General features: G+C 35.1%; 23 protein-coding genes and 2 pseudogenes across 35 annotated transcripts; 13 read left to right on the forward strand and 12 right to left on the reverse strand.

Moving 5' to 3' along the window:
- Positions 1–6,937: 6,937 nt before the first annotated feature.
- On the reverse strand, positions 6,938–16,476 carry LOC125214421 (glycerol-3-phosphate acyltransferase ATS11, chloroplastic-like). Its single transcript, XM_048115444.2, has 13 exons — positions 16,103–16,476; positions 14,174–14,271; positions 12,543–12,629; positions 12,353–12,450; positions 10,784–10,841; positions 10,117–10,218; positions 9,956–10,017; positions 9,758–9,868; positions 8,742–8,820; positions 7,714–7,833; positions 7,536–7,649; positions 7,228–7,395; positions 6,938–7,141 (listed from the first exon to the last, which is right to left on the reverse strand). The coding sequence occupies exons 1-12, from the start codon at positions 16,395–16,397 to the stop codon at positions 7,261–7,263; spliced, it is 1,359 nt and encodes a 452-aa protein (XP_047971401.1). The 5' UTR covers positions 16,398–16,476; the 3' UTR covers positions 6,938–7,141; positions 7,228–7,260.
- A 1,698-nt stretch (positions 16,477–18,174) lies between these two features.
- LOC125209069 (dolichyl-diphosphooligosaccharide--protein glycosyltransferase subunit DAD1) lies at positions 18,175–20,958 on the reverse strand. The gene is made up of 5 exons (XM_048108668.2): positions 20,800–20,958; positions 20,657–20,704; positions 19,021–19,108; positions 18,880–18,923; positions 18,175–18,427 (listed from the first exon to the last, which is right to left on the reverse strand). The coding sequence occupies exons 1-5, from the start codon at positions 20,884–20,886 to the stop codon at positions 18,344–18,346; spliced, it is 351 nt and encodes a 116-aa protein (XP_047964625.1). The 5' UTR covers positions 20,887–20,958; the 3' UTR covers positions 18,175–18,343.
- A 9,118-nt stretch (positions 20,959–30,076) lies between these two features.
- Positions 30,077–34,011, forward strand: KAN2 (Homeodomain-like superfamily protein). Of its 4 annotated transcripts, none has more exons than XM_048118278.2 (6): positions 30,077–30,823; positions 30,918–30,994; positions 31,753–31,807; positions 31,893–32,067; positions 33,062–33,119; positions 33,595–34,011. In XM_048118278.2, exons 1-6 carry the CDS (start codon positions 30,250–30,252, stop codon positions 33,688–33,690), a joined length of 1,035 nt encoding a protein of 344 aa, XP_047974235.1. In that variant the 5' UTR covers positions 30,077–30,249; the 3' UTR covers positions 33,691–34,011. The 4 variants fall into 4 exon arrangements, with proteins under 4 accessions (XP_047974235.1, XP_047974237.1, XP_047974236.1 ...); XM_048118280.2 differs by having other exon boundaries at positions 31,902–32,067; XM_048118279.2 differs by having other exon boundaries at positions 30,081–30,823; positions 31,762–31,807.
- Positions 34,012–46,145: 12,134 nt separating this feature from the next.
- LOC125211525 (lysine-specific demethylase JMJ13-like) lies at positions 46,146–52,206 on the forward strand. Its single transcript, XM_048111355.2, has 11 exons — positions 46,146–46,586; positions 47,676–48,054; positions 48,336–48,492; positions 48,576–48,795; positions 49,155–49,208; positions 49,283–49,362; positions 49,439–49,716; positions 49,809–50,207; positions 50,290–50,648; positions 50,725–50,967; positions 51,454–52,206. Exons 1-11 carry the CDS (start codon positions 46,584–46,586, stop codon positions 51,751–51,753), a joined length of 2,472 nt encoding a protein of 823 aa, XP_047967312.1. The 5' UTR covers positions 46,146–46,583; the 3' UTR covers positions 51,754–52,206.
- A 370-nt stretch (positions 52,207–52,576) lies between these two features.
- Positions 52,577–58,311, reverse strand: LOC125211526 (uncharacterized). 3 transcript variants are annotated; one of them, XM_089067956.1, is made up of 14 exons: positions 58,170–58,311; positions 58,031–58,092; positions 57,528–57,602; positions 57,028–57,106; positions 56,879–56,949; positions 56,612–56,713; positions 55,013–55,102; positions 54,845–54,919; positions 54,168–54,200; positions 53,921–53,998; positions 53,580–53,621; positions 53,175–53,272; positions 52,935–52,996; positions 52,577–52,833 (listed from the first exon to the last, which is right to left on the reverse strand). In XM_089067956.1, the coding sequence occupies exons 1-13, from the start codon at positions 58,222–58,224 to the stop codon at positions 52,975–52,977; spliced, it is 882 nt and encodes a 293-aa protein (XP_088924082.1). In that variant the 5' UTR covers positions 58,225–58,311; the 3' UTR covers positions 52,577–52,833; positions 52,935–52,974. The 3 variants fall into 3 exon arrangements, with proteins under 3 accessions (XP_088924082.1, XP_088924081.1, XP_088924083.1); XM_089067955.1 differs by having other exon boundaries at positions 52,577–52,996; XM_089067957.1 differs by lacking the exon at positions 53,580–53,621 and having other exon boundaries at positions 52,577–52,996.
- Positions 58,312–69,950: 11,639 nt separating this feature from the next.
- Positions 69,951–74,212, forward strand: LOC125210375 (homeobox-leucine zipper protein HDG5-like). The gene is made up of 12 exons (XM_089067038.1): positions 69,951–70,066; positions 70,335–70,496; positions 70,558–70,736; positions 70,808–70,925; positions 71,280–71,468; positions 71,775–72,266; positions 72,351–72,452; positions 72,541–72,753; positions 72,842–73,010; positions 73,078–73,346; positions 73,430–73,525; positions 73,605–74,212. The coding sequence occupies exons 2-12, from the start codon at positions 70,347–70,349 to the stop codon at positions 73,962–73,964; spliced, it is 2,337 nt and encodes a 778-aa protein (XP_088923164.1). The 5' UTR covers positions 69,951–70,066; positions 70,335–70,346; the 3' UTR covers positions 73,965–74,212.
- A 3,822-nt stretch (positions 74,213–78,034) lies between these two features.
- Positions 78,035–80,328, forward strand: LOC125211254 (putative calcium-binding protein CML18). The gene is made up of 2 exons (XM_048110981.2): positions 78,035–78,876; positions 79,995–80,328. Exon 1 carries the CDS (start codon positions 78,362–78,364, stop codon positions 78,854–78,856), a length of 495 nt encoding a protein of 164 aa, XP_047966938.1. The 5' UTR covers positions 78,035–78,361; the 3' UTR covers positions 78,857–78,876; positions 79,995–80,328.
- A 449-nt stretch (positions 80,329–80,777) lies between these two features.
- Positions 80,778–83,950, reverse strand: LOC125215207 (putative methyltransferase PMT18). 2 transcript variants are annotated; one of them, XM_089068977.1, is made up of 7 exons: positions 83,714–83,950; positions 83,431–83,481; positions 82,595–83,309; positions 82,310–82,520; positions 81,956–82,232; positions 81,376–81,846; positions 80,778–81,295 (listed from the first exon to the last, which is right to left on the reverse strand). In XM_089068977.1, exons 3-7 carry the CDS (start codon positions 83,291–83,293, stop codon positions 81,067–81,069), a joined length of 1,887 nt encoding a protein of 628 aa, XP_088925103.1. In that variant the 5' UTR covers positions 83,294–83,309; positions 83,431–83,481; positions 83,714–83,950; the 3' UTR covers positions 80,778–81,066. The 2 variants fall into 2 exon arrangements, with proteins under 2 accessions (XP_088925103.1, XP_047972516.1); XM_048116559.2 differs by having other exon boundaries at positions 83,675–83,950.
- Positions 83,951–85,136: 1,186 nt separating this feature from the next.
- LOC125212000 (envelope glycoprotein) lies at positions 85,137–86,848 on the reverse strand. Its single transcript, XM_048112000.2, has 2 exons — positions 86,531–86,848; positions 85,137–85,816 (listed from the first exon to the last, which is right to left on the reverse strand). The coding sequence occupies exons 1-2, from the start codon at positions 86,659–86,661 to the stop codon at positions 85,378–85,380; spliced, it is 570 nt and encodes a 189-aa protein (XP_047967957.1). The 5' UTR covers positions 86,662–86,848; the 3' UTR covers positions 85,137–85,377.
- Positions 86,849–92,911: 6,063 nt separating this feature from the next.
- LOC125216007 (ribosome maturation factor) lies at positions 92,912–93,756 on the forward strand. The gene is made up of 3 exons (XM_048117604.2): positions 92,912–93,211; positions 93,289–93,333; positions 93,416–93,756. The coding sequence occupies exons 1-3, from the start codon at positions 92,980–92,982 to the stop codon at positions 93,544–93,546; spliced, it is 408 nt and encodes a 135-aa protein (XP_047973561.1). The 5' UTR covers positions 92,912–92,979; the 3' UTR covers positions 93,547–93,756.
- A 15,594-nt stretch (positions 93,757–109,350) lies between these two features.
- On the reverse strand, positions 109,351–112,475 carry LOC125216772 (binding partner of ACD11 1-like). 2 transcript variants are annotated; one of them, XM_048118536.2, is made up of 5 exons: positions 112,316–112,475; positions 110,676–110,779; positions 110,497–110,572; positions 110,236–110,316; positions 109,351–110,165 (listed from the first exon to the last, which is right to left on the reverse strand). In XM_048118536.2, the coding sequence occupies exons 1-5, from the start codon at positions 112,319–112,321 to the stop codon at positions 109,590–109,592; spliced, it is 843 nt and encodes a 280-aa protein (XP_047974493.1). In that variant the 5' UTR covers positions 112,322–112,475; the 3' UTR covers positions 109,351–109,589. The 2 variants fall into 2 exon arrangements, with proteins under 2 accessions (XP_047974493.1, XP_088922911.1); XM_089066785.1 differs by lacking the exon at positions 112,316–112,475 and having other exon boundaries at positions 110,676–110,788.
- A 2,560-nt stretch (positions 112,476–115,035) lies between these two features.
- Positions 115,036–119,898, forward strand: LOC125214185 (syntaxin-22-like). Its single transcript, XM_048115092.2, has 7 exons — positions 115,036–115,586; positions 116,318–116,411; positions 116,527–116,666; positions 117,976–118,050; positions 118,751–118,908; positions 118,984–119,084; positions 119,564–119,898. The coding sequence occupies exons 1-7, from the start codon at positions 115,399–115,401 to the stop codon at positions 119,627–119,629; spliced, it is 822 nt and encodes a 273-aa protein (XP_047971049.1). The 5' UTR covers positions 115,036–115,398; the 3' UTR covers positions 119,630–119,898.
- A 1,648-nt stretch (positions 119,899–121,546) lies between these two features.
- LOC125214117 (transcription factor BHLH062-like) lies at positions 121,547–123,077 on the reverse strand. The gene is made up of 4 exons (XM_048115007.2): positions 122,922–123,077; positions 122,775–122,832; positions 122,195–122,322; positions 121,547–121,994 (listed from the first exon to the last, which is right to left on the reverse strand). Exons 3-4 carry the CDS (start codon positions 122,288–122,290, stop codon positions 121,632–121,634), a joined length of 459 nt encoding a protein of 152 aa, XP_047970964.1. The 5' UTR covers positions 122,291–122,322; positions 122,775–122,832; positions 122,922–123,077; the 3' UTR covers positions 121,547–121,631.
- Positions 123,078–123,861: 784 nt separating this feature from the next.
- On the forward strand, positions 123,862–126,086 carry SAMBA (valine-tRNA ligase). The gene is made up of 3 exons (XM_048115008.2): positions 123,862–124,055; positions 125,036–125,146; positions 125,713–126,086. The coding sequence occupies exons 1-3, from the start codon at positions 123,914–123,916 to the stop codon at positions 125,772–125,774; spliced, it is 315 nt and encodes a 104-aa protein (XP_047970965.1). The 5' UTR covers positions 123,862–123,913; the 3' UTR covers positions 125,775–126,086.
- A 797-nt stretch (positions 126,087–126,883) lies between these two features.
- On the reverse strand, positions 126,884–131,363 carry HSFA1D (heat shock transcription factor A1D). Of its 2 annotated transcripts, XM_048115002.2 has the most exons (3): positions 131,252–131,363; positions 130,730–131,016; positions 126,884–128,302 (listed from the first exon to the last, which is right to left on the reverse strand). In XM_048115002.2, coding segments are annotated over exons 1-3 (1,533 nt in total). In that variant the 5' UTR covers positions 131,253–131,363; the 3' UTR covers positions 126,884–127,057. The 2 variants fall into 2 exon arrangements, with proteins under 2 accessions (XP_047970959.1, XP_047970961.1); XM_048115004.2 differs by having other exon boundaries at positions 130,730–131,344.
- A 3,888-nt stretch (positions 131,364–135,251) lies between these two features.
- Positions 135,252–140,000, forward strand: TPS5 (trehalose phosphatase/synthase 5). Of its 3 annotated transcripts, none has more exons than XM_048115000.2 (4): positions 135,252–135,576; positions 136,093–138,151; positions 138,879–139,152; positions 139,448–140,000. In XM_048115000.2, exons 2-4 carry the CDS (start codon positions 136,155–136,157, stop codon positions 139,772–139,774), a joined length of 2,598 nt encoding a protein of 865 aa, XP_047970957.1. In that variant the 5' UTR covers positions 135,252–135,576; positions 136,093–136,154; the 3' UTR covers positions 139,775–140,000. The 3 variants fall into 3 exon arrangements, with proteins under 3 accessions (XP_047970957.1, XP_047970958.1, XP_088924524.1); XM_048115001.2 differs by lacking the exon at positions 135,252–135,576 and adding an exon at positions 135,698–135,718; XM_089068398.1 differs by lacking the exon at positions 135,252–135,576 and adding an exon at positions 135,802–135,939.
- A 621-nt stretch (positions 140,001–140,621) lies between these two features.
- Positions 140,622–143,804, forward strand: LOC125213212 (uncharacterized). Its single transcript, XM_089068399.1, has 6 exons — positions 140,622–141,460; positions 141,552–141,610; positions 142,004–142,073; positions 142,185–142,310; positions 142,395–142,523; positions 143,126–143,804. Exons 1-6 carry the CDS (start codon positions 140,711–140,713, stop codon positions 143,570–143,572), a joined length of 1,581 nt encoding a protein of 526 aa, XP_088924525.1. The 5' UTR covers positions 140,622–140,710; the 3' UTR covers positions 143,573–143,804.
- Positions 143,805–144,101: 297 nt separating this feature from the next.
- LOC125213213 (SNARE associated Golgi protein family) lies at positions 144,102–147,568 on the reverse strand. The gene is made up of 5 exons (XM_048113627.2): positions 147,412–147,568; positions 147,055–147,290; positions 145,170–145,440; positions 144,925–145,095; positions 144,102–144,525 (listed from the first exon to the last, which is right to left on the reverse strand). The coding sequence occupies exons 2-5, from the start codon at positions 147,264–147,266 to the stop codon at positions 144,400–144,402; spliced, it is 780 nt and encodes a 259-aa protein (XP_047969584.1). The 5' UTR covers positions 147,267–147,290; positions 147,412–147,568; the 3' UTR covers positions 144,102–144,399.
- A 14,228-nt stretch (positions 147,569–161,796) lies between these two features.
- On the forward strand, positions 161,797–164,064 carry LOC125211130 (transcription factor bHLH71-like). Its single transcript, XM_048110833.2, has 3 exons — positions 161,797–162,344; positions 162,962–163,360; positions 163,859–164,064. Exons 1-3 carry the CDS (start codon positions 162,039–162,041, stop codon positions 163,961–163,963), a joined length of 810 nt encoding a protein of 269 aa, XP_047966790.1. The 5' UTR covers positions 161,797–162,038; the 3' UTR covers positions 163,964–164,064.
- A 12,606-nt stretch (positions 164,065–176,670) lies between these two features.
- LOC125208863 (protein RGF1 INDUCIBLE TRANSCRIPTION FACTOR 1-like) lies at positions 176,671–178,156 on the forward strand. Of its 2 annotated transcripts, none has more exons than XM_048108357.2 (4): positions 176,671–176,942; positions 177,012–177,206; positions 177,386–177,601; positions 177,742–178,156. In XM_048108357.2, exons 1-4 carry the CDS (start codon positions 176,940–176,942, stop codon positions 177,958–177,960), a joined length of 633 nt encoding a protein of 210 aa, XP_047964314.1. In that variant the 5' UTR covers positions 176,671–176,939; the 3' UTR covers positions 177,961–178,156. The 2 variants fall into 2 exon arrangements, with proteins under 2 accessions (XP_047964314.1, XP_047964315.1); XM_048108358.2 differs by having other exon boundaries at positions 176,672–176,942; positions 177,030–177,206.
- Positions 178,157–187,498: 9,342 nt separating this feature from the next.
- Positions 187,499–189,292, reverse strand: TRN2 (Tetraspanin family protein). The gene is made up of 2 exons (XM_048113123.2): positions 188,654–189,292; positions 187,499–187,949 (listed from the first exon to the last, which is right to left on the reverse strand). Exons 1-2 carry the CDS (start codon positions 189,149–189,151, stop codon positions 187,632–187,634), a joined length of 816 nt encoding a protein of 271 aa, XP_047969080.1. The 5' UTR covers positions 189,152–189,292; the 3' UTR covers positions 187,499–187,631.
- Positions 189,293–195,908: 6,616 nt separating this feature from the next.
- LOC125210376 (acetylajmalan esterase 2-like) lies at positions 195,909–198,720 on the forward strand (annotated as a pseudogene).
- An 8,023-nt stretch (positions 198,721–206,743) lies between these two features.
- On the forward strand, positions 206,744–207,643 carry LOC125212430 (uncharacterized). The gene has a single exon (XM_048112603.2). The coding sequence runs from the start codon at positions 206,818–206,820 to the stop codon at positions 207,406–207,408; it is 591 nt and encodes a 196-aa protein (XP_047968560.1). The 5' UTR covers positions 206,744–206,817; the 3' UTR covers positions 207,409–207,643.
- A 7,191-nt stretch (positions 207,644–214,834) lies between these two features.
- Positions 214,835–218,170, reverse strand: LOC125216549 (cysteine-rich receptor-like protein kinase 8). Its single transcript, XM_048118291.2, has 7 exons — positions 217,348–218,170; positions 216,778–216,915; positions 216,534–216,664; positions 215,857–216,067; positions 215,521–215,758; positions 215,293–215,452; positions 214,835–215,215 (listed from the first exon to the last, which is right to left on the reverse strand). The coding sequence occupies exons 1-7, from the start codon at positions 218,150–218,152 to the stop codon at positions 214,919–214,921; spliced, it is 1,980 nt and encodes a 659-aa protein (XP_047974248.1). The 5' UTR covers positions 218,153–218,170; the 3' UTR covers positions 214,835–214,918.
- A 1,892-nt stretch (positions 218,171–220,062) lies between these two features.
- LOC125216545 (cysteine-rich receptor-like protein kinase 8) lies at positions 220,063–223,323 on the reverse strand (annotated as a pseudogene). Its single transcript, XR_016136689.1, has 7 exons — positions 222,502–223,323; positions 221,945–222,082; positions 221,697–221,818; positions 221,100–221,310; positions 220,768–221,005; positions 220,540–220,699; positions 220,063–220,462 (listed from the first exon to the last, which is right to left on the reverse strand). The product of XR_016136689.1 is annotated as a cysteine-rich receptor-like protein kinase 8 (transcript).
- Between the last annotated feature and the right edge of the window lie 4,871 nt (positions 223,324–228,194).

The raw sequence follows: 228,194 nt of genomic DNA on the forward strand, positions 1-228,194 counted from the left end.
TTCCGTTGCCATAAATTGCAAGGAGAAAATGTAAACTTTCTTACATGACCGAAGAAGATGTTTTAAAATGTTTTAAAATTAGTCAATGTTTAAAAATTAGTCTGGTTAGACAATGTTTTAAAATTAGTCAATGCAATGATCAAATTGAATTGGATAATACATACTACTAGGTTAATTGGCTATTCTAATTTTAAAACACTGAATTCAACTCTTGCTATTTCAATGGAATCAAAACCAATTACTTCCTCTGCCCCGTACTAATAGTCACGTTTACCATTTTTCCCCATTTTCTAAAAATATACTACCTGCATCCCATAAAAATATACATTATTTCCTTTTTAGTCGTCCTACAAAAATATATGCATTTTTCAATTTTAGAAATTCTTTTCTGTCTAAGAGGAGGGACCCATTCTCTACAAACAACATTTTAATTATTTTTTCTCTCTACATCTCTCTTACTTTATCAATTTTGCATTAAAACCTGTGCCGAGTTCAAAGTATTTGGGTGACGGAGGGAGTAATAAATAGTTAAAGTTAAGAAATAGTAAAATAAAATAGAGAATATGATAGGGAAAAATAAATGTGACGGTTAATGCAAGACAGATTAATAGTATTAATCAACTAAAACAACGGAATGAAATTACCATGCTAATTGTTGATTACTAAGTACAATTTACAAGTAAAGTTGAGATAAAATAAAAAGAGAAGAGGGGGTGAATTAAAATATTTTGTACCCCGTATGCAGAAACTGTAATAAATAGAAAATTATGTATTTAAATAAAAAAATGAATATTGTATTTAAAAAATTGAATTATGTTAACTTACTCCGTAATAAGGATCATTGTAAGCTAGCATCTCATTTGAATGACAACTTAATGTAGTTCTTTTTTCTATTTTTGTGAGTATGTAGAATTTTATTATTCCCTTCATCCCAGATAGTTTGTCTCACTTCCTTTTTCACACTCGTTTTGCAAAAATAGAGAAGGATATGGGTGTATGAAATGAAGGTGAGGAGATTAAGGTATTTATAATAGGAGAAGAAAATAAAAAAATAATAATTAATAAAACAAAAAAAAGGAAAATCGACTCCGCCATCGGCCCGTGCCTCTGCAATGGAGGCCCATGCAGGGCCGATGGGGCCATCGGCCCAGGCCATTGATCGGCGGCTCGGCGCGGGGGCGGAGGTGATGGGGATGGAGAATCGACCCTGGTGATCGCCCCCCATTGTGAATGCTCTAAGAATATAAACTAGTCAGACATATATTATGTTTATTTTTATTGGAGAAAATATGAAAAGCAAGAGCACGGATGCACTAATATTGAATCCATAAGTTTTAGCCTTATGAATGAGAAAATCATCAAATAGGATATCTGTTGAATATTGGACTCATTGCTTTGGACTTCTAATATTAATTGGTTGGGCTGATAACTTATTGAGCCCATGTAAGTAATTATATCATGGCCCAAACATAGGTCGGCCCGGTTTACTTACCATACTCGCTGGATGGCTGCCACCTGGCTCCTCCACGCGGATCAAGCGCTTGAGCCATTGGATTGGTGAGTGTGTTTGTTATGAGTCTAATAGACTCTTCCCTTCCCATTCATTCTAGGAAAACCTCTCTCTCTCACTCAGAAACCGCTTCACCTTCTCTCTTGTTTTCTGGCGATTCTAGCCGGAAATTTCCTTCAAGCTTTTGGTTCTACCAATGATTCTCAGTTCCTAAGAGAACTATCAGTGTTGTTTGAGTGTTAGACAACTTCTTCGATTTCCTTCTCAAACCCTAGGGTTCGGTCTTCATCTGCGACCTACCCTATTGTGCTTGGAGTGGTTGTTTGAAGGTTTCTTGTGTTCTGAGAGGCGCTTGTAAGTCCGTGTGTAGAGATGGCCGTGGTGTGCGATGACAGATCTCTGGTTGTGTGGTTCGTTCAACGATGCTCTCCTTTGTGACTTGCAGTAAGGATTGGGGAGGTCTGAGGTCTAGTGCAATCACTGCTGTGACCTGAGCCATCCATGACCCGATTCTCTGACTTAGTCTATCTTACTTGCTTTGATCCCTCGGGATCAATCTCTTTATGTGACTAACTCTTCATTTTAAGTGTGCAGGAACTCAGTGAAACTGGAATCTCAAGATCAAAGACTTTCTTGAGATAGCTTAGGGTTGCATCTGGGTAACACTTAGTGTGTAATCTTGATTCCACGGTTGTACTTGGCTTGTACCTCTGAGATTAGCCATCTCAGATCAATATCAATAAAAGATGGTGAATTCCGAATGGTTTGATTCCTACAATATCCACAAAGAAACTTAATTTTGAAATGGTTACTAGCCTATAAAAATATTAATTTTCAGTATCTACTTTTTTTTCTACTTTATTTTTAAATACAAATGCACGAAACTTTGTATTTTTCTAGTTTTTCCCCGAAACCAAAAATCAATATTGATATGGCACACTAGAATCTAGAATTTGCGTGACAAATGAAAACGACATTGTTTTGATTTGGTTATTTTAAAAGAATAAAAATAAAATGTTCGTAATTTTCTTCCTCACATACCTAGTGTATTTCTCTTTCTTTATCAATGCTCTAGTGTATTTTCTGTTCCACATTTTAGCAACGGGCTAAGATTTGATAAAATCAATTTAGCAAAACCTCCACTTTCTGCATTGACTTCTCTTCCTAGACAGTGTCGTGATTCCAATTTTGCATTGGCTCCAATGAAATACTAATATGAAGAGTATTAACTCTGCAATTTTTTTTGCTATTTATTTTAGTTTATGCCGTTTCACTGCAGAATGCGGAAGTTTGCTGTGAATATTTGCTTGCCTTCTTAGAATAGTCCAATTATCCAATGAAATCCCAAAACCAAGAACAATGAATAGAGTGAAAGAGAAAGAGAAATGAGAAAACGGGAGGGAGGAAGGAAGATGATTACGTGAAATTTTATTTCAAATTTCTAAAAATAATTTCATCATTATTGATTTTGGATTTTGGGGAATAAGTTTGGGGGAAAAATCAGAAAATATTGTAAATGTTTGTATTTAAATATATATAATCCATTTTAATATGACATGGTAAACTGTAATGCAATTTTCTCAAAATTCATATAAAAATTTTCCATTCTCATTTGATTTGAAAATATAATTAAATTCATTTTACAGATAAAGAGAAAAATTGTTAAAACAATATTTAAATGTGATTACTCATTCACACCAATTCAGTATTTAAGCATATCCTTGACCCTCCATTTTAATTATATATATATGGATTGCTCCGGTGTGTCGCCTAGAATATAATAGTGAAATTTAAAGGAAAGATATGAAGATTAAGTGCTTGTATACAGTATTGGTGATGGTCGTCTTGGTTTTTGCTATGTCCTCTAGTAATTATCTTATACCATATATAATTGTAATTTTTTCATTCTTATTTAAGTTTTTGGAGTTAATTATTGGTTGTGATTTTTCAGGGGAAGCCATGGGCAGGACTTGTGAATCACCAAGTCAAACGTTCAAAGGTCAATGCTGGAGAGACCACAATTGTAAGGTAATTTGCTCAGCTGAGGGTTTTGAAGATGGCGAGTGCGAAGGTCTTCGACGTAAATGTATATGTCGGAAAACTTGCTGATGGATTTATCAAAGCTGTAATAAAAGATGTGTTTTTGCATCATTTATAAATAAATAAAGCTTGCTTCTTGATGGAAGTGTATAAACTATTTATTTTATTGGAGAAAATATGAAAATCAAGTAATGCACTAAAATTAAACTAATAATTCTAGTCTTATGAATTGAGAAAATTCACAAAATGGATATCAACAGAGACTTAATTATAAAATGATAAGGTATAGTATTCGTATTGAATCTCACGTTAAAATACATAACTCTCTTTTTTTTCTCTATTTAATGGAGTACTACTTATATATACTCATTTTCTCTTTTCAATTAAACAAACTAAAATAACTATAAAAATTATGTGACGATCAAGAAATATGTTATCCTAGTCGGGATATATGCAAATCGATAGATTCATGTAAACAAAACTAATTCTAATTGTTTAAACTTAGAGTGCCGATTTTTTGCCTTGATTGGGCATGAATTGGCTGTAAATTGTATCTTGAAATTAGATAAAATTACTAGAGAAAACAAGAACGAGTGTAAGTATATATGAAGACATTTGCCCAAAAGTTCATCATACAATCAAATAAGCTTAGGAGATCAATTTTTAATATCATTTCCTAAATTTCTTTTCCCCTCATTTTTCTTTTCCAAATTGGCAGTTTCACCTACCGAATCCCCATAACCAATTTTCATTCTTTTTTTTTTTTACATTTGTCGGATTTAATTTCTACCCACTCTTTATATTTTTGATTCTTTTATCTTTCAAAACTTTCTATACTCCATAAATATCCTATTAAAACCATAATCATTTTACACAAATATCTCTCTTGCCCTTTTATTAGGATTATACTTTTTAATTAATGTGTATTTTAGTTAGATTTCATAATGAAATAATAAACTAAAAGAAAATAAAAGGTGAATGAACTCAAAGAAAATTGTTGATTTATTCATGGAGAAGTGTTGGTATGGCAACCGACATTCATAAATCAAATGGATTATAGATTGGATTAGCAATGAGAAAAGAAGAAGATAAATTACCATAATTAGCTAGGTAGCACAAAGTCAAAAGTGGTGGGATATTTCAAATAAATATAGAAGCTAGCAAAGTTTGAGTTGGACTTCTCTTCCTATATATATAAATGTCATGATTAATTATTTTCGGATGCATACGCCACGCTATTTCCAAAAGAGAGGGCTTATTTAATTACAATAAATTAATATCCCAAACGACTATAAATAAGTGCCCTCTAGCTACAAATATCACGAGAAACAAAATGAAAACTAATTACGCCCTTTGGTTTATGGTGGTGCTTCTAGTATTGGGTTTGGGCTCCGGTAATGATATAGTAACAATTTAATTTATATACTAGTACTACTAATATATAAACTTGGCTTTTTTTGTAAAATAAATATTTTTTTTTTGGTATTGAAATGATAGAAAAGGCAGAGGGAAGTCCATGCGTATCGGCGAGTTCAACATATGGGGGTCCATGTGTGAACCACACTGCTCAATGCCAGCAAGCTTGCCTCAATGAGGGTTACACCTCCAGTTTCTGCGGCGGCTCCGACGGAAACCGTTGTTTCTGCACTAAACCCTCCTGCCGATAGTTATACAGCGTAGTGTACGTTTACTATACTCATCTCTAGCGTGCTACTAATATTTATTTATTTATTTGAGAAAGGAGCATGATAATATAGTAGTATATACTTTGTTTTGATTTTGGAGTTTCCTTTAATTTTAAATCACAAAGGCTATTTTCATTTCGGTACATTTGATTTATTAGGATAATAACTAGTCAGTCATTAGTTATTCTCATTTGCCATGTTTGTCGAGAGTCATGTTTTTAAAATAATCAATAATAAAAGTAGGAAAAAATGGATGAAAATCAAGAAAAGAGGGTGATTTGGGTGGCCGTCAACTCATAAGATGTCTTTGTAAGTATAAATTATACTAATAGGTTGACAATTATGTATTTAAATGGAGAGAAATTGAAAATTTATTTAAAAATTGATTTATGTTATCACTGCTAACATTATCATCTAATATGAGTGACGACTTATTGTGATCATTTTTTATTTTTCTGGGAGAATTGCAATAATGCAATTTTCTCAAAATTCATCTTATAAACATTTTCTTTTCCATTTGATTTGAAAGACTAATTAAATTCTTTTTGCAAGAGTGAGTTTTGGATAAGACAATTTTTTTTAAAAATTATCACATGACATTTGGATGTGATTACTCATTCATTCCAGTTCAAAATTTAAGCATATCCGTGATCCTCCATTTTAATCATATATATATGGATCACAGTGTGTCACATAAAATATCGAAACAAAAGGAGAAATATATAGTGGTAATATATAAAGTTTGTGAACTATGAATATCAAGTGCTTGTATACAATATTGCTCGTTGTCTTCTTGGTTTTTGCTATGAACTCTGGTAATTATCATTTATTGTATATACAAATACTATTTGAGTGTTTGTGTTATTCAATCAAAAAATTTAATGGTTGTGATTTTTCAGGGGAAGCCATGGGTAGAACTTGTTTATCACCAAGTCATAAATTCAAAGGTCAATGTTGGAGAGACCACAATTGTAAGGTAATTTGCATGGGTGAAGGTTTTGAAGAAGGCAAATGTGAAGGTTTACTACGTAAATGTGTATGTCTGAAAACTTGTTGATATTTTCCTATGGATTTATCAAGCTATAATAAACGATTTGTATGTTGTTATTTATAAATGAAATAAAGTTGGCTTCTTCATTCTATGGTATAAAGTAGTCGGCTATATATTACGTTTATTTTCATTGGAGAAAATATGAAAAGCAAAAGAATATTGAACCAATATTTAGTCTTATGAATGAGAAAATCCACGAACTGAATATCCACAATAGAGACTTAATTTAAAAATGATAAGTTAGAGTATACTAGTGGGATTGAACCCCACATATGTCAACCAGAGAAAATTAAACCCACTCATCACATTTCTTCCAAGATAGTCTCCTAAGATTTGAAACTAGAACTTTGAAAATATATTTATTTTACAGATATGATGATGGTGATGGATAAACATTTTTGTCTAATACAAATATTAACTGAACTAGATATCACATTCAAGAACATGTCAGAGAAGTACCAAACTGTCATATCCTAATAATAATAAGGCAATGAGCTCATTTAAATTTGATGCTAAAATAAAATGCTAGATAGAAGACATGATAAATGGCTACTCTCCGTTAGTTATTTAGTCTAACAAATTTATCGCTCTATATGAAGTGCACGAAAAAAATGGATTATATGAAAAACAGATTTATCGATCTATATCAAGTGCACATAAAAAAGAATTACTATATGAAAAATATGCAGGGATATTGTTTGCTTGTAATCGACAAACTGTACAAAACTCAAGATCGTGTGACACTTTTTAGAATATCTAATCTCAATCTTCAACGAGAAGGGAGATAAGATTGTTCCTTTCCAGCTCAACTCATCGGCCTATGGTGTCAGTGGTCCAGTCAAAAACATCTCTAACCTGCGACATCATCGTGGAACTTTACTACCAATGGGCAATGAGTGCATCATAGAATATATTTCATTATTTCTAAAAAATAATACTACCTTTAGAAAAAGCAAAAATGGCTCAAAAGTGCACTATAGCCATGGTTGTGTTAGAAGGACCGCCGGGCTTGATGCGTTGAGACCTTGTTTTCCATATATTGCAGATTTGAGGACATCGTACTGTTGGCAGATAGATGAATATAGCAACTCCGAGTATGTAGACTTTGCCTGCAAAAATAGCTCGAGGTCAAAAAGATAACACTTCTGGGTAGGTATGTGATTAAAAAAGTGGATGCTAAAAACTAACACATGTAGAGACTAACACCACAAGAGGGGAAACGTCCATAAACTAGATTTAAAGAAGTTACCTCATCAGGATCTTCCAAAGCTGAATAGATTTTGTGATAATCGATTGACGGTGCAACTGATACCCCAACTCCATGAAAGGATATCAATCGTCGCTCACCAATCTCTTTCTCCACCTAAAAGGAGTTTGATGAGTATATCATTATGGATAGGTAAAAAGAACTTCTAGTAAAAATGTACCTCCAATGGAGGGGGCATAAGTTCATGGCACATTAGAGCCATGGGGTATATATGACAAGGAATTCCAGCATGTTCGACAAGCCTTCTCATGTTGTCCACTGAAGATGAATCAAAAGGTGCCTGCACCGTCTTATATCAGCATGGGTAGTCAAACTAGCACTACTAAGAAAAGTGGGCAGGAAAAGACAAGGATTATGAACATCTTTTACAACCATCAAGAAAAAGTTACTTCCCAGTGGTAAAGATTGTCAAGCGACAGCACATGATAGTGCTCCAGAATCACATACTTCTCATGACTGGTTAGTAATCAACGATCAAAGATGCATTAAAAATCTAAGGAAGTCTTCAAAGAGAGGACAGGGTCCGATCCTCTTAATCAAATCATAAAACTGCCATTGGTTGAACCCTATCCACCCACCAACGCAACACCATAACAATATTAACTACCGTCAAAGCCTCTACCTCACCATCACATCCAGAGCACATCATTGCCCCACTTGATTACTCAATGACAGATATGGGCATCAAGAGAGAGTGCAAGGTCAGCTCAATGTGTAATTTCCTAGATGTGGACAAGAGGCAAACATCAAAAAAGAGTGATAATATCCTTAAACGTCACCCAGAAGAAGTCTTCTAACATGCTCCCCTGGGGCCCTACCTAACTACCTCATCTCGAAAGACTTCGAATTTTCCTCACCATAATCTGCAAACAAATTATTGTGCAAAATTTTCCACACAAAATCACTTACTGCATATATATTTAATATAAATACATAAATAAAAGTTGGGCTTCAACTCATACTACTATATAACAGCATAGAAAGGACAAAAATTGAGTTCATAATGCTCATAAAGAGCATTATTATGAGAAACAGCAAAATAATAGTTGCAAAAATACAAGCATGAGATCGAATTTTTGACAAGGTAAAACCAATGCAACACATTTTTGATCCACCATTATCATATTTTGTTACTAAACTAATTTTAACAAATGAGGCAAACTATGTGAATATGGCAAGAATACGTACTGGATGCCATTCTTTCGTAACAGGATCTGGGCGGTCCCTTCCACCACTTGGAGCTATCCATATTATTTTTGCTCCCGACCTAGAACATAGACAGTAAGAGAATGACTCCCTTAAATCAATTGGTAGATTGAAGTTAAAGATGAATAACTTTCCACAATATCGATATCAAAACTAAGAATCCATATTATTTTCATTCTACCGTTGGGAAAATGGATTTTATGAGTGTTATTCAGCTCAGCTGTCAAATAGATGAGTTGGAAAAAGTCATCCAATTTTCTTCTTCGAAAGTAATGATGCTCATTATAGTGACATTCTCAAGGTGATAATTTTTTTTGAATCTGTGATGTTCAGCAGCAGCGGATCAGCACTATTTTGCTACTACTGTATCAACCCATACTCGTAAGTAATATGCCATAAATATGACCAAGTGGGTGTGGGATGGTCCTATTAGCTTCTCACAGGACTCGTTATTCATCCAATAAAAAAGTGATGTTAGTTAAAACACAGACCTATCATTTGTAAATTTTAACTGTCCCAAACAGCTTTACTCATCAATAATCACATACTCAGATATTAACATATTATGCAAATAGACTCATCATAGACTCACAATGTGCCAGCAACAAACTTCGTACTTCATGAGTGGACGTTTCATTGAAAAAACTCTCCTTATTGTTGGGTTAAGATAGCATGCATAAGTAGATGTTCACAAAGAAGGTAGTCTTGTTAAGGAAGTCATGACAAGGACTCTTTTGATCATACGCTTGATGAGCTGAGCTGAAGTTCTTATTTTCTTGTATTGCCACCAGGAAATAATTCCCTTCAGTACATGTTTCCTACATCTCTTTAAATGATACCAATAAGTACAATAGCACCAAAAAAAAAACCCAGAGCAGATAGTAAGATGCACTAATGGATGTGTTTTTAAAAAGGGTAAAACGATGTTTAAAACTAGGCAACTTGTTGTTCTGCATATATGAGTACAATGAACTACATGAACGACAACTCAAATGTACCTCAAAAGCAGCGCCATTTCTTTTAAGCTTTTTGTGTTTGCTCTTCTCTTCATGTCAATGAGCTTAGGATCATCACCCATGTGTTTTTTGGAATACACACATAAAAGATTCCTGACAAATTAGAAGTTCAGAAAATGAATAACTTTGTAATGAAAAGTTTGCATCAAACAAAATAGTTGAGAGCAGTAAACCTATAACCTGCCCATACTAAAGGGTTTGCATAAGGGATCTGTAATAACCCTATCTCCAGCAACATATATCTGCATTACAGTTAAAATGTGTAGGCAAAATTACTGTCCCTAAATATTTATCATTAATGGCATTAAAGTAATATTTATAGTGATATTAGTATTAGTTACCAGATTCTCAGCAATGAATGAGTTAGTGGATTCCAGCAACAAAGCTATAACAGCTGGATCTGCTTCAGTCTGATGGTTAGACATTAAAATAACATTCTCACCCTGAAATTTAGCAAAATGAAGTGCTTATCAGAAATAGAAGCCAAATTCTAAAATAGAGCAATCAACTGAATAAAACTGCCAAATTTTTAGCTGGGTGCATTTTGAGAAATATGGAAATTTGAACATGCTTAAGAACTATTTTATGAACATTCATACAGTGGAAACAGAATGTGACAAGAAAATGTAACCAAAAAGAGGTTCCTCAGGTTGAGTAGAGTCACAAACAAGTAGAATTCAAACCATACCTCCCTAGTGCTACCAGTATAAGCTTTACATGCATAACATTAATGACACAGAGCTCTATAATTACATTGACTGGGCCATCCACTCAGTAAAAGGAAGGAAAGTTTTCTAAATATTAGTAGCAAGAAGACAGCTAGATGCTGATACTTTGAAGTTTTACTATTTACTACGCAACACAGAGGCAAGATAGCTTAGGCTAAGAGTACTTGGATTTCTTTTGATGTTCATTTTCTGCCAAATAAGACTAACAGCAATTCTGAGAACACTGGAGCCAAATATAAAGATATTTAAAATGATCAAGTAAAGTACGAAAAACGTGCACCTGTTCAAGCTTCTTTTCAATTTCATTGACTATGGAGTTGTTCCCAAGAAATGAATTTCTGAAATTTATAGTTAACTAATGTTAAATGCAGCCAGAAAATCTCCAAAGCACAACTAGACAATGAACTATATAACAGAAGGGCAAAAAGATTATAGGGGGGTACACCCAAATCAATGTCCGAAATCCACAATTTGTGAAGGTTCCTGATATGATATCGATATTTATTTTATTTTAACGGTAATCTTTTACTCCCTCCGTCTTAAGTTAGTTGAGTCATATAGCATGGGATGGATGGACCAAGCTTTTATTTCTGGAGCCCTAGTTACTTTTATTATTGAAGTAGTAGAGTTTAGACATTCAGGGAGCGGGAAAATTTGTGTTGAAGTTTAATCAATGACTGGCTGAGGCAGGCATCGCCTGTATTTTTTAGGTGTTATCTTTTTAATTCTAATTCACTCTTTCAGTGTCATCTTATCTATCACAATTCTATAGAAGTTCTACAATACTACTGAAAGCATGTAATTGTTCTTCTCGTTGTAGAAATGGCACAGTAATAATTCCTTCGTGGAACAGTCTAGAAGCAACAATTTATTTTCTATAGTTACATCCACCCAATACAGATTGTCATCTGGCAAACATTAACAACTTCTTATACCATGCCACCCTGAATCTATTAGAAAATGGGATAGCAAGATGGTTTAACTGCCAAAACTTCATTCTTAAATACATCTTATTTATAATTACACAACTAAGCAGCCTGGCGGCATAAAGTTTCCCGACAGTGTAGTGTAGCGACCTCAACAGAGATATTTAACAAGAAAGATGATGCATAGAGCTGTTTCTATCCAACTGAGAATGTTTCACAAAAAAAATAAATGGTAACTGCACTTCCTCTACTATGATATAATGACAATATATGAATATATCCTTGGATGGGCTCAACGCTAACAGACATACATAGTTAATAGCTAAGTAACATTGAGATAAGACAGGAGGCAGATGAAAATATGAGCTTTTAGAAGCATATAAGATTATTACTTCATGATTATTTTTGAACAAACCTCAGCAGAAAAATTGGCAAAAGCTAAGAACATAGAAAACAAGTCCTAAAAATATATAACAGCAGAATGACACAGTTATTACTGCACAAACAAGTACATGGAGTCTTATCAATAAGTAAATTAGCATAAAAAACTTGCAGTTTTAACCAAAGCTGTAGCTCTTAGGGAATCAAACAATAAAACTTGGACAATTTTTTTCATTACAGATCTCTATCTACCACACTTTCCTGGCCATCTTTCACTTGCAATAGTAAACTCTAACTATGTTAAAAGTTGACCACATCGATATTGTTCAGTATGCAGCAGAAAGATTAAAACTACTAGACTAGCTTTATATAACTATACTATATAAATTAATTCTTCAGAAGGCAAGGGAGGAGGAACTGAAAATCTATCATACACTGATTTTAGATTGGCATTTGCCGAGTCTAGCAAGCTCACTATTTATGGAAATTGTAACCATACTATTGAGTGTATAGGATAAAAATCAAATGGTAAGTCAACCTACCTGAAATCCACTAAAGGTCGGATATATTTCTGACCAAACGTGTAATAATCAAATGGCTCCCGAATGGCATTGTGATGTGGTGAGAACTGAAATGGGTCCTATGAAATTGATTTCCAATTCAATAAGAAAGCTGATGTTGAGAAGTCACATATGTAAAAATCTAGATGACAAAAGGTAGCAGATTAACTACCTGCACGTCTGAGAAAATACGATCTAAGGCCATAGCCATATTAGACATTACAAGCTCAACAGCTTTAGGATGGCCACTTCCCAAAACCTGAATTTGGAGAACCCAAGAAAAAACAGATATACACAGCTCAGGGTTCATGATCTTAGAAGACATAAAAAATAACAAGATAATAACATATGTTGTCACTCAAGGGGACTTCTGTAAGCATGTTATGTATTGCATCTTAAAACAAACAATAACAAAAGTGGAAATAGCTAGAGCATGTATGAAGTTGCAGAGGAAGAGAGCATTTGAAAAAAAGCTATGTTTCCCCGCTATCACCTAGAGCAAGCCATCTGAAAATATAGAGCAGAAGGTACCTAGTTTTTTATGTAAATAACATGCTTAGCTTCTTCAAACACATAATTGATAACTCAAAGAAACTTTCCAAACAAACATGTTTAAACATAAAAGGCAGAGAGTAATCAAATTTCAGGGACCTCTTGAATTTGTAGATGCCCAAAAGAAATGCAACCAGAGACACTTTATAACAAGATGGTATTCACAGACTCTGGAGAACTAAAGTAATTGAATCAAGTCACACATTTTTGACAATTATAGCTAACAAAAGAACACAGTCCATGGAAAAATCATTAAATTGTTTAATAAATGGTACATGAAAACATTTTAAAAACTAATCCCATCTTGGTTCACTCTGATTTATGACCATGTTTCAGAAGCCTAAAATTTCTTTCTTAGGAGTCTACTCTTCTGAAATAAAAGGACACAGTATATTTTTTCTAGCCAAAATAAATGCATACTAAAATTAAAGAAATGCAAATCGGCAAATCAGCTTAATAGATCCAACTTGACATCTCATTCATCTAAATAAATATTCATGTATTCCCCAGAGTCTTGCTTTCAAAGCAGCAAATCTAAAAAAATAAAAATGTTAACCAACAGAAGTCTAAAATTGTAAACCAACCAACCGATCAGCTTAATTGGTAATTCAAAACTTGACGCCTTACTCATGCAAATACACTCTCACATGTCCCTGCGGGATCTTTTCAAATACTTAATTATGAATACATATATGATATTTTTTCAAAACTTGACGCCTTACTCATGCAAATACACTCTCACATGTCCCTGCGGGATCTTTTCAAATACTTAATTATGAATACATATATAATATTGGAAATGAATTTAATCACGAAATGTCACGTCATTTTGACATATTGTGAAAGTGATGGAAAAAGAATGAATCTCTATTTCCCTAATAAAGTGATGAAAAACTTCAATGTGCACAGCAACCGTTTAGTTTCATCCTTTTCTATATTTTGTTCATATCAATTACTCTCTTCAAGAGCAAACAGTTCCATGACTCCAGTTTACATCAAAAGTTGCAGCATTAAATATCACAGAAGGTGAAAAGGAAAATAAACAAATTTGTCAATACTGAAGTGAGGTTTTCACCATTTTTAAAATAAACAAAACTTGCACACCATATTTTGCTACTGTAGCTTTCAACCACATGTCATTACAAAATCACGAGGATGACAAAAATATCTTAAACAACAGATTCTCATCATAAATGGCCCAGTAATTGACAACTACATATTTTCACTATTAGCAGGATAAGATTATTTTACTGCATCTCGGTAATTGTGATACAATTCTGTCATCCCCTGAGCTATATTAATTGGCAATCTTCCAGCTTCTGCTTCTTTTTGTATCACCAAAAGTAGGTCTGAAATATAAATTCATATCAGAACGCTGGAGCAATTTGTGCATATGCTGAAATCTTAAGAATCATGCTTATTAAACTGCAAATGTTGTAAGACAGGGGAGTTTTCCACTGAGGCAAATAGGAATATTGAAATGCTACAGAACCCTAATGTGAGGAAGCTGTAACAAGTTGATAGTTACAAATAGATGAAGCGTATCAATCACAACACCCAAATATCATCCTAAACAAGGAAGATGTGACTTGTAGTAACATACAGTTGGCCACAAACTTGCTTAATATGGATTTTCACTTAACAACCTACTCCATGTTAAATTCCTAGTCATGCAATCAATTGTATGTAGACAGAAGTAGCCAGAAGAAGACAAAGATCTTTTTACTTTTATGAAAACACAACCAATTATGCATATTTTATTGAATTGTTATACCAAAGCTTTCTACATACTTTTTCTCATAATATATTAAAATGTTCTGAATTTAACTGAGGTCCTTTCCAGATGATTATAGATGTAACTTACTAGAGCAGGTTCAACCAGGAAGAGGGGAGGTTGAAGTGAACACAAAAATAAATAGACCAACGATTTCTCATATTATGCATATTTCATTGAGTTGTTATACCCAAAGCTATCGCATACTTTTCTCATAATATAGAAACACTTCTGATAAATTGTGGTTTTCCAGATGTCCATAGATGGAGCGGAATGTAACTAATTTGAGCAGGTAAGTTCAACCCAGAAGAGAGGAGGTTGAAGTGATCACATAACTAAATGGGTCAGCATTTTCCATGATAAATACTTTCACATTTTACCTCTCCTATGTTTCTATGTTTCCTTGTTCTCTCAATCCTCTAGTTTCGCAACTAATCTTTCCGAGTAACTTGTACTAAGACTAAATTCTGACACTTCAAAAATGCTTAGTGGTGGGTCCTCCATGCTAACTGCAAGATAAGCTTCAGCAGGCCAATGGGAGGTTCAGAAGTGACTAACTTTTCTGTTTCTCCCATCTCATAAATCTCTCTATTTTAGTCTTGCAATTTTTTAAACCTGAACAGATCATCTTGGAAACAAACTTACTCTAGATGTCCATTTGGTGTAGAGAGAACATATGGTTTCAGTAAAAAATTGGTGCAGGAAGCTGTTCATATTATGCTCACTAAACTTATTGTCTTTGACACTAAATCAGCTAAGCATATGTAAATGGTTAATAACAAGCTCAAGAAAAAAGCCAGAATGTGTTGAATGGAATAAATCAACCACTAACTGTACATATTAAGGTATAGATTTCGCAGTTATACAACATGCCATGTCCATATTTTATCCAGGAAGGTTAGTTCAATCGCCCCTGTCATTGACAATTTCAACAAAGGCTTTTTATCTACATATTGTTAAAAATTAAACAAGAAATTAAAGAAACAAGTATATTATGAAAAGCATCACTGCATCAGGAATACGGAAGTACAAGCCCCAAAACACACAACACATGCTATAGGAGTAGAGAAACTTATGCACGCGTGGCCATAAAAGTATTAGTATGTGTTTCTTTATACGCTTAAGCACGATACCAAAAATTAACTCATGGCTGCTGATAAAGAAAATTAATGTAATCAATTGACATTTTGACAGATATTGGAGCCACAAACACGCAAGAAACTATTAAATACTCCTGCATACGTAATGCCACAATATATCCAATCGCTCAATAGGACTATGGTCAATTTTTTACGCACTAAAAGAGTTTGAACATCCAGACCAAGATTTCAACAATTAAAACAATAAATCAGCAAAAGAAATGAAAACACAGAATGAATGCTACTTCAAATTATATAGCGAAGGACCTTGTTCGGTGCGCGCGTCAAGAAATGACGGAGGAGGCGGAGATACGTCGTGGTGATCGGAGGCGGAGCTGGAGGCGACTTCCGGCGTGGAAGCCGCAGCATTCAAGGAGCTCTTCCTGTGGTGGAGAATCTCGGCAGTTCCCCAGGGGTTGGAGGCACAGAAAAGAAGACATGAAGAGCGAGTCCGGGTCCGAGCTCCGAGAGATTTAACGAAGTAAGAGTATTTTGAAGAGGAAACCCTAGGTGCAGTTGAGCAGGAGTAGAGCTTCGCTGTAGAAGGAATAGAGAGCATCATTGAAATCGTTGGTTGGGGTGTGTGAGACTGAATGTGTGAAAAATGTGTGAAATTTGTGAAATCGGAACAGGATAAAGGAAAGCATGCGAATGAGAGAGATAAATTCGATTGGAAAATCTATATATACTTATTAAATTTTGTCGATTAATCGATTAATTAAAGAGCATAAATAGTTACAATCGTTAATTAGTTACGTTTTGCAAATGAGAAATTTCCTAATTATCATTGTGCATAGCAGTGGTCGGTGCACACATATTCCTAAATTAGCCCATACTTTATCACCCAATATATGGCAATGGCCGGTACATAGATGTTCATATATTAGTTCATAATTAATTAAATATAAATTGATTAATAATTATTATAATTTTAATTATGTTAAGGACAGTATTTTTATACATAAATAAATAAATTATTATAACAAGTTATTCAGTAAACACAATTACTCTTTGCGATTATTCGTATTAAACATATTATTGCAACTTGACTTTGTTCAAATTAATATTTACGGAGTACTAAATTACCTGGTATAGAAAATTTTGAAAATCAAGACTTTGAGGAGATTGGATGAGAGGAGAATTTCATCGTGCATAACAGAGTTGCCACTTTCAATTTGAAACTTTTGTGTTGTTCACTAAATCGTTGTCTTAAACGATTTTAAATATGATTTAATTGTGAATTGACTTGAGCTTTAAGTGAATGTGATGTTTGAAATTTAGATAAATATATTATTTATCTTGCCGTTTTCCCCCTTTTTTTCCAAAAAACATCTCAATCAAAATATAATTATACAAATTATTTATCGTTTTTAAACAATCTTAGTTTTATGTAAAAGTACGCGTTTGAAGTTTGTCATTGTATTACCAAAGCTTCAACATAGCATGTCAGCTTGGATATACACAATTACGTGAATTTCAAATATAACTATACATAAAAGAAAACAAACAACTAAAGTTTCCATTCCACTCTTAAGTGTAGCATTTATAACTCGCATAATTGATCAAAGTCATAACTGAAATACAACACGGCCATAGATCACATAGCTTAGGTTTATGGTTACGCAGTATAAACCACATAACTATGTTTCACAAATAGACAATGATACTGTTGGTAAGACATTTCCCACTTTAGCTAATAGGCTAAAAGGTTCAACTCAATACTGCATCGCTACACGTCAACCTCCTTCAATTAATTTTTTTGAACAAAAACAAGATTTTTGGAAAATGATGGATAGTTTGTTGTGATACATTATTTGGAGAACTCGAAGGCAACGAAAAAAGAAGTCATATTTACCTTGAAAGTTCTAACAAATGTTATGTTGTTTCCAACGCCGTTGTGATTAGTGATGGCGCCAACGGAGACGAGGTCAAGAAAAATGGGTTGATGTGATTTTTTTTATTCTTTCCCCATCAAAGCCATGCTGTTGTTGCACTTGCTTACAATATCTGTTGTTCAAAATTCAATAAGCTACAAGCGTGTCACATAATTGCTAAAAAAATTAATAGTAAGCTGTTAATTGGTAATCTGAATACTAAAATTGCAAATTTTCCTCTAAAGTATTAAAGCACTCTAAAATATTCAATTTTTAGCCGAGTTATTAGATAAACCATAAATCTTCCTCGACAAAGTGATGAATCCTCATCCCCAATCGTCAAAAACAAAGCATCCAATCTCTTGCCTAAAATCTTCTTTATCTTTTCATCTAATTTCTTCAGAACCACAATAAATGCCTCAGAAGCAGGCCACAACAACATTGCAATCGCACCAATCAAAAGGATAGTTCAGAAACATATTTCCTCAAAATATTTCAGTATCTCAGTTACAGGCCAACTGCTGGTGAATATCTAGGTAAAAGTTCGAATAAAGTCCATGACAATGATTCCTTGATTCCCTCCGAGTATAACTCAAATCTTGACAAGCTTGTCTCTTTTCTGCGACACTGATTTTTATCCTAGGAAGTTGACAATGACCAAATGAAGCACTAGATTGCAGAGTACAAAATCAGCAAAAGCACGTTCAGGAGGCAAATCCTGCAAAATGTGAACACAAGAAGACTAAGTGACGGGAACAAATAAAGTTATCAACTCAAGAAAAGTTGAGAAGACTGAGAATATAATATTGATCCAAGCTTTATTTCTTAGTATTATCCGCTATTAGTCTACAATTGGTGCTATTAATCTGATCTGTTACTAAGATTACAAGACATTCCATTTCAATTTTGTCTGGTAAGAAAAAGACACAAGAGAAAAGCGTGTTCTGAGAAAATCCATAAGTTCCGGGAGTTCAGTTAGATGACAATTGATATTCCTTTGCTCAAGGTTTTACAAATTAATTACTAAAAACTTGATAACAAAGAACTAAACGTTAATAGTAGAACTAATAGCTCGAACTTTCAACCTATGAATTTTCATAAATCTTATCAAGAAAAGATTGATTCCTAACTCCAGAACTTGGAGAACAAAGCTTTGACAAGATGCATTACCTTGAATTCCTTGTTGTCTTTGTTTACTTGAATTCGGAGGCTAACTGTAACACAAAAATAGAAATCCAGTAAACACTTTGTATTCCAAAATTTGATCAACATCTTATTGCATATAAAATAAGACGGTGCAATCCTACATACCAGCAAGGACAGCAGTCCCCACACAAGAAAGTACACCAGAAAGAAAGGAGTTAAATGGGAATGACCCGACAATAGCCATGTAAGCAACCTGGTCAGAAACAGAACATTGGATTTCCATGTTAAAAAGAAACAAATAATTTAAAGACAAGTATGAGGGTCAGAAGCGAGTTGTTTTTAATACTTTTATATGATTTACAAGATCAAAGTACACTAGTTAGCTAGTCAATGTACACCTGATTTGATTGACAGGAGTTATATTAGGATTTAGGACAAAGGGCAGAAGAGGTTGAGCCATCTACGTTCTATCATTTCTTCATATATGTTTAACTCATTATCGAATATCGATACCCATAAACAAAAACCATACGGTATCACCACATCATACAGCTCTTTCAATTGCTAAAACGAATTCAAACATAATACCCATCATAGTGCTGATATCCTCTATAATCTTCAGTTTCTTGATCAATGTAAAAGATGGTACTATATGTGTCTCCAGAAATACAACCTCATCATGTGGAAATGGAATTACTGATAAAGTGCATAAAAATATAGAAAACAAATAGAGAAAAAATCATCTTCTTTTCTGTGTCCGCATAGCTGTGCGGTCATGGAAGCTCAAGAGCCAATATTATGGTAACTTGCGCATTTTCAAACATAGCTTCACAAAGGAAAATCCACTTATGACTATGAGTTTAGACATTATTCTTAGATAGATCGATAGCTTCATAAAGGAAAATCCACTTATGAGTTTAGACATTATCCTTAGATAGATCAATTCAATCCCAACATGTCAGACACAGTAATCTAAATAAAGAGTAGGATATAGACCAACTTGTCTGCACAGTTTATAAATCACATTGTCGAGGACCGGAGAAATCAAATAGCTACTTCCAAGCTGAGGATCTAGCCACAACCAAGCACAAAGTTTTATGATAGTTGGTCAATCGTGTGAGAAACTATCCTAAACTATCAGTTGTATGGGCACTTCAAGTTATAGCTTAGAGCTGTCAATCATTAGAAGGATTATGTGAATCAGTTTAATAAAAAGGATCAAAAGAAGTGCATGAAAATTAAATCAGATGCATTAGGAAGTGATTCTGAACATCAACTATTTATATCACCAAATATTGCAGTGACTATTCTCAGTATGCATATCTCCAGATGAAGACCAACTACATTGAATTTGACAAACACATTATCTTTATAAACTCTGATTCCCCTAACATATCCATGTTAGCTCCACTTCAGAACTCGAACAGATCATATACTTAATTTTTTACAGAAAATTCATAAATGAAACGCTTAACATATCTACTTCATAAGCCAACATCTGCTACATAACCCCAAATCGCCTCCCATATCATAAGCTAGACAAGCATCCCAAAGTATTCTAATTCCATACACAATAACCCAACCTCACATCAAAATAACCATTATTATCATTATCATTATCATTTTCAGCTTAAAAAGTTTCAGTTTCACTTCACCTCAAAAATCCGAATTCCACTCATCCCCCTATAAACACTTTCAGATCTAAACCTCCATAGTTCAAAGAATGAAAAAATAGAGGAAATTAGTTAAAATGGGCAAACAAAGCACCGTAAATACTATGTCAAATAAATTCTAGTCATACCTGGATTACAGCGGTAGCAACAGCGAACAGAATATAGAGATCAATTATCTGAAAAACAGTTCCAACAATTTAACCCTAAATTGTTCGGAAAAAAATAAACGAAGCATCTGCAAATACAATAGAATGGGGAGAGAGAGCGAGACCTTGAGATTATTAGGGGTTGCCGCGTAGGCAGAGCGGAGAGAGTGAAACAGAGCGTGGGCATCTTTCGTGGTGGCCGATCTCCCCATCTCTCTATTTTGTTTTGAAAACAGTGGCTCTGCAGACTGAATCCAAGTCTTTGTTAAAGTAAATTAGCTATGATGATAATTCATACCAATTATCGCAACGCAGAATACGAAATTACTATCAAATCTATTATGAAAATAAATTGTCAAAATATCTATTTTCACGTTTGACATTCTTTCCTTAAGGGTTATAAGACCAACTTTTTTACGTTGCTAACTTGCTAACTCATCAACGTAGTGTATTAAAAATGTCAACACGATCACATAAAAATATCAATACATATTTGTGTTGACATTTTAATAAACTTGTTGACATTTAAATATTAATGTCAACACAATATATTAAAATATCAACGTAAGTTTATATTGACATTTCAGTATCATCATGTTATTGACATTTTGAATACACTACATTGATGAGTTAGCAAGTTAGCAATTTAAGAAAAGTTAGCAACAGATTACAACCACTTTCCTTAATACTCTATGTTTTATAAAAATTGTTTGGTCTATTTTTTTTTTAAAATATCATAAATTCTGAAAGCTTATAACAACTGTTTAAAAACTGATGTTTAGTACTCCCTCCATTTTATAGTAATGGAGCGTTTTTTTTCGGCACGGAGATTAAGAAAAATATGTTAGGTGAGTTAAAGACTTAAAGTAAATGGAGAATAAAGCGGAAAATGAAAAAAAGTAAGTGATGAAGAGAGAAAAAAGTAGGGATGTCAATCGGGCCAGCCCACCGGGTTTTGGGCCAACCCTATTCGGGTTGCGGGTCAATCGGGTGCGGGCTAATCAGGTTGTGATTTTTTCGGGTTATAAAAGTTTAGTCCTAACCCTAAATCTCAGGTTTCGGGCTAGCCAAGCGGGCTAATCGGGTTGCTACCGATAAAATTAATATGCGTTCAATCCAATAAATGTGGTGAAAATTAGTTATATTTATAAAATGTAAAATATTTAATTATGATAAATTTGAGATATATGCTTAAACTCAAACATAAACATGATCAAGTACTAATATTTGAGATTGATGCAAAATAAAACATAAACATCAAGAAATTTTAAAACATGTTTTAGAGATTTAAATATATTTTTTAGTGAATTTGAAGTTTCTAATTTATATATCTATTATTATGTTAATAAAAATTTAATATATAATTTATATATTTAATATATAAAATTGAAAGTTATTTTTTTAGTAATCTATAAAATAACCAATGAAGTGTCAAATTAGAGTTAAATAAATAGAACGATAGAAAATTTTATCGGGTTTTTGGGCTAGCTCATCGGGTTTTCGGGTCTGGCCCTAACGGGTTGCGGGCTAATCGGGCTGTAATTTTACCGGACTATAAATTTCAACCCTAATCCTGTAAATTTAGCGGGCTATTTGGGCCGACCCACGGGTTGTGGGCTACATTGACATCCCTAGAAAAAAATAAGAAAGAGTAAAGTAGGTGTGGAAAAATGTGTTGACTTTTACTAAAAAGAGAAACGACTCTATTAATATGAAACGTATCAAAATGACAAAATGACTCTATTATTATGGAACGAAGGGAGCAGTAAGTAACAAAGTATTGATCCTACATTGATTTGTGTTTCGGTCTAGGTCAAGTTGATTATATCTCATTCAGATGTTTAAAACTATGATTTTACTGTGTATGATCTCTGATTAGTTGAAAATGATTTAAATATAATAAATAATGTCTTAGAACTAGAAAATACATAATAAAATAAGTTAGTTAATTTACATCAATAGCACATTTAATTAATTGATGGATATTAAGTTAAACAGAAGGAATTAAATAATAAAAAGATAGCGTGAATTATTTATAAATTTAATTGATGGATATTAGGTTAAAAAGGAGTTAAATAATAAAAAGATAGCGTGAAGTATTTACAAATTTAATTGATGGATATTAGGTTAAACAGAAGGAAATAAATAATAAAAAAGATAGCATTATTTATTTATAATTTGACATTGAGTCGGAAGATCAATATTAATTTCGATAGTAATATAAGTTAATATTCACTTGAGATATGATTATTAAATTGGGAGTCAATTTAATCAATATTTAGCTAGACAGGTAAGCCCAATTATTTCATTGCTAAACGCAATAGTAATAGTGTCCTTCCTATCGTCCTATTCTTTGACAAATCTTAAGAGAAGGTGTGAGCTATCATCATGTTTACAAAGGTAAGATCTTAATCACTTAGTAAGCCTTAATAGGATACTCTTTAACCTTTTTGATTGCTATGTGCACATCTAGATCCAAAGAATTTATTTTATAATAATCTAAATTTGATGGTCTCTACAGCATCCTAGAGTAATATTTCATGTTGGATGTTTTTTCACTGAATATTTCTTTTAGTATCATGTTACCTTGGGTAACAGTTCAACATATTAAAAGAGATTATATGTATAATGGGTCCTCTTCTAATGCTTTCAGCATAATAATTTCAAAATAAGACTGAATCTAAACCCTTAGATGTTGAGATGAAAGGCTGAGATTCAATAAAAAAAAATTATCAACAAATAGAAACAAAGATTTCAACAAAAGGGTACAATGGTCTATTCAGACTAAACTGAGCGTGAGATTTAATATTGGTTCTCACCGCATGTCACACTTCTTCACCCATCACAACAAATTATCTCTTGCCGATCAAAAGAAACGATTCATTTCTCTCCATCTTCTCTAACGAAAAAGCTCCAAATCACTCCATCTTCTCCGACGAAAAGTTCGACGTAGGACAGATTTAGAGATTTGAAAAAATAGACGGTATTGACTGTATGTTTTAAATTTAATGTTCCAAATTTGTTATGAACTTGATAAAATCTCAACAAAAACAATAGTAATACATTAATTATGCAGCAAACGACTTCAATTTGAGTTTAAGGAATTCATTCGGAAGTGAGTGATTCTGCAGAAGATGTATCGAAAGGTATTTTTAAGTTTTAGTTTATGATTTCTAATCTCAACAAAGAATTAGGGTTTAGTTTTTGATAATATATGCTTAAAAGGCTTCAATTCTTGTTTTGTTGTTAAGTTTGTTAAACTAGGTAAATGAAATCTTCAATTATTATGTTAACTTTTGTTGGATTGATTTCTAATTTCAACTATTACGAGGATGATAGAATCTTCAATTTCTGAAAGCTTGAACTTCTGTTGATATTAGTTTGTCAAATTATAAGTCGATAACTAATCACACACTGCACCTTTATCAGATTATTATAAGTTTGCTATAACTAGACAAAATGTTGTGTTAGCCATATATTGATAATGTCTTACATATATATTGATAATGTGTTAGCTATATGTTGATAACTAATTACACACTGCAGTTTTTGTTTGCTACACTTTATCATATCTAAAACAAATGTTGATATTGTGTTGCATAAATGTTGATAATATGTTAGCTATAGGTTGATATTTGTGAATTCAAACAGTTGGTTAGAATCATTGTGGTACCTGACATAAGTTTCTTGAGAAACTAATTATCATGGTTTACGTTTACCGCGCTATAACTTTTGTTTCCTATATATAATACAAATATTAATATTGAGTTAGCTAAATGTTGATAATGAGTTAACTATATGTTGATATCAAGTTAGTTATGTGTTGATAATCTGTTAGTTATATGTTAATGATATCTTAGATATATGTTGAAATTTGTGAATTCAAGAGCCTGATAGAATGATTGTAGTACTTTACATAAGTTTGTTTCTAAATTAATTATCATGGTTTATGTTTACCAAAAATACAGCTACAAGGAAAAGATCTAGACCACGGGAAGATGAAGATAACTTTACAGCAATGAGAACTTAAGGTCTTCTGTTGAAAAAATTAAAAAGGCAAAAGCCGCAAAATAGAAACAGGAAGATAGAAGGAAGGAAAAGGAAGCCGAAGGAGATTCTTTGGAAAAGAGAACATAAACAGAAAATGAAGAAACACACAAGGAAAAGGAAGTTGCTGACGATTCTTCACAAGAAACCGAAAAGGAAGGCGGAGAGAGACAGGAAAACAGAGGAGAAGGCAGGAAAACAAAAGTTGAAGAAAGAAAAGCCGGAGACGGATAAAGACGAGGAGGAGACAAAAACATTGAATATAAATAGGGCAACCAAATACTTTGTCAATATGTTGGAACGTTTAATTGATAAGCAAAAGGCTGCTGCAAAATTGATGTGAAAGCAGTTACCGCAAATTGGAAAAACAGTAGGAGATTTGTAGGATAATATGTTAACTTAACTTCTTTTGTGACTATGCCGCCATTGAATATTTTGTAAGTAGAAATACTAAAGGCATTACCTATATCATTTTGGACATGTTACGTGTGTGTACCTTTTGGCAGTATTGAGAAGTATCGGAACTCATCTATAAAATATTAAGAAGTACATGATTTGGTATTGTTTCAATGTTGTGTTGATATTATTTTGTTATTCACAGCTATAATGAAAATGTGTATAAGCCAATTATTGAGAAATTATACATGATTTATTGAGAATTCCAAATAGTTATGTTAAGAATTTATACACAATTTATTGAGAATTCCAAATAGTTATGTTGAGAAATTGTACACGATATATTGAGAATTCCAAATAGTTATGTTGAGAATTTATACACGATTTATTGAGAATTCCAAATAGTTATGTTAAGAAATTATACATGATTTATTGAGAATTCTAAATAGTTATGTTGAGAATTTATACACCATTTATTGAGAATTCCAAATAGTTATGTTGAGAATTTGTACACCATTTATTGAGAATTCAAGATAGTTCAGTTGAGAATATATAAAGTTGTATCGATGTTCATTCGTTTACAGATAATTGAAAATGTAAACAACACGAAATGTTTTGAACAAACTTAATAGTTAATAGTATATGGAAAATAAAATGAGATAACATTCAGAACATAACTTTGAGATTATTATTCTTCCATACCAACATGGAACCACGAATGCTAAGGAATATCCAAACAAGGAATTATGTATGCAAATAAATAGTGATAGGAACAACTGATTTATTTATGTTTTCTGTTTTCTCTTTGCCGCAATTCCTTGAATCATGATTAACCATTTTATGGCATTTTCCACATCGTCTAGGAGGTTTAGCTGCCGCCTTCTTCGCCGCCTCCATCTTAGAAGGCCATGGATCCAGATCCTTTACACTTCACCACATTTGGTGGATGAGCATGTATAACATCAGGCCTCACAACACCATACAATTCCTCAAACCTCTTCTTTTTCTCCAACATCATGTATAACATCAGGCCTCACATCACAGAAGAACCATCACCAAAAAGCTGATTTCCAACATCCTCAACGTCGTCCTCAGCTCTTTGTACTAATTTGTATATTGTGTGCAGTTTGTTGATGACATTACACTCGTCATCGAAAAAGAAATCTATAGATAATAAACAAAATAATATCAACATAGTACACCAATAATATCAACAGTCCTATTAAGAAAAGAAAAATATCAACTCAATAAGCAAAAACTATAAATTATAATAAATCAATGTATAATACTTGTCTGACCCTGAAAAGTTGAGGTCGAAGAACCAACTAAATCGGGTCACAAAAATCAGGTTACAAAAATCAATAAAAAAACACTTCTGTCAACAAAAATTAAGCAACACAATTATTGATACATACCTACCATTATTGAATAAAGACAGCAACAAAATAGCTCGGAAAAGATGAAAAACGCGATAAGCTGATGAGATCGGCAAAAATCGAACAACATGAATCATTCCTCAATATTAATGCTGTGTGATTTGGAGAATATGATTTTGGAAACAAAATATTCATGATTTAAAGAGTGAATTTTGAAGATACGATTGAGTCTGGCATAGAGAATATAGGAGAAGAGAGATTTTAGGAAAGAAAATAAGAGTGAGATTGGGAGTATAGTCATGTGCGGTAACTTTGATAGACTAAAATACTCTTTTTAGATTAATTTAAATAATTAAAGGAGAAAAAAAAAGATAAAATCTAAGCTAATCTAGTCCTTAGATTAGAGGGACGGAGGGATATGATTATGTCTTATTTTGGGATTAGTAATTAGTTAGCATTTGATCATGATCCCATGTATAATTACTTTAAAGAATCAGCTATGCAAAAGTGGAGATTTTCCCCGTATATTCTAATCAAGTATATATTGTGTATACATTAATCTAGCTCATTAGAATTAAACAGACATTGAATATCTCAAACACATGAATTAAATTACATTAACAAGGAGCTCGAATTATAATCTGGATATTTAAATGATAAATCAATATTAATCACAATAGCGACACAGCTGATTAATATTCCTTAAACACTTTAATCAAATTAAGACTAATTTAATTAAGTGGAAGTTTATTGGGATAAAGCCTATCCAAATTTTTGTAGATCTTTAGCCATGCCCAACAAGTGTTCTATAAATATGAGAAGAGAATCAGATCACAAGACATTAGTCTTACAACTTTTGATCTTTGAAAATTTCGAATATCTCAAGAAAGAGAGTTTTGAATCCCCAATTTTCTCTTCCCCAACTTTAGAAGTTTGATAATTTAGTACTACAACAAGTATTTGGCTAGAAGATTTAAGGTCGAATCCAACTGCTGGAGTGACGAGAATAGCAGGTTCTCATCTACACAATAACATCAACATAGAAAAGGTAACCCTTGATACTTAAAATTTAAGAGTACGCCTAGGATCAATTTATATGATTTAATGTGTATGTTAAATTGCATTTTATATTAGATTTTAATTTCTTGCAATTAACTCATGAATTTTCAGGAATCATGCTATGAAATCGGAAAGGGGATCTTCGAAACATCCTAACAATCAGGTAGTGTTGTTCAATTTGCCGAGTCTTTTTGAGTTTTTAAGTTAACTTTTAGCAGACTTGGTCTCTGAATAAGAATAATTGAATAACCTGCATGTTTAGTATCTATGAAAATATATAATGACTCAACTCACACAACTCGTGTACATTACATTGGTTGAAATGTCCGCCAATTAATCTCCAGGTCGAACACATGACAACTCGATTACTCTAACTTTTATCTTCTCCTTAGTAAAGTGGTTGTCCATTCCAAACGTGCTTGATTATATCATGTTGAACCAGGTTTACAATTATACTGATGCGGTTGTGTTATCACATAATATCTGATACGTCTTGATCTGGTTGCTGACCATACACTTCGTTGTTACGGCATTGATTGCGAATATATCTCCAACTCATCTATTTGCGCACTGTGTTCAATGCACCCTTCATGCTCATAATCGCACAAAATTAGAAACATTTTAACATGCTAATCACATCCTAAATTATAAAATTAATCATGTATAATTATCTCTAGCAATGGTCTGACATCCAAGTGGTGATAATTCGTCGGACAAATATTTACCTGCGGAGAAAGAATAATCGTGGGGTTTGAATTTTTGGTACAGTTAGGTATAGTCATAGTATTTTTTAGAATGATGTGTGACCACAAGCTTTTGACTTATACTTTAGAGAATTTTGATTGAATTGCCATTGAATAATTGTTTCGGTTAATGTTATATTACTATAATAGTATGTGTTGGTTGTGGAATAGGAAAAAAGTTACAAGGGAATTAAATAGTTAGGTTTTTGTTAAATTGGTTATAAAGTGCACTAAAACGTGACAATTTTGGTATCACAAAGAATTACGGCGGTTGCCTCCGCTGGTGATTTGCCAAAGTATATAACCGGCAGATGAAATTTGCTTCAAATTTTTCACTTTAGATGCCTCTTACCCGTCGTATGCATATTTATTTACCGGTGAATATAATCAAATGCAAACTCTAAATATTGTACAAACTCCAAATTATGATATGAACCGTTAGAAAATGTCAACAGATGACTAAATAATAGCAACAAAAAATTTCAATACAATGTCAACGGTTGATACTGTGTTGACATTGTGTTTACATTGTATTGAAATTATGTTGACATCAAAATCTTGAAATTTTATACTGTGTTGACATTGTGTTGACGTTATGTTGACAATGTGTTGAAAAGTTTGGAGTTTGTACGAGTTTGCATTTTATTACTACTCCTGGTGTATTTACCAACTAATTTCTCTCCACCGATTAAAACATGTGTTTTTTGTAGTGAAAAATTATTGGTGGTTTGTTAAGCTATTAACGAGATCGCACACACAAGTTAGTTCTTATATTTCAGTTTTTGAACTAGATGATGCTTAAAACTTCCTAGTTAGTATTAAATTCCAAATATGAAGATGCTTATAACAAGATAATGCTTACAAGTTCAACAATTAATAGCGAATGAGGCATATCAATTATCAAACCTACATCGATCCTTTCATGTTTTAAATTGACTTTTTTTTTTTTTTCATTTTCTAAATATTCCAATCATACCCCAATCATTTAATGAAAATTATGCAATGTAAATTTATATGAAAGGATAATTAGCGAAATATTTATATGATAACATCGATTTAATTTGTTAAAATTCAGTTAATATAGACCTAGTGTATATAATGATTATTTCATATTCTATGATCATTAGTCACAATGTTGGTAAAATAGATTCCCGTCAAAAATCAACGTGTTACACGTCAATTATTAATTTTAAGAGTTTGAAAGAATCTTAGCTAATAAAAAGCTTTAATACTGTACTTTAGATAAAATTAGGTTTTAAGGGAAAATTTGGGTTGTATGTGAAAATTGAATGAAGAAATTATAGATTGTAAAAGTCATTCATAGTGGCCTAATTGCAGGCGAATATATATACAAGCTAGTTAAGTTGACCTGTTTGGTGATATCAAGGTTGTTAATGTTTTGTTGTGCCCACATGTACAGTGGGTATGGGACTATGCATGTAGTAATTGAATTCAAAATTAATTGTAGAAAATCCCCCTTAGGAAATGGGATAAATGGAGATGTTAAGATAGTAAGTATGGTTTGTTAAGGGACAAATGCGCACGTTAAAAGCTTACACCAAAATTTCCTTTTCTCCCAAAGGATACAGGAAAAAGGAAAGAGTGGAAAAGGATCACTTCTCTCTCTTTCCATCTCTCTTCATTAGCTAATCTTTTTTGGCTCTTTTCATCCTACCCCCACGTCCACAAACCCCTCTCTTTTCCTCTCTCTCTTCTACCCCTACCCTACCTCTCCCAATAGCTCTTTCAAGTGTCATTTTCTCATATATACTTCACACAAAAGAAACAACCATTCACTTCTTCAACCTTACCTTCTCTCTCTCTCTCTCTCTCTCTCTCTCTCAATCTCAAATTAATCTCTAGCTGCAACTAATCTTCCCAATTCCTCAACAAACAAACAATCCTCCATATCCACACAAAAGTGAATTATTTAGAGGGGAAAGTGAAGAAGAGAATGGAGCTGTTTCCGGCACAGCCAGACCTGTCTCTGCGGATCAGCCCTTTAAACAGCACCACCTCATCGAGCTGGAGAAGAGGAGGGGAAGAAGAAATGGATTTGGGGTTTTGGAAGCGGGCTCTCGAGTCAAGAGCCTCCCTCTCTTCAATGCCCAAGCCCGACCTCAACCTCTCTAATCCACCCAGGGTTTCCGACACCACCAACGCCCACCAGCACCACCACCTCCTCCACGGCGGCTTCGCCCGGCCGCAGCTGGGGGAGGAAGTGAATTTGAGGCCGATTAGGGGAATTCCGGTGTACCAAAACCCTCCTTCTTTCCCCTTCACACCTCATTATCACCACCACCATCAACAGCAGCACCACCAGCAGCAGCAGCATCATTTGGAATCATCTTATAATCACATCGCAACCGCAGCGTCGGTGGCGCCCTACACCTCCCAAGGCCTCATGCGATCGCGCTTCCTCTCCAGATTTCCGGCTAAGCGGAGCATGAGGGCCCCACGGATGCGCTGGACCACAACCCTCCACGCCCGTTTCGTTCACGCCGTTGAGCTCCTCGGCGGCCATGAAAGTAGCCCTCTTTTTCTCCTCTCTCTCTATCAATTTTTAGGGCTTTTCTTGCTCGTTTAAAATAGGGTATTATTTAACATGTTGAATTTGTGCAGGAGCTACGCCCAAATCAGTTCTCGAGCTCATGGATGTCAAAGATCTCACCTTGGCTCACGTTAAATCCCATTTACAGGTGATAAAATACTCTTCCTTTTTCAATTTTCACACAATTAGTGTGTGAAATTCAACAATTTTAACGATTCTTTCATTAAAGTAGTGAATATGTGAAAGCACACAAGTTCCAAATTCCGATGATTTTACTTCTTTCCTGCATAAGGCCTCTCTCAACATCCTTCCTTTTTAGCAGATCTACCAGCTTTTTTCACTTGGAAGAACTAACCATCCGTGTAAAGGACGAGTCTATGTGTTTGTGTGTGTGTGTGAGAGAGAGAGAGGGCAGTAACAATTGAAAATAGTAGGTAGTCTCCAAGATAAGTTATGCAGACAGAATCATATCACAATAATACTCCTATGTGATTTAGTTTTTATATGAGAATTCTTTTGAAAAACTAACTAGTAGTTGCATATGTTTTGTAAAGGATTGGGAGAGAGAGAGAGAAGAGAAAGGACAAAACACTATCATTACACAATGATATATATACATACACGTTTGAGTAGAAATCATCTCTGGCAAAAAACAATGCTTAACCTCGAAAAGTGTAGACATTGAATCACATGCATGCAAGTATACACACACATATATATGTATATACACACATCATGAGATGACATGTACTAAAAGTTGTTTGTCATTCATTCAGTTGTAGTTCACAACATTACAATTTATATTTATAACCTTCTATTTTTGCTCCTTTTTATTTTCCATGGAAAGCTTCATACCATAGAAAGAATAGGCTTGCTTATATATGCAACTTTTCTGATGGGCCTTAGTTTTTGCAGATGTACCGCACAGTGAAGTCTACTGATAGAGCCTCAGCTAATTCAGGTTAATAAGTACTAGTATTTGATGAATTTCTTTAATTAATATTAGTACTATATTTTAAGTTTTATAAAATTAAAAACTATTTTAGAATGTGTAGGAAATTTGGAAGCACTCGAAAATGGGTCGTCCGGGGATACATCAGACGACTTTCTCTTTGATAATATTCAGAATTCACACAAGTCTGAAGTATCTGTGGAGAAGGGAAGGCAATTTAATGTTGATCAAGAAAGGGAATATAGTGTTTTGTGGAGCAATTCCTCAAGGTATATAAATCCTTCAACTCAATGTCACTTTATGGAGTAATTAATTTTTCAATCTGCATCTTTTTAGTTAAAGGTTTATGTATATCGTCTTTGTGGTAAAATCATATAGTCATATAGCATTAGTCATTGTATTAATGTGTAATTTGCTCAAAATATTGAAAAGATGTATACTTACTTAACTTAGGAGTAGGGGGCCAAAACAGAAGTATAATGAATGTGAAATGACTGAAATAGATGTTTCGACTTTTCAATCAAACATGTGCAAGTTGTTGTACATCAGCTAAGTCTATTCTTTGGCAACTAAGTCTAGAATCTTTGAAGGAACATAATCAGAAGTTACAGTTGTGTAGGAGGAAGAATTATACTGAAATAAATATGAATGAATTTGCTAGCTGCAAATGTAGTTCCAAAAAGGAAATCTTGGATATTTTAACCGCAGAATTAGTTAAAAAGGGTTTAGGGCATATCTTGTAGGAATAAACACAAAAAGAAAAGGAATCTTTCACCATTTAGTACAGGAACTCCATAATGGGGCAAAATTAAAGTAAATCAAATTATTGGAAAAAAGTCATTAAAAAATTAGTAATTTAATTAAATTAAGCACGGCTTCCAAGATTTTGAAATTCATATGAAGAAATTAGCCTAAAAAGGACACATCTCATTCTTTGGATTTTGTGGGTACAGACCTGAGATGGGACCAATTAAGAAAACTTACTCCCAAAGATTTAATATTGTATAATTTAAATGGACCCGTCCATTTAGAAATCTTGGAACTAAAAGCTTCTGCCATTTGAGACTTTACTTTATTCTAAAGAAAAATTAAAGTTAATTACAATTACAATAGGGTGTCACATGGGTTTCACTTTATTTTTTGTAAAGTCTATAAATCATTAAAATTAGGCATTAGAAAGACTGCTTTCTTTTTGAAGTGTGGATTATTTTCTTTATAAATATATGTCATCCACTAATTGAAGTTATTGTATATAAATTGTAGCGGGCAAGAAGCTTGGTTGCATGGAAGAGAAGTGAACGTACAACCTCACCTTCACGAGGTACAACTCTCGAGCCGACTTGTAATTACACAAATGCCCTTTCCCTTTTGAAAAATCTCTGTGTTTGTGCGTGCCTGAGAATATGTTGATGTCCATCATAGTGAATAAAGTAGAAATAAGAAGCTTTTGTGACTAAAGCTCTTGTCTCTTTGAGAGAGTTCATAACAGTTGATTTGTGTGTGTGTGTGTGTGTGTGTGTAAGAGAGAGAGGACCCTAAAAAGAAAAGTGATGTAAAAGTTGCTAAAAAAATCTTCCTTGAAAAAGAAAATTTTCTCTTTAAGTTACTTTCAATAAAGAATGGAACATGAGCTAGTGCAAATCCCATAATGCATTATAATTATAATATTATAATTTATACCTAGTACTCCAAAAACTTGATCATCAATGATGCAAACATAATTATATATTTAATTAAGATGATTTCATTTATATTTGTGAAATAAAATGAAGGGGTGTGTGTGAATTACATTGCAGAAGGAGATATGTGATGTGAGCTCATCATCAGAGACAAGCAGAAGCCCTAAGAAGAAGATGAAGCCTAATTTGGAGTTCACGTTGGGGAGAGAATGATGCATCTTGCTACTCATTTTCAAATCATTATAAATCTTCTGACTCAAGAGAATCAGGTGCCCACTGAGATAAATCTGAAAAGAAAAAGCAGATAAAGAAAGACAGGGAGACAAGAAAGACAGAAAGCATACAAAAGGGAGATAGGTAGGAAAAAAAAAAAGAAAAGAAAAAGGCTAATATATGCTTGCTGTCAAGGTTATCATCTGATTCTCATCATTACATTACATTTTCATATATTACTAATATGTATTCTGAGCTGAGGTAAATATTAAGATAATGTAATTCCCATCGGTTTTCTCTTATTTAAGTAACTTATGTTGATATTGTTGGGAGCCACCTATTTTGACGAGAAAGATATACCATGATCATTTCATTCTTAATCATCATCATAAAGAATCATATATAAGTCTTAAGGCTTTACATACACTCCAATCAATAATCCAATAGTACTAATTTATGAGGTTAATTATACCTTTATCATCTGACTTTTAATGAAGTTGCAAAAATAGTGTGACCTTCAAAATAAACCACAACTTTTTGAGAAAAAAAAATGTAAATAATAGTCATGGCCTATAATTCCGGGCTCAAAATTCTGACATGGAATACCAATTCGACGCCGTTTTGATGTTTGGATGGAAAACGAACTCACAAAAAATCAACTTGGGGTCGGACCTTCTACTTCATAATTTTCAATGCAAAAGTATAAGTTTCATCTATTTTTGCATCTTTTTCAAAAGGTAATAATATATTTTTTAGATATTTGGAGAAGGTCATACTATTTCCATTCAAAGATTGAGACATAAAGTATAATTAATCCACAATTAATAACTATACTTATTAAGTCATGAGATGTCACTACTAAATGAAATAAATGATGGATTACCATGCTCAAAACAATCAACCCATCTGAATAAGGCAAAGTTAAGTATCCAATCTTTTTTTTTTGAAAAGGGATTAATAATGATTTCTCATTTATCCTTGTAATGACTCAAACTCTTAATTTATTAGACGGGGGAGAAACGTCTTACCAACTGAACTACACTTATCGTCAAATCAAGTGTCAAGTTTCTACGTGGTGGAATTCCCTTTTTTTTCTTTAGAAATGACAAGTGTTTTCATCTTTTACTAGTCAAGATCACCTACATGTATTGCGTGTTTAGGCCAATTTGAATAAAAGGACATCCTTTTATGAATAATTACATAATTGAGTAATACTCCTACATAAGATGGGTCATTTCAAGACATATAGAAGTAAAAAGTAAGAATTAAAATAGAATTAATTAAAAGAGGTATTAAATCTTTATCCTTAAGTGGTGGCAGTGTCACGTGCTGGAGAGTCCTTTACACTTTTTTTTAGCCTAAAAATGAAATGATTTACGCTTTACTGAATACCAACAAAGGCAGTGAAAGAAACGTACTATTATTATGGACTGCTAAAGGAACTGGAAAGAGTGTACGAGGCAGCACCTTTGCCTATTACAACCATGCATAATTAATTAACAACTGATTTTAGTTTAAATAAAAAAATAAAAAAACAATTCCCACCTATCAGGATTCTATACAATTAATTGTGTATTAGTTGAAGTCTTTACTCATATTCAATATGCCCTAGGCACACCTAAACTCTATGGGGGTGGTCAAGTGGTATAGCATTGGGAACCCTTTGAATTGATTTTTTTATATATACTTAATAAATTTAGTGCACTTTGTCAAACTAAGGATTATTGATTTACTTAAATTTGCTTCTATAACCTGGCTACTGAAATTCGACTATATTATTAAATACACCAGTTCACTCAATTTATTCCAATATAGGACAAATTTCATATGGAGTACATACATTTGCCAAAATCCAATTATTAATTAATATGGTCAAAGTTCAAATTTTCAAGTAGGCACATCCAAATGTTTATTACTATTAGCTACTACTAATAGCCCATTACCAATTCTCTTTATTTTTTCTATTCTTAACTCAAATGTACACACTATCATTATTTTAAATTTTACTAATCTCTATTCTCTCATATAAGTGCTCGATTTCTTCATTCCTAATTATTTTTTATTTTGTTCTATTCAGAAGGATGAAATAAATGTGGATCGGTTGACTTAATCAACAGGTATTTCCATTACATATTCTATTAAGCCTCCCATTTTTCGTACAATTCTACCTGTCATTGTGTTTGCTGTAATACAGTTACACTTTTATAGTTTTATATTAGACTGTAGGAGTAATATTTTAAAATAATAATAATGTGGTCAAAATTAGTTCCCTCTTTGTTGCGCACGTAGGAATAGGATTGAACCGTGCGCTTCTTGGAAGCTATAGAAAGATGCAAAAATAAATTAATAAATAATGTGTACTAAATGTTAGTATATCCCTAGTCAAAACTTATTTACCATCCTCGAATGAATAAACTAGAACTACTTTTTCAGATTTTGACCAGAAAATAAAATAAAAAAATAAATTCCGTTGGAGAAGGATTTTATTTCCATAGTCATATATTTGTAGGAAACTCATTTGATTACATGAAAAAGGCAAATGCATGTGGCAGCAGACGAAAAGAAAAAATGAGACTGAAATGCAGAGGGAAAACAGTAGAGAGAGAGAAGGGTAGGTGTGCAGGACAGTGCCAAGAATGTCAAATTATTTAACCATCATTACACTATCATTAAGCATGGGACCCACCCCCTCCTGACACGTGTCAGGATCGCAGAAGGGCTTGAAGAAGGGTCTAGGCCGTAGGATGTGAAGGGCCTGTTTGGGGACAATGACTTATGAGTCCGGATTTAATATTTTGCCATAAATACTTTTTGGCAGAGGGTTTGGTTGAGTAGCTCGAGGCGCTTTTGCATGGAGCTAGTGGGCCCCTTGCCCATGCACTAGGCCCCACCCTTTTTGCAGACTTGAAAACTATGCTACTTTTTGCAGTCTCATATTTTCAAGCTATGCTCCTTTTATTATTTCATATTCACCGGATGCCACACCAGTCTCACCTATTTTCTATATTGCCCCGCTTGTTATTTTTTTTACTAATAGTATATTTTTTGTCTTTGCTATTTATGAGCAATAAATGAATAAACAACTGGTGAGATTCCTTTTGCTGAGATTGTACCCAGTTATATATATATATGTACATGTTTGCCTTTTATTCATTAATTTACTATGATTGTAGTGAAACAATTATGTGATAATAATGTTAGTATAACCCAAAATTAATAATTACTAAGTTTTTTTGCAATTGCCATAGAAATCTGGCGCCCATCCCCATCCGGAATCAGAAGAAAGAGAAATATGAGTGGTGGGAGACTATCATCCAAACTTAACCTTATTATATTTTTGTCATTGGATTGTTTTTTGTTTAGTAAGAATACATAGATGATAGATAATTTTAATGAATGGAATGGAGAGCCCGCCTTGAATGCTGGGCAGACAGGGACATGACTGCATTGAGAGAGAGAGAGAGAATGGTCTCTATCAACTATCAAGAGAGGCCCTCTCTTCATTCCCAATTCAAACACAAATGTAAAAACACTGTCTCTTTTTACTACTCATCAAACACTGTCTGTCTTTTACTAGTGATCACACTGTTTTTCTTTATTTTATTTTTCAAGTCATAATTTATGATTAAATTTGGTTTTTGTCATCATTACTTAATGTATAAAGTCATCATCAATTAAATTTGTTCTTGATAATTTTTAGGACTTGTAGTAGTATATACCTAAGCTAAGAATTATAGTAGATTTTTTGTTTTTTGAAGAAACATACATGTAGTGTTAGGAGTAGTATAATATAGACAAAGGAATAAGGAATAGAGAGAAAAAAACAAAGAGGCATAATATAGAATGTGAGTGGGGCAGGTGAAGGAGGCGTCAATCATAAAGCAATGGATTGCAAAATCATTGAGCGATTTCTGTTCCCTTTCTCTTTTTTAAGTGATTGGATTTTATAGTTGTTTGCTTCCTCCTTTACTGTTAACCATTCTACATGACAAGTCGCTTGCTGTCGCCCGTGTGCGTCTCGTTTATTTCAAACCCTAGTTTTCTCTTTACTTTTAACCCTTCCTAAATTCTAACTACACACTACTATGATTCATATAATCCTACATATATTAACTAATTTTAAATTTTAAATTCGAATTAATTTTAGTTCAATTTACGGTGAATATTTTGTTAAGAGAAATAAAATTCGGAATGGCATACAACAAACATAAGTTTGTGACAAACGGTCAAGAGTCCATACTACCAAAATCCAAACAAATATAAAGAAAATCAGGGACCCAACCAAACCGCAAAACAAAGACAGTAATCAAACTAGAGAAAACAACCGTCAACCCTAAAAGCTTGCTCAACGACGACGATGGAATTAAGCAGGTGTGATTAAAATCCTTGACCATTATTGTGAGTATGGGAAACTCTTCATCATGTGTTGACCAACAATAGAGGGCATTGATTTGTTGGTTCGGAGGACCTGCATCATTCAAATAAAGTTCAATTAAAATCTAATTCACTAGTAGCTCTAGTCACAGTAGTATTATTGTATAGATCTTGTAACTTTTCATCTATGTCTAGATCGGCAAAACTACTATTATCTGTTTGAAATCCAAAATCATACGTCCCAACATAAGAATATTATCCTTGCCAAGAATTGTTATACTTAGTATATTCCTTAAATATACCATACAATGAGTGTTCTAACTTATTTTTAATTTCTTGGAGTCTTATCTCAAACACCTCGCCACTTTCCAAATCTAAATCTCTAAGTGCAGTTACATCACAATCACAAAACTTTTATAATATATTTCTTAGTACGGTTAACATTGCTCAATTTCCATTTTGGATCTTAACATTGTTACAATAAAAACACTAATAGAATATAAGTAAAATGTTTAAGCCATTTTTCAATCTTATAGTATATAAAATAGTCTTGAGTCTCATGTTTTTGGTATTTCTGATACATGTCTTACAATTTAAATAGATCAATCATTACATACATGCAATGCTCTAAAACATGCACAAAAGTACAGTGATAAATATCCGATACAGTTCGACTTTAAAGCTTCAAATAATTTAAATAGATCAATGCTTTGATCCCAACAAGTGCATGTTGGAACTTCTTAAAACATGGGATCCAAACCCATTAATTGATGATGTAAAACATGGGATCCAAACCCATTAATTGCATATTAAACACATAAATTTAGAATATGAGCTATATATCTAACATGAGAATTTTGTCATCAATAACAAAGGAACGTACATTGATTAGTTCTTCTATACAAGCACTATTGGCACTCGTATTAATAAAATCAACATAAATATTTATCGACTAATTTAAATTCATTCAAAACTTGAATAATTAATTTGGTGTATTTATCCAAAATACGTGCTTGTGCAGTGTGTGTTGTCGGAAATTTCTTAAATGCAATTAATCATTTGTGCATTGTCCAACTATTGTAAGAAAATGCATGCTACACATTGCAGGTTGCATCTGCCCTATAAACTGAGATATTGAAACGGTTTCAGTTCATACTACAATTTATGAACCGTAACTAGATTTGGCGACCCGATAACACGATTAAGATTGAATTGTTTGTGCTCAGTCCCGGTTCGAATTCCAACCCTGACTTGGCGGTTCAGACCCGACGATTAACTATCGATCCGATTTAAACATCCACCACTATTTCCCATCCACTTCTCCCTCCAACTGATTAATTTAAGTCACGTAGTGAATACGAATATTATAGCATTAAGTTCAATCATTTTAAATTTGAGGGAACATCTTTTTAGGTCTATGAACTTTGCCAAAGTATCATTTTAGGTCCATGAACTTTGAAAATATCATTTGAGGTCTCCCAACTATGGGTTAATATCAATTGAAGTACTTTTTTACTATTTCCAAGTTTTTCTGGACAAAAATACCCTCTATATTTTTAAGGGCATATATTTCTAATAAACTTATCATATACTCATATTTTTTATAAATATCTTTACTATATATTTTTGATGAATTTTCTAAATATAATTTGATCTTCAATATTATCACTTAATTTTGTGACATGCAAGAAAAGATCTTTATTCAATTTTTTATTATTAAAAAAAAGTATTTATTCAATTTTAAAATTCTTTAATATAAAAAGTTGAAGAAACAATTTTACTTGCATGTTACAAAATTAAGTGATAATATTGAAAGTCAAATTATATTTAGAAAATTTGTCAAAAATATATTGTAAAGATATTTATAAAAAATATGAGTATATGATAAGTTTATTAAAAATATATACCCTTTAAGATATTGAGGGTATTTTCGTCCAGAAAAATTTGGAAATAGTAAAAAAGTACTTCAAATGATATTAACTCATAATTGATGGACCTCAAATGATATTTTCAAAGTTCACGGACCTAAAATGATACTTTGGTAAAGTTCGTGGACCAAAAAAGATGATCCCTCTTTAAATTTAAAGAAGCACTATTATACATCTGGCTACACCATGTATAGTATTTGTTCTTAACTAAATATTCTATAGAATTTATCTGAGTGAAAATACTAATTGAACATCTATAAAACAAAAGTAAATTTCAATTAGGAATTAATTAAATCATAACTGGACATGATCCTAAACTAAAACTTACAAAACTTTATATAGCCTATAATTAATTAATCAATTTCATACAGAATTTCAAATCAAAATCGAATTACTAGCCAGTTAGTTAGTTCGTTAAGCACATCGATAAGTTAAAAGATATGCCCATAGATAAACACATCATATCTGATTTAAAGCCCAATAGCTAAAGATAGTCGTGTGATAAATTACTTGGGTCAACCCATTTATTAATCTTGGGCCTTTACTTTGTTGAGAAATGGGTTAAAAATGTTGAGAAATGTTGTGTACATAAAATCTATATATGGTCAAGTAAGTTTTACAAGAAGAAGAAGTTTAACAATATAGAACGAAAACTTCCACTTAACTCGATATATATAGTGTTGCAAGTGGCAATTTGAGAAAACACCATCAAAATATAAATTTTGTTTATGGAAAAGTGTCACTAATTATAACGAGTGTCAAATCCTGTCTCGTTGCAATTCAATTGCAATTATAGTGTCATGCCTTGTCTCATTATTCATTACATACATACATACATATTATTAATCGATACATTTAAATGATAATAATGGGAGTAACTTTTAACATTATTCTATCATCCACACCATCCACATAGTCACCTAAAAAGTGATAAATGTTGACCAAAATTTGAGCAGTGCGAACCCCTGCATAATTATGGGATGAATGCTGCAAAAGTTGTTGAACAAAAATGTTAGATTCAAAGGGTGCCAAATGTTTTGGTTTTAGTGGAAATGTCTGAGACATAAATTATAATTTCATTATTTTGTAGGGTAAAGTTTCAGGTAGTGCATCTTGATGCCCACTTTAAATTATATTTCATGATTTATAATTTTCATTGGGTGCATTATTATTTATTTGGGCCAGGCCATACCTTATAATTTATCTTCTAAACCCCACTCATTGAGTGGAACTCAATAAAAAATGATCAATTTGTCTTTGTTTAATGTCACACGTCATATATTTACTATAATGAAAATTTTCAATGATATGTCCTTTTAAGTATACATATAATTTGATGTCTTATTAGACATGAGGAGTTTTGAGGAGGAAGAATGCATCTACCTATTTCGTAGATCTTATTTATTCTTACTATAATAAAATTAGATTTTTAATATATGTGGGTGGGTGGGAAAGACATGCATTGGATGTGGACACACGTAACTGTTCTTATTAGTATTATGATTGACTCTAATAATTAACGTAGAAACAGTTTATTTGGTTGAATTTTCTACTAATGATAAATAGAGATGGTGGTTGTTGTTGATGACCAATTCATATTGCTAGATATTGTTGACCAATAATATAAGAATTTCCAAAGACAAATTGCAGATAATATAACAGCATTTTTGGTGTGATTTTGAAATTTCACTTGTTACATATATGGAGTATTATATACTCCTACTTTACTATAGAAATCATATTTTTATACAAACTAACAATCACCAACTACATTTCAACTACTGTCTCGCCACATCCACTTGTTTTTTTGTTTTTTTTTAGTCACAGTGAGCCTACTAATGTCGATTAGTACGATAGGTCATTAAAAATTATTAATAATAGAGTGTATAACAAATTCTTTTAGGGTGTGTTTAGTACAATAGATTTTTCATTATGTTATAGCTGTAATATTATGCAGTTGAATTTGAAATTAAGTACTATAATATTATACTTAATTCAATTTCAATCTTTTGTTTAATAAAATTAAATAATTAATATAAAAAATTTAATTTAAATTTAGAAAGTGAAAATAAAATCAATCACAATAATTAAAACATAATGAAAATGATACTAAAGTTGACATTGTAATATAACATAAAAATAGAAAATAGAAACAAGAGGAAAAACAACTACGTACTTTGTTTAATGTTTGTGGCATGTGTGACTGAGGACAAAGGAAGAAACATGTCTCCCAAAAAATTTGGATTTCCAAATATTTATTTTGGGTACAAAATCCAAATTGTTAAACTGGGAGAGTATAGAATTAGAATTCAATTCAAAATCCAAGCATTTTTGTGGTATTTATAATAAATTTGAAATTTGAAGCTTTATTTCCAATGTAAATTTCTAATTTCATGTTACTAGCCACCAAGCAATTTAATAGTTTCTGAATCTGACTCGCACAAAATACATGTATCTTACAAATAAAAAAGGTTAAAATAAAAGGATGACTAACTTTTTTTTTGTTTAATTGATTAGAATAATATTATATTATTTGAAAATATCCAAGAGAGGTTAATAGAGAAATTTCATAGGCTATCATAGTGTAAACTGAAACTACAGTGTGTACATTAATAATTCTTTTAGAAGTACTATTACCATTCAATGCAATATATACCAATTAATTAGCATCAACGTGTTAAATGTTTAAAGATTTTGATAAAAATGCGACTCAGTTAGTCAGCCATAGAGCTGAGAAAATTGAAATAAGATTAGGAAAATCATTGATTTGGGTGACTGTTAATCTTAAACACAAATGATTGGGTCAAATAAAAAAGGTTATCCTCCATTAAAGCCGAAAGTTCCTCTAGTTTTCCACACCAACCAACATTCTTCTTCTTTTGGTGTGACCGGATTCTCTACTATACTTCAACCTTTTATCAAATGATTAAATATTATCTACATTTAGGAGATTCCATACATATACTATCAAAAAAATTAAATGTTATTTTCGATAAAGAATCTCAAGAAATTGCTTCAAATAAAATGAGAGAGACGTTTAAAGTCGAGATAAGACTTGGACTCGTTTTCTTCATACTATTATAAAATCGGTCATAAACAAAGAAATTTAAAATAATTTTTCTTTATTTAATACTACCTCAGTCCCTGAAAATTTGATACACTTCACTTTTATCATTTTTGGTAGTGGACCTCATATTCCACTAACTCATTCCTACTCATTTTATTATAAAACTAATACTTTAAAAGTAGGACCCACATCCCACCAACTTTTTCAACTCACTTTCCATTACATTTCTTAAAACCTGTGTCGGGTCAAAGTGTATCAAATTTTGGGGGACGGAGGTAGGAAGTAGGAGTTCGAGTTATTAAGAGGTTAATGAACAATAATTATAAGTCATGTTTTAAATAATACGGTCAATGCCAATCTAGCCAATTGTTGGAACCGTACGTTTTGAAAGGGATTTGAATGGTATTGGTATGACTTGAAAGTGGTCTACATTTTGATTACTTAGAATATTCACAATCAATTAATTACTGTCATTAGGGCTGGGAAAAAATATCGAGAAAATGATATATCGCTCGTATCGTATTGAAAAATATCGAAAAATTATCGAATTTTTGATATATCGTAATTTTCGATACGATACGATATCGTATCGTAAGTTTTCGATACGATAACGATATGAATTTCCTTATATCGCGAAATATCGTTTTATATCGAAAATACGATATATATCGAAATTTTCGATATATATGATATTTAACGATATATCGAATTTCGGTACGATATATCGAAATATCGATACGATAATAATATGAAAAAATTTTATATCGAAAGTTCGATGTATCCCATTCGATATATCGAAACTTTCGATACGATAACGATATGAAATTCTTTATATCGATATTTTCAATACGATGCACGATACAACATTTTCGATACGATATATCGTATCGACCCACCCCTAATTGTCATGCACCCTATAAAGGATGAATCTACTATATATGCTAAAATTTGATAACGAATTGCTGTGAGAAGGAATTTGATTTATATGAATGTATTTGAGACTTATTAGTGGGTCTATTTTTGTTTTTAAATGGTCGTTATGTTAAATCTTAACTAGATCATATTTATCATTATCTCTTATTTAATTATTTTTTCAAATTTAAGCTAATATAATGTATCTCAACTCCTATTCACAATATTAAAATCATAATTATTTCTTAGATGAATAATCTAATCTTCACATGTTACTGACTTAATTAATCCTAAACTAAAATTATCATAATTTATCTAATATAAATATTATCGAATCGAATTAATGAACTAAATCTTACCTAAATAAATTACTACTACTACTACTTATCAAGGCAACTGCGTCCGAATCTTATCCCCATGCTCTTTTGAAGCATGCATGCCACAACATTTGCCCACTTTTAAAGTATTCTTTCCTTGAAATTGCATTTTTTCTGAGAATACTTCATTTGTATTTCAACCATATTCGTTCAGTATTTTACAGACATTTAGATTACAATGTTATTGTTATTATTCTGGAGCGCCATATTCTTTCAGTTGACCTTTTAGAAGCATTCATATGTACCAAATCTTTTATATTTCGGATAATTATTTTTTTTATTTTATATTGAATAAATTTTAGATAGATAAAGAATAATATAGGTCAGCCACTACATACTGATTGGTTCAATTATTTTAAATTATTTGATCAAACGCTCCTTTATTTCGAACAAGATATTACATGCGCATGCGTTTAATTTATTGTATCCTCCATAAAATCAGTGTATTGTCTACAAAAATAATTGCGTTAACTATAAAATTAAATACTCCATATAAGATTGAAAACGATTATCCATTCTCATAATAAATGGTAGTAGTAAGATTTTTTAGGGCATGCGTTTAATTTTTTTGTCTACAAAAATAATTGCTCTAACTATAAAAATAACTACTCCATATAAGATTGAAAACGATTATCCACTCTCATAATAAATGGTAGGTAGATTTTTTATCTAATCTATTTTCTATATAAATTATATCATATCCTCCAAAAATATAGTACTACCAGTTTTATAGGCATTCTTCAAAATAGACCAAGTTTAAATATGTAAAATTTTTAACTAATTACAAACTATTAATAACGTGGACCTTATAATCCATTAACACTACTCCACAACTTCCATTACTTTTCCTCCCCTCTTTCTCACTTGATCTTCTCTCTTACTTTACGAATTGCATATTAAAATATGTGTTATATATAAATTTATTTAATTTTTTTAGAACGAAAGAAAGTATCTAAAAAAACACTTTTTTTCCTGATTAGTTTTATCGTGCCAACAAAAACCATCATGCTATTCTACTTTGCAGAGAATCAACACTTATCAGAAAAGCTAATAGCACTCTCTAATTCGTCTCATCTTACGTGACATATTTTCCTTTATAGAATATATCATCTCGAACGACACACTTCTTAAAATAGAAATATCATTCAATTTAATTTTTTTCATTTTCATTATATTTTATTTGTTGAAAATGAAATGATTTATTGAGAATAAAATAGAAAGAGTATGATTTTGAAATCTCATCATTTTGAAAAAGCCTTATTTTATAGTCGGCTTGACAAACAGAGTAGAAAGATAACAATAAATATGAGGTGGAAGTGAATAAACCCGTGATATATCTTACTCTAAAATTTACAACTCCACGTAAACAGAATAAATGGGTTTGACATGATTTGATGGCATTCAACTAAATGCGGGAATTTGAAAAGGAAAAAGCTCTGTGGAGCGGCGGAATTAATCAACAATCTGATTAGGTCAAACTGGTCTATCCATACGTGTCAACTGCGCAAACTTCATGTGAGCCGTTTTCCGAAGCCTCTCATGACCGTCCATACCGCCAACATCCAACGGCCCACCAACACCTATCGCCTGCTCCCCTCCGCACCTGATCGTATCCACATCTTTCTAGTTTTTACCCTCCAAACCACCGCTTTTCCGGGTCGTTACCAGGTTCTGTTGCGGGGCACATTCGGTAATTCGCTTTCTGTAACGGCGCGTTAAATGCCGGCAGCCGTTTGGTTGAACCAACCTAACAACTACCACTTTCCTTCGTAGTTCACACTTCCTTCCCCCTTTTTAACTTTACTCTAAAATATTGTATTTTACGTAATTATTAATCCCCGTTTATTCCTTTCCAATTTGGCACTCTTCGCTGTAATTGCTTTATTTAATGCAAATTAATAATTAATTAGTAGTAACAAATTTGTTGACACACATCACATTGAAACTACAAACGATGACTCATCCCTTCTTTTACAATTTTCAGTTTTTTCCCTCAACTTCCTACTTTCTCTCTCTACACCTCTCTTTCTCTCTCTCTCTCCACGTAGCGAATTCGCACTGCCGGCGATTCCACTCGCCGTCAATTGCATTTTGTGTATTGTGTCAATCGCGCAAATCTGATTGATTCGCATCGATCCCGGAGTTGTTGTCAGAATGCGGATAGTATAGTTCCGTTTGGTTGTTTTTTATTCTTCCGAGAAGACGGAGGCTTGAGATAAACATTTGGTGGATGAGATGGTAATTTTTTATTTTTAGTTATATTTACTTAATTGTTTGTGCTTGATGTGCATTTCTGGTTGATTTATGGACTCATGAGGAACAATTTTGAAATTGCGGCCTGTTGATTAGAGCTTCATGGACTAGTAGTATATTTTATCTGCAATTTTGCATTGGATGAGTGGCTGTTGTGGCCATGTAAATCAGGCATTTGATTCTCTGTGCGCGAATCTTCTAAATTACGGAAATATTTCTCTTTTTCATGTACTCATTTGGATCGGCGGTTATTCCATATGGATACATGGAATGCGGATTTTGTTAAGTTGTCTGGGGATGAGCGTTCTTTTTTGATTTGTTCATTTTTAATCATTCTTCTTTATTTCTCTATTTGGTTTATTTGTTTTGGAGTTTTCATTTTTCTGTACTTTATTTCCTATTTTATTTCTGTTTGACACTCTATGTACATTTATAGATTTTACCAGCCTACCTTTCTGACTTAATTGGTGAACTTTTAGGATGTCTCATTTTTCTGGAAATTTTAATTTTCTATTCCATATTCTCATGTTTGACTTTTTTTCCTACTCTATAACAAATGTTGAAGATTTAATTGGTGTGGATGCATTTAAAATATTCTTAATCTTAGATAATAGTTCTAGTGGAGTCATCAGCATATGTTTTGTCTCTACAGTGAGTACAGATGAAACAACGCTTACCCGATTGATGATACCATACGATGTTTAGAGAAAGTAGAATCGGACATCAAAATGACAAAAGAGAATTGTTATTTCTTATAGTATGTTTTACCAATGAATTTTTCCCCTTCATGGGTCTATGTATAGCATGTTTTAAATTATGATAAATCCATAAAAGAGTGTGTCAAGTAGTTATTTTTTCAAATTTTGAACTATTATAGATGCAGCCTTTTTTTTCTAAATTTTCATAAATATGTGAACATAGTTATTTGATTGTAATTGTTTTTTGAAGCCCTTTTCATTTCCTGTTCCTCAAATGGGGTGTACTTTGTTTCATGCTTTATTGCTGTGATCAAATGCTTTACTTAAAATTTGCTATGCGCATGCTTTACATTAATGCTTATGCAATATTTTGCAGGTGGAGGGAAGAGTTTGTTCTTCTAGACAAGCAAAACTGGAATTTTTAAAGCATAAAATGTTAAAAAGGAGGAAAACAGAAGCAGAGAATGAACCTTATGTTGTCAGCAAGACACTGAATAGGAGTGGTGGTGATGCTTTAAGAACTTCTGCTTCCTACAGTGTTAGTTTGCACAATCATGCTGACCTACCAAGATTTGGTAACAGTTCTTCCACTAAGGAAGATGTTTTCTCGAAGAGGAAAGTGGCTAAGTTTGATATTTCGGACCTCGAATGGACAGAGAAAGTTCCAGAGTGCCCGGTTTATCGTCCAACTAAAGAGGAATTCCAGAATCCCTTAGTTTATATCCAAAAGATTGCCCCAGAAGCCTCTAAATATGGTATGTTCAACACCTGATTAGAACATACTATGAATTTTATTGAGTTATTTTGTAGCATTAAGAATTTTGTGTTGTTGGGCCTTTGTTGCTGATAAAGTTCCTGTTCAGTGACTTCTTTATTTTAGTAGTTAGCAGTTGGCTACATAATAAATGGCCAACATTAACTATTTGCTTGTGCAATGGCTTCTTTCATTAAGATCATGGCTTTTGTCCTCCTTAATATGCCTATCTTTATTATTATTTTGGAAGAGAAACAGCTAAAGTTGTGCTTCAATCTTTAGGTATTTGCAAGATCATATCCCCTGTAAGTGCTTCTGTTCCTGCTGGTGTAGTTCTTACAAAAGAGAAGACTGGTTTCAGTTTTACAACTAGGGTACAACCACTTCGTTTCGCTGAATGGGATAGTGACGACAAGGTTACCTTTTTCATGAGTGGGATGTGAGTTTTCCCTTTATTATCTGCATTGCTCTACCCTATTTTCATTGTCCTTCCAGGCTTTAAACTTGATTGATGTTTTTCAGAAACTATACTGTTCGTGATTTTGAGAGGATGGCAAACAAGATTTTTGCTCGTAGATATGGTAGTGTTGCTGGCCTTCCTGCCGCATTCATGGAAAAAGAATTTTGGAATGAGATAGCTTTTGGAAAGACTGAAAGTGTCGAATATGCATGTGATGTTGATGGGAGTGCATTTTCATCTTCTCCGAATGATCCACTTGGAAAAAGCAACTGGAATTTTAAGGTGTTCTTCTCATAATAAAGGTTTTAGTCTTTTGTTTTCAAATGGAATTTGTCTGACAGACAAACTAGATGTTAATAAGAAAATAGGATATATTTGGTAGTACAATATTATAGGAGTATCATCATTTCCATATTTCCCCCCTTTATGTTTGTCTTTTTTATATCTAAAACCTCTCATGGTTCCATTTCTTGTATAAGAAAATCCTTGTGGAGGGCTCTTCCATGGAATGCGTTTAGCAATGATTTTTGCTCTCTCCTCCACCATTTATTCCTTTCACTGTCTTTTTTTGTATACATTGATGTCTTGATCTTCTGCTGGGACTTGATTGTTAGTATCTTATACATTGTACTTGTTTTCAGAAAATCCCTCGGCTGCCAATATCTACTTTGCGTCTTCTTGAGACGGAAATTCCGGTATGTGCTACTTATTTCTTCAAAATAGCTTTAATTTTTTGTCACTTTCCAGACTGATATGTGGTTTATCTTAGGGTGTCACTGAACCTATGCTTTACATAGGGATGCTGTTTAGTGTTTTTGCTTGGCATGTGGAAGATCATTACCTGTATAGGTATCTTTCTACTTAAGAGGCATGGTGTCTGATATGATTCTTAACATTGGCTGATCATAGTTTCTTATACGTGCAGCATCAATTATCACCATTGCGGGGCTGCAAAAACTTGGTATGGCATTCCAGGTCACGCAGCAATTGATTTTGAAAATGTGGTAAAGGACCATGTCTATGCTCATGATATCTTACCTGGTGACGGGGAGGTTGGAGCTTTTGACGTTCTTTTGGGGAAGACAACTCTTTTCCCACCAAACATATTGTTAGAACATGATGTCCCTGTTTATAGAGCTGTCCAGAACCCTGGGGAATTTGTAATAACTTTCCCTAGAGCTTATCACTCAGGATTTAGTCATGGTACGTGATAAATATGCTGCTTCAGGTTGAAATTGGGTGGTTCTGAAGTGGGCCGTTCTTATAAATATGAAACAATTTCCTGTATCTTTCAGGTTTCAATTGTGGTGAAGCTGTTAATTTTGCAATGGGCGATTGGTTTCACCTGGGATCAATTGCAAGTAGGCGCTATGCACTACTCAACAGGATCCCTCTTCTTCCCCATGAGGAGCTTCTCTGTAAAGAAGCAATGCTACTACGTTATGCAAGACCCGAATTTGATGAGCCAGAGCACACACATGGAGATTTGGTATCACAGAGAAGCATAAAGGTTTCTTTTGTTAATTTGATTCGGTTTCAGCATTATGCCAGATGGTGTCTGATGAAAGCAAGAGCATGCACGGCCATCTCTTCTTTCTCCCATGGAACAATTCTCTGCAGCCAGTGCAAACGTGATTGTTATGTAGCATATCTGAACTGCCAGTGTCACTCGCACCCTGTATGCCTCCACCATGGTAATACAGAGTTCCTATAGCTTTGATTTTTCTCATAATATCTTTTGCCAGAATATTTAAGCATCCTTCTGTTCCTTAACAGATACAAGATCACTTGATTGGCCTTGTGGAAGGACTCCAACACTTGCTGTAAGAGAAAACATTGTAGAAATGGAATTAGCAGCCAGACACTTTGAGGAGGAGAAGGATATATTTCAGGAATTTGAGCAGAAGTATGGGAACAGCGGTGACTTTGGTTCACTATTTTACCAGTTCTCAGGAGCTGAAAATGATAGCTACATCCCTTATGGAAAGATTTCTCCTGTATCAGACAAAGAAATATCTGAATACCGATCTGTTTTAACCAGTTGCAGCAAAATTACTAAGACTGAAATCACGGATGCATTTGTTTCTTCTATGCTACCTTTGAAATCATCTGAAAGTCTCAAAATGATAGCCAAAGTAAAGACTCAATATCCTCTTAAAGTTTTTGTTAAATTCTATTCTTTTACTGAAGAATCATTAATATCTTTGGCAGGCTGGGCAGGATAATGGAAACTCTAACTTGGAGGATAGCATACATGCAATGCCTTTTGAATATTCCAAACCCTTGAGCAGAAAACCTAGATCCGAAAGGAAGGTAGTTCAGGAGGTCAACACTAGAGGTGCTATCCATGAAGATGAGTCGGATTCAGAAATATTCAGGGTTAAGCGAAGATCGTCTTACAAAGTTGAAATGAAAAATGCACGTGATTTGACATCTTTAAACACTGACCAGCAGGTATTATTACATTTCATGTCTGGGTTGTTTGGTTACATATTTAGCATTTATTAGGCTGTGTTTGTAAACCTCAAATTGGAAATTCGCTATAATATGGAAGACTATTCAACTTTAGCCTTATTAAAGTTACCCCACCCCTACCCTACCCTCAAGCTCCTACACACACAAAAGAAGGAAAGATAGAAAGAAGGGTGTAAATGAACAGGAATAGAAGACAATCACATACTGATTGGTCAAGTCCCACTTTGAGTGTTGATATGGGTGTAGGATAATTCATTTGAAAAACACTATCTATATCATCTCTTTGTGCTACAAACTACCAAGTATTATCTATATCATCTCTTTTCTGTAGCTTCATGGTTAAACTTTCACTCAATTGTTTTACTTATTGCAGTAATGGTGACACTTTTCTTTTGATGGAGTGTTTTCTTTCTGAAATGCTGGAGTAATATCTTAAACTAAATTTTGGGTCTTCGTTTTTGTTAGGGTTTCAAGCGACTCAAAAGGCAACAACTGGAAGTGCAGTGTGGAATCTTAACATCATCAGGCAATCCTATCCCTGATGATCAAAGTCACCATTATGTTATGAGCTCTACTGAATCTAAAGAATCTACGGCTAATTCCAAATTAGCCATTAGAAGCAATTTTCCTTCCATTAAGTTCAAACAAATGCCTAAAGTTCTAGGTGCAGAACTGCACAGAGATCAGAGGCATCGCTTTGAGTCGAGAGAAAATCTAAAGCACAAGGGACAGAAAGCCAAGATGAGTGACTGTTTTAGGTGGTGATAGAAATTGAAACTGGAATAGGTGATAGTGGCAATGCAGCTGAAGAATCTTCAACCTAGCTAACTTGGCTAATGACATTCTTTTTCGGGGGATCTAACAACACAAGGAGGTTAGAAATATGTTTTGATGAAGCAGCGACATGAAGTTAACCAAATACTAGAAGTAAAATTATTCTTTGTGCAAGCTCCAAAATGGGGACAAATTGCACAGTGATTCTTTTGCGATTCTCGGCTGGGGATTTAATCTTTGGCAGGAGAACTCTCTCATAAGTCATAGGTACATACAACAGGTAGGTTTTTAGGTCAATTGTTCTTTAGCATGTACATTTGCTAGTATAGGCAATTCCCATTGATGTTCTCATTTCTGCTGCTTCTCTTACAGGGTTCTGATATTCTTTCTTGTAGCTATTGACAGTCAACTATATTGATAAAATCTGTGAAACTCCTTGTTTCATTCTGTGTTTCCAGCGTTTTATGCTCAGTATCACAACGTATTGCTTGTTTCTTTTGCAGGTGGACTTACTCTTGATTTCGTCATGAAGTTAAGTTCATGTGTTATTTCCATAAAGACATATCAGAATCTATTTTCATGTGTTATTTCCATAAAGACAAGCTTCACCAACAAGTTATCAAAAATGTAACATATCAGAATCTATTTTCATGTGTTATTTCCATAAAGACAAGCTTCACCAACAAGAAAACAAACAAAGAACACAGAGCTTGCATTAATACACACGAGTTCAAAAACTCGTATTCTTTCCTCTATGGCTGAAGCTGATGCTCAAGATACAAAAGTTTCAAAAACTATAAACGACTAAGATAGATTGAAATACATCCAAACCGTACGACTTAGATACACTGAAATACATCGAACCCATTAAAAGTTGTTAATGGGAAGATTCATTACAACTTTAGCTAGATTGAATAAACAAATAAACAACCAGCTCCAACAATGAATTCAATTACATGTTTGAGTGACTATGTGAAATATGACCTTCATCACAGGCGTCATTTCTTTTATGTGGCTTCTATTGTCCACTTATACAAATTCCGAAACCGAAAAAATAAAACGCATCCACTCCTGTTTGAAGAAGTAGGGACATACTGAAGAAGTATGAAATATGCCAAACAGTAGTTATATTTACTTGTTGATATGATACACCTGTTTGAAGTAGGGCATACCGAAAAAATGTGGAAGGAGTCATCACTTGACACTAGTGGCTCAACACTTGTTTGAAAAAGTCCTGCATGTCAAATTCACTGCTCTTAGTCTTAGATGCATGAAGGGAATATTGCACTGGACTCTTTTTTGTGCACATAGAAAATCAGACACAACTAACAGGAAATCTGAGGTAATTATAGATTACATTCATCCTCAATTGTTTGTCATTAGTCGTCAGACATACAAACGAAATAGTATACCTCGTTATGGTTTTGCTGAGCTTATCAGAAGAGTAGTCTTGAGCATTCCCATCTGTCAATAAATTGTTCTCAGGAGACTCTACAATTCCTCTAAGACCCTGAAAAGTAATACTCCATAAATTTAAGTTTACATAAGATCAGAATGGATATAGTTGACTATACTGATACTCATTCAACGCCAACATAGGCTTGATTTAAATTGTACTAGAAGTCATCACAAATCCACGTTTATATGAATTCTTGAAGACTTATGCAGACTTCAAAGGGTATATTAAATTATTCAACTCAAAACTCTTTCAGCACTGATGACCGCTAGCATGTAGAGCCTCATCAATAACAAATACCATTCATGAACTTACTAAAACTTAGCAGGGAAAAACATTTAGTGGAAAATAGATGAGGTACCATGAGATTTTGCATTGAATTTCCAGCAAGTTTAAATTGATCCTGTACCAAATCATTGAAAAAAAATTAGAATGTACTTGATTTTACAGTAAAGACCCAACATCAGATATGGCTCGAAATCACTCAAGATATATATCTTCTGAATACAACTGAAATGAGCAAGATTGGTTTTAAGAAAAACATGGGCCTCATATTTTTTTCTTGCCTCAAAAGCCATACCCTAGAAATTGATAAGACGAGAAAAGGACATTCGATGAGAAAACGTCAGCATGTAATGGCTTTATCACAAAAAAGAAAAGGGGGGGGGGGGGGGGAATTACAGGCGCAAAAGAATAGCCAACCTGAATTCTTTCTGGCATGGGCATCCTTTTTCCATTTACAATGCCACACAGGTACATCACACCAGCATTTGCAAACTCCTATAAACAGCATGAATGATCAATTATTAACTGCTGCCAGAGGTGCAATTTTGAAGCACCAGAATTACATTCTAACATTTACTTGGTTGTTAAATTCAAGTCGTATAAGTCACTTGCAGAACCAAAAGATAGAGAAGATACTAATACTCGGTTGAAAAAAATAGTTCACCTGCTTGTCTTCTAGTGAATGCAGTTTTCCATCCTGCAACAGGACATACAAGGTAAGATTTCAAAAAAAGAGGGGGGGAAGCAGTTCAAAATAAAATAACAATTAAACAAGTGTGAACCAAGTACGTACAGATGCTGTCGGATCCAAAACAAAGTCCCATGCCTTGAATTCGTGATATATAAAGCAAAACTAACTTGAATTATTGGAATAATGAAACCAGGGAGCTAGAAGGTATGGGGCACATCTATTTCATGTTGGATTTACAAAGAGGCCATGGATGTTAAATAAACAATATGATTATTATGAAAGCATTTGTTATATAACATTAATTATGGCATATGGGTGATAATTCTTAACATGAGACAGTGGCGCGACACGAACATCAAATAGAAATAATGGGATAAACACATCTACAAGTGTGGAAACTTAATGGTTATAATCATTAGAAGCAAAGCAATAACGTTTCTTGTACTACTGGAAAAAAAATTGAGGACAAGAATCAACAGTCGATAAAAATAATCCCATACTAATTACTACTATGCTCTGTTTGCTCCTTGTACATGTAACCTTCTTCATTTTACTAACAAGACACGTTAAGAAACATTTACATGAAAATGCTACAACCTATATAACAGAACTAAAAAAATACAGTAATGATTTGAATAGTAAAAACTGACCAAACCAGAAACAATCTGGTGCAACGCGTTCAAATCAAAGCTAATTTGAGAGAGATCAGCATGTGCATCAGTGACCTGTTACGAGATTATAATTTTTATTATATATGATTATATGCTTATAAATTACTAGTAAGAAATAGAGAAAGAGATCAGTGGTACTGCATGTACCTCACTCCTAATTAATTTTGAAATTTCTATTTGCTCATCGATTTTTCCGTCCAAGTTCTCAATTCTCTGAGTCAGGTGCCTTTTTGCTGCCTGCTCAGAAATCATATAAAAAATAATCTGTAAGCAATTTCATATGAAAAATAGTCGGACCACCAAGGTTGCAGCTAGTATAATGTTTCAAGTTCATGTGAAACAGGATACTCTGTTACAAAGAAACATGATAATAAATAACTTTAAAACAGATTAAAAAGCTGAGGCATGTATTAAAAAACTACTATTGCTTTGCAATCAACATACAAACACCAATACCCATAAAACAGACACAATAAGCTTCTTAACAGTTGACAGTGGCGGACGCAGAAATATTTCGTGGTAGGGGCTGGTTGTACATTAAATTTTTTGTAGTTAACATACAACTCCCTTCGTCTTTTAAAATAGAGATTTCTGCAGCGTCACGAGTTTTAAAGTGAAATTGGTATAGTGTGACGTATAAAATTTTTAAGTATAAATAACATAAAAAAATATTATAGAACTCCCTCCGTGCACGACTAATTGGCATGTTTTACTCTACTCAGATTTTAAGTAATATAGTGACAAATAGGTGGATAAAGTTATTGAAATGTGAGTCCTATTATAATAAATTTTTAATGGAATGGACTAGTGGAACATGAAAATCATTATCAACAGTAATAAAAAGTACTTCGTTCGTCCCACAAAAAATATGCATTTTTAGTTGGGCAGGAGTTTTAATATATAATTGGTAAAAAAATAAGAGAGAGATATAAAGAAAAATTAATTAAAGTATTGTTATAGGAGAATGAGTCACACCTCATTAGAGAGAAAAAAGTTTTCAAAATTAGAAAGTGAATATTCTTGTACGACTGACTAAAAAAATGTATATTTTTATGAGACGGAGGGAGTAAATTAGACAATTAATCATGGAAGTGTGAAAAAGAAAATTTATGCCAATTAATTGTGGACGAAAGGAGTACTACTTTATTGAAAAATGTCCACCCAATAATAATATTACTACTATAATTTTGTGATCAACTCTTTTCAAATATACCAAGAAAGAATATTACTAATAAAGCTGAATGAATAAGGCATCGCGAAGCTGAATAACCTTTCCAGTATAAACATTTGAACTTACTTTATACAATAAGTCTTAAATTGAATTAAAATAATTAAACTATGTTTAATAAACTAAAATTACTTTATACAGAAGTAGAACACGTGATATAGGCATAGCCTATCGGTATGTGACTTGACATTTGCCAATTTGAGTATTATATTAATTTAATTAGTCTTTTTTTATCTCATCTTCTTCCTTAAAGTTGCAACGACGGCCATTTTTTTCTAAACTTTCTTCTGCAGTTTCAAATTTTCAGCCCCTCCTTCTTATTCAGTTTTTTGCATTTTAGACTTCATGTATAGTAGTTTGGTGAGGGTTGAAGGCATTTTTCAGAAATTTCAAAAAAATTTAAAGTACAAAATCTTAAAAAAAAAATTGGGGGAGGGCTTAAGCCCTTCCTCCCTTGGCTGTGTGTCCGCCACTGACAGTTGATATAGTTCATCACGAAGAAAATAGCTCATACTTACAGCAAGAGCGTCAGACACATGATCCAAATGTTTTGTCAAGTTTGAAACAGCATTTGTCATATTCTGCTTTGTTACGTACATCAGGTCTGAGAAGGAAAGACCCTGACATTTGAAGATGGAGAATTGGAGGGGTCATGTCATGAAAAAGGGAATTAGTCACTAAAGAACAGATGCTGGCAGAAGAAAACATAAGACAATAAACAAGAATAACCTTTAAAAGAAGAAAGTCCTAGGCATGTAAATGAAATGTAATATATATGTTCTAACCTTCCACCACATGTACCCATAACCCACAGCCCCAACGGCAGCAGCTGGGACAATTAGAGATGCTAAGTTACCTACAGCAAAGAGATAAGGAGTCAACACTTACACAACTATAAGGGACATATGTTCTAACAAAAACACATGATACTGACTATGGGTAGAGCTCCCATTTAGAACTGTAATCTGCCTAGATGAGGCCAGCTGGCGAACCTCCATGGCTAATCGACGTACCTGAAAATGATCAAACCATATATTGAATCTGCAGGGCAAATCTTTTGAAATATTCATGGACATTACACTAAATATTGTGCTCATAAGATGATTTTAACAATACCGAGTTACTGAGATCCTTAACAAAAATGGAGAATGAGACCCAACATTTCGATGGACATGAAAAAAGGCAAAATCCAAAAATCCATTTGTACATGCATGCAGAGAAACAAAGACAAGACCTACCAGATGAAAAATACATGAAAGAGGATGATATCTTAGTAGTTCTAAAGATAGCTTGGATAATGATAAATGCCTAACCACCATCACCAATGATTGTACACAACAAGCAGGTACTTGAGTAAGTGACCAAAAAAAATTAACAATAAGCTCTAAACCAGTAACATCAAGATGATAATTTCATCTGCTACCAAGCACAAACCTGGGTGGCAATAGCCTCAGAATAATCAGAATCCCCCTCCGACTCGCCTGATTTCTCCATGCCTTTAACCAAATTCTGCCGAATATCCAGGATACATTAACAAATTAATCAGAATCAGATATTCACATCAAAATAAAGGTTGTAGCTGAATAAACTTTAGTTCTCATGGGTCACCGAAGTAGCAAACAATCATGATACTGCTAACTTTAACGGAGAAATACTCACAATTAATGTTACCTTCAGCTACTAGTCTATTAATTTTCAGAATCAGAAATCAGTTTCTCTGAAAATTATTTTAACAAAGAAAGCGCCTCTCCTCACAGAACTACGTATTTCAATAGCATCCCCAGATTGAATTTCGTAAATATCAGAAAAGCATACGAACTTTGAACCAAATTACGAAGAACCCGTACATCATATATTCAGATTTCAAATACAACTCAAAAGAACAAAATTCCAACACCGTACTAGTTCGAAAGGAATGGAGATGGAAAATTCAATACCTGCAACTCACCCAGTACATCTGATAATTTGCCATTCTTCACTAGGATAGTTCCCGTGTAACCTAATCTCACAAGAAAAAAGCAAAGCAAAATTTACCCCCCTTCTAAAATGAAACTAGAAGAAAAAAATGTAAAGTACCAGCTCCGGCGATTAGGAAGATCCTGGATAATCCGATTCCAGCTTGCATAGCCATGGCGGGAGAGATCACAGAAATTGGATTTCAGTTCAAAGAGAAGATGGAATTCAACTGTTTCTATTTTAAGCTATCCTAATACGTATAATGTATTATGCGACGTCGTTTAAATCAAGCAAATTGAGCCGATTTAGTGTCGAACCGCAAAATGAATCGACTCATCTTTTAAAACCGATTGCAAATCGAACTTAAAATATGAATCAAATTTTTTTGTATCAAGCTTATAATTAATTGATTAATACGTGATGAAGTGCTATTTCATAACAAATGGTGGTATACATTGTCACTGCGGACGCACGAATTTCTGCGGGCAGAGCACTTCCAATGCTCTTCCTAAAAACTCTCTTATTTCTCTCTAACTCCTGCCACATCAGCGCCACATCAGCACCAAAATTTATCCCCAGTTTTTAGCCAACTTTTAGCCAACTGCTCCAATGGTTTCTCCCTTATTTCTCCCTTATTTCTCCCTAACTCAACATTTCATTTTTACATCATCATTTTTAATATTATTTAATTTTCCCTACAAATATGTTTAATAAATAGATTTATAAATGAACAATTCGTCGTTGTATTAATCATTGGAAAATATAATACAACGAGAAAAAAAAAAACTACAAATAAAAAACCATAAAAAACAAGGATTTAAAAAACTAAGAGGGAGGAGCGTCCGGCGAGAGGCCCATCTTGATCTTCATATTTTGGATGGTCGACCAGAGGGACTGCTTCTCTTCTGGGGTGCCGCCGCCGGTGAAGTACAACGTGTAAAGCTGCGCCAGAGTGGCGGCATTGGAAGAGAACGTGGCTTGTTGTAAGAACGGGGATTCCGACTGGACATCTGACGATGTGCCCTTCCCCTTCCGCCTCCCCTTCGCCTTCTTCGCTCCCACAGGGCGGTCGTGCGGCCATCCTCAGACAAGTCGATGGGGATCGCGCTGCCCTCACTCTCCGCACCGCTAAGTCGCGAGCGCACCGATTTCCCGTGCAGCGCGTTGTGCACCTCCGTCCGGAATTTGGGGAGATCCTTCAGCCTATCATAGATTTTCCAATACTTGAAACCCTTCGACAAGAACTGGCCACTATACATCTGGATGGCCTCATCTCGGACCATGTGCTCGTTCTGGCCACTCGTCATGTTCGTCATCAAGTTAGAATATATACCGTTGAAATGGCCGCAGTCCCTCATGGGGCGCTCCCAATGCCGGCGGATCGCCTCACTGCCATGGTCCTTCATCGAGGCAGTCTTGTTGGTCGTGTACTTATCCGTAACCTGCGCCCAGAACATGATCTCAGTCCGGTAGTTGCTGCGCGCCGCGTCTTGCGTCGTGTCCGCCCAGCAGTTGGCTATCAGCTCGGACTCTTCGAGAGTGTAAGTAGTCCTTGTCCGCTTCGGCTTCTCATCGGAAGCCGTATCAGTCGCAGCCGTCGACGCCGGCGCCTTCCCCTTCCCGCTCCTGGAAGGCGGCTCGGCGGGCGTTTCTTCCACCTCGTAGTCGTCCGTGCTGAGTGTCGGATCCGTTGTGTACGTCGCGGCCTGAGATTCTTCGTCGCCTGGGGTTGATCCAGGGGTGTCGAACAACGATGTGACTATCTGGGGGCGATACACATCGTCGGCTGGAGAGGGCATGCTGAGGGCAGACTGGAAGTACGGAGAAAGTCTGCGTGGCGTAGGAGTCTGCAATGGGGACGGACCCGCATATGGATATTGGCCGGGAGGAGAACCCATCGACAACAACGAGCTCATCCACTGCTCATTTGCTTCATCAGTGTTGGGAATTTGCGAACTCGACTCTTTGCCTTTACCCTTACTTTTTCGGGAATTTTTCATATTTGAACTCATAATTTTGAAGATTGAATATAGAAGATTGAGAAAATGAAGATTGTGTGTGATGAATGGAGGAGGAGGAGGAATTATATATAGGGGAGTAAAAATAGCCGTTGGGTATTAAAAAAAAAAAAAAAAAAAAAAAAAAAAAAAAAAAAAAACGCCGAAAATACGCCGAACGCGCCCTACAGTGGCCGGCGATAAATCGGCGTTAAAACGGGAACCGGCGTTAATTCGGTAGAATTAACGCCGGAAAAACGCCGACTTCTCCCCATTGCCGGCGAAAACTCAGCGATACCCGGCGTTAAAACGCCGGTTTTTATCGCCGAGTGCATTGGGAGTGGCTCTTAGGGGCTTTACTTAGAATTGTCAACGAAAAATTAGAAATAGTCTTATTTATGGAGGGAACAACTTTTTAATGTGAATTAATAACGTAACGGGTAAAGTACAAGTGGCAAAGAGAAAAATTAGTGAAAACTTTTTCATAAATAAAAATGGCACTAATTTTGTGGGTATACCAAAATAAAAAAAATAGACAATTTTTTTTTAAAATAAAACAAATATATTTGCATAATTAAACTGAAAAAATAAAAGAGAAAATTTTATATTACTGTTTAAAGTCACTAAGATAACAAATTTTGAGTTTGCATAAATTATATGCAAAGAAAATTGAAATAATACTTTTGAATTCATTAGTTGAAAACTAAGTTATTAAATTGAAATTTAGGTAACACTCCTAAATAAAAATAAAAGTTTAACACAATACATTTTTTAAATAAATTCATATATTTCAAACAAATAGTATTAGATTTAAGAAATTATTGCACATGTAATTTAAATCAACAGCCCATAAATGAACCAATATTTTTTTAAGAGTAAAGGCTAAAATTGGTCCTGAGCATATGGTCATTTTACATTTTTGGTCATAAACATTATCTTTTGGCTTTTGTGGTTCTGAATATATGGAAATTTGATCATTTTGATCATCCGTCAACAATTCCGTTAAAAACGAACGGTCAACGGGTCTAATCCCGATTTTGACCACGTTAAACTTTTAATTCTGATTTTTTTACTACCTAATTAATTCCCTAATTATTTTTTATAAATATTTTTTTAAAATTAGAATTAAATATTCTCAATCATCTTCCTCTTCCCCTCATCCTTCGCCATTTTCACTTTTCACATTTCACACCACGTAATTCTCACTGCAAACGGTTAAAACAGTCCGAATTCGCATCAAAGTTTGTGCCTTTATTGGGGAAGCTTCCACTTCTCGCCTCCTTTTGTTGCAGTAGCTGCCGTTCTTGATCTAGGTTTTTGCTGATGGAGGGCGGCGGCGTTGGGGGAGAAGGGAGCGGCGCGGTCGGAATGGAGAACCCGCAGATGAAGATGCGGACCCATCGAGCCTTCGGGTTGGAGCCCGACGAGGCAGAAGGCGGCAGCAGCGAAACAGATTATTGAGAATCACTACAAGAATTACCTGCAGGGGTTGCAAGATCGAATGGAAAGGTGAAATCTTGTTGCATTTTATATTTGATTTGTTGTGTTTGTAGTTGCACGTTGAAGGTTTATTGTTGATTGGATTTTGAAGGGTGATGGCAGAACGTGATGGCAGAACGTCACGTTGAAGAAGGGTGAAGCAATCTGATAGCACGCCACGCATGCTTGATGCACGTGTGGTTGTCTTGGCCGATCTCATGACATGTACAAGGCACGCATGCGCATTAGCCAAGCGTATTGCAGTTGAATTGACAGTTAATTTTTTATTCATTTTTAAAATAGATTTTTATTTTGTTTTTGACCTTTTATTTTATTAAACCAACTTCCTATAAATACCTTTGCACACTCCACTCACACATTGAAATCTTCTTCAAAATTTTCTAATTTAATCTTTTTTTCATCCTAATTCTCAATATCTTCAACTTATATTTTCTAATTTTCAGTATATTTTTTTAGATGCAAATTCTTGTCCTATCCTATTCGCATAGATGCATTAACTAGAGTTACAATTTAAGCAAACACTCTATAATTAAGAAGGTTGTGAGATTGAACTCTTGATTCTTTCTCATTTTGTTCTATTTCATTCAAATTTACGTCTATTCTGAAATGCAGCTGACACGACATAAATTTTAGATTATCTAAAACATTTATATACTCAATAATTTACTGGGTAAAGAGTACATTTTGACAGGCCACTCAGTCCTTCTCATCTAACTTGAAACAAACTAATTTATGAACCCAAACCAATCTCCAAAATGTATATTTTGAGTTGGGGAATGTTATTTATTTAAGCCACCTTACTGTAATTCCACATGTCCCATTGCAGTTGGCAGTGCCATTCAACAACATTAATTCCTTTTTTATGATTTTCAAAATTCAAAATAAAATCATACCATCTCTCATCAACCTTTATTATTATGTACATTGAAAAAGAAAGGGACATTATCGTAATTACGAACAACTTAAAATTATATCAGCAATGCTAAATCTGTAGATGGTGCTAACATTTTCCAAATGTTGCTACTACATATATGAACTAAAAAACAAACGTATCTGTCAAAACTATATACTTTCATTTAGCATTAGATGGTGGGAACAAAACATTTGTATTTACAATGTTATTTTAGGAGTATTAGATATTGGTCCACAATTTAGGAACACTTTTTTTGTATTCTATGGTTATTTTTAAAAATTCTAAGTGCAGGTAATTTCATTTCTACTTTTACATCCTTAAAAATATATTTGCAGTGTTGTACTACCAATCTACATTCTAATCAATATTAGAATATCATACGTAATTAAAGTTATATACGTGGCCTGTGGCAATAGATCTTAAAGTTGAAACCACATATCACGATCTTTAAATTAAAAATTACTATAGTTATATACTTATATTGATACAGTATCACCCATTGATCATTAATAATCGACAACGTTTATAAATTTCAATATATAGCGTTATACATTGGCCGTAATTATATCAGTATCACGTGTCCCAGGGACCTAGTTTTGGTATGTCACAAAAAGTTTATATATATTAATATTTTTTTACTTTTAATTTATATTTCCTAGACAAATTACGTAAGTTATATAGTATTGATTACATAGGGGAGTGATCAATTGCTAACTCATCATTTAATTGCTAACTACAACTAATTTAAGGCCATAGGATTTTAGAAAACGTGTGGTCTACAATTTGCCACGTGTAATTTTCGTTTTTATTAATAAAATCAAAAAAGATAAAAAAAAATGCCAAATTAGGGTTTTAGATGAAAATGTCAATATAGTGTTTCGGAAATATCAACACAATGCTTTGAGAATGTCAACACGATGCTTTAAGAATGTTAACCCATTGCTTATATTGATATTCTACATGTATTATATTGACATATTTTATATAGTATGTTGACATTTCTGCTTTACGAAAAAATTGAAAATTTTTTGAATTTTTTTTCAAATTTTGACGTTGGAACATATGCATATATGATATCGTTGGAATCCTTATAAAATTATCTTTAATTTGATATATGTTATATGAATTTAAAGTTTTGGGATTTCTTTTAAAAGTTAGTTATAACTAAACATGTAGTTAATTGACATTAATACCCCTATTGATATTTTATGGAATTAATCTTATGGCTTTATTGACGTTTTTTGTTGATCGTATTGATATTTCTTGGTTGAAGATCTAGGCCCTTAATTTGAATATCTAATGGCTATTATTTAGTTGTAGTTAACAATTAGGTATTGAGTTAACAATATAACACTCCCCTTACATATACGCATGCTCTTTTTAAGTTACACGTTTTAAAAATCATATTATGATAAGTATGTAAATTAACCATTTATTAGTTTAATATAAATTTAGTCACTAACAATATCATTGTATTAATATACAAGTAATGTAAAACTTATTTAAATTAAATTCAAGCATATATTAATATAATTATATTATTATATATAGTATAATTAAATCATCATGTTAGTACCACATTATAATTCTAATGGTCTTAAATAGTTTTTATTATCTCTGTTAGTTAGTAAAAATAAAAGTATGAAAATGCCACGACCATTGCCAATGGATAGAATCACCATTATTTTCATTTATGAAATTTCCATTGAAGTTATTACACTTGTAAATTTCGCACATGGCTTGATAATAAATACGGTGGTAACGAAAGTGATTGTGTATTAAAACATAAGAATTGCGAAATCAATGCCCCTTATTATCAATTCAACAATTGAAGAACATACAGCATACCTGGAATTAATATCCTACCAAAGTACATTAAATTTCCTTTTCTTTTGCAAATGAATGATCACGAGTAATATTGGTTTCATAGAAACGCGTATTTTTATTATGTTAGTTAGGAGGAACATTATATTTTGGTACCACAGGGTTCTCTGGAGCATCGTTATATAATACTAGCTATGTTCCATAGTAGTTGAGTCATTTTGCCATTTAGATTCGTTCCATAAGAGCACTCCCAATGGAGGTGGCGAATTCTCGGCGATAAATCGCCGATTATCGCCGAATTATCGCCGGCCATTGTGGCGAAGTCGGCGATAATTCGGCGATAATGTTACCGTTGCTTCGCCGAGTGGCGATTTATCGCCGGATTATCGCCGAGCGATCGCCGGCCACTGTGGGCGACGCTCGGCGATAATCGGCGATTTTTAAAATTTTTTTTTTTTTTTTTGGCCGAACGGCTATTTTATCCCACCCCTATAAATATTTCATCCTCTTCCTCCATTCATCACCCACAAACTTCATTCACACAAATTTTCAATCTTTTTTCTCTCCATCTTTATTAAATGAGTTCTGATTCATCGTCTCGTGCTCAGTCCGACCATCATTCTTGAAGCCGTTGCCGACCAACGGCTTTGGATTTGGCATGCTTATTTTGGTATAGCCGGGTCGAACAACGACCTAAATGTTCTCAATTCCTCGCCCCTTTTCAACGAGCGGATCAACGGATTAGGCCCCTCCATCGAATTCACGGCCAATGGCAATGTGCATAACATGGGGTACTACCTGGCTGACGGCATCTATCCGCAATGGCCCGTGTTTCTGAAGACGATCAGATGCCCACTCGGAGATAGAAGAAGGTATTTTGCCCGAGCGCAAGAGTCTGCGCGCAAGGATGTGGAGAGGGCATTTGGGGTGCTCCAATCGCGATTTGCACTGGTAAAGGGTCCGACGCGCTTTTTCTACCAGGGGGATATTGCCGATATCATGTATGCGTGCATCATCATGCATAACATGATCATCGAAGATGAACACGAAGGCGTCCTCGACGTCACCAACGACCCAAGTGTTGCATCATCGAGTCACGGTGTCTCAACCGAGTCCGCCCGCCAGGGTGTACCGCACAACGAACATGAACGGTTCCAGGCGTTCATGGACATACACCAGAAGGAGGCCCATCAAGCACTACAACACGATATCATCGAAGAATTGTGGGCAAATAGAAACCGCGCCCACCGCCCTTGAATTTTTTTTTCTTTGAATTTTTTTTTTGATTTTTTATTTCCATTCGTGTACTTTTTTTTTTTTTAATTTTCTTCGTTGTAATGTGTACCCGTGTTTAATACAACGAACTTTATTACTATTTATTTGATTTATCTTTATAAATTAAATAAGCTAGCTTTATTATATATAAAAATAAAACAATTAAATTAGTGATGATGTAAAAATGAAATGTTGAGTTAGGGAGAAATAAGGGAGAAATAAGGGAGAAACCATTGTAGGGGTTGGCTAAAAACTGGGGATAAAATGTGATGCTGATGTGGCGCTGATGTGGCAGGAGTTAGGGAGAAATAAGGGAGAAATAAGGGAACTCCATTGGGAGTGCTCTAATAATGAAATCATTTCATTTTCTAATCAAAGTCAACACATTTATTTTCACTTATTTTAATCTCTCTTAGTAGTTTATTTTCAATTCATCTTTCTACCTTTTTCATTTCATACCTTATTCTTTCTTTACTTAACTTACTTAACAAAATTTTTCTTAAATCGCGTGCCAAAAAGAAACATCTCTACTACCGCAGAACGGAGTACATGTTAGATCATTATCATCTCAACACAATATGAACAACACTGATAAAAAGTTGAATATCACACATCATAGTAACAAAAGTTTGAATTCTAAAAAGTTATGAGACTAATATAAAATAAATTCTAATTAGTAAACTAAAAAAATAATTAATTAAAATAATAATATCAATGATAACGAGTTACACGAACATGAATGATAAGGCAAGTTTAGTGCATTGGTTTGTGGTCAATTTCATCTTGTTTTGTAATGATATATGCGCAAATAAGTTGCTTAGTGTGCAAGTTACGGGGTAAGAATGTTTTAGGGGGGTCTGACGGAGCAACTAATCGGAATGAAGAAAAATGGACCGCCAACTAGCCAGTTGGCCACATGTGTTATATGGAGTTGGCGACAAGCTATCAGATGAGGCAGACCACAATTGTCAATTGAGAAGTGAAGTTGCTCTAGGGAATTCACCCAAGTCGTCATATAAGTTGAGGTAAAGTGAGAGAAAGAAATAGTCGTTCACCATCAAAAAGCATCCCACCTAACACTCATAGCTAGCTTGAAGCTCTCGGCCTCCACACTTGGATGGAGGAATCCATCATGTCAGCCGTTACTTAATCAGATCAAGTGCAACACTGCTCTTAGGAGCTGAAATAATCTTTGGTTTTGATATTTTGAACTTATTTTGTAATTTGGATATTGATAACTTTCGTGCTTTAAATTTCATAGTTAACTCTTGCGCGGGCCAGATACTAATTAAATTTTTGGCTTTCGTTGATAATTGGATGTTGTTCTTGGTATTTGAAATTTATTGATGGTTGATTTTGGTTCAAGTAGTATGTTTTAGATCTAGAATTTCCAAGTAATTTCAGGTTGCTTTGCTGGTTTAATCTTTCACACGATGTTTAGATTTAATTTCAGGTAAGTGCTATACGAATTTTCTCTTGCAAGGTGGTCAGTTCAGGTTCATTTAAGTTCCTTAGTTAAATATTCCTCATGCATTCCATTTGTGTCTAAAAACCAACTCTCGTTCTTAAAAGTCTACATTTATGTTTCAGTAGATAACTTGGAGAAGAAGAAGTTGGTTACTTGTGTTTGTCAAATTCAGATCTGATTATGCTTTATGCTTTTTTTACCTTCATGCCTTTTGTAATTAAAAACTAAATACTTTACGAGTGAAAATCACCCATCAGTAAACTCAATGTTTTATTTTATCGATAGACAAGATGTGTCGCTAAAGTAGAAAAAATAATTTTTAATTCACGTTTTTACTGCAATAAGAATCTCAAACTCCATTAAATGCTCCGACAACATGAGAGCATCCGTATCGCGTCTCGATGCGGGCTCGATCTCGTCTCTAAGTGATGAGACTGCATCGAGACAACGATGCAAGCCTCCATCTTGTCGCCGTCCCGTCCCGTGTCTCGCCCCGGAGATGCAGCTGGCGAGCGTTGGTGCTAGGCGTGACGCGCACTCGCCGGCCCGCGAGTGTGCGGCGTCATGCTGACGCAATAAATACTTTTTTTTAAAAAAATTGATTTTTCAGAAAGAAAAAATAAATTTAAAAACGGTAATATTACTGTTGTAACGGTAAAATTTTATTTATTTTTTATTCTTTTTTTATTCTATAAATACTCATGTCCTCTTTCATTCTCATTCTACACACAAACACACATCTCTTATTCTTCTCAAATCATCTCTTTTTCCTCTCCAATCTCTTTAAATTATGTCTTTTTATATTTTTTTAGGATTTTAATTATGTGTTTTTTTTATTTTTTTAGGATTTTAAATTGCAATTTTATTTTATTTAATGAAGTGTGTTTTTATTAATTTGTTGGAAATAAAAATAAAAAACGAAATTGAATGAATAGTTAATGGATGGTTGTGTATCTTAGTTAAGAGAAGGGGTGAAAAGTACAGTGGGTTCCATAAATAGTGAAGAGACGAGACGGTATTGAGACGGTTAAGAGACATGGATGCAAATAGCCTGATTTGTTAGTAGTTTTATCAATAAATTTGCACCGAGTTCCGTCATAAACACATCGAAGAAGTTTGGTATCTGACTACATACTCTTTTGTCGTTAATAAATCTCGAGTTTTTTGTGTTCACACCTATTCGTAGTTTCAGAATTGTAATTTCGGAATGTGAGTATTGAACCATCATTTGAAGTTGGGTAACTATCATAAAATTTATTTTCTTAAACACAACTTGTCAAATATGGATAAACTTTGGTGAGTGTGCGAATACTAATTGTGTTACTTGAGACTTTAATAATGGTATTTATGACCTTAATCACACTGTTTACGCATTAAATATAATGCTAATTTGCATATTTTCCATGTGCAACTATCATGAGGTGACGGTTAGAGGTGACCATCACATGTTTGAAAATTAACACGAGTCCTTTGTTTGGAAAATAGCTCGAGTTATTTCATTTACTGTACCATTCTGAGTTCTAGATGGTAGTAGTATTAGATAAACAATAACATATTATGTTGAGAATAGTACTCCCTACTTTACTCTATCTTACTCTCTCTTACTTTTTAGTAAAAATCAACACATTTTTTCGTATCTATTTTATTCTCTCTTACTTTTTTGTCTCTCCATCTCTCTACTTTTTTTTTTATTTTCTACTTTATTCTCCCTTTATTTAACTCACCTATAACACATTTTGTCTTAATATTCGTGCCAAAAAGTTTTGTCTCTGTTGCTATGGAACGGAGGGGGTATGTTTTAGTTAAACATATTTGTTTGGAAATAGTACTCGCAGAGAAGACTAACGCCTTTATTACCGAGATGAGCTATATTAAACTTAATTAATCTACTTACTCAAGTCAAACATATACTACTCCGTATTATATTATTTCATTAAAGTGAAAACTTAAATTAACTAACATAACAGTACATTACATTAACATCCATTAATTATTAAAGCTCGAGAAATTTCACTCTTATTATCAAAATCTAAACAAATTGCAATTCAAAAATTAACATATAGTAATTCGTAGACTCACAAGTCATAATTCACATTTACAAATGTAGAGTAACAATTATAAACTGGTTAATTTATTTAACAACTTCGTTAGAGGAAGTAGTACGTCTATGTATGAACCATATTCAACTGGACCTCAATTTAACTAGTACACCCCGGATTTCTAAAATTAGTCCATATTGACTCTTTTTTCTCTACTTTGTACTATTCCTTATTCTATCAATTTTTTTTACTCCATCAAGCAATTTTGCTCTTTCATTAATTATTTCCTTTTAAGCCTCTAACTCTTAATCTCTAACAACTGGTCTTCTTTTAACATGTAAATATAACCGATAAATAACATATAGTAGTAGTAGCTCTTTCTTTCATTCATGAAATAATGTCTAATTTTATCATTTTGGGAAATTTTAAATTTTCTCTAAAAATCATAAATACTACTATTAGGAGTATATAAAAGTACGACTTATATTTGACTAACTTTGTTTTACCAAAATTGTTTAGTATTAGAGTCAAAATGTGAATGGAAGGTTGTAAACGTTAGTTACAACATGTTATTACAACTTAATTAGATGAAGACAGAACCGACTTTATCTAGAAAAGGAAAAAGGAGTGAATCCGAGTGGAGTGGAAATATTACCCTAAAAATGATGGTTTCGATGGAGAGATTAAAGAAAGAAGAAAAAGGTTTGACTTGTGGGGTCCGCTCAGTCACATGTAACGTAACGCGTTTTACTGCCAATCAGAAGAGGGACACGTGTCGCCCAAACAGCCATGAACCGGCGTTTCATCGGTTTTCTTTCATCGCATTTACAGCGCCACCCCAATCCCTTATCGTATCTCCTCCATTTACCCCATAATAATAATTACTGCTCACTGCAACGCTGTTTGACAGAGATAGCAAGAGAGATAAACATACTCCATATTCAAAAGAAGAAGAAGAAGCTGCTGCTGCTTTAAAGCGCACAGCCGACACGGCTCGCTCGGTATTAACTCTCACTCGTTTCCAGCTTTTTTTCTTATTCGCTTTCATTTTTTCAACTCTCTCATTTAATTTTCTTTCCCTAACTATCTCTCTTATTATATTCCATCCATCGCCACCCAGAAGATTCGCCAAAACCCTCTTCTAAATTGTTTTGGCATTTTACTTTGATTTCCATTTTCCTTTTTTTTGCAAACGCAAATGATTCAGCGTATAAATTTGGACTAATTACTCAATTTTATTCCCCAATTCCCTTTCTGGAAAACGATCAGCGGAAGAAGAGAATGTATGGAGATTGCCAGGTTCTGTCGGGAGGGCGAGGGCACCCGCACCCTATTTCATTAGATAACTCGTCTCTCTACAACTCCTCCTCCATCCAAAACCCCAACTTCACTTTCCTGCCCAATTTCAACATTTTCTCCCCGATTCTCCCGGTAAGCTTTTCTAAAATCTCCACGCCTTTTCAGCATTGTTGACGGATTCTGAAATTAGCAGAAAGAAGAAACCGCGATGGCAAAAAGCAAAGATGAATTAGTGGAAAGCGGCTCCGGCAGCGAGCACATCGAAGGAGCGTCGGGAAATGAGCAGGAGGAGGCGGAGCAGCAGCAGCTTCCCGCCGCCAAAATCAAACGCTACCACCGCCACACTGCCCGCCAGATCCAAGAGATGGAATCGTGCGTCTCTCTCTCTACAAATCCAATTAAATATTTCAGTGATTGATTAATTAAATTCGCACGTGATCCAGAATGTTCAAGGAATGTCCACACCCAGACGACAAACAACGCCTCAAACTCAGCCAAGAGCTCGGCCTCAAACCGAGGCAAGTCAAATTCTGGTTCCAAAACCGCCGCACTCAGATGAAGGTATTTTTTACTATTTTTAATATTTTATGCCAGCTGTTAAAAAGGGATATGTAACAGTAGGTGGGCATAACGAAAGAGGTAAATGATGGTGTATGTTAGCTAGCGTGCACCCATCATCCGCCACGAATATCTACCTCATTAAGTTAGGGTTACTTTCGAAGCCTGGCAACGCCATTAATGCCCCCAGTGGGGTTGCGCACTCAACCCCAACATGGACTCTCCTACGGGAACCAACACTTTAATGCGTGTGGTTTAGGGTTTATCTTGGGACAAATCCACTAAATGCACTGCTAAGTTCCTTGTTAATTTACATGGTTTTTCCCTTAATTAATTACGATTACTGTACCTATTTAGGGACAACAAGATAGAAAGGAGAATGTGGTGCTTAGGGCGGAGAATGAGAGCCTCAAAACGGAGAATTACCGGCTGCAGGCCACATTGAGGAATATAGTATGCCCCAGCTGTGGAGGTCCCGCTGTGCTCGGGGAGATTGGCTACGACGAGCAGCAGCTGCGCATCGAAAATGCACGTCTCAAAGAGGAGGTATATATACCCTAATAATTTAGTTTCTTCTTTTTTCAAAAAATTCACCTTGTCTGGAAATGTTGTATATATTCTTTGTAATGAACTGATATACTACTACTAAATTCGGATGATGTTTGTCTCTTTCAAACTTTATTAAATGACTATAGTATAGTTTGTACACTGCCATGTGTGAAGTGTAACTTTATATGACAACATACACAAATTAAAATGTGGCCTTAAAAATTGTGTTATTGAAGAAAGCAAGAATCTCAAGAAGAGAGTTTAGGAAGGATTATTGATGGTATGTATATAAATGCAATGCAGTTTGAGCGTGTATGCTGTATGGTCTCGCAATACAATGGGCGGCCGATGCAGGCAATGGGGCCAAGCTCCGGACTGATGCAGCAGCAGCCTCATTCATTAGAATTGGACATGGGCGTGGGCGTTTATCCAAGAAAGCTTGATGAAGAGCACATGAGCAACTGTCCTTCTGACATGTTACCTCTTCCTTTCATGCCGGAAACCTCCCATTTCCCGGGCAACACTCTGATATTGGAAGAGGAGAAATCTCTAGCCATGGAGCTGGCCATGTCGTCCATGAACGAGCTGCTGAATATGTGGCAGACGGGCGAGCCCCTTTGGGTTCGGGAAGCTGATACTGGAAAACATATTCTCAATCTTGAAGAGTATGAAAGGATGTTTTCTTGGTCTGCCAGCCTCAAGCAGAATTCTCATCAGCTGAGAACTGAAGCAACCAGAGATACTGCTGTCGTGATCATGAACAGCATCACCCTTGTTGATGCATTCCTTGATGCAGTAAGCTATACATACATATACATAAGAGTGCTTTCTTGCTTCATGAAATACTCAAGTTATGGATACTGTTGTTTTTGTTTGTAGAATAAATGGATGGAGCTGTTCCCTTCCATCATTTCCCGAGCTAAAACACTTCAGGTAGTTCACTCAGAGGCTCCTGGACATGTAACTGGTTCTATTCACTTGGTAAGTATTAATCTAATCTTGACAAAGATTTAACACAAATGAATTAAAATCGTAATTATGAGATTAACATTCAATCAATTAATGGCAGATGTATGCTGAGCTGCAAGTTCTTTCTCCCTTAGTTCCAACACGAGAGGCTCATTTCCTCCGGTACTGCCAGCACAACGCAGAAGAGGGAACGTGGGCTATAGTCGATTTCCCAATGGACGGCTTCCACAATGATTACTCTCCATCCTTTCCTTACTACAAGAGGCGCCCTTCTGGATGCATCATTCAGGACATGCCTAATGGATACTCAACGGTAATTGCCTATTCATTTACACATCACATTAATGTACGCATTAAATAATTGCACCACGTTTAACATGAGTATTTTATGTTCTTTTCAGGTAACTTGGGTGGAGCATGCTGAGGTTGAAGATGGGCAGATCAATAATGTCTTCAGCAGTCTAGTCAGCAGTGGTGAGGCTTTTGGGGCGCAGCGGTGGCTCGCTGTTCTGCAGCGGCAGTGCGAGAGGCTTGCCAGCCTCATGGCCAGAAACATATCTGATCTTGGAGGTATAACAATTTTTACTTTAAGATGAAAAGATGGAATAAATTTCTAACTAATGGTAATACATGACAGTGATCCCATCGCCTGAAGCACGAAAAAGTGTGATGAATCTTGCGCAGAGGATGATTCGGACATTCTGCCTCAACATAAGCACTTGTTATGGCCAATCTTGGACAGCCCTTTCTGAATCTGCTGATGATACTGTTCGGATCACTACCAGGAGAGTCACCGACCCCGGCCAGCCTAACGGCTTGATCCTCAGCGCCGTCTCCACTACTTGGCTGCCCTTTCAACACAAAGAGGTTTTCGATTTCTTGAGAGACGAACGCTCCAGAGCTCAGGTTCCATTTTCTACATATTTTTTTTCCAATTCTGCTCATTTTGTGCATATAAATAATTAATTAGTTATGAACTTGTTTAACAGATCGATGTACTCTCAAATGGGAATTCACTGAATGAAGTAGCTCACATTGCCAATGGCTCCAATCCAGGAAACTGCATTTCTCTTCTTCGCATCAATGTAGGTCCACCATTTGATTTTATTAGTTAGGGTTTTTATGAATTCTCTTTTTTAAAATTGTGATTATACATATATATAGGTTGCAAGCAACTCATCACAAAGTGTGGAGCTGGTGCTGCAAGAGAGCTGCTGGGATGATTCAGGGAGCTTAGTAGCGTACGCGACAGTGGACGTGGATGCGATCCAGATGGTGATGAACGGCGAGGATCCATCGTGCATCCCGGTCTTACCAATGGGGTTCGTCATCGTCCCAAGCACTGACAGCAACAATGAATCAGGATGCCTCCTCACAGTGTGCCTCCAAGTTCTGGCAAGCACAATGCATAACGCAAAGCTCAATCTCTCAAGCGTCACGGCTATCAACCACCACCTCTGCAACATTGTGCAGCAGATCACCACCCTTCTCAATGCCGACGCCCCCTCCGCCGAATTAAATTAATTTGTCTTCTGGTTTTAGACATTAACTAATTGTTGCAGTGAATTAAAATTAGGGTTAGAGTGAGTAGGAAAATAGGTGTCAAGAGCGCACCATATAAGATGCGGCTCCTTGCTACTTGGTAAGGCTCATAGTTGATGGCCTCACCACATAGCAAGGGTTGCTTGGTTCGGGTATTGACTTCCTCTTATTCATTTATATCAATATCAATATCAATATCAATATTAATATAAGCGTTTCTTCTCAAATTACTATCCACCATTACTTTGCATGGTTAAATTATTTTTAGTGATAATATTAGTGCTACTCATGGAATATTTTATAATTAAACTAAACGCATAAATTTAATACTAATTGAGAATCAAATTACCTCCTCATCTTCTTATAACCAAATCAAATACTCCATCCGTTCCATAGTAATTGAGACATTTCTTTTCGACACAGAGATTAAGAAAAATTGTGTTAGGTGAGTTAATAAAGGGAGAGTAAAATGGAAAATGAAAAAGGTAGAGAGATGAAGAGAGAATAAAGTAAGAAAGAGTAAAGTAAGTGTGGAAAATGTTTTGACTTTTACTAAAAAGAGAAATGACTCTATTGCTATGGAACGTACCAAAATGGCAAAATGACTCTATTACTATGGAACGGAGGGAGTAATAAAAATTTCAAAATTGAAAATCAGTTTTTTTTTTCCATAGCACAATTTTTACCAAATAAAAAGCTCTAGCAATATCAAATTTTCATTTTAAAAATAATTCAACCTCAACTTGGCGTTATTTTTTATTTGTTTGGCATTAACGAAAATTCGAATTTACACGTATTTTCACATCAAGACACATTTATGATTTAGGCGCAGAGTAAATCACATGAAGATAAACTGCATATAAGATAAGCAAATTCAAGTTTGTTGATGGAAAATTAGATCTTTAAAATTTACTAGTATTATTTTGAAGATGGACTGATATAAATGGCACATGAAAGGGAGGGGAGCATCCTTTTTTCTTTATTGTGTCCCATTACTTTTCCTAGCAATGTACAGTTTGCATTTTGCAGTTTGGACCATATGTAGTTTATGAGGGAGGTTTCAAATTTTGAATTTCCCATTTTTGCGTGAAGAAACTGTATACCCCAAATTAAGAGAACGATTTTAGAGAAAAGGGAAGAAAAATTGTAAATTAAAATTTGTATATACTCATTTAAAGTATCTCCCAAACATATGTAGGGTACTAGGTTAAATTACAACTTTAATTGGTAGTATTTAATTAGAGCACCACCTTACTTTTATGTTAATTTGTCGTTAAATAGTGTGTGAAATTTAATTTTGGCATTTTATGTGTAAACATTGTTGCACACATTGAACCGTACGTATCTTGTTCAAAGTCCAAATTTGCCTTAACTATGCTTGAGTTGGTTAACTAATTAAACATGGAGTACTATGTTACAATTTCAGAGTTGTTGAAGATTTTACAAAATTCAAAGTTGCTAATTTAGCATCAATTTTCGTCATTTTGAAAATTAAAATAGAATCAATTAAAAGACTGAAGTTTACAGTTGCCATACTCTTAATTAAGACCGATCTTTATGCTTAATTTCCCCGAGTTTAGATAAATGAGCATGAACTAACTATATATAATTAATAAAAATTACTACATACTACTAATGAATACAAAAGACGAACACAATTAGGTATTGGAGTATGTGTTATTTTGATATTTAAAATAATTCGATCATGTTATTCGAGGATTGAACGATCGATATCTTAGATAGAAACATTGAAATCTAAATATGTTGGACGAATATAATTTTGTTTTCTTTATCTAAAATATCGTTAGACTATATTAGTCCTAATATAAAATGTAATTATTAAAAAAAATTAAGGACACTATGTCATAGATTAGACATTATGTTATTAATTATTTTCCATTAAGAAATTGTTGATACTAATAAACACAAAATCGAAACGGATCTCACCAGATATATGCAGATTCGCAAAAAGATGTTAATATTCCATTTTTGTTGTAGTGATGCAACTCATATATACTTAGTGTCCGTTTGCTAAAATGGATAATTATTCTATTGTAGAGTTATCTAAGCTAAAATGTGTATTGTTGTATTTCTTATGAACAAATTTACGGCAAAATTCAAAGAACTTTCCTAGAGAGTAGTACTCCATAATTTACAGACTTGACTTTATGGACCAAAAAGACCTAATCAAAATATTGAATTAGATCAATCCACACGCAATCACTTGTTGACTTATGAAATTCATCGAAGTCATTAGGTCAATGGAGAAGTCTACTCAACTGTTTAATGGTATTGTACCTTTGTATGATATGGTGGACGAATCATATGCTGATAATCATAAATACTAAATAATGAAAAAAATTCATTTTGTTTACTGAAAATTAAAAGATTCAATTGTATACGATTTTATTTAAATACATAGAGAGCGAAAAATGATCCACGTCGGTTTTTCGATCCTGAAAAATCAGATTCGAGAAACTTTCAAGACTTTTGCTAAAAATTAATTAGACTGAAAAAACGCAAGCATTTAAACGTTAAAATATTTTCTAGAATTTCGGGAACAAGAATGCAACTCTTTGAACTTCGGAACATTCTTGGAAATTTGGAACTGTATGGAGTATATGAGTTCTCCACAAAGTCAAAAGGAAACGAAGACCCATATTAATTGGAACTTTATTATAAAAAAACTTTTCAATTTTGATAGTAATAATATTTGTTAATATTTTAGTTACAACTTACAAACATACAACATTATTAAGCACATTAATTAGATGACTCGAACTCTAAATTTATTGGTTGGAGATTACTCATTTGTGATTTAACCAATAGAAACATCTTAAGAACTTGCACACTTAATCAAGATAAGAATTAGGTACTACTTACAAATTTATGAATAAAAATAAGAATTATTGATATTTTCTTACTCAAGGTAGCGTGAATGATTTAATAAAAATGACGGTCAAATTTAGAGAGATTTGGATGACTGAAAAGATGAACATTTATTGCTAGTCTCCCCAAATCTACGTTCAAACCGAATTTTGAGCAATATTGCAAATATTAACATTAAGCAATTTTTGCATAATACATGTTACTAACACTTAATATTGATTGATGAATTACTGATGGAACAGTGTATGTGTGAGTTGGTCAAACGGTAAAGATGTTAATACTTGAGGGAAAAAAAAGGGAATACTGATGAAACCATCTAATAGCAAATTTATTCCTTCTCTATTTTCAATTTTATTTTCACATAAAGCAATGTTCAAATCCAAAGATGAAACCATGAATTTGAGGCAAAGATGAAAGATAAAAAATGAAAATGCTTTATACTAAGTGCTAGTTATCATAACTTTCAGAAATAGTGTACTCCTATTAAAGTTTGACAATCATGTGATGTAACTATAAAAAGTTTGTTTAATTAGAGTTTTCGGATTAAAGCATATCTTTTTAAAGTATGATTTGTTTTTTCACCGAATTCTCTCCTATTTTTGTTTGATTTATTTAATTTTGTAGTTGGATTGATACGGCTAGTCGTTATATAGGAAGCATAAATATTGAATAAAGGCAAAAAGTGGGTACCCATTTCATGATTAGAAGGTGGGGATTGGTTGGATCACAAATTAAAATAAAGTATTGCGGTTGACTATGTATATGAATATGACGTGCCCTCCTTCACGCAATTCCCGCCAATCAAACACTTTATACATACCATTAATTAATATTTGTATAATTTCCTTTAAAAAACTCATTAACCATTTAACAACAAATCCAATTGTGAAATTCTAATCCCATATCCATATGTGATTAAATGAATTCAGAGAGTAAGCTGTGACTAATAAATTACTAATTGCCTTGATCAAATTATTAGAGTAAAGGATCATCCAAAATCAAACTTGGTCAATCTTGTTGCCGCAATTGACTTCTTCAAATTCTAGATAAATTATTAGTAACAATGATTAAGGCTTATTCTTTGTATCAGCACCTAATTAAATAGGAGTAGTGACAATCTAACAACAACATCTAGATGAAATAAATAAGTGAGTATAGAAAAAAGAATTAAATGTATCTACTACGTGACAAATCAAAACGGCATTTACAAATAAATAAATAAAAGTTGAAAATAGATCCGATTTATCAGCTTGGTTGCCAGCAATTCGGAAAGTGGTGGATCATTAACAGAAGCGAAAGGGAGAGGAAAAATTATGCGTTGTGGAAGAAGATAATTGAGTGTTGCGAGTTTGTTGGATCAGCTGCTGCATCAACAACAGCGGAGATCGACAATTCACGCACCATCATTTTTCCCAACCCTAATTCGCCTCTTTTTTAATTCAACCAACATTTCCTTTTTTTTTTTGTTTTTTGGAGGGAAAATCGTAGAGATGAACGCTAAAGCGCCGGCCGTCAAATTGGACGATGAGCAGCTGGCGGAGCTGCGGGAGATATTCCGCTCCTTCGACCGGAACAACGACGGCAGCCTCACGGAGCTGGAGCTCGGCTCGCTCCTGCGCTCGCTCGGATTGAAGCCGAGCCCCGATCAGATCGACGCGCTGATTCAGAAGGCCGACACCAACAACAACGGATTGGTGGAGTTTTCGGAGTTCGTCGCGCTGGTGGCGCCGGAGCTCCTGTCGGCTAAGTCGCCTTACACGGAGGAGCAGCTCAGCCACCTCTTCAAGATGTTTGATCGGGATGGGAACGGTTACATCACCGCGGCGGAGCTCGCGCACTCCATGGCCAAGCTCGGCCACGCGCTCACGGCGGAGGAGCTCACCGGGATGATCAGCGAGGCCGACACCGACGGCGACGGCAGGATCAGTTTTCAGGAGTTCTCGCAGGCGATCACATCCGCCGCATTTGATAATTCTTGGGCTTGATTCGATTTTGTCTCGTTCAGGTATGAATCGCACAAACCTCTCTGTATAAGAAATTTTCTTTGGAGACACCATCAATTTGTTGTACATTGCCTTAGGGTTGAAAGAGAGTGCTCTAGTAAGAGTGTTTATTTTGGGGGAAATTAATGGCATCTTCAAATTTTATAAGTGGAGATTCTGCGTTTGTGATTGGCATTTCACTGTGTATGTGCATTCTGACCTTTTTAACATTTTTGTGTTGAAAAAGAAGATTCAAATTGTTGAAAATTGATAGGACAGCTTTAGTTGCTGGAGTACTGTTTTATGTTGCAGGAATTCTACGGGAGAGCCCTTGGTATATTCTTGTCGGTGATCATCGTTTGTGTTCAATTTGGGTGGCGGAGATGGGGGAAGGGGGTAACTGATTTCATACAGTGATAGTGAGTAGAATTGGTTTTCCTTTAAAGTTTAGTAGGAAAATATGTACAAGTATCTGCAGCCCTTGCCGAACAATGGACCAACGGTCGACTGCGGTTATATAATGGCTGATGAGATAAGCAAAATAGTAGAAAATGAATGGCCTGGTTGTCCATATGGACAGTGCAGGGCATAATGAAGATCAACCAATTCTAGTTTAGTCCTTTGCATTCATGTATAGCTGAATCTAGCATTACCTTTGCTAAAAATCTTATAGCTCACTCTCATTAGATTGTTTGGCTTTAGCATATGTTGTAATTTACCATGAATGTCCAAAAAATCTGTAGGTGTGATCTATGATTCTACCCTTTCACACCTCTAACTATATTATGTCAAAAAGATGTCCAGAAAGAATGTTCAAGAACATGATAGCACAGTTGTGACGTGTAAATATTTTCATACAAAGGCATCTGCTGAGAGTACCCTAGCTTGCTGTGGTAGGGAGTGGAAGGGGATGGGACGAGGGAAATGCTTCATGTGGTAAACCTAAGTGTGAATACTACAGCTGCTGCAATTCAGAATATTGGAAAAATATAGTAGTAGTTCATATGCATCTCATTTCTAGTTACTAATATGATGCATGAAATTATGCTTTCATCTTTAGTTAAGCTCTGTTTTCCCTCTGGTTTTATTCAATTTCAAGCTATACTGATTTTTTTTTTGTTCAATCTGTGTTGTGCAACAGGTTCGGAGGAATTTGTGGTAGAAGAGTAGGTTTATCCTGGATATGTGACTAGGTACATGATCAAATGTTCAGACATACATATATACATATATATCTCGTCTGAGTTGTCGGTAAACGACAACGTGCAGCAGGTCTCATCGTTGGTTTCATGTAGCTTATGAATGATTTTGGTTTGATTTTTGCTGCGCTAGTATCTGGTGTTTTAGCTCAAACCCAGGAGCTCTTGTTTGTTGAAGAACAAGAACCCACACACACACACACACAACTACCACTATTGTTTCCATACTTTGATTTTCCTTTACTAGAAATGACAAATGTGATTGCTTCCTATCTACTTTGGGCATATATGTAATCGAGGGTCATGGCTTATTTTGCAATTATGAACAATACATAAATAAAGATCCACCGTTAATAGACAAAGCTAAATTGGTTAGTACTAATAAGAATGAATACCAAATGAGGAGTATTTATCAGATGTAATGAATTAAATGATATTTATACCACGTTAAAAGTCATGCAAAGTTATGTCATACTACTACTTATTTCCGTTACGCTATACAGATAGTATATTATTCTTAACACAAGGGGTTGACAGAACAATTTTGACTCACAGAGACTAAATTAATAGCCTCAAATGGTTCCATTTTGTTACTATATTCTTATAGAATGGTAGATCTTTGCTTGATAAACTGAACTGATGATAAAATTGTAAGTAGCAATCTACTATGATTACTTATACGCTGGTCGATAATTGAAAATCACACAATTCTTGCCAATCAGAAAAAATGAATTTATGAATCTTCCGATATCAAAGTAAAATTTTAGATGAATCATAGTACTACTACTAATATTAAAGCAATAATCGGTCATTACTCTGAAAACTAATTTTAACTACTACTCCTATATGATTAGTGGTAGCATACTTCAAAATGTAGCTAACTGCCAAAACTTGTGACTACACAAATTATTGACACCACGAAATCAAGCACAACTTGTCAACATCCAACTACAGCATTTTGAGTAGAAAACTCCCATCCCAAAATAACAAAACAGATTTTTCATCTTCCGAAGATCATAGAGCTTTTTGCTTGGAATCAGCAGTCCAATAATTCTTGGTGGCAACAAGAATCTTCTCCGTATAAAACGGCCCCGTTTCATGATCCACAATCTTGCTCTGCCATCTCATTCCATCAGCTATGCTCTTCACCTTCACCAACACCTCCACCACATCTCTAAATATCACCGTCCCCTCCGGCCTCAATATCCTATCCATCTCCAGCAATATGTACCTTATATCACACCTTCAACACCAACATAACACAACACACTATAAGAACACACATAACATTGCTATATGTATCTATCTATGACGATTCCTTACTTGTCCTGATAAGCGCTGAACACGCCCCCCGCGTGGATGAGATCGTACGTCCTCGGATACGTCGAGAACGCCTCGCACCAGTCCTGGTACGTCCCGATGAACCCCCGCTCCTTGATCACCCCCAGCGTGTCGGGCTGCTCCGTCCCCATGGGAACAACATTCATCACCCACACCGGGTACTTCATCACGGCCGCCGCAAACCCCCCCAGGTGGGCGTTCATGTCCATCACGTTCCGGTACATCCCCTGCGACAGCTTGCCAACCAGCCGCTTGTAGTACTCCACCCGGTCCTTCCACATCTTGTTGTCCTCCTCGAACGTCTTGGCCGTCACGCCCGGGACTGATCCGCTGCTGATCCTTGGTGGGACCGAGAATGCGCGCTCGGGCCACTTCTTCACCGCGCCCCCGGCCACTTCCTCTGCGTCACGCGTCTCGGGAAGCGGTGTCACGCAAGTTTCCATGTCCTTGTACCTTATATCCATACACATCAAATGAACCATCACTAAAGCAAAATGCCTACTACTCATCAAAGAGGAGTGTTAGCAAAACAGATCACATTTGAAGGCAGAGATGCATATACCAGCCTGCATCAGCATTTCCAGAGCTGCAAATGTTGCGATCCACGCAGTTATTATGATTGAGAGGCTTCTGCCAGATAGCGAGATCGCCCTTCTCCACTACTTTCTTCCAACACAGCTGCGCGGCTACATCCTCGATCGAGTCTTGTTCTTGCTTCAAATCTTCCTGAGTTCTCTCCCAACCTTTCCAGTATTTCTTCCAGTTAATGGGAGGACCCGAGAGGATCCAGTAGCCACCGGGCCGTAACACCCTATCCACTTCCATCAGATACATTCCATCTACAACAACACAATGTAAGAACAAAGATGCACATTCCTAAATGTTATGAATGATCCATACTCATATCATATGTTACCATATTTGGACCACGGGATCAAGCAACGGGAGCAATGAGCCATGTCGAAAGCCCTAGCTGGATAAGGGAGCCGCTGTGAGCCAAGAACATTGATCATTGCAGGGACGCCTCGTTCCAGTGCAAACCACACCTGTGCTTCGTGCGTGTCTCTCGGAGCAAAAGACATTGCGATTATATCCCTCTTCAGCAGGTAAGCCCCAAAACTAGCAACCTGAAACCAATGTAGATAACTACTTTTTCATATCAATGTAGACCAATACGAAAAAATAAACGACCACCCCTTACCCCGCAGCCTGTATCAAGAGCGGTCCGGATGGATCCGTCCTTGAGGGGGATGAGGGCAGCAATGTCATCAATGTAAGCATCAGCGCCACGCGGGAACATAGTCCCTCCACCTGGGAATCTAAAGCGATCGCCCTCGACTTGGATCCAATTCTGGTTAGCCTTCTCAATGCTGAGCTCCTTGTGAGGGATGTTGCCAATCCACGCGTAGTCCCTGCTCTGCGGCCACTTGAAAGGCGCCTTGTAACGGTCCGGAGCAGGGATGAGGCATCGAAGGAGCTCGTCCTTGGTGGGGCAATGCCTCTCCCGGTACTTGAGCATGTCGCGATCAAACTGCCTCCCCCTCTGGCGATCATTGCACGGGGTGTACTCGCTGTACTTCATGTCGCAGGGGGGGAACGTCTCGGCCTGCTCGGACGTGTTGATGACCAGCTGGTGGTGGCTCTCGAAGTCGAGGGTGTCGGAGACCAAGGGGGAGTCCGACGAGGAGGGGGAGTCGGAGTCCCCCTTGGTGGCCGGGGTGTCGTCGCAGCCGACACGGGACGAGAACTGGGAGCCGGGGGGGGGGACGCTGCGGCCCTGCCAAGCGCCTAAAGCGTAGAAGATGACACAGAGACAACTGACGCCTAAGATGTAAGTGATGCGTTTTCGCCTCATGTTCAGCTGATGAGGCTTTGGGGATCCGTTATACTCCTTCCCCATTTATACCAATCTAGCTCTACACATTACACAACAAAGGCCATATTCTTCTTGTTTAACAAATTATGTTTCTATTTAACCATTTTTAGCAATTTGTTTGCTTCAATTTGTTAATTGAATGGATCTGCAGATAGACATACCTTTGGTCTCCTTCCAGAGTGTTATTGATGAGCTATTGCAGCCCCTATTGCCTATGCATGAACAAAAGGTGAAATTCCATTTATAAATACACCAACATTCTTGAGAAAATGAACCAATTTACTACAACTATTTCCCATTTCCACCACAACACAAGCAAAAAAAATAAGAGAAAAACTAGGAGCTTGAATTCAAAACAATAACAAAGAGGGGAAAAGGAGAGAAAGAAGCAAGAAATGAACGTACAAATGCCTCAAAGTGTGTGTGCGTGTTTCAACGACATACCAAGAAATTAAAAGGGATCTCTGAGGGGCAAACCATAATCATCCATCAATAAAACAAACAGAAATATCATGGACGAAAAAAGGAAAAAAAGAAAAAAGAAAAATGATGGATGAGGAGGATAAATAGAGCAATGTGAGATGCTGTTTCCCGACACAAAATCCTAAATCATCTCCCTGCCCTATGTTGTTTTCTCTTTAATAACCCCTTTGATTCCGGGTCTCCCACTTCCATCTCTGATACATTATTCAATGTTACACTTTTTGCAGTTGCATTTTTTATTTATTCATTCTCTAGAATGGCCTATGTCCGTAATTATCCAATTTAATTTATGTATAAGCATGCATTTTTTAGTTACAATCTTGTATACAACATACTCATACACTCGGTGATAAATTGATCAAATTGATCAAAAATATTAGTAATTGGCATTTATCTCTTCTAACTTCATTTTTACTCAGATAAAATTTGAATAATTTCTTAAAATTCAATAACACAACTTTCGTTTCTGACATAGGTCAATAGATAAAGAAAAAAGGTCAGGAGCGCTTTCCTTATCATCATCCTAAAGGAATCTTCACTTTTTAATATTCAGAGTCTTTGTAAGTTCATTATGAGCTCCTAATATTTTGTTTTCAATCACACAAAAAGATTAATATTTTTAAAGAAACTATGCTCAACCAAACATTTTTTACTATCAATTCAAATTGAAATTAAAAATGAATAAAGTTATAAATTTTCAAACAAAATCTGTATTCAATCTGGAGATGAAAGTGTCTTAAATATGATACTGAAAGAAAAATAGCTGGAATTCAGCAATTGCCACCAAAAAAGGTGTTCGAGTTCTGCAATACAGTATTGGAGTTAAGGGAAAAAGACAAAAGGGTTCAATAATCAGGATATATTGGATTTGGTAGATAAAAAGTTATGAGGCTTAAATGAGGAAAGTTTTATGATATATGTCTTCACTCTTCAGTTTTATACTAGATGTATTTAGTGTGTTGCTAACATATGTGAATTAATTTAGCATTTTAAATTATTATTCTCTCTCTTAATATTTTTTTATTTAGAGAAAATAGTAACCTTTAAATAAGTTTATAACCTTGATCACTTGAAAAATTGTTTAAATCAGTACTCCACTACATATTTTTTTTTTATCCTTGTTACATAACTCTTGAAATTGAAGAAGTGAAGGTCAATTGAACTGATGGAGATGAAATAGTGTGCGTGTAGTTAATGCCAAAGTTGTCGAGTTCGAGTCTACCGTGACAAGGTCTTTAATTTCGGTTCATTTATCAATTAAAAAGAAGAGTGAGGTTAGGATCGGTTCTCATATATCTTTAACAAACTGAGCTCAAAGCCAGCTGGCATTCAGCTCAGTTCGTTCACAAATCACAACCATACTGAAAAATGAGATATAGAAGAGTGCAAAAAGAGGGCCAAGCACAACATGCTTGCCAGTATGATTCAAACAAGATTGTCTAAGAAATGCAAACTTGTTCATCAAGAAGAACAAACAATTCCAGCTAGAGCAAAGCGAATCCTGAACTATCAAGTCCTACCTTATTTATTTACATGGTTAACATTTTCAAGAATTTCTTCCAAGGATTTCATCTTGGCAGTAGCTGGTCAAGTTAAAAGACAGAAACAGTAAAAGTAACAACATATTAGTGATACATACTCCAGTGCCTTATGTCATTCCTAAGCACTTCCCCAGCGCCAAATCTTGTGCGGTCCATGGTGAAAAACTCCAAGCCACCAGCACCATATTGCCTGTACTGGGTATTGTGTCCAATAGGCGTTTTTGGCTTCATGATCATCTCGATGGTAGGGGTTTTAGATAAGATGGATCGAGAAGCAACAAATAGATGTCTGTCTGATTTCTCATGTGTAGATTTTGGGAGTCCTTCTTGATTATTCAACTGCTTTGGCATGTTGCTGTTTGTTTTAGGGGCTGGTGGAGATTGTCCTCTGATCTGAGCTGCAGGCTTCATTTTATCAAGCCACCGCAGAATCCAGTTGCCAAGGTTCCGCCCAACTTCAATATCCCTCTCTTGTACCTTGCGATGAACAGTAAGTGCCGCATCAAACACATTCCGAGTTCGTCTACAATGCAAGTAAACAGAAGAAAAATCTTCAGTCCATAAACCAGATAACAGGTTAAAATGCCAACATCATCTGTGTATGATACATATGACTGCTAGTTCCATAAGTTCAACATCAAAGAACTAAAACATAACACATAAAATAGAGTATTGATGAAGAAAATACTGTCTTTTCAGATTTAGTCATCAGCCACAGACATCTTCAATATTTCTTCAATCTATATGCAGTTACTAGTTAGTATTATTCCTGATTCTTTAGTTACATATCTTCGGATCCAACAATAATAATTTGATCCAAACGCTTCTGCAATTCGCATTTCAATAATTCCCTAATATCCATGATCCAGAGAAGGAACAAGCAAAAATGCAAAGGTCACATTTAACATTGGCTTTATCATTTGGTTTGGGAGCAAGATGCAAGTTTGGAATTTAATTGTGATACTCCCTGCACAAATGATTAACTTCAAACAAATGTTGATGTTGTGCGATATTGGAGCTAAAACAGAATGAATGAAACATCTGAATTTCTTGCTTTCCAGCACACATATCCACAACAAACTTGGATTGCATAAATATACTTTTTGGGATCAGCATCATGTCAAGAGAAACAATGCACAACAATTGGAGAAAATTACACAGAAGATCTCACCAAAATTTTATAAAACGAGAAAATAGAACCGTAAACAATAAATTAATAAATAAACAAGAAAATTACCTATGAAGAAATTGCCTAATCCTAGGGCGTTTAGGGCTGATGAGCTTCCGTTGGATTTTGAGAGCAAGCCTGTAGGTTCGTTTAAGACCCAAAAAGTAGGCCGTTCCCAAAGTAATTTCCCATAGCACCATTTCGCCTCACCACTCCCTCTCTATAGATAGGCGAAGAAGTTATAGAAATTGAAAATGATTCGTTCTGCGCAAGAAATTTGAATCGCTCTATATATGCATCTCGATTGACAGCAATCGGCGGAGAATTTTGTGTATCGTTTAGCGCAAGAAATTTGAAGATGTAGAAGAATAACACACCCAATTTGACATCCATCAACTTCAAATACACCCACCCTTATTAAAATGGGCACATTGATTATTGATCATTTCACCGAATTGGGCTGATCTTGGCCTCACATAAGCCAGAGCTTGGAGCCCAATCCAAGTCCATCACCAAACTAGATTAGGTGTATTTCTGTTAAGTAGTAATTCATCCGTTCCATACGTTCCATAGTAATAAAGTCATTTTGTCATTTAGGTACATTACATAGTAATAGAGTTATTTGCCCGCATGGGCCTAGCGCAGTTGGTTTCGGGGAAGCAATATTGCTACAAGGAGCTGAGTTCGAATTCCACTACTGGCGTGTGGGAGCTTCCATCTCTCAGGCACAAGTGTGAGGCCTTGAGAGATGGGCTCCTGTCAGGACAGTGGGTTGAAGGCCTCCTCTCTAACGGGCCACTGTGTACCCTGATTGATTGAACCCCCTCACAAGAGTTATTTTCATTTTTAGTAAAAGTCAACACATTTTTCCACACCTACTTTACTCTCTCTTACTTTATTCTCTATTCATTTCTTTTACCTTTTTCATTTTCCACTTTAATCTCTATTTACTTAACTCACCTAACACAATTTTTCTTAATCTTCGTGTCGAAAAGAACCGTCTGCATTACTATGGAACGGAGGGAGTACTTCGGATGCAAGATGGGCTGAATTGCTAAAAATGGAGTACTATGTTTTTATAAATTTTTATGTATTCTTTTTAAATATTATAAATTAAAAAATAGTTACACTCAAGGAGTGCGTTATATTGTTAACTATTTAAGTTGTTAACTCTACTAACTCATCAATACAGTGTATTAAAAATGTCAACACGATGACATCAAAATATCAACGCATAATATCAACACATTATATTGAAGTTCAACAAAATTATGTATTGACATTTTAATATCATCGTGTTGACATTTTTAATACACTGTATTTATGATTTAGTAACTTAATAAAGTTAGCAATAAATCACGCCCTTATCAAGTTAGTTATAAGATTTTATAATTGAGTTATATAGTTCATTTATTAGAACGATTTCAAAATTACATAAAATATCAGTACTATCATTATTTATTAAATAAATATTTATCTTTAAATTTATTTAATTACAATTATTTAAAAAAATATATAAAGTATTGACAAATTTTAAAAATAAACGAAGTATATATATTAATATAAAAGTTTAGAATAAACATAGTTAAAATTATGTTAAAACTAGAGAGTCAGTAGTGGGGTGGGTCGGGTCGGGTCAATAACTAGTAGTGTTATCTAACATTTTCTAAGATACACTTGGATATTAATTTATTTCATTTAAATTATCGTTGGTCGGCATTACTAATTATCATATGATTACTCATTAAGGATTAAATTGTGATATTATTTTAGTTGTAGGGAGATGATCATAACTAATTATCACATGATTAACTATATAAAATTAAATTATGAGATATCTTATAAATAAAGTATAATGATATATAATATTTGACAAAATCACCCGTACAAATCACTACAAATTTTTCATGCTCATTATCGGCCACCCGTTCTAAAGTCTGATGCATATAATATTAGAGCATTCGCAGACCGCAGCGGTGCTCACTGGGACGGACGCCGTCCGTGCCGCTAGCGCGGCAACACATTGTCCGCCGCTGCGCTTTCGCCACTGGCACGGCGCTGCTCGATGCATCGAGCACGTTCGTGCCGCTAAGCAGGCGACGTGGTGCGTTTCTATTCGTCAACGGATTATCCGTTGGATTTTTTTTTAAAAAAAAAATCGAAAATAATATCAAATATTAAAAAAAATAATTTTAGATTCCCAAAAATATAGCCGTTTTATTACCGTTTTTTGAATTTTTTTTAAATTTTAATCCCAAAATTATCTATCTATAAATACACACATTCATCATTCATTTTTCACATCAAGTTATCTCTTATTCATAACTATGTAACTTTTAATTTCTAGGATTTAAATTATGTAATTTTTAATTTTTAGGACTTTAATTATGTACTCCCTCCGTCCCGAAGTATTAGACTCACTTCTTTTGGGCATATGATTTAAGGAATTGATATTTAAATAGTTAAAGTGGAGAGAGTAAAGTATGAGAGAGGGAAAAAGTAGGGGAGAGAAGAGAGAAAAAAGTAGGTGGAGAATAAAATAAGATAGATGCTTTTTGCTAAAAAAGGAAATGAGTCTAATATGTTGGGACATCCCAAAAAGGAAAGTTGGTCTAATACCTTGGGACGGAGGGAGTACTATTTAATTTTTAGTAATTTGTAATAGTTATCTGGGTATTTTTAATACATTTTAATATTGTGAAAATGTTTTTATTTAAATTGAATAATAGAATGGTGGGATCCTTGAGTATGTCCTTACGGAAGAGCAAAGATGTTGGTGTTGTGCTATTGGAGAAGAGTAGGGAGTAAAAAATAAATAAAAGTGGATCCGAGCCTTGTTGCTGTTTTGCCAAATAGCATGGACGTGGATACTCTTATAATTTGACAATGAAAGCACTACTGAAAAGTCAACGTTAAGCCAAGAAGTATTATTTTGTTCATTCACTCGCACACATGTACATATATTTAAGAAAATTATCAATTTCATGTAGTTAAATTTAGTTCTTACATCATGAAGTCATGGTTTATACTTTGAATCTCATGGAAATATGTTACGGAACGTTCTCCGGCAAGGCTGGGAGAGAAGGATGTGCTTCGAGAGGGAGACATGGATGCCGACACAACGGAGCAGCAGGAGCAGCCGCAGATGGAGCCCGCGAGGTGCGAGCGGTCAGCCCGGCGACAAGCCAAAAGGCCGTCGCGCTATGCGGATTTTGTAACTCGATAGAGAGATGGTTAGTTTTTTCTTGAGTTTTTTAATTATTGTTTTCTTTTAAAAACAGAGAATTTTTATTTAATTATTTGTTGGTGTTCGTTAAGCTCATTTCCGGTTTTTTTTGTTGATTCTTTCACGGATCGTAGGTCGAATCAACCCTAGGGTCCTTAGTATAAACACGTGTATATATATTTTATTTCCCATCTCAAGAAATAAAATATTTTCCACGCAGCTCTTATTTTCCTTGTGCAAAACGCACAAACCCTAGTTTCGACGACGGAGTGATCGACGGGCAACAGCTCCCGCAACGTTCGCCACGAATACTCAACGTTGAGGAACTTTTTCCTTAACAAGTGGTGCTTTCATTATCGTAAAATATATTCTTTATTCATCATCTTTCATAATGAATTTATCATGTTTCACCCAGAATTCATGATGTATTCATATATAATTCGTGATTCTATTTCAAAATTGATTTGTAACCTATTATATGTATAGTTGTACTTGAATATAAACAAAATCTTAATGCATAGTATAAATTTTAGGATTGTAATATCAAACACCTAGAATAGATAATTTAGTTAATAAGAATAGTAAAAAGTGGAGAAGTAATTAGATCAATTAGTAATACACAACTCTATATAAATCAATCAAATACATAAACCAATCACAATAATGGCTTGATTATCACAATATTTGGCTTAATTCAAAGAATTTGCATAAATTCAGTATCATACAGAAGTAAATTTAATGTTAGTATATTTTTCATAAAACACGATATTAAAATATATGTTTGACCGCAATTGTTTGATGGATTATTGGTTCGAATAAATTTTCATATATACTAACATCTTAATTTCTCCGTGGCCGCAAATATATATCTTCAGCAATTTAACTTTTAGACTACCATCACAGCCAAAAAAATTGTTTGTGGACTAGGTCAACCACTATGCAAATCTATGAGACATTTTAGGGATAAATTTTTTTTGAAACAATGATCAATATTATGTGAAAAGTGACAACCTCATTTCAATTTGTTGTAAAATTAACGATTACTTCTCTCTCTTTTTTTATTTTTATTTTATTACAACCAAAGTCAATGGTTACTCTCGGGATTTTTTTTTATTACGGATAAATCTAGTATAATCGAATATAAATTCTTTATATTATACAAACTCCAAACTATGATTTGGATTGTTAGAAAATGTCAACAGATATAAAATTACAGCAATAAAAAATATCAACCCAATGTCAACAATTGATGTTGTGTCGACATTGTGTTACATTTTTTGTTACTGTAATTTTGTCATCTGTTGATATTTTCTAACGGTTCAGATCATTTTTTAAAGTTTGTACAATATATAGAGTTTGTATATTATTACTACCCTGAATTAGTACTTCCTCCGTCCCACAATAAGAGTCATGTTTTGTCATTTCAGTTCATCCCACAATAAAAGTTTTATTTTACTTTTACTATAAATGGTAAGTATGCTTCATATTCCACCAACTTATTCCACACTCATATTATTATAAAACTACTATATATATAATTGAGACTCATATTCTACTAACTTATTCAACCCACTTTTTATTATATTTTTTAAAATTTGTGTCATAACTAAATATAATTATTATTGTGGGATGAAAAGAGTACAGGTATATCTCCCGAGTACACACTTGTAGTACTATTACTTTCTTTTTTGTCCCTATGAACTTGACACATCAAACGTTGTTTTAAGCGAAAATATCTAAAACGAGAGAAGCTGTTAATTTAGTATACATGGAATTGTTGTGACACTATTATGGTACTCCACATTATAAATTAATGTCCAACCGGTAAAATCAGTGGAAAATTAAGACATCGAATCAAATAATTGTAACTTTGTGTACATTATAAAAAAAGTATGAAAATTAGGCGCATTTTATGTGGAGTCACATGGCGTCATTTAATTTGACTATGATTTCGTCCATTGATCCCCACACTAATAAAAGTAAGTTATACTCTATTGCATTGCATTCACTAGTGTAGTGCCATTGTCAATTAATTTAGCTTCGATCATAAGCTAAGGAACTTCATAGATGGGACCTCGTTTTACTTTTCTTGATTACGCCTCTTTTTGTTCTTAAAAGGGAGAGAGAGAAAAAAAACAGTTCATATTCTCGGATATCACACATTGTAGGAGAATATATTTTAAAGTGAAAATTTTGTATACACTCAAACATAGGGTGCAAGAGTTATAATTGTACTCAAAACTAGAATATTATTGTAGATGTATTGTCAATGGTATTTGTGCTGCATTAGCATCACTTATAATACTCCTATATATCTCATATTGAAGAAAATCCGGTATAAAAATATTGGATGAAAAAAGTAAGTAAAATTTGAAGAATACAAAGACAAGAAATATGTGAATCAGCCAAACCTACTTTCAGTAATTTAGAGCACGCCAAATAAAAGCTCATTTCGTTGAAAGATGTTCGGTAAAGTAAATAAAAATGAAGTTGACTTTACAAAGCTTTTAATCCATCTTCATTTAGCTAATACTAATTCGGTATTTAATCTTTAATTTTATGTGTGTGTTCTGATATTTTTGTGATAGATGCTAGTATACGAAAATAGGGATAGCAAAGGAGTACTAGTACTATATCAAAATTCTTGTGAAAAATACTCCATCAAGATCTCAAAGGAGTAAAAAAACTAAAAATAGAAGCTAAGTAAATAAATGAGCTTGAATCAATAATGAATATATAATCTTATTTAGTTGGGCCTCGCCTCCACTAATTAACTACGAGTAATTTTACATATTGGGGTAGACTTGCAACTTTATAATGATTTACATCTAATTTACATTTAATTTATTATGAATTCACCAGAACTTTAGAAAAGATTATAAATTATATACTCAATCCGTCCCCTAAAAATATTTGCACTTTTCATTTTCGTCTGTCCCACAAAAATATGTGCATTCAATTTTCAGAAAGTTATATCAATTTAACAATGTAAGTCTAAGTACCCACTAACAATACTTTAACTACTAATTTCCTCTTTTCTCTTATTTTACCATACCATTCTTACTACTTTATCAATTTTGTCTTAATTCTCTTGCCATGTAATTTTTATGGGACGGTGGAGTAGTGTATTAGTATGTGGTGAATTAAATTTAAGCTAACCGATGGTTAATTATGAATGACCGAATTCCAGGTATGAAAAATTCAGAGAATAAATCCCAATAACAATTGTGAACCACCAAAACACAAAAACAAAAGCAGAGCATCTCTCTCTCTCTCTCTCTCTCTCTAAAACATGCAGAGGCAGTCACTGGGTTCTCCCTCGTCAAAGCTCGTGAAGGATGAATCCCAATCTTCATCATCATCTCTTGGAGAGGAATGCCAGCAACAACAAGAAGAAGAGGAGCAGCTGAAAAAGCTCAAGCCCAAAACCCCCATGCCTCAAGCCTACATTCACCTCATTCCTCTTCTCACCCTCCTCTGTTTCCTCATTCTCTACCTCTCTTCCCACAACCCCTCTCTAAATGGTACACTTCTCCCTTCCTCATTCAATCACCATCCTATTTTCCCTCATTTTCTAATTTTTTCTTTTTATTTGCTTCAGATTTGGCTGACTTCAATAGCTTCAATGCCATTTCTGACCCTACTGGTACGCATTATATCTGATTTCTTCTTCCATTCTCGATTGATTTTTCTAAAGCGCTGAAGAAATTGTTGATTTGTTTAAACAGAAAGCATTTCGGAATTGGAAGGAATGATGGAGATTGAAAAAGGAGATATCTTGGCCATACGGAGCTTGAAGAACTTGAAGCAGGAGGAGGCCAAGCACCGCCGCCTCCACCGCAAAATCCCCCATTTTTAGCCCCTTTTTTCTCCTCCTAACAAATTTACAACATTTGGTTTTCCTTCTTCTGTCGGTGGCATCTTTCAATTCTGGCCTCTTCCTCTCTCTTTTTCATTTTTCATTTTTTTTTTACTCCATTTCTAATGTGAATTTGATGGCCATTTTTAACTATTTGCACACGTGTATTTATTTATGTGCATATCTAATTCATGAATCGTGATTCTTCTATACAGGTGTATATAGTTTGAGTGCAATATTATATGAAATGAAAAAGAGAATTGTAGACGTAGGTGTTTAATAATATTCATATGTTTACATATTGGTTGGTGATTAATAATGTGATGTGTCATAGGAGTATTCATTAGGCATAAGTGTCTTTTACTCCTTTTTATTAGCTTTCTTGGGCCAAAAAGATAGCTTTTTTTTTTATTATGATTTTTCGTTTTAATATGAGGAAGCCATCTCTAATCGTGATGGCGAAGATTGGGGAATAATTTTAATGGAAAGCGTAGGCTATGATTTTGATGTTTATATGTAGGAGAGAAAATAGAGAGGGAGGCGAGGATATAATGATAAAGTAGGTTTGAAAATGGAAAACAGCTGGAATAGGACCGTTACTCAGTAGGAGAGCCTCGTAGTGCGGTTAAACTTTGCGGAATATAAACACGCACCAATATTTAGGCTAATTAACTGTTTGCACACCCTAAAACTTTTGGCCTTAATTTCTGTTTGAGCTGAATTAAACAGGAAAAAAGATAAGGTACTTAAGGACTGTAACTAATACAACATGATTGAGATTACAATGAGTTTGGATTTGACACGAATTTTAATACAAAATTAATAAAGTAAGAGAGATATAGAGAACAAAAGCAATTAAAGTATCATTAGTGAAGAATGAGACTTTACGTGCATATACTTATAGAACAGACTAAAAATGAAAGAGTGTATGTTCTTGTGGGCAGGAGGAATAATAATTATCTTTTGGGGTTCGAGATTAGTACAAGTGTGAGTTTATAGTTTATAGATGGGTAGGGCGATTGAACAGCCTCAGCATTTTGATTGATTGCTGCGTGAACCACTACAATCAAAGATATTAAATGGTTGAAGCTTCACAACTATACAATTATTTTTATAATTTCACCTATAAATGTACAAAATAAACCATCGAAAATTGACAGGTTATACACTAATTTCACATTCAACTATATTTTCCTTCACACAGTTGATGCTTCTCACAGTTAAGTCGGGTTTGTGGTAAATAAAACACATCCTCCTTTTAAGCTTGTGGAAAGTGGAAACACATATTTCTAATATCATGAACTTTAATGGAATTTTCAATTTTCAATCAAATTTAAAGTTGATAGAAAAATCTAAAATTCAAAAAAAATATTACTCCACATTCTACTAAAATGTCTCAATATGCTATTTTGGGACGTCCACAATTTAAAAGTCCACTTACTTTTTTTCATTTTAGATAATGGGTTCCATATTCTTCTAAATGCATATACCAACATTCTATTATATAAAATTAATAATTTATGGAGTATAAAAGTGACACCTATATTCCACTAATATTTTTCACCTCTTTACTTCATATTTTTTAAAACATGTGTCGAGTCATAACGAGATTATAAATCATGGATGGAAGGAGTATGTTTTTATATTATTCCCAATAAAATATACATTCGTGTTGGTTTATTCAGTAAATTGAATACTACTACTAGAATTACAAAACAAAAAAAAGCGACTGTGCCAAGATTTGGACCATTCTATAGGATAGATGAATGTACGAGCAAAGAAAATTGACACGTGATGACTCATGTACATGCTATTTCCATTGTTAAATCTCATTTCATTACCCGCTTATATCATGTAAGATGTAACTACCATCCTAATTAAGTAGATATGATCACTCGTGAATCGTGAGTCGTGGATGAAACGAAATTATATGTATTTCTCATTCAAAAATATTGTGAAGTGCTAGAACTAGAAGTCACTATTTTAGTTATCCAACACGCATTAATTTGATATTTTAATTCTAAATTATTAGGGCTCCTTTGATAACATAGTAAGGTCAAGAAATAGATATGTATCTTTATATTTCCATCCGTTTAATAGTCTATTTAGCCTACCACATCAGCCCTTGTTTTTAGGTATGGCCCATCTCGGCCCGCTGAAATAGACTAGAAATAAAATGATATGTAACTTATAATTTTGTAGAGATACAAATCTGCCTGATTTTGTGTACCCAGAAATAAAATATTACTCTTCTTCCATCTCCAACTCTTCTCCAAGCAACTCACATTTGCCAACTGTGAAAGTGAAAGGGAAATTTTCACTGCATTGCCACTGTACACTCGCATCTTTTTATTTTATTCACTGCACCTATTCCAAATTTTTCACTCTTGGATCCAAAAATGTGTACCTCCCTTTATTTCCTCATTTGTAAAGTTCGTTCCTCTGGCGAAGAAGAGGAAAGCCGGTATGATGATATTATATGTTGAAAATTTTGAAATGGAGGTATGGTCAAATGAGTTGGGTTTCTTTTGGGGGGAGATCTATAGCTCGCATCATATGAGGGTTTTCGAGCAAGTGACTTTCTGCGAAGTTTTTTGTGATTTTATTGATCTCAATGGTAATTTGTTTCACATTAGTCAAGCTAATAGCAGCGGTGTTTTAGCTATGGCTGATTTTGATCAAATTGTCCCCTTTTAGGTTTATGAAGGTGGTGAATTTATAAGGAGCCGATGGAGATATACAATTTAGAAGGACAAATTTGTAAATATATACTCCCTCCGTCCCAATAAATATGAAACATTTGGTTTCCGGCACGGGATTTTATGCAGTGTTGTTTTGTGAGTTAATGAAGAAAGAGTAAAGTAAGAGAAAGGGAAAAGTAGAGAGAGTGGTGTTTCCATTTTAGGAAACGCTTCATTTTTAACGGGACAACCCAAAAAGGAAAACGTTGCATTTCTAATGGGACAGAGGGAGTATTATTTACTTGGATATAAATATTCCCGTCACTAATAATTTATATTTAACTAGCTTATCAAACGTATTAAATTAAAATCAATTTGTTTCGTAACATAGATCTAAATCTTGATCGGCCCTATCTTGGGCATATCCCACACCACTTATCAAACGAGCCCTTAGTGTTAATCATTTATATGGCTGGGCTTTTGACTCGAGTTCCGGAAAGCGGAAAAGACCACCTAATACTTTTTCTAATACATTACTGATAAGGCTAATTTCATGCATTGGTTATGTAGTGAAAAACATCACATTTCTGCTGGATCTAACAAGATTTGTTAAGCCAGGTGTGTGTGTAGCGCTAGATCCAGGAGATGCTGGAGGAGGATATCTAGCGAGGAGCAGGAACGGAATCACGAGGAAAAGCTAGAGGAAGGAAGCCAAAAGCTGAGGGCAATCAAGTCAATCAATACCTCGCTGGGCCCCACCTCGAAGCTTATAAATAAAGGAGTGCGCAACAAGAATGGCAGATCGGTTACACTCCACACACAGTCACGCTCTTAGCACACACACTAGGGATATGGGAAATTTGGGGTGGTTTTCGTTTTCAGGAGTCTCGTATCAGTGCATCACCGTCCCTTGAGGGCGAAGAAACAATTGTTCTTTTAAAATTTCTGTTTGGTACTCTGTTCCGTCTGGAACTTCACGTTTGGAAGTCGAGCTTGTTGTTTTGTTGCTGAATCAGTTTATCCGTTCTGTTTACATTTGATTTGCTTTGATGAAGTTAGATTTCGTGTTGATTATTATGATGCTTGCTATTTCGGAGTGTTTATTTGAGATGCTATCTTGAATTTGTTGCTGAATATCTTAATAGATTCGAGAATCGTGGTATTGAAGTTGTGTTCGGTTGGATTTTTGTTCGGATGCTTGGATCCGGAGTGGATTTAGCATCCGAAGTGTGGATCTGAACAGGGGAGGTGAAATTTGTGCATGAGATTATGGGGATTTTGTTCTGCTTGGTTTGCTTCGTCTAGTAGTGTGATTTCCGTCGTTGTTTCGTTTACCGTTAAAATTATGTTTCCAATCTACATCTGAGTTTGTTTTTCTCGATCTCTGCATTTATTTGTGTTCGTTGAAGAAGATGAAGTCATTTTCAGTTGATGCTTTAGTTAGTTAGGCTGCAGATTCGATTCTGTCCGTACTTACCTTTTTCAGAGTTTGGTCCCCACTTGTTTTAATCTCCTTGGTCTAGAGATGTTCGTAGAAGTCCCAGATCTAGTAGTTGATTTGATTTAGTTCTTATACATAATTCATTTTTTGCCTAGATCTAGCAGTTAGCATAGCATACTTTATTTCCAAATTCACTTAGTTAAATTCCTCAACCCAAAATATGCGTGGCAGCAGCCAACCCAAAAATAGCTTCCAAATCTCTATGCATGTACTATACGAGTCCATCCTTGTGGGATCGATCCCTACTTCCCTGTGCTAGTTTAGTATCTGTGGTTGAGGGTTTTGAAGGATTGTTTGCGTACCAACGACCAGACTTCCAGTCTTGTGAGTCTCTAGACCTTGTGATCTAGTTGATTTACTGGATCTAGGAAGTGTGTAATTAGAAATTGAAAGGATACAGCAAGCAGAAAATCAACTCTTCAAATGGCGCCGTTGCCGGGGATGGATGGCGTAGTTTGTTTATGTGTTTAGAGATTTGGTGTAAATAGTTTTAATCTTTTGAATTTCGCTTTTGGCAGTTTATGAGCAAGGGCTCAAGGTCAGGAATCTGGAGCAACCCATCTTGGTCAAGGAACGTGCAGTTGAAGTGGCAAGTTAAGGAATCAACATCCGCCATAACTACCAGATCGGGGTTGTCAACTGTAGATCCATTTCCGTTTGAATCAGGGAGTGAAGAAGAGTGGAATTCATCGGGGAAAGAGGATTCACGGTCGTCGTCAGAAACTGAGCATTCGGAAAGGGAGGAAGAGGAGTCTGTAATGGCAAACTTAGTGGACCTAGACCCAGAGATTGGTTCGCTAACTGCACATCTCGACGGAGAGCCAGCTCATGCCATAGTGTCAAATCAACGTCAGCGGTCTATTGAGATCAAGACGAATGTGCTGGGCGTTTTACCTACATTCTCTGGACGGAGGAATGAGTGTCCTTATGAGTTTTTGAACGAGTTTAGTAAGCTATGTAGCATCCAGAAAAGGCCTAACGAAACTACCGAGGAGGACTATCGCCTGCGAGCGATTCCATTTGCATTGAAAGGAGAGGCAAACACTTGGTTGCTGAGGCTTCCACCTGACTCGATCACCACATGGAGGGATTTCAAATTGGAGTTCCTGGACTATTTCTTTCCGTCCAATAAGACAAACGCTTTGAAAAAAGAAATTCAAGAGTGTAAGCAGGACTACGATGAATCTTTAAGCCAATATTGGTCTCGGTTTAAAGGCCTGCTTGACGCTTGCCCAAATCACAGGATGACGGAGGCTGAAACATTTTATCTATTCTACGAAGGGGCAAATCCTGAGTCCAAGGACTTAATGAATTCCTCGAGCGGGGGGAATTTCACCAAGAATAAGGCAAGCGAGGCACGCGAGATTCTGGGAAGATTAATCGACGCGAAGAAGGCGTATGACTACCCGCGTGCTATCATGAGGAGAAGCTCCGCGAACACAGTTAAGGAACGAGAAGGAGAAGAGGTTAGAGACAGAATAGATCGACTGGAGAAGGCACTGCTAAATGCCATTGAAAAGAAAAATACCCCTGGGTCGACTGATAAGGAAAAAAACCCAGGTCAAGAGGAACATCAGCTTCAATTTTACAATAATCCCTCACTCGATGGAGATTTCCAAGCTCAAGTGAATGCAATGGGGAATTGGAATCAAAGTAATCAAAATACCAACTGGAACCAGTGGAAGATTAAGGAGGCACCATGGAGGGACAATCCTTGTTTCAGATGGGCTGAAGGGAACCAACAACCACAGTCACAACACCCAGGTCCAGCGGAGAACCAGCAGACATGGCCCAGCCGGAATCAGGAAGGACCACAGCATAATTCTAACTGGGCAGGGAAGCAGCAAGAGGGGCTGAACAACTGGAATTTCCGTAACCAAGGGGATCAGCATAACTGGAACAACAGGAACCAGAGCAACCAAGGGAATTCTTATGTGCCACCGCATCAGAGGAACAATTCAGGAAACAATCAAAATTTCCAACAGAGTCACCCAGGTCCAGCAACCCAGTACAACAATAATCAAGGAGGTCAGGGAAATTTTCGCCAGAACCAGGTGGTTGGAACCAATCAAAATCAAGGATTTAATCCCAGTTCAATTCAAGGTTTCCGACCACAGCGGAATCTTGATGACATGGTGCATGACCTGGTAAATTTCCAACAACACATGCAGAATAACATGCAGGCTAACAATGACGTGGTGCACAAAATTCAAGATGCCCAGCAGGAGCAGAAGTCTGCCATGGACATGTTGGCAAAGCAGATGTCCCAGTTGGCCACGTCGCTGAACGAAATGCGGGGAAATGAAGGGAAATTGCCTGCCACTGTCAAACCACCAGACCGAGCAAATATTAGTCAAATTACCTTGAGATCGGGGAAAGGCTATGAAGGACCGAAGCAAGTGATAAACGAGGAGACACCCTCACAGATGAACGGAGAAAAGGGGAATCAGAAGTCTCGAGGAGATGATCCTGGACTCAGAGAAATTCCTATACAGGATGACCTCCAGGAGGGAGATTTAAGGGGATCTATGCCTCGACTAAGTGACCCATTTTTCCTTGATCCAGAACCTGAGTTGGAACTTAAAGAGGGAAGCAGGGAGACAGGTGCAGCCCCAGCAGGGAGTTCCACGAATGCAGTAAAGCGACCCAAACCATTCCCATATCGAGGAGAAGCCAAGAAAAAGAAAGATGATACTGAGGACCTTGTGGAAATATTTAGTAAGCTGGAGATTAACCTACCCTTTTTGCAGGCTCTGAAAATACCCACCTTCAGCAAGTTCATCAAGGAATTCATAGCAGGAAAAACCAAACCTGATGGGAAGATTGTTATAGGAGAAAATGTATCCGCCGTGATACAAAAGAGGAGGATGCCGTCAAAGTGTACAGATCCAGGTATGTTCACTCTTCCTATTTCTATAGGTGATATTAAAATTGAGCATGCCATGTGTGATCTAGGTGCTTCGATAAATGTCCTACCGCTGTCAATATATAAAAAATTGGTGGGAGTCAGTTTGGTCGATACTAAAGTAGTGATTCAGTTGGCCGATAGAACATGCATATCGCCTGAGGGAGTATTGGAAAATGTCATAGTCAGAGTGCATGATTTCCTATACCCAGCTGATTTTCATGTGATAAAAATGAGGGGTAATGAATCTGCTGAGTCTAGTGGGGTGTTACTGGGGAGACCCTTCCTTCGCACCGCGAAGACTGTTATTGATGTGTTTGATGGAACCATATGCCTGGACTATCATGGGGAGAAATACACCTTCAACATTGAAGAAGCTATGAAAAAACCGCTTGATGTTGAAAACTTGCATGTTGTAGATGTAATTAACCCCCTAGTCCAAGAATATCTTGAGACTGAACTAATGCAGGAACAGTTTGACAATTCGGAGCTGAGCCAGACTGTAGAAAAGGAGGTGACAGGATGGTGTGAAACTTTTTTCACACAGGACTTGACAGATGATCAGATCAATGAAGCGATCATGGCATTCTGCCACCAGCCACTATCATTCCAATCAGCCAGATCTGTTCAGGAGAAGAGCCCAGACGAGGGAGCGAATCTAGAGGAAATGGCGCCAAGAAGTAAGGCGGAGAACCCTTTACCTCAGGAAGCCATCACACCGAAGAAGGAGTTGAAAACTTTGCCTGAAAATTTAAAGTATGCATACCTGGAGGAAGGAGAAACTTGTCCAGTGATAATTAACAGCCGCTTGACTGAAGACCAAGAGAGTGCGCTGCTGGAAGTAATAAGGAGGAACAAGAAGGCCATAGGGTGGACACTTTCTGACCTAGTTGGAATTAGCCCTGATCTTTGCATGCACCACATCAGACTAGAGGAAGGGGCAAAGGCTCGGCGTGATCCACAAAGGAAACTGAATCCAAACATGAGGGAGGAAGTGCTCAAGGAAGTTCTGAAACTACTGTCCCTTGGAATCATATACTCTATTCCAGATAGCGAGTGGGTCAGTCCGGTTCACATGGTACCGAAGAAATCTGGAATACAAGTGGTGAAGAATGACAAGAACGAGTTGGTGCCTACTCGACTGGTCACTGGATGGAGGATGTGCATCGACTATAGGAAACTAAATGAAGCCACCAAAAAGGATCATTTTCCTTTACCATTCATTGACCAGATGCTAGAGAGGCTGGCTGGCAAACAGTATTTCTGTTTCCTCGACGGATATAGCGGTTATTTCCAGATTTTCGTGAACCCAGAGGACCAGGAAAAGACCACATTTACATGCCCTTTTGGAACTTATGCCTACCGAAGGATGCCATTTGGTCTATGTAATGCACCAGGGACATTCCAACGTTGTATGATGAGTATTTTTTCGGATCTACTAGAGGTGTGCATCGAGATATTCATGGATGATTTCACTGTATATGGAGGCTCATTTGATACTTGTTTAGCCAGCCTTGACCTAGTGCTGCAAAGATGTCAAGAGAAACATCTAGTTCTGAATTTTGAAAAATGTCACTTCATGGTAACTGAGGGGATTGTTTTAGGTCATGTGGTCTCTGAAAGAGGAATACAAGTGGACAAGGCAAAGGTGGAAGTGATTGCAAAGCTACCTTACCCTACAAATCAAAAGGAAGTTAGAGGATTCCTCGGTCACGCAGGGTTTTATCGAAGGTTTATCAAGGACTTTGCAAAAATTGCGCAACCACTCACTCATTTGCTGCACAACGATGTGGAGTTCGAGTTTGATGAGGGATGCAAGAGGGCATTTCAATTGCTCAAGGATAGACTAGTGTCCGCACCAATTATCAGGGCACCAGACTGGAATCACCCTTTTGAGATAATGTGCGACGCGAGCGATTTCGCTGTGGGAGCCGTCCTAGGGCAGAAGATAGATGGGAAAAACTACGTAATTTTCTATGCGTCCAAGACACTAAATCAAGCTCAGAAGAATTACGATACTACGGAGAAGGAAATGTTGGCTGTCGTCTACTCGTTCGAAAAATTCCGCCCTTATCTTCTTGGGTCAAGGGTTATTGTTTTCACTGATCATGCAGCAATAAAGTACTTGCTAGCTAAGAAAGAATCAAAGCCAAGGCTAATTCGATGGGTCCTACTTCTACAGGAGTTTGATTGGGAAGTAAGGGACAAAAGAGGAACAGAGAATCGAGTGGCTGACCACTTGAGTAGAATTCATCAAGGAGATACGGACGAGGCTATTCCCGATGTTTTTCCCGAAGAGCATTTGTACTATATGGACGAACCACCTAGACCGATAAGCTGGGAATCTGTCTTAGTTTTAACCGGTCCAGGAGAATCTGATCGAGGAAAGCGCGTACGTAACGCAGAACCATGGTACGCAGACCTGGCAAATTACTTGGTCACGGGAGAGGTGCCAAGTTCAGAGGAAGCCTCCCGGGCCCAGAAGATGAAGCTTAAAAGCGAAGCCAAATATTACTTCTGGGATGATCCTTATCTTTGGAAGATGTGTGCAGATCAGATAATTCGACGTTGCATTCCTGAATGGGAACAAAGAGATGTACTCCATCATTGTCACTCCTTGGCGTGTGGAGGGCATTTCGGACCAAGGAGAACCGCAAGGAAAGTTCTAGACAGTGGATTCTACTGGCCTACATTGAACAAGGATGCCTTTGAATACTGTCAATGCTGCGAAAGGTGTCAACAGACAGGGGGAATCTCGAGACGAGATGAGATGCCCCAAGTGCCCATAGTGATCTGCGAAATTTTCGATGTTTGGGGGATGGATTTTATGGGCCCATTTCCGTCGTCGTACGGAAATGCTTACATATTGGTCGCTGTAGACTACGTTTCCAAATGGATAGAGGCGAAGGCTACGCCCACTTGTGAGTCTAAAGAGGTGGCCAAGTTTCTGAAGTCAAACATTTTCAGCAGATATGGAGTTCCTAGAGCGATTATCTCAGATCAAGGAACACACTTCTGCAACCGCACTATAGAAGCGCTCATGAGGAAATACGGCGTGCATCATAGATTGTCTACACCATATCACCCCCAATCGAATGGGCAAGCTGAAGTCTCTAATAGGGAGATAAAGAGTATTTTGGAAAAATCAGTTAACACCACAAGGAAGGATTGGAGTAAACGCCTTGACGATGCTTTGTGGGCGTATAGAACTGCTTACAAGACACCAATCGGGATGTCACCTTATAGGTTGGTGTTTGGGAAAATGTGTCACTTACCCGTGGAAGTGGAGCACAAGGCATACTGGGCCATTAAGGAAATGAATATGAAGTCTGTGGCATGTGAAGAAGAAAGGAAGCTGCAATTACAGGAGCTGGAGGAACTACGGCTAGAGGCATTCGATTCAGCAATGTGGTACAAGGAAAGAACGAAGCTCTGGCATGACAAGAACCTCCGGGTCAAGGAACTTCAGGTGGGGCAGAAAGTACTTCTATTTCAGTCCAGACTCAAGCTAATGCCAGGGAAGTTGAAGTCAAAGTGGGTAGGTCCATATACCATCGTTGGCCTCCGCGCACACGGAGCAGTGGAAATCCAGGGAAGTGCTCCTAACTCGGTCCCTTTTCTTGTTAATGGCCATCGATTGAAAGTCTATAGGGATAATTCTGAGCTATGCGTAGTGGAGGAAATACCACTACGTGCGCTCTCAGTTATCACTTAGCCAGACAAAGGAATATTCTCGATGAACTCCTGGGTCAAGGGAAATGTTATGTTTTTACACACTGATCCAGGGGATTCGAGAATATTCAAAGGTAATTGTACATAGTTTAATTGCTTTAGAAGACAAAGAAAATCCAAACAAAATAAAAATTCAAAAATTTCCAAAAATATTTTCGAAGACCCAAACTCAAAGGGGATTTATGTCTCGTACTTTAACCTTGACCCAGGAGTCTGGGGTCTTCATATTTTTTTAGGTCGCGGTCAAGGGAATCAATTAGAGGAAGAGTGCATGAAGGAGCAGTTGAGGAGGGAAGTTATAATTTGAAATTCAAAATGCCGACAATTATGGAGGAGTACGGTCGCTGATGTCATGCCTGCAACGAAACATTGAGGTGAAGATCGCCGAGCTTGCTCCCGAGGTCGTGATGTGCGACCGCCCAGAGGTTTTCAGCGTAGACTACTTCTTCAACAAGGGCTTGTTGCAAACTCAAGGCAACAAGACTTACTTCTATTCGCTGGGAGATAAAGCGAAGGCGGAGCCGGAGGAAGCTGAGGAGGCCATGCCAAGTGAAGAGGTGGAAGAGCTTAGGAAGGAGGTGCAGGACATGAAAAAGGAAATGCAACTGATGAAAAAGGAGATGATGAAGGAACTCGGGGGAATACGGAAGGAACTCAATGGGAGTCGGGAAGAAGTAAAAGTTCTGAGCAGCAACGTAGCAGATTTGGCCACGAAATGTGCCAAACAAAGTGAAAGAGTGGCGGAAGCTGTGGAGATATCTACGCGGATGTTGAAATGGCTGCATCAGACGCTTCCCTTGACCCAGTCGAAGTCGACTCCTGGGTCAAGTGGCGAGGCACAGAAGATCATCCACAGCAGTCCCTCGACCAAGCCATTCCAGCAGTTGACCACCCCGACTATTCCCGAGAAAGTTCCAAATCCACCGAGGACGAAAATGCTAATGAGGAAACCAGGACTCGATCAAGCTGCAGAAGGAAAGGAAGAGCTGGAGCAACCAGCGAAGAAGAAAGTGAAAACAAACCGCCCCAGTGTTCCACCACCGTCTGGCTCTCGCGGGAGCCAGCCCCAGAAATGAGCAATTTCCCCAGACCAAGTAAATTTTAGTTTTTGTGTTTCTTTTTCTGTGTTTTATTTCCATGCGTTGCTGTGTTTTATGCTATCTTCTCCCACTTAGCCCAATGCTTGGTCTAAGTGTGAGAAGTTCTATGTTTTCTGTTGGTTTATTCTTCTCCCACTTAGCCCGTTGCTCGGTCTAAGTGTGAGAAGTGAAATTGTTGTTTAATTCTGCATTGAATTCTCTGTTTTCCCCCCTTCACGACGATGGCTTGAGGACAAGCTTGAGTGAAGTGGGAGGGGGAGAGGAATCAATGCAGTGTTATTATGCTTTGAGGAGTTGTAGGTCTAGGATTGTATCGCATGAACTAGTGGATATAATACGGCAGATTCCCTTAGGGAGAGTAATTGAAAATAGGAGGTATTCCAACTTAGAAGCCTGATTCTTTAGTAAGCCGAACCAATCTGAATGAAGCAAGAACGATAGTAAATGCCTTTACTTGCCTAGTTGTGAAGCCCTACTCTAGAGGTGAGTTATAAGCCTGTGATAACACTTAGAGCTAACACATGTCAAAAGTCTGCCACTGAATGCTGAAGGAAAAGAGAAAAGAAAAAAATAATAAAAAAAAGGGAAAGGAGAAAATATATAATCGCAAAAATTTGGAGGTATAAGCTGGACGAAGTCCAGAGGAGGAAATAAAAAAAAAAAAAAAAAAAAAAAAAAAAAAAAAAAAAAAAAAAAAAAAGGGAAAAAATCAAGGAGGTATAAGCTGGACGAAGTCCAGGAAATCAAGGAGGTATAAGCTGGACGAAGTCCAGAAAAAGAAAAAAAAAAAAAAAAAAAGGGGGGGATAGTGACGGAGGATAGAAGGAGAAAATTCTCATAACCCGAGGCTTCAGTGGTTTGGCAATAACTTAAGAGAGAATCGGTCCTAACATCCCTGGTAAGGAATGAGCGATCGAGTGAATCTAACAATTGGGGAAGTAACAGGCTATCTTGACGAGCTGACAGGTTGGCTAGGTAGAGGGGAGAAAAAGGCCTATTTGGAGGAGTGCAGCCTGTTGGATTGATCTTAATCTTGTGGGGACGGTTGCCTAAAAGTTGAAACCAGTTCATGCATATGTGTTTATATGTTTTCATCCTATGTGATTATGTACTCTTTGTTTTAGTGTCTAGCTTTGCCTCAGTTGTGTCTAGGTGTAGGAGTTTTGTCTAGAGTCTGTAGAGTCGGTCAAGGGGATAACCATGCTTGAAATTCGCCTTATTCTTCTTTTCTTCTTGTCTTTATACTTGAGGACAAGTATGGTTTAAGTGTGAGCAGTTTGATAAGGCTAATTTCATGCATTGGTTATGTAGTGAAAAACATCACATTTCTGCTGGATCTAACAAGATTTGTTAAGCCAGGTGTGTGTGTAGCGCTAGATCCAGGAGATGCTGGAGGAGGATATCTAGCGAGGAGCAGGAACGGAATCACGAGGAAAAGCTAGAGGAAGGAAGCCAAAAGCTGAGGGCAATCAAGTCAATCAATACCTCGCTGGGCCCCACCTCGAAGCTTATAAATAAAGGAGTGCGCAACAAGAATGGCAGATCGGTTACACTCCACACACAGTCACGCTCTTAGCACACACACTAGGGATATGGGAAATTTGGGGTGGTTTTCGTTTTCAGGAGTCTCGTATCAGTGCATCACCGTCCCTTGAGGGCGAAGAAACAATTGTTCTTTTAAAATTTCTGTTTGGTACTCTGTTCCGTCTGGAACTTCACGTTTGGAAGTCGAGCTTGTTGTTTTGTTGCTGAATCAGTTTATCCGTTCTGTTTACATTTGATTTGCTTTGATGAAGTTAGATTTCGTGTTGATTATTATGATGCTTGCTATTTCGGAGTGTTTATTTGAGATGCTATCTTGAATTTGTTGCTGAATATCTTAATAGATTCGAGAATCGTGGTATTGAAGTTGTGTTCGGTTGGATTTTTGTTCGGATGCTTGGATCCGGAGTGGATTTAGCATCCGAAGTGTGGATCTGAACAGGGGAGGTGAAATTTGTGCATGAGATTATGGGGATTTTGTTCTGCTTGGTTTGCTTCGTCTAGTAGTGTGATTTCCGTCGTTGTTTCGTTTACCGTTAAAATTATGTTTCCAATCTACATCTGAGTTTGTTTTTCTCGATCTCTGCATTTATTTGTGTTCGTTGAAGAAGATGAAGTCATTTTCAGTTGATGCTTTAGTTAGTTAGGCTGCAGATTCGATTCTGTCCGTACTTACCTTTTTCAGAGTTTGGTCCCCACTTGTTTTAATCTCCTTGGTCTAGAGATGTTCGTAGAAGTCCCAGATCTAGTAGTTGATTTGATTTAGTTCTTATACATAATTCATTTTTTGCCTAGATCTAGCAGTTAGCATAGCATACTTTATTTCCAAATTCACTTAGTTAAATTCCTCAACCCAAAATATGCGTGGCAGCAGCCAACCCAAAAATAGCTTCCAAATCTCTATGCATGTACTATACGAGTCCATCCTTGTGGGATCGATCCCTACTTCCCTGTGCTAGTTTAGTATCTGTGGTTGAGGGTTTTGAAGGATTGTTTGCGTACCAACGACCAGACTTCCAGTCTTGTGAGTCTCTAGACCTTGTGATCTAGTTGATTTACTGGATCTAGGAAGTGTGTAATTAGAAATTGAAAGGATACAGCAAGCAGAAAATCAACTCTTCAATTACCTAATCCATCCCTCACATACATGGATTAGGACCCCACCATCATATTTTATGTTTGTGAGAGGTGGATTAGGAAGAGTATTAGGAAAAGTATTAGGTGATCCTTTCCGGGTAGGAACACCATCAGAAAATGCGTAAGTAAATAAATAAATGTAAAACGTTCTAAAAAAGAAATTGTGTATTTAAATTTTTTCAATAAGAAGACGTATAGTAGCAAATAAATTTAAGCACGATTAAGGGTATGTTTGATAGCCCAGGAAAACCAAGAAAATGACCCATTTCCTAGGCTTTTCCATTGTTTGATACATTTTCACATTTTTTTAAGAAGCCCGCAAAAAAACGAGAGCCCGCACAGGCCCAAGAGTGTATACCAGCTTATCTCTGGAAACTTATCGCTGCTTCAGCCGAGGTTTATTTTTCAATTCATCAAGAAACAAAATTGCTTCCAAAATTAGCCCTCTTTGTCCTAATTTCAAGTCAATCTTCTCTAGTCTTCCATCTTCTCTTCTCTTCTCTTTTTCTCTTTGCTGAATTTCCATCAAATTTACAGCACCAAACCAGGATTATCTTCTCTTCCATCCTCTCTTCTCTTCTACTCTTTGATTTTTGGTCAGATTTACAACACCAAACCTTCGCCTATTCCGTTTTTCACTTTGATTTTGGGTCAGATTTGCAGCACCACTCCATCTTCTCTTCCCTTTTTCTCTCTGAAATTAGGCCAGAGATGCAGCACCACACCACGCGATTTTTAGACATCAGTTTCTTTCTCTTCCTCTTGTTATTGTGCAGCCCTATTCTCTGGAAGATTTATTCACAAAATTGGAGGTTTCTTGCATCGTTGAATAACTCAATTTTCTGTCCATTGGGGGAATTGTGGTAAATTTGTTAAAAATGGGAAAAGATAAGGGCAATTTTGTCTACACAATCCATATCTCATTCTAATCTTGTTAGAGCTAGGGCACATTTGGGGTATCAAACATGTGCTCATTTTTATAAAAAGTTGAAAATCGAGAAAGCTTACCTGAACATTTGGTTTATTTTCTGATCTTGTTTATTTTCTTGGATTTTCCAACTTGCGCTATCAAACATGCCCTAAGCAACTTATGCAAGTCACAACAATTCAAACAATCAATTAAATAAGTCCTAGATGGGGAATCCTTACAAAGAGGGTTAAATTGCACCAAAAATCAACCAACAAATAAATTCCAAGAAGAAAAAATAAACCAACAAATGAATTCAATAATCAACAACTAGTCCATCCACCAACTATTAATGTTTACAGTTTTTGGCTTGATGTATAATATAATACGTAAATCAACAAACAAGATACTGACAAAGTTTCAACATATAAAATGAAGCAACATCATCCTTCAAGGAGATCACCATTTCAACCTATTATCAGAATCAGAAACCAGGTGGTCCAAACAAGGATCTAGAAAGTGATTACGAGGCCGTAAATCAGAGAACCAAACCTTGTACTGGAGCAGGCTTGGAAGGATGCTCTGCTGAATCAGATGCTTTAGGAGACTCTGATAAATGAACCTCAGCAAAGTCATCCACCATTTTCCTTCTCTGCTCATCTTCAACAATCCCAACTTTCTCCTTTGTCTTTTGCCCAACTTCCCCGGCCGCCTTGGTGACTTTGCTGAAAGCCCCGGTTACCCATGTAGTGCCGGTGAGAACATATCTGTTCTTCATAATAGCAGATCCAGCATTGGTGACGGTTTGCTCAGCAGCTGCTAATGCTGATTTTGCTTTCTCAGAAACGTGTAGTTTCTCATCGACTTCCCGCACTTTATCATTCACAATGGAAGTTCCAATCGATATCTTCTCAGTCAGCCCAATCTTTTTGTCAATTGACGAAACTTTGGCACTTGCGGTGGAGGTCAACTGGTGCTTCTCGTCAAAAGATTTTGCTTTGTTAACAGCATCCTTACCTAAGATGAAACCCTTTGCAAGCATGCTGCTCACAACATCCTCTGCCTTTTGCAAGGCAGATTCAGCACCTCCTCCAGTCTTTTTGTCCGATTGCTCCTATTTATGGGAGGTTTAGTTATATAATGTAGTTGCAAAGTACACAGCCTGCAAATGCATTAGTCATTACCTGAGGTTGTGCGCAAGCAGGAGGAAGCTTGTAATCTGGCTCTGGATTAATTTCCACAGTCATGTCTATAATTGTTGCACCCTGATAATAAAGAAAAGATAATAAATAAAAATGGCGTGATTGTGAAAGAACCTATTGGATTAAATTGCTTGTTGCGAAGTTAGTGGTTACTGCTTAGTCTAGAATCTCTAGATAAAACATTAAGGAGACGTAGAGAAAGTACAAAGATCACGAAGAGGGAGAGGGGGGAGAGGAAATAACCGAAAGAAGGATAGCAGTCTCAGCTCCCTGCACATCCTTGAAGGTAACAAATGCAATTTGAGATCGTGCAGTATCACTACATAAGAGTAGGACATTTAAGTCGATATGAGCACTTGTCTACCACATTTGAACAGTGCATGCATAGAGGATATGAAATCACAAGATTAAATTAATGTAACCTTCGCATCTCGACATATTCAATATCGCCTGAAAATGAAAAGAACTCTTGAACATCACGCTCTGATGCTCCCAGAGAAAGATTGCTGACCTTGACGGTTTTTATCTGGGGCATTAAAAAAAGTCAACCATATTAGTGAAATTGTTTAAGAGATACGCGTGATCTTCAGACTGCAGGATAGTATTCCATAATACCCACGAGCTGACCATCCAAATATTCTTTTTATAAATATTAATCATCAATGGCTTATAAACCAGTGGCCACATGGTCTTTCGACATTGACATAAACTTATTTGAGCAGTTCATTGTGGATTATACATGAATGTGTGGTCAATAATTTTAAAAACTGTTTACCTACTCAGAGTTCATGGAATACTTTACTCCCAGTATCTTTGTGACAGGAAGCAATAGTTTTTATATACTACTACTAACCATCTTCAGCAGATGACAAACAACAGTAACAAGTAGTAATACAAAAAATAGTACTCCATATGCATTACATCTACGGAACTAACTGAAAATCCAAAAACATTTATGAGCTATTGTCAGTTTTTTTAAACTCTTGAGTGGTAAATTTTGTCCTGGGTCCCCTATAGAAGTACAGAGCATTCTTATGGCACTAGTTTGTATAAAGCAAAACCTACAGCATGGAAACATAGTTCAAAACTTTAGTGTATTTCTTTAGCATTCTTATGAATGCATTAATGTATCTTGTGCAATATATTGTTCTTAATTTTAATTCAGCTTACATGATTGTTTCTACCACATTAACATAATTGGTGCCTGTCGTGAATAGTACTCTAGTAATATAATTTTCAATGCTATTGTGAAGCAAATCTTACATTTGCACAAGTGAGCAACCCAAAATTGACACACTGGGAGATAAAATTAGAGGATATGTTCAACTGTTGGATATCAACTAAAACCAAAACTATAATTAGTCATGATTCTCAATAATCCTTCACTGCACAAGGTACGAGAAAAAATACTAGAACATATGCCTTTAGCAAGTTGTCTAAAATCTAAATGAATATTTAACCAAGGCTGGTATGGAGGCAAGACCAGAACGAGCACTAGTCTCTGAATGTAATTCAGAATCTAAACATTTCTCTGCTAGAGTATCCATCCCTGAAAAAAGTAATTGGACATTCATGTTCATCAAACCCTAAAAGGAGCATCTGACGTCCAATAAAGAGTGTTTTCCTTGCTTGTCTGCCCTATACAACTATGGCTATGTACAAATGTCAAAAAGGATATAGAAAAGGGAACCTAGCCAATAAAGGGCAATTCACCACAATAATTAGTCCATTTGAGCCAAATGACGGCCGCATCAGTTCCCTAGGGGGACGAAGTTACTATCACCAGATCCAGCCATATCAAGTTACTTAAAATGAATCTAAAATACAACCGCAATCACAGCAAATTCATCCAAATCCAATCGCAATAACATAAAATGAGTTTCACTGAACACCTCACTCATATCAGCACCTGATTTACATACCGCACCGAAACCAGAAACAACTTATTGGACAGATAAACTGATTCTACAAACAATCCAGCATAAATAACCACATACCACGAAATGCAAGCAGCTATTCAGAAACAGAAAAATAGCAAGAGAAGGCTGATGCGCGAACTCACCGACATAGTGGTAGTGGTGGTGGAAGAGAGAAATAGTAGATGAAAGGAAGAAATGAGAAGAAAAACGTGGAAGTTGAGTAGAAAAGTTTAGAGTCGACGGAAGCTGAATTGAATTGGAAATTAAAATTTGGCTGTTTCTTTCTTCTCTCTACATTTGCGTGGGGCTGCCTGCCTTTTATTATTGGTTCGAACGCCAATAGGATTATTTTAAATAAAATCTGAATATAAAAAATCGTCAAATCCGAATATATTTTTTTTAATTCGCCAAAATGTGCGTATCCATCCACATGCACGTCTTCATCTACATTGTTATGCGTTCTACATGTTTAATTGCCCCCACGGCCTTGCCTTTAATTTGTTCTCATATTTATGGGGGACTATTATTTATTCATTTGGTGTAATTGTATATAGGATTAGTTTAATTTACTTGATTTTGTATTATTTACTGCCTTAATTAGTACTCCCTCTGTCCACAAATAGGAGTTCCATTTTTTTCATTTTGGTCCGTCCACAAATAAAAGTCCCGATTCATATTTATTATAAATGGTAAATAAGCCTCATATTCCATTGACATATTATATAAATTAATATATACAAGTGAGACTCATATTCCACTAACTATCTCCTACCTAATTTTCTTAACAATTCTTAAAATCTGTGCTGAAATGAAATGAAACTTCTAATTCGTTAACGGAGGAAGTATACTAATATAAAAACATAATAGTAAGCGTAGTGTTAAAAGCAATAAGAGGAATAATTTTTCACGGGTTCAGATATGAGAGTGCGGAGTGCCAATTCGATGAAACTCGTCGATTTTAATTGCATTTGTAATGTAGTCGGCTAGTGGTGACATGATCGTATTACTTGTATACTACCCATTGCATTACTCTCTAGAGACAGATACATGCACGGGTGAGAAATATGAAGTGTGTATGAGTTGGTCAAACAATAAAGTGGTATACAAATAAAAAAATTTAGAATCGAATCAATTACAACGGAATCTTTAAATCTAGATATTTTAAATGATAAAATAAAACTAATATGGGTCACATGATTTCAAAATCCAAAGGTAATAGATCAAATTAAAAATAATGAATTTGAATAAAAATGTTAATTCTGTATTTTAACATGAGATTTTATACTTTTCTTATTTTTAGTTGTATCTATATAATATAATATAAAATGAGAGTTTTGAAGATAATAATAAAAATGCCACTATAATTTTTAATAACATAAGCAATAAAATTATTTTTTTTAGTTTTGTAATAATTAAGAGAAGTGGAAGTGACAAGGTTCTAAAAGATAAATTAAATATTCACTTCATATATTTACTGTGGGAATTGAAAAGATTTTGGAAGAGGAAAAATTTAAAGATAAATTGAATACCCACTTCATATAATTTGAGGAAAATGAAAAGATTTTATTGAATACCCAATTTCTGGACAGTGGTTGAAGGTCTCCTCTCTAACGGGCCGCTGTGTACCCTGATTGAACCCCCCCACAAACTGTCGGGCCGGGGTGTGGGGGCGGCCAGGGTGACCGCATCACCTTTTTTGCTGCAAGGAAAATGAAAAGATTTTAAAAGAGGAAAAAGTGAAAAGATTTTGCAAATAAACAAAACCTTTTAGGACTAGATATGGAGTATTTCATTTTGGTGCCAACTAAGCACTTATGGATTTACATAAGAGTGAACTACACAAATAGTCTTTGTACTATGAGTTTATTTCATTGATTTTAAAAATATCATTCTTGATCCCTGAATTTTGCTATAATCACGCTGGATGTACTTTTTCACTATTCGTGATGATTTTTGGGCGAAAATACCCTCCAAAACAATTTTATGACGGGAAGGCAATTTTGTCTATTCACACAAATGGGATATCTGGATAATTGGGTATAATATTTTTTTGTTATTTCTCTCTGATAATAGGTTTGATATTATAATTTAATTGTCTAAAATGATATTTTTTACTTCACATTTTCAATCACTTTATGTTATATCCTCTTTTGCTTTTTTTTAAAAAAAAAAAAAACTTTTAGAAAGTAAAAAATAAAATAAAATATTGAGTACTAAGTAATCATAAAAATGCTATTTTGGTAAAAAGCAACACTCTCTTTTACTTTCTTTTCTTTTATATCTCTATTACTTTATTCACCATTCACTTTATACACTATTTTTAATCTGGATATCCAAAAAAAATATTTCTATTAACAAGAAACGGAGGGCGTACAACGGAAGATTAACAAAGTTTAATAGTGAATCAGCCTCCAAGTTACCCAATTCACAAAACAAAATTCCACATAACCAAATCCAAACAATAAACAAAATGCATTGATAGAATCCAATTTGCTTACACAAAATCCAATTAGTGAAAACCAATCTTAGGCATAGAAACCCAAACCAATTTGCTAAAGTCCAGTTGGGTTCATGAATCATGACACTTTTTGCCTTTCGGGTTGGCCATCACACAACATCATCGAAAAGTCATCACCTTCATATAAAGTTTTCATTTCTCAAGGGTTAAAAAACATTTAAACATGAAACTACTATAGTTAATTAGGAGTAGTGTTTTTTTGAATTTGAAATCGAAATGTCTTTTCTCAATTATATTTATTTATCCGCGCGAGAGTGACCCGCTGCCAACTATTCTCCATGATCCACGTGTCAACCACAAAGGAAAGCCTGCGTCCCACCACATGATGCAAATTGCAAATCATTCTGTCGTTGCCTCTCTCTCTCTCTTCTTCTCCCGCAATTTCATTTGATAATTGCAAAGGAGAGCCAGCCAAACTTTCTTTTTTCTTCCTTCCGCAATCTCTTCATATTCTCCCCTAAAATCCCGCTTCTCTACGTTTCTCCAACAATTGCAGAGTTTCCCTGCCAAATTCCCCAAACCCTGCCCCTAGGGTTTTGTTTTGTTCCTCAAAAGCCCTGAATTTTGGGAAAAAGTCATCGATAATCCTCTGTTATCTAGGGCTACAGTGAGAGGATTGAGGATTCTCGTACGCGGCTTTGGTTATACTGTCCAGGAGTGACGTACAGTTTCAATTGCTGCAAGAATTATAAATAAGGGAGGGGAAAGATGAGTTTTCAAGATCTGGAAGCGGGTCGTGGAAACGGATTGCGAAGGGGGTACGCCAATGGCAAGCAGGACCCGACGCAGGCGGTCGCTTCTGGAATTTTTCAGATCAACACGGCAGTTTCCACATTCCAGCGCCTGGTTAATACCCTCGGAACCCCCAAGGACACACCGGATCTCCGTGAAAAGCTGTTCGTTTTTATTTTCTTTTTCTGTATCGAAATTCGGAGAGTTCACACAAGTTTGTATTGTGATTAGTGCTCGTATTTGAATTTCTGAGATTGAGCTGTCGTTGGTTGACTATCTATTAGAATTAGGCATATTTAGTTGCAAATCCAATCATGAAATTGGGAAAAAGTAGATTCAACATGTTTGATTGTGAGCCAATAAATTCAATTTCTAAATTCTAAGTAATGGACTATTAGAAGAGTATGCTGTAATTAGCATGATAATTAGATAGGAATCCAACACATTTCAACTGCCCCCTCAACTGGCCTGTTGCCTTGATCATTTCTTAACTGACAAGATGATTTTACCTCCAATCCAAGTAATTTCTTCTGAAGCCTCTGGGAATGTTTTGTATTGCTGGGTGCTTCTGTCAGATATTTTGGTAAATCACATTTTGGGGAATGTGATGCATGTTTGGTTATCTTTTGGTAATGATTGTAAATAATTTTGGGGAGTAGATATGCGTTAAAGAGGGAGGTGTATATATATTTTTCTTTCTTTTGAAAATGAGATGAATAAAACTTAAGACTCCCTTCATTTAGGTTAATCCTTTATCGTCTGGTCTTCCAAAAGTTAAAAGTTGTGTAAGGAAGCTATTTACCCTGAAGATACCACATGCATTATTTATCTATCCTTGCATTGTGATTCAATATTCTGTATTTTTGGGTGTTCTTATGCTTGTACTCGAATGCAGGCGCAAAACTCGTCTACATATTGGGCAGCTGGTGAAGGATACCTCAGATAAACTTAAACAAGCTAGTGAACAAGACCATCATGTTGAAGCCAGTGTAAGCTTCTTCCTTTGTCTTAACTGTCGATTTGGCAGAGTTTGGATCTTTGTATCTCATCGCTTGTGTTACTTGTCACCTTCATAATTGCCAATTTCCATTCTTCTACCCGCAGGCAAGCAAGAAAATCACGGATGCAAAACTTGCAAAAGACTTTCAAGCAGTACTGAAGGAGTTTCAGAAGGCGCAGCGGCTTGCAGCGGAGAGAGAAACTGCTTATACTCCCTTTATTTCTCAATCAGATCTTCCTTCTAGGTAATATATGATTCTTTTAATAGAACTTGGTCCTTATTTTGGCGTTGATTTTCTAAAGTTAGACATGATTTGTCGATAATTAAGCCTGTTTCTGTTGGAGATTCATTATAACTTGCCAGCCATATCGAATAAACCAAGAAAATTCTGGATAACAATTCATAAAATAACAAGCATTAAACACTACTTCTATTGCCAGGTAGCTAACTTAGCTGACCTATAACATTACTTTGGTTACATTTATCTTTGTCTAAACATATAGTACAGTACTTTGCTGTCTATATCAGGGCTAGGATTGTTGTGCTCTATTGTAGGCATTTTTCTGAAGTCAGGGTATGTCATTCCTCTGCCAGAATAAATGATTGAAGATCCTTTTTATGGAAAACACAATCAGGGATTGTGACTATGAGAAAACTTGCTCACAAAAATTAAGCACGGAAAATTTGGCTGCTTCTACAACCTCATATACGTTAATACCACTCTAAAACTAGAGCTTTATGTGAGGAATCTAATAACTAGAGTAGAGATTAATGAAATGAGGATGAGAACATTTGTCACCCATGATTTTAGACTTGAGGTCTAGGGTTTACTGCGACTCAAGGATGGCTACCTGCCAAGTGTCGGAGGAGAATATGTCGAAAGGAACAATTAAAGATGATGAGCCAAGATCTGTTTAGCAGAGAGGACACGCAAATCAAAATAAATGAGATGCGAGTTTCAGTGAGTAAGAGTCGGAAACCAACATGGGGATGAGAAAAAGGACCATGGTCCCAGTTAAGGGGAGCACGACCACACTGAGCTGATAATGAGCTACAAAAAGGAGATGTGATGCGAGGTTGTTTGAAGCATCATCTCGGTGACTTTCACGAGTAATGTTTCTGTCAGATCCTAGAGAAACGAAAGAAGCATTGAGAGACAAGACAACAGCTGAGAAGGGAAAGCACAAGACCAAGAAGAATTATCCGAACACCAAATAAAACCCAAAAGTTTTTCGATGATGGGAATCCATGTAAAAGAATATGCAAATCTACTGACATTAATAAATTGATAGTTCATTGATAGTTAGCTGACTTAGTTTTGTATAAATAGGCTTGTATATGTAAAATGTAAGTAAGGTAAAACTCGCTGTCCCTCTCTTGTAGATAATTGTCATTGTCTTTCCATTGCTTGTAACTGTAGTTTCTTTATGTTAGTAGTTCATTGTATCATAGATACTTTGTGTCTTATACACGCTGAAAGTATCATTGTGGTGTAGTAGTTAGTTCAACAGTTCTATCTGTGGCCTATCTTTTGAAATTACTATCTCCTGCAGCTACTCAGCTAGTGATATGGGCGTAGGAGCAGATAAGACAGCAGAACAACGATCTCAGCTTTTGGAATCTAGAAGGTATGCCTAAAAACTATTTTAATTATGATCACTTCTCTATGTTGATGAAAACAATATTCATAAAAAAAGGTCGATGAAAATGAAAACAATAGGACATAGTTATGTACTTATTTTTATATTATATTTATGTTATTACTTTTTAATGTTCAATGAAGACCAAACTTTTTTATATTCATTGCATGTACATCACATTTACATCTTTTTCTAGTTAGCATTTGCCTTTCAGAATGTGTGGCATGCACAAAGTTTGTAATATAGTACTACTTCTACTATTTAATGTCTCAGTCTTAATGTGATTGCTGATGAATACATTTACCTGGTGAAACAACCTGGATTCTCTTAACCAATGTTTATCTTCTATTTTAATGTTACTTTTCCCTTTATAGTCTCCTAAAAAGCATCCTCTTTTGTCAAAAGACAGCCCACTTAATATATCTGAAACCTCTGCTGAGGACACATGTATCTTGTCCACACCTCTTTTTTGTTGAGTTGACCCTCACAATCCTTTAGTCTGCTTTATTTGTCCTTTTCCTGTTTCCATCTTTCTACACTTCTAAAGTTTGTTTTACCTGCCAGAATTTTTTGCAGTGGAGATTTTGAATGTATAGCAACACTCACATCACCCCTTTTGTTGGAACTTGTGCTCAGATCCCATTTTTCATAAGTTATGTTTGCTCATTTCTTACTGGTTAACTCTCAGGCAGGAGGTTGTGCTATTGGACAATGAGATTTCGTTCAATGAGGCCATCATAGAGGAAAGAGAACAAGGAATAGAAGAAATACAACACCAAATTGGTGAAGTAAATGAGATTTTCAAAGACCTTGCGGTACTTGTTCACGAACAAGGAACTATGATAGGCAAGTAATTTGCTTGGTATTAACATTGCTTTTCTCATTTAACAGACCTAGCATAAGAATTTTTTCTATATGTAGATGATATTGGCTCCCACATTGAGGGTGCTCACGCGGCCACTGGACAAGGAAAATCCCAACTTCTCAAAGCAGCTAAGATGCAGAAATCAAATTCATCCCTGGTGAGTTTTTGTGTACAATGAAGTTTTATGTAGATCTTGAGCCTGGTATATAAATGGTAAAGATGGTACATAACTGTCACCAAAAAGTTGACTTTGAGTAACTTGTGTCCAAAAAAAACATGGAGCTTTAAAAGCACTAAAATGTTTATTTTCACCCCTTGGAATGGAATAGTCGTGGATCGAAGGGTGCACCACTTGCTCTGCCATGTACAGTTGCAGATGAATTAGAATGAAACATGCTATAGTTTTTTGTTGTTCCCAGGCTAGATTATATTTCAGTTAACATTCCACTGTTTCCATTTCCCATATTTATGTGGCAATATTTTCACCTGCTTTTAATTCTGATAGAATGGTGAGCTTTGGTTAAATTACACTGTTAGTTTAAAGGTTCCTGATAGTCTTTTGATGTTTTGTATAGGCCTTCATGTTATTCATTGCAGTGTCGAGATATTTTAAGCATTGTCTTGTCCATTTTGCAGACTTGCTTACTGCTGGTGATATTCGGCATCGTGCTTCTCATAGTGGTGATAGTACTTATGGCTTGATTGTGATCGCCTAAAATTATGAGAATCGAGAGAAATGGTTAAAGTATTGTTTGTTGATTGTTTATGTTTAAAGCATTTTTGCTATGTCTGCAAGGTGTTGTGTCTCATCTCGAGGTGGGTTTTTGACAAAGTTTACACTGGTTGAATACTGATTTGGTTGTGGTTTGCTATTGTTTTGTTTCTTGTAAATTCTTTTGGTTCTACAGTTCTATTCTGTTGGATTTGATCACAATCTTCAAATTCATTAAAGGTCAATTGTCATGCTCTAACCCGCGACATGTCAATTCTTAGTTTTTAGTATAGTATTTATTTTATATTTTTAATTAAATTGAAATATCAAATTTCATTGTAAAAATATTTAAGTTTAAGAGTGAACTACAAAATTGGTCTCTACGTATGACAAGTCGAACGCTAGAGGTACCCATGTTTAAAAAAATGCATTGTAAGCCTCTATGTATGTATAATATCATTTCATACCATTTTTTACTATTTTGAGTCTTTTATACCTTTTTCCTTTCACTTTAAATCTAAATGTAATTCCAAGGATGTTTTAGTCTTTTTCATTTTTATTACTCCCTCCGTTCCCTCATAGTTGAGGCGGAACTTTTCGGCACAGAGTTTAAGAAATGAATAGTGAATGTGTTAAATAAATAGATAAAAAAGTAAGAAAGAGAAAAAGGTGAAGAGAATAAAGTAAAAAGTGAATAAAGTAAGAGAGAGTAAAGTAAGAAAGAGAAATAAGTTACTATATATGGAAATCACTCAACTATCGGGGAACTTCCCGAAATGGAAAAATGACTCAACTATGAAGGAACGGAGGGAGTACTATGTACTATGTTTATTTTTTATTTAAATATTATTTTCATTTTATCCACAAATATGTAAATTTAAATAATTTATGTTTAACTAAATTGATAAATTTAAATATTATTTTCATTTAATCCACAAATATTGTAAATTTAATTAAATTGATAAGTTAAAATACTTATCAAACTAAGATAAAAACATAAATCATTCTTATTATAACTATTAAAAAGAAGTAAAATATTTTAGTTAAACTAAAATAAATCCTAATTTTTCAATTAGGTTAAAATTAAAATTAAATAGAAGATGTTTAACTAAAATATCAAACATAAATCCTAATATTAGGACAATCCATGTGTTTAACTAAAATAAAAAACATACATTATTTAAATTTAACAATCTAATTAAATTTATAATATTTATGGATTAAATGAAAATAATATTTTAATATAAAATAAACATAGTACATAGTACTCCTTCCGTTCCTTCATAGTTGAGGCGGAACTTTTCGGCACGAATTTTAAGAAATGAATGTTGAGTGTGTTAAATAAATAGATAAAAAGTAAGAAAGAGAAAAAGGTAGAGATAATAAAGTAAAAAGTGAATAAAGTAGGAGAGAGTAAAGTAAGAAAGAGGAAAAAGTTACTATATATGGAAATGACTCAACTATGAGGGAACTTCCTGAAATGGAAAAATGACTTAACTATGAAGGAACGGAGGGAGTAATACAAATGAAAAAGACTAAAACAGCATTGGAATTACATTTAGGGTTCGATTGGTAGGTTTTGTAGGCTTTTATTAAGTTTTCCCAAATTTGACTTTTTTTATTAGTAAACTAGATTAGCACAGCTTGATTGCTGTTTGGTAGAAATATTATGTTAGTTAATACATTGTTTGGTAGAAATTTGACTGCAATTTGCAAAAATGATATCATACACAGTGTTGCCAATTATACCCTTGGTTTTTCACCCGAAATGACTCCATAGCCCTCCTTCGTCCTTGCGTATCTTCAACATGGCGCGGAGATCTTTCTGGTTTGGTGCCATCTCCTTCCCAATTTCAGCATATAAACAGATGCTAACCAATATACAAAGAAAATCGAATTCTAACTCAAACATCAAAATGCTCCATTTGATCCTCATTTCAGCACTAAAGCTGCTTGACTAACTCTCTACATATTTAACCATTCCATTCTACACTACTTGGTGAGAATATGAGAAGGCCAAGAATCAGACGACGAAGGGTAACGTGCTCGCGGTTTGCTCACACCAGAGGGAACCTTAGGCCCATCCATACCTGGGAAGGAGTTACCGAAGCCTTGGAGTTGTGGCTCGTGATGCAATGGCACGACCAGCACAGGACCAATGACAGGGGCTGCCGCCTCTGAGGCATGCCCGATGAGTGGCATTGCAACATGGCCTTCGGGTAACTGTGCTGTCGATGGTTGAGAAACATGTGCGTTTGAACAGATAGCCCTCTCGTCTATTTCTCTCTTCAGCCCCTTCACTTGAGCATCTAAACCAGAAGCTTCCTCGACGGGGTCATTCTTCTCAGCTGTGATCTGACACCACAGTTCACACACCAAGATTGCTCAGGCAATATTCCAAGAATTGAAAGACACCAAATTTTGTGAATCAGTTTGATTAACAAAGTAGGAAACACAATTCTAAGAATGTGAATCAGTCATGTTTATTTAAGTAACAAAGAGGGAACACAAACAAATAAGGATTCATCTCAAAAATGCATCAGTCAGGATCTTACATAATTATATTCCGATAAGAGAGTTGCATTCTCCTTTTTCAGGCTGTCCATCTGAGTAACCAATTCGCCGAGGAGACGGGTCATCTCTCTCAGCATAGATGCCTTGCCGTTGTTCTGATGATCCACATCTGAATTGCATTCATAACAATAACAATCTTCAAACTAACATCACACAAACTGTGATTCAAACTGAAATTGAGGTTCATACAAACTCTGAATCCGCAGATGGAGAAGCACCAGTAAGAAAGTGAGTACATAAACAACACAGCCACTTGCAGATCATGAGAACCAACATATCAACACAGAGTTTCATACGCAACACAACCAATGAATTACCCTTTCCAAATAAAACATCGGACACCCCTACATCCAACTTCAGCAAAATAACGGCGAGTACAATATCACGTCCAAATTAAGTACAAATCAACAACTACAAGGCCAGATATCAAACTCATTTTCAAACACCACAGATTTTTAGATAGCAAGTAAATCAATTTCTACTCAGATCTGAATAATGTATTACTCCCAAAAATTTGAAATTAAAACTGGGGACAAATAAGCAATTCCGGTTAAGGCTTACCTTCGGTGGTCGGATCGCTCAAATTACAGCCGCGAAGGAGGAGCTCGTGCTGCAAAATCTGTGTTTGTTGAGATCGGAAATTAGAAGGGGTAAATTGGGGATAAAAAACAACAACATCGAATCGGTCAATCTGAGAAAACGTAATACCTCAAAATTTCTGGTATAAGGATTTGCTGGAGCCGCTGATAATTTTGCCAAAATTGGTGAGATCCGAGAAATTACTACCGGGTTCTGAGATTACAGCGTCTGCTACCAAACAGGGGAGAAGGTGAGTTGTTGACCAAGTACGTGGATTTTTATGAGCTATTACGAGATTGTAATGCCTACCAATCATACCCTTAGGTTAAAGGTGAGGGGAAAAGGGTATAAAAGATTCAAAATAGTGAAAAAGGGTCTTAAATGTTATTATACTCATACGTAGAGGTTTACAATACATTTTTTTAAACATGGGTACCTAGAGCATTCGACTTGTCATACGTAGATGCCAATTTTGTAGTTCACTCTAAATTTAATTACGAAATAGTTATAGGAGTAATTCAAACCTTAAGATATTACTACATCATTGAAAATTGAAACTTACAGGCAAAAAACCCTTAAAATTATGAAAAATACATTATGAAAAGTTGCGACATTGAATATAAAAATTAAATTCATTTGTGAACCGAATTCATTGAAGTGAATATATATGAAAATTGGCTAAAATAAGTAGTGGGTTTTAACAACCTTCGGCTTCCCGAAAAACAAAGACCACTGAGCTATATTTCTCCATTTGAATCAGTTTGGAGCACAAATTAAACAAAGATTAGGCTAAGAAACAAAAATTCTTATCTTATAAACAGTGCTTAAACCTTAAAAAGTAGGGAAAATTGTGTTCAATAGTCATTTTGAGCATTTGTTTTCAATTTTTAGGGTCTCTAAATTCATATTAGGGTTATACTATTAATACTTTTATTGTAGTAACTTAATAACCAAAAATTGATACTTTCTCCATTCAAAATTAACGGTTTCCTTTTCAATTTTAAATTATTAACAATTACTCCATTAATTCTTTTATATTTTTAATAATATAACTCACAATTTATTCTTACTCTGCTCCACAATTAATTTGAAAATAGAGAGAATTTGGGGAAAGTGAAAACATGAGTTTGTCGGCGGCAGGGGCGACGGCAGCATTCTCATCAACGACGGATGATGGTCATCCTTTACATCATGAATTGGCGTTGGCGGTGGCCGACGATACTGCAATCTCCATTCAAGATCGCAAGGACCAGACCCTTCTTGGTCAGTTTTTTTTTTTCTCTTAAATACTTACTTGTAATTCTCTCTATAACTTGAATGGTTGTCAAAATTGAGTAAATATGTGTGGTGGCAGTGTTGAAGGGAAATTGAAATTGTTAAAGAATTAAGTCATGTAAACAATATTAGGTTGCTTGATTGGATAAACTTTTTTAAAGGTAAAATTGATTATAAATGAAACTAATTTAAACATAACGCATACTAATTGATTAAATTTCGTTAGCCACTTCTCTGATTGATGTATCCTTCAAGTGGTGACTAAGATATGGAGTTGTTTTAGAATTTTGGCTTTATGCAAACATGTTGAACTAAGATATTGAGTTGGTTATTCGGATTCATAAGTTAAATCAGTGGATTTGAATTTCTATCTATTGAATTAAAGTTGATTGCTTTAAGTATGGAGGTTCTAAGTATAAAGTTGATTGTTCAAAAGCTGAAATTTAGTTTTCTGCTGGTAATACAACTATAACATGTTATTACTAATAACAGCTCCATTATGTGTTTAGCTATTATTATGACAAAAAAGAAGAAATCATTAATGAATAAGATGATGGTTTTTTTTTTTTTCCCTGGCCAGGCATCTGAGTTCCTAATTATAGACTGTAAGCCCCTCCCAGCTTTGCCACCGACGGTCTTACCCTGATTCTAAGGATATGCCATTCTAGAGTGTTGCTTGATAGATATATCTTTTGCTGTCATAAAAATGTCATGGAAGAAGCTACAAATATAATTGGTTGAATGCCTTCATCCTTTTCCTTGGAATTATTAGATATTAAAAAGTGCATAATATGGACCTATATTCAGGCAAGAGTAATGTTTGTCCTGTTAAATAAAACTGTGCAAGTTTTTGCCTAATCAAATTCTCATATCAGAAAACAGATATATATTGTAATGCTTCAATTTTATTGCATGCCTCTGACCTTAAACCAAAAAGGCTAGTATGAAAATTTACCTCTTTTCTGCAGCACTCAAGACTGAGTTGATGGGGAAACTCGATAAAGAGGTTAAATCTCTAGATGATGATAGCTGGATGTTCGACGGACCTCGATCACGTATTAATTTGATTTCCCGACCAGGTAAATCACTAAATTGGCACATTTACAAAATATGGCTCTTGATGAAACACACATGCATATGCATTTGTTGGTACATTTTTGTCAGGAACCCGAAAAAAATTAGAAAATTGATATGTCTATTGCTTGATTTAAGAGAATGAGAATAGCTCTGCTACATCAGTTTTATTTAAGAATATAGTATGTTATAACTTTGACTAAGTCCAATTTTATAGTGAAAAATGCATCTACAAGGATGAGGGATAGGAGAATGAGAACTATGCAATTCTCATGTTTATGATTCTTGCTACTTTATTGTATGATTATGATGCTAAGTTAACCTTATTTATTAAAGCAATACATACTAGTCCTAAGTAAAACTCCCTAAATATACTGAACTTATTATCATATGTATAACTTATGCAATTTTATATGGATATCTATTGCCCTACTTTTCTATTGAAGTACACTTTATAAACTACTCAAGCTCTGAGCTAAAACCTCTTATATTGATTTCATATAAGCCTATGCTACACAAATCTTCATATTTCATCAACTGTTATTCTATAAATATTAAAAACGAATTACAGGTGTTCTTCGCCACGGGCACAAAAAATTGTCAGCAAGTCATGACATAGCTCCACTAAAATGATGAAGATACCCTCAAAGCTTCTACTTAAGTTGCTGATATCTTTTCGACTGGGAAGTGAGCCACACCAAGACTATGACATGTTATTCTTTCTGTTCATCTGAGCTGATTCTCCATGCGACTGAAGATATTTTGAAAGAAAAGCATATACCTTAGGAAAACCAGTGTAATACTCCACTATGGTATATGTAATATGTTTGTGATTCAAGATCATGATTAAGGGCTTATGATTCATGATTCAGTTTCCCAGTTGTATACTTTGTGAGAACATGTAAGTTTATGTAACATGAATTGAGGTCTTATGATTTACTACTACTCCTAGTTAGTGTTATGCAATATGGTAATTTCTAATTGTAATGAGAAATTCGAAATTAAAAAAAAAACAATATTAATACTACAACTTTCACGAGTGGAGGATGATGATGCACGCCAAATCATGTGAACCTTTTTTAAGAAAATAAATTTCTGGTACATTGTTTACGTACGTTGTTCCTTTTTCAGATCACGACCTGAATCTATATCCTCCATATATTGATTTACAGTTTGCATATTGCCCACCATCGAGGATGACCATCATGAACACCACCACCATTCTGGAGAATCAAAAAAATTCAGATGGCAGATTCCCACATGAACTTTATGACGCTTCGTGTGCTTTGCAAAATTCTCAAACTATATCATTTCGTAGAAATTTTCTACATAGTGACAAGAGCTTGCAACTCTCACCACTCCACCAAGTTTCCATGTTAAAACTTCTAGACTATGACCCAATTCAAAAGTTTGATTGATGGCGAGGAAAACCCAATGAGAAGAAGAGAATAAAAGAAGAAAATTATCCAGCTGTTAAAATCGTATATAAGAATTGAGTGGAGAAAATCAAAGGAGAAGAAAATCGTCCACCTCTATGTAACAATGCACTGTTGCGCATGGGATGATCAATAATAGTTTCCCTAGCCTTACGAGACTCTTACCAAACAAGTGAGACTCAAAAATGGGACAAATATTTTTTTCAGACATGATTCAAGATATATATACAGGCAAAAGAGTCAAAAATTGAGAAAGCAAACTTCTCCCAATAGCGAAGTCAGAAGATAGTAAAGTGAGAGTGGTAGTAGTTATGAAGTTCACTTCAGATAAATTGTAAAAAGACAACGAGATGAAAAAATACAGTTTACAGAACCAAAAGGATATTAACTCTATAAAAGCCAAGTTAATAGGCGATGGCAATGACAATGACAACACTATTGGATTTATGTGAGACAGGAGACGTACATTAGTTAGAGAAATTATGCTTTCTTGGCATCTTGTGTGAGATTTTCCATCTTCTCTGTTAGTTGAGCCATGTGCTGAGATTTGTCCCACCCATTCTCTGGTGGCTTTGTTTCATTTCCTTCGAGAAGATCCTCTGTTAGGGTCGAGTGCATCTCCGTATCAACTGGAGGTGGGCTCTGGAGGAATTTTTCCCAGAAAGGTTCGATAACTGAAGAAAGTTCTGGTATCTCCCATTCTGATTCAGGTGAAAATCCACCTATCTCAAATGGGAGTCCACCACTCCCTGATAATGACGTGGGATCAGTGAAAATGCCACCCCCTGTTTCAGATCCCATTATATCGACATTGCTATCATCAACCATTTGAGAAAAGTCAGTTATTATATCATCTGCTGGTGGAAGGGTTGGAGGCACTACTTCGGTTCCAATCGCTGGACTTTGACATGCAAATTGAATATTTGCAGCTTCTGTACAAGCTCCAGCCATCTGAACCTCTGAAGTTGCTGCAGGTGAAGAACCCATAATAGAAGAGCCAGATGGAACAAATCCAGGCCCAGATGTCGGAGGTACTTCCTGAAGAGTCACTCCTGAAACATGATTGGAAGAACTGCCGCACTCCAATGCATCAGACGATGAAGAACCATTCCCAATCAAGAAACTATCAGGAGCATTTCCAAACTTCTCTAGCCTAGGAGAAGAATCCAGTTTCATAATCTGCCTAAGCATTGCTTTTGCAGCTTCATTATTCAAAGGTTGGTACTTAATAATCTGACCGTCAGAAGGGCTGACAGAATCATCAGTCACACCATCTTGTTTAAGTCTCCGCTTCTTGTTGCCTTCGCTTATTCGCCGGCTGCTATCCGTAGGTTGTTGCATAAATTGAGCAAGAAATCCAGGGCTGTTCATGGCCTTTGCAAGGAAGGACATCATCTGCTGTTGACGTTGTTCCATACCCTGAAGACGCTGAACCATCGCTTGTAACTGACCATCAGTAGTTTGTTGCTGCTGCCTCAGTCTGACAAGCTCCTGCATCAGCACGTTCTTGTCCCTTTTAAGTCTCTCAACTTCCTCCTCCAGCCCAAATTTCCCAACCTCAACACAAGCTCCAACGGTAGGAGTCTGACCATTCGGCTGCTGTTGTTGCTGAGGATGTCCATGAGCAGGTTTTCGACGAATGATACTCTTCAGCAGATGCTTTTGTCCTCTTAAGAAACCCTCGTTTGCAAACTCCCAGCGGTCTGGGTCAACCTTTCTAAAGCCCTGTGCCGGACAAAGCCCCACAAAGGAGATAAAATAGAAGTATAGAACACTCAATCATTGTGCTGCAATACATTGTACAACAGACAAGAGATACACAAAGAAAAGATTATGAGGAGTTCATCTCTGCATTCTCTTACAAAGCTAATAATGAACTAGGTATCTTATATGGAAGGATGAAAGTACCTGATGTGACCTTAAACAAATTACAACAGCAATATCTAAGATAATCGTCTTGAAATTTAGTTCTAGCTATATGTTTCCATATTAAGTGGCTACCAGATTTATATGGAACACCAAGATCTGGTGCCAGAAACAGAAATCTTTTGCCATATAACATAACTACAATATTTGACCACATAATCAGGGAAAACCAGCAACCAGCATTTAACACAAATAATAGCAAAAAAAAGCAAGTGTCACAAGTTGATGTCAGCTAATTGCTCTTCTTGAGTTGATTCATTTCATAAGAAAATGCCGTCAATCAATCTCTTTAACAAATAGATTAAATTACAAGTTACACCTATGGGAATGGAACGCCATACTCTGAAACATACGACTACAATGGAGCATGTGCCAATAATCAACATCTAAACAAAAGCGTAAAGGATGTGAGGCTCTAATCTTAAATAATAAAATGAAGGGTGCAGAACTCGATGACAAAGGATATCCTCCTATGCAATATATATAATAAGGTCATGATGACTGGTTGTTTGACATATATAAAGACCTTGTCTTTCCACAACATAATGTATTTTGTGCCCAGAGCAGATCCAATCCTTCTATGCTTGAGATTAACTTTACAAGTAGCTGTCCTAAGATTTGTTACAAATTACAATCTTGAAATGTTACTTTCTGTTTCAGTGGATTGCAAAGAATGTATTTGAAACACATACACACAGACACACACACACACACACACATATACATGAACAAGGGACTTGCAGTTGATTGTTAAATTGCATTTAAGAACATCAGATTTTAGGAGTAAAACATAGCCAATGCAGTATATGTTAACACATGTAACTGATCCCTGGATGTATTGCTTACAGTTCTGTATTGTAATCCAAATGCAAAGGGTGATCAGATTACTAGGTTTCAATAACAGATAGCAGGATTCACCTAGGTAAGCATGGAACCCACTTCACCCGCTGAAAGTAATGCAGTAAGTGAATTTAGAGTATCATGGTTAGTTTCAGTAATGACTTTATCGAGCTTTATTTTCTTAATTTATATAGGGATTTTAAGGGAAAATAAACCTTGGAAGCCAGTGCAGGACTTCCTTTCTTCAACAAAACTGGAAAAGGAAAGGCAAAAGCAGTTCAGTCCCATAGTAGGCAAATCATAATTTAAAAAATTTGTATCTGAAAAATTTTAGTACTATAATTTTTTAGTTTGTACTTCGATGGTGACAAGGACACAGCAAACAGACAGTTCTCCTATCCTCCAGAACTGCCTCTTCCTTATTAGTGAAGGTACTATAACTTAAAGGAAAGGTAGTAGATAAAAAGGTTCCCAAGCATAGATTTCACAAAATTTCAAGCATTGTACTGTAAAGGATAATTCTACGAGTTTAAAATGTTATATACAAAATGGCATCTCAGATTCGGAAAAGTTGAGAGACAGCTATTGAAATTCCATTCCAAAAAGAAGAAAAGGAAAGACAACACAAAAGGATCATGACATTCATATTCTCTAATACATTGCACAATATGTTGAAGTGGCTCAGCAGCAATATTACTAATCTGTTACTGCCCAAACATAAAAAGTAATTTTAAGACACTGAAGTTCATATCTTACTCACATTGTATAAAATCAGGGCTAGAAATCTGTAAATTTATCAAACTCAATGAGCATATTTTTCACTGTCAAACTATCGGGATGTCCAAATGGCTGCTAAAGCCTTCTCATCATAGATGCACAAGTATTCCAGATATTTCTCAAACAAAATTTTCTAAACCTTCTCATACAACCCTTTCTCAGCAAAATACTCAACCTCATACATGATTTCACGAACAAAGATTTGCACAAAGGGGAATTATAACTGAAACCAAAAATGCACTTAATCTCCGGAAATTTCCCGAACACCAAAAGTTCAATAACTCCTTCCTAAATCAGATCTATCCCTATATAGTCCATCCTGATTGGTCACATCCAACTTGAACACAGAGAAAACTGTCTCAGCACGACCTTCTTAGATTCTATTATGGTCCAGAATGAACTGAATTTAAAGTTAAAACAAGCATTATTCCAAAAAAAATAAACTGAAACAGGCACAACTCACAAATCGACACCCAACCAAAACTCAAAAGAAAATGACATTATCCTACAAACCAAATATAACACCAATTCAAAGAATCGACAGATAATCATATAATCCAAACAATCATCACAACATGGAAATGAGAAATATAGGAGTAAAGAACATACGTAAGTATTGAGCTGGCGCACAAAGCTGGAGAAGTTATTGTGCTTGAAGTACTTAGGCAACAAGTCTCTAGCGAACTCGGCCGAGTCCCAAACGATGAAGCTGTTATTGGTAGGGCTCCACGACACTACCTTGTCGGTGGCGGGGTCATCCACCATGTCATAAGTCTTCACCAGAAACGGTGGCGGCGCGTTGGGCGCCGGCATGGGAGCAGGCGGAGGAGCACTGTCTCCCCCGCCGGCGGTAGTACTAGAAGAAGTAGGCGCGGCATCCATATCATACAACAACACTACATGAAATTAGAGAAAACACAGTAGATCACTGAGTGATTCCATCGCAGAGTGCAGCAAAATAAAAAAAAAAAATCGGGGAAATGAAATCCAGTAGCGTTGAATTAGGGTTGTATTTGAGTTTGAAAAGAGGGGAAATCAAAACCCTAGTAATTGGGCGTAAAAATTGGGATATATTTGATGGTGAAAGTATAGAAAGAGGAAATAGCAGTATCGATTTTGTAAGAGTATTACTCCAAAAAAAGAGAGCTGGGAGGTTGTACGGTCACGGGGAAATGGAGTAGAACTTGGATTTTAAACACACGCATCACAGAGAGTGAGCGGCGCACTGTGTTTCGCGAAATTCACAATATAAATATATTAATATTATTTTCTAAAAGGGAGAAACCGTAATATATGGAGTATACTATAATCTTTCAATTTATTAGTATTTCTAAATTTACTAATTTTATTATATTCTTCACTGAAGGAAATTGCAATATCTTGAAAATAAAATATGGTGATAAAATTTGTTTTGGAGAGTTCAGAAAAATTAATTTTAACCACATCCTTTTATATTTACTACTACTACTACTATAATTTTTTTTTTTTTAAGCTGAAACTTCAGTCCGAATGCCAATTAATTTAGAATTTGAAAAAATTGTTGAAAGAGAAATTGAAAATAGATAAATAGCTATAGTATCACTACTAGTGATTAGAAATTGAAAATCACCTCCACAACCTAACATCAATAATCAGTAATCAGTATCTATCGCAATTTTGCTGGAAACGAACGACCATCGTTGGCCACGAAAGTTAGTCATGGTCGATGTTAGGAATTCTCAGAGTCAAAATTCTTGGCATGTTTAGCTCTAATTTGAAATGTTTTCAATATTAGTCATTAAATATGACGTGACTGATGAAAATTATACTCCATGATTTTGATTATGAATATTTTTAAAAAATCTTAAATTTGATGAAATTTAGGTAAAATTCATGTTGAGGTTTGCAGGAGTGTCTGCTTCTCACCAAGTTTGTTCAATTCTTCTTCTGCTTGATGAGAGCTTGTGAATGTGTTCATCATTCATGGCTGGAAAGTTGAGTAGTAATGATCATAATTCATACGTAGCCTTGGTGCTTTCAAGATATTCAGTAGTCCTTCTTGTGTTTATGATCTTTTAGGAGGAATCGATGAAAGGACATCAATTCCAATCTTGGATTTTCGAATTGCTAGAAATATTGAGAGAGATCAATATTCGGTTGCTCACAACTTGTCATTCAGTCCAAGGTTGCTCTATATCATGTTTACTACTTTACCTATATTATTTTTATATTTTATTTTTAATAAAAATTAATTTCATTGAGATTTTTGTATGTTTTATTTATTTTAAAGGTCCTAAATGAATTGTCATGTGTATAAATATCTTATTCTTATCGTGTATTTTGATGAATTTTCTGAATATAATTTTGTCGGTTAGTGTTAACTAAATTGTAATTCAGTTGTACTATTGCGGGCAACAAACACTAGTGCTACTTGAATATTAATATATTATTTATGTTATTATTAAAAAATAGTATATTAAATTGTATTCATTTTTAAATATTTAATTTTGGCCCCTTCATTTTTGGGTCTAGATCACTACTGATTTCTTCTTAGAGCCACCTTTCTTTTCAATGAAGTTGTCTAATATACTCCACTTGACAAGCAATATTTAGCTAAGAGATCTTCTAAACTATCCCACATTTCTTTAGTAGTTTTATAAATAGTATTAGTACTACATTATTTTCACTACATGGGATCGAGATATATGAACAAAAGAATGTAGTATGACAATATTCTTGTGTGGTTACATGCATGGGTTCGTATTAAACTTCTCTTCCACAAACATAGAATTTACGATTTGATCCATTAACTTGTGATTACAACTTGCTTACACATATAAGCAACCTAACATAGAGTTAACTTTATTGTGTTAATTATGACTCGATTTAATTAAACCGATTTTCTTCTTGCTTTAAGCAGCAATAACCATGCAACTTCTAGGCTTATTCTTCAACGCAAATTTTACAGGTTTTGGTTGATTTTTCAACTATCTATAATTGTTCTAATGAAAATTTGCCCAGAAGACTAAAGAGAATGTTTAACAGATTTCTCGAGATATACTAGAAATTATAATTATCCTCTTCGAAAATGGTTTTTAGCCTTTTAACTGTTGGCTTTTAGAGCTTGAGCGATGTAACTTTTAATGTCTAGCGTTTGGTAACTTCATATATTAAGAGTCATCGGGCATTTATAAACGAGATTCAAATAATGGCATTGGAAGAAGCCCTAATCAAATTCTTCCATTTTGCCGTTTCAAATATGACTATTTAAACTTCTGCAGATCTTCTATGACGAGTGTAAAACACTCCATAGTCCATAGCATATTGACCATGTGTTTCAAGGAAATACTACCATTTATTTCAAACTATCTTTTTCGGTACTTACATATATACAAATCTTTAGAAACTCTATTCTTCAACTTCACTCCTATGTGCAGTCGCTTAGTATTTTTTTTCATATATACTAAACAACAACGCTTGCACATGTAACAATCGAGTGAAACTATATCAACATGACATGTTAATCATCAGGAATTTTAGTGTCCAATCAGAATTTTATAGTTATTCAACAAATTTTTTTCTAATAGTCCAACAAAATATACATCATTTTATCTAAAAAGCTTCCAACCCTTGGGAACTAACTCCATGTAAGAAATGCACAATATCACTCTCTCTGAGTTTGACTAGATAGAAATAAAAGGCTCAATTATAGTCGTAGTAGTATTAGATGCGGCCGACATTACTAGCTTTGTTGTGCCTATAGTGGTACTACATGCTAACTTTTCCTTCGGCTAGATACATGTATAATACACCCATGCTTAGGATTCCAGATTGCCAAGAGAGATGAGAGAGACGTGAGATAACTTTTTATTTTCCATTAAAAGTTTTCATAATAAAATGATCGATGTTAGTATTTTAAGAACAATGTTAGTAGGCTCCTGAGTGAAGTTTAATTTTGAAGTATACTAAAATCATCATAAAATTACATGATAATCTAAGTTCTTGTAGTATATTTCACACCTTTCAAAGTTCGTATACGAAATGAAAGAAACAGTCAAATTGATGTATTTAAACGTCAATTATATCTTATCTAAATTCTAAAGTATTCCCAAATTCTCAATTGTGTAGTGGTATTATAGTCTAACTTTGATTAGATATTCATTGAAAAACCATTAATTCTTGTTGGGTTGGCAAAATCATTCCACTCACTATCTCATATGATCCCACGTTTATTTATTTATTAAAATCAAAATGAATTTCATAAAAAAAAGCTTGAATATTTGAATATGAATTAATTGTGCTCAAACATATCAATATTAAATTTATTTAGTTTATGAATTATGGTCAATTTAATTCGTATATATTATCAAAATTCAAGCCCAAATTTGTTTTTAAAAATTTCACGTGTAATGTCATATGGAACAATATCTTCAAGTCATAAAAAATTAATGATTTTGTCACTTAATATTTGACGGGGGTTAGGTAATAGTACAAAAAACTTGGGTATTTTTCTGATATATATTTATTTACACCATTTTAGAAGACAATTTAGGATACACTCGAATAGTTTGAGGTATTTTAAATATTTTTTCCTAAATTATAAACCTATCCTCAAGAGATAAAATAACTAAACACATTATAGCCAGGCACATCAAATGTTATAAAAATACATATCTCAATCTTTTGAAGAAAAGAATATGTATTTCTATATTAGTGTAACAGATAAAAGGGAATCGTGTACTAAACTGAATAATTAATTTAGCGTGGGAGATTAAATTGGGGCCTAACTAACTATTTACTAGATGTTGGTTCTTTTAACTACACCAGGGGAAAAAAGTGGAGATGATTATTGTTTAATTGATTTCGAATAACAGCTGCTTTAACACTCTTCATCTCCTCATTGGCTGATAGGCCCATCATTATTACTTCTTTGATGCAAACGCTTGATATTTTTTTTCAATTCCCAATTGATATAAATATTTGATATGACATATGAGCATAAAATATGAATAATATATATTTTTTATAGTATAAAGAAATATTAAGGAATTATTTGTAATAAAAGGAAAGGGCAGTGGTCCCATAGTTTGGTAGATTATAAATTGGGTTTGTTTTAGTTAAGAGTTAAGTGGCATTAATTAAACCATGGTTAAACACTATGTGACAAAAAACAATATTTGCAGCTCACTGTTTTTCCTTCTTGCTTTCATCACAGGCACATTTGCACCATTTCCAGACCTATTCTCCTCCTGCCTTTTTAGTGTGAGAGAGAGAATAGGGGAATCTTTACCGACACCATTACTTTGAGGGCCGTTTTGTGATTTTAGCTCACTAACGAAATTAGCATTTGCAGAAAAAGTAGATGACGAAAAATGTTTTCTTGATGGTATTGTAGTGAGTGGTAGAAGATGGGAATCTGATCTGAGCTGCTTTCAGTGGGAATCTTGGATGATTTTTTAAGGCCACTTTCTTGCGAGGTAATCGCTCACTGTTCAACTTTCTCATTGGCTATTATTATCTTCCAACACTTCACTTTTCTTGTGTGAGTTGCTTTTGAGTTGTTTTTTTTACTTTTTATTTTTATTCAATTTGTTTCCCACTTTCTGCAATGCTACTGTGGTAATTTTTCTCTGTAAATTGATAGTTTTTCTAGTGTAGAAACTGTCTTTGATGGTGGAAGATGGATTGAATAAGCTTGTCAGAGACATACCTGATTTATTTTATGAGCTTGACCACATTTATAAGGGTTGTTGTGTGGTGTGGTCATTCTTTAAGTACTAATAGTATTCACTAGTAACTTTGATGATCATGAGATTTTCCTTTATCATTTCCATTCTTAGGTAATTTATGTATGATAGATAATAACTGTTTGCTTGTAAGGTGAAAAGGGCTTATTTGTGGAGTTTTTGTTGGTTACAGATATGAGTATCAGTTTTTTAAGTTTATATGTTCATTTAATCAATCTATAGCATGATTTTCTGCTTGATTTGCAGAGCTTGATTTCTTCATCAGTTACAAAGAGTTCTGTGTTTGCCGAGATACAATTCTTTAAATAATGGTTTCGAGGTCTTATTCCAACTTATTGGATCTTACTTCTGGTGGATCATCACCTACCTTTAGCCGTGGGTTCAAGAAGCTATCTCGTGTTGCAACTGTAGCTGGGGTGTTATCTGAGCTAGACGATGAAAGTAGAAGTAATGGTGGGTCTGATGCTCCCTCCTCTATTGCACAAGAGCGTATGATTATTGTTGGGAATCAGCTCCCACTTCGTGCTCAAAGGAACGAGTCAGATGGTAAGAAAGGGTGGAGCTTCAGTTGGGATGAGGATTCTCTTCTCTTACAACTGAAAGATGGACTTGGTGAAGATGTGGAGGTAATATATGTTGGTTCTCTTAAAGAGGAAATCGGATTAAGTGAACAAGATGATGTAGCCCAAACGTTGCTCGAGAACTTCAACTGTGTCCCTGCTTTCATTCAGCCAGAGCTCTTCAGTAAATTCTACCATGGCTTTTGTAAACAGTACTTGTGGCCTTTGTTTCACTATATGCTTCCTCTATCTCCGGATCTTGGTGGCAGGTTTGATCGTACACTGTGGCAAGCTTATCTCTCTGTAAACAAAATATTTGCTGATAAAGTGATGGAAGTGATCACTCCCGATGATGACTTTGTGTGGGTTCATGATTACCATTTGATGGTGTTACCAACATTTTTGAGAAAGAGATTTAACAGGGTGAAACTTGGGTTTTTCCTGCATAGTCCATTTCCATCATCAGAGATATATCGAACTCTACCTGTAAGGACTGAACTCCTACGGGCACTCTTGAACTCGGACCTTATTGGCTTCCATACGTTTGATTATGCAAGACATTTTCTGTCTTGTTGTAGCAGAATGCTGGGGGTTTCGTATCAATCTAAGCGTGGTTATATAGGGCTTGAGTACTACGGTCGTACTGTCAGCATTAAAATCCTTCCAGTTGGTATTCACATGGGCCAGCTTTGCTCCGTGCTGGATCTTCCAGAAACAGAGCTTAAGGTGGCACAGTTACGGGATAAGTTTCAGGGTCAGACTGTCTTGCTTGGGGTGGATGACATGGATATTTTCAAAGGCATAAGCTTAAAGCTTCTAGCCTTTGAGCAGTTGCTTACTCACCATTCTGATAAACGAGGTAAAGTTGTTATGGTTCAGATAGCTAATCCTGCTAGAGGCCGGGGGAAAGATGTTCAGGAGGTTCGCTCAGAAACTAACACCATTGTTGCAAGAATCAACCGCACCTTTGGAAAACCAGGATATGAGCCAGTAGTCTTGGTTGATACCTATCTTCACTTCTATGAGCGTATTGCATACTATATAATTGCTGAGTGTTGTCTAGTCACTGCTGTAAGAGACGGGATGAATTTGATACCTTATGAGTACATTGTGTGCAGGCAAGGAACGGATAAGTTGGACAAAACATTGAACTTGAATCCGTCATCACCAAAGAAGAGTATGTTAGTGGTTTCTGAATTCATTGGGTGCTCACCATCTCTTAGTGGTGCAATTAGGGTTAACCCTTGGAACATTGATTCTGTTGAGGAAGCTATGGATTCAGCTCTCATTGTTCCGGAGCCAGAGAAGCAAATGCGGCATGATAAGCACTACAAGTATGTAAGTACCCATGATGTTGCCTATTGGGCTCACAGCTTTTTTCAAGATCTCGAAAGAGCATGTAGGGATCACATAAGGAGAAGATGCTGGGGTATTGGTTTTGGGTTAGGATTTCGTGTTATTGCCTTGGATCCGAGTTTCAGGAAGCTGTCAGTCGAGCACCTTGTGTCTGCATACAAAAGGACTAAGAACCGCGCTATTCTTTTGGACTATGATGGCACAATGACATCACAGGGTACTCCTGACGCAGCTCCAGATGCTGAGGCTATTGAAATTCTGAATAAACTCTGCAGAGATGCCAAGAACACAGTCTTTGTGGTAAGTGGGAAAAATAAAGAGATCTTAACACGATGGTTTACTTCCTGTGAAAACCTAGGAATTGGAGCAGAGCATGGGTATTTTGTGAGGTAAGGCACTCTTGCATTTGATTAATGAATTAGTCCATTCTCTTGTAGCAAAAAGTGCTTATATATGCTTCTTCAAATCACCCAAGGCTATCGGATATATAATTACTTACTTTTGCATTGCAAGCATGCCTTTAGTCGTAAGTACATCAACCACGTCAAGTTAGGATAAGTGCAACCTATTAGAGTCAATCAGACATCAGCCTGTTTCCAAGGTTGCAGTTTGCTTCAGTTTTCATTATGCTTCTGTGAAATCTATGCTGATTATCATACGTTCCTAATCAATATCAGCAATTTATTATGGTGTGGATCTCGAAGAACCAAATTTTACTGATGATGGTGAAGTGATGCTATGGTATACTAAAGAAAAGAAGGCATATGTTTAGATGTGTCACAGAAGATAACTTAATTGTTCCAGAAACTGTATTTGGCATTTGGTAATACATTTAGTGTATTGCAGTCACATGGCACGTATTGCAGTCACATGCTACGTGCCATACACGAGCTTCTAGCCTCTCAGCCACTTTTTCAGGGTTTATTTTGTTTAGCTTTGTATTATATAGTTAACCAGGCATTCGACTTTTTCCCCTAAACTTTACCCGCCGGACAGGACTTAAACAAGAAACCTTCACTCGGTTTCTGCATCCATGCTGAGTTTAAAATAAGGTCTTTGTTTAAATTATCTTTATCCCTTATTGACAATTATATTACTATAACATTTTGTTTGCAGGGCACAAAACCAGCCGAACTGGGAAACTTGTTTTCCTGCACAAGATTTTTACTGGAAGCAGATTGCCGAACCTGTAATGCAGCTATACACAGAAACAACAGATGGTTCTTTCATAGAAGCAAAAGAGAGTGCACTCGTCTGGAATTACCAGCTTGCAGATCCAGATTTTGGCTCATGTCAGGCTAAGGAACTTCATGATCACCTCGAGAGTGTTCTGGCAAACGAACCTGTTTCTGTCAAGAGTGGCCAGCACATTGTTGAAGTAAAGCCCCAGGTTAGCCTACAAGACTGTATCTAGTTTTCTGCTATTCTTTAAATGCTCATTGTCTCATCTAGGAGACATGAACATTATTGAAATGAAATATGTTAAGTGGTACAGATTTAAAGAAGCTAAATATTGTGAAAATGCTGTTAAAGTTAGTGTTGTCAAAATTGGATGCTTTCTAGCATTCTTGAATTCTCAAAATTTCCACCACATCTACTTGTGCGACTGAAAAATGGCGCAGATAGGCAGACTCCTGACTGATATCTTGTTTAACACATTCCTGAACGTGTTTTGTGTCCACTAGGGGGTCAACAAAGGCGTTGTAGCTGAGAGGATTCTAGCAATGACACGCAAAAAGGAAGTGCTTCCCGATTTTGTGCTGTGCATAGGTGATGACCGGTCTGATGAGGACATGTTTGAGGTGATCATGAGTGCCAAGGACGATGGTTCCCTCTCTCCGGTGGCTGAAGTGTTTGCATGCACAGTTGGGCAGAAGCCGAGCAAGGCCAAGTACTACTTAGAGGATACCACGGAGATCTTGAGAATGTTCGAGAACCTTGCAGATGCATCTGAGCAGACCTCTAAAACTGTTTCCTTTTCTCCACAACAGCTAGTCATCAATCAAGTATGAAGTAGAACAGCATTTATTTGCTTGTGTTGGCTTACTGCAAAAAGTTCCATATGATGGATGTTTCTCATAACTAGCTTTAATAGTTTTATGTAAATTACTTTCGATTCCTCCGGATTATAGAATTAGAGTTGTAGTCAAGTAACGTATTGAAGCATGATATGGATACTATTCCACCTCATCTAATTTTATTCATGAATCTAGAATACTTTATTTGAATTTTTCTTTATATTTGTTTTCACAGATGATTAGGATTTGATTTAAGTTACTTCTCTAGCATCTCTCTCCTGTCTTCACAACTCACGCCTTCTTCCCCCTTGGAATACGAGTTCTTGTTTTGCATGTTCTATTACGTATTAGTCTCTAATAAATATGTATATCAATTGGTATTCTCATCGAGAACGCATGGTTTGATCGCCTCTCTCGCCCAACCCGTCGAGTTGCAAGCTGCAATCAACAGTTACCACAGGCAAGTTTATGCTTATAAATTGGAGCAAATTAATATTGATTAAACAAACTAGGATATAAAAGACTTAGAGTTCGTTCTATTTGAAATATTTTCATGATTGAATATGTGTCAATGTGTCATGTTTGGTTTATGATATTATATCTCACAATTTATATCTAAATGAATAATTATATAATAGTAATAAATTATAATTACTATTTTAAACTAAAATAATTGCACAATTTAAAATTCGAGTATAACAACTGAACCGCACTTTAGTGGACCAATTTGGACCTCAATTTTGTGTTAAATTTTTGGTTTATGCTTAAAAAATGTGTAGTTGTATAAAAATGATTTACATCATGTGTAAAGTGTAAGCGAGTTGAATATTTAAAGTAAGAACAATGGAAACCTAGCTAGAGTAACATATTTCAATCGCAGTCCTAAATATCTTTTCAATCTACACCTCGAATTGACGCTTCCTACTTGCCATGACAAAGAAACAGAAGAATCCTCTGAAAAATGGGGATGCAAACAACGTTTCCGAATCTAACGATGCTTCTAATTCGTCCACAGTTTTCAAGACTTTGTTCGGCGAAGTTCCAGCTGCAAATTCTCTCTTCTCCGATGACAATCCGTTCCACCGGAAATTTCTGAAAACGCCGCTGCCAATTGAAGATTCGAGACTAGGGTTTGCAGGGAAAGAAAAGATAGACGCCGAATACGAGGCCAATTTCGCGGAGGCGAAGAAGCAAAAGAAAAGGAAGAAAGCAAAAGCTGAGGGTGAAAGTTCCGGTTTTGATGGTGAAGTGGTTGGGGAGAAGAGCAATAAGGGTAAGAGAGAGAAACTGAAGGAGGGCGGTGATAATGGTGAGAAAAACAATTTAGGCTCTGAATCAGAAGAAACTGCGAGGAAAGATTGTGAGGGAAATGGTGAGAAAAGTGAAAAGAAGAAAAGGAAGAAGGTTAAGAGAGATAAAGTTGAGGCGGAGTACGAGGCGAAGCGATACGGTGTAAGTGGTGAGGTTGATGAAAGTGATGTGGTGGGAGAGAAGAAGAAAATGGAAAATCCGGAGGATATGGTGGTGGCAAAGGAAGGTTTTGATGATGAAGGTAAGCTGTTGAGGACTATATTCGTTGGGAACTTGCCGCTAAAGTTGAAGAAGAAGGAGATAGCCAAGGAGTTTAGCCAGTTTGGTGAAGTGGAGTCTGTGAGGATTCGATCTGTTCCCATTGTTGATGTGAGTCTGATCTGCTGCCTTGGCGTTCTTGTGCTCTGTTTATGGGATTGTTTTGTGTGTAAGAGTGATGGTGGTCTTCTTTTGTTTGCAGGGAAAAATGCCGAGGAAGGGTGCTGTAATTTTGAAGAAAATCAATGAGAATGGAAACAGGTTCGCTTCTAAATTGAACATGTCCGTTCATTTATTGGATTTCATTGGTTGTATGTTTAAAGGAGACATTGTGGTAGTAGTTTCATGGTATGAAATAAGACTTAGCTCGAATATTTTCAATGTGGATTCTGATAGCATTAGTTCTTGCTTCGGCCTTTTGTGTCTACCAAATCCGTCTCACGTATATTTGTTATCTTAGTTGACATTGTAGAAACAAGATGCCAGACTCTGTATGACTTCACCTGTTTAAATTGGTGTATCGTTAATTCTTTACGTCCATCAGTCCAGCTGAAATTGGTGTTTTTGGAATGCGACTTTAATCCTCACTGTTACGTTGTAGTTCAAGTGCTGATTTGAACAAACAAACATAAATTGGCTACAACTTTTTTGCAGTGTCAATGCTTACGTTGTTTTTAAAACTGAGGAGTCTGCTCAATCATCATTGGCCCATAATATGGCTGTGGTATGTTCATTTTCCCACCATTTACATTCTTTCTACTTGATTTTAAGACAGAAGTACATACTCAATTTATACAACATAGTGGGCATCTGTAGTTAATTTGCATTTGTTCAGGTTGGTGGAAATCATATCCGCATTGATAAGGCATGCCCACCACGCAAGACATTGAAGGGTGATAATCCTCTATTGTACGAAAACAAAAGGACAGTCTTCTTGGGAAATCTTCCTTTTGATGTCAAGGCAAGATGTTCATATTTAATATAGAATGCCGACCACACGATATACTATCGTTGTAACATTGTTATGCATTTCTGCCTTTTCCAGGATGAGGAGATCTATCAGTTATTCTCTAATATAAAAAATCTTGAAACAAGTGTTGAAGCTGTACGGGTTATCAGGGATCCTGGATCGAGCTTGGGGAAAGGCATTGCATATGTGTTATTTAAAACTGTGGTAAGAGCAGTATGTTTAACCAATGATGCATTTTCCGTCGATAACTTAATCTTAGTACTAATTTATAGTATTTCTTTCTTATAAATGCATTTGTTTAACCAGTTATATGTCTAGCTTTTCTCAATTTATGAATTTTCTTTTATTAATAGAATGAATTTCTGTCATTTATTGATGTCATGGATATGTCTTGAGCAATCTAATCATTTTAGAATTCATGCTTAGATGTGAAACCAGGGATATTCCTTTTAATTTGTTGTTAAAATGTATTTCCATATTATGTTCTTTTTCATGTGTTATCATGGTAGAGTGACTAGGGGTGAAAGTTCTTGAAACTATGCTTATTAAGCTTGATGGATCTCTTGTGCTTTTGCAACTTTTTCCAGTCATTTGCCCTGCCAAGGTTTCCACTGGATGTCTATGAACTTCTATGATATCTGTGTTAGTCTAATCTGAGTGAGTTTATTTTAGCATATGACACTCTTTCCAACTTTGCCTGCTCACAGAATCATCTTTTGCCATTCCGTTCTAAGACCATCCATGTTTTGGCTCTCAACTCTTTTACTCCATGTTATGCGCCTGATCATTAACTTGGTTCTATGAAGGATGCTGCCAATATGGCCCTCAAGAGACGTAACATGTGGATTCGGAATCGTGAACTTAGGCTCAGTCATGTTAAACCAGCCGACTCTTCTTCGAAGAGGATGAACACTTCTGAACCACAGAGCGATAGTGCTAAGAAGTTCAGAACTCCAGATGGTGGTTATAAGGCACCAGCAAAGGCAAACGTCTCTTACCAGGGCTTGCACGCAAGCAAATCCGGCGGACAGAAGAAGGTCCGTACAAAGGTAAATACCATTTCTGCCAAATCAAAGCCTCAACCTGCTAGAGAGAAGAGTTCTGGGACGAAGAAACGGCCAGCAGTGGCTGCAAGGAAGGAAAAGGCCCTGCGGGCTGCTAATGCTTCAAACGTAGCTGGAACGAAGCGGAAGGCAGGTAATCCAGGCGCCCGTAGTGGTGGACAAAAGAAGAAAGCAAGAGCATCCAGGTAAAAGAATAATATAGGAGATGTTCTTATGCAACCACAGAATTAGGAGAATCTGTTGATCTGATTTCAACACAAGGCATGCTATGCCCTTTTTTATTCTCCTTTTTTCTTAGTATTTGATGAGCTTGTCTTTATGACTATCCCTCTCAATTTGAAGGTTTCTTCGAGGTGACTTTTTGCTAACTTTGTACGCCGATGCTATTAACCATGTTTTAATCTTTTTCCTGTTGATGTTATTATGATCTGTCGCTACAGCAAAAACTTATTATAATAACATGCAAAAATACTTAAACTGTTAAATGAATTGAGTGGGTAAAGAGCTAAAATCGATGTGGAAATAGTTGAGCAAATTAATACATTGAGATTTATTTCTAGCATAGTCGAGAGACTTTTTAACATCAATTAAAACTCATTTCCGCATGAAAGTGTTTTGAGTGTAATACCTTATTAAAGAACCAATTTGTTTTTTCTCTTCACTTCACCGTTGAAGAAAGAAAACCTCTATTTTTAACTATCTAAGTACAATACTTCACTAACGAGAAAGTAGATTAAAGATTGATAGTAATCTGTAATCTGCAGATTAATAATATCATAAATGGGTAAATAATAGTACAACAATAATGAAGGATCTATATGGCATCTCAAGACATGACCCAGAGACCTTGTTAAGAATTTACAATTCACTCCCACTGGAGTGAGCTTGAAGAGCTTAGGCATCGGATCAGTTGATATGCAAACTGTCTCTGTGATGGAGCCAAAGGCGATCGGGATCAGAGACGGTGCCATAGGTTTATATATTACATCAGAGCCATGGATAGTAGCACTGCATTATCATTTGCTTTTGTTGCCTAGGAATGTGGGTGTAACAGAAACGATGCCTATCAGAAACAGAGTGGCCAAAGACTGGAAGTCATACAGGTCACCCATTGACTGTAAGTCGCCAAGAGCTATTCCAGCCTGCAACAAACCGTACATTAGAAAACTCGCTCTCCAGGTTCATCTCTTCAGTAAATGTATCGACACTTGCTACTGTGAATATATGCTAAATACTACCATTACAATCAAGCTGCAAGACATTTTGTTGTACTAGTGATTAATTGGTAAATTCGCCTATTAGTTATGAGCCTACGGCACACAAGTATTTTTTTTTTTGCAGTTTGGTAAAGTAATGCTCTAGGATAACACCTTTTCATTGACATATCCCTAGAAATTAATCAGAACACTCCAACCTATTCATTTGCCCCCATTCTCTAAGCATAGAAAATTCTCAGGCCAGACTTGTTATTCAAATATTCCATGACTAGCATATAAAATAGACAAAAAGTATTTAAATAAGTATAACATAGGAGGAGATACCCTGACAGTCACGAAAGCAGCAGGAATGATCCCAATGAAGGTCGCCAGGAAGAATATATGGTAAGGAACATCTACAATTGGTGAAGCAACATTTATGAATGTATTTGGCAGTGTTGGAGTCACCCTTAGGAACAACATGTAGTTTAGCAGCCCTTCACGTCTTTTAGCCACCTAGAAAAGTATGAGAGATAATAGCATGAGAAGGTGAAGTGATAGTAAATGAACTTGTATCGGGTGATGATCACCTGGGCCTGAAAGAAAGTCAATTTGTCAGGCCACAGAGAGAAGACGAGTGGTCGGCCAATTAATTTGGATAAGAAGAAGCAGGAAGATGCTCCCGCAGTAGCAGTGAACACAACAAGAGCTACACCTTTGAACACCCCGAAAAGCGCTCCAGCAAGTAATGACATGAATACAGTTCCTGGTATCATAAAAGTCTGCATAAAAACGTAGACCAGACAATATCCCACAAGAACCTGTACAGTGTAGTCACTTGTATAGCTCTCCAGGTTATCCCTGCAAATGGGAAGAAAAATTATAATCTGAATCAGTGTGTATATCTTTAAACAGTAATTTGGGAACTAAGCACAAAAACAGTGCAAACAACAAGTGAAACCCACAGAAAAATAAAATTGAGAAGAAAATTGAGAAACGACGGGAGCAGATCAAAGTACTATAGAAAGCAGAAGCCCGACAGCCCAGACCACAAGGAACAACATCTAGAATGGATACAGTGCAGCAGGAGACTAAAAACAAGATATGGGAGTGAAAAAATATTAAGTCCTAGTGATGGTAATCAGATTCAGCCCACTGGCAACATTGTAGCATCATTTGCATATGTCTACGAGAGTTGTATTAATTCAGGGTTCTTATCTTGTCAGGGAGTGGTCACAAGTTGTTACATGAGTCTAATCCCAGTAGCAAAAACATTTGAACAATACCACCTATCCTTGAAAGTCTCAGAACAGTGTTTGGTGAATTTCATTTACATGCATAGTTTAATAGTACATTCCAAATAAAATTAATTATAAGTTCAGCTTCAGCTTTAGGAAAGTAGATTGTTTTGAAAGAGAGAACTCTACTTCCAAGGTTTTAGTTGAGCTATGGAGTGCGGAGAAATTTTATAGCAGTCTTTTTTCACTACAAGACCACATTCCAAGGTTTTGACCTTACAAATATCACAAAAACGTTAAATTTATCCCACCAACCCACAGCCAAACACATAAGGAATAGGTCTTACATGTGGAGATGAAACTTATGTATGCAAAAAAATTGAAAAAGCATGACAATGTTACTGTACACAAAGGAATTAAAGAGTCGAACATCTTATTGCTATATTTTATGTGCTCAAACGAAAATTTTCATCCAATGAAATGATCAAGTAGTCATTAATTCAATTTTCAACTAAACCTCAACAGAACTGCACACTTTTGCAGCTCAAACAAATTTAAGATTTCCCAAGGATTCATTATTTCCAAGTTTACAGCTAACAGCCCAGTGTCTACAATCACTGAAATTGAAAAATAGAGGATTACATGTGGCTCGTATAACAATCAGTTGATAGGGCACAAAGCTGAACTAGTAGGCATATAGGAGTATAAAACATTTAATGCTAATGAGAACATGTTAGACTGCTGGACCATCTGGTAAAGCTTTTTCCATGCATATACTTGGACCAACTATATATTTATCAAGGTACCAGTAGCTGAAGCATTTAATTGCTGAAACCAGTAATCAGGCCTGTAGAGAAATCGGAAAGCCATGATGAAGGAACTATGTCTTCCACAACCTATCAATTTTCCATTTTTAGCTCGATCTCAGAACTTAGAATAGACTTATTTATGGCATTAGACGCAGAAGGCCTTTCTCCTCTCAAGAAGTAAAATGACCAATCCAAAATCGAATTTTCAGGTTTAGTCACTAAGCTGCTTATTAGATGTGGAAACAGAGCATCTCAAAACCTAATGAAATCCGATCTCTTGATTTCTTATAATTGCCTCTCTTTCTCTCTGCAATTTATTGGAAGAACCTAACAGTTGAAGCTATGTTCTCCGAATAATGAAAGCACAATCAATCCAACCATAAAATCATCCGAAACCGAAATAAAAAACAGCCGAAAGTAAAAAGTACCTGAGAATTTGGAGATCTTCCAGAGAGCGTGGAAGCTTGAGGAAGCTGTAATCAGAGACAGGCATGGTGAGATACAACCCTACCAGCCCAACGAGGAAGCTCAAAACGACGCCGCTGGCCGTCGCCATCTCCCACGCCGTCAAAGGAAACCTCCCCGACCCCGATTCCGCCGTGCTCTTCACTCCGCCTTTCACCACACACTTGGCGTCCATCTTCTCAGCCAAAAATGTTCCAATCTGTCAACGACAGCAAATAATGAGCTTCAATTTGTTCTTATCCCGATTTTACCGGATTATTTATAACTTTCTGATAATGATTTCCGCAAACATACGGTATAGTATTATATAAATAACGTACAGTGTTAATTATGTGAATAGCTTAAGGTGTCGGCGATTTCACGGCGGAGAAGGAGGGGCTGGGAGGATTTCCACTCTTCTTTCTTCTTCGCTTCAGGGCTACTCCTCTCTCTCTCTCTCTCTCCTCTCTCGATTTCTATTTGGATAAATTTTGAGCAAAAGAGACAAATTCAAGGATTGTTATATGGAGATGTGACTCTACGAATATTCTTTCATTCTATGAAAAGATACACCAAAATTGCATTTTCACCCTTCAACTTATGCAAAACTAGGGGTGGGAATTCGGTCGGTTCGGTTCCGACCGAATCGATTAATCGGTTAACCGACTCCCATTTTTTCCGAAATTCAGAATCGAAACCGAACCCTTTGTCGATTTCTCAAGGAACCGATCGATTCAGTCTTCGATTCCAACTAAGGAACCGAACTCAAGTGCAATATAATACATTAAGTAACAAGTCGTGAAATCAAAATAACAAAAACCATGATTCCATTCCATCATAAAAAACCAAAATTCCAACAAAGTTTACAAAACTAAGTCCAAAACAATATAAACCAACATCATTCATCAAACTAATTTTTACTTTTCTAAAACAATAATAATAAAACTAAAATAAATATATAAAAATTAAATATTTAAAAAATGACGGTTATTCAGTTTTAACCTTTCAGTTCTCGGTTAGAACCAGAACCGAGATTAGCTTAAACTTAATAACCGGAACCGAACCTTAACCTTAAGGTTCGGTTCTCGATTAACCAAGAATCGAGAACCATTTCCCCAGGCCTATGCAAAACGATTAATTTAACACCTTGACAAAACATAAATTACGCTATACTTCTATCAACATATAATAATATTTTTAAAAAATTACTAATTACTCCCTCCGTCCGCCATTAGGATTCTCATTTATGGGCAGCACGAATTTTAAGAAATGTTAAGAAAAGTTGGTGAAAAAAAGTTAGTGGAATAGAGGTCCCACTTGTATATATTAGTTTTAAATGAAATGTGAGTGAAATGAATTAGTGGAAGGTGGTACCCTATACCATTTATGGTAAAAGAGAACCGGGATTCCTATTCGCGGACGACCTAAAATGGAAAAACGCCTATTCACGGACGGAGGGAGTATACTGTAAAAATTTATGATGTGCAGTAAATATACTACTCCCTCTGTCATCAATACAACAACGTATTTGTTCGCACTGGCGGATCTGGGGGGTAGGAAGGGGCGATCGCCCCCTCCATGCGACTAATTTCCTCTTACCCGGACATAAAATTACCATGTCTGCCTCCTCCGTTTGCCCCGACGTCGCCCTGAAAATCGAAGAAAATTATCATTTTCGCCCTTAACCAACCTACTAATGTATATTTCACCCCCTCCGTTTATGAATCTTGGATCCGTCACTGTTTGTTAGGGCATGTATTTTAAAAAATGTAGTTAATGAGTTGAAAATGTTAGTGGAAGATGGGTCTTATTATAGCAAAATTAGTGGAATATAGGGTCTATTGTAAAAAATGGTAAAAAAGTACTATCTCTTCCTGAAAATTTGTCCCACTTTTCTATTCTCGTCCGTCCCCCAAAATTTGTCCCATTTCACTTTTAGTACCATTTTTGGTAGTAGACTTCATATTCCACTAACTCATTCCTACTCACATTTTATTATAAAATTAATATATATAAGTAGGACCCACATTCCTCTAACTTTTTCAACTCACTTTTCATTATACTCCCTCCGTCTGCTATTTGGAGTCCCGATCACTTTTGCACACTCGTTTTATAAAAATGAGAATAAATAGTTAAAGTAGAGCAATAGTAAAATTAAGAAGACTCTTTTCAATATTATTCTTTCGCTAAATCTTACAGTTTTACTCTGTCCTTTTGGTTTGAAGCAGACCAAAAGCTGAATACTTTCAACATGGTTGAATTCAATAAATATAATACCCAAAAAGGCGAAAAAGATAAATTATTGCCATTTGCAAGTTATGTGAGTGAACTTTTGAAATTAATTACTGCCCAGATTCATTTCATAGTCTAAACGGAATCCATTTTTATGAAATATACTACTCCACATAGTTTCAATGGCCTGGTATTATTGAGATTAAATTACTGTTATTAGTTTAATTTGATAGGAAATTCTTATTGATGCCGATAGTATAGGTCATTTCAATTTCCATGATATAGTTTATAGGCTATTTGGCTCCATTTTTTCCTAACAAAATGCGGTATTTGTTTCGCACAGTAAGTCAATCCAAATAGTTCGCTTGTAAATATTAGCAATTACTCCTACTCTATATTTAGGTCATTTTAGATAACTCGATCATATATATCATTTTCATGTAGGTGTTACAATTTGAAGCTATTAAAGTGTCTTGATTGTAATATGAAACTTATCATGTAAACTGTAAATGATATTCAACCACGCATTAGCCAATATGTTTTGGGTCGGTGATATGTTAATTTTTGTGTCACAGGCACCCGCACATCCAAGTCCATAAAAGAACAAAAATAGAAAACGTGAGTTTAATTTTACAAATAGATACTGAAATTAGGGAATAATGGGTAGAATATTACAAATAGAGACAGATAGACCACGTGTTGCACGTCACCGGCCACCTATTCAAAATTGTGAATTGCAGCCAATGATTGGCGGCTATCAAATTCAATGCACATGCCCGGTCCCACCACTGCCTCAAGACCCGAAACCGAGGTACCTACCTTTTTATTTAACCTCATGCTCAAATCTCTCTGAATCTACAATTGTTTAAGGGCCGCATGGCTGACTCGATGCTGTCTTGGTCTCGTCTCGACGAGACGAGACAGCATTGCAACGTTCGTCTCGTCTCAACGAGATGCGACATCTCGTCGCGCGACGCGTGCCGGCGAGGCCGGCCTCGAGCTGGCGAGACGAGAATTATGTCCGTCGTCGGAATTATGACGTAATAATTTTTTTTTATAAATTCTTAAAATTCGAATTTAATAAAAAATAATAATAATAAAATTTTAAAACGGTCAAATGACCGTTGGCCTCAAACGGTCGTTTTTTTTTAAAAATTTTTTTCTTTTCTTTTATTATTCTATAAATATACTTCATACCCCATTCATCATTTTACATATAAACACTACTCTCATTTCTCTTCCATTCACTACACTCATCTATTCCTTTCTCTCAAATTGTTGAAAAAATATCCGGCGATGGAAACTCCAGCAGCTCCGGCAGGCGGCGCTCCGGCCGGTTCGACTTGAACTCGTTCGACGATTGGGCGAGCATGTACAACTTTTTGGGTACTCCCGGTTCGTCGCCGGGCACCCAAGCCTCGACCACTCCGCCGGCGTACCAAACACCACATTTTGAAGTGGATGCATACTATTGTCCCTCCCGCCCCCAGAGGTACGGGCAATCGCCGGGATTATCCCAAATTCCGGAGAATTTTATGCCACCTGAACGCACTTTGCCCGACTGGCCAATAGGTGGAGGCTCCGGCTCCGGCAGGATCGGCCTCAGGATCGGCGTCAATGCCGAGGAGGAAGAGGGCGACCACGAGGTTGTGGGGGACGACAGCCGTCATCCATACAGCCAAAACGAGACGTTGGCTCTGTACAACGCTTGGATCAGCGTCTCGTACGATCCTGTCGTCGGGAATCAACAAACCAACAAGTGTTTTTGGAAAAAAGTCACCAAAGTTTACAACGCACGAAGGCCGAAGAACACCTTTGCCCGCAACGTGAAGATGCTCCGCAGTCATTGGGACCGATGCGACAAAGATGTCAAAATTTTTGCGCAATATTCAGGGTAGAAGAGGCGAATTATCAAAGCGGAGCCAGTGGAGCCGACATTCTGAGAGCGGCGTTGCGGGTCTTCAAAGACGACGTCGGTAAAGATTTCAAGTTTGTCGATGTTTGGTCGCAAGTCCACCACCTTGAAAGGTGGGCTGGCGGTGTCGAGTCGGGCTCGAAACGCACGAAGCACACGGCGCGTGGCCACTACTCGTCTAGTGATGGCGGTGAAGGCAACACCTCACGTGAGGACACGCCAACCGATACGCCAACCGATGATGCAGGGGGGTCTTCTTCCGGTGCACGACGTCAGCCGCAAGGGACCAAGACGACGAAGGCGGCGAGAGCGAGGGGGAGAGGCAGCGGGGGGGGGGGGGGGGGGGGGAATCAAGCCAGGCGGGCGAGGTCTCGGGCTCCGGCACGGGCTACAACAACCTAATGTCCATGTACCTGGTCGCCACGATGGTTGACACTTCAAAAATGAATCCTCGCCAATTTGAAGGCCATATGGACGGAATTGAGCATCTGAAAGCTCAACTTGGTATTCGGGATTGATTGGGTGCACCGCCGACTTCAAAGGATGATTCGCCGACGGAGTAGTTTTTATAGTTTACTTTAGAGTATTTTAATTATGTACTTTTTTATTTTTTAGGATTTTAAATTATGTATTTTTTTATTTTTTAGATTTTTAAATTGTAATTTTTATTTTATTTAATGAAGTGTGTTTTTATTAAATGAATTTGTTGGAATTAAAAATAAAAAATGAAATTGAATGAATATTTAAGAGATGGTTAAGAGATGAAGGGATGCAGGTGCTGTCTCTTAGTTAAAAGATGAGCTGAAAAGTACAGTGAGGCACGTGAATAGTTAAGAGATGAGACGGTTAAGAGACGGATAAGATTACTAAGTATTTAATGCTAAATTACTTATTAAATGAATGGTTTCTAAAACGTAATTAAGCTATACAGTCAAGTCCATCTGTATATGTGAAAACCAAATCTATCTAAAATTTACAATTGTTTAGGAGTGTTTTCAGACTTTGTGTGCCTATCGATATTATTTTTTAATGCTAATCTGATTAATTACTGTGTCAGATAATGAATGATTCCTATCACGTAATAAGTTATACAGTTAAGTCTATCTTTTTAATGCGAAAATTTATATTGATAGTTCCCTTAGATTTAAAATAAAAATAAAAATACCCCCTCTTAACCCTAAAAATATGAACATTTTCCTTTTCGGTCCGTTAATAAAAAAATAATCTTATTTTATTTATGAAAAGTTATCCAAACTCATTACTTATACACATCAATTTATTTATAATTTATATTACCCGATGATGTTCGGTTTGCAAGATAAAATAATATCAAGATATAATCTAAGATTAAGTTGTGTGATTGTTTTAGTTGAATGAAGTTGGCTATGACTAATTATCACATGATTATCCATCTTAGATTGAGTTTTGTGATGCAATCTCATGAGCCAAACATACTCTATATTTAATATCGAGATACAATCTTGCAAACAGAACAACCCCCTAGATCTAGAACCCACCATTTAACACTAATAATAATGCGTGTCTCATTATCCACTAATACTATTTTAATTACCTTTCCTTTTTCCTCGCTTGCTTTATCAATTGTGCATTATTTCCTGTGCCATCCCAATATCTCTATTTTGGTGAGATGAAGGGAGTATATCTTATAATTAAAAATATGTATTATTATGTTTGATTTATGAGATTGAATCTATAATTTAATCTCAGATAGATAAATATGTAATAATAAATCATAACTTAATTATTCTCTTCAACTAAAATAATTTTACAATTTAATTTAAAATGAATAGTCATATCATAATAAATTATAAAGTTATAGTCGAACGAAACCCCAAATGAATAGTGGATTCTATATCATCTATTTGCTCAGTATACAGATATTCGACTGCAATTTTTCTAATAAATAAATGGGATAACGCTTACTCGATGTCCTATTCCCGGGACATGTTAAAGTAGAAATATGACATATCCACTCTCGACTGACAGATGCCCAAATGTTGCTTACAAATAAACAAAATTTTCAATTTCTTTTGGCATTCTTCTAACTATTTAAAATAAAATTCAAATGAATTAATGAGAAAATTTTTCAAAAGAGAGCGTTTCAAAACAAAATAAAGTAAGCCCACTAAAACGCTCGCGTTCTGAGGCCCAAAAGATAGCCTACTATTAATCCGACTTAGGCTGGGTACGATCAGCCCATATCGATCCATTTTCCTCCCCGCCCTTGATCAAATTGACAACCATGATAAAATTAATATTAACCAACCTTTAATGAATAGTAGTAATACACAGTTCCTGACATTTAGAACTATCTTTGCTAGTCCAGAATAATCATGCATAAATATTGGCACACTCTTGTACACTAGAAAAAAAACTTAGTAGTAATACATTTAGAACTATCTTTGCTAGTCTAGAATAATCATGCATATAAATTAGCACCCTCTTGTACACTAGAAAAAAACTTAGTAGTAATGTTTAAGGATACAAAAATCGAGGCACAATTATTTGCATTGGAAATTTTTTTAAAATAACAACAATTTAGGATGCATTCCTAAATTAAGTACATGTTAACTTAATCTTTTGTTCTTTCAATCACTTCCATTTGCGTCCTCTAATTTTAGTTGGGACAATAATAATAAAGACACTTTTTAAAGCGTTGGTGGTATATAAGAAACACAAATTAGCGCTCTTAATTGTATTAAAAAATGTCGTTAAAGAATTTTTTTTGTTGTAGTGGTAGTCCAATAAGTTCAATTACAAATGAGTCTAGGGCCATCCATGTATAACGGTTCAATACTGAAGCCCAACCAAAGGGCATCCGCAATGCGCAATGCGGATGGGGATTCTGTCCTAGGGGATGAGACAAGAGCAGGACGTGTTGCAAGTAGAGGTGCCCACGGTTCCGGAACCGGCGGTTACGGTTCGAAACCGCCGGTTTTGGTTTTGAAAATTGCCTGACCGGAACCGAACCGCGAGGGTGTTTCGCGGTTACGGTTCCAGTTTCAAAACCGCCGGTTTCGGTTTCGGTTCCGAACCGGCGGTTTTTCGGTGGTTTTTTTACGGTGTTTCACGGTTCAGAACCGCCGATTTTTTTGAGGTTCCGGCTTGATTTCATGGTTTTTCGCGGTTCCGGCACGGTTTCGGTTATAAAATTTTTGAACCTGAACCGAACCACGGTTCAAAAATTGACGGTTTCGGTTCGAGTAAATTCTCACGGTTTTGGTTCGGAACCGTAACCGTAACCAACGGCTACGATTTTGGTTTTAACCGCCGGTTTGGTAAACCTTGGGCAGGTCTAGTTGCAAGTGTCGCTTCCCTTCGCCTGTTGTTTGGTAGGGAGGCGGGCGCATGGAGGGACGGCCTTACCCAATCACAGAGTGGTGGACTTCCTAATTTTAGTTTTCTTTTAAAACAAATAATATTTTAATTCAATATTTGACCAATTATTCAAAGTATATTTGTTACTCAACGAATGTCTACTCATATTTTTGTTTTTTCATTTTTTTAGGCTCCAATTTCATAGAACATGGGATCGAGTATCCTCACGATAGCATATGCATGGTCTACTGAGGGAAGTGGCTCTAATTTCAGTATTTCTCTCTAAATTGCTTCATACATATCGTCAAGAGCAATGCGAAATTGGTAGAGTCGTTGAGTCTAAATTATTCTCTCATCTGATTCAGACATGTTTTATGCAGGTTTTGGTTCGAAGGGTTGAGAAAACAAAGACGACGATAATGTTGTTTCTAAGTTCTAACCTGCTCTAGTACCATCTTGAGTGGTACATGCAACATATTGAAAGAGAAATAAAAGTTTTATACTTATTTTTGTGTATTGAATCTGATAATGTTTTCATAAGATGTCGCCCTTTAAAATAGGGATTAGGAATTATGCCTTATTCAGTACAAGAAAGGGTTTTTAGCTATTTTACAAAATCTCTAATCAAATCTCTCGATTCCTGGAATTAATTTTTTCCCTCATTTCCCAAATATTTTCTTTCTGAATAATGAATTCGATATAGAGTGACTGTATTGAGAATATGGATGTAATGTTTGATTTTTTTATTTGGAGCTTCTTTAGCCACTTTTTGGAAGAGTCTTCTTCCCTGGCTTCTCTTCTTCAAAAACCGGTTAAATTATTGCCGGTTTAATATAGAAATTGACCAATTTTTAAGATTTGGAATGGTTCAAAGTACAAGCTATTTTTTTTGGAATTCGAACCGTACATTGCGTCAGTTCATGGCCAAACTGGTTGAACCGGCCGGTTGGTCCTGTTTTTAAAACACCGATTAGAATTGATTTTTATGTAGCATAATGTTTTTTTTATGATAATGTACTATGTGGAGTATATGATTAGGCTACTTATGACAATCATAGACAAAATTTTGTTTCTTTTTAATAACACTGATATTGATAATAACCTACCATAAATATGTATAAACAATTTCTACAAGTTGCTAATAACAGCGAAACATGTTTGGATGAGAAAATGAAGTTTATATATATGGGTTGCTAAATGCAATGGACAAATATGAAAGGAAGGACGATATTGTTTCAAAGGAAAAATCATGGATTAAAGTTGGGTGTAGGGCATATAATGGGAATCAAATTCACTAGGGAACAACATTTCAAATCAATTTGCATGATGAGATATGTGGGGGATTAAAACATAATAATATCACGAGAATCATCTTTTTTTTTACTCATAATTATCACCATGAAAATTGAAAAAGAACTCATCCGTTCATTCACCTTCTGATCTGGCTTTTACTGTCCGTGGGACTGTTGTGGAATATCTGACCAATCATATACTTAAATTCCTTCAATATTTTATGTTTTTAGAAAAAGTTCATCTTTTCTTTAATCATTGTTCAAATTCTATTCACACCTCATGTAATTTAGCATTCATTATAGTTTATTCTCATCGAATTTTAGAAAGTGACTATTGAATATTATGTTCGTGCATATCCCATCTAGTGGAATGTTTTGTTTCTTCTGTTACTTTTTTGTAATGCATCCCTGGAGATTCTCTCTTGGTATTTCATTGTATTTTTTTTATTGTACTAACATTTATATTATTAAATAATTGATTAGGGTTCATTGACGCAAATATGATTTATGATTTTCCTGACCTTATTTTAAAAAAATAATTAAGAAGTAATTATTGAAGGTAAATCAAACGACATAAATTAGTAAAAGACCTAATAATTCAAATAATCAATCATTTTAGACCAAAATCTTAACAACCCGCAACAATTGTCATGTAATTAGACACTTTCACGTGACAATAATGTTAATGAATAGCTTACATGATGTACTACTGATTTGTGATTGATTAAAATAATTAAAATAAGGATAGTAACCCCTATAACTTTATGTACAATTAAAGATTTGGACAAAATTTGATCTTTGCCACATATTAATTTATACTAATATACTTCACATGCGAAATAATCCTTTGCAACCTGGTGTACAGTGCACATATGTCACAGTGGGATTTCAATAGATTCGCTTTTATGTATAATAATTTCCATTACGTATATACGTTTCTAAATGGTGTATTAAATGGAGTATAACATTTTAGTGTTTTTCATAAAATGAAATGTAGTGTTATACAACATATCGCAAACTTTTAAAACAATCTAGAAAATGTTGTCAAATTTTAGCATATTATTCTAGCTGGAAGGTCTCTATAACTATCATCTTTTAATTAAAATAATTAAAATTTCATTGTTTTCAGTGCTAATTTAAATCGCCAAAGGCTAAGATAATATTATTGCGGAAAACTTTCATTGAACAAAATTTGGTAATTGGACACGATTTGGATAATTTGGTAATTGGACACAATTTTTGATAGATCTTATCTTCAATTCTGTATAAGCTGGTTGTCCCCAATCTTTTTTCAGTATCGACAAGGAACCTAATTATGTGAAACCTACTTGTAATGGCATGAAGAAATTGGAGATGAAGAGTATATCTATATAAAAATAATGGATATTTTTAAGTTTCTGTTATAAAAATTAGGTACTTACTTTTGAATATCAAATAATTACATAAATACATAATTTTGTGTCAGTTAATTTACACCGATTTTAGTTTTCATCGTTCACATACTCCTTCAAATGGTTTAACCGTTCTAGGTAAATCTAGGAGGGGCTGGATTTCTTTTTTATTAATTGGATCACTGGCCCAAATTATAAAGCTCAGATATATTGTGGTGGCAATCAATTTTTTGTTTGTTGTTGTTTTGGTTTAGTCAGTTAATTTTAGCCCATAGTTGTTGACCTACTTTAATATCATGATAAACATCCGTTAATTCCATTCTAAAATCAATTGATGATAAGAAGAGAGATTCATAGATTTATATAGTAGTTTGACGTTTCAGTTCTCTCTATTGCCAGTATTACGAAATACAAAGTCCTTTAAAAAAGATACTTATAATCTTAAAATCGAAGCTTATATATTAATTAGAGGAAACATTTTTTTTTGATCCACGAACTTTTCAATGTATCAATTTCGATCCGTAACATTTCAAAATATCTTCTGAGATCCATTAACTGCGATGTGATATCATTTGAGCTACAGTTTTAATGCTTCGAACTTTTTTGGTAGAAAACACTCTCAACACAATGAGGACATTTCTATCTATTTACTCTCTCCATTAAAATATTTTTTTATCTCTCTAATTCTTTCGCCTTTCTTTCTATTTTTTTCTCTCTTTCTTTCCCATTTTTGCATTCTCTCCTTCTCCATTATCTCTTTCTCACTTCTTCTCTTCTTCTTTAAGTAACAATATAAATAGAAATGAATGAATAAGTAATTAATTTAAATAGTCTTCTAAGATGTCTGATAATTGAGGGTATTTGCAAAAAAAGTTCAAAACAGTGTAAACATAGTTGAAATGATATTACAACGAAGTTAATGGACCTCAAAAGATATTTTCAAATGTTATGGACTAAAATTGATACTTTGACAAAGTTTGCAGACAAAAAAAAATATTCCCTCTATTAATAAAGAGATAAATATTTATTTGGATGCTTCAGAACGTATTAAATTTAAGTATACTGTAGTAAGTACCTCCGTCCCATAATAGGAGTTATATTTGATGCAGGTCTAGGTTTTAAGAAATATAAAGAAAAGTGAGTTGAATAAGTCAGTAGACTATGAGTCTCACTTATATATATTTATTTTTTTAATAAAATGTGAGTGAAATAAGTTGGTGGTTGGTGTAATATGTGACATACTTACCATTTATAATAAAAGTAAAATGAGACTCTTATTGTGAACGAATTGAAATGACAAAATATATCTCTTATTGTAGGACGGATGTAGTAACAACGTAAAAATCATAGTGTAACAAAATAAACATTGAAAAATATGAGTACTCTAAGAGCATCCACAGTGGGACGCCCTAAGCGACGCCCTAAGTGATGCCGTATGCACCGCCACGTCAGCATTTTTATCCTCCTCCCATTCCACCTGCAGTGGGGCGGACTATAGCCCGCCCTAAGCATTTTATCTATTATTTGAATATTTAAATACTTCAAAATTTAGAAAAAAAACTTCATTTCATTAAAATTAAAACATTACACTACGAATGTAAAAAAACTACAAATTCTCAACGCCGGCGGTTGCGGTTCCAAACTTCTTCAATCATGTCGGTCATGAGTTGAGTATGGTCTTGTTGGTTGCGCATTGAGGCCTGTCGCTGTAGAAACTCACCGAAGCCCATCGGTAATCCTTGAGTGACAGGCGAGGTCGCCGTGCTAGAGCTAGATCCGGCTTCATCATCCACCCAATCGGTGACATATCCAACTTCTTGTTCGACTATCATGTTATGCATGATGATGCACGCATACACCGAAGTAGGCATGCCAGATCCAGAGGCGGTGGTCAGCGACGGCTCCCAGGATCATCGTAGGGTGGCTGCCCTTGTACCACTGGTAAATTGGTCTCTCCACGCCGTCGGGCAGTTCTTCTACTGCCAGTGCATACAGTCGATGCTCCCTAGCATCCCAAGGAAGCCGTGCACCGTCTCGTGCATCCGCATCAGACTCTGGCAATCATCAGCAGTCGGGCGTCGCAAATATGTGTCGCCAAAAGCCTCCACAACTAACTTACAAAAAGTCTTGAGACATTCACGGCCAGTTGTCTCCCCGACGTGAAGGTATTTGTCGAACATATCCGTTGTTGTGCCGTAGGCCAACTGGCGGATCGCAATCGTGCACTTTTGCAACGGCGTAAGTCCGGGTCTGCCGATCCCGTCTTCCCGATACTAGAAGTACTCATCACGTCCCTCCGACGTGTGCACAATGCGCAGAAAAAGATCTCGGCTCATTCTAAAAGGTCGGTGAAAACATTCGGGCCCCACCTTGGATTCTCGGCAAAATAATCTGCGAACAGACGTTCGTGCGCTACGTCGTGCTCGCGCGGGACATACGTCCGACGTCGTATCGGGCGAGGGACCCGCGCCACCGCCGCCTTCTCCGCCACTGCCTGCTCCCGCTGCATTTGTGCCAAGCATTCCGCCGCGGCTTCATTAACGGCATCGAACAATGCTCGAGTCAAGACCCGTCTGCAGCCATCCGATGTATTCAAATCGTAGTCGCCGGGATTCAATTTTGAGACGACGAGAGAGAATAATTGAAGAGAAATTGAAGAGATGTGAAATTGGAGTGTGTGAAATGGTAGAGAATTGTAGTGGTTAAATAAGAAAAAAATTTGAAAAAAAAAACAAAACAAAACGCGTGAGCATCGTCCGTCGCATCGTCCGCGATGCCATAGTAGCGGACGATGCGACGGGCAATGAACATCGTTCGCGCTTCGTCCGCGGACGATGTATCGGGCACGGACGATGATTAACCCATCGTCCGCGATGCTGCAGTCGTCCGTCCCACTGCGAATGCCCTAAAGCAAATGTTTTTTATGGATAAGAAAATGGAGTATATCATCAAGTATCCTGTCTAGAAAAATTCATGGCAAGATACATTATTTAACTTGGTAATTTATGAAAACTATAAACAGAGCATGACCAGAGACAAGAGATACAACATTACCAACTGTTGTGGAAATTGAGATTTTTGGGGTTTCTGGTGCATGGGAAGAAGAGACATTGGTACATAGGGGTAAATACGTCAATTTGTGAATTATGAGTACAGTCATGTGGAGCAATAGTAGTTATCCAAAAAAAACTCATTATTACTTCCTTTGTCCCATGAAAGATGATCCACTTTCCTTTTCGGTTTGTTCCAACTAAGATGATCCATTACTTAAAATGAAAACATCTTTATCTCTACTTTATTCCCTCTCTCTTACTTTACTCTCTCGTCTTAATATACAAAATATAACTGTATAAAATCTCGTGCCGCTCAAAAAAGGGGTCATCTTCCTTGGGACAGAGGGAGTACAAATTTACAATACTAGTATATGTAAATAAATATGCATACTATTTTATACTATATTTACTATAGTATACTAGTGCAATATATCTTGCCCGAAACCCATGTCAATGGGTTTTTTCAACTGCAATAAGACTTCGCAAATATGATTAAAAAAATCATGTTTACATTTACTTAAGGAAAGGCCTTATAATAGAAATTGTCTTTAAAAATACATGTTTTCCTTAAAAACACTCTGCAAAATTGACATGATACCGTTAATTTTTAATCCTACTAAGGATAGTTCAATTAAGATACACCAAACTTTTCTATTTTATATTTTTATATGTTCAGTTAAAGGTTAAAATTTAAATCTAGGTCAAGTGTCGCTTTTTAATGTTTAATCCTACTAAGGATAATTCTGCTTTTGCTATTAAAAAATGTAATCATTTTACATGTAATCCTACTCAGGTTTATGCGTGTTAGAATTTTATTATAGAATTCGAGTTTCAGTTAAGTTCAAAGCTAAATATTAAGTAAAATAGTTTATGTATTTTCTATTTATTACTAATATCCTATAGTATATTAATATAAAAATATATATTTTTAAAAAGATACCACATGCGTTTTAAATTAATCGATATGTATATCTTTTTAAGACATCCCAAGTTAAATAAGTTACTGATATTTTAGCCTTAAAAATCAACTATTTTTACCCCAATTACTTTATTCTCTTACATAGTAATTTATTTTCTTTTAACTTGTATACTTTAATTTCTTCTTATCTTATCATATCTCCACATAACTCACGAAAATCAGTTTTTAAATCATATGTCCAAAAGAATCATCTCGATTTATTTGGGATGGAGGGAACACGACAATTTACATAATTGATTTTTGATAATCCGTTACAACATAAGACAGAACACCACGCAATAGTCGCACATGGGGCTAACCTATTAGATTCGAGTTGGTATTCTCGAATCAGTGCATAATTTTATTGGCCTAGAAATTTTCCAATTCTAATCCTTCAACAAATTTATTTAGTTATTCAAATCGGTCTATAAATTTCGGGTATACTGAAATCTCTACATCCCACACTAATTAAAAAAATTAGAATAAGGTTTAAGATATCATGCACGTGAGATGACACTATAGATGTTGTGCCTTTCTGCATCAAAAAGTTGGTGAAAAAGGAAAGAAACCCTTCTCTCTCTTTCTCTCCCTCTCTCTCTCTCAAAAGTTGAAGAAGAGTAGAAGACAATAAAATGATTGAAGCCTTTATAAATATAACAAGAGTCAATAGTATTGGGGCTCTCAAATCTCTGGTATAAAGATGAAAGCAACACCTCAAATATTACTAGCAAATTAAGAGAAAGTGAGTGTGTGTGTTTGTGTGTGTGTGTGTGAGAGAGAGAGAGAAAATGGCTCTTGAAGCACTCTCTTCAAATGAGCTTCTCAACTTCATCATGTATGACACAACCCCATTCAATGAAGCCAGCCCTCCCGAGCTTGGCAGCTGCTCCTCCATGCCGCCGCCGCCGCAGCCGGCGGAGACGGCGGCGCAGGGGCGGAAGAAGCGGCGGAGGAGGCCCAAGGTTTGCAAGAACAAAGAGGAAGCTGAATCTCAGAGAATGACTCACATTGCCGTTGAAAGAAACCGCCGCAAGCAAATGAATGAGCATCTCGCCGTCTTGCGCTCTCTCATGCCGGAATCTTATGTTCAACGAGTAAGAATTTTATTTTACATTTTTTATCTTTTTTATTGAAATTAATTATTTCAGGGAAGAACCCAAATTCCTTTTTAATTACTTCGTGATAATAATGTGATTTTGATTTTCACTGTTTAATTTTCTACCAAAAAGAAAAAGGGAAAAAAAAAAAAAACTCACAAGATTTGAATTTGAGGAAGGTACAATTTGATTCTAAAATAGTTCTTGCACTCATCTTCTTCATCCACCTCACCTCTGTCTGTTTTGGATATATGTTGCTGTCTTTGTTCTCCTCGGGGCATAAGCCAAGCAGATGTGACAAATTATTTCTTCACCTATATATATGTAATTGAAAAATTAGGCACCTATATGAGATGCAGGTGTTGTAGCAAAGCAATGCATCTGTTGAAAATAATTTAGTTATGTGATGCATTTAATTTTGCTCTTCTTGCTGATGTTCTGAAACAACAGAATATAGTGACGTAACGCCCTCAACCTCCCCCATGTCCTCTTATTGTCTCTGTCCTACTAATATCCCATTCTCATCTCATCAACTTTTAATAATTCAAGTACAATTAGTACTATTCCACCACCATTAATTTGAATGGATTTGTTTTTGATATGGATATATGCAGGGTGACCAAGCCTCAATTGTTGGTGGTGCAATTGAATTTGTGAAGGAGCTAGAGCACATTGTGCAGTCACTAGAAGCCAAGAAGTATGCATTATTGGATAAGAAGAAGAATGCCACAAATGATGAAAATGAAACCCAAAGCAATAGCCCCTTTGGACAATTCTTTTCCTACCCACAATTCAGCCAACTAAGCAACAAATACACATCCCAAACCACCGCTGCCATTGCGGACATAGAAGTAACCTTAATCGAGACGCACGCCAACATTCGGGTTTTATCGCGGCGGCGTCTCCGGCAGCTCTCCAAATTGGTGGCCTCATTCCAATCAGTCTTCCTCACAATCCTCCACCTCAACATCACCACACTCGAATCCCTCGTGCTATACTCCATCAGCGCAAAGGTATGATAATTATAATTATAATTTATAATGTGTGGATACATTTTATTTGTCTCTACCATCCTACAAAATAATGTTCTTGTCTCGATTCATTAATTAGGCCATCATGCCCCTCACACACCACGCCAATTATTCAAAACTAATTTGGTCCCTAACTTATCACCAATTTTGTTGTTATGCATTACAATTGCATTAACAAAATTGGGACTGTCCAAAATGACCTCACCATGCAAAGGAATCTACTTTTTTTCTGTGCACTGTTCAAAAGATTCTACTGCCAGTAAATACTGCTTTTCCATGAGGGTGTTTTGGGAATTGATGATTTGAAATGTCCATGTGCTGTGATAGCAGAAAACGGAATTTTTTCCTTATTACTTTAATGGGTGTTTTTCTATATATGAGTATATTGTTGTTGTCTTTACACTTAAAATTGGTGTAACTTTATTTGGGGTGAATAAATGAAAATGATAATGAAATATTGTTTTGGTTGTTTGTTTATAGGTGGAAGAGGGATGCCAACTCAATTCAGCAGACGACATAGCCGGGGCAGTGCACCACATGCTGAGAATAATTGAGGAGGAAGCCATCCTAGGTTGTCACAACTAGGCTCCTCTATATATGTATATCACTAAATGTTATTGAACCTTGTCACATCGATTGTGTGTAATTTAGGATTTCATTTCAAAATAATCATCCACTTTTGCTCATTTTACCAATTTCATTATTTTATTAGCAATTTTCATCGACCTTTTCCATATTTGCAATTTGATATAGTACATGGTATTATTATTATGTTGCAATATTGTTTAAATTTGGATACTATATATGCTTTCTATAGTAGCTAGTCAGGATACCATGTGTATGTTTTTGGAAATTGATGTAAATACAATAGTAAAACAACTTTTAGTTTGAATGATTATATATATACAGTGTGATTAAATGAGAATTGTATCTAAAATAAGAACTAAGAATTAGTCTTATCATTTGATTATCAGCCTCCAATGAATTTGCTTATGTTATGTGTCGCTGAAGTATTTTCAATGTTTCTTTTATTTTATTTTTAAACGATATTATTATTAAAATATTGGTGTCTGTTTACGCCTGAAAATTAAAATCGGTACTCCATTATTCAATTTAGTTGATCATATCAGTTTACAATGCAAACCATATCACTCCCCTTTAACATCAACATCATTTTCATAACAATTTTATCGTATGTTTACATTAACAAAATAATTGGCAATTATGGCCTTCCAATTACATGAAATGATGAAAAACACTACAAATTCTTGTATGCACTATTGATATCATGCAATCATGCTCCAATCATATGTGATCACAAAATGGATAGATTTTGGTTCACTTTTCAACTATGATGATGAAGTTGATGTTATGAGAAGTTTGTTGGATCGACAAAAATGAAAGGAGACAACATCGCTCTCAAGTTCTTAAGGACAGAAAAAAGAAAATATCATCAACTAAGATCATATAGTATCAAATCGTAAGTAGTGAATGGCTACTGATTTTTGTAATTATTTAATGGTGGAAAGGAAATGTTTGAACTTGTTCTAGCACAAACAAGAGTTTATGTTGGCAAAGAAAAAAGAATTAATACTGGAGAGAGTTTAGAGGAGCTAGAAAGAAATCGATCTGGATTACATAGACAATCAAGAATTTGGATTTAATGACGCATGATCGCATATTGTTTGATATGTTTGTGGAATGTGAATTAACTTGAAATACAAAGTGCAATTTGGCAAGGGAAATTGACTATTGTTTTTAGCATCCAATTGTTTGATTGTCTATCAAAACATCGTTTAAATTTAGATTTGTCATATTTAGTCTAGTAAACATTGTTTCTAGCTAACGGTAACTTTGAATGTGTGTCATTAACCCGTGGCGTGACAGGTGCGGGTGGGTCGGGCAATGGTCCTTGTGGGTTGCGGTGGGACATACATAGGTGTTGGAGAAGGAGAGAATATGATGGAGAGAGAAAAGGAATGGAATAGTGAGTTATAATAAAAAATAAATATTAACTAAATATTCAGGTAACTGCAGGTATTACCCGGTCGGGTGTCCGACCCCGCATCCCTCATATCAACAATACCCAATAGCTGTCATATTCCTGATCTTTTTCAGTAGTGAGTGATGGAATAACCCGCTACTGTTTCGACACACCTAAACAGATCATATGTCTTATAGTCTAATTTATTTGTAATCTACTATATTCCTTTACCAAATACCGATCCAATAACTAATTAAGTTATTTAAATCGTTATGGAATTAAACTTAAGACTTTGAGAAATACCGATCCCATAACTAATTAAGCTATTTAAATCGTTATGGAATTAAACTTGAGACTTTGAGAATACAAACATGCAGTTATGAAAAATCAAATGTTCAGATCACACGAATTTGTAAGTATTCTCTATTTGATATTTTGAGTGGTAAACACAAGCAAGATTACGATCTACTAAAAACCTTCTTTGTTTGTTCCTTGTTGTAAATGACTTTTAATAACAAGCATGAAAAAAAAAATGAAGATATTTTATTTAGAATTTTTAATATGGATATAGTTTTTGGAGCTTGCTTTATTAAACAAATTAGTTTAGGAAACCACTCGACAACAAATATGCCTTGGACTCGACGTTATGGACAACTGCTACAAATGCATTTGTCTTATGGGTTGGTTCGGGCCAGACAGGCCGATGTAGGGATGCCCAAGGTTTACAGTTCGGGCACTTAATCGGAAAATTGTAACTAGCGGTTACAGTTCCGAATGGAAACCATGAGATTTAAATGGAACCGAAACCGCCACTTTTGTTTCAAAATTTCGGAACCGAAACTGTGCTGGAACTTCAGATTCTGGGCGTTCCAAAAGAACCGCGAATAACTATTGGAAAATCTTGAAAATGAACCAAAACCGCAAAAAACCACGAGAAACCGGCGGTTCGAAATCGAACTGAACTTTAAAAAACAATTGGTTTGGAACTGAAACTGGAACCGACGGGTTTTTGGACGGGAACCATAACCGTGAAATATATATGCTCAAAGTTCAGTTCCTGTTTGAGATTTTCCATAACCGAAACCGGCAGTTCCAGAACCTTGAGCATGTCTAGGCTGAGGGCCAGTGAGGTCTTTTTTACATACTATGATGACCCAACCCAACTTAGACTCACCGGATAAGTGGGTTGGACTGAGTTATGTTTTAAACTATAATTAAAATTTTCTTGAGACATATTTTGTGTGAGTTAGCCATCGTTATTTGATGGTTTTTTTGATAGATAGTTGTAAATGGCCAGATAGTATAGATATATATTGTGTAGGAGTTGATATGCATTGTGATTTTGTGTTAGATGGTTGTGGTTTTGAGTACTTTTAATAAAAAAAAAAGTAATATTTTGTATCAATTTTATCACTAGAGATGTGAATCACTATGCCACCATTTCTATATATGTTTCATCAACCAAACGCTGAACCGTAACTAGAGCGATGAGCTATATATGTCACAATTCTAGTTTCTATAGGGAAACAACTTTTTGATTTAAAAATATGAGTTTTTCACAGATCGCCAACGCTTGTGGGTTGTACCACCGGATTTTCATGCTCATCCAGTAGTGACAAAATGATCTTTACACCAACAAACAACGTTTAATCGATATAAGAACATATCAACTCAAGAAGAAATATTCAAGAGTATTTTACATGAGTTAAGAGCATATATCATAATGGAATTCAAGAGTCATCGCAAGTATCAACCAAATTGATATAAACTTATAACATCAAACTGATTTATACAGATCAAGTGGCTACGGTTTATATCAAACTAACTAAATTGTTTGTAATTACTATTTGTCAACCATTTTGTTGGTCCATTTAGATTCATAAGACTGTCATGAACTACGACTAAGTAAGAGTATTAGAGTAATGAAAATTCTTGTAGAAGGACCATCCAATTTAGGAGCCTTGACGAAAGATTGCAGAAATTACATTGATAAGATAAAGAGGTTAACACTCGAAGTTGGAGATGTCGTTCAAAACTTATTTAAGAGGATGTAACCAAAAAATAATGATTTTTTAATCAATTAGACGTGAATGCCGTTAAATTCCACCATGTTATGTGGATTAACCTGTAGGTTCAAGAATGTTACCACAATACGACGTATCTAATGACTCAATAAGATGTCTTTTGGAACTCAGGTTTAATCATCAGCCATTTTTACTTAGAAGTCTAGAATAGAGCGGAAAACATGTGAAATCAATTAAACAGTGTTTTTAGGAGCTAGGATGTAATGGAAGGTGTCCAGTTTACTACATTTTTGAGCTATTAAGATATACTCCATCCGTCCCTTAAATTTTGTCACCCTTTAACCAAGCACGAGTTTTAAGAAATATAATGAAAGTTCGTTGAAAAAGTTAGTGGAAAATGATTACTATTTTTATATATTATTTTAAATAAAATGTGAATTGAAATGAGTTATCGGAATATAACCCACTATTTAAAATAGTAAAAAGTGAAATATAACAAATTTTGTGGGACGGAAGGAAATAAAAAAATGTGGCAAAATTTTAAGGCACGAAGGGAGTAATCATTACAATTGCATTGAGAGAAATATTGAGAAACCGAATCTACCACTTTTTTTTCATGACACATTGCTTCAAAGAGATCAAAGAACTTCAAATGTGCTTTTGATGTAGAGATGACTGCTGTTGTTCTCAATCGAGTGATACATACTACTTCTGTTTCCTAAAATACAAATTCTTTTATTTTTAGTCCGTTTCTTAAGTAGAACTCTCTATTTTTTAAAATGGACCCACAGTAGTCTAACACTAATTTCATTATTTTTTCTCTTGACTAAAGTCCAATTTTGGTCCCTTACATTTGTCCTAAAATTCTTTTTGGTCTCATACATTAAGTTTGTGACCTTTTGGTCCATAACATATTATTTTGGTATATTTTGGTCCCAAACAAGGTCACAAACTTAATATATGGGATCCGAAAAGAATTTTATGGAAAATGTACAGGACCAAACTTGGACTTTAGTCATAGATTATAATTAAGTTATTAAATTGAACAAATATTTTGACGGTTGATTTTAACATAAAATAGTTATTTTGGACCAAAACAATATGTTTAGAACCAAAAAGTACCAAAACAATATGTTAGGGACCAAATGGTCACAAACTTAATGTATGAGACCAAAAAGAATTTTAGGGCAAATGTAAGGGACCAAAATTGGACTTTAGTCTTTTCTCTTCTTTTTTTTTACATTACCCTTTTTTATACTTCATCTTTCTTACTTTATCCATTTTTATACTCCATCTCTCTCACTCTACCCATTTTTTCTCCCCCCCCTCTCTTACTTTATCAATTTTGGGTTAAAATTTGTGCAGTTTTCAAAGTTCTTATTTTTAAAAAACGGAGGAAGTATTTTTTTTAGATTTTATTTTCTTTTGAGAAATGTTAATCATATTATATAAAATTAATTTTTATTATAATAAATATTAATAAAAAAGTTAAATTATTGATAAGACTTGATGGGACGCATAAGACAATGGACTATCTTATTCACTCCAACATTACAATTAAAAATGAACCAATTACATAGTAGTACTACTTATTATTATAAAATGTTTTTCATTGTTGTTTGAGTCATTTGACCCTGAATTTATGTCGCATTAAGTCAATTCACCTGAAGTTGTCAAAACTCCAATTAAGCCATCGATTTTGATGGATGGAATTGGATCATTAAAATAACATCTATATGGCAAGATGGATCAGAGTTACGCCTGTCTACTTTTGTGTAAATTTAAGCACTATAAATTGATAACGTAGCCTCCTATACTAATTAAATAAAGCAGACTGCCAAACATGCAGCTGTTGTCGTCCACTTTTGTATGATAAACACACGCACAAATTGAAATTGTGTTATCGGCTATGATATGGGAGAGACTAGGGGAGGTGACACATCGCTGTCGTGATTGACATTTGGCACCCAAGCTTGGAAATTGAATCATTTACTATCTCTATTATATTATGAATGTTGTGTTTACTGTTTACGTGTAGAATGTGGATATGTAAACTGCGATTTGCATTGAATTTTGGTCTCTATTCTTGTTTGTTGTGTGATACTCCTAATCTCTCTCTGTATCACAAATTAAGAATAGTGTCATTTTGTGGGAACAAGATCATGTACATCTATTGGGAACATGCAACGGTGGCCTTTACTTTCAATTTTAATGTTATATATGGTGTGCTGCTTATTTTGCACAGATCGATCTCTCGTTGTATTGTTTTTTTTTTCTTGTAAGAATGGATAAGATAAAATATCAGTTATATATCTTATTGATTCGGTGCAAATTCTAGCTAAAAAAAAAAGTTATAGTATTAGTACTTAGTAGGGGTATTAATATCATTTTCCCGGTTACTACTCATAGGATGTTGTTTCTCATACTTAGGCCATAGTTGCCTGGTTGGTGTTTTTTTTACTTACAAATATACAATCAACCCATATAATTATATTATTATCATTTTAAACATTTCAAATTTAATTAGTCGTTGCTAAATTAATAATTTTTCTCTGGGCCTCGGGCTCTATTCACCTTGAAAAGATAGAATATAATTATTCACCCAACTGCACTTGATTATTTTTAGATAGGATAATATATTTGGTTGGGAAAGGGTTACTTATTTGATATTTTTAATTCATATTTTTGTTTAAAGAATTTTGGACTTCTAAGCTTTAGTTATGCATGTTGATTGTGTAGTACCCTGACACAATATAAGTAAGACACTACTACTAGACATGCATAAAGGGAAAAACGAAAATAGTAATTTTCTAAGATTAAGTTATAGTACTGTATTTTATTATATCGCAAAAATTTCTATTATAGTGATAAACCAATGTCGTTGGAAACTCAAATATGTACGTAGGAGAAACCAAGCTTAACAAATAGTTTTATAAAAAATTAAATAAACCAAAATCATGAGCACAATATTTTTCTCTCTCAACCCCAGTCTGCCAATTTTGGAAACTTTTTAGTACCCAATTTATTGCTTTAGAAATGATTGTTTTTGAATCCGGGCTTCTCGTTTTCAATGATGAAATTATGGGCTGTGACCCACTCTGAGGGCCCAAAAACAAATGTAGGCTAAAAAACTGCGAGTTGAATTCTCGAAAGGCTAATTGGATCATATCTTGCACTACTACTATTGTATTTATAGCTGAAGGACATGTGTCAATCTTGAGATTGAAAGTTAACTTTGTAAAGATTGGTGTTAAGTAATGTATAAAAATTGTAAGTCTAACTAGGACGATAAATTAACGAGGTGATATTTTTATTTTACATCTTATGAAACATGCTGTTCAATTAACAACAAAAGGAGAAAAAAATAAGAATTCTGGATTGCAGTCTGATTTAGTGGGCCGAGATGTTAAGGTTTGGGCTCACTTTTTTTTTATTAAACAATACACAAAAAGGAAATAGGTGCAATATGGCCTATGGGCTTCTGTTTATGCAACTCATTAGCCTTTAATTTTTATACAGGCATCGTCACTTATCATTATCAATTGTTAAAAATAAAAATAAATAGCAACCAAATCATATTAATAAAACTATTGCAAGATCAAATATGTACTCTAATTCGTTGTTATATTGTAACCGTGTCGAAATCACATTCAACTTATGCAGGTAATGGGTAGTGTTGATAAGTTATAACACTGCATAAATATAGTAGTATTCCATAATATTTTCCCAAATATAAATTATGCAACTTTGTAAAAAAAAAAATCTCACACAAAAAAAAAAAAAAAAAAAATTCAGAAAAAAAAACAAATAATTAATCATGATAATATCTCATAAATAACATATATAAATAAAATTTATACTCAATTAGCTTATATTGGGAATGCTACAACTTTACTAGATTTAACATATCTAAACTGATTTTGTTTTATATTCCATTGTGGTATAGTTCAATATGTCAGTTGATAAGTTTGATAAAATACAATACAAAAGTGGACTAACAATGAAGATATATCCAACTAGTATTATTAGATGACATGGCACTAACAAACAATAATGGAGTAACTAATTATTTTCTTTTTAATTCACAAGACGTCGGGATTGACCCTCTTCTATTATTGCGCCTATCTTTTTCATATTTTATACAAAGCCACCTCACATAGGAACTTGGACATTATAATTTTTAATTCAGATACTAAGCATAATCATAAATAAAAGAAAATGAACTACTCCTATATAAATGTCGTCACATATATAAATTATATACATTTATAGAAATACGGTTGGGTTACCTTGATGACCCATGCCTTCTATTATGTAGACACTTAATAATTCAGATAACTCTCCTGAATTATTAGACACTTATAATATTTATTCAATTTGATTACGTAAGTAATGCTTTGAAAATTCTCAGTCTACATCGAGTTTCTTAGTTTAACATATATTTGACTAGGACTGAATATACTTATGAATAAATTTTTATAGTAATTAAATTATACTCCACATATTTTTTTGTTGAGTTGGAAGAAACACTTGCTGCGGTTGTCTAGAAGTAGTGTTTTGCTATGACATTAGTTAAACTAACCACGCTAACTATATTTTAGTTTACTGTATTTAATATACTTTTTTTGTCATGATTAATGGCGTTTCCATTGAAGTCAATTACTTCTTTATTACATTAGTAGACTAAAAAACAATTAATTTTCTAATATTACCAGGGGTAGTTGATCCGTGCTGAGAGGGTCGTTGGACCACTCAATTAACTCCTCTTGTAGAGGATGAGCTATTGCCCATTATATTACACACTGTGAGATAATTTTTTATTAATAATTAGAAGGGGAAATGATTTACAAATTACAGAGGAATTCACATAGAATCACTTTAAAGTAATGAGATTGTATCTAAGTCAAGATTACACAGCATTAATAAGTACAAAACCAAAATAGGTTTCAAAGAAATCGCTTTGCACTTGAAAGTTGAATCACTGAAAAAAGTTTCCATAAATGGATATGGATGATTTCTATAAAATGGGCGAAAAAGAAAACTCGGCCTATTTTTATGAGAATGGGAGAGTATAAGCAGTGGCGGAAGCAGGATTTTAACGTTAGAGGGTCCAATTCTAGGATATTTTTTAATACCGATGTTACCGAAACTAAAGATAAGTAATATGATAGCAATAATTAAATGACACGGAAACTAAAGATATGTATGTATTTTATTATTAATAATGAATCAATTTTTAATAAGTTAGATAAATGAAGTTCTCCCTCCGCCCCATTAAATATGAAATGTTTGCTTTCCGTCCGCCATTAGGAGTCTCATTCTTTGGCGGCATGGGTTTTAAGAAATGTTAAGAAAAGTGGGTGGAAAAAGTTAATGGAACATGAGTCCCACTTGTATATATTAGTTTTAAATGAAATGTGAGTAGAATAAGTTAGTGGAATGTGAGACCCTATTAACATTTATGGTAAAAGTGAACTGGGACTCCTGTTCACGGACGGACTAAAATAGAAAAACGGAACTCCTATTCGCGGACGGAGGGAGTATTGTTTTGTGAGTTAATGAGAAATAAAATTAGAGAAGGAAAAAGTAGAGATGATGGTATCTCCATTTTAAGAAACGTTTCATTTTTTAATGGACAACCCAAAAAAGAAAACGTCATGAAATTTTTTGTGCATAATAATTTTAGAAATTTTTTTTAAAGCATCCCCATCCATGGATGTGGGCCCCGGACCCACTTGTATTAATTTTTTACTTCCTGCTCTTTGGCAAGAGCACAACATTCACATCCATACTCTTCCGCAAGGATATGCTCAAGGGTCCCACCAGATTCAATTTAAATAAAAATTTTTACACAATATTAAAATATATTAAAAATATCCAAAATACTATTACTAATTACTAAAAAATTAAAAATTACATAATTAAAAATGAATGATGAATGTGTGAGAGGGTTTGAGTAAGAGAAGGAGATGTAGACGAGTTGTATGAAAAAATGGATGATGAACGTGTGTATTTATAGATGATTTTGGGATTAAAAAAAATTCAAAAAAAGGGTAATAAAACGTCTATATTTTTGTGAATCCGATTTTTTTTTTTTTTTAATTTTTGGTATTATTTTCGATTTAAAAAAAAATGCCAACGGCATTGCCGTTGGCCAATAGAAACGCGTCATTTCGCCCTGCTCAGCGGCACAGACGTGCTCGATGCATCGAGCAGAGCCGTGCCGTCGGCAAGAGCACAACGGTCGACAGGGGCATGCCGTGCCGACGGCACGGACGCCGTCCTTCCCCACAAACACCGATGCGGATGCTCTTAAGTTTTTCTAATATAAAATATATATATATGAAATTGTGAAATTATTGGGAGTTCTATGGATCCCCAAAATTCTACGTAGGTCCGCCCCTGATTCTAAATTCTATTATAGAAAGAGAATTGAAACTACTGTATTAATTAGTAAGATATATTTATTCTATTATTATTAATTAGTAAGATATATTTATTCTATTATTATTAATTAGTTTTAGAATGGAATCTTATAACTTTTTGATAGTGATATTACGAATGAAGGCGTTACGTCTGTATATAAGTATGTGAAAGGGATCTATAGAAATACTGGATTAAGTCTTTATGTCAGTGTAGATACAAGCAATTATTTTCTTTATGTAGATATGCACTAAATATAGTTCATTATTGGTGCTTGTAAAATGCCTAATGCAAGAATGTCGAAGATGAGTAGATTGAAGAAGACAAAAAGACAATTTGTATACTAAAATAAGTCTAAATACAGAAAAATTCTCTCAAACAATATTTGTACTCGAAACGATTCAGTAACCGCTCCGCGAATAAACAATTCTTAAAATATTGATATCTTGCTTTATTAGTTTAATTTGTACTTCATTGATGATTTTATTTGTTGATTTAGTGCAAAATATTAACTACTATATATTTCTATTGACAGAATTTTGTCTCGGCCAACCCTTGAAAATTGAAATATCATATTCACATGTATGTGTAGAATTAGATATCAAATATACATATTGAAGTGTATACTAAACATATACTAGTAGTAGTTAATTTTGTAAGCTAGATGGTTTCCTTTCTAACTTTTGTTGGGGAGGCAGACTCCAAATGATGTACTACCTCTTTGTTTACATTTTAAAAGTTAAAAGAGAAAATTCAATCATCTTCCTTTTAGTAGTAATTCTAAAATGAGAATGGGGAATATGAATAATTATTAGAGTATCATTTAAATTACTATTAAGTGAAAAAAGATACTACTATGACAGAATGACTCAGCAGCCTCAATTATGTTGACTTTAAAAGGTGGCCGTCCATGTAAGACATTGTTATGAGACATGCATATATAACTAGATTTGCTTTTCTTGCTATGCATCTCAGTAATTATAAAATTATGTTTGGTATAGTAATAAGTAAATTTCTATAATAGTATTAAATAATTATTTCAGAAAACCGAAATTAATGCACAAAATAAGGTTTTTTATTAAATAAAATGAAAGTTGCGTCCAAATATAAAATATTTTAAGAACCCAATTGATTACATATACATATAGCTACATCAATTAATGAACTAATAATTGAACTAATTTTTGAACTAATTTGAGTCAATTAGCATTCATAATTATAGTCCATGATTTCAGTTTTGGCGCAAAAAGTAAGTGTTTTTTTTTAAAAAAAAATTACCAAAGATAAATGGACGAGTCACATACCACTCGACCACAACCTTTGAATTGATTTAATTAAACTGTGTTATAAACTTATGAGAAAAATAGTACTTCTCCATCCCTTATAATTTGTCACTGCATGATCCAACACAAGTTTTAAAAAATATAATAGAAAGTGAATTGAAAAGTTAGTAGTGTGTGTTCTACTTTTATATATTAGTTTTATAATAAAAATGTGAGTTAGAATTAGTTAGTAAAATATGAGATACACTATTAAAAATAATAAAAATGAAAGGTGATAAATTTTTAAAGATAGAAAAAAATGAAAATTAGTGATAAATTTTTAAGAACGGTGGGAGTATTAGCCCGTATCTAGAAATAGTACGAGAGCGTGTCATAATTTTGAAACTTGAGATGCAAAATTCAAGTCTTTTTATGTCAAAAAACCGTGAAAAATATCAATATTTGTTTATTTTTCCTCTAACTTCATATTTATTGAAACACATAAATTTGACTATAACGCATGGATTTAAAGCTAATTAGGCGTATATAATTAACATTATCAATTACATAAAAATAGATTAGTTTTTATAGATTTTCATATTTTAAAAGTAATATTTATTTCTCCGTGAGAAGCAATATACACCCAACCTTTAAATTTTATGTAATTTATTAAAATAATAACATTGATTTATTTTTAAAATATTAAATGTGTTATATGTAAAGCATATAACACCAACGTGAACTAACCTTGAGGGATGAATGGTGATGAAAAATGTGTGACACATCTCTTCTTATTTCGAACATTCATAGATAGTTCAGGGCCCATGTAGGTGGTCGTTGCTCGTTATACAAATTGATACATATCATGCAATTGCTCTCAATATTTAAAAATATTGTCCAAAATATTAATACTGACTGATGCATAATCATAAAATATAATGTAACATGCATCGGTTTCTGAATTTCAGTTTACTACCTTATCTGATACTGATAGTCTATTTATAAACATCCAACTGATACAAAAATACAATAAAGGTGACAATTTAAGACTCAGCCTCCCAACTAAATAAATAAATAAAAATGTCTGGTACCCTGTTTACTAGAAGAGGCCTGAATTATTCCCAACTGAAAATAGTACTACTAGAATTTCTCTAATCAGCAATAAATAAAGAAATTAATTTGTATAGAACCTAATGCGCCAACTCACTAATCAAATACTATGATATCCACCACCAAATAAGATGTGGAGTACTTAATTTAGTGAACACCAAATTTTACAAAGATGTATTATTATGCAGTACACCATAAAATTCCCTTTTTTCTTTTTCCACTGATATGACATTTATCATAAAATATCAACCATTAATTAACATCTTTCGTGTTAATCGATAAGATGAAGCCGAGAATATGTGATGACATGAAAATGAAAGCCAATTATTTTAATACCGCAATATTAAAAAAGAAAATGAGGTTCGGCCCAGCCTCGGAGCTAGGCCCGGACTTTGTTTATGTATGTATGTAGACTTGAAAGCTTAGGAGATAAGAACAACACCACCCCAACCCCAACCCCACCCCACCCCCCCTTCTTTTCACACACATACACACACCGCCTCCACTTGAAAGCTTTCTCGACTCCACTTTTCCATTTTTTCTTCGCATATAGCAATAACTTTCCTTTAGAAAACGCACGCACACACACATTACACGCACACACCACCATTTTCGAGCAATACGAATTTTCTCTTCTCCAGGAGAAAACTTCACAGCAATTGCCTCATAAAGACCGTGAAAGAAGGCATTGATTAAAGCTGGCGATTGAAAACCAGGAAACCCCTGTTTTTGAAGTCAAGCCTAAAAACAGGAGAATCATGGTAAAGTAATCAATCCTCACTCTTCAATTGGGCATTTTTCTTCTTCCATTTTGTTAAACATAGTAGTAGTTGTTTGTAATTGAACAGGAAGAGAACCGATGGCCGCCATGGCTGAAGCCTCTGCTGAAGGAGCAGTTCTTCGTGCAATGCAAATTCCACGCGGATTCGCACAAGAGCGAATGCAATATGTACTGTTTGGATTGTATGAATGGCGCTCTCTGCTCTCTCTGCTTGTCTCATCACCACGACCATCGCGCTATTCAGGTACCCTGCCTTTTCATCAATTCTTCACATCAAAGGATAAATCCCCCTTTTCGATTTCCTCATCCACTTTTTTAGCATTTTGGTTTCTTTCTCTTTGAACAGCGTTGACTTTTCATTTTGCATTGCTCGATTATTTCTGATTTTTCTCGCATTTGAATTGGATGATGGATTGGTGGCAGATAAGGAGGTCGTCGTACCACGATGTGATCAGAGTGAATGAAATTCAGAAGTACTTGGACATAAGCTGTGTTCAGACATACATAATCAACAGCGCTAAGGTTGTGTTCTTGAACGAGCGCCCTCAGCCCCGCCCCGGAAAAGGCGTCACCAACACCTGCCAAGTATGCGATCGCAGCCTCCTCGACTCCTTCCGCTTCTGCTCTCTCGGCTGCAAGGTAGTTCCAACATTCACCTTGCGATTGCATTCCAAAATTGGACTAATAAATGATGGTTTGTTAATTTGGTTGATTGCATTTTGTGATGATGGACTAATGGTTAATTAGTAGTATAATAATTGACTCTTGATGATTATCAGATTGTGGGGACATCGAAGAGCTTCATGAAGATTGAGAGGCATTCACCGGAGAAGAAGGGGGCCGTGTCGGAGTCGGAGGACTCGTACAGCAGCAGCCGGAATACGAGCAGCTTCACCCCGTCTACGCCGCCGCGGACGGGGCTGAATTTCCGGTCTGCAAAGCGGAGAAAGGGTATTCCACATAGATCCCCAATGGGAGGTCTCCTGTTAGAAATATAGTGTCTTAAAACATAACCTTATGAATGAAGCCCAAGGGTGTAGCTCTGTTTGTGTTTACTCAACTTCTCTACCACATTGTACATACAACCCACTATTGTATAGAAATGTGAAATATAGACTAGACTAGAAACAAAAAAATAAGACAATGTGTAAAGTTCAGTGTGGAACTTGGAAATATAAGCCTATACTTTGTGTATTTGCATTCATCTCCTTTTGATTTCTCAACTTGAGTTTTACCTAAGTTTGGATTTGATTGAATCCAAATTTAGGTTATAAGCTGCAATGGGTGTGATACTAACACATAGATGAAGTCGAGTGTTACAGGAAATGGGTATACATGTTTTTTGTTTTTTTGGTTGTTTTGGGCATCAATGAATAGGATGAAATGTGACTAATGAGATTAGGAAACTAAGAGATATGATGTCCACTTGTCTAATTTGTGGAGATATTTTGATGTTCGTAATTTCTATTTATTTCATTAATTAGTGTTCACTGTTCGCAAACAGTAGGGTATTTCTTCATCTTGTTCCACATGCCATGTTCGAGTTTCATAATCCACATTTTGGGAAATAATGCATATATTTTGGTCTGGAGTTATTGAACTTTTCGATGAGTTTTTAGTTCAAACGGAATATGACAATACCTCATATGTTCAATAGCCCGCAACATGGTAGAGCACGCGACAAATGTTAGAAAAAGTAGAGATAGAATTGTTTCCATTTTATAAAATATTTTATTTTTATTAAGACAACTCAAAAAAGAAAATACATGGAAAGTATTAAATTTTAAGTCATGCTCAATTTTAGTACTAGTATGTTACACCTCTTAATTAACGGGAATAGTAGTTTGATAGGGCGTCATTATCTTTATCTTTTTAAAAATATTCGAAAGAAAATGAAAAATAGAGGGATTGTTATATTGAAATGCTAAATTTGGGATGATGAAATGGCTGAGGTAATTTATAAAGGGGCCCACATGTGGAAGAAAATATTAAAATAGTAATGGAATGTGTCGAGAGGTGATTGGTGATAAGAAAGCCAGGTGTATTGATTCTTGGAATCCATGGTTTGGTTTATAATTTAGTTTTCTTGGTGGAGGGGTTTACAAGTTGCATTTTTGGTGGGGCCACATTCATTTATTGCCGTTGATTTGATCTAATAATTCAATAGATTGGTTTACTTTTCATCGGCATCTCAAATTTCCATATGATTGGGCTCTGCTACTTTGGTTGAATGATGAACCGGAATATATAGACACACCATTCCTATATATATACTCTTTCCGATCTTCTAAAAGTAAGGTGCAAAAGGACGATATGAGTTCTAATTATAAATTAATAAAGTATGGAAAAAAAAAGAAATTAAAGTAGTGTTACTGAATAATTGGACCATAGAATAATGTGTGGTAAAAAAAATTCAAAAATAAAAAATTGGCCAATTTTATAGGGCAAACAAAATAAAAGAACTAATTTTTGGTGACATTCTTTAAAGTTAATTTAATGGACAAACTTGTGTTTGTTGTACACATCATTGTAAGAATAAAAGGAATAACAAAAACATAATAGAGGTGAGAAATATTATTTGGAATGTTTGTGTCAGAAAAGTATAATCAATTATTGAGACAATGTAAAGGGTTAGATTTTTTTTTTCATAAGACAATATTGTTTTGCTATATTAGTATGCGGTTCACAGCCATTAATTGTTCCTAAAATACAAGATAGTTAATCTGATTTATTGTGTGTTTTGAACTATCATTGATTCACTCTCCTATGTTTAGTATAACTATCTTATTTGTGGTACAACTCTAAGAAATGCATGAACCATATCAAGATCCTTCTTTTAAAGCGCTTCAAATATTTCATGTGTGATTTTCAAGATTGGTCCCTGCATGATGACATGTAGTACAATTATTTAAATAGTTTGATAATGTAATTTCATATGATTTGTTTGACCATCATAAACTTGGGTTTGGTAGGTAGACTTTGGGATAAAAAATGACTAAATAACCCTCAAATAATCCAGGTAAAACACAATGGAGATGCTTTTGTAGGCACTTTTACAAACTTATGCTTTCATTAGGTCATTGTACCAGTACAAGTTTCATTTCATTAGACCATTTTACAATTTTTTTTATTTCATTAGATCTCTATAATAAGTAATACATTTTTGATTTAGAAGGTTTTGAAATTTTTATTTTGATTAAGTTGGATCTTTATTTATCGAACTTCAGAATTTATTTGATTTTCCGTATGTTAAATAAATTTATTTTTGATTCAAAAATATACAAGGTACATAAAAAAGAAATAATATGAAAATTTTATCACGTGATTTCGGGCTTGATTCGAAATAATTATACTATAATCAATAAAAAATAATCTTTTCTTAATTAAGTACATAGATATTCAGTTTAAAATTTGAATGTATGCATAAAATTTTTCAGAATGATTAGTATGTAATTTATTTAAAATTAATTAACGTTTATAAATTGATTTTTAATCTAAAATATCTAAAATATTCAATTATATATACAATTCAATGTAAATTGATCATTATCTAAGTATCTAGTATTAGTACTATCTACACATTATCGTTGTGTGTTTTGATGAGAAAGGAATCTACGCATTATCGCTCCAAAAAAACATGTGAAAAATATGAATAAGTGTCACCCTCGTGGGAAATGCAACTAACTACTGGTTGATTTTCGCCTTTTGTCCAATTTAATTCTAATCAACCCTCATCTTTGTTTATTAATTACTTGATCATCCACACACTAGACCTTTTGGAGCCGAAATGGAGGGTAAAGAGTAGTGAATATGCATATAATTATAACTTTGATTTTATCATCTTCTTATAATTAAGGGTGAAAATTTTAATATTGTTTAGAATTTTAATTTGCTTACTTAAACCTCAATACTACGTACTTCAAGGCTATTTATCATAAAACTAGCTACATTTTTGCCATTGCCAGAATAAGTACCAAGATTTTGTATGGAACCAAAAATCAGATCGGATTTTAGGATACTTTAATCAGTTGAGAATATCTTGTAAAATCGAGTCATAATTAGTACAGTTTATTTATGTTCTCTAAGTTTTTCTAAAGTTTTCTTAATTGATTCTTTACCAAGTCCAAGAGAATCAAACTGCATAGATATAGAATTGTACAGTATATATTTATTCTCATTCCCTTTCTTCCGTTTCACGCCAATTATCGGCTCTTCCTCTTGGAGAACCCTAATTATCGGTTATTTCTCCGGGCCTCCGGCCACGAGTGCTCATCAGCTCATGAATTATTAGCCCAAATTGATATATAGCACAAATGCATATAATACAATCCCTCAAATATATATCCTAAATAATCAATAATATTAGTCAAATGTTTGAACTACATTTGGAAATTAGGGTAATCATTGAGAGAACGCCAATGAAGAACAAATGAAGAGATCTCAATCAATGTCTAAGATGAATCTCGCATGAGGATTTATAAGTTGTTGGTCGATTTCCATCACGGAAAAATTATTTACTCCATCATTGTTTCGTTTCGTGACAAAAATCATAGCCCCAACCGTTATTGTTACAAACTTAATAGTTCGGACCTAGATTGATATTATAAATAGTTTAATACATATTTAAACTCAACATATAATCAGGGCATTTGTAATATTATCGATAGTTTGTGTCACGTTTAAAGCATGACATCATTCAAGTATTTTAAAATAAGTTAAATAACATTAATTGTTATTTTGGTTTAGTGTCAAAAATATCCACTCTATTTGTCCTCTACTTATGTTCTAGGATCGTTACATTTGAAATGCACTACCATGTTTTTCCTTAGTGAAGTCTACTTTGAGCCATTCTCCAAAACAGAAAAGGTCGTCAACTTTCAAGCCGCAATCTTGGAAAAGTTGAATCATGAACGAGAAAATATTGAACTATTTAACAATAAATACACACCTTCAAATCTAAGCATATTCACATCCAAAAAGAATACAAGGCGTGATGATGTGCTTTATTAGGGTGAGATCACAAGATATAAATGTATTTATCATAATAAAATAAAAATATTACGAACAATAAAAGAAATACTAAGAACAAGGGAAAAAAAGGCATGTAGCCTGTCCGCGTCCCATATAGACGATAGTGGGTTGCAATTAAGGTTCGGCCCGGGGCACAACCAATGCCACGCACGATGGCGCCGAGAGTACCTTAAACATGTGCCATGGCCCGTGAGGGGGTGAGATCCCCTGCTGTGTTAACAAACACAGCACCAAATGCTGTGCTCAATCCGCACATGTATAGGAATAAAACGACAGCTTCTATCCTCTTCTCTATCTATTCTTTTTCAATAGTTTATTCTTATTTGTGTGTTTTTAAATAATGAAGAGAGTTGAATCCATTACCATGCGTGAATATTTAGCTAAAATATGTCAGTTCGAACTTCGGAGTACTATTTTAATTTTTTAAACTAATTATTGTATCCATTATTTAAAAACATAAAAATAAATCACTTCATGTCTTCTACAGTGTATGCCTAAAAACACACAAATAAGAATAAAATATTGAAAAAGAATAGATAGAGAAGAGGATAGAAGCTGCCGTTTTATTCCTATACATATGCGTTTTGAGCACAACATTTGATGCTGTGTTTGTAAACACAGCAGGGGATCTCACCCTGCCCGTGAGTGCCTATTACCTAATCCACCGGCATTTTCAAACAAATATATATGTCCATATATTTATGTACTTATGTTATGTGCATATCATTAGTTTATTAAGTAGTAGTCAAATTATTAACATTGTGAGTAAACACGGTGGGTTGTTTTACTAAAAATAAGTCAAATTTGGTATTCACTTTGTGGGTAGTGAAAGCCAAGTAAAGAGGCACTTGAAAAAGTGAGGATTAATGAGAAAGATATGTGAATCAGTCTCCACTCAAAAATGATTTTTGGCTGCCTTCTTGCCCACCCCTTTGTTTTTTTGGCCATAAAATATCAAAGTTAATATATGATCATGACGAATATATACGTCCTACTACACTAGCACTATATATGAAACTTACCATAAAAATAAAGTGGAATGATCTCCATAGTTCTATTATTATTTAATATGGTAGATGTCGTTGATCAGATGCATGTACAGTTGTGCTCGGTAGACATTCTCGAGGTTTCCCTTTATTATGGATGTTTAACTCTAGTGAAGTATATAAGTTAAATGTGATTGCCCCACCTTTTCCTACTTTTTTTTAGTTTGTTTGCAAGTGAATGTTGAACGTGTAGCCAAATGTCATTTTTGGTAGGGTTGTCGAAACGGGTACCCGCGGGTATTCAAACCCGATTTTGTGGGTATCCACCCGAAAACTTTAATATTATACTATCCAATCCCGACCCGTATAGTTAAACGGGTAATCCCATACCCGCATCGGGTATCCCAAACCCGCAGTTGCGGGTACCCAAACCCGTAGACATAATTTGAATTGTGTATTATATTATTCAATGGTATTATGCTTTTAGTTTACGCTTATCATCAATGCTAGTCATCTAATACAATAATTTTATGTACATGTTTGAAATTCTAAAATGAATTTTGGGATTGTTGCTAGTTGGTACACTATGATTTTAGATTTGTATTATTTTTACTTAGTTGTATTTGCATAATTTCCAACTATTAACTATGCACAAATATGGTGATTTCTCATCTCTTAAATATAATATGACTACGTATAAAATATAATGCAAATCCAAATTTCAAATAAGCAAATATGATAGAAACATCAAGCATGTCTAATATTAAATCACCAATCAAAAGTTTAATATAAAAAAAAAATAATTCACTTTCATCAAAAGTTTAAATATAAATAACTTCAACGAAAAGTGTAAATATTTTTAATCTCTAATATAAAGACACTAAACTAATAAAAGTTTCACTTTCACCAATCTTGCAATCCTTCATTTTGGAAATAAAGTGTATCATTGGGAAGTATATATAGATTTAAAACTAACTAACTAAAACAAAATATTTGAAAATTATAATCCTAAAAGTAACGGGTATTATACCCATACCCGCAAAAATTTAAAACAAACTACCCAATCCCGCCCCGTTTCTCATTATCATCGGGTAGCGGGTCGGGTTGAGGGTTTCCCGATACCCGCTACCCGTTTCGACACCCCTAATTTTTGATTTATTTCGATAAAATGGAATAGTTATTAAACAAAATCCCAAGTTCTTTTCACATTTTAATTACTCAATTATACTACCAATGTGAAAGATGCGAATGGATCAAAGAACAAGCTATGTTTTATTGACGATAAAAACGAATACTCCCTCCGTCCCGTTTTAGCAGTCCCATTGACTTTTCTGCACTCATTTTGTAAAAATGATAATAAATAATTAAAGTGGAGAAATAATAAAGTAAAAAAGGAAATAATATAGAGAAGAGTCTTATCTATATTATTCTCTTTTTTACTTTATTATTTCTTCACTTTAACTATTTATTATCATTTCTACAAAATGAGTGCAGAAAAGTTAATGGGACTGCTAAAACGGGACGGAGGGAGTATTAAAAATATATTATTGGGCCTAACAATTAATTAAGAGAAATAAAACAAATCATTTTTGAACCAACTTTTAGGAAGGCCTGCAGCCCAATAACCAATCCAGATTACACACGGATTTGACATTTACCCATCTTGTTTAAGTACATTCCCAAAAATGTAAGAGAAAAATCCTGTCACTGTTGTCGCTATTGTATAGCAAATCGAAGTAATAATATTTCAACTGTGTAGCAGGAATAATAAATGTTTAATATAAAAATATCCAAATTCAACAAATCCGAGTGATGGAATCAATCATTTTTCGAAAGAGTGTGATCAAATGTTCAATTTCCATTGTTTATTTAATAAAGTTATAAAACTACTGGGGTAATAAATTTGGTAAGTTGCTTTTTTAGAGATGATGAATTCATTTAGCAAGAGTATTCCATTGTCCATGGGCCGAACCCAAAAGGCCTATAAGGTTCGTTAAGTCAATGAAAATATATTCTTATGCCTCTACATAGTTTCAATAAGCTGGCCCATTATCGTAAATGCTTTTGTGTTAAGTATGTCAAAGCAAAGAAACTTGTTGTCTTTTGTTTTTTATGTCATTATTTATTCAGAATTTTAATATTCAATTTTGCTGTTAAAGTGCATGAAACTATTTAATTAACTATTACAAATTATTTTTAATATTCAATTTTATAATCGGATTCAATATAAATCTGAAAATTAATTTTGAAAGACTGGAATGGGATTTTAAAAAGACTAAAGGCTCATTTTGGTCCTTAACATATTGCGATTTAACGATTTTGGTCTAAAACATTATCTTCTGAATTATTCGGTCCGTCACAAATAAAAACGGGTCACATTTGGTCTGAATTTGACGGAACTATTAAAATTTAACAGTCAATAGATTTTAATTACATTTTGACCGGAATAAGAGTTAATATTAGAATTTTTTTTTTTTAAAATGAGGAAAATGCAGGGGGAAATCGATCTCAAATCGTGGTGGATTTCTTGGCTGAGGGAAAATTTGATGAATGCTTGGTTCCAGCATGGCGATTCCGTTCACAATTAACAAACTTATTAATACAGCAAGGGGATGCAGCAACATTGAAGCCTTGGCGAAGGAATTAACCCTAAATCGGAGGAATTCGGGAATTACTACCTGAAGATGCTAGCGAGATAGGAGGACCAGGTTCGCCCTAATCCGGCGGCGCCGACGAGTTCTTCGAGCAAAATGTTACCGGCGGCGATGAAATCCCCTAATTTGAGGCGGAGGAAGGAGGAGGATCCACCAGCGACGGGAGAGGAGAGCGGAGAGGCCGGAGACGGCGTAGGAGCGACGATCGCGGGGCAGGCGGTGTCGCGCGTCTCCAATTCGGTAATGCTGAAGATGACGGAGCCGGATCAGGTCCTACCAGGTGAGGCACTTCTTCATCTCGTGCTCGGATTGCTTCTTCGCCTCGATGAGCTCGTCGGATTCGGAGGCGGCGGTGGTGAGGCAAAGAGGGCGGAGAGGTAGGCGGAGGAGCTCTGGAAAGAGGGCCCCGGGAAGAAGTCGTGCTTGCTGAACACGATTTTTCTCTGGCGGTGAGGGGAGAGATGTGAGGTCGTCGAGATTTTGATTTTGGTTTGATTAGTGTATCCCGTTTGTGGAGAGTGATTGAGATTTCTTAAAACATAAGAGTAACTGGAGGAATTGCTGGATTTGGCAGAGGAATTGGGATACAGATTTACAGATTTGATGGATGGATCTTTTTCCTTTTCTTAAAAAAATTAAAATTCTAATTAGACATTAATGAAACATAATTATTAACTTAATCAGGTCAACATCAAATTAAAATTCGTTGACTATTAAATTTTAACCGTCAAATTTGGACTAAATGTGACCCATTTTTATTTGTGAGGGACCAAATAATTTAAAAAACAATGTTTTGGACCAAAATCATAAAATCATCATATGCTAAAGGACCAAAAATAAACATTATTCTTTTAAAAATGTAATAGAATATGGATTGAAAAAATTAGTGACATGTGGGGTCCTACTTTTACATATTAATTAGTTTTATAATAACATTGTGAGTGGAAATGAGTTAGTGGAATATGAGGTCTACTGCCCAAAATGGTAAAAGTGAAATGTGACAAATCTTTAGGGACGAACGAAAATGGAAATAAGTAATAAATTTTCAGGGACGGAGGGGGTATTTTTTTATTAAAATTACCAACGGAAAATTCTATTAGTAACTATTGATGAACATTCTATCAATAATCTTGTCTATTCGTCGATTCACGTTTCACACGACATATGTCGCCGTAGTTTAACGGTAAAACTATCATCATCCGTCAGTAACTTTTTTTTTCAACGTGTTTTACATTGACATTGTTTATGCATGTCGGTAAATTTATTGATAGTTTGGGTTTAACAATGGAAAAAATCATCACGAAATCCGTTGTTAGAGTATTTTTAATTAAGTTAGTTCACTTGCAACCTTGTTAGCAACAAGCTAACAAGGAGTAACAAATCATACCATAAGTTTGGACATTCTTGGAGCACTTTATCCGGAAACTTTCGGCGCATTCAGCAAATAATGAAAATCCCAATAACATTAGCAATACCAATAATCTCGTCAATATCAATCTGTGGGGTACTGACTACTGATCTCACTGTTATTTAAGAATCTGCTTTTTGAAAAATATGAAGAACTAATGCATATTCCTTATGCGTTCACACATGCATGCACCTTTTCTTTTAGCTCTAATTCAAATTCAATCATGAATATGAATTACAAATTTTAAAATTAAATTAAATCACACAATAGTGAGATTAAAGAAAAGAAAATTAATTAAAAAATTGATAGTGGGACAACAAATCAAGTGCCCTTAATTAGAGTAGTTTGTTCATATATAGATTAGAGTGCAAGTTTTTTAAGCTAAAGGGCCACATATTTTACACATTATCCCAACAAAATAAATCAAAGCCCACTAAATAACAAGTGACAAACTAGCTAAATCAAAATGTCCCCCAAATACACATTCAAGAAGTAACTCGCAAATAGTAGGAGTAATACAAAGCACATCACCTCTAATTGCCTAGTAAATAAGTTTAATAACAACAGTCTCATGAAAGATTGTTAGTTTTTCAAGTGTATGTATTACCTTGCTTGTACTTTTTAAAGAGATCTTCAGTCTTGGCTTTCCTGAATGCACAACATCCAAATACATAAACCGCAATGAAAGCGACAAGAGTGATGATCAAAATCATGTCTACTTTCATCCATTCTTTCTTGAGATTTGCAAGCAATCCGGCTTTGCACGAATCGCACGAATAACAGAGCTGTGTTTGGTCGTTGCTCCACTGCACACAGTCCATGTCCGCCGCGTTGTTTATGGGACTTATCCAGTATGTCGGGTTCACGAACGTGTACCCGCATTCTGTCGGCGGCTTGCAGCATCCTGACTGCAAGCCGGGATGGACACATTTTTAAAATTAGGTTAAAACGAACCTTGTTTATCACTTAAAGTAAACACTCTTTATAAAAATCTTAAAAAAAATAGTATGCGTCTTATATTAAGGGAGTGTGTTTTTTTTTACGTTACCATTTTCCTTGTGGTCAAAATGAAAAATATGAACATGGGGACCAATGTTTTCAAAACCATACCAATAAGTAAATCAACAAAGCTATTGATTCATGGTTCAACCGGTCGGACCGATTTAAAAAGATAGAAATGAAAAAAACTTCATTAAGATAGATATCCGAATTTAGTCCATTGTTTGAAAAGATTGCTCAAGCACAAAGAAAAGTTATGTAACATGGTTTGTAGAATCATGTTTTGTGTGGTAATCAATCTAAGAATAATTTTTACTAAAGCTATAGTATAAGGTCACCTTTTGCAGGTCTAAACAGTAGAAATTGTCGGGGACTGAATTCTACTACTAAATCACATAAACTCACTTTCTTGGTTTTTTTGAAAGATGAAATTTGAATTAACTACAACAAAATACAAGTAAAGCAAAACCACATACACACTAGAAATGAAATTTTATGTCCCATTTTTATCATATAACCTCAATTTTTTCCTTTCCTCCCACTTTCTCTAATTTCATTTTTAAAAAAAAGTTTTAGTTAAAAAGAAAGTCATGCACATGACAATTGAGATTACCTGCAAAGGAGTGATGGGAGCATTGAAGAAATCCTGAGCGGCGCGATAGCTCTGATTCAACTCGGCGCAAATGGTGGTGTGGCTGAGGCAGCTCCTGATCCTATCCCACTTGTACGTGCTGCTCACGCGCCGCCTCAGCCAGCCGGAGTAGCCGCCGAGGTCATACTCCCAGTAAGTCCGGCTGGGGACGGGGTGGCCCCCGCCTCTGCTGGTGACCATGTAGATGAATACAACCAGGCAAGCGAGGAGTACAATGAGGACAAGCATGGCGACCATGTAGGCAATGAGGAGCCACTGGATCCTCCAAAAGCCGCCCACGAAGCCGGCCAGCGCGGCCACAAGGATGAGCACGCCCAGGATGATGACCGGCCACTGCAGGATCTTCACGCACGCGTTGTCCGCCTTGGACGACAGCATTATCCCCGCCCATATCACCGGGATCGACAGCAGCATTGCCACGAAGTTGGCGCCGCCGATGATGTTGTTGCTCAATGCCATCCTAATTAGAAAGGGCTTTTTTGGGAGGTTTGAGAGAGTGAAATGTTGTTTAGTGGGAAAGGGTTTTGAATATATGATGTTGTTTGTCACTTTGTTTCAACTTTTTCAACGGGAGACAGCATGTAAAGTGAAACATGGGGAGAAATTCGTTGCTCAAAATGCAGGTTTATGCTGTCACCACATCTGATTGATTTTGTCAAAAATTTATAAATTCTTTTCAGGGGAATGGCATTGGATTCTTTATTAAGTTGATATTAGTAACAAAATACGTTCTTTCATCAATACTTTAATGGATTTTGTAGGACCATGCAATTAAGGATCATTTATATGCATATGTATTGATTTAATTAAGTTATAATTCATATATTATTGTAAAATTAATAGTAGCAGTTAATTAAACGCATAATATTGAAAGCACTAACAATTTTCTTTTTAATATTAAGACCATCTCCCATCATTTACACCAAACTCAAACCCATTTTTGAGTATATGTCATGCCAAAAAATAATTTTACTTCAACCATTTACACCAAATTTAAGATTTACACCATTTTTGGGATTTTATCTCACAAAACTTTTGGAGTAACACCAAATATGATGTTGTTTCACAAAAAAACACAAAAAATGGGTTTGAGTTTGATGTATGGTTGGAGAAGATTTCTACACCAAAACTCATTTTTGGTGTATATGGTTGGAGATGGTTTAACGAGAAGAAAAATATTTTCCTGTCACATTGCATTTGTTTTTATTTTTATTTTTTACTTTATATTAAATGAAGAAATAAGTTTAGGTCTTGTGCATTCATTATAAGCAACTAGTGTCACACCTGTCCGATGCACATATATTTAATTTGATTTATATTAATTTAAATTTATAAAAATAAAGCAATATCTGCATTACACAAAACAAAAAATAACTAATTAATTTCATACATGTTGTGACTTAGATTATGAAAAAAAAAAAACTCAACTTACTACCGTATAAACTATACATAATTAGGTAGAGGATAAAATGAACTATTCAACCAATCATTAATAGGTAAATACATAAATACATAATGGGAAACCAAAAATAACAAACTTTTAGCAAATGACTTATTGTACATATAATTTGTACTCCACCATAAATTACAAACCAACTAAAATATACCGGGACTGAAACAATACATTAATATGGTACGATGCAAATAAATCAAATAATCAACCATCCATATTGCCCCAAATAAAACATAAAGAAAAATCCAGCACCTCCATAATTTTCAGAAAAGTTCACCTACGGCTAGTGAGAAACATAAATACAAAACTTCGCACCACCAACACCACTCATCTTTCCATAATTTCTACATATCTTCATTATACAAAATCTTTGTAAAATTCGGGAAAATGTTCCGTGAATTCTAACGTCCTACATGGAAAAATTACTCATATTAATGGAATTAGATCAATATACCCATAAATGACACACACCAATAACAATTGGTTTTTCTTCGAGCTAGGTCATCTAAAAAACACGTACACATTTCATTTTGATGACCAATGCAGTATTGCTAGGTTTTATAATTAATTTCTTATAAATTAAATGCAAAGTTATGACCTTATAGTCATAGTTTGACTAACTTTGCCGTTAGTAATGGAAGGTTGTATGGTTTTAGGCACTAATTTAAATTATGTGAATTTATTATAATTATTGTACAAATTATAGTATGTATCAATGTATAAGCCGTTACACAATAATTCCATTCATGAAAATTTATTTAATCTAATTTAATTCCTATCAAGACTTTGTAATGTAACTAATTATTAGTGAATCCAAATAAGTTCATTAGCCTAAAACCTCTTTAAATATGTCTAATTTGCTACCTTCTTACTCACTTTTTCATTGGCTTTTCCCTTTCCATTGTTGGATTTTCTCCAACAAAACATTGTTTTCCATATGAATATCACATTCCTTAATGAATTTTATAGCCTAGCAATACTCCATCGGGTCATCAAAGTGAGATATGTATGCATTTTTGAGATGGCCAAGCCCGATGACAAATTAATTGTCATTGGTGTGTGTTCCATGACAAAATGGTAGGGTTATAAAAGGCGAGTTTTGTTATTTTCTGTTTGAAGTTCTAATATAGCTGGAGGCAATCCGACATGATGGAGAAGATGACATCGGGATAGGGTGATGAAAGTGCTGGAGATGATGAACGGAAAAGGAGGCAAGGAGATAAAAAAGGTTGGGAGAGATTAGAAGTAAGATGAATGCATATTGGAATAGAAGAGAAGATCGATGCAGATTAATTCTTAATTAGTAGTATAAACTTTTTTATTGATTCCAATCAGTTGGTCATTTTATTTTATTGAGAAATTTTTACCAAATTTACTAAGCAATATACTTGTACAAATTTGTTGATTTCAAAATCTGATTTTATATATTTATGTAATGATTTTTTAGTATATATTTTATGCTTTCAGATTTGTATGATGGTATGTTTATCATTTCGAGAATTATTTCACGGTGTAAAATAAATTCGAGAAAAATTGAATGGATCATGCAACGCTCGGGTGTGATACTAGTCTTTTAAAAACTTAATTTTAATGACATTTAACACCCTAATCAATGTAAGATATATATTGTACGTTGTAGGCACATACATCGCCTTCGTGTACCTACTACAATTAGGATCAATTAAAGGTTATCAGTTTTAAGGTAGTATTACCTCCGTCTTGCTTAAGATGACACGTTTTCTTTTTAGTTTGTCTCAACTAAGATGATACATTTTTTTTGGTAACTTTCTCTCTCCAATTAATGCACTAAACCACTTTTTCTCACTCATATTAAAATATCATCTTTCTTTATCTCTCTACTTTAATACTTACACCCACCTTCTATCTCTCCAATTAAACACTTTAATCAATAACTCCTAAAATCTCGTGCCGGCTAAGCAATGTGTCATCTTAGCCGGGACGGAGGGAGTAATATATATGGGCCTATAGAGAAAAGGATGTCAACAGGCTTATGGGCCAAAATGGTCCGGCCCATGAGGAATTTTTTTTCTTTTCTTTTTGTGCCATGAAAATGTTGTATTTACTTTTTGTGCCTTTAAACTATAGAACTTTTCACTTTTGGTTTTGAATTTTAAAATTGGTCTCTAAATTTTTTGAGTATTGATCTTATCTGTTCAATGTTAGGCCATAGAAAACATTGATAGAACGCCGTTTTCATCGTCGGTGTTTTGTAAACCATCCATATCGCAATGCTCAAAACAAAATACTTCAAAGATATTTTCTTTATTTAAACGAAAGCCTACCTCGTTCGCTTAAATTTCCTAACTTGAGATTTCTTACTCCAACCTCAACATGCTCGCAGAGATAGTCTTTTTACAAACAATATAAATGCTAAATTAGCCTCTAAAACTCATATAACTGAAAAGAATGCATGCATTCTACGTTGAGTTCATTTTAAAGTTTCGTTCTTCCTTAGGAAATTTTAGTTCAAGCACTTAATTAATCTCCCAGCCCAAACTCAAACTCAAAATAAACTAGCAGCCCAACTATTAAAATTTATTTCCCTTGACCCACGTTTCTTTTCTCCCTCTCTAATTTGTCTTATTGGAGAAAATCCAATAATAAAAGGAGAAGCCAATCAAAAAAGTGAATAAAAAGCTAGCAAATTAGACATATTTATATAGGGTTTAGGAAAGATGTCACGTTACAACCTCTCAACCAAATTAGTCTCATGAAGTTATTTGGGCATTTCACTAATAATAATTGATACGTTACAAAGTATTGGTAGGAATTAAATAACTTTTCATAAAGTGAATTACTATATGTAACGGCTCATACATTCATACATATACAATCATTATAATATATTATTAACGTAATTCAAATTAGTGCCTCAAACTAAATAACTCCCCAATAGCAATGGCAATGATAGTAACGGCATTACTTTAACTTCAATTGATTTATACTAATTTATGCAATCATTATAATTCAATAGTACGGCATTACTTTAAATTCAATTGATTTATACTAATTTATGAAATGTTTCCTAAAATGGAAATAACTCTATTTCTAGTTTTGCATTTCTCTTATTTTATATTCTCTTCATTAACATACTTTTATTACATAAAATCCCATGTCGATTCCCAAATGTTGCATATTTAATGAGACGGATGAAGCATTATATTTGAGTAAATAATTCATTTGTTGAGTTATGATTTATATTAAGTTATATTAGTGAAAAAGTCTTGATTGGTTACAAAATCAGAACAAATTAAAAGTTTGGTAATTTATAGGTGAAATCTAAAGCTGGTATGTAAAACCATAATAAGACAAGTAAAACCCTAATCCATTATTATTATTATTAGATAATTAACATTTTAAAATTATAAAATGTGTAATAACAAAATATGTTTGCGTTTTTCTGTAGTTTCTCACTTCTCCATACCGCAGCCGGTTAGTACTTTAACGTAAGCAAAGAGGGAACAAGAACAACAATTAGTTAAACAGATCAATTTAAAGCAATTATCAAACAGAAATGTAATAATATTAAAAGATAATCGTTATTGAGTCTTAAACTTTGCTCCTTTTTTACATATCAAAATATTCACAAGAAGATAATGGGACTTAAAAATAAATCATAAGCATAAGTTCTACGAAATAAATAACTTGCTGTTTTGATTCTCCAAAGAATTCACGAAGACATGATATTCACCGTACTTAATCGTGGAAATTCATGTATGTGTCATAACAACAAGTATAATCTTTTGTTTGGAAAATATTGGATTATACCAATAGAACTTAAACAAGAAAGAGACAAAAACCCAAATATGTGTGGAATAGAAAGGATTTTGAATCCTCAATATATGGAGTAAGGAGTTCGAAATGTAAGCAAGGAGGGAACAACAATTAGTCTATGAACGAAAGTGATGTAAAACAGATCAAAATTTGATCTTCAAAGCAATATTATCAAATATAGTTAAATCTGATACTGTCAAAAGATAATTGTATAGACTTTTAAACTTCTCTCCTTTTTGACATATCTAAATATTCACAAGAATATAATGGGCACAAGGAATGCAAGGAGGAGTTTTGGAATCTTGTGGAGGAGTGATTTGTTTCAAGCAATGGTGTCATGAAATATATGGCCGCAGGGATGAACAGCGACAGCCGTCAGATTTGTTCGCTTGTCCAGCCGTGTGTACAACATCCAGTTTGCACAAGAAACACTTGGTTCTATAACTGAATTTTCTTCAAAACCTACATAATTAAACAAGATCAACACATGTGTATAGGACGTTAATTAAATCTTGTTTACCTTTACATTTTACATGATCATGAGGCTTAGGTTGAGTAATACGCTGCCTTTGTTGAGAGTTTTTCTCATATGGATCGTCCATGCTGTATTTCTCTTGGTTGCTTTTATATTATTGGTTTAGTTGTTTTATTGTTGTTAGAATTCTAGTTTGTTATAGATATGCTTTAACTGGTATTTAAATTAGACTCAAATATGTTTAACCTGTTAAAATTCAGACAACTAATTATTAGGAAGGGGATCCTCTGCTGTGCTAAATGCAGGAGCTGCTGTTAGATATACCAAATAAAATAATCAAATAAAAAATATAAAATAATTTGAATATTGATGTATTATTTTAATATTGTATTAGACACTGCAGGGTGTGCTGTGGCATAAGCCACAACAGAGGATCTGGATCCATTAGTAACTAGTATTTAAAATCTGACAGCTAATTAACCTTGCGCGTGGACCCTTTCTGAAAAGGAGTACTTACAAGATTTATTTTCCTTTTTAAAATACTTTTACATGTACTCTTTTAGTCCGTAATGTTTCACGATCCCTTGTACTACGCATAAAATTAATACTAATATACACTATTATCTTCAACAATAAAATTAAACTAGTGTTAACCCACGTGCAATGCACGACCCATTTTAATTTCTTCATACTTATTTCATATTGTAAAATAATGTTATGAAGTACAAAATAATCTATTTATTCTACATTCTCTTGCTCTAGAGTTTATTTTTTCATCATATTAACCACATAACATTTTATCAATAATTTACTTTAATAAAATAAAATAATTAAATTCTTATTAATATATGTAAATAGTATTCAATAAAGTTAAACAATTTGTAAACTAGACCTCAAACGTACATTTAGCTTGTGATTTTTAATTTTAAAATTTAAGTATCATTTATATTTTACTTATTAATATTATTCCAATTAAAGTTTGTTGAAATATTAAATGAAAAATAAAATATTAACTAAGGTTTATGTAACTATTGAGAATCATAAAATGATAAAAATAAAAAATAAATAAAAATAAAGACAAAAATAAAAATAATTGAAAAGAATAACGGCATTAATATCATTAAGAAAGAGATAATCGTTCTCAAATCAATTATACGAAGCAATCCAACTACGTAATTGATTATTTTTAGTAATGATAGAAATTAAATACTATATATCATTTAAAAAATCTAACTACTCGATATATATCATTGCTAATCCTTTCAAACTTTGAATTCGATAAGCCTCTTATAAATATTGGTGTTTGTCTTTTTCTTGTCATAACTTGGAATTCAATAAGCCTCTTATATACATTAGTTTGTTTTTATCTTGTGGTAATCCACTTTAGATTTTTGTCGATGGCGTTTAAAGTTATATTCAGTGTTTTGATTGTTTTTTGTTTGGTTTTTTCTGCTGGTGCTTATCGTAACGTTTTTGGATATTGTCACTTTAATGAAATTTATCAACTTGGAGACTCGATGAGCGATGTCGGAAATTTGATCAAAGAGTACCCTGTCGGGGCCACCTCAAATTTCGCGAGACTACCGTACGGTCAAACGTTCTTTGAGGAAGCTACAGGGCGTTGCTCCAATGGCCTTTTAATGATCGACTATATTGGTAAAATTAGTATTAATTTGTTTTGGTTAATTCATTTGTTTTGGTTAATTATTATAGTTGCTTTTAATATAATTACAATCATAATTGTTAATATATGATGAACAGCAATGGCGGTTGGGCTTCCTTTGCTTCCACCATACAAACACATGGGGACTTGGTTCGGGAAAGGAGTCAACTTTGCCGTGGCAGGTTCGACTGCATTGTCGTCTGAGGCGTTGACTGCTCATAACGTAACGAATCCAGTGACAAATAGTTCTCTTGGCGTTCAATTGGATTGGATGGACTCTTAATTCAATTCCACCAGCCTTGATGAGATAGGTAAACCATATATACCCATTGTTTTACTATGTACTCTATATTATATATGTAGTAGAATAATTAATATGGAGTATTTGTTTTGGTGAGTATATATAGATCGTTTCAAGAAACTCCGAAGTGCTCTGGTTATGATGGGAGAAACCGGTGGGAATGATTACAACTACGCAATCTTTCAAGGGAAACAAATGAAGGAATTGATAAGCATGGTTCCTAAAGTGGTTGAAGCCGTGATTAATGGAACTAAGGTGAGTTGGCATATTGCCATGCATCAATTAGAGAAACTTGTCATTTTTCAAAATCATCAAACAAAATCATCACTTTTCTACTTTTTACTATTCCTGATTAATATTTCTAATCCAAAATTTTGTATTGTTCTATATTACGTTGGAAAATTATGAGATGATTCATATTGAAGATATATTGCTAAAAGATACATAAAAAATACAAACAAATTTAATTAATATTTTAATCAATTAAAGTATAAAAGTTATGCTTTAGTTTGCTATTTTAGTTATGGTATTGAAAGTTATGAATATGAATAATGTTGCAGAGAGCAATAGAGATGGGGGCTGTAAGATTGGTTGTTCCCGGAAACTTCCCAATCGGTTGCCTTCCGATATACAAAACTGCATTCCATGATGCACCCCTTGACGGCCAAAATTGCGTGACGGAGTTGAATGAATTTGCGAAGTACCACAACGAGCTTCTGCAAGAAGCCATCCTCAAACTCAAACAAGAGAATCCTAATATTGTCATAGTCTACAGCGACTATTACAATGCTTACCTAGATCTCCTCCGAAAGGGAAAAGAGAGAGGATATGAGGTCGAGAAGGCTTGTTGCGGAATAGGAGGGAAATATAACTTCGATTTGGAGAGAATGTGTGGAGGAGCTAATGTCAGCATGTGTGAAGATGTTGATCGACATCTGAGTTGGGACGGCATCCACATGACTCAACAAAGCTACAAGCACATGGCCGCATGGTTAATACCACGCTTCTTTAGTGAACTCGCTTGCTTATTCATCACTTTCTTTTCAATTTCTTGGTTTTTTTCCATTCATTTTATTTTTCGATTCCAAATTTTTGTGCTACTTAATTAAATTTATTATAGTTTGTTTTTGGATATTTTTTTTGCATTACTCCTTTTTTTTCTCATTCCTCTACTATTTACTTTCGGCATGCTCACAAACAATTATAACTAACTAAAGAAATATATTCAAAACTAGGTGTCAGAAGGAATTCTATGTCTATATAGACTCCTATATTATGATATTTTTAGGATAATGACACACTAAAAAATATTTACGGATCTTAGATTGATAGTATTATACTATTCGTATGTCAACTAGTATATTAAGTCTAATTAAGAGTCAACGTCAAATTTAAGTTGATTTTTATGATTTAAATTTAGTGATTGAATATTTCAAATTTAAACACACCTCATTTTGATCAAACTTCATGATTTAAATGGATATTAATCTATTTTTAAATAATTAAAATTTTATTACTTCAAATTCAATTACATAAAATTATAACTAAAATATATTTTGACTTCCATTATCCTACCTTATGTGTTCTCTCTAGCGGTGGGTTACTATAAGTTTGAAAGTGTAATTTGGAGGAAATAAAAAGTTTGACTAAAAAAGAATATAGAAATAGAGATGACAGTTATTCCCGTTAATGGGTTTCCTTTATCACAACGCAAAGCAACGCCGCTCAGAATTTGGTTTAAGAAGAAAACAAAACCCCTTTTCTTCTTCAATTGCTAAACCTAAACTATATATAATCCCTCGCCATCTTCATTACTTTCCCTTTTCCTTGAATATCATTGCTTCTTCAACTTAATTTGTTGGCAATGTTAGGAGAGGAAGAGGCATTGAATTTGAATCCATACGGACATGGAATTGCATGGGTTAGGTCATCGATGATCGGAAGAGGGAGTTTTGGGCCGTCAAATCCGCGAGCTTGGATTTGTGCATTGCGATTTGAAGCCTCAAATTGGGAAGGAACTCCGATGTACTTGTCTCCCGAGGCGGTCAAGGATCACGTGCAGGAGGCTCCGTCCGATGTTTGGGGCGTTGGTTGCATTGTGCACGAGATGCTGACCGGGAAATCGCCATTGAAGGGGAAGGAAGAGGAGCTTGAGATTCTGAGAAAGATAGGAGAAGGGCGTGAAGTGATTGAAATCGACAATATTGGAGTATCAAAGGAGGCTAAGGAATTTCTCAAGGGCTGCTTTGTTAGGAATTATTACTTCAGATTCACTTGTGAAATGCTGCTGCTACATCCCTTTCTTCAAGGTTTAGTTGTTTTATTGTTGCTAGAATTCTAGTTTGTTATAGATAGGCTTTAACTGGTATTTAAATTAGACTCAAATATATTTAACCTATTAAAATTCGGACAGCTAATTATTAACTAGTATTTAAAATCTGACGGCTAATTAACCTTGCGCGTGGACTCTTTCTGAAAAGGAGTACTTACAAGATTTATTTTCCTTTTTAAAATACTTTTATGTACGCTTTTAGTCCGTAATGTTTCACGATCCCTTGTAATACACATAAAAATAATACTAATATACACTATTATCTTCAACATAAAATTAAACTAGTGTTAACCCACGTGCGATGCACGACCCATTTTAATTTCTTCATACTTATTTCATATTGTAAAATAATGTTATGAAGTACAAAATAATCTATTTATTTTACATTCTCTCGCTCTAGAGTTTATTTTTTCATCATATTAACCACATAACATTTTATCAATAATTTACTTTAATCAAATAAAATAATTAAATTCATATTAATATATGTAAATAGTATTCAATAAAATTAAACAATTTGTAAACTAGACCTCAAACGTACATTTAGCTTGTGATTTTTACTTTTAAAATTTAAGTATCATTTATATTTTACTTATTAATATTATTCCAATTAAAGTTTGTTGAAATATTAAATGAAATAAAATGTTAACTAAGGTTTATGTAACTATTGAGAATCATAAAATGATAAAAATAAAAATAAAAACAAAAATAAAAATAATTGAAAAGAATAACGGCATTAATATCATTAAGAAAGAGACAATCGTTATTCTTGATAATCTCAAATCAATTATACGAAGCAATCCAACTACGTAATTGATTATTTATAGTAATGATGAAATTAAATACTATATATCGTTAAAAAAATCTAACTGCTCGATATATATCATTGCTAATTATTTCAAACTTCGAATTCGATAAGCCTCTTATAAAATATTGGTGTGTGTCTTTTTCTTGTCATACCTTGGAATTCAATAAGCCTCTTATATGCATTAGTGTTTGTTTTTTTCTTGTGATAATCCACTTTTGGTTTTTGTCGACGGCGTTTAAAGTTATATTCAGTGTTTTGGTTGTTTTTTGTTTGGTTTTTTCTGCTGGTGCTTATCGTAACGTTTTGGGATATTGTCACTTTAATGAAATTTATCAACTTAGAGACTCGATGAGCGATGTCGGAAATTTGATCAAAGAGTACCCTGTCGGGGCCTCCACAAATTTCGCGAGACTATCGTACGGTCAAACGTTCTTTGAGGAAGCTACAGGGCGTTGCTCCAATGGCCTTTTAATGATCGACTATTGGTAAAATTAATATTAATTTGTTTTGATTAATTCATTTGTTTTGGTTAATTATTATAGTTGCTTTTAATATAATTACAATCATAATTGTTAATATATGATGAACAGCAATGGCGGTTGGGCTTCCTTTGCTTCCACCGTACAAACACATGGGGACTTGGTTCGGGAAAGGAGTCAACTTTGTCGTGGCTGGTTCGACCGCATTGTCGTCTGAGGCGTTGGCTGCTCATAATTCATACATATACAATCATTATAATATATTAACGTAATTCAAACTAGTGCCTCAAACCAAATAACTCCCCGATAGTAATGGCAATGATAGTAACAGCATTACTTTAAATTCAATTGATTTATACTAATTTATGCAATCATTATAATATAATTAAGGGTTTTTGGCTTTTTAAACCAAAACCTTTTCCCGAATTCAGGTTTTTCCCATGAACTATAAGATTTGTTTTTAAAACCACGAACTTTCATTTCGTTAGGATTTTTCCCTGTCGGGTCAACGACGAAACCCGGGTTGTCTACATGTCAATTTTAATCCTATTTATCACTAAATTGATTACTTGTATCCTATTTAGCATAATAATACATACAGTCACATTTATTACATAACAAATGACAATTTTGAATAAACAAAACACAACTTTAACATTTTAAATTATGCAATTCGGGTAGGGGTGAGCAAAAAATCCGAAAACCGAATATCCGAACCGATCCAAACCGAAAATTTAAAATTCGGTTCGGTTTATTCGGTTTTTCGGTTCGGTTCGGTTTTAAAATTTGGAAAATTTCGGTTTTTTGGTTCGGTTCGGTTCGGTCGGAAAAAAAACCGAAAAACCGAATTATATTTAATTATTTATTTATATTATATATATATATATATATATATTTATTATTTAATCATAATCAAAATGAAGCCCTAAATTGAAACTTGAAACCCAACTTTGTGAATCAGTTTCAAATCTGCCGTTCTCCTCTCTCTCTCTCTCTAACAAATCTGCCGGTCTCCTCTCTTTCTCTCTAACAGATCCGCCGCTCTCTTCTCTCTCTCTAACAGATCCGCCACTCTCCTCTCTCTCTAATCCTAAATCCCTCCACCAATCCACCGCCAACTCCAAGCCGTCGCCTGGCGCCCCTCCATCGGCCAGCTCCGGACTAACCCCCCTCCAAGCCGTCGCCCGTCGCCCCTCCAACTCCGACCCAACTCAGAAGGTTTGTCTCACGCACCACGCAGACGCCTCTCCACAACTTCACACTGTTGTCTCCACAGCTTCAATTGAAGACATTTTGATTGATGTTTTTTATTGGAATGTGGATTGTATATTTGTATTTGTTGGTTGATGCCTTGATGGATTATGGATATTATCAATGTTTTGGATTGTAATTGTTGAAACTTTCTTTCTGTTTTTTTTTTCATTTTTTCAGTTTAAAGTATTCGGTTTTTTCGGGTTTAGGTTTTTCGGTTTTTTCGTGTTTTTATATAATTTCGGTTTTTCGGTTTAATTCGGTTTTTTAAGTTCGGTTTTCGGTTTTTCGGTTTTCGGTTTCGGTTCGGTTTTGATTTTAGCCTAAATTCGATTTTTCGGGTTCGGTTTGGTTTGGGCGAAAAACCGAACCGAAACCCGAATGCACACCCCTATATTCGGGTCGAAAATGTGCTATTCGGGTCGGGTTGGGAAAATCCTAGCAAAATGAAAGTTCGTGGTTTTAAAAACAAATCTCATAGTTCATGGGAAAAACCGGAATTTAGGGAAAGATTTTGGTTTAAAAAGCCAAAAACCCTATAGTTAAATTAATTCAAATTAGTGCCTCAAACCAAATAACTTCCCAAATAGTAATGGCAATGATAGTAAGTTACTAACGACTAGGGCTGGGGAAAAATATCGAAAAAATGATATATCGCTCGTATCGTATTGAAAAATATCGAAAAATTATCGAATTTTCGATATATCGTAATTTTCGATACGATACGATATCGTATCGTAAGTTTTCGATACGATAACGATATGAATTTCCTTATATTGCGATATATCGTTTTATATCGAAAATACGATATATATCGAAAATTTTCGATATATCGATATTTTCGATATATATCGATATTTTATTTTCGATATATATCGAAATTTTCGATATTTAACGATATATCGAATTTCGGTACGATATATCGAAATATCGATACGATAACGATATGAAATTTTTTTGTATCGAAAGTTCGATATATCGAAACTTTCGACACGATAACGATATGAAATTCTTTCATATCGATATTTTCGATACGATACACGATACAACGTTTTCGATACGATATATCGTATCGACCCACCCCTAGTAACGACACATTACTTTAAATTCAATTGATTTATAGGAACATATATTAAAATATCAGTATTATTTAATTATTCATAAATTATACTCTATTTAAATAGAGTTGTAACGGTAGTGACTTATTATATTTGAATATAGTTATTGATTGCAAATATTTAAATTCATACCCTAAATTCATAAATATTCATATTTATACTCAAAATTTATAAGTATTCAAATTGAGGACAAAACTCACTTTTAATTTATAAGTATTCAAATTAAGGACAAAACTCACTTTTTATATATATATAGATATTGATTAGTGACGTTGTCTCTATATAATCTTTAGTTGTTTCTATTCAAAAGTAAACAATTTTTCAACATATATATGAAAGGAATAGTATTAGGTTAAGTGGTTAAGTCAATGACGAGGGACATTAGTATATGATATAGCAATGAAAGAATTCACAATTAGATAAATCACTCGTATTTATTATTGAAGGACAACGTCTCACAAATTATTATTTTTAGATTTCTATATTGTATATAATAGTGAACATACATTATTAACGGTATACTACTTTAAGTACTTTTATGCTCTTGGTTTTTCAGCAATCCAAGTTTAAATTATTTTTAATTATGTTCTTGAATGAAATCTGAAAATGATGTGGAATGAATACATCGAATTTTGTCAAATAATTTGTAATCGCTCGGACATTGACCGTTAAATTCCTACGAAGGTATTGAGCTTAGTTTGGATTTGACCTTGAAGCTTCAAGCTTTGGCATTCCTCTTCATGAAGAGAAGATGAACGCGGTTGAAGTCGAAAGTTGTGTAGTATATATATTGGTGGAGTTATTGACGGTTTCTTCAACTGTTGGCCGAAACGTGGGCTTTCTACATTTCCCCCTTTTTTATAAAACTATGGCCCAACTAATATAATATTACCCTCAACTCTCATCTCGTTGGAATAGTTTACTTATACTTTAGCAATTAAAATATTAATAAATATTATTTTATTTCATATTTTATATTATAAATTAATTTCAATAACGTTATAGGCTAAACTTCAATAATATTATATTCCCAAAGTTGGCAGAGTTACAAATAGTATTTGGAAGTCCATGAAATTTAGCGTTAAATTCACATAATTTATTTTTGCAAAAAAATTAATTATTTGCAAATTTCACATAATTTATTAGTTCTATTTAAGAACGGCAATTTTGATTTCGATAAAATATTATTTAAACATGGAAAATAAATATCTATAATGTATACGAATAAAAGCATTAATTGTACTGTAAGGGGGTGTTCGGTTGGCAAGACTAAATCTCATGATTAAATATGTATCATGTTTGGCTCATAAGATTAAACCCCACGACTTAATCTTAGATGGATAGTCTCATGATAATTAGTTATAGCCTCTCCCTTCAACTAAAATAATTCAACAACTTAATTTTAGATGGATAGTCTCATGACTATTAGTCATGACAACCGAACGTCACCTAAAAGGTGAAAAAAAGATGCCAATAGGTACTGACTATTGTTGATCTATGCTAAAACTTGGACTTTCAAAACGGTCACGCTGAAACACCTTTTTGTGGGCTCAAACATTCGAGCTAAAGTTCGAAAATTGGGCTTTCAACTACAATTATTCTAGGCTACCCATTTATATGTACTCCATATTTATTAGTAAAAAAACTAACCGTCGCTCAAATGAAATACTCCCCTCCCTCCCCCCAAAAAAAATATCTAATGAATTTTAACGTAAAATTGACAAAATAAGAGAGAGATAGAGAGAAAATATATTTAAAATATTGTTAGTGGAGAATGAGTGACACGAGAAAAAAGATTTTCCAAAATTAAAAAGTGCATATTCATGTGGGACAGACAAAAAAAGAAATAGTGTATATTCTTGTGGGACGGAGTGAGTACTATGCATGTCACCCACTTATATATACTCCATATTTATTACAAAAACTAGCTTTCCATAGTCTAGTACTTGTATTCCTCACCAATTTAATTAGAATGAGAAAGTTGGATCCAATCCCCATTCCTCCCGACTCCTCCCCAACTAAATTAAAAAAGAAAAAGGATTGTAATTATAAGATTGAAAATGCATCCTAAGACATGGATCATTCTTCATTTCTAAATTGGATGTGGAAGTCTGAAAGGACTTTATGAATTTCCTGATCATCATCATATGACTTTCTTTTTTGTTGTCTACTTGCTCTCGTTTGCCCATTACTCTTTTTTGCTCACCACATATCGCATTACTAAAAGTGTATAGAAAGTTAAATAAAATGCCCCCACTCGTCTCAATAGTTGCCCACAATACTCAATCTTCAACAGAAAAAAAAAATATAGTACTCCACATAGATACATCATATGTGCATCATATTTATTCAATACATTCATGAATTCTATGAAACTCTTTTTCCTATTTCCTTTTGTTTTGCTAATGTCTTCTTTGAAATCCTTGTTTTCTTTATTTGTTGTTTACCATGAATATGGCATCTCCATTAGGTGATAAGTAGGGTAATGAAGTGTAAAATTATGCACTACATAGTACATTCCCCACCCACCCACATAGTTATCAAAATCTTTATCACCCAATTTTTGGGGTTATCAGTCTTTAATAATAGTAATACATTTCATAGTCTCTTGTTTCTTCCCATACCAAGACATTGATTTCACTTATAACGTAGAAACATGCATGTGCCTTAAATACTGCTCACTCTTGGTGATGCATTGCGGCCTGTTGTAAATTGTCCTCACTACCTTAACATGTAGTGCAAGCTCGTGTTGTCAGTCCTGTTTACTGCAAAGCTTTTGAGCCTTTTCACTATAATATGAAAACAACAAGCTTCCAAGCAAGAACATGTCATATATATAAATTTCATTCATGGTTAATAAAGGTTAAAATCTCCCTCGTGCCTATATCTATCTTCTCCTCCTCCATGGATAAATAACTATGTCCTCTCTATGACTCTATCTATTTTATTCCTTCACTCAATTTTGTGTCTAATCAACGCTTGCATTTATAATCAAATCCAGCCACAATTGTTTTTCCAAAATCTCAATTTGTAACTCGTTATATACCTTGCTTAATTTTGTAAGGGCAATCCAACAATAACCAAAATTTTCGACAAGGAAAGTGTTAGGCAAATTTCCAGTAACTAGTAGAGAGACACCTTATTACTACAAGATAGAGAAATGCATGTAATTATACAACTATCATAATTAATTTTTAAATAATATTAATAATAATTGTAATAATAACAATAATAAGTATAATTGTTTGGATTTTGAACCTATATTAATTAAATAAATTCAATTAACTAATTGATTTAATAAATGAATGAATTAACTATTTTAATAATTGAAGTAAGATATTTTAATTAGTTACACAATAATTATAATAATAATTGTTATTATTATTTTATTGATTTATATGATCGTATTATATTAAAATTTTCTAAAGAAGTTATTTGAATGACATAATAATCACAACAATAAATACTAATATATAATATTATTGTTATAATTTAGTATACGTAATATTTACAATTTTAAAATTACTTGAATCAAAAGAATTATATTATGATAATACGTCATTATTAGTATTATTCATAATTAAAATGATCACATAAAACTTATCTTGGTAAATTATTAATTAATAACATAATATAGCAATAATGAATAATAAAATTATTTTAATTATAGTTATTTAAAAAAACTAGGAAATCAGAATTGTGAAAGATTATGCTACTACTCCTATCCTTATTTTTAGGATTCTGATTACTTTTTCAGATTAATTAAAAATTAAAGAATCAAATTATTTTTCTAGACATAATCTTACTATGTTTCAGATGCTTTAAGTGCACATTTAACATGGCCGCGTTGTGAGCGAGCTGCACTGGACCAGATACGCACCCTTCATGTCATAAGATAAGATAATTAGACCTCCGAGGGAGTTCTTGTTTAGTTAAAAAATTAAATCATAAAAAATTAACTTCACTTAATTATGAACTAAAATACAGTAGTCCTAGTTTTTACATTTTCGTACACCGTACTTGATGGAAATTAGGCCATCAAGGATGACTTTAAAGTATATAGGTTATAATTGAAGCCTATATAATATTAACCGGGCTGGGTGATCAATTGATAGCGTAATTTAATGCTTTTTAACCTTATCACGTGGCTATTTAACAACCTAATCAATTCAGTAATTGTTGTTTAGGCATAATAGCACACTTTATAGTTGTACAATAAACACAAACATAAACCTCTAAAACCAACTAAACGCGTTCCTTAAAAGTAAGCCAGAATTTACCAATCCCACACCCAAATCGGTCAACCGTTATCCCTTTCCCACTCACACGTATGTATATATATAGTCTCTCTCTCTCTCTCAATATATATATATATATATGTAAACACACACACTATCGCATTCGCATCACAAACACAGAGTAAACTAAACCCATTTTATTTGATACATCAATGGCGGTATACGTGGAAGAAGAGGAGGTGTGGAAATGTCCAAAACACCCCTCGAAGCGTAGGCGCAGCGGCATCTGCCCCACCTGCCTCCGCGATCGCCTCGGCAACCTCTGCCCCATCTGCCACAACTCCCGCCCCTGCCCCTGCTCCGCTTCCTCCTCCTCCTCCTCGTCCTCCTCCTCCTTCAGCCGCGTCTCCAACCTCATCGAAGGCGAGCCCTCCTTCCGCCGCTCCAGATCCCTCGCCGTCCCCTTCTTCCGCAACACCGCCACCGCCGCAACGCCGTCGTTTTTCTCCTTTTTAAACAGAGGCAAGACGAAGAAGAGCGAGGAGCAGAGTGTGGAAGTGAAATTGGAGAGCAATGATCGGATTGAAGATTACGTGAGGATGGTGTCGAGATCTAGATCCGTCAACGCCGGCGGCGCCACGTCGGCGATGGCGTCGGGGATGTTCCGCCGACGCGATGAACCCGGGGCGTCGCCGGCGAGGGGGAAATTCTGGCGTTTTCCGAGTCCGATGAAGGTGTTTCGGAGATCCAAGACGCCAAAGGTTGTCGTTCAAGATCGATCATCGCCTTTTCGGAGAGGTTGATTTTTATTTTATTTCACCTAATTACTATTAACATGTTTTTCTTCAACTACTAATTATTGAAAAGTATAATAGGAGTAGTATGTGTGAATATCTCTGAAATAAAGGTTGCTTTGGCTACGTGGGAATATGTGTGGAATGCAGACTAATTTGTGATCTGGATGTCAAAGGAATACAACTAATTTTTGATATGTGTATGACTTTAATGGCACTTCAATTGGTCATCGAAATTCTTCAACAGGTGTAAACTTTGACTTACTTTACATTAACATGTTATGATGTTATTCTTTTTAATTTTATTATGAATTAATGTTAATCTCATAACTCCATGATAGTTACGTTGGCTTTTCGGTCCACCTAAAAGTTCAACTTTTCAATCCGGAAACAAATTTACAGTTATCATCATCATCATTAAAATTGATACTGTCAAAGAAATAGAAAAATAGGAATATTTGGTCATAGAGAGAAATGCAGGGAGAGAAACTACCTAAACAAAATTGGAGGAAAGAATATTTTTAAATTGTGGAGTATCAATTTTGTTAATTCTTGATTCGTATATTCGACTTGCAATTCTAATAATGAATAAAATTGAGAATATGTACTAAGTATTCAACATGAACGATGTTAAATTTGACATATTTTTCTCCGTATCTAAACAAGCGTTTGGTATGATGAAAATAATCAATAAGATTTTAAAGATGGTAATCAAGAGACTAATATGGAGGATTCTTTTTTATACAAGGAAGTAATATCAATGATATTGTCAATCTATTCTATATTGCTATCAATTACAATTCAGTCTAGTTTTGGTCGTAAATAATCATCTTTTCAATAATCTGACATAAGATTGATGGGATTATAAGACGATTAAATAATAGGAGTAGTATATCAATCCAATTTTTTGGTCGTAAGTAATCATCATACTAGATTATTAGAGTACAAGTCAAATTATCTATTATGTGACAAATCTTGCAAACCAAGCTTTTAATTAAATCGAATTTTATCAATTAAGTTTAGTGGTATAAATTTGTCAAATCCGTATATATCAATATAATGAAGGAGATACTCATTATTCAAAATCAATGATCTTTCCTATCAAAATAAAAACAAAAACATCAATGATCTTAAATTAGAAATTGCTAGATTCCTAGCTATGTCGTCCAGCAATAAGAGTAAAGACTAATTATGGCAATTATAAAATCATTAAGATGATTCCAAGTCACATATCGCTGTCGAGACATTATCAAAATTTATACTCCTACTAGTTTTAAACGTATTTAACTGTGTACCTGTCATGAAATACCAAATCTTGGACTCACACACTCTAATTTTTTTTTATCATATACTGGCTAGTTTAGTAAGTCAAATAAGGATACATCATGTCATAATTGTCAGCTGACTGCATATCTTCAATGTTAGTTAGATTTTTGCTTATATTTGTGAGTTGTGACAGGCTAAATACAATGATTAGTAATTTAGTGATGCACCATCTTGATAAGAAGTGTTATAATTAATTTCGTATATACATGATTTAATTGTATTTCTTTGTATGTTTGCAATGCAATTTTAAATTGGATGCTACTTTAGATTGTATGTTTGAAATGCTGTTTATATTGGATTTTATTTATGGATAATCTATGTTTCCGGTGTCGACTCAATAGGATAAAACGATGCCGGCCATTTGTAAAAAAATAAAATACTTTTGCTTGATATGTATTAAATTTATTTTGCTTGATATATTTGCATAAATTGTATAAATACAAAATAGAAGTAAAATGTTTAGGGGGTGGCTTAGGGCGGGTTATAGTCCGCCTCATTGCAGGTGAAAGTGGTGAAGGATAAAATGATGACGTGGCGGTGCATAGGGCGTCGCTTAGGACGGGCTATAGTCCGTCTCACTGTGGATGCCCTTACTTTTTTAGTAATAAAAGTTCTATTTTTAGCATTACAAATAAAAAATATACATTATAACATTTAAATAGTAATTTCTTATACAAATAACTACGGCAGTGTCAGTATCCTTTTTCTAATACATACTTATAAATTTACCAATTTCTTTTAATATAATATTCATTCTATACCAAATTATCAATTTATTTGACAAAATTCATTAAAAAAATCTAACGCAAGTATGATCTCAAGCTACATTATTAATGAGTATGTTTGCGTATTACTTATTTCATAGTATAAAATATGTGATGATGGGATCACGACCTCAGAATTAATGTCTCATTTAGCATAGCTATATTTAGATTTGGACGAGGCGATTCTTGTTATTATCAATGCAGCCTACAGAAAAGGGCTTAGAGCACTCCCAATGGAGTTCCCTTATTTCTCCCTTATTTCTCCCTAACTCCTGCCACATCAGCGCCACATCAGCATCACATTTTATCCCCAGTTTTTAGCCAACCCCTACAATGGTTTCTCCCTTATTTCTCCCTTATTTCTCCCTAACTCAACATTTCATTTTTACATCATCACTAATTTAATTGTTTTATTTTTATATATAATAAAGCTAGCTTATTTAATTTATAAAGATAAATCAAATAAATAGTAATAAAGTTCGTTGTATTAAACACGGGTACACATTACAACGAAGAAAATTAAAAAAAAAAAAAGTACACGAATGGAAATAAAAAATCAAAAAAAAAATTCAAAGAAAAAAAAATTCAAGGGCGGTGGGCGCGGTTTCTATTTGCCCACAATTCTTCGATGATATCGTGTTGTAGTGCTTGATGGGCCTCCTTCTGGTGTATGTCCATGAACGCCTGGAACCGTTCATGTTCGTTGTGCGGTACACCCTGGCGGGCGGACTCGGTTGAGACACCGTGACTCGATGATGCAACACTTGGGTCGTTGGTGACGTCGAGGACGCCTTCGTGTTTGTGTGAATGAAGTTTGTGGGTGATGAATGGAGGAAGAGGATGAAATATTTATAGGGGTGGGATAAAATAGCCGTTCGGCCAAAAAAAAAAAAAAAAATTTTAAAAATCGCCGATTATCGCCGAGCGTCGCCCACAGTGGCCGGCGATCGCTCGGCGATAATCCGGCGATAAATCGCCACTCGGCGAAGCAACGGTAACATTATCGCCGAATTATCGCCGACTTCGCCACAATGGCCGGCGATAATTCGGCGATAATCGGCGATTTATCGCCGAGAATTCGCCACCTCCATTGGGAGTGCTCTTAGCACATGCAAATGTTTGTTTCTTATTAAGTGTAAACACCAATAGATATGACATCACAGTTAGGTAATAAATCTAATCGAAACTATAGTCACAACTATATCTCTCCCAAGTTTATCAAATTCATCATAGATTATATATCAATTATACCTCAATTTTTACTCATAAAAGCTAATTTTTTTAAAGTAAAGTCTTTGGCTTTCCTGATAATTACGGTGAATAAATAGAAAAATCATCAATATTGACTTGGATGCATGCTCTGGTCAAAGATTTCCCAATTATTAAATTTGGGGAGAAACTGTCATATACTTTTTGCGTCTCCGGTCACTACTGGGAACTAGTATTTCCTCCATTTTTAGTAGTCTCTTTTTTTTAATAAGTAAATGCTAACATTTTGACGAGAATGCGTCAAAATGTTCCATGTTTCTTTGTTTTACACTACTTTTGCCCATAAAAATAATAGATCAAAGTATACCTTTAAAATAAAGAATTTGGAATTAATAAAATTAGTAAAACAAGAGATACATAAAAGTAAAAAAATTATTAAAGTACAGGAAATTATATTAATACTGAAAAGTATAGTAATTAAATTCGGAATCGTGACAAGAATAATAGATTTTGGGTTGAGTTTAATTTATTGGACTATCAATTCAATTAAACTGACAAAAGAGGTCCAAATTAATTGAAAGTCAAAATTTGGGGTCAACTATGGGATCAAAGTCAACAAATTTTCATCCTTGTTGTTTGCCACATCAGAGACACCTCTACATTTTAATTCACGTCAATTACTCCTTATTACATGTCCTTTTACCGTTATTACTTCATCATATTCATACCAAATTTTTATTTGTTTTACTCCATGGAATTAGTAGATAGTTAAACTAACCAAATAATTAATTAAATAGAGTACAATCTTGGAAAGCGACGTCGAAATCAAAAAAATTATTGATTGATCTCATCTCGAAGCACACGATTGAAAGTGTGGGAACAAAACACACATGAACGTTCGTATATATGTAGTGTTGATACAACTTTACACGTGAAGTTGTTTTCTTCTCCTTTGGCCTTATGCCCTTATCTCACACTCTAAGATCTCTCGACTTTCTACAAATCTTTGAGGCTGCATGCATTGAATCCACCCGCACCTCTCCCTCTCACACCTTTTCAAACATTCTAAATTCTGACCAATCACAATCTCGACACGTCTGCGCGCCACCTAGTACGCCGCCGGAAGCTTATAAGGCCGAGGAGGATTTGAGAAGATCTCTCCGACATACTACGTCGTAGTAGTGAGTAAATTATTTGTATTTGAATTTTAAATTTGATGTTACTATGATTGCTATCTATCTTGGATTCATCATTAGCTTTCTTTTTGTTTAACTATAATTGTTGACGAAGCATTAAATGAGTATTGTGAAGTGGTGTATTCAATCAAATATAATTATAGAGAGAAAAAGAGAAAATGAGGAGATAAAATAATTTTGTAACAGTAATTGACTAGACACGTCACATGATAATGTGTCCATGCCATTGAATTTTTATTCATCTTTTCGTAGTCATATTCTAAAGAACTAAATGCTCCTAACATAAATTAATTACCAAGGAGTTAAAACATGCTGCAATGATAAAATTTGATTTAGTTCACTATAAATTAATTAGCAATTCATAATGATTACAGAAATTTAATTTGTTCAACTTAAGAAGTAAATTATTAAATGGCTCCGAAAACTGTCAAATCTTACATAAGAGTCCATTTTTGCCCCAAAATTTTGCACAAAAGAACCTTTTCGGTCCTAAAGTTTTACCTGTTTCAAAGTGAATAATATATCTATCCTTGGCATTTTGAGGCAAAGGAGAAATATAATCTACAAATTCACAATAATGAAACAAAATCCACTGTCTTCACGTAATTATACTTCACTTTCCACATATTGACCTTGAATTGGGAATTTTCCTGTGATTAGCTTCCAATAATTTATAATTTGGATATGATGCGATTTTTAGGTTAAAAGAGTAATAGAAATTAAGGAATTTACCACAATTATTGACATTATATAACTTCAGCGTACATTTCATTGTCTCTTTAATATGGCTTAAGACTATCTGTATCCCTGTCTCTTATCCGTCTCTTAACCGTCTCATCTCTTAACTATTCATGACTCCACTGTACTTTTCAGCTCATCTCTTAACTAAGAGACAGCACCTGCATCCCTCCATCTCTTAACCATCTCTTAACTATTCATTCAATTTCATTTTATATTTTTAATTCCAACAAATTCAATTAATAAAAACACACTTCATTAAATAAAATAAAATAACAATTTAAATACCTAAAAAAATAAAAAAGACATAATTTCAAAAACTAGAAATTACAAATTGCACACTTAAACTCAAATAAAAAAAATGGAGGCAAAGAAGCAGAAGAAGGAGTTCTCTAGTGACGATCATCTAACGGTTGCCAAATTTTACCCAAATGTGCTCCATTAGATCCTCCTGGAGTTGGGCGTGGGCGGTAGAATCATGTGTCCTTGCCCGAATAGACAACCGCTCTTGCAAAGAAGGATGCACTCTCGTTCGAGGCGGACTACTTGCGGTTGAGCTTCCCGGGGTTTCAGGGTCGAACCAATTTCCCGCCTCATGTCCTTCGTCGGCGACGATCATGTTGTGCAAGATTATGCACGTATACATGATGTCGACCATATTCTCCATAAACCACTGTCGAGCCGGGACTTTTATAATGTTGAATCAAGCTTGGAGAACCCCGAACGCTCTCTCCACATCCTTGCGAGCAGCCTCTTGCTTCTGCGCAAGATAGTACCCCATTTTATACTGGCGATTGTTAGCGATGAAGTTGATGGTCGACGCTTTAACATTCAGAACTTCAGCGAAGAGGTCGGAGTTGTTGAGCACGTTGACGTTGTTGTTCGAGCCGGGGACCCCGAAATACGCATGCCAAATCCATAGCCGGTAGTCAGCGACGGCCTCGAGTATAACGGTGGGGTGGGTGCCTTTGTGGCCGCTCGTATATGACCCCCTCAACGCCACAGGGCAATTCTTCCATTGCCAATGCATGCAATCAACACTCCCGAGCATCCCGGGGAATCCGTGCACTTGTTCGTGAAGTCGGAGCAGAAACTGACAATCTGCGGTGGTTGGCTTCTTCAGAAATTTGTCGATGAAGGCTGCCCGGACGCCTTTGCAGAAGTTCAACAAACAAAGTCTCCTAGTGGATTCTCCGACATGCAGGTATTCGTCGAACGAATCCGCCGTTTGTCCAGTAGCAAGCTTACGGATCGCCGCAGTACATTTCTAGAGCATCGTGTGGCTAGGACGACCAACAGCGTCGAACCCTTCTCTGAAGTACTCTTCCCATCCCGCCAATGTATTCGCGATATGAAAAAATAGCGCGCGTGACATACGGAAACGGCGACAGAAGTAGATATCTCCCCGTACCGGGTTCGGACTGAAGTAATCACGTTCCAACCTTGCGGCGGCTTCCTCCCGGTTACGATGGATGTAAGTTCGGCGTCACCTTTGAGGAGGCGCGACGGCTTCCTCCTCCCTATGTCGATCTTCTTCTAGCGATTCTTCCATTATTCGATGCATTTGCTCAAATGGATCCATAATGGATTAAATTTGGAAGAAGAAAAAAATAAAGAAATGATTTTATAGAAGTGATTGGAGTGGAAAGAAAGAGAGATGAGAGAATAGATGTGTGTTTGTGTGTAAAATGGAGAATGGAGAAGAGTATTTATAGAATTAAAAAAAAAATTAAAATATGACCGTTGAATGGTCATATTACTTGTTTTTTTTTAATTTTTTTTTTTCGAAAAATTAATATTTTTTTATAAAAAAATGAATTATGACGTCATAATTCCGACGCCCACTCGTGGGTCGGCGAGTGGGCATCACGCCAGCCGCCCGCGCGCGCCACGTGGCGTCGGGCGCGTGTCTTGCCGGGACGCGTCACGCGTCGAGACACAGCCCGTCTCGTCGGGACAAGACGGATCCCGCATCACTGTCTCGATGCCGTCTCGTCTCGTCTCGACGAGATCGAGACCGCATCGCGCAGCGATGCGGATGCCCTTATTCATCTTGCTAGCTATAGGTTACTAAGGTCAGATTTACTCTTCTGTTTCCATATATATCTCCTACTTGTATGTTTGGTTGGATTCAGAATTTCAGATGTTTCACATTCACAGCATTAGACTATTATAGTCTATTCCGTTGTAAGCAAAATGAGATTCACAAATTTTAGTATACACTATATATCAATAAAAACAGTAAATGAAATGAATGAAGGAAAAAAATTACTTTGTGTTTACAATTTAACGCGGATACAAATCACTGATCGTTGCTTCATTTCTGGAAAACTCAGTTGCTTTGATCTCATCGTCGCTACTAGGCACGAAAAACCCCGGTTGCAAAGGCACCGGGAAAGTGGAAGACAAGCTTTGAAGCATCACCACAACCGAAGCCATCGTCGGCCGATCACTTGCATTTTCTTGAACACACAACAAACCGATATGAATGCATCTCAGCATATCATTCCGAGAGGCCGAAGCAGACATCAATGTCGGATCGATCATCTTATTCGCTGTCCCCGCACGCCAATTTCTCCAAGCCTGAAAATTACTAATGATTTTACCAAATCTATGTTGATGTTTTAACTACTATAATCTATGAGAAATTTTCAACTTACAAAGCTAAGCATGTATTCTACATTCTCTCCATTTTCTACATCCTTGAAAGAGTTGTTGCTCTGTCCGCTGATAATCTCCAACACCAGCACTCCAAAGCTAAACACATCCGACTTCATTGAAAAATGTCCGTTTCTTGCATATTCTGGTGCCATGTACCCACTGCCAAAAAGAAGGCATAATAAAAGAGCAATTTTAACTTGATTGTTTAACATGATGAGTGGACTTACTAGGTTCCAACTATTCTGCGTGTATTGGCTCGTGTTTCATCCTGTGTGAATAATCTTGCCATACCGAAATCTGAGATTTTAGGGTTGTTGTCTTCATCTAGGAGCACGTTGCTCGCTTTAAGATCACGATGAATTACACGAAGCCGAGAGTCTTCATGCAGATAAACAAGTCCTTTGGCGATGCCCTTTATGATCTTGAATCGGTTGTCCCAGTTAATAGCCAAACGCTTCATTGGATCTATTTCTCAACAATATACATATTATACATACAACAATTTTTAGTTAACAGAATTAGGATGTTTTTTATCATGTGGCTAAAATGAATGAGGGAATTACCAAAAACAGAGCAATCTAGGCTCCCATTTTGGACAAATTCATATACGAGAAGCCTCTCCGCACCTCGTAGTGAAAATCCCAACAATCTTACTAAATTTCTGTGCTGAAGCTTGGCCATCAACACCACTTCGTTCTTGAACTCCAATTCTCCTTGCTCTGAGTTTCTTGATAACCTTTTCACTGCAATTTGTTGGCCTTTCCGAAGTGTTCCCTACATAAAATTATAATAACATGTGTAAAACTAAAAGAATGAATAGTTTGCTAGTATCTTTTATCGTTACAAATGGATAATTGGTTAATAAGAGATTCTAGTATATTATAGAGTCAATGGTATAGATATTGGAAATCAAATGCCTAGCTATATTTAATGAATTTAGGGTAATTTCGATACAAAGAGACTTAAATGTCATTTTGAACTTGTTACAACTCGAGCATAGTACACCTGATATTCTGATACGAACTGAGATTGCTTATACAATCATACAAAAACAGTGCAGGTTACTATTGGTAGTTTGGTATGAATAATTCTTTTTCTTACCAACTAAATTGGATCTATATGCTAACAGGGAAAACTGCATAAAACTAAGAGTGATTTTAATTTGATGGCTAATATTTGATTTTCAATTTATACCGTCTAATTTTGGAGTTATATAATACAAGTAGGTTTTAGTATTTACCTTATAAACTGCACCAAATCCACCTTGTCCAATTTTATGAGTATCGGAGAAATTATTGGTGGCAGTTACAAGATCTTCAAAATCGAAAATAAGGGACTCTTCTGCGCTTACATCCTCCTCCTCATCTAATCCTATATAAAATAGTTAAACCACATAAATGTGTTAAAATGTAATTATATGTTAGAAACTGTAGTAATACGCATCACAAGATTGATTAAAAATTAAACCAAAATAATTGGATTACTTTCTAATGTGATGTGCTCTGTTTTCTTCTTCAGTCTCTTTTTGACATAAGTGCCAACACAAGCAGCAATAAGCAGAGACGCAACAATTGGAACAAGAATAATCATCACGGTTCGGGTGCTATTACCGTCGTCGTTTCCTGCAAAATCCACGTTACAAACTCCTTTACATATAGGCAAAATTTTCATACAATACATATCGTTACATTCTTGAATTAAAGTGATCCAATCACCGAAACTTTTTGCTGAAATAAAATGACGAGCACTAAGTGATACTAGTATTTATCTAATCACTAAAACATTTTCCAATACACTCCTAAAACGACAGGGCAAAATCAACCATTACCCTTATTTTTATCACATAAGTGAAACAAAAAACTCGTATACATGGATTATTTCAAAACTATGTACTTGTATAATCGGATTTCAAAAAAATTGTTTGACTATGTAAAAGAAAATTAATAATATAGAAAAGGTTAATGTAAAGTGGATCCAACTTATTTTAAAAGAAAAAACTGAGACATTTAATGACTGACGGAGAGAGTAATAAACTGAGCTTATCGACAAATTACCTGGCGATGACTGTGTGGCGGGAGCCTGCAGCGGAGGAGACAGGGGCGCAGCTATCATCGCTCGAACTTGCTCGATCCGACTAATATTATAAAAGGGAGAGAGAGCAATAGTATATTCAAGATAACAGCCGGGCATATTCACAACCATCCGTACCCTGTTATCACAACAGAGCAATTGCTCCGCCCTGATCAGGCAATTGGAGCAGCCCGGCGCCGAGAGGTCCGGCACGCACTGCACCATCGCGAACATCGTCAGAAAATCTGGCGCCGTCCCATTCCCTGCCGCGATCTTCATCAGCGGCCCTCCCGCGGCCGCCTGGCCGCGAAGCTCCCTGAGCAGCACGCGCAGCTGCTGGTTGAACTGCTCGGGGCTGCTCAAGTTCTGGACGCCCAAGGAGCGGACATAGTATGACTGAGCTCCGGCGCCGGCGGATATGGGCTGGTCGGAGTAGCGAAGAGTGCACGCTTGACGGAAGAAGATCCCCTGTCTACGGTTGGGGCAGAGAGACTGGAGAAGTGGGTCGATGGCTCCTCGGAGGCAGCTGCGGCATTCCTCTAACTGGAAGTCGGTTCGGCAGAGCGCGGTGGCGTAGACTCGGTCCGGGGCTTGGCCGGCGGTGGCGTTGTAGTAACCGTTGTCGGTGATGTTTGGTGGGAGGGACGAGACGAGGGAGATGAGGTTGGCGCTGTATGTGCTGTTGGCGGTGTAGTTGCTGCCGAAGCAGCCGTAGATCTGGGCTGTTACAGCGGCGGAGAGGTTGGTGAGGATGGCCAGAATCAAGAGGAGACATGTTTGACTACTCATTGTCGTTTGAGATTTGTTTTAAAATTGGGAATGGGAAGAAATAAATAGACCAATAGCAGACAAGTTGGTTTATATAAGGGCTAGTGGCAGAAATGCATGCATGCGATGTAACAACGAAATATCCTTCTAATATAAAAACTATATGTAGCCCATAACTGATGTTACAACTTACAACTTGGTGCGGAGAATTAAGTAGAATTAACCTTTACATGCTATTTGCCAATAATTTATATTTATTCTCTGTAAAGTTAGTTTCCATTTAATCTTAATACTATTGTAATCAATTAATTGTAAATGATACTCCACTAGATTTACATAGTTTCGCTGCTTATTGAAAGTCATATATGTTCCAAACAAAATTTGGGCCTAAATAATTTTCAGTTTAATATGGAGTATTTATTAAATTGTGATATTTCTAGAAAAAAAATTAATATGCTTTCACAAAAGCTGAGATTTATTCTCACTTTAGAATAATATATCGAATGGCTTGAATTGTTTGAAATACATTATACATTCCTATTTATTTATAGGACTAGAGAAGTAAATGTGCCTAGGGACTTATGAACTTGTGAGTCTACCATAATAATTATACCCTAAAGGTACTCTTTCCCACGATCTTGAGACTCTCAAATTATCTATTTTCTACGGAATCTTCCACATTGTGGATGCCTTATTAGCTTCTACCTCAACCAAACACCCTTTTAGTCTATCAACTGCTAGCAATAGATTATGTTAGGAATGTGATAGTGAAAATATAATTGTAAAAGGATGTCAACAAACAGTCAAGATGTGGGTGTAATTGCAAATTATTAGCAAAAAATAAAATAACGCATGTTAAATAACGAATTTTGATTAAAATGATGATGTGTCAGGTGGATTTTTAGTGCTGATGACGTGACAGAGAGAGAGAGTGGCTAGCCTGTAGCTAGCCTATGGCTGGCCTAAAGCCATTGGAGATGCTCTAAGTCTATAACAATGAAAGGCATTCAAGCCTTCTGAAAAAAAGAATGAAAGATATTTGCGCATCTTGTCCCTATAAAATAACACCCAACAAAGATGTTTAGGCTTTGCATGTTCTTACACATGAACGAGAATGTATTATGTACTCATGAAGTAGTGGATGTGGGTGGGTTTTCATAAAATATAAAGATGTAACACCGCTAGCGTCAGAGCTCCCGCAAACTGGACAAAGCAAAATTTCAACAAAAGACTAGGAAGAGAGAAAGCTTGACAACTTGAATATTGTGAATGTAGAGATTTTGGTATCTTGTATGCATGGACTTGACAACCATTTAATAGGTGTAATCAACTGCATGAGGTTATTGAGGTTAACAAAACTTAAGTCTGTCATCATTGCTGGAGTGAAATGACCACGTTTGCTTCACCTCGTTATATTGGCGATGTGGCCACCTCTGACTACGGACCAAGGCTCACAACCTCGACCTCTGCATCCACGAGGCGAGGCGAGGCAGCGGCATGCGTGTGAGGTTTACCGCCCATCTTTGTCCATTTTAATTATTATATGTAATAATTTAGCCTCTTAAATATAAGATTAATGAAGGCTCTAAAATCAATGTGGGATAGTTAATACACGTACTACCTCCGTCTGTGAATTAATGCACAATTGAAAAAAATAAGAAAACGAATAATTAAGAAGAGTAGTTAAAAGTATTGTTAGTGGATAGTGAGATCCACATTATTGTTAATGTTTAATATATTGTAATTGCTTAGTGGTATAAGTTTTAAATAAATTAATAAATATGGCCATATGGTAATGAGTTGGGGACAACTTTCCATAATGAAACAAATGCCACTATCTTCACAAAATTACACTAGTAATTCACTTTCCCCATTTTAACCTTGAACTGGAAAATTTTCCTGTGATTAGCTTCCGACAATTATATTCCAAATTCTGTAAAAAGCAAAGATTAATAGTTGGGAAAGATTATGGTGCTAACAGAAAAGAGAAACATAAATGAATGAAGCAACAAAATTAAATTTGTGCTCGAAACAATTTAACGCGGATACAACTCACTGATCGTTGCTTCATTTCTGGAAAACCCAGTTGCTTTGATATCGTCGTTGCCTCTAGGCACGAAACCCCGGCTGCAAAGGCATCGGGGAAGTGGAAGACAAGTTGTGAAGCATCATCGCAACCGAAGCCATCGTTGGCCGATCACTTGCATTTTCTTGAACACACAGCAAACCGATATGAATGCATCTCAGCATATCATTCTGACAGGCTGAAGCAGACATCATTGCCGGATCAATCATCTTCTTCGCTGTTCCCGCAAGCCAATTTCTCCATGCCTGTAAAATACTAATGATATTACCAAATCTATGTTGACATTTTAACTACTAAAATGAATGAGAAATTTTCAACTTACAAAGCTAAGCATGTATTCCACGTTCTCTCCATTCTCCACATCCTTGAAAGAGTTGATACTCTGTCCACTGATAATCTCCAACACCAACACTCCAAAGCTAAACACGTCTGACTTCATCGAAAAATGCCCGTTTCGTGCATATTCTGGTGCCATGTACCCGCTGCCAAAAAGATGGCATAATAAAAGAACAATTTTAAGTAAATAGTTTAACATGATGAGTGGACTTACTAGGTTCCAACTATTCTGCGTGTATTGGCTCGTGTTTCATCTTGTGCGAACAATCTTGCCATACCAAAATCTGAGATTTTAGGGTTGTTATCTTCATCTAGGAGTACGTTGCTCGCTTTAAGATCACGATGAATTACACGAAGCCGAGAGTCTTCATGCAGATAAACAAGTCCTTTGGAGATGCCCTTTATGATCTTGTATCGGCTGTCCCAGTTAATAGCCAAACGCTTCATCGGATCTATTCCTCAACAATATTCATATATATACATCAATTTTTAGTTAACAGAATTAGGATGTTTTGATTAAGTGGCCAAAATGAAAGAAGGAATCACCAAAAACAGAGCAATCTAGGCTCCCATTTTGAACAAATTCATATGCGAGAAGCCTCTCCGCTCTTTGTAGTGAAAATCCCAACAACCTTACTAAATTTCTATGCTGAAGCTTGGCCATCAACACCACTTCGTTCTCGAACTCCAATTCTCCTTGATCTGAGTTTCTTGATAACCTTTTCACTGCAATTTGTTGGCCATTCCGAAGTTTTCCCTAAAATAAATTCTTGCATAAATCAAATTATAATAACATGGGTAAAACTAAAAGAATGAAGTTTGTTATCTTTTATCTTTACAAATTGATAATTGATTAGTAAGAGATAGTAGTACATTTTAGATGTTGGAAATCTAATGCCTAGCTACCTCCTTAATTTTCGTGAATTTTAGGTAATTTCAATACGAAGAGACTTAAATTTAAACTTGTTGCAACTTATATGAATAAGAACTATTCGTTCTAGTCGTGGCGAACATAGATTGCTTATACCGGTCATACTGAAACAATGCAGGTAATTTTAAATTGATGGCTAAAATTTGATTTCACAATTTATAACGACAGACTAATTTTGGCGCTATATATAACAAGTAGGTTACAATATTTACCTTATAAACTGCACCAAATCCACCTTGTCCAATTTTATTACTATTGGAGAAATTGTTGGTGGCAGCTACAAGCTCTTCAAAATCGAAAATGAGGGTGCTTACATCTTCCTCCTCATCTAATCCTATTTAAAATAGTTATAAAAAATCCTATTTAAAATAGTTAAACCAGATAAATGAAATAGAATATGTTAGAAACTGGAGTAATACGCATCACAAGATGAATAAATAAATGAAAATAACTGGATTACTTTGTAATGTGATGTGCATTGTTTTCTTCTTCAATCTCTTTCTGACATAATTGCCAACACAAGCAGCAATAAGCAGAGACGCAACAATTGGAACAAGAATAATGATCACTGTTCGAGTGCTATTACCATCGTCGTTTCCTGCAAAATCCACATTACAAACTCCTTTACATGTAGGAAAAATTGTCATTTAGTACCTATCGTGAATTCGTGACATCTTTGGGATAAAAGTGTTACAATCACTAAAACCTTTTGCTAAAATAAAATGATGAGTACTAAGTGATAAGTAGTAATTACCCAATCAGTGGTACATTTTTTGCAGTACACGCCTCAGGACAAAATCAACCATAACCCTTATTTTTAGAGCATAAGTGTAGCAAAAACTCAAATACATGGCACTATTTCAAAACTATGTACTTCCCCGTCCCAAATATATGTGAATGAATTGAATTAGAGGAATGTGAGGCCACTTGCCAAAATTAGTAAAAATTGAAATGCGACATTTAAACTATAAAGGTGAAATGAGACTGTTAATGACCGAATGACGGAGTATTATTTACCTGGCGATGATCGTGTGGTGGGAGTCTGCAGCGGAGGAGACAGGGGAGCTGCTATCATCGCTCGAACTTGCTCGATCCGACTAATATTATAAAAGGGGTAGATAGTATATTCAAGATAACAGCCCGGCATATTCACAACAATCCGTACCCTGTAATCACAACAGATGGATTGCTCCGCCCTGATCAAGCAATCGGCGCAGATCTCCATCGATAGATCCGGCGCGCACTGCACCATCGCGAACATCGTTTGAAAATCCGGGGCTGACCCATTCCCCGCCGCGATCTTCACCAACGGGCCTCCCGCAGCCGCCTGGCCGCGAAGCTCCCTGAGCAGCACCTGCAGCTGCTGGTTGAACTGCTCGGGGTTGCTTAAATTCCGGATGCCCCTGGAACGGACAACGTATGGCTGAGCTCCGACGTCGCCGGATATGGGCTTGTCAGAGTAGCGCAGAGTGCACGCTTCTCGGAATAAGATTCCCTGTCTCCGGTTGGGGCAGAGCGACTGGAGAAGCCGGTCGATGGATCCTCGGAGGCAGCTGCGGCATTCCTCTAACTGGAAGTCGGTTCGGCAGAGCGCGCTAGCGAAGGCTCGGTTCGGGAATTGGCCCGCGATGGCGTTGTGGTAACCTATGTCGGTGATGTTTGCTGGAAGGGACGAAACGAGTGAGATGAGGTTGGCGCTGTATGTGCTGTTGGCGGTGTAGTTGCTGCCGAAGCAGCCGTAGCTCTGGGCTGTTACGGCGGCGGAGAGGTTGCTGAGGATGATTGCCAGGATCAAGGGGAGACATGTTTGACTACTCATTGTCGTTTGAGTTTGGTTTTAAATTTGGGAATGGGAATAAATTAAGTAGACCTAGCTCAGACAATTAGGGTTTTTTATAAGAGCTAGTGGCATAAAAGTATGCATGCGATGTAACGACGAAATATCCTTCTAATAGTAGAAAACTATATGTAGCCCATAACTGATTGGTGCGGAGAATTAAGTAGAATTAACATTGCAGAATTAACATTTGCATACTACTCCCTCCATCCCCGATTAATTCTCACTCTTTGACCGGACACGGATTTTACGAAATGTAAAGAAAAGTTAGTTGGAAAAGATCCACTTATTTATATTGGTTTTATAATAAAATGTGAGTGAAATGAGTTAGTGGAATGTGGAACCTATATACCATTTATGGTAAAAATGAAGTGTGACAATTATTGAGGGATGAACCGAAATGGAAAAGAGTAACAATTAATCGGGGACGAAAGGAGTATTTGCCAATAATTTATATTTACTCTCTCTAAAGTTAGTTTCCACTTTAATCTTACTATAATCAATTGTAAATAATACTACTAATATTTAAATAGTTTTGCTGCTTATTGAAAGTTATAAATAATTTTCAGTTTAATATATAGAGTATTTATTAAATCGTGATATTTCTAGAATAAAAATTAGAGTGAACTACGTAAAAAGTCTCTTACGTTTCTCTTTGTGTCACTGCAGGCCCCTAACAAAAAAAAACATCGCAACCGTAACCTTAAACATAATCACATATCGTGTTTTTTCTGACTATATAGTTCTTAAGCCCTAAAAGGGCATTCTAGTCGTTTCAGTGAACCGCCTGACAATGGCGGCCTGCATGCTGCGACTTCTACTGTTCATGACACAAGTGATGGTTGACGATTGGACATATTTAAATATAAAATATTAGTATAATTTTGTTGTCTTTATATATTAACATACATGAGTTCTAAATCAAATTAGTCTTTATAAATTTTAGTGAAAATAATTTAATATAAAAATAGTTTTTAGTGTGCTCTATTTTTTTCACTTTCTATTTGATTTTTTTCACTATTTACAAAAAAAAATTGATTTTTCTCTCCAATATTACTCTCTCCGCCTCTGAAAATTTGTCACCTATTTCCTTTTTCGTCCGTCCCTAAAAATTTGTCACCTTTCACTTTTATAATTTTTGGTAGTGGACCTCATATTCCACTAACTCATTCTCACTCACATTTTATTATAAAACTAATACATAAAAGTAGGACCCACATGCCACTAACTTTATCAACTCGAGTACATTTTTTAAAACCTGTGCCATGTCAAATGGTGACAAATTATGGAGGACGGAGGGATAAAAACTGTTATTAGTTTATACTAATTGATTAATTAGGGTAATTTAAATTTATATTAAGCATCTAAGCTATTTAATCAATATTAGTTATCACACTTTATTTGTCTATAAGAACAATAACTTTTTTATACTCCATTATGATCAAATTTTTTTATCTATAAGAACGTAAACGTTTTTCACAAAAATCACAAAAAAAATTTATTTGCAAAAGCAACGAATTTTAATTATTACAACTTTTATGCATAAAATTAAAAAAAAATCACAAAATTAGATTTTTATTCACACAAACTTGTATTCACTAGAATTGTGGAATAACTTTATTCATTCGCAAAAAAGTTAATTTTCGTTCACAACTTCTATTCAAAAAAATAACACCATCCAATAGAACAAAATTAATTAATTAAAATAATACTAACTTTTATCTATTAAACTTATAGTCACTTTTGTTAGAAAATAATATTACTAAATTTTATTTACAATAACAGTATTTTACTCGAAAAAAGTAGTAATTTTATTTACAAGAATAATAGAGTTTATTTACAAGCATAAAAACTTTTATTTATTGGAGTAATAATTTTTATTTCTTAGAATTATAACTTTCAATTTAAAGAAACACTTTTTATTACAATAATTCTTTTATTGACGAATATAGTACAAGGCATTGGAGGTCTGCAGTGTAGGTGTACAGGTTTTGGTAAGTTGACTAAAATGTCCCTGAAGGTATTTGGGCATTTTGGTCCAAAATATGGCTACAAATATACGATATGTGATTATGTTTAAGGTTAGGGTTGTCTGGCGATATTTGGTTTTTATTAGGAGCCTGCAGTGACAAAAACGGAAATATTAGAGACTTTTTATATAGTTCACTTGAAATATTAAAATTAAAAGGCTTTCAGAAAAGAAAAGCTGAGATTTATTCTCACTTTAGAATAACATATCAACTCCCTCCCCCGTGTGTCCCCACCCATAGGACGTGACGAAACTTCCGCATTGCTGATGCCCAAATTAGCTTCTAGCTCAACCAAACACCATTTTAGTCTATGCAACTGCTAGCAATAGATTATGCTATATAGGAATGTGATAGTGAAACTATAGTTGTAAAAGGATGTCAACAAACACTCAATGTGTGGGTGTAATTTCAGATTTTTGCTAGTTGCAAGAAACATCGAGGGTCTCATTGCACATTAGGGCATCCGCAACGCTATCTTTTATCCGTCTCTTAACCGTCTTATCTCTTTACTATTCATGGGCTCCACTGTACTTTTCATCTCATCTCTTAACTAAGAGACAACACCTGCATCCCTCCATCTCTTAACCATCTCTTAACTATTCATTCAATTTCATTTTTTATTTTTAATTCCAACAAATTCAATTAATAAAAAACACACTTCATTATAAATAAAATAAAATTACAATTTAAATACCTAAAAAAATAAAAAAGACATAATTAAAAAACTAGAAATTACAAATTGCACACTTAAACTCAAATAAAAAAAAATGGAGGCAAAGAAGCAGAAGAAGGAGTTCTCTAGTGACGATCATCTAACGGTTGCCAAATTTTGCCCAAATGTGCTCCATTAGATCCTCCTGGAGTTGGGCGTGGGCGGTAGAATCACGTGTCCTTGCCCGAATAGACAACTGCTCTTGCAAAGACGAACGCACTCCCGTTCGAGGCGGACTACTTGCGGTTGAGCTTCCCGGGGTTTCAGGGTCAAACCAATTTCCCGCCTCAGGTCCTTCGTCGGCGACAATCATATTGTGCAAGATTATGCACGTATACATGATGTCGACCATGTTCTCCATAAACCGCTGTCGAGCCGGGGCTTTGATAATGTTCCATCGAGCTTGGAGAACCCCGAACGCTCTCTCCACATCCTTGCGAGCAAACTCTTGCTTCTACGCAAAAAGAGACTGTTTTTCGTCCACAGGCCTGTTGAACGTCTTCACGAAGGTTGGCCACTTCGGATAGATGTCGTCGGCAAGATAGTACCCCATTTTATACTGGCGATTGTTAGCGACGAAGTTGATGGCCGACGCTTTACCATTCAGAACTTCAGCGAAGAGGTCGGAGTTGTTGAGCACATTGACGTCGTTGTTCGAGCCGGGGACCCCGAAATACGCATGCCAAATCCATAGCCGGTAGTCGGCGACGGCCTCGAGTATAACAGTGGGGTGGGTGCCTTTGTGGCCGCTCGTGTATGACCCCCTCAACGCCACAGGGCAATTCTTCCATTGCCAATGCATGCAATCGACACTCCCGAGCATCCCGGGGAATCCGTACACTTGTTCGTGAAGACGGAGCAGAAACTGACAATCTACGGTGGTTGGCTTCTTCAGAAATTCGGCGGTGAAGGCTGCCCGGACGCCTTTGCAGAAGTTCAACAAACAAAGTCGCCCTGTGGATTCTCCGACGTGCAGGTATTCGTCGAACGCATCCGCCGTTTGTCCAGTAGCAAGCTGACGGATCCCCGCAATACATTTCTGGAGCGTCGTGTGGCTAGGACGGCCAACAGCGTCGAACCCTTCTCTGAAGAACTCTTCTCGTGCCGCCAATGTACTCGCGATATGCAAAAATAGCGGGCATGACATACGGAAACGGCGATGGAAGTAGATATCTCCTCACACCGGGTTCGGACTGAAGTAATCACGTTCCAACCTTGCGGCGGCTTCCTCCCGGTTACGGTGGATGTATGTCCGGCGTCGCCTAGGAGGCGCGGCGGCTTCCTCCTCCCTACGTCGATCTTCTTCTAGCGATTCTTCCATTATTCGACGCATTTGCTCAAATGGATCCATAATTGATTAAATTTAGGAGAAGAAAAAAAATAAAGGAATGATTTTATAGAAGTGATTGGAGAGGAAAGAAAGAGAGATGAGAGAATAGATGTGTGTTTGTGTGTAAAATGGAGAATGGAGAAGAGTATATATAGAATATAAAAAAAAAAAAAAATTAAAAATATGACCGTTCAACGGTCATATTACCGTTTTTTTTAAAAAATTTTTTTTTTAATTTTCTGAAAAATCTGACTTTTTAAAAAAAAATTGAATTATGACGTCATAAATCCGACGCCCACTCGCGGGTCGGCGAGTGGGCGTCATGCCAGCCGCCTGCGCGCACCACGTGGCGCCGGGCGCGTGTCTCGCCAGCTCGAGGCTTGCCTCGCCGGGACGCGTCGGGCGTCGAGACATCTCGTCTCGTCGAGACGAGACGGGAGCCGCAACGCTGTCTCGATGCCGTCTCGTCTCGTCGAGACGAGACCGAGACCGCAACGAGGCAGCGTTGCGGATGCTCTTATTAGCAAAAAAAAGTATGGCGCATGTTATTGGTCATTGCACATTGGGGGGTTTTGGAATTTTGCACCTAGTGTACTTGTGATTTGTGAACCACTGTCTATAACCATGAAAGGCATTCAAGCCATGTGAAAAAAAGAACGAAAGATATTTACGCATCTTGTCCCTATAAACTATTCCATCCGTCTCATTCCATGTGAGATATTTCTTTCGGACGCAGGTTTTTAGGAGTGAAAAAAAAAGTAAAGACAAAAAGTAGGAGAGAGATTAAAGTAAGAAAGAGAT

Source organism: Salvia hispanica, chromosome 3 (genome assembly GCF_029641045.1).
Source record: "Salvia hispanica isolate PSC_SH4W2 chromosome 3, Shi_PSC_v1, whole genome shotgun sequence".
Lineage (NCBI taxonomy): Eukaryota > Viridiplantae > Streptophyta > Magnoliopsida > Lamiales > Lamiaceae > Salvia > Salvia hispanica.

What these genes read in the sequence shown, in the direction of transcription:
- LOC125214421 (XM_048115444.2), bottom strand. Translation starts at nt 16,397, where the DNA reads ATGATGCTCTCTATTCCTTCTACAGCGAAGCTCTACTCCTGCTCAACT. An exon ending in CGACCTTTAGTGGATTTCAG is followed by an intron (nt 10,842 to 12,352) that starts GTAGGTTGACTT and finishes TATAAATTTCAG; the next exon opens with AAATTCATTTCTTGGGAACA. An exon ending in AAACCCTTTAGTATGGGCAG is followed by an intron (nt 9,869 to 9,955) that starts GTTATAGGTTTA and finishes CTAATTTGTCAG; the next exon opens with GAATCTTTTATGTGTGTATT.
- LOC125209069 (XM_048108668.2), bottom strand. Translation starts at nt 20,886, where the DNA reads ATGGGGAGATCGGCCACCACGAAAGATGCCCACGCTCTGTTTCACTCT. An exon ending in TTGCTACCGCTGTAATCCAG is followed by an intron (nt 19,109 to 20,656) that starts GTATGACTAGAA and finishes GTTTCTGACCAG; the next exon opens with GTTGCTTACATGGCTATTGT. An exon ending in GGGGACTGCTGTCCTTGCTG is followed by an intron (nt 18,924 to 19,020) that starts GTATGTAGGATT and finishes TTTGTGTTACAG; the next exon opens with TTAGCCTCCGAATTCAAGTA.
- KAN2 (XM_048118278.2), top strand. Translation starts at nt 30,250, where the DNA reads ATGGAGCTGTTTCCGGCACAGCCAGACCTGTCTCTGCGGATCAGCCCT. An exon ending in TTGTGGAGCAATTCCTCAAG is followed by an intron (nt 32,068 to 33,061) that starts GTATATAAATCC and finishes TATAAATTGTAG; the next exon opens with CGGGCAAGAAGCTTGGTTGC. An exon ending in TACAACCTCACCTTCACGAG is followed by an intron (nt 33,120 to 33,594) that starts GTACAACTCTCG and finishes ATTACATTGCAG; the next exon opens with AAGGAGATATGTGATGTGAG.
- LOC125211525 (XM_048111355.2), top strand. An exon ending in ACCTTTTTCATGAGTGGGAT is followed by an intron (nt 48,493 to 48,575) that starts GTGAGTTTTCCC and finishes GATGTTTTTCAG; the next exon opens with AAACTATACTGTTCGTGATT. An exon ending in CCCTGTATGCCTCCACCATG is followed by an intron (nt 50,208 to 50,289) that starts GTAATACAGAGT and finishes GTTCCTTAACAG; the next exon opens with ATACAAGATCACTTGATTGG.
- LOC125211526 (XM_089067956.1), bottom strand. Translation starts at nt 58,224, where the DNA reads ATGGCTATGCAAGCTGGAATCGGATTATCCAGGATCTTCCTAATCGCC. An exon ending in CTGAGGCTATTGCCACCCAG is followed by an intron (nt 57,107 to 57,527) that starts GTTTGTGCTTGG and finishes GATCATTTTCAG; the next exon opens with GTACGTCGATTAGCCATGGA. An exon ending in CAAAATTAATTAGGAGTGAG is followed by an intron (nt 54,920 to 55,012) that starts GTACATGCAGTA and finishes ATCTCGTAACAG; the next exon opens with GTCACTGATGCACATGCTGA.
- LOC125210375 (XM_089067038.1), top strand. Translation starts at nt 70,347, where the DNA reads ATGTATGGAGATTGCCAGGTTCTGTCGGGAGGGCGAGGGCACCCGCAC. An exon ending in ATGCACGTCTCAAAGAGGAG is followed by an intron (nt 71,469 to 71,774) that starts GTATATATACCC and finishes AATGCAATGCAG; the next exon opens with TTTGAGCGTGTATGCTGTAT. An exon ending in TTTCTCTTCTTCGCATCAAT is followed by an intron (nt 73,526 to 73,604) that starts GTAGGTCCACCA and finishes ACATATATATAG; the next exon opens with GTTGCAAGCAACTCATCACA.
- LOC125211254 (XM_048110981.2), top strand. Translation starts at nt 78,362, where the DNA reads ATGAACGCTAAAGCGCCGGCCGTCAAATTGGACGATGAGCAGCTGGCG.
- LOC125215207 (XM_089068977.1), bottom strand. Translation starts at nt 83,293, where the DNA reads ATGGGGAAGGAGTATAACGGATCCCCAAAGCCTCATCAGCTGAACATG. An exon ending in GATCCCGTGGTCCAAATATG is followed by an intron (nt 82,233 to 82,309) that starts GTAACATATGAT and finishes GTGTTGTTGTAG; the next exon opens with ATGGAATGTATCTGATGGAA. An exon ending in GGAAATGCTGATGCAGGCTG is followed by an intron (nt 81,847 to 81,955) that starts GTATATGCATCT and finishes TATGGATATAAG; the next exon opens with GTACAAGGACATGGAAACTT.
- LOC125212000 (XM_048112000.2), bottom strand. Translation starts at nt 86,661, where the DNA reads ATGGTGCTATGGGAAATTACTTTGGGAACGGCCTACTTTTTGGGTCTT. An exon ending in ATTAGGCAATTTCTTCATAG is followed by an intron (nt 85,817 to 86,530) that starts GTAATTTTCTTG and finishes CTTGCATTGTAG; the next exon opens with ACGAACTCGGAATGTGTTTG.
- LOC125216007 (XM_048117604.2), top strand. Translation starts at nt 92,980, where the DNA reads ATGCAGAGGCAGTCACTGGGTTCTCCCTCGTCAAAGCTCGTGAAGGAT. An exon ending in CCACAACCCCTCTCTAAATG is followed by an intron (nt 93,212 to 93,288) that starts GTACACTTCTCC and finishes TATTTGCTTCAG; the next exon opens with ATTTGGCTGACTTCAATAGC. An exon ending in TGCCATTTCTGACCCTACTG is followed by an intron (nt 93,334 to 93,415) that starts GTACGCATTATA and finishes TTGTTTAAACAG; the next exon opens with AAAGCATTTCGGAATTGGAA.
- LOC125216772 (XM_089066785.1), bottom strand. Translation starts at nt 110,788, where the DNA reads ATGCCCCAGATAAAAACCGTCAAGGTCAGCAATCTTTCTCTGGGAGCA. An exon ending in GAATATGTCGAGATGCGAAG is followed by an intron (nt 110,573 to 110,675) that starts GTTACATTAATT and finishes ACTCTTATGTAG; the next exon opens with TGATACTGCACGATCTCAAA. An exon ending in AGACTGCTATCCTTCTTTCG is followed by an intron (nt 110,317 to 110,496) that starts GTTATTTCCTCT and finishes CTTTATTATCAG; the next exon opens with GGTGCAACAATTATAGACAT.
- LOC125214185 (XM_048115092.2), top strand. Translation starts at nt 115,399, where the DNA reads ATGAGTTTTCAAGATCTGGAAGCGGGTCGTGGAAACGGATTGCGAAGG. An exon ending in ACCATCATGTTGAAGCCAGT is followed by an intron (nt 116,412 to 116,526) that starts GTAAGCTTCTTC and finishes TTCTACCCGCAG; the next exon opens with GCAAGCAAGAAAATCACGGA. An exon ending in CAGCTTTTGGAATCTAGAAG is followed by an intron (nt 118,051 to 118,750) that starts GTATGCCTAAAA and finishes GTTAACTCTCAG; the next exon opens with GCAGGAGGTTGTGCTATTGG.
- LOC125214117 (XM_048115007.2), bottom strand. Translation starts at nt 122,290, where the DNA reads ATGCTGAGAGAGATGACCCGTCTCCTCGGCGAATTGGTTACTCAGATG. An exon ending in TCTTATCGGAATATAATTAT is followed by an intron (nt 121,995 to 122,194) that starts GTAAGATCCTGA and finishes CTGTGGTGTCAG; the next exon opens with ATCACAGCTGAGAAGAATGA.
- SAMBA (XM_048115008.2), top strand. Translation starts at nt 123,914, where the DNA reads ATGAGTTTGTCGGCGGCAGGGGCGACGGCAGCATTCTCATCAACGACG. An exon ending in CAAGGACCAGACCCTTCTTG is followed by an intron (nt 124,056 to 125,035) that starts GTCAGTTTTTTT and finishes TCTTTTCTGCAG; the next exon opens with CACTCAAGACTGAGTTGATG. An exon ending in TAATTTGATTTCCCGACCAG is followed by an intron (nt 125,147 to 125,712) that starts GTAAATCACTAA and finishes AACGAATTACAG; the next exon opens with GTGTTCTTCGCCACGGGCAC.
- HSFA1D (XM_048115002.2), bottom strand. An exon ending in TGCGCCAGCTCAATACTTAC is followed by an intron (nt 128,303 to 130,729) that starts GTATGTTCTTTA and finishes TGTCCGGCACAG; the next exon opens with GGCTTTAGAAAGGTTGACCC.
- TPS5 (XM_048115000.2), top strand. Translation starts at nt 136,155, where the DNA reads ATGGTTTCGAGGTCTTATTCCAACTTATTGGATCTTACTTCTGGTGGA. An exon ending in GAGCATGGGTATTTTGTGAG is followed by an intron (nt 138,152 to 138,878) that starts GTAAGGCACTCT and finishes TTTTGTTTGCAG; the next exon opens with GGCACAAAACCAGCCGAACT. An exon ending in TTGTTGAAGTAAAGCCCCAG is followed by an intron (nt 139,153 to 139,447) that starts GTTAGCCTACAA and finishes TGTGTCCACTAG; the next exon opens with GGGGTCAACAAAGGCGTTGT.
- LOC125213212 (XM_089068399.1), top strand. Translation starts at nt 140,711, where the DNA reads ATGACAAAGAAACAGAAGAATCCTCTGAAAAATGGGGATGCAAACAAC. An exon ending in ATCTTCCTTTTGATGTCAAG is followed by an intron (nt 142,311 to 142,394) that starts GCAAGATGTTCA and finishes TGCCTTTTCCAG; the next exon opens with GATGAGGAGATCTATCAGTT. An exon ending in ATGTGTTATTTAAAACTGTG is followed by an intron (nt 142,524 to 143,125) that starts GTAAGAGCAGTA and finishes GGTTCTATGAAG; the next exon opens with GATGCTGCCAATATGGCCCT.
- LOC125213213 (XM_048113627.2), bottom strand. Translation starts at nt 147,266, where the DNA reads ATGGACGCCAAGTGTGTGGTGAAAGGCGGAGTGAAGAGCACGGCGGAA. An exon ending in TGACTTTCTTTCAGGCCCAG is followed by an intron (nt 145,096 to 145,169) that starts GTGATCATCACC and finishes ATACTTTTCTAG; the next exon opens with GTGGCTAAAAGACGTGAAGG. An exon ending in CTGCTTTCGTGACTGTCAGG is followed by an intron (nt 144,526 to 144,924) that starts GTATCTCCTCCT and finishes GGTTTGTTGCAG; the next exon opens with GCTGGAATAGCTCTTGGCGA.
- LOC125211130 (XM_048110833.2), top strand. Translation starts at nt 162,039, where the DNA reads ATGGCTCTTGAAGCACTCTCTTCAAATGAGCTTCTCAACTTCATCATG. An exon ending in CGGAATCTTATGTTCAACGA is followed by an intron (nt 162,345 to 162,961) that starts GTAAGAATTTTA and finishes GGATATATGCAG; the next exon opens with GGTGACCAAGCCTCAATTGT. An exon ending in TATACTCCATCAGCGCAAAG is followed by an intron (nt 163,361 to 163,858) that starts GTATGATAATTA and finishes GTTTGTTTATAG; the next exon opens with GTGGAAGAGGGATGCCAACT.
- LOC125208863 (XM_048108357.2), top strand. An exon ending in ACGACCATCGCGCTATTCAG is followed by an intron (nt 177,207 to 177,385) that starts GTACCCTGCCTT and finishes GATTGGTGGCAG; the next exon opens with ATAAGGAGGTCGTCGTACCA. An exon ending in TCTGCTCTCTCGGCTGCAAG is followed by an intron (nt 177,602 to 177,741) that starts GTAGTTCCAACA and finishes GATGATTATCAG; the next exon opens with ATTGTGGGGACATCGAAGAG.
- TRN2 (XM_048113123.2), bottom strand. Translation starts at nt 189,151, where the DNA reads ATGGCATTGAGCAACAACATCATCGGCGGCGCCAACTTCGTGGCAATG. An exon ending in CTCCCATCACTCCTTTGCAG is followed by an intron (nt 187,950 to 188,653) that starts GTAATCTCAATT and finishes CCCGGCTTGCAG; the next exon opens with TCAGGATGCTGCAAGCCGCC.
- LOC125212430 (XM_048112603.2), top strand. Translation starts at nt 206,818, where the DNA reads ATGGCGGTATACGTGGAAGAAGAGGAGGTGTGGAAATGTCCAAAACAC.
- LOC125216549 (XM_048118291.2), bottom strand. Translation starts at nt 218,152, where the DNA reads ATGAGTAGTCAAACATGTCTCCTCTTGATTCTGGCCATCCTCACCAAC. An exon ending in CGCCACACAGTCATCGCCAG is followed by an intron (nt 216,916 to 217,347) that starts GTAATTTGTCGA and finishes TGGATTTTGCAG; the next exon opens with GAAACGACGACGGTAATAGC. An exon ending in CGCAGAATAGTTGGAACCTA is followed by an intron (nt 215,453 to 215,520) that starts GTAAGTCCACTC and finishes TCTTTTTGGCAG; the next exon opens with TGGGTACATGGCACCAGAAT.